The sequence below is a fragment of the Lissotriton helveticus genome, chromosome 1_1 (genome assembly GCF_964261635.1).
Source record: "Lissotriton helveticus chromosome 1_1, aLisHel1.1, whole genome shotgun sequence".
Taxonomy (NCBI): Eukaryota; Metazoa; Chordata; class Amphibia; order Caudata; family Salamandridae; genus Lissotriton; species Lissotriton helveticus.
In genome coordinates, this window is record NC_136057.1 from 1,889,917,286 (window position 1) to 1,890,205,643 (window position 288,358).

The 288,358-nt window shown below is 46.1% G+C and overlaps 1 protein-coding gene across 1 annotated transcript; it reads right to left on the reverse strand.

The window, feature by feature from the left end:
- Nucleotides 1-6,247: 6,247 nt before the first annotated feature.
- LOC144775526 (dimethylaniline monooxygenase [N-oxide-forming] 2-like) lies at nt 6,248-230,233 on the reverse strand. The gene is made up of 8 exons (XM_078659234.1): nt 230,102-230,233; nt 227,758-227,946; nt 139,116-139,278; nt 103,839-103,981; nt 80,971-81,167; nt 71,632-71,984; nt 23,999-24,071; nt 6,248-6,714 (listed from the first exon to the last, which is right to left on the reverse strand). The coding sequence occupies exons 1-8, from the start codon at nt 230,231-230,233 to the stop codon at nt 6,372-6,374; spliced, it is 1,593 nt and encodes a 530-aa protein (XP_078515360.1). The 3' UTR covers nt 6,248-6,371.
- Between the last annotated feature and the right edge of the window lie 58,125 nt (nt 230,234-288,358).

Sequence of the window (288,358 nt, forward strand, 5' to 3'; positions counted from 1 at the left end):
CACCCACAATATACTCTCCAGAGATTAACCACCAAATTGGACATTACCCTAGGGACTCTCAGCGACCGCGCAGGACAGGGTCCTTAGAATATTGAGGGACCACATTTCATGATATCCTATGGACGCTAAGCCATCACAGTGCACCTTTGAAATATTGACCGATATGCTCCACTACATCACGAAACCAGTACCACTACATAGCATTAGTGCACTGCATTCTAAAGAATCTAACTTGGGTAACTGCCAGGGAGCCACTTTGCATCACATCCAAGGGATACTCATAACATCATTATTCTAGGTCGATTTATAGTTCTTATCCTAAACTGGCTTTAAACTGCATACAAAAAACATTTTTACAATACATGTTAATCATTTCTACCTCTGTAATATTGAAAGATAGATGTCAATTAAATATAATATATTGGATTAGACTGCAGCATTTGTATTACGCTTTACAAATGTTAATTCTTCACCAATTTTCTGCATCAGTCAAACCAGTTTCCTTCGTCAATGCTAGTATATTTAATGGGTTGGGACCCTTGGCCTGATTTAGGTGTTGGCAGTACTGGGACCAGTGTTGTTTTTTGGCGATCCAACCACCCGCATACCCTGCGGTCCAGCTGCCTGATTACAATGCGGACGATGAGACCGCCATCCAACCGACTGCTGTACAGATATTGGAGACACCACGAGATCTGAGCACTCTCAGCAGTGGTGGTGGGGAAAGCAGCACTCAATGGTGGGGGTGCTGATATGGGCACGGACATCAGGATTACAACCTGCCGCTCCGCCGACCTTTTCCTGGCAGGGCACCATAAAAAAGGTTTGCTGAAAGGCAGGTTTTGGGGTTGAAAACATGTCTTCAGGTCGAGGGTGACATGTTCATGGTGATACCTATGCGTGCCCCCATGCCACCTGCACGGTTGCTTGCACTGTTGCTCCTGAAGACCATGCTGCAGGGAAACAGGGTGCCCAACTGCCTAGATGGATTTCAGCATGGCCAGGATTGGCTGCAGCTCTTAACTAGAGCCGTAGCATTCCACCGCCATGACTACACCGCAGGCATACCGCCAGCCCTGCAGTGATATCGTAATACAGAGTTCATGATGGCACCTGCTTGTTAGTGTTTTCCCGACTGCCGCTGGCTGGCTGTGTGCCCACCAACATCTAGACTAGGCCCTTAGTCTGTCCACTCCACTTACTCCAATTGCTCTCCTTTTTGTTTTTATTTAAGGGGAATGGAACTTTGCAACTATTTTGCCCTTCATGCGCTTGAATAAATGACCCGTGCAAATTGTACGTGTGAATTGCAAACAATTCAAATTACCATTGGGTGCTGTAATTAATAGGTGCATAATTTGCATCTGATTCTGAGTTGCACTCACCCTTCTGGATTGGGGAGTTATGCATATGTGATACATGATTTCACTTAGTCCTTGTATGCACAAACTAGAATTAGGTGGAATGTGCATCCAAAATGTGCAGCAAATTTTACCTGCTATAAATTGTGGAGGCAAGCTCCTGCATCAGGTACAATGTGCAATCTATCTATAGTCCTTTTTTCAGGTGCAAATGGGAATTTGCACATACAAATAGACAACTGACTCACATATAATAAGAACCCTTATGCTTTGTATGGCTTTTTGGGCTTTTAGTGAAATTAGCTTTTTTCATTGCTCAGTTCAGCAGTTTTGCAACACCATTAAACATGCAAGAAGAATTATTTTATTTGCATTTTCAATAATTTTGTCTAATCTCTAATATCGCAAATGAGACTCATTGGAATACATTAGATCTCCAACAGATATTAATCCTAAATGAAGAAGACCACATCTCTAGCCACCATATAATATATATATATAAAATATGTATAAAAGATAAAAATATAATTGGTTGTCTCTCACTTCCTCAAGGACATTTCAACATGAAGTTTGAAGCAGAAGTAATCAGCTTAGACAGACAGATGGACAGATGAATAGATAGGAAAACATGAACTTTTTTATATAACATTCTTAAGGAAAAGAAAACATTTTATACATATATAGAACAGTATACATTCACATTTTATGACGTTAAACATTACATGTATACATTCCACAGTAATATGCATACTGACCTGTATTAGGGGATTAAAATGTGTTTTTGTTACTTCATATAAAAGGACAATAAAGATATGTGAAAAGGAAAGACCAGTAGAAATATGCAAGAGAGTATTAGTTGATTTCCGAGTCCTAGGATGGCAAAGTATTTCTCGAGCATGGTTGCACATTCTGCGTATATTTGCTGTTTTTGCAGCAGTGCAAAGTGTCTGTATCAAAGGCTTTGATTATTGATATTTCACTTTACAATATGAATTTGCCATTTTGTAACTTTTTTGTTTGCCTTAACATGAAAGTATAATTGTATATATTATTTTTAACATCTTAATTGATATCTAGTGTTATGTTATTGTGTTATGGATTATTATTATGAAATAAATATATCGGGAAAGGCAGCCTTTACCTGGCGTTTATAGATCTTAAGACGGCCTTTGACTTAGTGCCACGCCCTAAATTATGGCAGGTGCTGTAAGACCTGGGCCTCCCCAATGCCCTTCTTGAATTCGTTAAGAAATTGCATGAGGGGAATTATGCAAAGATCAGATGGGGGGACCAGGGGCAGTTGACCAAGAGGGTGGCTGTGAACAGGGGGGTCCGCCAGGGCTGTGTGAGGGCACCGACTTTGTTCTCTCTCTTTGTTAATGGGGTGGTGGACCATTTGCAGGAGGACCCAGCCGATGCCACAGCCCTGGCGGGGGAGAAATTACCCCCCCTGTTCTTTGCCGCAGACACCCTCCTGATATCTAAAACCCCGGCAGGCCTCCAAAAGTTGTTAGATCGATTTAGCTCATTTTGTGATGAAAGAGGCCTTACCATTAACACTACTAAGACGAAGCTGATGGCCATGTCACCCTCAAAGAGATTTAAGAATAACGTCTCCCTCAATGGTACTCCATTGGAGTTGGTAGACTCATTTGACTACTTGGGGGTAAGGGTTAACAGCCGGATGTATGGAAAACCCATATGGCCAAAATGCTTCTTAACCACAAGCGAGTATCAGGTGCAATCTTAAGGGAACATCAGGAGTCCATGAGCAAACCTATAGCCCCTGCCCTTGTGGTGTATGAAGGAAAAGCATTGTCCTCGGCAGTTTATGGATCTGAGCTGTGGGAGAATACTACTGATTTAGTAAGATCAGAAAATAAGTTTCTGAGAGAGCTGGTCTCACTCCCCGTTTCCACCCCTGTAAAACCCTTGCGCCACGATATGGGAAGGCGTTCATTAAAAAGCATAGTTTGTCTCCGCCCTTTACTATTCTGGGTACGTCTTAGAAGGACACCGGAATTGGCAAAGTATGCGACTGTCCTGGATGAATTAATTAAACTCAACACTGGTAATAAGATCAAGTGGTTAAGTAATCTCAGGAAGCTGGTTTTAAAACTAGGGATGAGTGAAATTTGGGACAGCCAATGTCCACCACCAAAACAAATAATGAAGAAGATATATTGGGACTGGGTACAGGAGGAGGAGCTACGTAGCTGTAAATGGGGGATCCTCACAGAACAATTTCTAGAGCACAAACCTGTTAGGAGGCTCAAACCGTTCCTTGATTTTATACAAAAGCCCAGTGATAGATCGCTTTATTTAAAATTGAGGTTCGGGATCCTCCCACTAAATGAAACCATAGCAGGTTGGAAAAAGACAGGCTCCCCTACAACATCTTGCCCCGAGTGCTGAGCTCCCACTGAGTCTGTGGCCCATTCTTTCTTTGCATGTTCAGCATACAGGGTTGCTAGGAAGACATGGTTAAAACCAATCTGCAAAGAGCTGGGTCTTAGGTGCCACAAGATGGCCCTATGTGTTTTAACCACCGATGCATCATCCCTGGTAACAGTCTGTGGGGTAGCAAAGTACCTGGGTAGTGCCTGGCAGACACGTTCAAGGCTGTTAAAGCGAACTTCCCCATAGAAGTCTGAGTGCTTGATTGATTAAGGTATGTTTAGGATTTTATATTGAGATTATGTGTTCTGTTTTATTGTATATATACTTTTTTTTTTAAAACTGTATTTATTCATCCGCAATATGGTTGTATGTATAATGGATTGATGGATTTTTTTTATTCTATAATGTAGAAGGATGTACATACTTTTATGATAAATCTTTTATCTAATAAAGTACATACAAAGAGCAAATAAATATATTATGTTATGTGTGGCATTCACAAAGGCCACTAGGTAGCCCAAGGTAAGTGACCACCAGCCACTCAAATAAACAAACCCTATAATTAACATATGCCATATGTAATCAAACCCTTCGGAAAACGGGTTAGACAGCATATTCCTGAAATCTACCTAAAAGTCATTTTATAATTGAGAGCCATCCCCCATAAGAGGCAAACATTTGACGTTTTTCTGAGACAATTTGGATCTCACCTATGCAGAAGTATTGTTTATTAGCAGCAGAGTTCATATTTTTCTTTTGGAAGCGACCTTTAATGCTGAGATGCCGAATCAACGTGTCACAACATGTAATCATTTGCTGTCTGAACCCAACAAGCCAGATTAAGGGGCATATGTCCAATAGAATTGATGGAGCGTGGCGTTAGCCTGCTTGGGTTAACAGTGCGCTCCCCCACTTCTGAAACACAGGGCTGCTCCATATTTACAACAATACCGTGTTTAGCTGCCAAGCGCCAAAGCAGGCACCCTTGCACCATAGTGGCAGGGTGTCTGCATGAGGGAAAGATTGTTTATGTGCAGTAAGATGTCCCTTCTTGCACATATGAAATCTTTAAATGGTGTTTTGTAACTTCTATGTGTGTTGCTTAATGCAGCACACAAAGAAGTTGCAAAAAATCCTTTTTTTTGTTGATTGAAGGAACACCTTCCTGCACATAAACAATCAACGGTGTTTTGCTATTTCCATGTGTGCTGCACAACGCAGCACAAATGGAAACCTCAAAAATGAGGAGAAATAAAGCATTTCTCCTCGTTGCACCAGAGTAAGACCAGGTTTCCCCTGGTCCTAATTTTGGCACCGCCCGATATTTACGACACCCTTGTAAATATAGGACAGCATTTAAATCAATGGGTGTTGCAGTGGACCGCCCACCCGTGAAAGGTTGCCTTATTTACAAGGCAGTGTGAAGTCATGTTAAGTGGCTTAACGCTACCTTGTAAATAAGGCACAGCCCCTATCGCCACCACAACATCATGAAAAGTGACGTTGTGGTGGCAATAAAGGCTTGTAAATATGCCCTTAAGTTTTATACATACAGGGAGGGTAAATGGAGAGACATCCAGATTCAACATATATGGAGACAAACATTTTTGTGAGAAAGTGATCTTTCTCTCTTTGACACAATTTGAGATTTTCATGTTCTACCCAAAAAGAAATGTGTTTTTTCTCTGTAAATGATTACATTGGCTGGTGTCTCCGCAGCAGGCCTTTTTCAGTAAAAAAACCTGTGTGAGGTGATGTCTTGTAAGGTAGTAAAAAAAAAGTACAAGTATGGTAACTGACATGGGGCCAGATGTACCACCCATTTTGCTGTCGCAAACAGGAATTTGCCTGTTTGCCACTGCTAAAAAGGGTTCTATGCATGTACAAACCCTATTCCAGACTTGCAGAATAGGGTTTGCGAGTCACTATTAGAAAGTGGCGTGCCAAGGGCATCACTTCCTAATTGTGACCGCAAATGCGGTTTCTAAACAATTGCAGTTACCACCTACTTCAAGTAGGTGGTAAGCCAGTCGCAAACACGAATGGGTCCCCAGGAGACCCCTTCCCCTTTGTGAATGTATGCGAAAATATTTTTATTAAGAGCAGGCAGTGGTCCCATGGACCACTGTCTGACCTTGAAAAATGAAAAGAAAACTTTTAATTTCTTTATTTGAAACACATCCCCGGTCTGCATTTGGAAAAAAAAGTTGCTTTCATTAAAAAGCCTATACAGACATAGTGATCCGCTGTCCCCAGCAGGTCACCATCCCAGTGATGTGTTATTCCTTAGGGGTCGCAAATTGCTACCTACTTCATTCATATTAATGAGGAGGGTCTTTGGTGACCCCATTAGGAATTGCAAACACTGTTGTACTTTCCATTTTGCAAATTGTGAGTCGCAAAATGGAATGGTCTTACATTTGGCCCAATATGGAAGGTGCGTTTTAGTCGTAGATCCAAACAGCTCAAGGGAAGTAAATGGACACTTAAATTAATGAGGAAGTAGCATTAAAATTACTTATATAGACAAAAACAATGAGAGTCAATATAATAAAACAGCCTCTATACATTTGTGGACGGATTGTATATTAGAAATCATTTTTATGCTGTTTATGTAAATATAAAAATTGAAGCAAACAAAGCAAGGAGACCAAGAAGTCCAAGCATGGTGGAAAGGGGAGACCTCTTGGTCTTCTTCACCACCCGCATCTTCATGGGTGTCACTACCCGGTCCCACTTGGTCAGGATGGCGTTCCGTGCTCCGTCCCATTTCCCTGGACCAGTCAGTCGGTACTGTGGTGATGTGCAAGCACTGAAGAAGATTTCCAGTGCAAGTCTGGGATCACTCAGAAGGAGATGGCAGAAACTGGGCTTGACGCCAATCTCTGAAGCAAGCTCATCAATGTATTCGATGAACTCGATTTTAAATGAGCTTCCCTCGATGGTCCCATACCTTAATGAAAGAACACAGCATTTATTAAAAGATAGAGACATGACTTGTCATTTTATATGGGAAACTCTAACTAGGGAGAATATGCCTACTGCTCAGTCATAGGGTACATATGTGTAGTTGGGTTCAGGGTAATAAAGGCAACCATGCTCGCTCACTTTCACAAAGCCTTTTGCTTCAATCTCCTATTACCCAGAGTAAGCCTCATTAAGATGACTGGGATTCCTTCAAATAGTTTCACCTCTTCCCCATGTCACTGCAAAGTATAGAGTCCCATACTTTTGAATGTTAGTTATTGGAACTGAGGACTATTAATTCATATTTTGAACACAGTTACTTACTTTCAAGAAGTCTGGCCAGTTTTGAAGACAGCCAATTGTATTAGAAAATGGAATTGTGGCCAATTGATATGCAGTCATTCCATGAGAGTCACATAATGGGTCTCCTATATCTTTAGAGTGGTTGCATAGCTATAGGCTTACGTAAAGTGTACATAAGAAGCTAAATGGGAGTTATTGTGCAGTACATTCGGTGTGCAAATATGAGCAGCACATTGTAGCAGTGATAAAAAGTGGGGTACATCACTGAAGAAATATCCATGCATAGGAAGTAGAGGTGTGGAATACTGTTAACGGGCATAAAAGAGCAAAGTACAAGAGTAGAAACAAAAAGTTGTGGTACATTGTGAGCAATAGTAAAGGTAATGTATATGTGATACCAGGTTAAGAAATAATATATAGCACATGCAGCGGATCAATATTGCATGTGAGAATTTGCTATTTATGCAAGGACTATGGGATATGCCGCTTTATCACACCAGACGCATAAGAGATATGCAAGGCAGCTACAGAATGGAAAAATAAGAATTCAAGGGAAGCAAGTAAAGGCAAAGCAAACAAGGTCACAAATGGCTCCGCTGGCCAATGTTGTGAAAAAAAGAGGATTTGAGATCATGATGTATGCTGATGACACTCAACCAATTATCTCTATCGTTGATTAGTGTGATGAAACAAGGGATAATGTAGTCGAGCGTCATTTTGATGTGTCAGAGTGGCTGCATCTCCACTGTCTGAAATTAAATGCAGATAAATCAGAAATATTGTTTGGAAGTGCTGAAAAATGTAGTACTGATCGTGGTGGCCAGCTATACTGGACACTGCACCGAACCCCCAAAAAGTTGGTTACAAATGTGGGCGTTCTAATCGATTATACTCTCTCCCTACAAGAACAAGTCACCAGGGTTCGAGGGACGTGGTTGGGACTGCTACGTATCTTCATAAATGGTCTAGGCGGATCCCAGTAACTTGGAGATGTAACATAATCCAAGCTTTAATCCTGAATAGTCTCATTAACCAGGAACCAGTTACTGACTCAGACTAGCACTTTACAAATACCAAATACAAAAATAGGCTGTTAAATAGAGCATTAAGTCATGATAGTGGCCTAAAGTGGAAGTGTACATCTAAAAAAGGGTTTGTGCATAAAAATTATTTAACTAAAAAAAAAAGGGTTTGTGTGACCACAAGTAATGTGTCTACTCATCCACTCACACTCACTTCATTCACCACTTGTCACAGACTCTCGCCCACTCACATCCACTCACACACATGCTCACAAGTACAGACATGCAATTTCAAAAAAACTTTATTTGGTTTAAAAACAAAAACCATAAAAGTTATACAGCACCATTAAAAATATAAAAACATACAATTCATGGTATAAATTGTAATAGACACTCCAATAAAATACACAAAAATATAAACATCAGGATCAATATTAAAAAAAGGTGGAAATAACGGGCTGTCAGTAATTGAACGTACAAATTCATAGCTAGTAAATAAGAGGATGCCTACTGGTGTTGGGGAATTATTAATTTTCCATACAGTTTCTAGATCTCAGCGAGGATTTCAAGAAGCCTACTACAAGTGGAATACATTCAGGTTTCAACATTTGTAGGTAAGAGTGCTGGGCGTACCTGTATAAAGTTCAGCCTTTTTAACAAAGGGATTTTTAAAAAAACTACGGGGTACTTCATAAAGTCTATAAAAAAACATAAAGTGCAGCAAATCCTGTGGAGACACACCGTCGCAGCCACAGGATGCTAGCACTTGCCCTCTGCAAATCCCTTTTGGGACAGCAAGTAAAAAATGGAAATAATCCAAACGTAACCCGATTAATAAAAAGCGCTCATGGGACGACAAAGGCCACAAAAGATATGGTTCAATGGATGATGTGGTTTTTAGCATCACAAATTTACGGACACTCAGTTTGCACAGTTCTACCCCATCTCTATCGAGCCTTTTAAGGTAGAAAAAAGACTTCCTTTCAAAATCTACATTCGCAACGGTAATACAATCAGGCTTTAAAAAAGGTCTGGACGCCCCAGCTCTTCAAAGCATCCCTTTAAATACTTTAATCAAGGAAAGCGTAACATGTATTCAAGACTCAGAACTTCTCGCAAAATCTGGTGATTAAGAACTAGGTCTTTGTTTAGCCAAGTTTTAAGCCAAAACAGCAGAGGGGCAAGGCCAGAATAACAGAAATAAATGGTAACCCCATTTCTTCGTGTACCACCAAATTTGAACATCCTTTAGGCACCCCAAGAAGTTGTTTTAAAAAGTTATTCTCCACCACCTGGAATACATCAGTTACAGAATAGCCCCATAGCTCGCTCCCATAACTGGCAATAGCAACACTTTTGACTTGATATAATTTCAACAAGGCTGCAATAGGGCGCTTACCCATTTTTGCGGCAAAGTTGAAAATAGCTGCATTTGCCCTCAAAACTTCCCCCTTTTTCCTCTGAATAAGGGCCCCCCAGTTCAAGTGGTCATCTAATAAAACACCCAAATATGAAAAAGTCGGGGTCAGAGGCACTTTCTCATCAGCCACTTTAAAGGGGTACTGCTTCTTAGGGCGGATCTCAACCTGCATAATATAGGACTTGGAGTTATTAACATTATTAACAGCTAGGTCACGGGCCACCATAAAATTCCTAAAAGTGTCAAGTAGCATCTGGAGACCCCTTGGCATCCTTGCTATGAGGACAGCGTCATCCGCATATAGCAGGACAGGCAGTTCTCTACGCCCTGCATAAGGAAAGTCGGCCCCTGTTTCTACCAAAACCTTTTCCAGGTCATTAATGTATAGATTAAACAGAAATGAGGCCAGGATACTTCCCTGCCGTACTCACCTTTCAATTTTAAAATCCTTCGAAACCCGAAGATCGTACAGACAAGCACTTTCAGCCATACGCTCTCTCACAAACCCTCAAGCGCAAACATTCACACAACATACATTTAAAAACATTGCTCAGCTTGCCTTAGCTTTCAGCAAATGTCGTTCAACCTCCTGGTGTTCCTTTTTTTATTATATTAATTGTGAATAGTAAGTCATTATTAATTATTAATTATTTTTAATTTATTTAAAAAAATGGGCAGTAAACCAGAAGAGTTGAGCATCCACTACCAAAAGAGCAGACTGTCCATGTGTCCTTGGCATTGATGTTGCCACCTCTGGGGCCTGGGTCACAAAAGCAATGCTTAATGGGTCGTAAGGTGCAAGATAGGAGTCCCAGCTACAGCCCCTGGCGAACACTAAATGACGTCCATGCTCTTCTGCCTCTGCTGTTGGGAATCTTTGATCTGCCATGGAGCACTCTTTGAGGCATACCGGAAATGACAAGTAAAAACAAAATTTGAGTAGTTGAGGAGGTAGGTCCCAGGACGCAGGGTCAGCAGGACCATATATTATTATAGAGAAAACAACAAGATGCCGACCGCGGCGGGAGCAATACTACACGCTACGATCCGAGGCTGAAAGCATATCTATAAATCAAATTACTGGAAAGGGAGGATCACACAGACCCGCCCAAGATAACACTGGCTTTACAAATTGATGACATCATAGGATCACCGTGACAACTGCTACTGATTCAAAACAGAACCCCATTGATTGAGCCCTGATGAGATTCCGTGCACGTTGTTCACGGTTTCGAAACGCGTCGGCAGAATATAAGGAATACATGAACTATACAGGATTGAGTTCTGATCTTGATTAATGTTCTGAATTTATCTGTGTTCTTTGATTTCTTCTTGGGAACGTGTCTCTATCATTGAGTTGGAGTATTGTTTTCTTGTTTGAATATATGTAAAGATTCATTTTTCTTTTTTGCCTAACAAGGCATATTGTGTTTTGTGGTTGTTTTCTAATTGAGTTATGTTGTTGTTATTTGTGTAGAATGTCATTTTTGTAGTATGTTAAATGTAGGGTGTCTTTCTCAGACATATGTCCACTCTTAAGTATTCAAAAAAATTCTAAAAGTAAAAAGGTATAAATAAAATATACCAAACAAATCTTGAATCGAGTTTGATTTGTTTGCTCAGATTGACGAGCATCTGAATTGTGGTGGGGTCGGCATCTTGTTGTTTTCTCTATAAAGTAAAAAGAAAATAGCTCCTGATGCTCAGTGAGAAACTCCTTATCAAACAGGGACATTTTAACAGGTAAATTTTTTGCTCTTTAGAGCGAAACTTCGCTTTGGAGGTTTAGTTATTCAGGACAAAAAGCATGCCAAGAGGGTTGAATCAACTTGGCATCCTGCGTGGCATTCAGCTCTGCCTAAAACACAATCACTGCATCAGCTGATGCTCATAAGGTGATGAGATCCATACTAGGCGAGTAGAGATCTCATAATAATATGCCGGAGGATGCTCTGAGGGCTGGACGCGGGCCAAGGCATCTGCTGACTCAGCAGTGGTGGCCACTCCAAGAGGGCAAATGAGCATCCCCCCCCCACCGCTGCCTGCGCTACAAAAGGTGAAAAATAGAATGGCAAGAAATTGAATTTACTATTTTATTTTTCCCTTTCCGCAACCCGAGCCGTGTTTGGGAGCGGGGCCACTGCTGCTGACTGGTAGCAGGGGACTGATGCTCACTCCACCATAAATTTCACAGCGCATTTCAGGTAGGCCGGTTGTCTAGCGACGGTCAGCCTAACATGTGCCATGTAAACCGCTCCACCCAGCTGTCTAAGATCACTAGGTGGAGAGCAGGCCCAGGCCCCCAATGCCTGCTGGAGCGTCGAGGCTGCCCGCTTCAGCCAATCCTAGCGCTGCTCTCATGCCGCTATCATTATCAACAGCATGACGGCAGCATCTGAATTGGACTGGAGACTTCAATTGCTGCAGAGACCACCAGAGCTGATAGACTGAAGAAGCAGAGAGAATCAGTGAAGGCAGCAGAGTGGGTAAATTAATTTAAATGTTTTAAACCAGGTGGGTGGTAGTGTGTTGGAGGAGTTTGGATCTATGAGAGGAATGTGTAAGTTTTGGTACAGGGAAATTAAGTGCCCAGAATCACACGATTTTGACTCTAGTGCCGAGGTCGGGATTCAGACTTGTATATATAATCAATTTAGTTTCTAGTGTTTGTTGGACTTGTTTACCTTGCAAATTTGCAACTTGGTGACGGCGTAAGTATTTCGAGGCTGGTTTCAGGTAATCACATAATTACCCGGATTAGTTCAGCCTCTCTGGCTTAAGGCAGGCCCTTTCCTGTTTGCTCTCTGTTGGTTTAGCAGGTTCACTGTGCCCTCAGGGAGATTCATTTTGTTTACTTAAAACCATTTTGCATAACAAACTCTAGAACAAGCATTTGCAATGCAATAGGTCTTGCATTTGTGAGAGTTAGAGCTATTGGTGTCTTAAATGCCAATGTCTTTTACGTATGTGTTTTGGTTTGGAGTGCAGTGTCCTTTGGGACCTTATAATTGTTTAGCGATGCAGTATATTATCTTGAGTGCTGTGCCGCCAGGGATTGAGTAGCTATACAATTACTATACAGTGGGTCATGCAATCTGATTCAGGAATACATGCTTGCCCTGACTACAACTTTAGATGACTTTGCAATATCGAATGGTGCCTGTTGTCATCAGCCGGTATTTAATTATAAATGCAGGATTTCTCTTATTGTTTTTTAATGCACATATATACTCCAAAGTCAAAAAATCCATAAGCAATAACTGAAGTTTGTGGTAAGGCAAAAAGATGAGTGCACACAGATGCCACAGGCAATCCTGAACGCATACCAGATGACACTAAACAGCCGAAAATAATAGGGCTGTAGAGCAACTGAATGGCAACATGCTTTTTTGCTTCGGCTTCCTAAAATCCATGCAACAGATGAAGAAATCTGAATATAAAATAGGCACTTAAAGATATTAGGACAGCAGGTGACCTAATCTTGTATCTTGGTTTCAAAAGAAGCCTCATTTTGTTATCCTGCGCACATAAATGTATCCTGGGTATATTATGTTTTAGCTTTACTTGCCTCAGTTACTTAGTAAAAGGAATTAAAATGTGTGCATAAATCCCAACTTCTCTGGTGAAGGTAGAGAGAATGCAGAATGACTGACGTTGAAGAAATTCCAGGTGCACTGTCCTGCAGAGATAGGTTCCTCAGATACCAGATGCCATGAGCCATGTTTGAAAGAAACTCTACTTGGAAAGCAGTGCAGCTTCTAGGATGCTTAGTTGTGATTTCACAGCCAACGACTGATAATGTAGGCAAGATGTATACATTTTAAAATTACATGTGCGGCTTTATATATAGCTCTTATATAGCTGCACATCATGTAAATGTACTCTGCAGGTGCATGGGACGACAGTAGTGTATTTCATATGGTATACAACCTTTACAACGAAACTTTTACAACGAACTACCATTACAACGCAACTTTTACAACGCAAACTATTACAACGCATTGCTCTGGGGGGCGCTCTAGGATAGGGAATAGGTTAATTTACTATCCAATAACCTTCCCTACTACCCACGGGGACTGGAGTTGGACTAGTAAATTAAACTATTCAATATCCAGCGCTCAAAAGCATTATGCGTTGTAATGGTATGCGTTGTAAAACTTACGATGTAAAGGTAGGCGTTGTAAAAGTATACGTTGTAACGTCATACATCCATTTCATATATTTATATCAAAATGTATTCCTATACATATACATTCTGCTTAGAATCTCTACCATTTTAGATTATAGTATTTAGCAGGATGAAAGGCAGATGATTTGATTCTACAAGGAATCAATCCTTGTGCTGCAGAAGACACACTCAAACCGCTCTACTTTCTGGGATATTCTGACCACTTATTGGAGCCACATCTAGAGTGTAGAATCCAGTTCTTATTCAAAACAACAAATTTCCTTTTCCAAACTTTTTAGGCCGGAATCCTTAGGAGTCACTATATAAATGTATTAATGACCAATTTATCGACGCGGCGTTTCGGTGATCTACAATATCTGCTCCTTCTTCAGGACATTAATGTTCAATTTAAAAAGACATCTAAACAAAAAGGTGTATAATAACAATCAGTTAGACAAGGTACTGGGTTGTTTTTTCACAATTGTATCTAATATTACTGTTCTTTAAGTATTTATCATGAACATCCTATTTATTAATTTCATACATTAACCATTGTTAAATGCTTAAATGTATCCTTTTTAATCCCCTATTATTTGGTAACCCGTCAAAAACCTTTGCTCATATCCCTGCATATACTAAGACAATTTAGCTTTTGAAACTGTTATAAGAAAATGTCTCATTCCTATTGGGTCTTGAAAAGACCTCCAATAATCTGTGTGAATAAAAATCTTAGAGGCTTGCTGGCAAGTCAAGCCTTGCTGGAGGGTAAAGAAAAATCAATTAACTCTGCCCTTTACATTGTGGTTGTTAATGTTATAACCTGTTCTTCGGTTTCTCTTACCTAGGGAGTATTTACTTCCACATGGAGTTATAATGTTCTTGTGGCATATTGTTATCTTTTCTTTTGTTCTATTGCTAGAGAGAAACGAATTGCCATTAGGAATTGCTTTACCCTTCAAGTGCCTCTTTCTTACATATATAGCATAGGGTAAGGAAGATACCTTTCATTCAACTCTTTATGTATCTTCTTGGTTCTTTTGGCCAAAAAAAGCTGTATTTTTCTGTTTAAAAAAAGACATAATTTCATTATTCTTTTTTCCATTCTTTCTATTTCGTGCATAAGTATACCCTTAGGGTCCCTTCTCCTTACCGCTGATGGCCTTCAAGGGAATGTGGGGAGGACGTGTTTTTCTTGTAGAAACCATAGACTTCCTCTTTTAAGTCTGAAAACATAATGATTTATAAGGGAGTCACAAATTCAATATTGTATCTCCCCTTTCCTTCCTGTCTCCCCTTTTCTTGCTGTTTGATTGGGTAATTACAGCCTACTTACCTTTAATTCATTCCACAATTTTATTATTTTTCTCTGTGGTTCCCTTCATTTAATTGGGGAATTCCATTAGTTTGGAGTTTTATTTATTCCAAGCTGTAAAAGATTAAGTATTGCCAATTAATCCCTGCTCCTACTTTCTATAGCTACCTGCCTAGGTTGGGTATTTCTTCTGCAACTTACTTGGTGGAAGAAGAATCCTGAACCGTGTCCTCCCTTCTGCCTTCTCACTCTGCAAGTGAATTTGGAGGGAATCAGGGTTCCTATATATAGTGCTCCTAATTGTCAATCATCAATTAATTAACTCTCATTAGGCGGTCCCTGGTTGTTTGCCTCCTTTTTGTCTATTTTACGGGGACCATCTTGTAAGGTGTTATCATTATGCCTCTCCCTATTGCTTTATACCATTATATGGGGCATATGTGCTTTTTTTTGTGAATTCTCTGTTATTTAATAACCATTTATTAATCAACTGTTTTACTACCTCGATTTCATTAGGTATCTGATTGTTATTTATATTATAATTATTATTGGCTCTGCCCCTTCTGTTGTTACCTATTTTTATTTATATACGCCCCTGTTTGTTCTAAACCTTTTTCGGAGCCTCATCTATTCTTTCTCTCCCGATCGTTTTGATTTTGGTTTAGGTTACCACCTTTCTTTTCAGCGCCATTTTGGACTGGGCTGATTCCTTACAGTCCTTTTTTTGTTTTAGACACTTTTTTTTTTTTGGGGCGATCATTGTATTACATTGTATTTTAATCCTGACCTGCATTATATTAGTAATCAGTCGATCTTTACTTCTTCTGGCTTGATACCCTTGTTGGAACTACTATTACTGGGCACCTATACGTCATGTTGCCATGGCTGTTCACTTTGTCGGCCATCATTGAGTTTATATCGTCCCAGTTTATTTACTGCCTCAAACAATATACTACTCTGTTTTGTTTCTTGCGAACTAATCATTCTCAAGAAATATATACATATGAATTGGTCTGTGGTTGATTGCAGTATTATTAATCCCTTGGGTGATATAAATTCCCTGAGGGCACTATAGTAATAAACCTATGTGTCATACTTTACAGGGACTCGTTTGTATAGTTCATTTTTAAATTTCTATTTGCGGGCTACCATAAGTATACATTCTTAAATTTTGCCAAAGGATATTTATTTCTTTTAATTCAGATTATGCTATTTCCCTCCGTGGACTTTTCATATTATAACTGGCTTCGCTCATATGTGGTTGAACTGCTTTCTCCCTCTACAGGATTCTTTACCACTCCTCTCTATTGTTCAGGCCAGTTCTATATGTGTTAAATCTAGACATGTAGTACTGCTCCCTTTTCTTTCGTTTAGTTGTTAAATCACCTCCTCTCTTATTTAGGCTGACCACTTCTAATATGCACCATTTAAGGTCCTCAATCTGGTGTCTTTTTTCTTGCCAGTGGGTTACCAAGGGTGCATTTTGCTTTTTGGTACGGAGTGCCGATCTATGTTCGTTTAATCTGAGTCTTATCTCTCTGGCGGTTTCGCCAATATAGGCTTTGTCGTAGGGGCATTGAATCATATATATAACATTCTGTGTCCTGCAATTCAGAAACATTTTATGAATATGGGTTATGCTACCAAATGTCACTGTCTGTCCTTTGATTATGGAGCTACAGTTTTTACAATTACCACAAGGGAAATTGCCCATTGGTGTTGATCCGTTGATGGTACTTATCTGATTGTTTTGGTTCTCATCAGGATATGTGTGTACTAGACAATTTTTTATAGTCTTGTTTCTTCTGAACGCGAATATTGGTTTAGGTAACGGGACTCTTTCTGTATCATTTAATAATTTCCAATTGCTATTAATTAAGTTTTTGATTGTATTGGAAATATTTGAAAAATTGGTTACATACACTATGGGTTTGTCCAATTGTTCTTTCTTATTTTTTGGTTCGAATAGGCTGTCTCTATTGTAATACTTAGCACGTTTATAAGCTTTTTTCACCATTTGTTTAGATTATCCTCTATCTAGAAACTTACTGGTTAAAACTTTGGCATGTTTTTCATATTCTAGTTTACTGGTGCAGTTACGCCGCACCCTTAAAAACTGGCCGAACGGTATATTATTCTTCTGGCATGCCGGATGATAGCTTGCATAGTGTAACATCGTGTTTCACCCACATATGAGCGAAGCCAGTTATAATATGAAAAGTCTGCGGAGGGAAATAGCATAATCTGAATTAAAAGAAATAAATATCCTTTGGCAAAATTTAAGAATGTATACATATGGTAGCCCACAAATAGAAATTTAAAAGGAACTATACAAATGAGTCCCTGTAAAGTATGACACATAGGTTTAATACTATAGTGCCCTCAGGGGATTTATATCACCCAAGGGATTAATAATACTGCAATCAACCATAGACCAATTCATATGTATATATTTCTTGAGAATGATTAGTTCTCATGAAACAAAACAGAGTAGTATATTGTTTGAGGCAGTAAATAAACTGGGACGATATAGAGTCAATGATGGCCGACAAAGTGAACAGCCATGGCAACATGACGTTACAATGTAATACAATGATCGCCAAAAAAAAAAAAGTGTCTAAAACAAAAAAGGACTGTAAGGAATCAGCCCAGTACAAAATGGCGCTGAAAAGAAAGGTGGTAACCTAAACCAAAATCAAAACGATCGGGAGAGAAAGAATAGATGAGGCTCCGAAAATGGTTTAGAAGAAACAGGGGCGTATATAAATAAAAATAGGTAACAACAGAAAGGGCAGAGCCAAAAATCATTATAATATACATAACAATCAGATACCTAATGAAACAGAGGTAGTAAAAACAGTTGATTAATAATTGGTTATTAAATAACAGAATTCACGAAAAAAAACACATATGCCCCATATAATGGTATAAAGCAATAGGGAGAGGCATAATGATAACATCTTACAAGATGGCCCCCGTAAAATAGGCAAAAAGGAGGCAAACAACCAGGGACTGCCCTAATGAGAGTTCATTAATTGATAATTTACAATTAGGAGCACTATATATAGGAACCCTGATTCCCTCCAAATTCACTTGCAGAGCGAGAAGGCAGAAGGGAGGACACGGTTCAGGATTCTTCTTCCACCAAGTAAGTTGCAGAAGAAATACCCAACCTAGGCAGGTAGCTATAGAAAGTAGGAGCAGGGATTAATTGGCAATACTTAATCTTTTACAGCTTGGAATAAATAAAACTCCAAACTAATGGAATTCCCCAATTAAATGAAGGGAACCACAGAGAAAAATTAACAAAATTGTGGAATGAATTAAAGGTAAGTAGGCTGTAATTACCCAATCAAACAGCAAGAAAAGGGGAGACAGGAAGGAAAGGGGAGATAAAATATTGAATTTGTGACTCCCTTATAAATCATTATGTTTTCAGACTTAAAAGAGGAAGTCTATGGTTTCTACAAGAAAAACACGTCCTCCCGACATTCCCTTGAAGGCCAATACTATTGTGTTTTCTGGGTGGGGATTGTGCCGGAAGGGACATAGGGGGACGTTGGCTATAATTACACACTGCTTACAAAGGCAGGCATGGCCTCGTTTCAATGTTGTATGAAACATGTGTGACTCTTACTCAACGCTTTGCAATTTTCAAATTGGAAGGATGATAGGTAGATTCTGACATCTAGTAAGTACCCCTCAAGGGTGCTAACTTTTAGTCCTCTGGCTTATCTAGGCCCTATTGTAAGTCCCTACGAATTATTTTGATGTGCACAACGTGGGTGCCTTATTGAGCAAAGTCTGTGGGAGCCATACATTGTTTTATGAGTAATTATTTTGCCATTGATCGTTCATACATTGCAAAAATGTAAATATGATGACAGCATAAATAAATCAAAACTGTCACAATAAATCTGGCATTACAGGCTATTGCTGTGCTCTGTGAGGAACACTGTTCATGCTGTGTGAAAAGTAACTTGGTGTACTGAAAGATGGTGCGATAGGGGCATATTATCAAGAAACGGCGTTAAAATTATCGCTGCTTTAGCGGCGGAAAACTGCCGCTAAAGTGGTGATAATGGGCTTGATAATATGCCCTTGAGAAATCCAAAAGAAGCCCATGTTCTGGTGTCAACATGGGCTTCTATTGGAATTCTCCAGGGCATATTATCAAGCCCATTATCGCCGCTATAGCGGCAGTTTTCTGCCGCTAAAGCGGCGATAATTATTTAACGCTGTGCTTGAAAATACGCCCCATAGTGACCAAAGGCCCCGCATATGAGATCCCCAAACAGCCTTGTTCCTAACCTGCAGCCCCAAACCAGCCCCGGCTACAGCTCTGACTCGGACTGCAAGATAAGTATGCCCTGCACATATTCCTTGAGCACTGAAAACCATGTGCAGGGTAATATGAATGCGAAAATAATCCATTATTGGTAGAATGTAGTGACATTATCCTCCTCACAACAACTCGTCACCAGTGAAATAATTCAGTAGGAACAGTAGAAGCGTTCAGTAGCTTTAATTAGCATGGGTACCAGCAACGGCATCCAAAAACCAGTGAGCAAAACCGTTGGCACAAAAGAGTGCACCATAGAACACTCACAACATTCTAGGAATGTTCGAAAGGGCAGAAATGGAGGGGCGTGGAAGGAACCAAAAGAAAAGAGGGAAGATACAACAGTGTGCTACTGCTTTTTATAAACTGCTAAAATGCTGATTAGGCACAAAACTAGATTCTAGGGTTGTTTTCCCCAAGCCATTAACTAAGGCATGCAATTAGTTTCGTAAGCGCTGCAAGTTTTTGTTATGGGACAGAACTCCGCTGAGGAAGATCACATGATTTTTTGAGGTCCACAGAGTGAACAAGCGAAAAATCAGATGTTTTGGCGTCCGACCCAAAAGAACTGACCACATGCCCTGTTTCATGCCTTCATTTAGTCCTGCAGGTTGCCTGATCAGAAAAAAAAATCTGTGTCATGCTGTAAGTCTTCAGGCCCGAAAGAGGGGAGCGCCAACTGTAGCACTTCTGAGCTACTGAAAGCCAACAATCATTCAACCAGGTCTGGGCTGAACACTGTGGCACTGGTTCAAGGTCACTGAACTTCTATCATGAATGATAATCATCAGAGGAAAATTGGACAATAGGCAGACACATTACATCACCTGAGAGACTTTTATCACTCTACTAGCAGCCCGTCCCGACGTTGTCCGGGTATGAATTAGAATGTGTGTATTGTGTGTATTTGGCAAGGGCAATTTATTTTAAACATTTTATGTTTCATTAGAATAGGGACGGAGAAGGCCCAGCTGCAGCCCTGGTTGATGTTAGCAGGCGCATGTAATTGGTGTAGTGATCCGCCCCCTGAGCCCGCTACAGCCCTGGTTGATGTTAGCAGGCGCGTGTAATGTCGTTGAATGAGAGAGTTATCAGCCGCGGGTAAATTCGTTTAATGAGAGAGTTGAGTGACAGCGAGTAGGAGAGGCTGCAGTAATTGTCCCCGCAGATATGCTCATTTGCGTGTTCCCCCGCTTGAGGCCCAGATGCAGGCCTGTTTGACGTTAGCAGGTGCGTGTTCCCCCGCTTGAGGCCCAGCTGCAGCCCTGGTTGATGTTATCAGGCGCGTGTAATTAGTGTACTGATCCGCCGCCTGAGCCCGGCTAGAGCCCAGGTTGATGGTAGCAGGCGCGTGTAATTTCGTTGAATGAGAGAGTTCAGTAACAGCGCGCAGGAGAGCCTGCAGTAATGTTACTTACCAGGCCTCCAGGTGAACGCGCTTGTCACCCCAGCACACGGCCACAGCAGACGATCTTCTGATTAATGTTTGACCCACATGGCATGAAGGGCGGAACGTAGCACACGCCCCCAGCGTTTCTCACGCCCCCAGTGTGCACCTTGATGCAGCGCAATTGCGTTCACATGGCATGAAGGCCGGACACACGCCCCCAGCGTTTCTCACACCCCCAGCGTTTCTCACGCCCCCAGTACAAAATACTATGGCTTGACAAGTGAAAACCCCTTTCTTACGTTGTATGTGTGCTGAACAGTGCAGCACACATGCAAAGTTGGAAAAGAAAGGAGAAATGAAAACATTTCTCCTTTTAATGCATGCTTTTGCCGCTGAACCCTGTCTGCTAATGTTAGTGGATAGGGTTTAGCATCAAAAAGAAAGGGTGGTTGCATCGGAATGCCCATGTCCCACCCATGTAATTCCCTCTTGACGTAAAGTAGTGCAAAGCAGCATTTTGAGCTGATTTTTGTTACCTTTAGGTAGTTTCCAACGCAAAACACATTTGGCATTGGAAAGTGAATCAGGAAAAAAAACATTTGTACTGGTTAAGGACACTTTTGTGACACTAACACAGAGCAAAATGTCAAAGAATCACCCCCCCTACCCCGCCACCCCCCCCCCCGCCACCCCACCCAGTGTTGTTATGGGTTTGGTGTTTTCCCAACTCTGCTACTTTTGTAGGGAGCTGATGGTGCAGAGACATGGGCAAATGCATGTGTGGAGATTTCAGAGTTTCATCCCAGAATCTGACATAAGGGTGCACAAACCTCTCGGATGGCTTGTAGAACAACCCCACATTTTGTTATGGGAAGGTCTATCTTTAAATTATTAAAAGGAAGGATTTTTGTAACTAGGTTATGCCATGAATGGAAAATTATAGTTTTCAGAACTATGTGAAATGGGGAAAATGGTGAGAGAAAAGTGATTGAGCAACAGATGAAGAATAGAAATTAAAACAGAAAAAGGTGCATGTTGTCATAACATTCGACTTGGTTAAAATGTGCTAATAGACCAGAAAGATTATGTAGGAAAATAAGAGCTCTGTTTATCTGAAGCTTGGAGGGTAGTTAGGCTGTGGTGTAATTGTGTGACTTTGCAACGCAAGAGAATTTGAGGATTAAAGCTCTATCATTTAATAAACAATACTGATTTGGGGGGATTCATTAGGGAATCGATTTGGAGGGAAATTCTGGTATAACGGGGACGAGCCACAGATAACATGAAGTTAAGACTATTGTGACAACAGAAAACTACAGGTTTGAGTCTTCCAAGTGAAGATAACATTCCTGGATGGGGGTGTGTTGTTGAAGTTTATTGCAGAAAGAGACTGCTATTGAGGCTCATTGATTTTTACCTGAAACAAATTGTAAACCTACTTGGTATAAATGTGAAATGTTTCTGGAACTATGTGATTTACTCCTTGTTCTTGTTTGTTGTGTGTTGTGTGTGTTTGTATGTGGTTATTTTAGATGTGTCTTGTAGGTAGTGTGTTGGCCTTGTAGGATGATGTCACTGATTGGTGATGATATGGAATGGAATAATGCATGTGTGTAACATTGAAGATGTTATGTGACTGAAAGAGATGAGGGCTATATATCTTGGAGATGGTTGGGAGACTTGACCAGAGACAGATGTGTGCTTCTGGCTAGTATAGTCAGTATTTTATGAGTTCCACCACTCTATCCTTTCCTCTTTGCTTAGTTTCAAACATTCGGTAATATGAATTAAAGACATGAGATAAATTTGGGCCTTCAGCACTAGAAACGGATATCCAACTAGCACCAATTAGGCACGCCAGAGGTTAGTTAAAGCAAACATGACAGTAAGCACTTAAAGCAACAGTAGGGTAAGACAAATGGAAGGTCAGAATAGAAAGGGGTCAGGATACCCAATAGATCAGGTAAGATCATGAAGAAATACAACACTCAAAAGGGAAGGTTAGAAAGGGATTATGAAACCAAGGGCACTAGAGCACTTGGGCAAGCAGAAAAACATGACAGGTTAACGCACTGGGAAGAACAGATAAACTTGGTAAGAGGGGACGTTTTAAACGGATAAAACATATGGGGATTAGATAAAAAAAGGGCTGATTAAAACAAGGAGAAATAACACTAGAGAACACAAATAAAACAAGGAGAACTGAATGCTTGAATTATCGCCACAATGTCGCTAAATAGAATCCCCTTCAAGAGAATTGAGATATAGGAGAATTAAAGAGTTGAAAAATTACAAAGATATGGTGAACTGAACACTTGAATTAGTACAGTAGTATATGTTAACAAGGACCTGTTAGCAAACTGCTCCCATCTGCAATTCATGTGGTTAAATACATCTCGTCAGTGATATATGAAAAACTCTAGCTTTACATACTGATGGGCGTTATTTCATTGTACCCATGGTCTATTTTTATATTCATGTTAGCTGCAATCACCATTAGTCTACTTTGTATATCCAGAAGCATCGTGTGGCATGCTCCCCTGGTATAAGCATATTGTATTGGCCCCTCAAATGTTTTACCATGTTGAAAGAAATGAAAATACAATTTTTAATATCCAGAAAGGTCTATAGCATTCTGTATCATTTAATGATTTTGGAGAGCACTTATACAACAGGGCCGGCCTAAGGCATGTGCAAGCTGTGCACCTGCACAGGGCCGCCAAACCCCAGGGGCCGCCACGCCAATATATATCCTTAGATACATATTTGCGTGGCGGCCCCTGGCAGGGATTTGGGGCCTCGGGCCCCCTACCTACACTCCCTGCTCAGGGCCTCCGTGGGCCCTGTATACAACTGGGAGAAGAGTTGGCCTAACGGCTAGGGAGGTCGACCCGGGAACAGGGTTTGAGTCTGGGCAGTGATGCTGAACATCCTGTGATTCTGAGCAAATCACTTAATCTCCGCGTGCCTAACAAAAATTAATGTGTCCTCATGTCCGCAACTGGTGCAACGTAAAGCGCTCCGATACCCGATTCGGGTCAAGTTCGCGCTACTTAAAACTCTGTCATTATTATTTTCTTTAAAGCACTCCCAGCTGGTTGGGAAGTGAAAAGAAGAGTCAGAAGGTCCAATGCCATACATGATGGAGCATCAAGACCTGGTGCCATCAAGCTGAAGATGATCTTAGCGATTGATTTACAGGTAACTGGCCATAAACCAAGAAATACTCTTTGCGAATGCTCAAGCAGTTATCTTGGAGAGGGATGGAGTTTGAGGTTGGAGCCATATGCATTCGTTATGGAACAATTATTACCTTTGTTTTATCACGTTGCTCTTCTTAGCAATATCTTCCATGCATTTCTCCAGTGGTGGGAGCCTAATGTGCCCTAGAAAAGAGAAGCAGATATTCTAATTACACAGACACTTGAATCATGTTGCCATTTAAAGTATGTATTTTAATGAATCTATCCTGAATTATGAGGTACAGTTATTCAATAGTTAGAACATGCTTACATTTACGTCATGTTTGGTCCGGTAAGTAAGACAGGAATGTATGGAATCATTTGGAACATGACAGTCTGGACCAAGACCCTCAACTACATTTAAGAGTAGCCAAAACTTTATGCTAGCACATTTGCCAGCTGAATATGAGTATCATGGAGGTGCAGTTTTTGTGTTTGTCAGACCAAAGTCAGCGAATACAAAGATTTATGCCCCTTCACCTGACTGCATTGGTCATGACCACAAACACATCTCAAATCCAGGATCTCTCAATGTACCTTTAATAGTCACGTTTTGAGTGACTGACAACACAATGCTCTAAGAATTGTTTGTTCATAATAACTTGCAGACATTCCTCCATTGGCATTCCTAACAACACTACTAAGTATAGGGGCCCTATTTATGAGGTCTTGCAACAGTTTTGCGCTTCCATAGCGTCACTTTCAGTGACGCATAGGCGGCGTAAAGCATGCTTCCTGATGCGCCTTATTTACAAAGTGACGCATCAAAGCAGAGCCGTCACTTTGTAAACCCCTGTGTTACATTATACCTGCGTCAGGTATAATGTATGCAGGGTGGGCGTTCCCACGTAAATAAGCCTCATAGAAGTGACACAGTTAAATCTACCAGATTTCAATGCGCCACTCCTAGGGTGCAAATGCGTCAATATCTTACGCATGCCTCACAGCAGGCGTAAGACTGACGAAGGCCCTTTCACATGGGGCTTGCCCCATGTGAAACGACACATTGCTGGAGTTGCGTCGCTTTTGTGACACACTCCATCAATGCGTCACTGTTGCGCCATCCAGATACGTCATTAATACTGATGTATCTGTAACTCCTTGCGACATGATGCGTCATACAGTAAATATGACGCATCAATCATGTCGCAAGGAGGGCGCACTGAGAAGTGACGCAGCGATGTGTCCCTTCTCATAAATGAGGCCCGCAGCAGTCTCAGGGTGTGTGCATGATAGCCAAAATCCTATGGCACAACCAAGCAGTACTTTTATGCTAAGTTCCTGCTGGGCATAAGTATTAATAACAAGCCAATTGGTATTTTCAAGCAGTTGTTTTTTTCCATCACAGAGTCCTGTTGCTTTAGTCTGGGCATACTACCTTGCAATGGATTATGTTAAAAGAGTTCTTAGAAACTGTACAAAATAATCATCCTCATATCAGGTTAGTTTAGTTTTAGAGCTTGCCAATAACGGGACAGTCACAGAAGGCAGCCTTCCCAGCAATGCAGTCTCCACTGGCTCTGCCGCCACGCTGCCGGGCCCCGGGGGAAGCAAAGTCGCAGACTAGTCTTCCCCCGGGGTCTTTCGCGCAGGATAGGGCAGGCAGGAGAAGGGGAGGAGTTAGGGGGTGGGTATTTAGGCGCAGGGGAGGAAGGGAACTTCCTCTTCCTGCGCCTGGCACCATCGGGAGGGAGAAAGAAAGGAGTGTAGCGCAGTGGTTCATAGTTAGCGGAATAAGTAGTTTCTGTGGAGTCCATACGGCGTCGGGGGCTGTTTGAACGGCAGCCGTTTCATTTCACACACCTGACGCGTGGTATTCGGCACGATGTCGGGCGTTACGTCCGAGGAGGTCCGGGCGGCCTTGCTGCTGCTCGCGCGGGCCGGGCGCGAAGATCTCCTGCAACCAGGTGTGTTGGGGCAGGCGTGGGTGGGGGCCACCAGGGGCACGCGCGCTGCCTCGGCCGGGGTTAAGGCTGCAGTCGTGGCCTGTCAGGAGGACGAGCCAGACGCTCGTGGGCAGGGGAGCAATCGGAGGGGGTGCGGAGCGCCCAGGGACCCGGCGAGGGGCGGGAAAAGCAAGAGCCTGCCCCCGCGGGCCTTCCCTCCGATCGAGTTTCTGCCTGGGGCCACGGGAGCTGTTGTGCAGGCCGCGGCCCCTGCGCCTCAGCTTCTGGGGCCTGTTCACGCGCCGGCCGGTGCTGTGGAGGGGGAGGGGCGGGGGGACTGCCTTGCGCGGCCCACTTTCACAGCGGAGGGGGTTTCAGGAGGGCACATAGGCCCAGAGTTAGACGGGCGGCCTGCACCACCTTCCCTGGGGATTGACTTGACTGGGGACACTGGGTCAGTGGAGGGTGGGCAGGAGGAGGAGGCCCCCATCGACCTGTCCACTAGCTCCACGGCGGGCACTCCTGCCCCGGCGAGGCAGGCGGCAGTGGGGGCCCCGGGGGGCCGGGGTGGGCCGTCCGCCTTGGTTCCCATGGGAGGGGGGCCTGTTTGGGTGCCTGGAATGCCACAGGGGGGTTTCTTTTACCCGGGGGCTGATTTTTACGGCCACTGCCCGCCCCCGCCACCCCCTCAGATCTGGGGCGCTACTTCCTGGGAGGACAGGGCAAGAGGGGAGAGGATCCTGGAGCAGATCCAGGAGGCTAGGTGGGCTGAACAGACTAGGGCCAGAGTGGGTGCAGTGTGGGGTCATGAAGTTGAGGGCCCCCCCACCCCGACCTCTGAGGAGGAACGGGAGGCGGAACGGGAAGAGGAGCTTAGGAGAGCCAGGGCCAAGAAGGCCGTGGAGGACCCCTCCACCCCCTTGAGATTGATGGCAGGAGTAGGGACGGCCAGGACGGCTCTGAGGCCCGATGGTGCTGGGGCCCGCTCAGGTTGGAGCGACCTGAGGGGCGGGTGGGGATCGAAGCCGGCGGCTGTCGGCAGAGCCCGGGGGTGCCTGGCAGGGCTCAAGACGGCTCCAAAACGCAGGACTGAAGCAGCAGGGCAGTCTGCGGCGGCTGTCCCTCCACCGAGGGCTCGGGCTTCTGCGGCGCGTGTGGTGTCTGGAAAGCGTGGCCGTGGGGGCGTGCTGAAAGGTGTGAAGAGAGCGGTGAAGGAGGTGGAGAGTGAGCGTCTGAATCCGGAACCGGTGCTTGAGTTGGACTATGGTGACGAGAGTGACGAGCTGGAGGACGGGAAGGTGCGGGATGACGCAGAAGGCATTGGGGGCGCTGTGGACAACGGCGACATTGGTGTTTTGCAGGCCCCGGCGGTGACAAGGATCAAGGCTGGGACGGCGGCGGTCCAGGTGGCTGCGCCCAGAGGACGGCCCAGGGAACGGCCCGAGGCACTCACAGGTGAGGGTTCATGGTGGGCAGCCTGGGAGGATGGTCCACGGGGGGGGGATGGGCGTAAGAGGGCCTGCAGGTCAGTGGGAGTGGGGGACGAGTCTGTCCGGGAGCCGGAGTAGCCTTCGGGCGGTCCACTTGAGGATGGTAAGAAGGTGGACGGTAAGTCGGTGATTACGGGGGTGCAGACGGACAAAGGGGATGGTAAAGAGGAGAAAGGGGTGAAGATCCCGAAGAAACTGCCGTATATGGGTTTGGCGATGCCGTTGGGCTCGCATCTCTCTGAGAAACTTAGGGCTCGGATTTGGAGGCATGAATTCGTGGATGTCTTTAAGCTGCTGCATAGGGAGGTGTAGGCTAAGGAGGGTTCGAAGGAGGAGGAGTGGGAGCTGACGAGGTGCCCCAGGATGCCGGTGACGATGGAGAACTGGACATCAGCGTTCTTGATTTATGCCAGTATCTACTGTGAAAAGTATTTGGACAGGGCGATTGCGCTTTTCAAATACATGGACATCATTCGCAAGGCCCAGGTGCAGTTCGGGGGTTTTGCCTGGCTGAGTTATGATGAGGAGTTTAGAGCCAGGGTCAGTGCGAATCTCGAGAAGAGTTGGGGGGAAGTTGATCAGGAACTCTGGGTGCAGTGGATGGCGTCCACGCACTCCACTGCGTCCACGCACACGGCCAGCGGCTTGCCGGTTGTGTATCGGTCCTTTCCGCCGCGTCCCGCCCAAAGCGGGGCGGGGAGTGGAACGGTGCCCAGTAATATCGTCTCGGGCCAACAGTCCAAGCCAGGGGGGTATTCCACAGGGGCCTGTTGGAGCTACAATAAGGGGTATTGTTCCAGGTATCCCTGTAAGTTCAAGCATGAGTGCTCGAAATGCGGCGGGAAACATGCCCTTACTCAGTGCCTCACCCTTGCTACGCCCTCCGAACAGTGGAGGAACGCCAGAGGTCGGGGCCACCCTGGACAGAAGGGCGCCTACACCGGTTAGGGTGGAGGCGATGGCCCCCTGGCTCTCGTGCTACCCGGATCAGGAGGCGGCGGCGCGGCTGTTCTGGGGTTTCACGGAGGGTTTTAGAGTGGGCTACCAAGGTCCTAGGGAGTGCAGGTGAGCTGACAACTTTAGATCTGCCAAGAAATTGCCTAGTGTGGTGGCGGCGAAATTGAAGAAGGAGGTTGAGGAAGGAAGGGTAGCTGGCCCGTTTACTGACTGGCCTTTGGCGGACCTGATCGTCTCTCCGTTGGGGGTGGTGCCGAAGAAAGAGGAGGGTGAGTTCAGGATGATACACCACCTGTCATGGCCGGAGGGCCAGTCTGTGAACGACTTTATTGCAGAGGAGGATTCTAGAGTGCTCTATGCGTCGGTGGACAATGCGATCCGTCTGGTGAGGGGGTGTGGGGCGGGGGCTGAATTGGCGAAATGCGACATCAAATCAGCCTTCCGTTTACTGCCTATTTATCCGGCGGATTTTTCGCTCTTAGGAATGCAGTTTGGGGGGGCCATCTACGTGGACAAAGTTTTGCCCATGGGATGTGCCATCTCCTGCGCTCTTTTCGAGCTCTTCAGCACTTTCCTGCAGTGGGTCTTGGTACGAGTCAGTGGGTGCCGTGAGGTCACTCATTACTGGGATGATTTCCTCTTACTGGGGAGGGCAGGATCCGGGGATTGCGGCAGGGCCCTGTCGCGATTCCAGGAGATGGCCTTTCAGTTTGGTGTGCCTCTGGCACCAGAGAAGACGGCTGGTCCCAGCTGTTACCTCACGTTCCTGGGGATCGAGCTGGACTCGGTGCAGTGGCTGGCGCGCCTACCTGCGGCCAAGGTGGCGGAGATACTGGCATGTCTGGACTGGGCGGTGGGGGAGAAGCGGATTCCTTTGCGCGCGGTTCAGAGGCTTCTGGGTTTCCTTAACTTTGCGTGTCGGGTGGTGCGTGCAGGGCGGACGTTCTCTAGGCGGCTCGGCATGGCCATGTCGGGGGCGGTGCTTCCGCATCACAGAGTCAGGATCTCCATGGGTGTGAGGGCAGATTTGAGGACCTGGGCGACGTTCTTGCAAGACTTTAACGGTGTGTCCTTGGACTTCGATGAGGAGAGGGCGGTCTGGCAATGCCAAATTTACTCTGACGCGGCTGGGTCAGCGGGGTTTGGTGTCTTCTGGGACGGCAGGTGGTGTGGGGAGAGCTGGCCGGCCTCCTGGCTCAAACAGGGAAGGAGCATTGCTTTCTTGGAATTCTTCCCTTTGCTGGTGGCACTGGAAGTGTGGGGGGAGGAATTTTGGAACAGGTCGGTGCTCTTTCATGTGGACAACATGACGGTTTTGGAGCTGGTGAATCATCAGAGGGCGAGGGACCTGAGAGTGCTGCGGCTGTTGCGAAGGTTCATGTTGGCTTGTCTGCGGTTGAATGTGGTGTTTCGGGCGAAGCATGTCCCTGGAGCGAATAATGACATTGCGGATGCTTTGTCTCGTTCGCAGTGGCAGCGGTTCCGGCACCTGGCACCGGGAGCGGATACATGCAAGACCGAGCTGCCGGCCGGCATCTGGGCCTTGGGGGAGTGAGGATGATTGGCCTGGTGGAGGGTTCAGTTGCAGAGACCACAAGGAAGACGTATCGTTTGGCATGGTCTGAATTTAGTGCTTTCATGGGCTGGAATATGGAGGGGGCCGTGAGTGTTGAGTCTGAAGTCGAACAAGGGCTGAGACGTTTTGTGCTGGACTGTATGGACAGGGGTTTGACTGCGGCTACGATTTCTGGTAAACTGGCAGGGATATCTTTTTACTGTGCCTTGTTTCTGGGTTGATCCAACTAAAGATGTGCTCGTGAGCAGGATGTTGCGGGGTTGGGGCAGGGAATGCAGGAGTGGGGGGGGGGGGTAGGCTTCGGGAGGCGGTTACTTTTGAGTTGTTGGTCCGGCTGGTTGGGGTGTTGCCGGTCTGTTGTTACGACCTGGTTGAGGTTGGCCTTTTCCGTCTGTGTATGGTGTGGATGTTTTTCGGGGCGTTCAGGGTGTCTGAATTGCTGGGTACTAGACGACTGGCTGGCAGGTTGTTCGAGGAGGTTCGCGTGGACGGAGGTCGTTTGGGTATCTGGTTGCGGTGCTCCAAGACTGATCAGTTGGGCAGGGGCAAGTGGGTGTGGCTGAATGAGGCGGAAGGTGGGGCGGTTTGCCCGGTGGTTGAATGGCGGGCTTTCCTGGGGATGGTGAGTGTGGCGAGTGGGGACATTTTTTGTCATGCGTCTGGCGCGAGAATGACGGCGGGCCAATTGCTGGCAGTGTTGCGCAAGGCTTTGCGGCAGTTGGGGCTGGATGCGTCGGGTTTCGGGACTCACTCCTTCAGGATTGGGGCTGGGGCTGCGACAGCTGCGGCCAGGTTGGGGTGGTCCTGGGATCGCATTAGACGGATTGGGAGGTGGAAGTCACGCTGTTGTGAAGTATGTGAGGAAGTGAGATGGTCCCAGGTAGGCGGTTGGTTGTTCATGTTTTGCTGTTCTGTTCTAACATCTTTTTCTTCTTAGGTTGCGTGGGTGGACCGGGGAGTAAGACGGTGACATGGATTGTTGGGCATTCCTTCGTGCATTGGGCATCCAAATATGCGGAGCAACAGGTTTACGGCCGTAACCTGGGACTGAAAGGACACTTGCACGAGGTACAATGGTGGGGCAAAGGTGGCATGTGATGGGGGGTACTACTGCCCTGGCTCGCGAAGATGGTCCCACAGAGGGGATGCCCTGATTTGTTGATAATACATCTGGGAGAAAATGACTTGGTGCAGCTGTCAGGTTTGGCGCTTTTACAGCTTATGCAGAGGGACCTGGAGGTGTTGAAGTCTAGGCTTGCAGGGACCTGCATTGCCTGGACAGAGTTGGTCCCCAGGAAAGTGTGGAGAGGGGCAATGAAGCATGGGGCGATCGAAAAGGCACGACGGAAGCTCCACAGGGCGATGAGACTCTACTGTAGTGACAAGGACATTAAAGTGATTGCACACGGAGGGATTCGTCTGGAGGAACCTTTAGCTTTTAGGGACGACGGGGTACACTTGTCGCAGCTGGGCAATGCTTGGTACATGATGGAGATGCGTGATGTTGTGAGCAAGTTGTGGCAGGAAAATATCTGGTGTGTCAGGGAGTGATTGCGGGTGTGCTGGTGCGGGCGGACTGACCTGGGTCGGGGGGGGGGTGGGGCAGGGAACCGCCCTACAGGGGGTTCCCTGGTTGGCGGTACTTTGAAGGGACAGGGGGTCAAGAGCGGGCACACCCATCCCTTGGGGGGGAGTTCGAAGGGCGGATAGAGGCATGACTGGAAGGACGCAAGGAGCGGGCTGGATGACAAGTGATTGATGGACAGGAATAAGGTATGGTATGGAGCTGTAGGGGTTTGTGATGAGGTGGAACGGGTGAAACGAATGAGGTGGGAGTGTGAGTGGGGGTTTGATGTTATTTACTTGCTGATGTTTTATTGTTATGTACAGATTACGCAGCCTGGTCTAATAAAATGGCCTTTTACGCCTACATACTGCGTGGTCTGTTATTGCGCGATGCCGGGCCCCGGGGGAAGCAAAGTCGCAGACTAGTCTTCCCCCGGGGTCTTTTGCGCAGGATAGGGCAGGCAGGGGAAGGGGAGGAGTTAGGGGGTGGGTATTTAGGCGCAGGGGAGGAAGGGAACTTCCTCTTCCTGCGCCTGGCACCATCGGGAGGGAGAAAGAAAGGCCACCCACCCACCCGGCAGTTGGAGGTGCGGTTTTGGGTAGGTCCTTTGCGTTGCCAGTTTAGGCCAGAGCTGCTTTAGGCGGTACTTTGAAGGGACAGGGGGTCAAGAGCGGGCACACCCATCCCTTGGGGGGGGGGGGGTCGAAGGGCGGATAGAGGCATGACTGGAAGGACGCAAGGAGCGGGCTGGATGACAAGTGATTGATGGACAGGAATAAGGTATGGTATGGAGCTGTAGGGGTTTGTGATGAGGTGGAACGGGTGAAACGAATGAGGGGGGAGTGTGAGTGGGGGTTTGATATTATTTACTTGTTGATGTTTTATTGTTATGTACAGATTACGCAGCCTGGTCTAATAAAATGGCCTTTTACGCCTACATACTGCGTGGTCTGTTATTGCGCGAATGTCTGCTGCTGGATGTTTGCTGGAAGAGTGAATGCAGCCGAACACAGTGTCGGGGGGTGCGTGCTGGATGCCAAAGAAAATGACTGCTCATCCTGCCTATTCTTAAATAGATAAGACCCAAAACGGTTACTGTACGAAGGGGTTGGTGTACTTGAAGTCCGAGGACCTGTTTTGATACTTCACACTGAGTAGACTCGATGTCGAGTGAAGCAGGCGTCATCTCCCCTCCAGTGTGAGGCACGTTGTGAAGAGAAAGCATCTACCGCTACCATGTGGCCAAGATGCAACGTCAATTAAGGTTGCCATCAGCATCAAGCTCTATGAAGAAGTTCTTATACATCGAATTTGTACCTGGTCACTAGGTACTGTTGGAGGTATCATAGGGGAGATTTTTAAATACACTAATGAAGTGGGAACTGTCTCTAACGCATGCACTTGGGAGTAGTACACAATTGCAACTGAAATAGTAGTTATTCTGCCATCCAGTTGAAGTACAAAAGCCACAACCTGAAAGTATCGGTCACTTTGGAGGTTCAGTGTTGTTTTTTCGGTTCTTCTGTCCGAGTATGTAACACCAGGTTCCGTGGGGTTTTATTGAGGAACAGCAGTTTCCAGAACTGGGATACTTACAGCGCTGTCACCTTTTTTTGTACTCTGTGCTAGCAATTGGTAACCAGATCAGTTCCGTGGATGAAAAGCAGCATTTTTAGTGCCACTTCTCTGTTTCTACAACAGTACTAGGAGGCCACCTAAAGTTGAGGTTCACCGGCAGATTATACAGCCGCAACACATTGCTTCCACTGGTGAGCCACAAACCCTTTCATTACCGTCCTCTCTCACCTCCTGACAAACACCGGCATATTGGGTTATCTCACCCTCTGGGCCTGTCTTGAACACCAATTTGCCTCCTTCATGTTGAAATCCAGACTTGCTAGTCAGCTCATGCTCCCAGAAGCCATGGCTAATGTAGCCCGGGTCAAGGCGCCATCCACCAATTCCTCCTCAGCTTCTGCTTTTCCGGAGTCTGCCCTCAGCACTCTGTCCTAACCGAGCTGGCTGAGATTAAAGGATCCATCGCACAGATGTCCTCCAATGTTTCCACAAAGAACTCGGAAGTACAGTCCTTGCGAAATGACATCAACTCCTTTCAGGCCACAGTGTTGAGGGGAGCTAGATGGATGTGAAATTTTGCCTCAAGGCTATTCCGGACAGGAGTAAGGCTATCTGGTATCTCCAACTCCATCCGGAGCACATTGAGAAGGATGATATGCTCCGCTTCTTGGTTGATTTGATCCCTGATTTCCTGAAACTCACCTTTGACCCACCACTGGAATTCCATAGGGCTCACAGGGTTCGCTCCGGAAGTGTGCTGACGATCATCATCCGCCTCATGTCTTGGCATGTTGTGTACAGCATCAGCATGCTAGATCAGATCCTCCAGGAAGCCAAAAAATACTGCCCATATCGGCACAAGAACACTCAAATTCTGTTCATAGCAGCTTTGTCTGGCCATTCCAACACCAGTCAGAAACAGTGCTCGACTCCCCACCCTCAGCTTAAGAAGGACATTAAATATGGTTTGTTGGAACCTGCTACCGTGATCATCACTATTCAGGGAAAAACATATGAATACCACAAACTGAAAGATCTGGAGTCCTTTTTGGATGACTTAGACAACACTAACATGGAGACTACTCCCTTTGAGGCTTCCTCGACTTCCTCATCCCTGCCCTGGCAGGATGCAACCCAAGGGTTTTCTCTACTTCTTTAGATGAACTTAAAGGCTGGGACTCAGTCATGCAAAACTAATCACAGATTGCCTGTCCACGATCAGAAAAGTCATTCCATCCAAGAGATAAATTGAGGCCGCCCTTAAGACTTGGTGGGATCCTGATTGTACCCGGTGGTGCTTGTGCTATAGGGTGTATTGGAGCCTTAAATCTTCTTTTGTGTAATTGGGCAACTTTTTACCTCCTATGTTCTTCTTACTTCATGATTGTATAATGCCATGGGGGATAGATGTTGTGGATCATCTGATGTGTTGTATATTGTTACTAATTTAATGCTGATGTTCTTTTTTACAGGGGTTGGAGTCTGGAGGGAAATAGAGATGGTATTAATATGGTGCATTAGACCGCAACCCCTGGGTTCTGCGGTGATGCACTCACACTCTTGCTTTTGGGGCTATCTCCTCTCCTTGTTGTTTCCCCTTCCAGCGCATTATTCCCAGCCGTACGGACCACTATGAGTTTCCACCATCGCACGCAGAACCCAAAGGATAAGACTCCCGCCCTTCCTCTCCAAGCCTACAGAGATAAAACTGCGGAGTACCCCAAGGATCATCACTCAGTCCCACGCTCTTCAACATCTTCATGGCCCCCCTCACCACCATAGGTAGACAGCATGGACTCAGCATAGTATCCTACTCCAACCACACCCAGATAATCCTCTCCCTCACGAAGGACCCTGAAACTACCAGACTCAGATTCCAAGAAGAAATTAAAAATGTTGCTGCTTGGATGTGCAGCAGCTGTCTGAAACTCAACTTAGAGAAGACAGAAGTCCTTGTCCTTGGACCGACCCCCTCAGCTTGGGACAACCTCAGCCACCCCTCCACCCCCACGGACCACGCCCAGAACCCCAGCCTCATACTCAGCTCCTCCCTCACCATGACCCGACAGATCAACGCCATCACCTCCACCTGTTTCAACACACCCTGCATCCTCCACAAGACCTTCAAGTGGATCCCGTCAGAAGCCAGAAAGACCATCACCCATGCTCTTATAACAAGCATCCTGGACTACAGAAATGCCCTCTATGCTGTAATCAACAAATCCCTGCTATGCAAACTCCAGACCATCCAAAACACAGCGGCCAGACTAGTTTTTGGCATCCCACAACATGAGCACATCACCCAACACCTGCAAGACCTCCACTGGCTCCCCATCGATAAGAGAGTATCCTTCAAGAAACTCACCTACTCCTACAAATCCCTCCACAACACCGGGCCCAAATACCTCAATGAAAGAGTCTCCTGCCACGTACCCAAAAGAAACCTCAGCTCTGCCGACCTCGCCCTAGCGGAAACCCCGCGCATCCACAGAACCAGGGAGGGTGGAAGAGCCTACTCCTACATCATTGCAAAGACCTGGAATGAGCTCCTGGTCAACGTCAGACGCTCCCCTACCCTACTCACCTTCAGGATAAGCCTCAAGATGAGGCTTTTTGGCTGACTCTGAGCTGCAACCCCCTCCCCCCAGCACCTTGAGACCCTCACGGGTGAGTAGCACGCTTTAAACCCCCTGATTGATTGAGTGGGCATCCCCACTCCCTTCAGTACAGGTGCCTCCTCTTGCACCCCGTTCACAGGTTCAATTTCTGGGTCTTTGAGGGTCCCTTAATGGTCCCAGGACCTATACCTGCCCTAGACATCAGGTTCTCCATTTATACCAGACATTTCTGGTAGCTTTTTCTCTCCAAGCACCTCTCCCACCACGCACACAACTATCTTCTCCTATACCCTTTTTGGAACAATCCTTTAGCTTGACCTATCTTAGTATCCAGCTCTTGGGGAGCCTCTTGCCTGCTGGCAAACTTCCCCATTGAGACTTGCCATCATGGCACTTCAGCATATATCTGTCTCATGGCGTATCCCCTGCCGCAAAGAACCTTAAAGGTATTTTGCCTCAAAGTACATGGCCTGATACATTTAATCAAATGGAAGAAAAGTCTTACCTTTTTGGGCTAACACACACCTGACATTGTTCTCCTTCAAGAACACACCTGAACCCGGTGGAGAGCGATACATTTCGGAGGGACTGGGTAGGCCGGGTCCACCATGCTAGCATTTCACTCATATCTAGCGGTCGGGTTGAGACGGGTGTTGCTATTCTTCTCTGTAGGAAAGTGGGTTTCTGTTGCAGTAACCACCCCCCACTTTTTGCCAGACTACTGATGCACTTTGACTTGATGTGCCCTGGGTCGCTGCCAATCAGGTTCCCAGGGCCTGTGTTCTTTCCCCAAAGCTAACCCAATTGGCATATCAGGCAATGGGTCAGCCCCTGGAAAATGGTACCACAGGTACAGAGGGCACTGTGACCAGGGTAGACATTGAAGGGCTGCAGCACTTATTGTGCCACCCTTAGAGGCCCTGTACCTTTACACACACACACACACACTGCCTTTGCAGACTGCGTGTTTTGGTGCAGGACAGAGTGAAGAGTCGACATAGCACACCTCCATGTGTGCCATGCCTACAACCCACTGCACTGGCATAGAGCAGTCACCCCTCTAGCTGGGTGAGGGTACAGATGCATGAGCCCTGTACCCCTACAGTGTCTAAGTCCATTCTTAGACATTGTAAGTGCAGTGCTTCCATTAAGAGTATATGGTGCTGGGAGCTTGTCATTACGAACTCCACAGCACCATTATGGCTACACTGAAAACTGAGAAGTTTGGTATCAAACTTCCCAGCACCTTAAACCCACACTGATGCCAGTGTGGTATTTAATGAAAAATGCACACAGAGGGCTTCTTAGAGATGCCCCCTGAAAACTGACAAGCCTCTGGTGGGTTATCTGACTGATACACACCAGCCTGCCACCACGAGACATGTTTCTGGATTTCTAGGGTGGGAAACTTCGCTTCCTGAGCCTAGAAACAAAGCCTTTTCCTGGGCGGAGGTGTTCACACCTCCCCCAGGTCTGGAAGAGCCATCTATTTCAGGGGAGCATCAAAGGCCTAGCAGCCTTAGTAATGCGACCCAAGACTCTCCTGATATTAGGAGCAGGCCCCCTTCCTGTCTCCCCTCCTTTTCAGCGGGAAGACAGGCAGGAAAACCTAGCCAGCCTACAAGGTGTGCCCACCTCTTCCAACTCCAACCCTCAGGGGGGGAAGGTCAGGTGAAGCCCACTTTTCAGTGCTCGCCGTCTTGCGGATGGCAGGCACTCCCCAATCAGGATTAGGGATTGTGTTCACTCCCCCATGTGGGGTGAGTACACCAAGGGTGTAGTCAGCCTAAGGTCAGTAGCCCATTGGCTACTAACCTCGAGACCCCTAAAATGCCCCCTAAATACAGTATCAGTATTTAGGGGGCAGCTCTGAACGAAGAAAGCAGACAAGAACCTGCAACAACTAAAGAAGAAGAAGGACCGAACAGCCATGCTGAAGCTAACAAGAGGAAGACGCCCACTGGCTTGGCCCCAGCCCTACCTGCCTGTCTCCACCTCAAACCTGCTCCTGCGAAATCCCGGTGTGTCCTGCAGCCAGCAGCCTCAAAAACCCTGGAGGAGCTACCTGCTTTCAACCACAATGACTTAGTCTCCCGTGAACACCGGATTTGTTCATCTGCAACCTCTGGCTCCGGCCGGACAGCCCGAATCCGCACCACTCTGCACCCGCCGTAAACGGCCCGAGCTCAAGAGGGCTAACACCACAAGGAGATCCACCCGGCGATCCTGAGCAGAGATCTGGCAACCCCTGACCTGCCTCAAGCCTTCAGCTGACGCCTGCAGCCTAAATCCAGAAGGTCCCCCCAACCACGACCAGTAGATGGTAGGAAGATCCGACCCTAAAAGGCTCCCCGGCCCCCGATGCCCCACGGCCTTGGGTGGCCAAACCGATGGTGCCTAACCAACCCCCAACGTCCCAATTTACCGCTTGAAGTGGCGGTCACACCCAGAAGACCTTCGCCCCCAAACCTGCAGTGCCTCTGCAAAGCAGAGGTTCCCCATTGCAAACAACTGGGCTCCTAACATCGGAATATCACCCTGCACCCGGTCGCCCTAGTGCCGCTGAGGGTGCACCTTTGGTGCTACTTTGTTTACCTATTCGCCCTGCGCTAAAGTCCCAGAGCTTTTCTCCCACAACCAAGTGGGCTGCTCGTCAGCAGCCACCAACCGGAGGTCCCCTATCCCCCATTGAATAACATTGGGCCTCAGCACTCTGCACCCGGCGCCCCTAGTGCCGCTGAGGGTATAACAAGAGGGCATCCTTGACACTGGGGACCCCGGAGTCTACCCCCAGAACCTCAACTCCCACTACCAAATACTTACCTCAAAACGGATAACACTATTTTCCTCCATAGGATAATATTGACTGTTTTTCTTGGAAAAGTTTCTTAGTGTGGAGTTTGAAAACCTAAAGGAATTCTTTAAAAGGGTGCTATTTAACCAAAACGATTTTACTTACCTGTTTACAGGAAATGTCCCAGAGTAGTATCCAGGTATACTACTCTAAGTAAGAAAAGTAATCTAAAAAGTAACTTACCAGTTATTTTACTGAAAAGCCCATTCAAGTCTATGTACTGTATTTACAAAGTATTGCATTTCTCTGCAACCATACTGTAAGTCAAAACAAAGTGCATATACATTCAAAATGTTTACAAACTGCATTACTACTGTTAAGTATTTATTGCTTACCTGTGCCAGGTTTGCTTGTTTCTAGAAAATAAAATAACTAAAAGAATATTTTCATACAAAAACAATTGGTCTAAACTACAGTCTTTGAGTGTGTGAATCAATTTGCTGACTGAGTGTGTACAACAAATTGTTAACACTGTCCTCTGATAAAGCCTTACTACTCGACCACACTACTACAAATAGAGAGTGAGGTGCTAACTAACTTTACCTCTGCCTACCTTTGGGGTTCGTGCCCACTATTCCTCACTTTGGTATAGTATATAAAGAGCCAGCTTCCTACATTTTCCTCAAGAACCTCTACTCTCTCCCAATGCACATTAGATCTGCAAATTCTTTATCATCTCTTGGAAAGAGTCTTAAAACCTGTTTTTTCCCAGAATTAGGCCGTGATCCAGTTGTGTATGTATACCACTTCAGTGCCAAGACACCTCAGGGTATTTGGTGTTTAACAAGTTTCAATCAATTAAGGCATTTGTAGAGCGCGCTAATCACCCGTAAGGGTCTCAAGACGCTGTGGGGGGGGGGGGCGGGGGAGGGTGGTGGTGCTGCCACCGCTCGAACAGCCAGGTCTTGAGTAGCCTCCTGAAGGTCAGAAGGTCTTCAGTCTGCCGTAGGAGGATGGAGAGGGCGTTCCAGGATTTGGCGGCGAGGTAGGAGAACGATCTGCTGCCGGTGGTCATTCTTCGGATGCGGGTAACGGTGGCGAGGGCGAAGTCTGAGGAGCGGAGCTGGTGGTTTGGGGTGTTGAAGGTGAGTCGTCTGTTGAGGTATGTTGGTCCGGTGTTGTGGAGTGCCTTGTGTGCGTGGGTGAGGAGCTTGAATGTGATCCTTTTGTTGACGGGAAGCCAGTGCAGGACTCTCAGGTGGGGTGTGATGTGGCTGTGGTGAGGGATGTCAAGAATCAGGCGTGCAGAGGCGTTCTGTATGCTTTGCAGTCGTTTCAGCAGTTTGGCCGGGGCTCCTGCGTAGAGGGCGTTTCCGTAGTCCAGTCTGCTGCTGACGAGAGCCTGGGTGACCGTTCTTCTTGTGTCGATGGGGATCCACCTGTAGATCTTGCGGAGAATGAGGAGTGTGTTGAAGCATGAGGATGAGATGGAGTTGACTTGCTTTGTCATGGAGAGTGTTGAGTCGAGGATGAATCCCAGGTTGCGTGTGTGGTCGGTGGGTGTCGGTGCTGCGACCAGGGCAGTTGGCCACCAGGAGTCGTCCCAGGCTGAGGGGGTGGAGCTGAGGATGAGGACCTCAGTTTTGTCTGAGTTCAGTTTCAGACGGCTGTTCTTCATCCATTCAGCGACGCCTTTCATTCCTTCGTCAAGGTTGGTTTTGGTGGTGCAAGGGTCTTTGGTGGGGGAAGAGGATCAGCTGTGTGTTGTCGGCGTAGGAGGTTAGTTTCAATAACATAACATAAATAACATCATTTCGTACCTCTAGAGTCATTATTGGAGGGGATTGGAATGTTACACTTGCCCCTTTCTTGGACAGATTGGGCAAGCAAGAGGTTTGGTCCTGAGGAAGGTGGTCTGAACCCACCGAAACGCGCGTAGACCTGGCGTGGATATCGCACAAATAATATCTGTGTTACCTCAGCCTTAGAAATTGTTTTTTTGAGTTTGTAAATTTGTCAAGTGGTATGTATGAGTAAGTGTGTATGCTGGTTGGTGTGTGACAAACAGGGTGTTAGTTTTTATTGTAAAGCACTTTATGTTTTCAACACATTGTATTTTCACTGTATTTTTTAATATGAATTGGATCATCATCCATGTTTATGAAATGATGTACACATAAGAAAAGATTTAAAAGAAAAAAATATTTTTGATAAACTAACGAAAAAAGAAATAAAATATGTAAAATGAAAGAAGGGATTTTGTTGTACCTGTATTAATTTGAAGGGTCTCTGTTTAATGTTGTGAGTTTTGCCACACAAGAAATTATGACTTGACCACGGGGGAATATTATTAGTATTGTTTGCAAGCAAGACACGCACCATGATGGGGACAGGCATGCCCTACGAGACTTAATACAGGATCATGCTCGTTTTCAACCCTTAGAGACTCTTGCACCCAAAACCTAAAGACTACACCTTCTCCTCGTTCCCCCAAAACATTTGGACTTGCATTAACTACTTCCTTTGTACCTCTTTAGTAGCCCAACACTTAACAGATGCAAACATAAACCCTTGTGGCATCTCGGATCATGACATTATGGAGCTGCATTTAGACCTGGGTTTGCTAATATTTCCCCAAGGATCTTGGTGCTTCAATATCTCCCATTATAAGGACCCGTGGCAAAACGTTGCCTCGCAGAATATGTAGGAAGATATTTGGAAGATAATAGGGGCTCATGACCATGCACAGACATTGTGGGGGCAGTGATGGCCGTGCTTAGCAGTATGCTGATGAGGGATTCGGCCCTAACGAAATAGATGATTTTAGAGTCCAGGCGGTAGCTGGAAGCAATGATCGGGTCTCTGTCTACTGCCTACTCTTCCTCTCCATACCCATATTTCTCCAGGAGCTTCCACTGGCTAAATACCAATTGAATATACTCTGTACCAAAGAGGTGGAGAAAAGTCTCTTCCGCATACGGCAGACACATTACAAAAGAGGTGACAAGGCGGGTAGGTTGTTGGCTTACCAACTACGCCTTCAAAATTCTTCTAGGATTATTCCTGACATTTGTAATCTAGAGGCTTGTCACCCATCAGACGGCAATAGTGGCAGAATTTCAGAAATATTATGCATGCATATATATGGCTGGAACGTCCCGGCTGCAACATAGATTCCACTTTTTTTAACACCCTAAAACTGCCAAAGCTGATGACCAACCAATCTCAGTGGAGAAAATCACCTCGGCAATCAATATCATGCCCACCTGGTGAGGACGGCCTTCTGGCTGAATTTTATAAAGCTACCAAAGCCAAAGCCAAAACCATCCCCATCTTAGTCTTGATTCACCAGGACGCCCCTGACAACAGGCACCTCTTTGCTGAGTTTCTCAGGGCACGTATTTCAGGGCTCCCTAAAATGGGGGAAGATCACCTGGAATGCTCTAGCTATCGCCCAATTTCTTTGATAAATGTGGACGTTAACATTTTGGTGAAGGTAATGGCGACACAATTGAAGAAAGTTATCAAAACTCTTATGCACTTGAGCTTTACCCCTGGACGGTCTTCTACCAATAATTTTCGTACTCTCTTGCATATTTTTTGGCAGGTGAGGGACGAGGTGGAGTAGAAGGTGCTCCTCTCCTTGAATGCCAACAATCCTTTCAACCATGTCGATTGGGGTTACCTCTTTCAGACCATGGATAAGAAAGCCAGAGGTCAAACGTTCCACTAACCAGGTGTATGTACTATGCTCCCACTGCATCTGCCACATGTGGGGGGTTTCACTCCTCGTATTTTGACATCCACCGTGGCACCAGACAGGGGTGTCCCTTATCTCTGCTGTTGTTCCTGTTGGCTCTGGAGCCTCTGGCTTTTGCAGCTCGATCCAATGACATCATTAAGGGTATTCACACAACAGATGGGGAAGTTAAGGACTTTTACTACGAGAATGACATTCTCTTGACATTATCAAACCCCTTGGACTCAGCCAGTTTTCTGGCTACAAGATGAATTTGTCAAAATGTGAGGCCCTGTTCCTAATGCCATCCACTAGGAGAGCCTCCCTGGGTAGCCTACTATTCTAGTGGCTTCAGTCCTGTATAAAATACCTTGGGTGCATATTAATCAAGATCTGGAAGACATGGATAAGGAGGCCAGAGGTCAAACGTTTCACTAACCAGCTGTATGTACTATGCTCCCACTGCATTGCCAATGTGCAAACTATTGTGGAACGTGATTTTAGAAGGTGGTCTGCCCTGACCCTGTGGGGTAGGGTTCAGATCATCAAGATGATTGCCGTCCCCAAATGTAACTACATCTTAGGAATGCTGCCCATCATTGTATTGATTTCTTACCTGCAGAGTATCCATTGCTCCATCTCCTACTTCACTCGGGGTTCAGATAAACCGAGAGTAAAGGGAGCTAAGCTCCACTCCTCATCATAGAAGGGCGGCATATGTCTCCCACACCTGGAAGGATAATGGTTAGCACAACAATCGGCCCACTCTGTGTACTGGCGTTGTTGACTTTCAGGTCCATACCCTTATGGGTGTTGCTAGAGCATCACATTTTGCAGACGTCTGGGGAACTTGCCATTTACTACACTTCGAGGCCTTTAGTTACTCCTCTCCTCAACCTGATCATTCATACTTCCCAGTACACTTGGCATAGGACTAATTGGCTGATGTAAATCCCGAGCCGTGTTTACTCTAAAGCCCTTCTTTGTAGCAATACAGCCATCACGGTCGGTGGGGTGGACATTCCCTAGTCCACTTGGATTACTCATTGTATTCACCACATTGAAGACCTTGTCTGTAATGGCTTCATCAAATTGTTCCCCAAATTGAGATGGGAGTTTGCGATTCCATTCTCCCAGCTATGGAGATACAATCAATTGACCCACGTATTATCATATATCCTGGCGAAGATGAATATTGATCTACCAAGCTCACCCATTAATCAATGCATCCACATTTGGAAAAATATGGAGGACTACTGAGGGCACTACAGCACATTGCTGGACTCTTGCTTTTCCTCTCCCACATTCACAACACTGCGGGCCTGGTTGGAATCGTGCCTTAACATGCAATTCCTTGATGGTGACTAGTGTATTCTACTGGTGGACTATAATAAAGGTTTACAGGAAATGCACCCTAAGTATAACTTTTTTAAGATCTTCCACCGTTGGCACTGGTCACCAGCGAGGTAACACTATGCCCGTCTTAGGGGTCCATTAGGATGGCGGACGGATCGCCGCCACCATGCAGGCGGTGGCGATCCGTCCGCCATCCTTGCCCGTCCGCCACCTTTCTTCCCCCGCCATATTACAATGGCGGGGGGACCGTGGCGGAGGGGAAGACCGCCTGCCGCTTTTCCACCATGGTCGCCTTGCGACCGCGGCGGAAAAGGCCTGATATGGTGGCGGTGTCTATCAGACACCGCCAGCCATATTAGGATGGCCTGGGAGGAGTGCCTTTCCGTGGCGGCAATGCCACCACAAAAAGGCATACGGTATCTGCTTTGGGGGCCCGTTGCGGGCCCCCAGGTTGAAGGGGAGGTGGGGGTGCACATGGGGGGTACCTATGGTACCCCCCTGCGTTTCACAGCACAACATGGCAGGCACCGCACGGTGCCTGTCATGTTGTGCTGTGAAAAGCAGAAGAAGCATTTTTCACATTGCGGCGGCCGGTGCTTTAAGCACCGTCAGCCGCAATGTTAAAAATGCGGGCTACACCCGCCACTGTGGCGGATGCATCCTAATTGGGGTGAAAATTGCAAAAAACACAGTTGATGGACAGAATGTAGAACAATGTCTTACATTCACCCCAGTACAAAGATCTGGGCCTAAATCCATCGTTTTTTTGCACTCCACACCACCCTAGGTCAGACAATGGCTATATGCAAATCAGCCTTGACCCTGTGCTTCATGGGAACAGTCCAGCCCGAACTACCAAGCCATGTCTTTCCTAGACCGGAATCAAGCATCCAAGGACCGGTTTCTGGCTATCAGCCTTCTTCAGCCTGGATAGCTTGACTCCAGTGGTGTGGAGAGCCTGGGACTCACGTCTGAGCATACCCAGCCCACTCGGGGTGAAAATTGCAAAAAACACAGTTGATGGACAGAATGTAGAACAATGTCTTACATTCACCCCAGTACAAAGATCTGGGCCTAAATCCATTGTTTTTTTGCACTCCACACCACCCTAGGTCAGACAATGGCTATATGCAAATCAGCCTTGACCCTGTGCTTCATGGGAACAGTCCAGCCCGAACTACCAAGCCATATCTTTCCTAGACCGGAATCAAGCATCCAAGGACAGGTTTCTGGCTATTAGCCTTCTTCAGCCTGGATAGCTTGACTCCAGTGGTGTGGAGATCCTGGGACTCACGTCTACGCATACCCAGCCCACTCGGGGTGAAAATTGCAAAAAACACAGTTGATGGACAGAATATAGAACAATGTCTTACATTCACCCCAGTACAACGATCTGGGCCTAAATACATCGTTTTTTTGCACTCCACACCACCCTAGGTCAGACAATGGCTATATGCAAATCAGCCTTGACCCTGTGCTTCATGGGAACAGTCCAGCCCGAACTACCAAGCCATGTCTTTCCTAGACCGGAATCAAGCATCCAAGGACCGGTTTCTGGCTATCAGCCTTCTTCAGCCTGGATAGCTTGACTCCAGTGGTGTGGAGAGCCTGGGACTCACGTCTGAGCATACCCAGCCCACTCGGGGTGAAAAATGCAAAAAACACAGTTGATGGACAGAATGTAGAACAACGTCTTACATTCACCCCAGTACAAAGATCTGGGCCTAAATCCATCGTTTTTTTGCACTCGACACCACCCTAGGTCAGACAATGGCTATATGCAAATCAGCCTTGACCCTGTGCTTCATGGGATCAGTCCAGCCCGAACTACCAAGCCATGTCTTTCCTAGACCGGAATCAAGCATCCAAGGACCGGTTTCTGGCTATCAGCCTTCTTCAGCCTGGATAGCTTGACTCCAGTGGTGTGGAGAGCCTGGGACTCACGTCTGAGCATACCCAGCCCACTCGGGGTGAAAAATGCAAAAAACACAGTTGATGGACAGAATGTAGAACAACGTCTTACATTCACCCCAGTACAAAGATCTGGGCCTAAATCCATCGTTTTTTTGCACTCGACACCACCCTAGGTCAGACAATGGCTATATGCAAATCAGCCTTGACCCTGTGCTTCATGGGATCAGTCCAGCCCGAACTACCAAGCCATGTCTTTCCTAGACCGGAATCAAGCATCCAAGGACCGGTTTCTGGCTATCAGCCTTCTTCAGCCTGGATAGCTTGACTCCAGTGGTGTGGAGAGCCTGGGACTCACGTCTGAGCATACCCAGCCCACTCGGGGTGAAAATTGCAAAAAACACAGTTGATGGACAGAATGTAGAACAATGTCTTACATTCACCCCAGTACAAAGATCTGGGCCTAAATCCATCGTTTTTTTGCACTCCACACCACCCTAGGTCAGACAATGGCTGGACTGTTCCCATGAGGCTCAGGGTCAGACTGATTTGCATATAGCCATGTCTGAACTGGGGTGGCAGAGTTGGCTAAAGAACGGTGATGGATTAAACCCAGATCTTTTGACTGGGTGTGAGTGTTTGATTGATTCAGATGCTCCGTCCATCACCACCCCCTTTTGTACCGCTTTTGGCCGCCATAAGTGTGGCAGGGTATGCTCAGATGTGAGTCCCTTACTCACTTTGCCACTGGATTCAAGCAAGCCGGGCTGAAGACGGCTGGAATGCCAGAAACCGGTCCTCGGAAGCTTGTTTCCGGTCCAGGGAAGACATGGCTTGGCAGTTCGGGCTGGACTGTTCCCATGAGGCACTGGGTCAGACTGATTTGCATATAGCCATGTCTGAACTGGGGTGGCAGAGTGGGCTAAAGAACGGTGATGGATTAAACCCAGATCTTTTGACTGGGTGTGAGTGTTTGATTGATTCAGATGCTCCGTCCATCACCACCCCCTTTTGTACCGCTTTTGGCCGCCATAAGTGTGGCAGGGTATGCTCAGACGTGAGTCCCTTGCTCACTTTGCCACTGGATTCAAGCAAGCCGGGCTGAAGACGCCTGGAATGCCAGAAACCGGTCCTCGGAAGCTTGTTTCCGGTCCAGGGAAGACATGGCTTGGCAGTTCGGGCTGGACTGTTCCCATGAGGCACAGGGTCAGACTGATTTGCATATAGCCATGTCTGAACTGGGGTGGCAGAGTGGGCTAAAGAACGGTGATGGATTAAACCCAGATCTTTTGACTGGGTCTGAGTGTTTGATTGATTCAGATGCTCCGTCCATCACCACCCCCTTCTGTACCCCTTTTGGCCGCCATAAGTGTGGCAGGGTATGCTCAGACGTGAGTCCCTAGCTCACTTTGCCACTGGATTCAAGCAAGACGGGCTGAAGACGTCTGGAATGCCAGAAACCGGTCCTCGGAAGCTTGTTTCCGGTCCAGGGAAGACATGGCTTGGCAGTTCGGGCTGGACTGTTCCAATGAGGCACATGGTCAGACTGATTTGCATATAGCCGTGTCTGAACTGGGGTTGCAGAGTGGGCTAAAGAACGGTGATGGATTAAACCCAGATCTTTTGACTGGGTGTGAGTGTTTGATTGATGCAGATGCTCCGTCCATCACCACCCCCTTTTGTACCGCTTTTGGCCGCCATAAGTGTGGCAGGGTATGCTCAGACGTGAGTCCCTTGCTCACTTTGCCACTGGAATCAAGCAAGCCGGGCTGAAGACGGCTGGAATGCCAGAAACCGGTCCTCGGAAGCTTGTTTGCGGTCCAGGGAAGACATGGCTTGGCAGTTCGGGCTGGACTGTTCCCATGAGGCACAGGGTCAGACTGATTTGCATATAGCCATGTCTGAACTGGGGTGGCAGAGTGGGCTAAAGAACGGTGATGGATTAAACCCAGATCTTTTGACTGGGTGTGAGTGTTTGATTGATTCAGATGCTCCGTCCATCACCACCCCCTTTTGTACCGCTTTTGGCCGCCATAAGTGTGGCAGGGTATGCTCAGACGTGAGTCCCTTGCTCACTTTGCCACTGGATTCAAGCAAGCCGGGCTGAAGACGGCTGGAATGCCAGAAACCGGTCCTCGGAAGCTTGTTTCCGGTCCAGGGAAGACATGGCTTGGCAGTTCGGGCTGGACTGTTCCCATGAGGCACAGGGTCAGACTGATTTGCATATAGCCATGTCTGAACTGGGGTGGCAGAGTGGGCTAAAGAACGGTGATGGATTAAACCCAGATCTTTTGACTGGGTGTGAGTGTTTGATTGATTCAGATGCTCCGTCCATCACCACCCCCTTTTTGTACCGCTTTTGGCCGCCATAGGTGTGGCAGGGTATGCTCAGACGTGAGTCCCTTGCTCACTTTGCCACTGGATTCAAGCAAGCCGGGCTGAAGACGGCTGGAATGCCAGAAACCGGTCCTCGGAAGCTTGTTTCCGGTCCAGGGAAGACATGGCTTGGCAGTTCGGGCTGGACTGTTCCCATGAGGCACAGGGTCAGACTGATTTGCATATAGCCATGTCTGAACTGGGGTGGCAGAGTGGGCTAAAGAACGGTGATGGATTAAACCCAGATCTTTTGACTGGGTGTGAGTGTTTGATTGATTCAGATGCTCCGTCCATCACCACCCCCTTTTGTACCGCTTTTGGCCGCCATAAGTGTGGCAGGGTATGCTCAGACGTGAGTCCCTTGCTCACTTTGCCACTGGATTCAAGCAAGCCGGGCTGAAGACGGCTGGAATGCCAGAAACCGGTCCTCGGAAGCTTGTTTCCGGTCCAGGGAAGACATGGCTTGGCAGTTCGGGCTGGACTGTTCCCATGAGGCACAGGGTCAGACTGATTTGCATATAGCCATGTCTGAACTGGGGTGGCAGAGTGGGCTAAAGAACGGTGATGGATTAAACCCAGATCTTTTGACAGGGTGTGAGTGTTTGATTGATTCAGATGCTCCGTCCATCACCACCCTTTTTTGTACCGCATCCTAATTGGGGGCACGGTTCCTCCGCCCTTGTGGCGGACGGTACTGTCCCCCGACAGGATGGCGGACGGACTTTGTCCGTCCGCCATCCTAATGGACCCCTTAGTTTGGATTCACAGAGTTGGAGATGTGGCATAACGGACTGCAATATATTCCATATTTTATGGGTATGTGACAGGCTGAGACCCTTCAAGGCGCAAGTTTGGTACCAAATGAGGAAAGATCTTGGGGTATACATACCTTTGCCTGCCTGGTTAGTGCTCATGCATTATACTTCTGGCCTCCCTTCTGTGACTCACCATGTTAATAGATGGCTCTCCACTGCCCTAGGGGTGGCTAAATTGGCACTTCTGCGACTCTGGAAATCAACTCTAACTCCCACATTACAGACTTGGTTGGACAACATGTACAACATGGCATGAGTTGAACGCCTTATTTGTAGGTTAAAGTACAAATTGCAGATATTTTAAGAGGCTTGGGGCTCTTTTCTTAAAGATTGAAGAGCCAAACACACCCATACACTTAAGATGTCTACTGTGTACCTCACCCTACGACATGCTCAATGCAGACCCCTAAGTTCCGTTATAAGGCCAATTCCCATTGAGGTTCCTCAGACATTTATCCTTATTGTTGTTTGCTTACTTTACTGGGGTGGTACCTTGATTTTCAATATGAAGGGATGGGTCATTAAGACTTGGCGTGTAGGCTCTGAGGACATTTGGCCATCTTGTTTTATTTCCTCACATGAGGGTGTTCCCCTCCCCTCCTTCCCCCTACTGCGGAAGATTGCTTCCTTTCTCCCTTCCCCCTCTTGATGATTGTGTTCTTCCTCCTCCCCCCTTTAAGTTGTTAGGTAGCATTTGTCACCTACTTGCTCACTTCCAGTGTCTGTTCTTGGAGATTTATTCTCAGTTATTTTTGGTATTTCTCCTAATTTGTTGTGGGTCTTCCACGGAGGCCTGGTCTAGAGATGGATAATAGGTTTGCATTTTACCTTGTTGGTTTACTTGCCCTGCATGGTGATTTGACTGTGTATTCTTTTTAAATGTACCACTCTTGTTACAGTAATGGAAAAACTCAATACATAATTGAAATGACAAAGCTGGTGTCGGACTGACCACTCAATTTAGACTAGCTGGTCCATCATTATTTTCAGTAGGACTTTCGTTTTGAAAGGTTGGTATGTTGACCACAGAAGAGGAATACATACTAATTTTTCTAACATGCTATAAGAAATCTCTACGCATGAGAAAGTGTCTTATTGCAGCCATCTTTTTTGAATAACAAGAGCAACCTATATGCCCATGTGAACTGGGTATTAACTTATGACATGTGTTCACATTGAACTTCTTTTTTAAACAAATTCATATTATCACAGGTATATTATGTGTGGTTAATAAAGAGAGATTGATAATGGGACACAACACGTCTACCTAGAGTTAGTTTATAAATAGATTAAGTAGCCAGAACAAAATCTTTCTTTCAACTTAATTCATCCGAATAAACGATTTTTAAATTTGATTGCGATACACAAGGAAATTTATGTAAAAAGGGAGGATTTATTTTTATACTTTAAACATATACTTTTTTGTTACAACCCTTTAGATTTTGTCCGTGATCTTTTTGAGAAGAGGAAAAGAAAGTGATAAAGGAACCCTAAGTGACATTACCATACCCAAATTCATCCACCGGGAGGACGACCTTAACCCTGGCTCCTCCAAACCACAAGACTCCCCGTAGTCCTCAGGCACACTCTGTTCTGATGAGACCCTCACACTACAAGTAGGGTTGAAACATCGTCAACAACACCAAAAGGATAGTCTAAATAGTGAAGCACCAGAGAACAATCTGCTAGATCTTCCCCTGCAATGAAAACTGAACAATTGGACAGCCTTATAAATACCAATAACCTTGTTTTAATTGAAAGTCACTTCATTGTCACACATATCCAGGAATTTAGTACTTTACACCACTGATTAGCCACTCAGTTTGTAAGAGTACTACCTTTGCGTGACACTTGTGTTCAGCAGCTGATCATAGCATCCAAGGACCAAAGATCTATTGGAATTTTCTTGGGCAAGCCTTCCTTCATAAATGTGCCTCTCTGTGTCCTTACATCAGTCTGCACTGGGGCTCCATTTGGTACCTGAAGAGCGCCTGGACCATCCCACAGTCTGACCACATACCAGTAGGCCACCTTCTGGCCCAAGTCACAATACAACCTTGCGTATTTTGGGGGTGACAGTTTGTTCCATATGCCTAAAACTATTATTTTCATGCTCCAAATCTATTTCTTTGTTCTAATTTCTCTTGCTGCCCCTCCACACCACTTGCTTGTGAACATCTTCATATTCGTAGCCTAATACGATGTTGTAAATACTATACTCTTCAACCAGACCATTGAGACCCAGTAGATCTGGAGTCAAAAACAGCTAGAACAGAATAACACTTTTTTTTATAACTCTGGTTGATTTTTTTCCATTCTGTAGATCACTCTTTTCACTTCGACCTCCCTAAAGGAAGTAAGAAAAGAGCAATAAGACAAGCATTGGCAATGCCAATTGGACTTGGCATATTAATGAGCTTAGTGGTGTAGTTGCTATTATAAATATATTAATACACTGTGTTTAGTATCAGATGAATAAATTAGCAGGTTAGCAATGACTTCAGAAGTAGCAGAATAGTAATGCAGCAGTTTTACTAGTAAAGCGGTAAGCATGAGCACTAGAGTAGTGATAGCAGTTAAGTTACCAGGAGAGCAGTGATAAAAGTTAGCAAGAGAGCATTAATATTAGTGTCAGTAAAACAGCAGTGATAGTAGAGAGAGGAGTACAACAGTAACAGAAGTGTGAGCAGGACAGCAGTAACAGAAGTGCCAGGAATAGCAAAGTCAGCAGTAGGCACTCATAGCAGCATTAGCAGTTAACAGGATAGCAGTAACAGTAATAAAGGAGAAGAACAGAATAGTAGCAGGAGAGCAGTAATAGGGGTGTGAGTAGCTTTGTGACAGCATCATTAGTACCTTAGTAGTAACAGTATAATTATAATAAGAGCAGTAGCATAACATTGGTGTCAGTTGCATGAGAAGCAACAGAGTAAGCACAGCAGTGACTGCAGAGCTAGGAGGATAGCAGTGATAAACTCCAAACCAAGCAGCTGGCACAAGATAGGCAGCGGAAATAATCTGCTGCTGGGCTACACAGTGGAGCTGCTGGGGCACAGTTTGCACAGGATGTAGATAGGGGGACTGTTGGTACACTGACGGAACTACCCCCTTAGTATGACCAACCAAAGTGTCAGTATAACTCTTCAGTGCCTTACACCGTCGGGACTCCACTCACGCAGAGAGGATTGCTGTCAGCATGCCCATTCACTTCTTAAAGCAGCTGACTACTCTCTAGCTGTAAAGAGCGGTCTAAGCTGACAGGTCCATCAATATCACCCTTCACTTCCGTCACCCTGCTAAAACTTCTCTTTCTGCATAGAGCGGTATTAGCAAACAGCCCTGTCATTGACATCCAGTTCCCTTCACACTGCCGACACTTCGCTTTCTGTGCAGAGGGGTTCAAGCAAACAGCGCTCTCAGTGTGACGCTTCACACCAGTGACCCTTCTCTTACTGTACGGAGTGATGTAAATCCTTACCTTTCTGTATAGAGCGGTTAAGGAAAACAGCACTGTCAGTTCCCCCTGACCTGCTTTAACAAAGCCGACCATTCACAAACTGTGCTGATTGGTATAAGTACCTAGCATTGTCCATACCTCCCTTCTTCGCCTTCAAACCCTGATCCTCCCATCACGGTATTGTATTGTAATTGCATTTTATTGCGCTTACTACGCCTGAGGAGAAGTTGAAGTGCTTTTTTGGCGAGTAGCAAACTACTCCGGAACAGTATAAGGAAACAGTGTAATTCATATCACCCTTCTACACCTTCATACCGCTGATCCCCTGTCGCTGTACAGAGCAGTATAAACAAACAAAACAAGGGACTTGTAAATAAGACCCTCTGTATTTGGTTCGGCGCTGAAAATATATTAAATTAACAAACAAAATTCAAAGCGGACATGTCTCTGCTTTGTTAAATGCTTACAGGCCTTATACTGGCGATCTTTGCCTGATTTCACTTTCGGTCAAACTGTTAAATGTTGCCCGACTATTGCGGGGAGGGGGCGATAAAACCGCCATGCAAGTTCTCTAACTTGGCTATGAACTTATGTATTTAGAAACTGCAAGTAAAACTAAAATACAAAGGGGCAGATTTATGAGGCACTTGCGCCACGTTTACGCCGCTGTTGCGTCACGCAAGGCGGCGTAAACGTGGCGCATCCCTACAAACGATTTACAACGTGACGCATCTAGGCAGATGCGTCACGTTGTAAAGCCCTGCGCCGCTTGTGGGTGTTCTGGCGCAGGGTGGGCGTTCCGGGGCAGGTGCGCCTCGCAAAAGTGGCTGAGTGAAATCTATAAGATTTCACTCAGTCACTTTCAGGCCAATGCTGCCTCAAAAGCCTGCGCCTGCTTGAAGCAGGCGTAGGTCTTGATGCAGCATTGTTAAGATGGGGCACCCCCGAGCCTTGCTGGAGCTGTGTCGCGCTTGCGACGCAACTCCAGCAATGCGCCACCTTTACGGCACAGATGCGTCACGCATCTGTGCCGTTTTTGCCCTATGGTGCGCCGCATTATAAATGCGGCGCACCATGGGTGGCGGAGCTGTGGCGCACTGTGGCGCACATTAACTGGCGCATCCCTGGGGATGCGCCAGTTAACATAAATCTGCCCCACAGTGTTGCTGAGCTAGAAGAAAACAGCCCTTGCCTGTAAATCCCTGCTGACATGGCTGGCCAAGTGTGGGCCTGAAGTGGAGGTGGTGCCCAGGGGATACTCGGCTGATTCATGAAGATGAAAATACGGCGCTTTTCCATACCTGGAAGGTAGTGTGCAAACGGCAAACTGTCCACAATTCAGTACACTAGCGTGTATTTCCAGAAATGGGTGCCCTCTTTGCCCAGTGCCCTGCCCTCTAAATAAATACATTAATTAATTAAGGGGAGATGAACATGTTTTACGTCTACCCTGAAATATGGAAGACTCCACAACAAAAATCACCTGGGATTAGGGGACAGGGGGACAGTGAACTCCTTTCAGCACCAAGCCCAAAAATGAAAGAAGCCCCATGGGGACAGCCCTTTACCTAGTGCATGGGTGTGCGTATATACATCTATGCGTGCGCTGTGCTGTGAATACATACTGGGAACAGTGGCGACTCCCCCATAGGGGTGTGGGGCGTTGCCCCACTGCTCTCGCTGTGCGAGAAGGCAGAAACATAAATGGTATAATAACTACCACCATTTATGTTTCTGCTTTCTCGCACTGCGAGAAAGCAGAAGTGCCTGGTTGTGGGCGGGGGGGTGGGCGGTCCTGCTCGAGGGCGGGGGGAGTGGCTTGCCCACTGTTGTGTATACTGACTGGGGCCGACCAAACAGTCAGTATGCACAACAGTGGGCTAGCCACTCCCCCCCGCCCTCGAGCAGGACCGCCCACTCTACCTTTTTCTCTATGTAGGCTGCTGTATGCAGCAGATTACATGGAGAAAATGGCCCAGGTGGGGCGCACTCCGCTGCGCCTCACCAATCCCAACGCTGCCATTGTAGCGTTGTGATTGGCGGAGGGGAGGGAGGGAGGCTGCCTTTCCTTGATGACGATAGGAGCAGAGATGCCTGCAGGAATTCTAATAAGAAAGGCCAGGACTGCAGGAGTCGGGAGCCATCCTGGCGCTGGACGCTAAGTTTTAGTTTATATTCTCTTTTAATTAAACCCCTCCCGCCTCAACCCCGCGATGACCCCAGTTCCACCCCCACCCGCCCGCCATGCCGGTCGGGACCGTGTATGGGCCTAGCATATTTAGGAATCATTTTTTGTGTGCAGGGCCTCAGGGGAAGTGAAGACGCAGTCTAGTCTTCCTATGGGGTCGTTCGCGTGGGGAGGGCCAGGCTGTGGGTAGGGGTGTGGTTTGGGGGGGTGGGTATAAGAATGCAGGAGAGGAAGGCGACTTCCTCTTCCTGCATTCTGGCATTGTCGGGTGGGCTAGTTTGTGAAGGTTAGCAGGGGTCATCAAATGTGCAGGCAGGCCGTCGGAGGAGCGAGTGTTGCGGAGGATTGCAGCGGGGGTCCACTGCTCGGTGGAGTGGTTCGTGGCGGTCGGCGGTGTTGCGGCGGACCAGGTGAGGGACGTTCTGGCCGAGGTTACGGCCGAGGCGGTGAGGGAGGCCTTGCGTGTTCAGGGGAGGGCCGGGCGGGAGGACCTGCTGAGGCCCGGAGTATTGAGCGAGGCGTGGGTGGGCCTGGAGCGGGTCCCGCGTGTGGCCTCTGGGGGAGTGTCGGTGGCGGTGTTGGCTTGTATTGAAGTGCCTTCACTGCCGGGCCGTGGTGTGTCCGGGAGGGGGCGGGGCACAGGGGGAAGAGGAGCATCACGCGGAGACCGGCGTAAGAGCCTGCCTCCGCGCCTAGATGTGGCCTTGTCAGCGCACATGGAGGGGAGTGTGCAGAGGGGGGTGAGAAAATCCCCCCCTTCGCGTCAGATGAGTGCTGCCCCGGCGGTTGTGGCTGAGGGGCCAGGAGTGAACCGGCAGACTTTTGAAGGTGCAGGGCCTATGGTGCTTGGTCTGGAGGAGGGGCTGGGGGCGGGCCCGGATGCCCAAGAGGAGGCAGAACTAGGGGTGGGCAGTGAGGGTGAGGAGGGAGCGTGCGAGGAGGCTGGGTCTTTTGGGGGGGTTGGGCCCCTGGATCTTTCGGTGGGCCAGCGATCTAGAACTCCGGCCCTTCAGGGGGTAGAGGTGTGGGGGAGCAGAGTGAGCCTGGAGGAGGTCAGGTCTGGGAGTGGGGGGACCTCCGGGGCAGTCGCCCCTTTGAGGCGCATGCAGGGTGTTGGTCCCAGGGGCCATTGCCTGCCCTTGCTGCCCAGATGGGAGGCAATGGATCTGGAAGCCAAAATTAGAGAACAGCATCAGCTAGTGCAGGAGTCCGAGGCCCGTGGGCTGAACTTGAGGCGATCAGGGCAGGGGTAGCTTGGGATGAGGAAATGGAGGGGCCCCCTACGCCTACCTCGGAGGAGGAGCGTTGGGCGGAGCAGGACGATAAGGAGAGAGCCGTGTGGGCCCGGGGAGTGACAGTGGGGGGCATAGGGCCAAGCAGGTGCAAGCAGGGACGACCAGGACGGCGGGGAAGCCCGACAATGGTGGAGGTCAGCAGAGGGGTGGCAGGTTCGGCGGGTTGCAAGGCGGCCTCAGGATGCTGCCTTAAAGCAGCAGCGGGGTCTGCGGCAGCCTTCCCTCCTGCGCGGGAGCAGGCAACGGCAGCGTGTGTGGAGCGGGGGAGTGGTGGTGGTGTGCCGGTGCAGAAAGGAGTGAAGAGAGCAGTACGTGAGGTTATGTGGAAGCCTGTGGAGGATGAGCTTGTGTTGGATTTGGATTATGGTTCTGATAGTGAGGAGTTGGAAGAGGGGGAGGTGAGGGATGACGTGGACAGGACGGGGGTGCAGAGCAACAGTGGTCTTGGTGTTTTGCAGACCTCTCGGAAGAAGACAGGCAAGGCGAAGGTGTCCACCTCCAAAGCCAGCAGCTCGGAAGGACGATCGGCAGCCGCGGTCGGCAGTAGGAGTTCCTGCAGGGCGGTGACGTGGGGAGGGGGATTACGGAGTTTAACAGGTAAGTAAACATATAAATAAATAAATCGAATTTCGTTGCGAGTACTGCATCGCATTTGGTGATGCAGTGCGCGCAACGTAACTCGTGTTATTTATTTATATGTTTACTTACCCGTTAAACTCCGTAATCCTTTAATCAGCTAAAGAATTGCCTGGGGTAGCGGCGGCCAGGTTGCAGAAAGAGGTGTTGGTAGGTAGGGTGGCGGGCCGTTTGCGGATTGGTCCCTTGAACATCTGATCATTTCCCCATTGGGAGTCGTGCCAAAGAAAGAGGAGGGCGAGTTTCGCATGATACATCACCTCTCCTGGCCGGAGGGTCAGTCCATGAATGACTTCATTGCAGAGGTAGACTCACGGGTGCTCTATGCATCTGTGGATGACGCCATTCACCTTGTGCGGGTGAGTGGGCCGGGGGTGCAGTTGGCGAAGTGTGATATCAAATCGGCTTTCCGTCTTTTACCAATTCACCCGATGGATTTTGCTCTGTTGGGGATGCAGTTTGCGGGGGCCATTTACGTGGAGAAGAATGACTTGATTCAGCTGTCGGGTTTGACGCTCTTGCAGCTGATGGAGAGGGACTGGGAAGTGATGACACAGAAATTATCTAGGACTTGTATTGCTTGGACTGAATTTGTTCCCAGAAGGATTTGGAAGGGGGTGATCAAGAATGGGGCAGTTGAGAAAGCTTGGAGGAAGTTGAACAGAGCTATGAGGGTTTTTTGCTAGGACAGAGACATTAAGGTGATAGCCCACCCTGTACTACGACTTGAATAGAGACTGCTTTTTAGGGATGACGGAGTGCATCTTTCGACGCTTGGGAATGCCTATTATAAGATGGAAGTGAGGGATGTGGTGAGCAAGCTGTGGAATGAGGCGATATGGTGTCACAGGAATGCATGAAGGGATGGGGCGAAAGATCCACAGTAGGTCCCCGGAGGGGAGGGGGCAGGTAACCACCCTAAAGGGGCTTCCCTCGTTGGCGGTATTTGGGGAGACTCTGCAAACCTACCTGCTGACGCCGCCACAGCCAGGAGCATTTCTTTGGGGTCGCGGGGGCACCTGGAGACAAGCCGCCACCGCCGAGAGTCATCTGCTAACAGACTACACGCGCCGCCGCTCCGGGACTTCAATTCCCGGCAGCCTACGCGGCGGCGCGCTTGCCAACGACGCGAGGGCGCCAGGAGGCGCACAAAAGCGCCGCTGACACCCGCTTCGCGGGACGCCCAGACGAAGCCCGGACAAAGGGCGGGCCGTCTGAGGCCGTCCGAGGTTGGCCAAGGTTGGGTTGGGCCAGGGATTTTGCCTTTTGTTGCTATTCCTCTTCATTGTTTACGGCATACTAGCCCTACCAAGTTCCAGGTATTTATAAACCCCATTACTTGTGTGTATACATATTTTTGCCCCAAGTGCATTCCTGCTGCCAAATGCCTGTAAAAAAGCTACCCACAGTCTCTAATACAATGGAGAACTATCTTGTTCAAGTTGTGACAAAAATCAATACCGACAGAAGGACCTCACTGGGATTAGAATCACCTTTACAATCACCATTGATAGATATTGAGAATGAGGATTCATTCGCCTTGCTAAATAACAGCCTCCTGGGCGGGGCACACGCCTCCCTCCAGGACTCAAATTGTATCCAACCCAGTGGCATAGTAGCTAATATTGAAGAAAATAGTGACACTGACGCACCGACTGTGCTTTCCGCAAACAGCGAGTCTACCATTTCTACCGCTCCCCCCATCCCCGCACCTAGGGTTTCCGGGGGTAAAAGGAAAGCCGTCCAAAAGCGGGGAGGCTTAAGGTCATCTAAAAATAAAGCTGCGTCGCCACCAAGGAAATCTATCGATGATGAGGAGGAGGATTTGACTGGGGAAACCTACGTGACTCTTTCCGACGATTTATTACAAAAACTTTGCTGTCTGATGGATACAAAAATCAAAGGGATGGTAAAACCCCTGATTAGTAAAATCGATAAATTAACTGCTGAGGTAAGCAAACTGGAAGGTCTATTGGGAAAAACTCTGGGGGAAGTGAGAAAACTACCAGAAGTCATAACAACATGTGTCCAGCCTTTGATGAGTGAAATTCAATCTAACCACTCCAATGGACCAACTCCTGTTGTTGCACCAAATCCCCCTGCGCCTTTAATGGCAAATCTATTTGATAGGCCTCCCGGAGACGTACCATCTGTCTTACCTCACGGGGAACCAAACACCATGAAAGGATCATCAGAGCTCGTCGTGGAAGCCTCTCCATTAGTTCTTGTTCTTGCAAATGTACCTAAATTAGCCCCCGGTGATGCTGAGTCAACTGCGTCATTATTAAACAAATCGCTATCATGGCTAACCAACAACATGGCCATAACACCCTGGGGCAAGGAGCAACTAGCGGAAGAACTGGTGAATGCAAGAAGGGTCGAGTGGATTGGGAACAGGGCAAAAAAATTCAAGGGGGACTGTGTTGTACTTAACTTCTCTGACCCCGAGGTCCTGCCAAATATCTTGCCCAATCTTCACCCGCCTCAGAAAAGATTTACCCCTATTGTCCCTTTGACTTTAGATTTCTTTTATCCCAGGAAAGGTAGAGGTCCTAATTGCAGCACTCTTAGAACAAAATGGAACGTTGTAACCAAGAGGGGCAGCAAGAACTCTGATCTTGCTGAGTGGGGCCTAGGAGTGGAAAATAGATTTGCTGCACTTTCCAACCTAGACGCTTGTGATTGACTACCTTCCACTTGCACCACCTTGTTGCAAGTTCCTATGGCTGCAAGCCCTACAGTGGTGTCGAGTTGTCCTATACTTTTACAAAATGTGACAGATACTATTGTACCTAGAGCTGGTTTAGCTATTGTAAATACTAATGAAACTGGTAATGTTGATCTACTGCCAACAGGGTCAGCTCATTGCACTTGTTCTACAATAGCAAATGCCACCGGGAATTTATTGTCTTGGAACATTGCGGGGCTTTGTTCCAAAATGGATTGTGGTGAATGGTTTGGTTTTGTCAGCCAATACGATGTCTGCATGAGCCCCCTCGCGGCCATCGCACGCCAACACAACCTCAACATAATCTCCTACGCCGACGACACCCAGCTGATCCTCTCCCTGACCAACGACCCCGCCACCGCCAGAGCCAACCTGCACGAAGGGATGAGAGAGGTAGCCGAATGGATGACGACCAGCCGCCTGAAACTGAACTCGGACAAGACGGAGGTCCTCATCCTGGGCTCCTCGCCCTCCGCCTGGGACGACTCCTGGTGGCCCCCCGCCCTGGGCACCGCACCCAAACCGACGGACCACGCACGCAACCTGGGCTTCATCCTGGACTCCTCCCTCTCCATGACCAGACAAGTAAACGCCGTCTCCTCGTCTTGCTTCAACACCCTGCGCATGCTACGCAAGATCTTCCGGTGGATCCCCACCGAGAAGAGGAAGACGGTCACCCAGGCCCTCGTCACCAGCCGACTGGACTACGGCAACGCCCTCTACGCCGGAACCACCGCCAAGCTCCAGAAGAGACTCCAGCGGATCCAGAACGCCTCGGCCAGACTCATCCTCGACATCCCCCGACGCAGCCACATCTCCGGACACCTGAGAGATCTGCACTGGCTCCCGGTCAACAAGAGAATCACCTTCCGTCTCCTCACCCACGCACACAAAGCCCTACACGACCAAGGCCCGAGCTACCTCAACAACCGGATCAACTTCTACACCCCCAAGCGCCTCCTCAGATCAACCAGCCACGCCCTCGCCGCCGTCCCCCGCATCCGAAGAGCGACAACAGGAGGAAGGTCCTTCTCCTACCTGGCCGCCAATACCTGGAACTCACTCCCAACCGACCTGCGCCTGACCCAAGACCACCTCTCCTTCAGGAAGAAGCTCAAGACCTGGCTGTTCGAGCAGTAACGGCACCCCCCCCCATCCCAGCGCCTTGAGACCCTACGGGTGAGTAGTGCGCTCTAAAAATGACATGATTGATTGATTGATTGCATTTTTCAGGAAACCTGGGCTGTTGACCCCGTTTTCGCACTTGGTTATTTGAATTTTCACCTCCCGGCCACCAAGGGTCCAAAAGGGCGACCGATGGGGGGACTTACTATATGGGTGCGCCAGGCTCTTATGATTGAAGTGAGAAACATTGAGCTTTACCAAAAAGATATTCAGCTCATTCGATTAAAGGGTAACTCATCTACCTCCATAGATATTTATAATATATATGCTAGAGGGGGAAATGTAAGAAAATCTGAGGTCCTTTTGTCTTTGTACAAACTATTAGAAACTCACTCATCAGGGAATAACATACTAATAGCTGGCGACCTAAATCGCACCTTTGAACCTCTAGACACCGGCGATGTACAACTGGGCATGGAGGAAGACACGCTATGGGACATTCCTGCTCTCATTACAGTTCCAATAACTCGCTGGACTGAGGATATTCTTGGCCTAAACGCTATGTGTCTTGAACATGGGTTAAGGGCCTTGAACGGTCGGACAAAGTCTGACAGAGTACCAGCTATGACATTTAACAATGGAAGAAATAAGAGCCGTATTGACTACGTTATATGTAGTATGCCCATATGGCCAAAGGTCATTGACATGGTTGTGTTGGAAAGGATAGAGAGCGATCACAACCCTTTATGTGTCCTTCATAATTGGTGGATGTCTGATGTCGTTTCTAGTACCTGTGCTGAATCTCTTCCGCCATTGACTATACCCACAAATGATATGCGCAGGCTGAGGTGGACCAGTGTTAAAACTGACCCGCTGGTTTTGGAAAAAATAAATACGGCAACTGACAAGGCCATAGTGGCCCTTGAGGGTGAGGTTGGGCTATCTCCTACCCAAAATATGGTTACTCAGGTCCACAATGACCTTTTCAAAGAAATAAAATGCCATTTCTTAAAACCGGCTAATAATAAAAAGCCTGGGAATCATAGGCCAGCCAGATGGTATAATCAAGATTGCAAGGGGGCAAGGACCTGCTTATGTGCCGCGATTAAGAATAAAAACAAGGAGGCCATCAGGACAGCTAGGACACAATATAAATCTTCCATAGTTAAAGCAAAAAAAGACTGGGATGAAGCCCATTGGAATTTGTTACAGAGTGCCAGTGACCAAAATCATTCCAGGTTATTTTGGCATATAGTCAAATGGGGTCATGACAGGATTGAAGACGCCACCACAAACAATGTCCCCCAGGATGCCTGGGTAAAATTTTTTAGTGAACAATATGCTTCAAGCGACCTGTCCACAGATAGCGTATGTCAACCCTTTTCCATGACAGAAGCTGACACCTTTACACAGCACGAAATATCGATGGCACTTAAAACTGTCCATCATGGTCGTGCCCCTGGCATTGACGGTGTACCAGCAGACGTTTTTTTAAACGATACTGCAAGGTGGTCTAAATACATTCATCTGTTAATTAATCATATTGCCAGAGGTGCAGATATTCCTGTAACATGGAGGGGTGCTGTTATCATCCCGATATACAAGAAAGGTGACCGCGCTCTGCCTAGTAATTACCGCCCAATTAGCTTGATCGACACTGTTCAAAAAATAGTGGGGCGAGTAATTATTAATAGGCTGCTTGATTGGATTGAGGATAATAACATCTTATCCCCCTTTCAGGCTGGCTTTCGCAGGGCAACCAGTACTGTGGATCAAGTCTTCCGTTTTAAGCTGATTCAGTGGAGGACCGTGGTGCTAGGTGGAGGCAGCCTGTATGCAGCATTTGTTGACTTGCGGGCTGCCTTCGACCTGGTACCGAGGTCAAAACTGTGGAAAGTTCTTGTGACACTTGGGGTCCCCGGGGAATTGTTGTCCTTAATCGTGCGTTTGCATGAGGGCAATTATGCCAAAATTCGCTGGGGCGGGTATGGTAATGACACCGCTGAATTCCCAGTTGAGCGTGGGGTTAGGCAGGGTTGTTCAATGGCGCCCACTTTGTTCACCCTTTTTATTAATGGTGTGGTTTCTTCTATGCAATCTCAGGCAGTGGATGCTCCCTTTCTTGCAGGCGAAAAAGTTCCAATTTTAATGTTCGCCGATGATACCTTAATTTTATCAAAAACACCAGCTGGGTTGCAAAAAGCATTGGCAATATTCGATGATTTCTGTGTAGCCCATGGATTGGAGGTAAACGGGTCCAAGACAAAACTCATGGCCTTCAATCCCCACAGAAATTTTAAATCTAACATTTCGTTGAGTGGTCGTACCTTGGAGGTTGTAAAATCCTTCACCTACCTAGGGATCCACATTTCTGACGATAATAGGTGGCAGTCACACCTTAGTATTGCTACATTAAGGCACAAGCAACTAGCTGGCACAATTATCAAGGAGCAAAGGAAATCGCTCACTAAGCCCATCAAACCACCACTGATAATCTATGAGGCAAAAGCAATAGGGTCTGCCTTGTATGGTGCGGAGTTATGGGGGTACGAAAACCTTCAGGAGCTCCAAACCTCTGAAAACAAATTCTATAGGAATTTGATAGGCGTCCCTCAGAGTAGCCCGCAATTGCCCCTAAGATATGAATTAGGTAGGAGAGCGATCTCTGATAAGGCTAAACTACGCCCGATTTTATACTGGCGTAGGCTTTGGACCACGCCAGAGCTCTCCCACTATGCGAATGGGTTTAAAGACGTTGTCACAAGTGACTGCTACAACAAAATCAAATGGTTTAAATCATTGAAGATTGCCTTGTTCGATATAGGACTTAATGCTCTATGGGCTGACCCAGCTGGGGCCTCATTCCCTTCCAAGTCCACCATAAAAAGCATTTACTGGGAATATGTTGTTAAAAAGAGTATGCTTAGTTTAAACAGTGGGTCTATGACCACTAGCTACCTAGAGACCAAGTTGTACCCAATTTATGAAATGTATTGGGATTACATATTAAAGCCCATGGACAGGAAACTGCTTTTCCAATTGAGGGTAGGCTCTCTTCCTCTATCTAATTTAACATCTAAATGGAAAGCAGGGGGTGTGTCAATTTGTCCTGTCTGTGGGGTAGGTAATGAGACTCTTGGTCATTTTTTGTTCTCCTGTTCAATGTATTCCGCTCCTAGGCGAGTTTGGTTGGCTCCCATGTGCAGGAATCTAGGTACAAAAAACAGCATGGTAGCATTGCGGATTTTAAGAACTACATCTGCTAACTGGATTATAATTGCTACTGCAAAGTACCTGGGGTGGGCTTGGATTATAAGACAGAGAACGATTAGAGGATAACAAACTATTGTGTCGTTCACAGGAACTGTTAGATACATGTCTATTCTCTGTAATAATTTACGATAAATCCAGAGACTGCTAGGCTATAGTCTATTCTCTGAAAAATTGATTAATTGGTCAGTGACTGCTAGACTTGTATCTATTTTATATTTCATTGTAATATATTTAATTTTAACGTATCATCGGTTTGAAACTTTATGATATATTCTTACAAATTGTTTATTCGTGATTATCATTCTGGCACTTCTTTATACTAAACCTGCTTTTGACATTTTTAACTATGCACCGTGTTTTTAAATATTAATTGTGTGCTTAAGTCCAATATGACGATGTAAATTTAATTGTTTTTTAATATATGTATGTTTGTCTGCTTTTATGAGTAATACTCAAAATAAAGCACTATTGAATTGAATGGTATTTGGTAGGGGTGGGGAGTCACTAGCGGGCGCACCCACCTCTCGTGGGGGGGAGGAGTGAATAATGGGGGAGCGACTGGAGACATGAGAGCAGTGTCAGGATGCTAAGAGAGATCAGAAGAAAGGGATGAAGAATGGAATGGGGCATGGAGTGGAATGGAAGGTGAGTCCGGAGTGTATGAAGGTTGAGCTGATGTTGGGGGGTGATTTGTTATTGATTGTTGTATTTCGGTTGTTTTTGTTTGTGCAGCCTGGTCCTAATAAATTGCCTTTTACGCTTTAAACATCAGTGTGGCCTGGTTATTGCATGATTGGGCTTGTGCTCTGTTTAACCTGTTGGAAGGAAAGCGCTGCAGTTAATGTACAAGAACTTTCGAGAGCGCAGTTTAAAGTTAAAGGTTAAGGGTGGGGCAGCAGGGTATTCCTTGGGTGGGCCTGGCCCACCCTCTAGAACTTAGCCTGACTGCCCTACACGAACACCGCAATCACACGCAGCAAAGTGACCTTGTAGATCAAACTCTAACTCAAACTATATTAAATCTACTCGTAGTGCACTAGTGTCGTACAGCGCTCCGACGCCCAAGAGGTCTGCTTAGCGCTTTTCATAACTGCTTAATAAGAACAACGACAACGAAGAAACAGAATGTGCTTTTCGTAGGGTCCACAGAGCCCTCGTCCCCTCTAGGCGCTTAGCGCGAGACAAAAGTCACACATTAGTCAGGGTTGTGCTCAGTTTACAGATTGTGTGTAAGTGCATGGAGCTGCTTTCGTTCAGCTGTGCAGATAGTAAGCCTGCAGTTCGCGGTGCTGTAACCGTTGCACTGAGGTTACACTTGAAACAATGCGTCTGGCAGTGCTAGAAAGCCCTTGCTGCCCCATGTTAGGCGCTCTCACTCACTCACTCCATACTTCACCTCCGTGGTGGGGGCCCAGGGCGCCATGTTGACTGGCGGAGGGTCTATGCTCAGGATTTGGATTCACTAGCCCCCCTTGGAGCCTTTGGCCTCACGCTTCCTCTTCAGAGAGCTATGCAGTAAGTCACACTGCTCGTGTGGCATGCACAGACCTGAAGTAAAACCTCTACTACACAGTTGGGTTAGTTAATGTTCCATTTCAGGGGAGGAGGGTAATGAATTGCCTGATACTTGTGAGATACATGTTTTTGTTTGTACGCTTGGATTTGACCTTTATTGAAAAGCACACTTTCTTTTGATTTGATTTCCTCCTCAGTCCGACTGTTCACAGCGCACGTTTTCTTAAACCTTCTTCAAACAGCTGCTCTCTGAACATTACAAAAAAAGTTAACAGCTGTGTTAACTTTAACCATTTAACCAGGAGTAGCTTTTCCGTTTTGTTTCAAAATCATACAAAGTTGCTGGAGGGCATTATGAACTGTAGACAATTGTAACCATAATATTTTCCTCGGCTGGTGTTAAAAATTGCATGTTTTAAATCATGATCGGAATTTAATTTCTCCCTATTCTGTTACGTCGGCACCCTTTGTCGGTATAATATTCAGAGCCTCGCTCTACCCACTGTGTATTTATTACAGTTTTTTTGTTCTGCTTGAATAGCACATACGGTGGCTGTTGATTTAAGTCTTAACAGAGGTTGAGAGAAATGTTAAGTGTGTGTAGGGCATTGCACTGTTTATTACAGCATATGGGGTTTCTGGAGATTTTTAATAGCACTTAAAATCTGTGGTGGATTTCATAATCTAGCACAGATAATTAGAATGTTGTCTAAATGAAGATAGGTGCGGGGGGAATCAAGTATGTGGGTGACTGTGTCCCTGTTTCGGTGCATTATGCACAAGCCGTTATGCTAATTTAAAAGCTGTGGTCATACCCGATTGCTTTATTAAAAGATGAAAGGTCACTGACGACGTTTTCTAAGAATTTATTTTCACTGCTTTTGATATTACCCTGTGAATAGAAAAAAATGGAAGCCCTGGGAGAGCAATAAGTCTTCTTCGTTCGGAGAATCTGAGATGTAAATTTGCTTTACAGCGTTTTCCCATGAGTCCTGCCCTTGGGTAGATAATGGCATGCGCCTGTTTCATAGCAGATGTGGGATTGTAGCTGTGGACTCTTTTGTAGATGTCTTGAGGTTTGGGGATAAATGTAATTCATTACATTGTTATGTATTGTCATGATTAGAGACTCGGTTCCATTAAAAGCAAAATAAAAGGGACCCAGCATATAAGATTAAAGGGCAAGCAGCTTAAATGATGATGGATGAGGGTCTGTTGTGTACTAAGAGATGCTCGAAGCAAGCAGGCCTGACACACTACTGTAACCTTGCAAAATCTCAGCAGAGCACACAGTTTGGGCTCTCGGTAAGTTAGATTGCAGGTTTGATTGTATGGAAATTTGAGGAAGCTTTGTAAAGTTAATCTCTGTACTTCTAAATTTGACCTGTTGTGCATGTTAGGAGAGTTATCTTTATCTGTGTAATTCACACAGTGTACTAAAGTACAGCTCAATATTGCAAACAATTTTATCAAATAGACCCGAAAATAATTTTTCATATGGTGCTCACAAAGCATTTTTTCACTGGCCCTGCTTCACGTCTTTGGCGGTAAATTAAGGCAGCCCTTGTTCTAAACCGTATAATAAACACAGGCTTCTAGAGATGCTCATATATGAAAAGAATATTTGTGCACTTAGGTCATGTGGTCGTCGGTCACCTTCCTACCTTATCAAATTTGCTTGAAAATGCACCATTTGTACACTCTTTTTTCAAAATTTTCTTGGGGGGGAACCACCAAACCCCCCGTAGGTGGTTCAAGCTCGCTCGCTACGCTCGCTCGCTACAGTGCTGTATGGCAATTGTTTTACGCTTACCACTTTTAATTGTCACCAGCCGCCACTGACTGGGGACCTATTATTAATGCAGTCCGTCCGATGCGACAGAGGCGGCCTCCGACAATAGCACAGTGGTCATTGTGCACTGCTCATATTCCGTGATACATTGAGACATTTTGTAAGTTTCATAGAGCCCGATTTTGCAAGGTCAAATCGCACAGAGTTTTAAACCACCCTAGATCTCTCCGCATTTCATAAATATTTGAGAGATTAGTTTAACATGTAATTCTAGTGTACATTAAGGCTGTATACCAGTATTGTGTGGGGAAGCTCCGCCCACTTTCTAATCTATGTTTTCATCAGCTTTAATCGTAAATGCTGCATTTTCATTCGTTTTTTAGGTTGTTAGCCCCTCCTCCTGACAGCCATGTTGTCACATATATCCTTCCCCGGCTATTGGCCCCTTTACTTCAAAACTATTTTTTCCCTGTGTTCCCCCCACCCCCTCCCGCAGTCCGTGACTTTTTGTCCCCCCTCGCATCCCCCGACTCCCATTCGTGCCTTTCTGTACCTCCATCCTCCCGCTTCCAATGCAATAGGACTAGCATAAATACGAGTCCTATTGCATTAAGAAATGCTTGTTTGTTGTGGGATTGGCTGGTTGCTTGTACTCCTTTTTAGGTTTCGCCTGTCGAAAGCTGCGCAAGCAGCCTTTCGCGCAGGCGAAATCTTATGTCTAGAGTATGTGTGCTAATGTCCCGCCCCTCTGTTCGATTGGGTAGCTCCATAAATGGAGGCTAGCCATTGGAACAGAGATCTGTCCGTCAATCCCGGAGCAGATTCGTGGGCGATTTTTAAGCTTTTCGCAACGTCATGAAGACGTGTCAACTGTGGGCGTGTACTTTTTTTTTTTTTTTTACATGGCTTTTACATGCATTTGTTCGATCGTCCTGGTCCCGCATGGTTGTATCCCGCTGTCCGTCCCCCCTCCCGCTGTCCGTGTCTTTGTTCACTCCCCCCCCACCCCTGACTCCCGTGAACCGTAGAAAGTGCCGCCCCGAGGGCGCAGCCCGGGGCAAACAAACTAGGAATCGCACTCTGTGTATGCTGTAGTGTGCGTAAATAGAAGCATTCATTTATAATCCGGACTTGGATTGCATGCAATGAAGTCCTGTTCAACAGAGGGCTGTTTGATAGGGAATGTAGTGTTTTCATCACAATCGCGCATTTTAAGTAAGGAAAAAGGGGATTGGACGGGATTCCGTGGCACGAGCGCCGCCGCCGCTGCTGGAGCCGTCTGGTGCCGCGAGCTCAGGGTGTTTTTTCGGGCGGCACGCGCGCATGGGAGCAGCCGCGGCTGGACCGGAGGAGAACAGCGGCTGCAGCTGTAGACCAGGGGCATCGGCATGGTGGTGGAGGACGAGGGGCTGCGGGTGTTCCAGAGCGTCCGGATTAAGATCGGTAAGGCTGCAAGGCATGTGGAAGGAACTTGGGAACCCTCCGAGGGCTGTGCTTTGGAGGTGACAGCTGCAGGATGTGGCTGCCTCCTTTTTTACAGGCGGCTCTTGGGCATCGGGATTTTTGGGATGGTGCAGGCTGGACCCTCTCCTCTGTAGATGGGCAGAGCCGGCGCCGCTATCGCTGATTAAGGAGAGGTGGGTTTGTTTTGTATTTGACAGGATGGATTCTATTTGGGGAATGCGGAAACCATACCTCTGACTTTGTGAATCCATTCCCATTACTGTCGAATGACTAGATAGATGTACAGTTATTGCCATAACACATTTGTTTACACACTCTTGCGTTTGAGACACTATTCTCATTAACGCCGTAAGTAATGACACACAAGTTATGTGTTCCGTCAATAGCTTCTTTTCTTGTGTTTCGCTAATCTGAATTGTGTAAAGTGCATTTTGAATACATTCCGTGGTGCAAATATACCTGTTTATAAGCGCTCCTGGCTTTGTCTCACACACACTACGACGATCTAGCGATCACAAAAAGTTCTGGGGGCCGTGCAGCAGTGTCATCTGTCCAGATGCGGCCAGCCCTGGGCCTCAGAGCAACACGAGGTGCCCCCACACACCCGGTATAAATAAGTTCCACCTCCCTTGGCGACCCTTTAGGCCCTCGCGCTTGGCTGCTGACCAGATTTCAACTCACAGGAAGCGGCCTCGAGGGGAAAAACTCGCCCGTCTCGAGCAGCAACTTGTACAGCTATGTCTCCAAGGGAGGAGGTGGTCGTACGAGCTCGAACCTTCACAAGGTAGGCACTCTTGGCCGTTATTCTACCTCCTCTTTGTCTTAAAGCGTTTAATTCCGGAGGTTGAATTAAGCGTTCTGGATTTTGGCAAGGAAACCTCAGAGACATTAATTTGACAAGAATAACACAGCGCTGTCAAGTGGGAAAGCCGCGATTAGATCTTTGACCTCGATATTTCGTGTTGAGATTCGCAGACATCTTCTAGCTTAGGGTATTATGCAATACAGTCAGTGGCAGTCATTGGTAGCACGCGCCCTGCAGACCTTAATGTGGACTGCAAGAGGCACACACCACCTTAACCCACCGTGAACGCACTACCTGTCCTTCCCAAGCTCTAGACTTATCCAAGTGCCTGGCTGGCTTCAATGTTTTACATTTATCGCTGATAAGTGTCGACACTACTAAAATAAAAGTACAGCAGGCGTGTTCTGCATCCACTGCATTTATACACAAGCATCTGCAAAGCCAGCCTTTATTATGGATTTTGTAAAGATTTATATTTTTAATTTTAGCAAGGCATACTGCATGTGAACAGCAGCGGTGCAGTCCCCCCCACCGCACGCAATCACCACAGATGTGCGAGACTCTCCCCAACTAGAAACAACTGGGCTTGGACAGCCCCTTACTCGCATGCAGAGGACACGCACCTCATGGGCACCAGCAACGCAGGTCCCATCTCACACAGAGGTACAGTTCATGCCCCAATGCGCACCTCCACACTCAGTGTTTGATTTGGTGAAGAAAGTGCAAGTGCCCAGAATTTGTTTTCGAAGACTACCGACCACTTCCATCCTGGGACAGTTCACTTCCACCACTGGTGCGACCTACTCTGATGAGACACAGGCCCTTTTAAGTCAGTCTACTACATTTATTTAATATATGGAAAACTAATATGTGATTTGGAATAGGTAAAATAATATTGAATACACTTTTTATATTGGTTTATTATTCCCTTCCCCCTGGCTGTGCTTGCTCCCCCTGGTTCCCCTTCCTCTGGCTGTGCTTGCTCCCCTGCCACCTGGCTGTGCTTGCTTCCCTGCCCCCTCGCTGTGCTTGCTTCCCTGCCCCCTCGCTGTGCTTGCTTCCCTTCCCCCTCGCTGTGCTTGCTCTCCTGAGTGTGTGTGTGTGGCTCTGGGTGGGTGTGTGTGGCTCTGGGTGGGTGTGTGTGGCTCTGGGTGGGTGGGTGTGGCTCTGGGTGGGTGTGTGTGGCTCTGGGTGTGTGTGTGTGTGTGTGGCTCTGGGTGTGTGTGTGTGGCTCTGGGTGTGGCTCTGTGGCTCTCTGTGTGTGTGTGGGTCTGTGTGTGTGTGGGTCTGGGTCTGTGTGTGTGTGGGTCTGTGTGTGTGTGGCTCTGTGTGTGTGGCTCTGTGTGTGTGTGTGGCTCTGTGTGTGTGTGTGGGGCTCTGTGGCTGTGGGTGGGTCTGTGTGTGGGTCTGTGTGTGTGTGTGGGTCTGTGTGTTTTTGTGTGGCATTTGCCAGAGATTAAACTATTGGCATTGTAAATGACAATGCCATTTATTGACCTGTTTTCAAAACCAACACATAAATACAAATGTTGTCATTTACAATGCCAATAGCTCAAACTTTTCAAAAGGCGAAACCATTGCATTGTAAATGCTTGTTCATGTTGCGCTGATGACGGCTTTTTTTGCCTGACTCTATAACACATGCGCAATACTCACTTCTGCCTCTAGTCTCTCACCGCTTCCTCCCTTTGGTAGCCTGCCCTGCCCTCCTTCGCCCCCTCGCTCTCCCCAGTGCACGTGGAACATGGCTCTTAAGGGGAGGCTCGGATATATTAGCGCAAAGAACGGGCGGGGTGGCCCCTGCCCATGACGCCAATCAGCCCAAATCACAACTGCAGCCGGAGCACTGAGAAAATGTTTGCCCAGCTCTGAAGGTAATTCAGTGCTCAATTTGCAACCAATTGAGACAGTGCCTGGGGTATAAATATGCATTCTAGCATAACTAGCAATCAGAGAAACCGAGACCTCATCCAAACAGAGTGAAGCCATCTCCGATCATTCTGAGAGCCAGTCTCACTGGATGTATGTGTCTGGAGTCGGGGTCTGTGTGCGCATGCGCAGCCTAGTCCGAGACCTAAAAAATGATTTGATATGCCAACATTAATTCCAACGGAGCAAAGCTCCTTCATAAAGTTACGCACCACAAGCTCCTTGTGAAGTTAACACCATTTTGTGTCAGAAAATTTCTAGCATAAACAAATAGTTAGTAGTTAGTATAACATTTCATGATCAGCTTATGTCCCATTTGAAGTGATCCCGGGAAAATTAGTACTACGTTTACATACAAATATTATGGCTACTGAAGGATGTCCTCGGCGTTATGAAAACGTATCCTAATACTTCTGCTTTCCATAAACTTATTCTCAGAGCCCGCTGTAAAGTTCAATGTTTTGTAAAATATCAACTTCCAGGTGAAAGTAAAGTAAAAGTGAATTCAGAATACATTTTATAACAATTGCAACTTTCTTCCAAATAACGTTTTGTAGTTTTGGCAGGAAATAATATTCTTATTTAATAAAATATCTTACATTTAGAATGCCGCAGCTAACCTCTTTCTAGGTAATGGCCCTGCATTGACATTTCTTAGCATGGACTACATTGGCAGTCACCTGAGACATGCTCTTCCTGTGGCATCACTCAAAAACCATTGACAGGCTATAAACAAAGAAAAAAGGGGGTGCACAAAATGTATCTCGTATACCGTGTGAAATACATTGAGGTGGCACTGTATCTCTATGACTCACTGTCCCACAGTACACCTACCTTTGAGGATTCGTGTGGCCCATCGCGCTTGCATTTCTGAAGTAACCAAGATGGAAGCGATAGGTTGGACCAGACCAATGAATGCCAGGGTAGGTTTCTCAAGGTTCAGTGGAAAGATGTTCCTGTAGAGAGAAACTTTATCCCTACTAATTTTGATGTCAGATTCTTCCAAGAAAGGAAAAGAGACATTGAACCCTGTCGAGAAGATAATCGCGTCAATATCCTCTTTGGACCTGTCTTCAAATGTGACTGTAGTGTCAGCAAACTCCACTGCAGCCGGTTTCACCACCACTGTGCCACAGATAATGCAGGCCGGAAGGTCGTCGTTGGCCACTGGGTCTTTCCAAACAGAGCTAAAGACGAAGAGATTTGAGAGCTTTTAATAATAGAAACCTTCAAACCAAACAGGGAAACGATATTTTTTGGAAGCTATGGAAGCTATGGAATTAAATGCCTGTTTTAAGAACAAATATTAACATTTTTCAAATATTAGAATATTATTAAACTATTTTGAATCCATCCCATATAAAGAACAAGAAGATGTTTCTATTTTTAAATATATGTGCAATGAAATAAAACGTTCAACGGATTGTTTATGAATGGAGTTGAGATAAATATTTTTTATCAAAAGCTATGTGTGTAAAAAGCATTAACAGCCACTTTGGTAAGATTTGTTGGATGGCTTTTTGAAACATTGGTCCCCTGTAGACCTCCACTACTAAGGGTGGCAATTCCGTTTTTTACCAATGTAAAATGTATCGGGCTCTTCAATTGTATTACAAAAATCACTAAAATACGGAAATAAGAAGTAGAGGGCAATATCCAGAAGAACCCACCGCCATTAGAACAGATTGCATTTTTTTGGTCAAAAAGCCATGATTGCCATTCGCTTTATTCTTTGTCAATTGAAAGAATCAGGGAAGCGTTATCATAGGGTGACTTGTGTGGCTTTCACCAGGTTATGTTACCCAGAATAACTCAAACTTTGTCAAAAAAGCACACTTTCCTCACATTTCTGTGATGGAAGGTGCTGTAATCTGCATGGATCCCCAAAATTACACCCATCCCGCAATCTCCAAAGCATTCCGATTAAAATGGTACCTCACTTGTGTGGGTAGGCCTAGTGCCCATGACAAGAAACGGTCCAAAACGCAACATGGACACACCACATTCTTACAGTGAAAACTGACCCTTTTTTTGCAAAGTGCCTAGCTGTAGATTTTGAACCCTAGCTCTGCCGGCATCTAAGAAAACCTAGCAAACCTATACATTTTTGAAAACTAGACATCCAGTGAAATCAAGGAGGGGGTGACTTGTGTGGCTCTCACCAGGTTCGGTTACCTAAAATCCCTTGCAAGCCTCAAATTTTGTCAAAAAACACATTTTCCTCACATATCTGTGATGGAAAGTTCTGGAATCGTGTGGATCCACAAAATTCCCCACATTCTTACAGTGAAAACTGACCCTTTTTTTGCAAAGTGCCTAGCTGAAGATTTTGAACCCGAGCTCTACCGGCACCTAGGAAAACCTAGCAAACCTATACATTTTTTAAAACTAGACACCCAGTGAAATCAAGGAGGGGGTGACTTGTGTGGCTCTCACCAGGTTCGGTTACCTAAAATCCCTTGCAAACCTCAAACTTTGTCAAACAACACATTTTCCTCACATTTCTGTGATGAAAAGTTCTGGAATCTACGCGGATCCACACAATTCCCCCCTCCCCACATTCCCCAAAGTCTTCCGATAAAAATGGTACCTCACTTGTGTGAGTAGGCCTAGTGCCCGCAACAGGAAATGTCTGAACTAGTTTCATTTTTCTAGTGGCTCCAGCCGGCTCTTGGTTTCACATCCACTTGGTTTGGATATTGAGTTTGCAAATGTTTTATCCATTGTAGTTGTGTTCGGCTGTGAATAGGTCACGTGAGTGACAGCATTTTAACCAGCGCACTTTCCAGACTTGCAGTCGCATTCCGTTCAGCACTGGTGCACGGACTTGCATACCCATCCCCAACCCCCCCCCCCCCCTCCCCCCCCCCATCTACCGGTTTGGGCACCCCTGTTACTTTAATAAGGGCTATTCACATTTCGTTCCCTGCCATCTTGTCTTGCTGATGTGCATGTTCCAGGCTTAAATATCAGTCTCCTCTGTTTTTGTATGGAAAAAATCCACGCGCAACACGGATCAGTGAAAAAACGTTAAATACTCTTTCATTTCAAAAAGACATTGCTGTTTACAGTTTGTACGGAAGCAATTTAAACCGAAATGGGTGTTCATTGTGACTTATCTGCTCGGAAGGAAACTGTGCGTTCTAGCATAACTATTTTGTTATTCTGATATGTTTCTTTACTTTACATGCTGAGTGTAGGGAAAAAAGGAAAAAAGACGAGAAAAAAAGTATCACATTTGTAAACCGCATTCATATGTTTTCCTCTTTTGATTCCTAATTTCTTTCCTTCCACAGAGAGCCCATTTTTTAAAATTCTGCAAGGCACCTTGATCAACGTGGATTTACCTCAGATTTTAGGTCTCAGTTCAGATTCAGCTGGCTGGAAAATGTTTTGCTTACAAGCATTGAGAATGCTGTGAGTCACTTGGCGTCCAGCTGCTAAGTACACCCTGGGGAAGCGCGAAGCCCTGGTGACATGCTTTCTGTGAAGGACTGACTGATTAAGTAAGACCGCGCTTAAAGGCAATTTTTAGAACATATATTGATTTATTTATTCAATTTATGTATTTATGGGTCTCTTGACAGCTATGGAAGGAGTAGAGGAAGCCGACAAAAGTGACATTCAAGCAAAGTGAGGCAGGGACCCATGTGTTGGAAGGAAAACAAAGTGCAGAAAGGGCTTTACTCCACACTGCAGTAGTGGTCCAAGGCAAAAGTTTGTCCACTGAGGCTTTCGTCGTTGGATCAGTGTACCCAACTTTTAAAGCAGCCCCTCTATCCCAGAGGCTAACTGGAACTTGCCAGAGTGGCACATGGCCACTCCCGCCGTGTGACTATGTTATTCCCCAGTAGTTCAAGTCACCTCTGAGTTCCATGCCCTCATAAAAGGATGTGCCTTCATCCTATTGTTTCAATATAATGGCTTGCCTAAGTAAGTGTCTCGGTGAGGAGTCGCTGAGAAGGTCTGGTGTGTCCGCTTCCTGATTGCCTGAAGAAAGGGCGGCTCCCTAGCCTCAGTGCCTCACTGCCTCACTGCACAGAAGATCTAATATATGATTATATGTGAAAGTTGACAAGTGTCTTCTTAAAATTGCTCCAGCTAAGAGGAAATCGCTCACGAAGGGTTCAAAAATCCTCTTTGTCAGGTCTGATTGAAGATGAATATTAGTACCAAAGAGAATAGCAAGACACCAAACTCCTGCTAACATCGGAAAGGAGAAAACAGTAATGAAAAGGTATCGAGAAGAGTCATTCTGTAGAGCGTTCTAATATCACAGAGCACAATTCAGGGACAAAAAAGGTATCAAAAAGGTGATGCATGTGACAAAAAATAGGCTAAAAAAATGTGTTGTTATTCAGCCTTGATTTTAAAAGGGCCTTGTAACTGGCATGGCTGGAATATATTCTGCCTTTTCTTGCATTGGTAACCTCTGTTAATATTCACTAGGCAAAACACCATCATAGAGAGGACAAATTATAAGGTTTGTCTATGCTCCTTTTCTGGAAATCATGATTCTTACATAGGAAACAAGCAACTTCAAGATTGACATATGTCGACTAGTGTTGCTTTTCACAATCCAAACGCCACTCTGCCACCCACACTCATACTCCAGGAAGCTTGAGCAGCACCCCTCTGGGTGAACATGTGCAAGGTGAAATCAATCATGTTAGTTCATGTGGTGCAATGGCTCAGTACTTTGAAGAGTCCACCATCTCAGAAACATGTTGTCTGGCAATGGGAGAAGTATTTATACCTCTTCAGCTCACAAAGGGCCTCCCAAGGCAGCAGCAATTCAATACATATTTTTATTAAGTATGTTGTTTGTAAGATGTCATATATGTGTTGAATGGCTAAATACTTATAAGGTCCAAAAGGCGAGACTGATTGCATTGCAAATGCTTGTTTAGTTCTGCTAAACCGACTGTTTGGATTGTTGTTGTGTGATGAATGTTGTGGCAGGTTGCATATGAATGTTCTTCATTGAAAAACAGTGAATGTGTTGAGCACTGTTTCTGAAAGACCCGTGCCAGTGTTGCACCTGGTCAGGGCATGGTGTTGTTGGATGAAACATGTTACATGATGTGCCAGGAGTTTCACCAGGAACAGGCAGTCAGGGTTAAAAGGTGATGGACTGAGATGATGTCAATATCGCTTCTGGAATGTTTTTTAATTGAGGATCTTACTCTGGTAACTAAGATGGACTTTAATTAACCTTCTATCTTTAGCTTTTACTGTTTGAACTCATCAAAGTGACAGATTTGAAATCATGAAAGCTGGCTTTGACAGTGACCTTAAATTGAAATGCTTAACATTTGTTTACGTTAAGGTCAACAAGGGGCCCCAAGTGAGTCAGCATAGGACCTCGGAGAGCATACTTTACAAAACAACAACAGTCCCATGCATAAGAAATATATGCGAAGCAATAAATATGGACGAAATCAATTCTATATTTGGAGCGACATGTCCAGCCGGACAGAGGTCTTCAATTTTTACTCAATTGAAAGTTATATACACAAAAGATACCTTCAACAAATCACCAGTGGAGGAAGCCAGGAAGCAGACCTAGCAGCCGACTGACCCGGCGATTCCCTGGTACCGCATAGTGACACAATTTGTGACGCGGACATACTGAAATGCTACCTATTCTGGGCAGCTCCACCTTTAATTAGGCATCCCTCCATCATAGCTCGCAGCAGGAGCATACCCGGGCAACTCCCCCTCGGAATTTGGAGGCTTAAAACCTTAAGGCATTTAATAAATGTCCTGATTATGGTCCCCATGACTAAGTAGTGGGACCAAAACGCCGTCGACCTGTTGTGCACCTTATACAAAAACTTGATTTATATGTTATGTATATGTAATGGTGCTTGCCTGATATTTCTGTACATTCGAATAATTACAGAAATCGCTGCTTTTGCCTTAAAAGCCCTGTTTTGTCTCTTGTTAACCTTCTGTACTGATCTGATTGTGTCTGGGCACAGATTTGTGCCCCACACTGGTGATTTGTTGAAGGTATCTTTTGTGTATATAACTTTCAATTGAGTAAAAATTGAAGACCTCTGTCCGGCTGGACATGTCGCTCCAAATATAGAATTGATTTTGTCTATATTTATTGCTTCGCATATATTTCTTATGCATGGGACCGTTGTTGTTTTGTATAACATTTGTTTACAACAAACTGCCTTTTGATGTAATTGTTATATAATTCCTGTTAGATCTGGGGGTCTCTAGTTGGCACAGGTAGGTACCACTGTCCAAATAGGGACCCTTGCGTCTAGTCAGGGTAAGGAGGATACACTCTTTAGATAACCCCTGCTCACTCCCTTGGTAGCTTGGCACGAGCAGTCAGGCTTATCAAAGGCAATGTGTAAAGTATTTGTACCAACACTCACAGTAACACAGTGAAAACACCACAAATGGACTCCACAACAGTTTAGGAAGAATAGAAGTATTTAATCTAAACTAAACAAGACCAAAACGACAAAAAACAACATACAGAGTTCAAGAATATGGTTTCAAAAGAGTTCTTAAGGTTGCGTTAAAACAATCCACAGTTGCGTCACGTTTTAGCCAACAGTACCTTTAGATGCGACAAAAGTTCCAAGTGAAAGCTGCAGTGTTGAAAAACAAGCGATGCGTCACTTCTGAGACCCTGGGGAGGCGATGCGACAATCCCGCTGGATGCAGCGGGCGTGTTGCGGTGACTCTGGTCTGTATAGGGAGGGATGCGATATCTTGTGTGGATTCCGGTGCGCAGGTTTCGCAGGAAGCATCTCGCAAAGGTACGTTGAGACGATCTTCAGGACGGCGATGATCTCAGGTGCGGCGACGATGCGCGGCACAGCGTCGATCTTCTCCCCTTGCGGCCCCTCGATGCGATGGCTCTGTGACGACTCTCGCAGTGACGTGATGCGGTCCGCAAGCAAGCGGTGCGACGATCTCACCCAGTGACGACAGGCTCTGCGATGATACTCACAGTGATGGTAATCTTTCCGCACTGGAGCGATGCGCTCCGCAAGCGAAGGATGTGTCGGTTCTTGCCGCGGCAACAGGCGCTGCGACGATCTCAATCTTCATAGTGGCGGCAATTTCCACAAACTGACAGGGATGCGCCCCGCAAGCGAGCGATGCGTGAAACTTGGTAGAAAGACTCAGTTTCTTCTTGTCCAGCTTCCCAGCCAACAGGTACAAATTCCAGAGGCACCACAACTGGCCCAAGCACTCTAGGAGGGACAGAACTCTCTCAATAGAGTTCAGGGTGGAAGCTGGGGGTGAAGTCCTTTTGTTCCTAGGACTTCTTAACAGGGAGCCAGCTCTTCTCAGGCCCTTGGAGATCTCTTCAAGCAAGGGGACACAGCACAAAGCAAAGTCCTTCCCCTCTCCTTGGCAGCAAAGCAACTGCAGGTCAGCCCACAAACACACAGCAGGACAGTCCTTCCTCTTCAGTCTTCCAGCTTTCTCCTTGGCAGAGGTTCCTTCTTGATTCCAGGATGATATAATTTTCTGTAGTCTGGGGTCCTATACTTATACCACTAAAAGTCTTTGTTCCCTTTGTGCAGGAGGGCTCTGAGCCCGGTCTGAACCAGTTCTGGGTGTTCCTTGAGCCCTTTGTTTTCCTGGCCTCTCCTTTCCTTTCAGAGAGAGGGGCAGTGTCGTCAGCCGCCCAGCAGGAGGTGGAGCCAGCATTGTGGAAGGCAGTCACAGCCCTATTCAGGCCCAGTTGCTACCCCCTCCCACCAGTCTAGATGCAGATGGAGCTATTCAGCCCAGGGATGGCCCACTCAGCCTCTGGGAGCCACCCAGCCCCTGCCACTCACAAACCAGACAGTCAATTCATAAATAGGCCAAGGCACACAGAAAGGTCAGACAAGAGAACAGCAACTTTCTAAAGTGCTGTTCTCAAACACAGGATTTAAAAAACACCTTTCCTAAAAGATGTGTTATTAAATTCTGAGTTCAGGGATACCAGACTTTTATGTCCTATCTTGCTCCTATGAGAAGATATGCAGGTAGCCACTGTAGCCAGTGTTCCCCATTATAGCCTATGGGCAAGATAGCCTTACAATAGTGAACAACGAAAATGACTGTAATTCACTACCAGAGCATGTCACCTGCACTGGTACATGCTCTACCTTTCACATACACTGCACCCTGCCCAAGGGGGTACCTTGGGCCTTCCATAGGGGTGACCAATGTGTACAGAAAGGGAAGGGTTAGGCCTGGTCAGTGGGGACACTGACAAGATTGACATGGCAGTTCACAGACTGCACACAGGCACTGCGGTGGCAGGCCGGAGACACCATTTTAGGGCTACTCATGTGGGTGGCACAATTAGTGCTGCAGGCCCACTAGAAGCATTTGTATCACCAGCCCTGGCACACTTAGTGCACTTTACTAGGGACTTCTTGGTGATACAAATATGCCAATCATGGATAACCAATTACAACAATAATTTACTCGGGGAGCACTTGCACTTTGACACTGATCTGCAGTGGCAAAGTGCCCAAAGCATCTAAACCAGGAAAAACAAAATCCAGCACAGCATCAAAAATACAGGATCTAGAGGCAAAAAGACAGGGGAAACCACACCAAGGATGCCAGGTCTAACAATTCCACAGGTATTCAACATATCTGGAACCAAAACTTTTTCATAAGAAGGAACAAGAGACTAAATAGGTGTTTGAGTGAAAATGTTGGTGAAGCCATATATTATAAGGAGCACACCCCATGCACCAAGTCAAAGGATATTGCAAAGCATCTTGAAGCTCTGTGATCTTATAAAGGCTCTCCGTCATAAAAACTCTTCCTCTATTTAGTCTGGGAACTAACTCTTTGGTGCCTTAATGTCATAATGTTCTATGGTAGGGCTAATTTGCTCCATGGATAAATAGATGGATTGAACATGATTACTGAATCGGAAAATGATAGTATGCTTTCTTGACACACCCCTCCCTGTAAGTGTGACTATTCTTTCTAAATTTGGTAAGCACAAAGCTGTATTGACGTGAATACAGAACATCATTACTTCCAGGTATAAGCATTTAGGGCAGTTGGCAGAGGAACAGAGCATGGGGTGGTGTGTCGAGTGAATCACATGATTTGTACAAGTTGAACGCATGGGGCCACATTTACAATAGAATGGTGCAGCGCGGTGCCGAAAGCTATTTTGCAGCGCCACGCTACATCATTCTAAAAGTGCAGGAATGCACAGTATTCACAAGAATGCGATGCCTTCCTGTACTCATTCCTGCGCTAAAAAAGCAGCCTAGCGCCAACCCCAGCACTCTTGCGCCATGTTTCAAGGGTGTCTGCATTGTGGGTATGATTGATTTTACGCAGGGACACATTTCTGCACAAAGTGGCTTTGTGTGGTCTTGTAAATATGCTGCGGCACATTGTGCCCCGAGAGCATTTAAAAAGTGATGCTTCAGCGGTGCATAAGGGCCACTAGGGCCTCGTAAATGAGGCTCATGGGGGCTTATTGACATGCCCCTTGCACCACCATTATGTCACTTTTTCCCATATTGAAAGTGACGCACCAGCGGAGCAAGGGGCTTGTAAATAAGCCCTGCGATTGTGAAAGGGGGGTTGGTGCCAGTGAGTGGAGGAGGGTGCTTCACTTTATTTATGAATGTCAGAAGATCTGCTGTGCATCTGACGTGCATGCTATTGCATTGCTTGCAGTACTGAGGGATGCTGCTAAGAAAAAGCCACTATGGAGTAGAAGTGTGTTTTTTAGAGGTCACGAGTCCCCAAAGTGAAGCTCCTTTAGCGGCTTGATGTTTCAGTGCAATTTCCAGGGAGAATGGCTTACTTGGCTAGTACTGAGCTATGCCTATGCGTGGCTTGATTTCCTTTCTCTCACTGGTAGGTATTATTTGTGATCGGCAGTGGATCTTTAGATCTTAGGGAGCTCTAGAAGTCTGCATGTATGTATTGTGTGTTTCTTTGTATTGTGAGGAGTTCAAGAAGCTCCCTTAAAATGCCAAAAGAATAAAAAATAAATATATTTTCTGTAATTTAGATTTTAACAGTGTGAAAATATTTGATTAACAAAATGTACAAATACACCCAGTTTGATCTCTTGGGTACGCTGTTTGGTGACACCCCTTGGTGGCCAACATTTTGAAAGGGAAATGATCTGGGTAAACTAATTTCTGTAATACATGCCTGTCACGCTGCAATCCATAGGCTTCTTGGTCAAACCACTGATTGAGCTTCCTCTCAAGCATCCAGTTTGTTATAGGAGCTGGGAGGGACAACCGAAGCCAAGTCTTGAACCTTGTGGTCATCTGCGTGTCGAAGGGGAAGCCATTATCACCAACACGGCTGAACAGCCAACCCCCTCTCTTGGTGCTGATGAAGACCTGCAAAGTAAAGCAGAGACCATGCCATGCCTTCCCTTCAAACTTGTAACAGTCAATTGTGCTCAGCCCTTACATATTAATGGAACTTCAGGAACTGAATGAATATAGTAGGGCATTGTGTGCGCTTCTGAATGTTGTGTTTGACACCAAGTTACATGTCAAGATGGCAATACTACATGTTACATGGGTCCTAAAAGAAAGGCTAACAGATGACCCCTTGTCATCGTAGACACAGTGATCCAGTCCAGTACCAAGGTGAAACAGCAAGCCAAGCCATCCATCACCATTCTTTAGCTCACTCCGCCACCCCAGTTCAGACATAGCCATATGCAAATCAGTCTGACCGTGTGCCTCATGGGAACAGTCCAGCCCGAACTGCCAATGCCATGTCTTCCCTGGACCGGACGTGCTCCAACATATGGGGTATGATTGCTACGACTGAATTGCTTGCTCTGATTTATTTTAATCATAAATTCTATTCTGTAAATTGACTGCTTAGCGGCACCGCGCTAGTGCGCTTTTAAATTATTTTAACAAATTACTTACTAGGGATTGCCTGTCACTCTCCCCGGTCCACCGCGAGCTTCGCTCGTTTGTTGTGGAGGGAGATTCTCTCTTTCTCTTTTTTCATTTTAATTAAAACTCTATTTCCAGCGGAAGGGTGAGCGGTCTAGTGGTTTCACCGCTTCCACCCCATAAAAACGATGCTCTGGGCGACACGTAGCGGACGCGCTCCAACATATGGGGTATGATTGCTACGACTGAATTGTTCGCTCTGATTTATTTTAATCATAAATTCTATTCTGTGAATTGACTGCTTAGCGGCACCTTATAGTGCGCTTTTGAATTATTTTAACAAATTACTTACTAGGGATTGCCTTTCATTCTCCCCGGTCCACCGCGAGCTTCGCTCGTTTATTGTGGAGGGAGATTCTATCTTTCTCTTTTTTTCATTTCAATTAAAACTCTATTTCCAGCATAAGGGTGAGCGGTTTAGTGGTTTCACCGCTTCCACCCCATAAAACGATGCTCTGGGCGATGCGCAGCGGACGCGTGCAGCGGGCGCGCCATAGGCGTGCCGAAGGCGCGCCATAGGCAAGCCCGTCTGCGCCCGTCCGCGCCCGTCCGCCACTAGACGCCAAACCCCCTGCATGTTTTTCTGCAGACAGTACACAAAGCCCCAAACAGCATCTTGCCTATTCCATACAGGAGCTGCTAAGCATTAGAAAGACCATAGCTAAAGCTAAGGGGGGAAGTAACATCAATTCGTGCAGTAACCAGTTCCCTCTCAATATGGAGGGTCCACTCTCAAGTATTCAGTGTGGGTTTGAGAATTTACCAACTCCTTTGGAAGCTGTGCTACATACCACCCAAGACACTGACAAACACCCTATTTAAAACCAGCTGGAATTGTTTTTTAGCGAATGTTCGCTCTCTTCCTAAGCATGCAATCAATATCTGGGATAATTTTTTCTTCCTCCGCCCCGGACATCGGGTTTTTAACGGATACTTGGATAAAACCATCCTCCATTCCTGATATCGCGATTGCGGTACCGGATGGTTATCATATCCTAAAACTAGATAGGCCAATTAAAGTAGGTGGTGGAGTCGCCATAATTTATAAAGACCCAATAAAAGCTATTTTATTAGACATTTTTAGTACCGATAAAATTGAAATTCTTGTTTTTAGACTTGATTTCCATTCACAGTTGAGTTGGAAGAAAGCTCTTGTCTACCGCCGCCCAGGACCTATTTCTAATTCTATTTCGCACTTATTAGATATTTTGGCACCCCATGTTATATCACCGGATAAATTTGTCCTTTTGGGAGATTTTAACGTCCATATTGACAATCAGGAAGACTTAGATGCTGGTGTTTTCTTTAAGGAAATGTTAGCTTTAAACCTTACGAAAAGGAATGATGTCCCTACACATATTGCTGGCCATATTTTAGACCAGGTTCTTTCTAATTCACCTGATCTAAGTTATATATCCACTGATCCGCTTATATGGTCAGACCACTTTATGGTCTCTTTTGACATCTTAAATTCAAGGAAACAGATAGTAAAGAAGACCCCAACCAACAGGACCTTCAGACACTGGCACAAATTATCCCCTAATAAATTTGGTGAATTGTTCACCGGGAATGGGCAGAAATCTGGTCCAGACACAGTGGATGGCCACTATATGACCTTTTACAACACCGTAAAAACTACCTTGGATGCTTTAATTCCAGAAAAAACATCGAACACTGTTTCAAGCCGCATTCAGACCGCCTGGTATACATCTGATCTCAGGATGGAGAAGAGAAATTGTAAAAAACTTGAACGTAATTGGCGGCGCACCAAGGACTCTTTAAACAAAGAACAATATAAAATGGCTTTGGTCAAATATCATAAAAACGTCAAATCTGCATGTAAACACCAAATCACTATGCAACTGGAACAATCAGGCAACTCTTCCAAAATGCTTTTTCATATTCTTAATACCTTTGTTAATCCTAAAGTCCTTAATACAGAAGAGGAACCCACTCAACTTCTCTGTGATAAAATTGCAGACCATTTTTCTAAAAAAATAGAGGATATATATAACAACATAACTTCTTCTGTCAATAATAAGTGTGACTTTGGCACTGTCCAATCCTCCGACTTTCTTGGACAGTGTACTTTTAAAGAATTTCCATTGCTGACAGCTCAGGACACGGAACTCTTATTAAAATCTTCATAATCTGGCTCGCCAACTGATTTAATCCCTGCTAAATTTGCTAAAAATTTGCAGCTAAACTGGCAGAGCCTCTCAGCTCCATTCTTAACTATTCCATTAAAGAAGGCAAACTTCCCAAAGCATAGAAAGTTGCTCAAATTATGCTCATCCGAAAAAACACCAAACTGGCCTCGGACATCATAACTAACTATTGTCCTTTTTCCCTGTTACCTCTACACAGTAAACTGTTAGAGAAACATGTTAACACCCATCTTTCGGCTCATCTGGAATCCACCAACTGTTTGGACTATTCTCAGTCTGATTTTCATCCCAGACATAGTACCGAACTTGCTTTTGTTAAGATAACTGATGATATATGAATGCTGGTGGACGCAGGTCAGGCAGTAATCCTTGTGCTGCTTAACCTATCCGCCGCATTCAATACCATTTCTCATCAAATCCTATTGGATAGAGTACGCTCCATAGGTGTCCAGAACACTGCCTTGAACTGGATACAAGATTTCCTGACAGATAGGACACAAATAGTGAACCTAGGTCCTTTTCAATCTAAGATCAGCCATGTTACAAAAGGGGTACCGCAGGGCCTGTCTTTACTGAATGCGTATGTCGCCCCCTTAGCAGCACTTTCTCCCAATCTCCTATGCGGCCGACACGCAACTGATTCTTACATACAATCAATACACCCCCAACATCCAGAATGTGTTCTCAGAAGGCATGAAAACGATTACCTCCTGGATGAGAAATAATTTCCTGCAGTTAAACGCAGGAAAAAAGGAAATCATGCTCTTTAAGGATGCTATTACCAGGTGGTCTCCCAGATGATGGCCAGAAGAACTGGGTTTAGCTCCCACACCAAAGGCAGTTGTCAAAAACGTAGGGGTTTTAGTAAACAGAGATCTTAACCTGGAGGATCATATAGCAACTATTAAAAGATCCTGTTTCTATGTGCTGAGCCTGCTTCGAAAGATTTTCCATTTCCTTCCTATTAGAACCCGAAAAACACTAATCCATGCTTTAGTTCTCAGCCGCATGGATTATAGTAATGCTCTGTTAATTTCTGCCAAGGATTCTGATCTACAAAGTTTGCAGGTAGTGCAGAACACTGCAGCACGTTTGGTGACTAGTGCTCCCTATCGTGCCCCATCTCTTCCCTTACTACACAACTTACACTGGCTTCCTATTCGGAAGAGAATTCATTTTAAAGTGTGCTGCCTTGTGTTCAAAGGCCTTAATTATATGGGCCCTACATATTTGGCTGAAAAATTTGTCAAATATACTCCATCTCGCACACTCCGCTCTGAGGGAAAAGGCCTACTTGTCGTTCCTCGAATTAAGCAAACCAGATTAGGAGGAAAATTGTTCTCCTACATAGCCCCCTTGCTATGGAATCAACTGCCTCTGGAACTTCGCCTAAATACCAACTATCTGGCATTCAGGAAAGAGCTTAAAACTCAGCTTTTTTAGTATTGTATGCTCCCACTGTGTTGTACCGTTTGTTGTCATTAGTGCGGAGATACCCCATTAGGGGTGAGTCAGGCACTTTATAAATATTATAAATAAATAAATAAACATCTACAAAACAATGTACATGTGACGCCCTCCCCCAGAGCAAAAATCCCCCACAAAGAGTCAAATGTGTTGAGTATTATACTCATGCGGTGTGCACCTCCATCACTCCTGCTGTTTCCAGAGAGCAGTCACCAAGACCAATGTTAAATCAATCGCAAAATGTGGATTGCACCAATAATTCCAAGTTCCAAAGTGGTTAAGTCCATCCAAGGACGCGGACCATGGCGGACTGACCTTTGACGCAGCGCGGCACAGGAGCCGAGTAATACTTAAACTTAACCTGGATACAGGAGGGATCAGTTCTAAAGTGTTAGACCTGACATCCTTGGCGTGGGTCTCCGTACATCCTTTCTCCTAGGCCCCCCCTGTGTATGTCCCATTCTTCTGGCTAAACTCATTCATGCTCCACCCCAGAACACCGTGTGAGGCCTCATACTAATAAGTTAACCCCGGACCTCACGGATTCACCCGACCCCGGGGAGGTAACAGAAACTCCAGAGTAGCGCCCCATCCCCAGGGTTCATGAAACCTATACGTAGCGAAGACCTGTAGCACCCCCCAGTGTAGGAAAAGCGCTGTCCTGTAAGATCCCTGACTCCCTATCCCCCCCCCACTGTACTCTGGGCCATGAGAAACGTGGGGGCCTGAAACATACTGCCAAGTCGTCTCCTAGCCTGGTATTAGCATGCAGGCGCTAAGTGAGGGGGTTGGAGTAGTTTCGGCCAAACGTCCTGTCTCCCCAGAGGCCGGCCCCGCTGGCCGTCTGATAACCCTGCCCCCAACTGGAGAGGAGCAAGGTGCCATCTGGCAGGAAGCCCGGACAATCAGGGCGAGGACATCAAGGAACCCTCTAGCCCAATCAAAGAACTTCAAAGGGGTGAGGCCCTATAACTGAAGGCCCCTTCCCCACTGGCGGCAGTTGACTTTTGGATCTCGAGAGCCTTGCTGACTTCGTCGCGGCTCCGTCGACCCATACTGCCAGTACGCCCCGTATCCGGATCTCCACAGCTCTGCTGACTTAGTCGTGGCTCAAGCCTGACATCTCCTCCTCGACGTGCACGCACCCGACGGTGCGCTTTACCTTGTACCACCAGGAACGTAGAGTACGCGCCGTACTCCTGGCCCGCACCCGCTGGTGCGCATCGCAATCTTTAAGCCCAGGAATGTAGAGTACGCTCCGTACTCCTGGCCCACACCCGCTGGTGCGCATCGCAATCTTTAAGCCGAGGAACGTAGAGTACGCTCCATACTCCTGGCCCGCACCCGCTGGTGTGCATCGCAATCTTCAAGCCCAGAAACATAGAGTACGCTCCGTACTCCGGGCCCACACCTGCTGGTGCGCATCGCAATCTTCAAGCCCAGGAACGTAAAGTACGCTCCGTACTCCTAGCCCGCACCCGCTGGTGCGCATCGCAATCTATAAGCCCAGGAACATATAGTACGCTCCGTCCTCCTGGCCCGCACCCGCTGGTGCGCATCACAATCTTCAAGCCCAGGAACGTAGAGTACGCTCCGTATTCCTGGCCAGCACCCGCTGGTGCGCATCGCAATCTTCAAGCCCAGGAACGTAGAGTACGCTCTTTACGCCTGGCCCGCACCCACTGGTGCGCATCGCAATCTTCGAGTCGAAGAATGTATAGTACACTCCGTTCTCCTGACATGCACCCGCCGGTGTGCATCGTGTCTTCACCGTCTTCCATGAAGCTACGCCTCGGACTTTCCTCGGCCCAGCAGAATTGCAACTCCGGCTCGTGACCCACGAGCCAGACGCTAGGGGTGCCCCGCGCTTGGGCATCCTCGTATCACGCGGCTCGAGGATTGAGAGCCGTACGCTTGAAACGCCCCGCATTAGTCTATCAGAAATCCCCACGTGGCTCGAGGATTAAGAGTCGGCCGCCAGATCACCACATTACCGCTTCTCTTCACGGCCTTGCAGGACCGACCAGGGCGTTGGATATCTCAGGCCTGAGGACTCGTGACCCCACCCCGCTCTTGGCCGACTGTGAGTACTGAGAAAGCCACCACGATTATACCCCGATCGAACTGTCTATGGGTCCCCTCGTGTTAAGGAATGCCCCAACCCCCATCCTAATTATATAGTGGACCCGTGGACTTTGCAAACCTGATGACCTCTGTTACATAAAGAACCCTTTAATTCCTATAATCAACTGGTGTGTTGTCCTTTTGTGGTATAGTGAGATCTCACTGTGTGAAACTATCAATGCCTAACTCTCCCACCTGAGGGTCAGACTCCAAGTGCTTGGCAACATTCCTGGGAGAGGGGGGCCCCTGTGTGGTCAGAAGTAACTACCTCTACCACCCAGAGACCACCCCCTTCTAACACTGGAAGCAACGGAAAGGATACGAACCGGCATTTTTGGTTACCGCACAGTGAGTTACTGACTTGCTACCTAGCGAGGACAAACCCTAACGTAGCCCTGAGGTGGTGAAACGAAGTCCTTTTTGATCCGAATATCTCCAGAACTAATTAAAGGAGAGTCTTACCCCCCGACAGCCATGAGTCTTACCGGGCCCAACGTGAACCCGAACTTTCAGGAAAACCAACTAGAAAGTTACAGCCATAGGAAGCTAAAACAATTCTGTAAAGACTTACAAATCCCTACCACTGGCCTAAGCACCAAGGAAGATTTTCAAAAAGCCCTGGGTAGAGTCCAGGGCCCCTCCCCCCATGTAGAAGAGAACGGCGTTGGGGATGGGGGGCAGGACAAACACGGGGTCCCTGAGAGAGAGAGAGCAGTCTCCCCTGCGCGTAACAGCGCATCAGAAAGAGGCCTGTCCCCAGAGGAGCTGGCGGACCGAGAGAAGAGCAGAGCCCACTAGTTAGAACTGGCGAAGCTCAAAATCAAAGGGGAATTGAAGTTAGCAGAGAGGAAGTTAGCTATGGAAGAATTAAGGTTGCAAGGGGAGTTGGAAGAGAAAAAGCTACAGCGGGAGCATGAGGGCAGGAAACTCCAGTTAGAACATGAACGGAGCTTGAGGGAGCTTGAGCTCAAGACTAGGAATGAGGAAGCCGGACCCCCGGGGAACCGAGGGGCCCCTCCCCCTGTAGAAGCCAAGGTACACATCCCCAAAGACGTAGTAAAGGAATACTATAGGAATGACAACATTCAACAGTGGTTTAAAGCCTATGAGGTATCTACGACCTCCCACCGGTTCCCTGAGAAAGATTGGGGGGCCGGGTTGTGGGGGCAGTTCCTGAGCGAGGGGAGAGATACCTTGCTAGAACTACCCTCCATGGTACTGAATTTGTACAGCCACATGAAGGAGGCCCTGTTAGCTAGATATGGGCTCACCCCTGAGAGGTACCGACAACGATTCAGGGACTGCAAAAAGCTCCCTGGTACAACTTGGGTAGAGTATGTTATCTTTTACAGCAGAGCCTTAGAAGGTTGGATCAAGGGCAGCAAGGTCACCACTTTTGCAGAATTATTTGATTTGATAGCCTGGGAGCACGTGTCCTTAAATTGCTTTTAGAACTGCGCCAGCACCTACTCGACAGCAAGCTTACTGACCCTAGAAGGCTTGCTGTACAGGCAGACGCCTGGGTGAGCACCCGGGTCCCCAGGGGTCCCGTGGGAGACTATGCCAGGAATGGGCAGGGTCCCCGACAGCAAGGAGGGGAGGCCAAGGTAGGCAGCGGGAATCCCAGCCCTGGCCCCAGCGTAGTCCCCTAGGGAACCAGCAGCAGAGTTCACAATCTCCCCCGGTAACCAGCTTCGGGGCACCACCAGGCTGACCGTGCCTGAGGAACGCCATGTCTTGTTACAAATGCCAACAACCGGGCCACTATGCCAGTGATCCCCAGTGTCCCCTAAACAAAAAGCCAGTCACCTCTGGCGCCCCAAACCGCCAGGTAGCCACTGTCGCCCTAGGGGAGGAGTTAGAGGATACCGAGGAGTGGGAACCCGTAGCAATGTCCCTGGTCTCCCTAGGAGATGGAGAAATGGTCCCTGAAACCCCGCTGCCGGCCAACACTAAGAAATACCGGCAGTGGGTGACCATCAATGGGCACCGGGTAGGGGTCCTCCGCGACACCGGTGCGAGTGTCACGGCTGTCCGCTGTCACCTGGTCTCTGAGGAGCAAATGGTACCTCACGTCTTCTGTCCCGCCATTTCGGCAGACAACTATGAGAGTCCCTGCAAAATGGCCCAAATTTCCTTTGAGTGTGGGGGAGTCTCAGGCACCTTGCAAGTAGCTGTCAGACCCGCCATGCCTGTAGATTGTTTACTGGGCAACGATCTGGAGAGTTCGCCTTGGGTACAGGTGGAGCGGAAGGCTCACCTGGGAATGCTGGGACTGCCCGAGTGGGTGTGCGCCACCACTCGGTCCATGGCTGCCAAGATGGGTGCTCAAGAGGATTTGGATCCGGAGAGCGCGGCCCAGATCCCTGTCCTAGAGGAGGGAGAGGGGGATCACGGGCGACCGGACCCCTCCAGTTCCGCACCTCGGGAGGAGGCAAACCCTGAGGGGGATGCCCTGGGCCTTACCGGAGACCAGATCACGGAACTGGGTGACCTACCTGGACTGGCCCAGTGGCGGCAAGAGGGCGGACCTTCCAGGGAAGAGTTGTGCCAGGAACAGACCACCTGCCCCTCCCTCATCGGTGAGCGGCAGCAGGCCACCGCCTAGGCGGCCGGCGACCAGTCCGGGTCCCACTGGATCTTCTGGGAGAATGGCCTCTTATATAGCGAGCCGAAGTCTGCGGAGCTAGGGTCAGCCCGGGTGCTGGTGGTACCCCTACGCTTCAGAGACTTCCTACTGGGCCTGGCTCATGACGTGCCCTTAGCGGGACACCTGGGACAGGATAAGACCTACCACCGGCTTGTCACCCATTTCTATTGTCCCCGGATGTGCCAAAACGTAGAGGTTCATTACAAATCCTGCCTGACTTGCCAGGCAAGTGGGAAGAGTGGGGGAAGGCGCAAGGCTCCCCTCCAGCCCTTCCCAGTGGTCAGTACCCCATTTGAGCAGGTGGGGATCAACATTGTGGGACCTCTGGATCCCCGGACCGCCCTGGGCCACAGATTCATCTTAGTCCTAGTGGACCATGCCACCAGGTACCCCGAAGCCATCCCCCTCCAAACAGTGACAGCCCCCGTGGTGGGGTGGGCCCTAATGGGGATATTCTCCCGGGTGGGATTCCCCCGCGAGGTGGTGAGCGACAGGGGGACCAACTTCATTTCCAAATACATGAAGTCCCTGTGGCAGAAATGTGGGGTTACTTACAAATTCACCACCCCGTACCACTCCCAAGGCAATGGCCTGGTTGAGAGGTTCAACCGGACCCTCAAAGGAATGATCATGGGCCTCGAAGAGCCCCTGAGGCGTAAGTGGTACATCCTCCTGCCCTGCCTCCTGTTCGCCTACCGGGAGGTTCCCCAGAAGTCCTTAGGGTTCAGCCCTTTTGAGCTGCTCTACGGCCAGCCCGTCTGAGGACCTCTCAGCCTGGTCAAAGAGGGCTGGGAGACAGCCCCCCGGAACCCTCCCCAAGATGTATTCCGATACATCCTGGCCCTAAGGAATCAGACTCGGAAATTCAGGGAACTGGCTGAGGCAAACCTAGAGGCTAGCCAGGAGGAAATGAAGCGCTGGTACGACCAGAATGCCACTCTGGTAGAGTTTCAGCCTGGTCAGCAGGTGTGGGTGATGGCCCCGGTGGAACCTTGCGCTCTCCAGGACAAATGGACCGGTCCCTTCAAGGTAGTGGAGCGCAAGAGCCAGGTCACCTACTTAGTGGATGTACAGTCTCCAAGGAACCCCTTAAGGGTCCTCCATGGGAACCGCCTCAAGCCCCACTTCGAGCGGTCTGAGGTGAGCATGCTCCTAGCCACCGATGATGGAGTGGAAGAGGAAACGGAGCCTCTACCCGATCTCCTGTGTGCTAAGGAAAAGGATGGCTCCATGGAGGGGGTAGTTCTCTCCCCCTCCCTGACTCCTGAACAGCACGAAGACTGTCGCCAGTTATTGAGACAGTTTGCTGACCTATTCTCCCTGGTCCCCAGTGTCACCGATTGGTGTGTCCACAATGTAGACACTGGGGACAGCCCCCCTGTGTGACACAAAGCCTACCGCGTCCCAGACAGAGTTTGGTCCTGTATTAAGGAGGAAGTCTCCAAAATGTTTGCTCTGGGGGTAGTAGAATCCTCTGACAGCCCTTGGGCCAGCCCAGTGGTCCTGGTCCCAAAAGCGGCCGCGCCTGGTACCACCCCCGAACTGAGGTTCTGCGTGGATTACTGTGGACTCAATGCTGTCACCCAAACAGATGCGCACCCCATCCCCCCGAGCAGATGAACTTATTGACTGCCTGGAATCTGCACTCTACCTCAGCACCTTCGACCTGACCTTGGGGTACTGGCAAATCGCCCTCACAGAGGGGGCAAAGGAGAGGTCCGCCTTCTCCACCCCTGATGGGCACTAAGAGTTCCGGGTGATGCCCTTCGGGATGAAGAACGCCCATGCCACCTTCCAGAGACTGGTCAACCGGGTACTGGCAGGGCTGGAGGGATTCAGCGCCGCGTACCTGGATGACATTGCCCTGTTCAGCACCGACTGGAGAGAACACTTGCGACACCTCTGGGAGGTGTTGATGGCCTTGCGCCGGGCCGGACTCACCATCAAGGCCAGTAAGTGCCAGATTGGACAAGGGTCAGTAGTCTACCTAGGGCACCAGGTAGGGAGCGGCCAGGTGGCGCCCCTCCAACCCAAAATTGACGCCATCCTGGCTTGGGAACCCCCCACGACCCAGACAGAGGTGAGGGCCTTCCTAGGCCTCACCGGTTACTACCGGAGATTCATCAAGGGTATGGTGGCATGGTGGGACCACTGACAGAATTGACCTCTAAGAGACAGCCTAAGAAGGTTCACGGGACCCCCACCTGTCAGAAGGCTTTTGACACCTTGAAGACAGCCATGTGCACAGCTCCAGTACTCCAGGCCCCTGACTACTCCCGGGAATTTGTTGTCCAGACAGACGCCTCAGAGCATGGCATAGGGGCAGTTCTATCACAGCTGAATGAGGAGGGCCTAGACCAGCCAGTAGCATTCATTAGCAGGAGGTTATTACCCAGGGAACAAAGGTGGAGCACCATCGAGCGGGAGGCCTTTGCGGTGGTCTGGGCCCTGAAGAAACTGAGGCCCTACCTGTTCGGAACTCACTTCCGGGTCCAAACCGACCACAGGCCCCCCAGGTGGTTAATGCAGATGAGGGGAGAGAATCCAAAGCTGTTGCGGTGGTCCATTCCCCTCCAGGGGATGGACTTCACCGTAGAACACCGCCCTGGTACCGACCACGCCAACGCGGATGGTCTGTCCAGGTTTGTCCGCCTCAGTGAAGAGAACTCCCAAGGGGATTGGTAGTTCTCCCTGCCTTTCAGCTGGGGGGGGGACGCGTGTTAGACCTGACATCCTTGACATGGGTCTCCGTACATTCTTTTCCCTGGGCCCCCCGTGTATGTCCCATTCTTTCGGCTAAACTCCTTCATGCTCCACCCCAGAACACCATGCGAGGCCTCATACTAATAAGCTAACCCCGGACCTCACGGATTCACCCGACCCCGGGGAGGTAACAGAAACTCCAGAGTAGCGACCCATCCCCAGGATTCATGAAACCTATACGTAGCGAAGACCTGTAGCACCCCCCCAGTGTAGGAAAAGCGCTGTCCTGTAAGATCCCTGACTCCCTATCACCCCCACCGTACTCCGGGCCATGAGAAACGTGGGGGCCTAAAGCATGCTGCCAAGTCGTCTCCTAGACTGGTGTTAGCATGCAGGCGCTAAGTGAGGGGGTTGGAGTAGTTTCGGCCAAACGTCCAGTCTCCCCTGAGGCCGGCCAGCTCCCCACTGCCTGTCTGATAACCCTGCCCCCAACTGGAGAGGAGCCAGGTGCCATCTGGCAGGAAGCCTGAACAATCAGGGCGAGGACATCAAGGAACCCCCTAGCCCGATCAAAGAACTTCAAAGGGGTGAGTCCCAATAACTGAAGGCCCCTTCCTCGCTGGAGGCAGTTGACTTTTGGATATCGAGAGCCCTGCTGACTTTGTCGCGTCTCCGCCGACCCATACTGTCAGTACGCCCCGTATCCGGACCTCCATAGCCCTGCTGACTTTGTCGTGGCTCAAGCCTGACATCTCCTCCTCGACGTGCATGCACCAGATGGTGCGCTTTACCTTGTACCACCGGGAACATAGAGTACGCTCCGTACTCCTGGCCCGCACCCACTGGTGCGCATCGCAATCTTTAAACACATGAACGTAGAGTACGCTCCGTACTCCTGACCCGCACCCGCTGTTGCGCATCACAATCTTCAAGCCCAGAAACGTAGAGTACGCTCCGTACTCCTGGCCCGCACCCGCTGGTGCGCATTGCAATCTTCAAGCCCAGGAACGTAGAATAAGCTAAGTACCCCTGGCCTGCACCCGCTGGTGTGCATCGCAATCTTCAAGCCCAGGAACGTAGAGTATGCTCTGTACACCTGGCCCATACCCACTGGTGCGCATCGCAACCTTCGAGTCCAGGAACGTAGAGTACGCTCCGTACTCCAGGCATGCACCCGCCGGTGCGCATCGTGTCTTCACCGTCTTCCACGAAGCTACGCCTCGGACTTTCCTCAGCCCAGCAAAATTGCAACTCCGGCTCGTGACCCACGAGCCAGATGCCAGGGGCGCCCCACACTTGGGCATCCTCGTCTCACGCGGCTCGAGGATTGAGAGCCGTACGGCAGATACGCCCCGCATCAGTCTATCAGAAATCCCCACGTGGCTCGAAGATTGAGAGCCGGACGCCAGACCACCACATCACCGCTGCTCTTCACGGCCTTGCAGGACCGACCATGGCGTTGGATATCTCAGGCCCAAGGACTCGTGACCCCACCCCGCACTTGGCGGACTGTGAGTACTGAGAAAGCCACCACGATTATACCACGATCTAACTGTCTACGGTCCCCTCGTGTTGAGGAATGTCCCTACCCCATCCTAATTATATAGTGTACCCATGGACTTTGCAAACCTGATGACTTCTGTGTTACATAAAGAACCCTTTCATTCCTATAATCAACTGGTGTGTTGTCCTTTTGTGGTACAGTGATATCTCACTGTGTGCAACTATCAATGCCTAACTCTCCCATCTGAGGGTCAGAGTCCAAGTGCTCGGCAACTGTCCTGGGAGAGGGGGGTCTCTGTGTGGTCAGAAGTAACTACCTCTACCACCCAGAGACCACCCCCTTCTAACATAAAGAAAGACATACACTGTGGTACAGGAACGTTACAGTGTTGTTTTAAATATCACCGATCATTGAACAACATACCTAGATAATAGGCCCTGAGGAGGTCTACGGAAGTTGGACGAAACGCGTTGGCTGTTTGGCTGTTTTAATTAAAATCTCAAAGTGAAGAATAAAGAAATTTTGTGATACAAATATTGGATGGACTTAACCATTTTGGAATTTGGAATTGGTGGTGCAATCCACATTTGCGATTGATTTAACAGTAATTCAGTCCTAGCCTTTTATTTATTTAACAATCTAATGCACTCTGGGAGCTCTAGTCCTGCTTGAACTCAATTGAACCAATTGTGTGGTTTGATATTCCTTGTTAGAAATCGGGTTTTTAGTTGACTGGGGAATGAAACCAAGTCAGGCAGCAACCACAATCCTAGGCAGGGTAAGATGCAGGTAAACCCTAAATTAACCTGTGCTCACTCTCTGGTAGCGTCGCACAGAGCAGTCAGACTTAACTTAAAGGCAATGTGTAAAGTATCTCTGCAACACTTCAAACAGTAAAACAACAGAAAAAACACAAAAGGATCTCACACTAGTTTTGAAAAATATAATTTAATTTAATAAATAAAACAAGACAAAAATGACAAAAATCCAATAAGTAGAACTTAAGATATGAATTGTTAAGGAAAAAACTGCTGAGATGCGGAGATTCTGCATAGTCGAAAATGAGGTCAACGGAGATGCAGAGACCCTCTACAGTTACAAAGGCGATCTGTCTGGGCTGAGCCACGCAGTAGAGACGATATGCCGGTTCTGGTCACATAACCGGAGCGATGTGCCAGTTCCAATCCACACAACAGGGGTGATGAGCTGGTTCTGATCCATGCAATGGTGCTGATGCACTGGTTCAACTGGGGTGTCACCACTTGGCAGGGCAGACTCACAGATCTCTGCTTAGGCCTCTTGTTATTGTTTCTCTCTTAGCACCGGGATACTCTTCTGAGTGGCTGTGCGCTTTATAAATCCAGCTATAACAGATGACAGAGTTTAGGTGCAAAGGCAGATAGTTTGGAAGTCTTTTCTGTTCCTGAGACTTCAGATTACGAGGTCAGCCAGCTAGCCCATGGAGTTACTCTGGGTTCATGTGATGCAGGTCTAGTCCTTTTCACCCAGGCAGGGAAACTGCAGGCAGCAGGGTAGCACAGCACGGCAAGAGTCCGGCAATGTAGCAGTCAAGCAGAGTGGCAATCCTTCAGCAGCACAGCAGTCCTTCATCCTGGCAGTCTTCATAGGTCCAGAAGTGAACTGAAGTGGTGGTGTCAGAGGTCCAGTATGTATAACCAGTTGTGCCTTTGAAGTGGGGGAAACATTGAAGACAGGTCTTTGAAGTGCAGTGAGGTCCTCAATTCCTGCCCTGGCTACATACTCACCAAAGAGGGGTATGGAGCCCTTTGTGTGGGGACAGTATAGTGCCTCTTCAGGTGTAAGTGAGGCTAGGCTGGGTTCAGCTACCCCCTATCCTCCATCATGGATGGCCCATCAAGTCACACCTAAGCTCCCATAGTTTGTAGCTGTTTAGGAGAAATACACCCTTCCCATATGTATATCAAGGACAGGCATCAGGAACCAAATGGCTAAAGAAAATGCCAACTTTCTAAAAGTGGTATTTTCATAATTGCTATTTATAATCCAACTTCACCATACATTGTGAATTTAAATTGTGATTCCAGAGACACCAAACTTGAAAAGCCTATCTCTTCATAATATAGAATTAAATTTACAAGAATATAATCCCAATGTTATCCTATGGGAGAGACTTGCATTGCAGTAGTGAGGAACGAATTTCAGAGTATCTCACTACCAGAACACGTAAAACTTAAAGCTGCATGTCTTGCCTTTTAAACACATTGCACCCTGCCCTGTGGGTTGTCCAGGGCCTCCTTTAGGGGTGACTTTTATTTATAAAAAGGTACGGGTTGTGCTTGACAAAAGGCTTATTTCACCCGGTCGAAATGGCAGCGTAAACCGCACACACAGGCTCTGCAATGGCAGGCCCTGAGACATGGGCAGTGGGCTACATAAGTGGGTTGCACAATAAGTGCTGCAGGACCACTAGTAGTATTTCATTTACTGGCCCTGGGCACATGAAGTGCACTTTACTAGGGACTTATAAGTAAATTAAATATGCCAACTGGGAACGAGCCAATATTAGCATGTTTAGGGAAGAGAGCACAAGCACCACAAGCACTTTAGCATTGATTAGCAGTGATAAAGTGCCCAGACTCTTAAAGCCAGTAGGAAAAAGGTTGGTGAGAAGAACACCCCAAGGCTGTCAGGTCTAACACTCCTTCATTTGCCCACTCATGAGATTGTTGTGAAAACCTTATCCCACATAAATCTCATTTTATGGAAGCTCTTCCTGCCTGTGTCAGGCTTAGATTGTTATTTTTTTTCAGTGTGAGGGTGAGATCTTGGTGTAAGAGTGATTTAAGAATTAAACAAGGCTATTTATTGGTGACCATTCCTGGTTGGTTACCTTTTTATCCTGTATGATTTGCAGGTACTGACATGACTGTGCTTGCTTTTAAAGTTACTGACAGATCAAGTCAGCCTGCCTTTCTTTTCTGTCACTTTTTTCTGCCCACTGAGGTTGGGATGAGCCCAAGACGGTTGGAAATATGCCAGAACTGATTCAATGAGTCTTGCATATATCTTATTTGGATATGATTCAAGATGAGGCTGATGCTGGCATTTTCCCTGGTCTAGCCTGTTAGTGGCACAGGAAGTAGCCACGACCAGGCGGCTGCGATCCACGCATGGATAGTGATAAGTAATAAATGTGGACATCCTTCTCAAAGGAAGCCCTAAGTGATGGTTTGACACCTCGGGACATCCAGGAGCATCAGGGAAGGCTAATCATCACGAGGTGGGAATTTCACATGAGTACTGCTGTAGGATTGCCTTCGTTCAAACTGATGAGAGCATCGGGTAATCTAAGTGTGGAGAAAATAGAGTAAGCACACTACCTCAGAGAAGCATCATTGCATGTCTTGCAGTTGATGGGGTAGTACGTTTTGTTAAAGGATGTTGCAATATGTGTTTGAAGGTCAAACTCAGCATTCCTGAGGCATGCTTCAGGGCTGTAGTCCTGTCACAGCTCCAAGAGACACCTAAATCACCAGCACTTGGATAGCATTAGGCTTTACACTAACGTTGCCTTAATTTTATGAGTGTATAGGGTGTTGCTGTTTGTTGAAAACTTCTCTCTGTTTCAGTTAAAAGTAAGTAAATCAGTCTTTGTTAGCAGCATAAATAGCCAATCTGGCATAGGTCCATTAGTGTGGGAATGTGTCAACCCATGGCTTATCTCTGCAGTTTCTTCCTAAGGTGTTCTTAGACTATTGTGGTTCTGCATACATATATTACACAATAGGAGAGGGAACTATGCACAAATCCTCATGGAGGTGCTGTTATCTTACTCTTTTCCACTGACTCTCTTGCTTCACTTCAAAAAAGTAAAAAGACACTTCATTTATAAAGTATTTAAAGTTCATGTGGAAGTGTGATAAAACTAAGTACTGGGTTGATAAGTGTCAAAGGTTAGTTGAGTGGTTTACAGTTCCCACTAGATTCTAGTGAGGCCATAAAGGGGTAGATCTCCCCATAACTGAACTGTGCGCCATGCAGAACAAGATCTTATTGTGTACTATTATCTGTCAGAAAGCAGGTCAGGAGGCATGATTTACCATTAGTGGCTTGGTGTGTGTAGGGACGTCATACTCCACACTCTCTTGTGAGGAGTCTATTTCAAGCAAGGGAGGCTGGTGGCGTTCACAGAGTGTTAGCGCAGCCTGGAGAAAGGCCCCTGGCAGCGAAATTGCGGATCCCAAGAACCCTTCATCTCCCACAATGTCTGGAGATGTAGTCTGCCATCCTGGGTTATCAGGTAAACCTTCCCTCATGTTGCACAGTGAACCTTCTAGGCAATTGTACTACAATGTTGCTGCAGCCAGGATCCTGCTTTTTGGATTTGTGACTCATGTGGAGGGAACAGTTACTTAGTTGAATGCTTACTGGAGGACATTTTGATTACAGAGAAGTATTCCGGAAATTCAATTGTGTTGGGGAAAAAGGAACTTTGAACTTCTGATTAAACATTTGACCTTAGCAGTTAAGACTTTTATGATTGCTTATAATTTTGTAACTTTCGTTTTTTTCTGTGAATAAACGGGAAGAATTTAGCTTTGAGAATATGATTAATTATGCTATGTGTTTAAGAAAGTTTATTCAAAAAAATTATACTTATTTTATTTATTATTAGCAAATGTTAATTATTTTTCAGTTGTACAAAATATATATTATGATCAAATTCAATCAGTAAACAGAAGGTGCATATTATAAAGTCTGAGGAAGTTATTTTACCGATATAGGAGGTTTAGCAAACCTAAGGTAGTTATTTAAATCCTAATATACTGCAGTTTCTGGAAGTCAATCTTTGTGTATGGACACAGAAAGTTGGTTACCGAGAGTTGGTTACACAGAGCTATTTTTAAGGAATATCCTTTCACTACCGAGGTTAGATGCAGAATATTCATGGCAGATTACTAAAATAAATGTGTTGTCTTTAGGTATCTATTACTAATTGTAAAAGTCAGTGCCAGAGAAGTGATGAGTCAGAGTGCATATCCAATGTTTCTGTTTTCTCTCTCCTCCCATTACCCTATCCACTATTGCACAACATATTATATTATGTTTGTCAATGGTGGTTGCTGTGAAGAGTGGAAGAATGCATCACCCAGTTGGATACAGAGTATGAAGTTAACACTTTCTGACATTACATTACTATTCTGCATCCACTGCCTAAGTTCCTGAGTCCTGTTATCAGAGGCAAGACTTAGCAATTGACCGCTTCAATATTTGGAGGGATTTCTTGAATGATTATTAGATTTAAGGACAAATTGGCCAAGGTTATTTTGGTTCCTGTTGGACCCAGCCCTCTCTGCAGGGTCATCCCCAAATGTTTTCCCTTTACCCTCTACTTTGCTGAATTCGTTTTTGTAGTCCTTGGGACTTTGTGAATTTTATCACTGTTAACAGTTCTAAAGTGCTTGTGCTCTCTCCCCTAAACATGGTAAAATTGGTTTGCACCTGATTTACATACTTAATTTACTCATAAGTCCCTTGTAGATTGATATACCATATACCCAGGACCTGTAAATTAAATGCTACCGGTGAGCCTGCAGCACTCATTGTGCCACCTGTAGCCTGAATGCAATTTTAAACTGCAAACACAACAGTTGTTTATTAATTCAATATACATTAAAGTTAAGGACTAATACCTGGCCACCTAAGCCATTTGTATAGCTTTGGGGGCCTGGAATAGTCTGAATCGGCACCCTCGTAAAAGTGTGATGGTTAGTAGTATTGTTGGCACTGTCATTGGCTGCGCTGGCCTTGTAATGGGTGATGCAAGTTGCAGTGGCTTCCTGACGAAGGCCCTGGCACTTTCATCTTTACAAATTAAGCACTTCCTTAAACTCCCCTTGTGTTGCATATAAGTCACCCTTAAGGTAGGCCCTAGGTTGCCCAAAAGGCAGAGTGCATAGTAACAAAAAGGTTGGACATGTACTGTAAGGTTTAGATGTTCTGATAGAGAAAAACTCCTAAACTCTTTTTTCACTATTGTGAGCCCTACCTGTCCCATTGGATAGCATTGGGTTGCCTTATTACATTCAACAAGTGCTAACTTTTGATTGGGACCAGGTGTCCAGTTAATGTTTGGGATCTATGAAACTTTAATGAAAAATCCTCTTGAATGGCAAAGTCGGATTTTTAATTACAATTTAGAAAATACTTCTTTTAGAAAGTTGGAATGTTCCTGCTCTTGGCTCTTCTGTGCCTGTAGCCTGTCTTGGGTGACATGACTGGGTGTAACTTGCATCCTCCCACACAGTCACACAATAAAGAGATTAGGAGTACCTGAATGAGCCATCGGTATGGGGAGGGTGGAGCTGAGCATAGCCCAACTTGCAACAGAATAGGCTGTTCTCTGCATTCATGCAAAGGACCTATCACCTCCACATTGTCACTACCGCCAGCTTGGAGCCAGGGCAGGGAAGTCAGAAATTTCCATGCACTTCAAATAACCTTTCTGGAAGCTTCTCCCACCTTTCAGAGGAAGGGTACCCGGGTTTAGAAATAGGACCCTCAGAACCACTCTTTAGTTCACTCCTGGACCTGTGGAAGAACTCTGAGGACTGCCTACTGCTGTGTACTACGCATGACTGCTTTCCTGTACCCTGAAGGACTGCTTTACCTTTTGGACTGGAGCCTGCCATGAACACTCAGAGGCCAGCGCTGCTGTTGAGCCCTGCATCTTCAACTCAACCCGACTACCAGAGTGTCTGCAAGGGATATTTTGCTGGCCTCCTGCCCAGAGCCATAGGAACATTAAAGGCTACCATGACCTTGAACCTGCACCACCTGTACCCAGCCTGAGCGAGTCCAGAATCCCTAATTGGTGTTCCACCAGTCCTGAACCCTTGGTTGTGGTGCTAAAGGTGCCCAGATAGCCAAAAATCCCAAACTGAGGACTTTGACATTTTTTGGCTAAAACTGCTCTGAGAACCAAGAGGAGGCAGGGACCAACCTGCTCTTCTATCTCCCCACGATGCATCACTGGCCGACCTGACTTTTCGGCTGCTCCCGCTACGTTCTTCTCTGCAGCAGCAAATCCTTTTCAGCTGTCTTTCACTAAAGGGGTACCTGCACCCCTGGAACTGTCTCGACTACAGCCATCTGCTTCATCCAGCTTGAGATTTTTGACTTCCATAAAAATGACTAAGTCAGAATGTACGGCTTTGACCCAAGGCTTACCGACAATGATGCTCCCTCCTTGGATACTACCTGTAGCCTTGCTGTGCTGAACTTTACGTTCTCAAGACATTGTTCTTGACACTTTTTCCAAGTCCGAAGGTAAGCCCTGACAGGGCCCATTCCACTTCTTGTATCTGAACTACACTCCATGACAGTCGGCAAAATTATTAGACTGTGACCGGTCTCACCCAACAAGATGTCAGTGGTTGGCTCTTTGATCTTTCAGGTACTATGTTTTATTAAAAACATTAACAATTCATAACTCCGGTTCTACTTATTAAATTTGTGCACTTTTGGTGTCAAATCTTTTTTTTTAATGTACATTATTTTTCTATATTAGTGTGGGGGTTTTCTTATGTTATGTTTTCACTTTATTAATGTTTGTGTGCCACATAAATTCTTTGCACATTGCCTCTAAGTTAAGCCTGACTGCTTTTTGTGCCAAGCTACACTGGGTTAAGCACAGGTTAAATTGATTACTTTTTGTGGATCACCCTGCACGGATTTGTGTCTGGTGCTTGACAAGGGCTCACATCTCAGTCAACCAACCCAGCTTCTCACAGTTTCAATCATTTACAAAACCCTGAACAGAAAGTGAGATCACAGACAGCTAATGTATTGCTATAATGGACTCCTGGCAGCTAGTGCTGCCCTGGTGTTTTCTCCTTCATGGTATTTTGTCAACAAACCACTTCATATGCTGACTCACTTTTGGGACCATACCTGTAGGAGACGTGGCATCAGGCCCCTCTTCCATTACTGGTGATGTGTACGGAATTGTTATGTGATGACTACAAACTGCTTATCCATGTAATAAAGTGGAGTCCAAGAGGGCTGGATCCTGTCTCCTTCCACAAACTCACATGTGAGGAAACCTTTGGAAGTCTCTCTTCTGAACTGACACCCATGTAACATCAGCCAATGGAAGACAGCACTGTTTCATCCGTGTAGCTGGATCTGGGCCTAAACCTATTGTGCGATGTCTGGGTTCGAATATACCAAAGCAATCAGAATTTACCGGGCCCCAATTCTGTCAGCTAGGGGGTTTTGCTTCTGGTGTCCTGGATCCCCTTTACTGTGGACCCTCAAACAGGGAACCAAATAACCTTTTTTAAGAAGTTGACTCTTACGGCAGTGAGGCAGAGCAGTGTACGGGTGAATCGGGGAGGTTTTATGGCCTAAAATCTCAAAACTAATCGACTTAACAAATAGCACTCAACAAACTAATGTAAAGTCAGTGATTTTTCCTTTAAAAAAAAAGTTAAAATACTGGTATTCACACACTAAATACTATATATACAATTACAAATATATATTAAACGGGAGGTGGAAAACACAATGAAAAAATCCCCTTAAATGCTTCACAAACTGCGTTGTGTGCATACTAAAGGAAGGCCACAGGGATTTCCTATATCCTTACATCTAGCCTGGACCCGGTAGGCATGAGGCACCATTAACACCTTGGCTGCTTGAGATATTCCCTACTGTGCTGGACCATAATAGAAATGGGTGTGGTCATGACGAGCTCAGCTCGTCATGAGAACGCGAGCACTGTGCCTCATGAGCACAGAAGGGGTTAATGGTCTCGGTTAATGGTCTCGGTGGCAGCAAGCTCTTACCCCTCAAGTCAAAATACCCCCATGTCTGCCTAGAGCAAACCATGCAAGGTATGCAACTATAAAAAGTGACGGACACTGACTTTGCCAAAGGGTGTCCACAATTAACTCAGTAATGAAAAGTGGATATTTCAATATGCATGAATATTTCAGCGCCCTACTACAATTATGATGATATTATGCTTTTCACTATTGAAAAGTGAGAGCTATGAGCTTAGACATACTTTACAATAGTAGACACCTATATAATGTTTTCTACTGGGCTGCCGAACAACCTTTCGAGTCCAAAAACAGTGAGGGCCCAAATCACAAACTGCATCATGTTGTACATAAAGTAGTCCTAAGAAGTGCCACTCACAAACTTCAAACTGCAATTCACAAAATATCAAGCTCTAAATATTGAGAACCAAAATATTGTGAAGGTATGTGCAAACAGGTAAGTATAGATTTTCTATTCTTGACTACACATCTAGGTACCTTGTAGATGTATATTATGTGGTTATCTATATATGAAGTTGTGTATAGTAAACCTATACTTACCTATGCATACTTCTCACAATACAATGCAATAATTAATTTAGGCCTCAATATTTTGGACTCACAATATTTTTTCCTCAATATTCTGGTGGAAAACACAAGAACTTCATATACCTTTGCAGCCACGTGACTGAGCTCCGTAGCGATATCCACTCCACTGTTGCCGACCCCAACCACAAGCACCCTCTTTCCTTGGAAGCCCTCTGGGTGTTTGTATTCTCCGCTATGGAGGTATTTTCCTTTGAACCTTTCTAAGCCTGCAGGGATGACAAAAGTCACATCATATATTGAAGAATACATGAACATCCAAAATGCCTGTTCACAGCTAAGCAGTTATTTATGATGCATTGTCAATGCAATTGATCACTATTGTCCTATCAGCAATATTAATCCCAACATTCCAGTCACCATACTTCATTAGAACGTTGGAATGTTGAGAGCTCCAATGAAAACAATTGAGTGCTCCAGGCTTCTAATGGCTGGTAGAAGCCTGGAGCTCCAACATTTCAATGTTGTCGTTCACAGCTTTTGCTGTGAACAAAGGCCTCACGGAGCCTGAGGGGATTTCAATCCCCTCAGGCTCTGCGAGGCCTTTGTTTTATTTGCTAGAACATCCTGCTCTCAAGTGGCGGAATGTTCTAATAGCTTTATAGCCCTCGGTAACTGGGCTATACAGGCATTAAAGTTCCACTCCCTTGTTAAAGGCCCAAGCCAAATCCTGGAGCGGGCCTTCAATGGCTGGTATAGCCCACTACGGCGGGCTATAAGACTATAATAAAGTATCCGGTGCACTGGGCCTTTAACTAAAAAAAACTTTAAGCTATGCAGTAGGCATTGAACAAATGCTGTTACTGTCTCATGTTCTGCTTCCTTCTCTTCTCAACAGTTTTTAGGCCTTCCTGGCTTGCAGACAGAATGGGTTTCTCACTTTTTTTTACTGCCCTCTGTCCAGCACTCTGACTCCACCCATTCTGGGTAAATGTATAAGACTGGGAGAGCCAAACTTTCTTCCAGTTTTTTCTGCCTGCGGTTGTACCCCATGAGGTCTATTCAGTAGGCTAGTCAAAATATTTTGACTGTCTGCAAGGAGCGCTGTGGGCTGGAGGAAATATTTGCATCCTTACACACTGGTGAGAGATACCATGGGGATGAGGATGGCGGGTCCTAGTGTCTGAGGAAGATATGGAGATCACTCATAATGTGCTGCAGTAGGCTACTTGTCCTCTGGCTCATTAGGAGCAGGGTGATTCAGGTAAAGTGAAGTGTCTCTCTGTGCTTGGAATCATTGCCCTTGAAGGAGCACCTAAGCTAATGCAACAAGGATCGTTAATTACTTAACTTATCTCCTTTATAAAGCATACTTCACTTATGGTTGGGCACTAACTGGGCATCTGGCAAAAATTGGTGGATGCCATATCTTCCCAACCCTTGCATCCCCTGTCTGATTTAGAAGGTGGCAGGTGTTTGCTTTAGTGAGGGTGGAGTTGCTGTTGGGTATGCCATATGGAAAACAATCACAGGTGCACAAATGCCATCTGACATTGTATCCGGAAGCTTATTCTATTTAGAACAGGCCTTCCAATTCCATGTCACGTACTTTATTCCTGTTTGGCTTTGCCATGAATTCCATGTGGAAGAATTCTTCCAGCACATGAGTGACATTGATGTTTTTTGTATTGAACAACAAGACAATGCTAACACGTCCACCATGTCGTCATGCTACCACCATGTCATTGGGATAGTTTTGTGGGAAAAAAAATCAGGGGAAAACATTTGAAATAGTTGGGCTTGGGGATAGGTAATCAGGGACTGGTAGTTATTATGTGAGGAAACAGCAATTCGGAGTTGGGGACCAAAAACTAATTCTAAGGAATTCACTGGTATAATTATCTTGTGCTTATTGGGGACAATTCCGTAGTCTTTTTGACTGTGGACAACTCGTTCTCTTGGACATTTAGAAGAAATGTGGTTCTAGTGTTAGTAATGCAGAGTCAGTTGGTGGCCACACATTCATAAAAATAATTTAGGCAAGTGGGCAGTATCTTTAGGTCTTTACACCCCCGAATTATAGAAAGAGCTGTTCCAACTAATGCCCTAAGAAAGTAGGGAGCCATATGGAAGCTCTGGCACATTTAGGACTTTGGTTTGCACAAGGGTGTGCTTTCAATAGATTTGGTCCTACAGCTACAGAACACCATGCTTTATACCTTGCGGATCAGGAGATGTTCTCCACCTATTGTCCAACAAGGATATCGAAGTGGGTGGGAAGCAAGGAATGTAAGTTATGGAAAGCGGCTACGTTGAAAATATCCTTGCAATAGCCCCTAGCCCAGGGCAGTTATTAAAATCACTGTGCACCAGACTATTGGCTAAGTTCCATTTCAAAATGTGATCTACCATCAAAATGGATTTAATGTACCTGAGAAGCAGCGAAGGAAGTTAAGCTTGTGGACAGAGTAGGCAGCGAGTGGTGGGTCGAGGGAGAGGCAGTTGTTGACAAAATTGCTGGATTTGATATGATGAATTAAAAATAGTGAGACCAAGAAACTAAAAAACGAAATTCCACCCGCAATGAGGTGCTAGGATAAGCCTTCAAGATGTAATCATAGAGTTAAGAAAAGTTGAACACTTGGAGAATAGTAGATGACCCAACCAAGCAGTCGGGTGCATCCTCCTAAGAGAGGGGGCAGGGTGTTAACAATGGCTGAGGATCTGCCAATATCAACATGTAACTGAGCTTCTGATAGTGGCTGCTGTTACCGATGTTCCGTAAAGGGGCAATGGTATTATACAGCCTCTTGGAATGACTGTCCTAAGATCCATATTTGTAGTAAACCTAGGAACTTTACTCAAGTCTTCTGCGATTAGCAACCTTAGTCTAATCTGGATCAGTCAAGGTGAACCAGGAATAAATAAAATATAGAGAACGTACAGGGTTGGCAAATAAAGCCCTGGACTTGAACATAGCTTTCCTGAAGAGATGGAGTCATCTGGCAACCATAATAGTGTACTGCTGGCACTAACATACCTGAAGCGCACTCATTAGTGCATATAACTGGGAACGTGTCACTCGCTGACAGCTATGACATGACTCGTGCAATAAAATAGAGTTTGTTAGTGGTCAACTCTAGCTCTGGGCAAACTGGGGAATGTAGGCCAGAACGTGGACCTACTGGTCAGTTGTCGGATTTCGATAGATTTAAGCCCTTGAAATGTAACTAGAATAATGTGGGTGGGTGTAATTATTGGAGCGGTCAAGAAACTACACTCAAATAAAGTTTTCCTGAGGTTAATGATGACAACTATTTAATTAAAACAAAGCACACTCATTAAAGAACCATTAAAGATGAGAAGATATCTGTCTTTGTAAAAAGAAAACAAGTTAACGTGTGATAATGCGTATGTGTCCTATAAACAGCAAATGTGTATATAAATAGAGCTATCAAGTTTATGCTATTAACTTTTTTATAATTCTGTATTCATCCATATTTCGTTTTTCCTTCTTATTTTGGTATTTACCCATATTTATTTTTCCTTCCCTATTTATCCAAATATTTTTTCCGATTGTGAGTGGCGTTCCAACTAATATATTTTCAATGTCTAATAGTAACCATCTGCAATAAAACAATACACTTACTTCAAAACATTAGCATTGCAGTACTAGCAGATGTAGACATCTGGAGCAGTTTTGGTATTATGAGGAAATCATATCCCATGTTTTAATTACCTGCGCTGCCAATATGTACAGCTGTTGGTCTAAAAACAGGAGAGATTGTCTTTCTTCAAGGGACATGGGCCACCAGCCCTATACAATGGAGGTGTACTATGGACTACAACAATCAACCATTAAAATTAATAACGTAGTGGGGTTATCAATTTATGTCTCTATAGCAATTAACATAAGACTCACATCATCAGGTACTCAGAATTCCTCCCTCATTTTAAGCAATAATGATTGAGCAACTTAAAATAAGGGGCCAAATCCATGTCAATCAATAACTTGTATATGAATCTTCACAGGGGGAACCAGAGTCAAATTTTGCAAGGCCCTGGACGTGTTAATCTAAGGATCAGGCCCTCTTAACCGGCCTGGACCCCCTTACAAGAAAGGTCAATGACCAGTTCATAGCTATTAACTTAAAGACCCACTCAGCAAGCCACTCTCAAACATAAGAAAAGGGATCAACACAAAAACTACCTTGTTATTTTAGGGAGATCTCATCTTTAGGTTGCAGCTTGACTGCTACTTAATAACTTTAGCTTCTAATCACTTTAGTATCACCCAGAGCTCTGAAAGTGACCACTTGTCCGTAGCTAGCAATTTCATTTGCACACAAGCCCAACGTAGTGGGAAGATCAGATGGAACTGTATTTTCCTCCCTCATTTAAAGGTTGAAATATAATAAGATCTCAAGTGTCCTCTTTTACAAAAGGCAAAAGCATGCAAGAGAAAACTACTATGCAACCTATTAGAAGATAAATCATCACATCAACATTGACCAATAGTAGTGGATTCATTATACAATCACCCAAAAACACAACGGCCCACAAGATTGTATACCACCCTCACACTAAATCTGTGGTATAAACACATGGTAAAAAAATCATCTTTAAGAGTGGTAGTAAAAAATTATAATAAGGACAAATTAAATAAGGGAGCAATGACTTATTTAAAGTACACAGTCAAGCAGTATTGCACAACCCTGTAGGAGGATATGCCTAAATACAAGGGGAAAAAACAGTTTCGAAAATATACACCCTGCTGGAACACAACAAGTAAGCAAGTTTTGGTTTTATGCCAATACCTTAAACAAATCCCGCTAGCATGGGAATGATGTCACTAGAGCAAAGTGAGCTATCCACATACATTGCCTCTATGCTGCAGAGACAATACAGGAAACATTCATGCCACCTGGGAAAGCGCAGTGTCCTTATATTGGAGACACAACACAAGAAATAGCCTAGCCCCAAATGGATAGGAAACCCAAACAAAACGATGAATAAATCATGATTTCAAAATCAATCACCAGGAGAGCATTACAAACAATTTGAGAAGAAGGGGGCGCCAGGTCCCAATGGTTTACCAGGCTTGCTTTTTAAAGCAGGCACAGAGGTCTGGCCGCATTAGCTAAACCCTCTTTATCAGACATCATTCATGAATACACAAGTGCCCTAATCATGGCCAGTTCCAATCTTCACCCTATCCATAAGAAAAGCAGCCACACGGAACCAGCACACTGCTGAGTAATTACTTTACTAGATGTTGAAGCAAAAGCATATGCCAAGATTTTTTGAAGAGAACTGGAGGAATCGCCCGCGGATGAAAAACAAATTTCCTTCAATCAGACAGGGCTTAGACAAAAACTATTATGGGGAAACTAATCAAATGAGATATTTCACAAACACTACTTAATGCAAAAGTCACGCTCTACTCTGATACTTGGATATGACTCAAATTAGGCAAAAGCGAATGTCAGAACCCCTTTTAAAGGCCCAACTATGGTGGTTGAGGCCTTTTACTCTTGATGTTCCGGGGGTCGACCTATTATGAATCCTGCTCAACTGGGTCAAATACCGCCCCTTCTCCACTTGACTCTCAGTGGTAGCTGTGGTCGAGCAATCATAGTTCCCTAAGTGGAGGGATGTAGATACAGGTCAGTGAAAACAACTCATAATAAAAAGTGCAGACAGTACAACCAATACATCAATCTCCAGTAAATACTTTCTTTTATAAGAAAAGTAGCATTTTATTTCTAACTCTGCACATGCCAAGGAATATATCATTCAGAAGCAACAACACAATCCCCCTTGGAGTCGGGCTATAGTAGTTGTCAAGTGAATCCCTGTCCTACCCTCCTTCGTGTAACGTGTTTAGGGTTATTACCCATTCGCTAATGGCTACATCAGGATAGGCAAACTGTAAGGCAGTACTCAAGAGTTCCCTTTTGACTATTCAGAATTTCAGTCAAAAGTGTTATTGTGCTGCAGTACCTTCAGGAGTGAATCCCCGGGAGGCTCCAAATGCCCTAGTTCAAGTCCTTTCCACTCCAACAGCACAGAAACATTTGGAGTTACGCCTGGTGTCCTCAGTGAGGGAAGTCACAAGATCTGTATGTGTTTGAAGAAGTTAGGCTGCTCGCCGTAAAAGTGGCATCGTCCGGCAGGTGCAGGCTCAATTTCTGGAGTGGCGCGACCGCTTGCCCCAGCGATTGGAGCAGCTTCTAGCTCCTAATGATGTGGTACATCAAGTTCTCCCTGGAAGGGGTATTCAGTCCTGTGGTTCCCACCTGGAGGCCCGTGATGGTGAGTTGTCCTCCTCGGGGTCCTCCTAGCCCATGCGGTCAGTCAAGTCAGATCCTTCAGTGCAGCTAGACCCACCAGTCCCAGCCTCACTTCAGTCCTGGGTGATGGCCCAAAGTCTTTGATGATTTGGTCCTGGCAGCACCACCCCTCGCCCGGCATATGGGGTTGCCGTTGTACCTTCCGTAAGAAATGTAGACTCCTCAGGTGCAATCACCCAAGCCATGGCAGCCCCTCCTGGCATATGGGCTTGCCACTTAATCAGTTCTGCTATTCTCATCACACAACTTCTTCATTGGTGGTCCTCTCTGGCATTCAGGATCACCATAACTAGGCAGTGTGGGCTTGGCGTCTTTCACAGTGCTCAATACTTGGCACAACCTATGGCAGCCCACTCTTGGCATCCAAGGGTCATCGAAAACAGTCTTGTACATGGACCCTGCCCCGGTCGGTGTAGAGCCAAATTTCTCACCTTTCACAGGAATTTATATACTGTTTTATTTATCTAGTGTTGGTTGTATTTATTGTACCTATTTTAATTATTCGAATCAATAAACTCATGTATTTATCCATTCATCCATTAATTCATGCATTCATTCATTTATACAGAGATATCAGCCTGGCAGTCATAACTGACAGCACGAAGATGGACTCAAAAGAAGATATACATTTATAAATATATAGAAAGTCAGGTGTTTGTATTATTGTCCTTCTGTATATAAGTGTAGAAAACAATAAAAACAGAATACAGAGTCTTACAGTTAACACAGGTCTGACACACAATTTGAAGTAAGTAGCTGGATGTGTTTAGAGTGGAAATTAGAGGCAAATTTTTTGTCAGTCAGTCAAAAAGCTTTATTGTCGGTTGAAAACCATAAAAGCAGGACACATTGGTAAATGTACAGTTTGGCCAACACTAAAAACATTAAAAACATTATATACAATATAAAAGTGAAGAAAAAAAATATATATAAGCATGAAAAATTATAACAGGTAGTTAGATACAGACATAATATGGGTAATTGTGTGTTACAGATCCCAAGTAAATTCAAGGGGGTGTAAAATCAATTAGGGCATAATGTACCATAATGTACCATGAAATACCATAACATAACATATTCTACTGTATAATGTTTTGTTTACATTCTTTATATTTTGTTACTTTGTATTTTCATTTACAATATGTAACCAAGTAATAGCTGCTTTTTTGTTTACATATCCCCCTGTATATCGTTTACTCTTTTTTACCGTTACAATGTATTTTTATTTACTCTTTATGATCCTCATGTTATTCGGTTGTGCTCACTCTGTAAAGCACTCTGACACCTTTGGGTGATGTTCGTGCTATATAAAACTCCTCAAATAAATATATAAATAAATGGCAGCCTATTGGGAAACTGCTGTTTTATTAGGAAAGTGTTGAGGTACTTTTTCAAGGTTATATTGATAACCAAACATATCTGCTCTAAAGGGAAATATGCATAATTCTATATCAGGTTCCTTAAAAAGGGCAGTGTGTTCTTGCCCACTCCATTATGTATCATGCCTTTCAAATAAGAGGCAATAACATTTGGGCTACGATCACATCCCTGGTAAAGATCCCAGTGGAATTAGGTGACAAGACTAATTATTGGTTGGGATAGGGTTAAAAATAGTGGTCAACAGTGCCTGGGTGCTCAGGGTATGGGTCCTCAGGGTTCCAGATGACAGTTGCCTGCACGTGTCTTTTATGGCACAATGAGACCAGTGAGATGGCAACAGCTGGAAGAAACAGAGATGACAATAAGGTTATCCAGTCCAAAGATTATTGGGCAGAGGTGAACAGGTATGGGTGTCAAGGGACCGAAATCAAAGACAGCCCAGACAGACAGCTGCAATGGATAGTGCTAGAGGCTAACACCAGAGCCCTTGTTCTGAGTGGTATGGCAAATCAGTTGCAATTTTACTGTTTCCCTGCAGGAAATCCACCCTGGTACAGTGTGATTAAAGTTAAACTTCATAGAATAGGAAATAACCTCATGGGACTGATTTTTCAGGTTGTAAACCCACAATTCACAATTCCTTGACCGAAAGTAAATGGAACTCTGAGATCCCTGACCACTTTCTGTAGATTCTATTCCTTGGCCTAGGACAGCCTCTTCAGAAGCAAGTAGGAGGCTGTTGAATTGCTAAGGGTGGATCAAAAGGGACGACCCTGATCTTCATTGTCCCACAATTATAAGCACTATCCGACATGTTTCTAGGGCTGGAGCTACTATAGTAAATATGGCCCCCACCTATCCAACTATATGTATTTTCTCCAACGTTAATGCAGAAGCTGGAATAGTAATACCAACTCCCCCAAATATGTGCACTTTCCCCATTGGTAGTGGGATTGTGATTAGAATAGTGGAGCTGGCCGCCCCAAGTATATTCACTGACCCCCAATGGCTGTAGAACCTAAGTTAAGATAGTAAAAAAGCCCCCCCTCCCAATTAAGTGGGACTGGAGTTAGAATAGAATGTCTGACACCCCAACAATTACATGTACTATTCCTAATGTTCATTGGACAGGAGTTAAAGTAGTATATATGAACCTCCACTATTTGATGTACTTTGCCTAATGTTCATAGGAGTGGAGGTAAACAGTATTGTTTATTTTTATTAGTTTGATTTCATGCCAATTAGGTCATACAAACCATGCATTTCATAACACACCAATAAAAAGATAATGTTCAAGAAAATAATAAATTCAGATATAAAATGACTAGTATTCGCACATCTATCAATACCGCCGATTAAGGAGCTGCAGACTTAAAAGAGTAGTTGCAGTAGAGAACCCAGCCCAGATATCGTACACATTGCTAATAAAACAACCCAGACCAGGGCCTAAAAATACCGGGTATATAATATATATGGGTGAATTTAGCAATAGAGAAAGGTTGACCTATAAAGGCAGGTTGCGCAATAGAGGCAAAGTGTTCAAAGCTGCCTAATAATTCACGCTCGAAGATTAAAAAAACATAGGGGCATATTATCAAGACAGGCAATACAATTATTGCTGTTTTAGCGGCAGTTAAAACGGCGATAATGGGCTTGATAATATGCTGTATGGAATTCCAATTGAAGCCCATGTTAGATGTCCTTCACATTTAACATGGGCTTCAATTGGAATTCCATAGAGCAAATTATCAAGCCCATTATCGCCCATTATCGCCGTTTTAGCGGCAGTTTTCTGCCGCTAAAACGGCGATAATTTTATCGCCGGTCTTGATAATATGCCGCATAATGACAGAATTAAATACATATATACCGATAGTCAACAATATTGTGCAAGGAGCAAATACATTATTTTGTAAGAGAAAAAGCTAGCTTTTCGGCTGGAGTGGACAGAAATTTTGCCAAAGGCCAGCATACCAACATATTATTACACTGCAGAATTAGCCTCATCAGATCACTGATGTGACAAACCTGCTCCATCCTAAAAACCGTTAATAGCAAGCAGTGTCTTATTTTAGCAAAGGAAACGCAAATAACAATAATGTGCGAAAGTGAGAGTGCATCAAGCTTTCAAAAAGGGCAAGTCCTTGTCCAGCCCCACCTGATTAACCCCTGCCCACCTAAAGTCCACCTAATGCAGGCATTGGCCTGACCCAGCCTTAACTTCAGGGCCAACTGCCTAAAAGATCTACTCTTGATGTCCCACAAGTAGGGCTGAATTAAACCACTTTCATCTGCCTCCAATAGATGCTGCAAGGTAATTCTCTTAAGAACATCAGCAAAGTCGCTATTTAGCAAACACTCTTTGATTAAGCGTTTCAATGCTTGTTTCTGTGGGAGCCCAGACATTTTTAAGGGGGAAAAACCCGTAGGGAGATTGAGGGAAGCCTTGAATATCTGTGTGTTTTTAACCCAATGTCCCAGATACTTCCCTTTTATAAATTGCCTCACGGAGCCTTCTTCAGATTTTAAAAGACCTGCCCAATAATCGAGCAACCTCTGTCTGTATTTAAAACGAATGTTAGAAAGGGTCAACTCTATCCTCAGGGCACTTCTCACTGAGTCTGTGGTTAATCTCAACCATTTTCTCGAGATGGTTGTTTCGATGAATTGCAAGCGCCTGACATGTTTTTCTAGCAAAACCTCACAACCATAAAGCAATAGAGTAATTATTTTCACACTATAGGTCTGTCACAATTAGAATAGTAAATACTCCATCCCTCAAATATATGCACTTCCCTCAATGTTAATGGGGACAGTAAATCTAACTCCTCCAAATAAATGCACTTGTAAACAAGTATTTGTAGGACTTGCGTTAGAATAATATAGATGACCTCCGCATGAATATGCTTACGCCCTATTGTTAATGGAGTTGGAGTTAGAATAGTAATTCTGACTCCGCAAATGTATGCACTTTCCTCAAGAACTGGAATTAGAATAGGAAATATGGGGGCATGGCTTACGTGCCGACGCGAGATGGCGGCTCTCCCGTGAGCTCAGGAGAGATACGGACTCCTAATGATTTTCTAACCCTTTTTCTTCTTGTACGAGGCCGGAAATCTGCATATTACTTCGGCGGAACATGTGCGGCGGCGATGTCTTGCAGTCCTGAAGCTCCGAACGCCGTTTCTGCAGTTTTGTGAGCCTTTATTCTTACAACGGTATCGGGACGCGGGCGGCCGCCATTTTGAGCTGCTGAGCCCGCGTCTCTCGTCAAGAATTTACCGTCGCTTCAGGCAGTCTACAGAGCGACTCTTACTCCATGCTCCACCTACCTGCTTCCCTTCATAAGGTATGGCGTATTCTCACCACAGGCTTCTCCTTCTGTGAATTACTTTTTCCCACCATGAATTTTTTTACCTGAAGTAGGTGAAGACCGCCATTTCCTCGATTTTGCTGCAAAGGTGTGCTGGGTTCCTACTTCTTTCAATGCTGTAATGTGGTGCTTCAGTGCTAGCTCTCACCCCTATGATTTTTCATGAACGCTTTGCTGTTATACCTTCTTTATCACCTATTATGGCTTACCTCACCTTGCTAGTTTGCGAAGCCTGAATGAACTACGCTCTTTCGCTACGTTTGTACGTGGTTTTCTTCGAGGTTCTGGAGCAGGCTTTCTGAGTCATTCTACTCTTCCTTTTTGTGGATTTCCTTCGCGCTTGGTGATTTTTTTTGCGCTGCCTCTTCGTAACCATCATCCTTTTCACTCATTTTTCTTCTGTGTTCCTGGTGTGCCCCTATATTGGCATAATGACGCATGGCACAGGCAGCTTAAAGTCGTCGAACACAGGAACCACGCCCAAGCGCCTTAAGAATGACCCCCCTTCTCCGATTCGCACCTCTCAGAATCCTATTCTGGACTCCATCCTAGAAGAGGTTCGAGGTCTCCAACCCTTTATGTCTGCCACCAATGAGAAACTCAAGCAGATTGAAGAGAGGTGGGTTGTTATGGAAGGCAAGGTCTTGCATCTGGAACAACGTGTTAGTGATATTCAAGATGTCTCCACAAAGATACCCCTCCTGGAAAAGGAAATCCAACAGCTCAAGCTACACACAGAGGACCTTGAAAATCGCAATCGTAGGAACAACCTACGTATTTACGGAGTTCCGGAGAATCTTGAGGGGTCTGACACGGTGTCTTTCATTCGTCGACTTCTGCATGAGCTGCTCGACCTTCAACCAAGTGCTCATCCACTAAATATCCAGAGAGCTCACCGTCTTGGACGTCCTACTTCTAACTCCTCAAAACCTCGGGGTATCATCCTCCTTTTCCTCGAGTTTACTGAATTAATGACTGTTCTCAAAGCTGCCAGGCTCAAACGTCGCCTTGTGTGGTCGGGTCATAACATCTTTATCTCTCAAGACTTGTCAAATGCCACCAATGCCCGTCGTAAGGAATTTCTGAATCTCCGCCCTCAGATGAGACAGTTAAACATTCAATATGGAATTCTGTATCCTTGCCTCTGCAAAATCACCCATAATGGTCGTACCCGCACATTCGATGATCCCCAGAAGTTGCACGAATACCTGCAATTTGCCTCTTCACCTAACATGGATGTTACCACCTGATGCCTCCTATAGGCATCTTTTGTTTCACCTTTTCTGCCAACCTTCTGCTGAATTTTTGTAATGTCTCTAGCCTCAACATGTTTTTCTTCTTTATGTTGTGCCGTTCCTGGTTTTTCTCTTCTTCTCTCCTGGCGTCCTGAGGGGGTCTGCTTCTCCTTCGGCGTCTCCTCGCTCCAGATGTTTTGGTGTTTTCTTTCTTTTCAGATCTGGCATTGTTGCCTTGATCTGTCTACTTATTCCTCTTCCTTCTTCTCTCTCTTTTCTCTCCTACTCCTCGTTTTTTTTTTGTTCTACCGCTATGTATTTTTCTTCAACATCTCTTTCCCTTTTCTTTCTTTTTTGACTGTTCTATTCCTTGATTTTTGTTTTCTGTTCCTTGTTAGTTCGTCTTTGGTACTTTTTGGCATGTTTTTTCGAATAAATGTACTTTTCTCGAATAATATTTCTATCTCTAATGTCTGTGTTTCTTATCTCTTTTATTTTAGTCGTTATCCTGCAGTGTGTTCGACCCTGATGTTCGCCCCCTTCCTCACCTCCCATCATGTGTAATTTTGTCACGTGGAACGTTCATGGTCTGGGTCACCCCGTCAAGCGTCAAAAGGTATTGTCACATTTATCCAAGCTTAATTCACAGGTCGCCTTTCTTCAAGAGACCCACTGTACGGATTCAGAATCCTCAAAGCTCAAGAGACAATGGGTGGGTCAAGTAGTTTATTCTCCTGCGGTTAACAACAAGGGAGGTGTTGCAATTTTATTTCACAAAGGTTTATGTGCCCAAATTCTCTCCTCCAAAGCTGATACTGAAGGTCGCTGGGTTATGGCTAAAGTTGTTATCCAAAATAAGACACTAGTTTTTCTCAACATCTATGGCCCTACCCGCCCTTCTCCTGAATTTTGGAATGAGATTAAAGTTCTCATTTCCTCTATTGACTGTCCCAATATTGTTATTTCTGGTGATTTTAACCAATGGTTGGATCCCTTCTCTGATAGACTCTCCTCCACTAAATTTCGTCCTGACAAAACTCATAAATGTTTCCAATCTGCCATCTCTTCCCGTCCCCTATATGATGTATGGAAAACTTGTAATCCTGATACTTTGGAATACACGTTTTATTCGAATGTACATCATACTAGATCTAGAATTGATTATGTTCTAGTTAGCAAATCTCTCCTCCCCACATTGCATAAATCTGAAATTGGGTCTATTTTTATTTCGGATCATGCCCCCGTTTTTGCAACCCTTGATCTTACCCTTACCTCTTCCAGATTCAGTCATTGGAAATTCAACACCTTCCTTTTGTCAGATGTTGTCTTTATGAAGGAGGTTCAAAATGTTATAGCTGAATTCTTTACTTTTAATGTTCCCACGGACACGTCAGTTCCAAATAATTGGGATGCCTTCAAAGTTGCCCTGAGAGCTTTTACGATCTCGTATGTCTCTAAAAAAAAGAAACTTAATATATCTAAATACTCGGAACAACTTACTTCCATTAAGAAGCTGGGGCATTTGTATTTCTCATCTAAAGATTCTACTGCCCTCCATAAACTTGTTAAAGCGAAATCCGAACTGAATAAAATAGCTACAACTGAAGCATGTAACACTTTATTGAAAATTAAATCTAAGTTTCATGGAGGTCAGAATAAGGCTGGTAAAATGTTGGCAAATTACCTAAAAATCAAATCTGAGCATGAAACTGTGGGCCCTATCCTGAATGACTCTACAAATTCATTAGTTACCTCTGATGAAGATATTGCGGAAGTTTTTCACACCTATTATCACAATCTTTATACTGATGATACTCACCCCACCGATCAAAATGTATCTTCTTTTTTTTGAGAATCTCCCCCCTCCTCCTACACTCCCTGATGAATTTGATCAATTAGAAAAGGATATTACTTCTCAAGAGATACTTCTGGCCATCAACTCCCTAAAAAAATCGAAAGCTCCTGGTCCTGATGGATTGCCAATTAAGTTTTACTCTGCCCTCCATGCTTTTTTTGTACCTAAATTACTACAACTGTTTAATGCCTTCATTGCTGATGCTAAGGCCTCAGGTTCTTTCTTGGATGCCCTCATCGTCATAATTCCCAAACCGGATAAAGATCATTCCCAATGTAAAAATTATCGCCCTATTTCCTTGATCAATTATGACTGTAAAATTTTTGCCAAAATCCTCGCATCCCGTCTTGATTCTATCATCCCACTTTTAATTAAAACGGACCAAGTTGGATTTGTTAAAGGCAGTCTTGCTGCTGACAATGCCCGTATGTTCGCTAATGTCATTTCCCATAGTAAACACTTCAAAGCCCCTCTAGCTGCCTTATCCTTAGATGCGGAAAAAGCTTTTGACCGCATTAACTGGCAATTTATGTTCCGCACCTTGCAATGGTTTGGTTTTGCTCCCTCTTTTATTTCCTTAGTTAAACTCCTATACTCAGCTCCCCGTGCCAGTATTTTTGTCAATAACCAATTTTCTAGATTCTTTCCCTTAGGTAGAGGAACGAGACAAGGGTGTCCCTTATCCCCGTTACTGTTCATACTTTGCCTTGAACCCTTTCTTGAACGAATTCGTTCTAATCCCCAAATCACTGGTTTTAAACTTTCCTCTGTTGAAACTAAATTGTCTGCCTATGCGAATGATATTTTAGTCTACATGTCTAATCCTGTTACGTCTCTTCCCCCATTTCTGGACGAAGTCCTCCTTTACTCCTCAGTCTCTGGGTATAAACTCAATTTATCTAAAACTGAAGTACTACCTTTAAATTCTACTTGTTACCAATACATGTTTTCCTCCACTGACTTTGCTTGGTGTCCCTCCAAAATCAAATACCTGGGCATTTGGTTCTCACCATCCCTTATTGATACCCTCAAAGCCACATTCGCGTCCCTTACTCAGAAAATTCAATCCCTCCTTCAAAGTTGGTCCCCTTTATTTTTATCTTGGTGGGGTAGACTTGATACCATCAAAATGATGATTACGCCTCACATATTATATACTGTATCAATGCTCCCCATGAAAATTCCAAATTTCTATTTTACTCGTTTAAACTCCATTTGCTCCAAATTCCTGTGGAACAACAAGCATCCTCGTATTGCCTTACATAAACTCATACGTCCTAAATTGGAAGGCGGGGTTCGTTTTCCTCATTTTAAACTTTATCACTCTGCATTCCTCATTAAGCAATCCTTTTCTTTAGCATTTGACTTTCAAGATTCCCCAATTCCTAAATGGATTTCCTTCGAACGATCATTGTTACAGGGTTTTTCATTTCAACATACTGTTTTTATGTCTAATTGCTCGTTTTTATCTAAGCATACTGTTTTAAAATACTCACAAACTCTACTGCATGATGTATTTGCTAAAGACTTATCTCCACTCCAATGTTTTTTGTCATCCTGTGTCTGGTATAACAAATTTCTCAAATATAAGGGCAGATCTTTCTATTACAAATACTGGAAAGAAAAGGACATTATCTTTGTACATCAGTTCTTTGCCAATAATGCCATTATTTCTTTTTCTGAACTGCAAATTTTGTATAAGCTACCCATGTCTTTTCTCAAGGAATATAGGATTATTATTAATGCTATAACTTCATACTTATCAACCTTTCCTTCCTCTGATACTTTACCATCATTCTCTCCCTCTTCCCCCCTTTACCCTTTATTCTCCCTTCGTCAACCCAAAGCTGCTCTTGTCTATAAATTACTGTCTTCAAATGTTTTGGAACGGTCTAAATCAGCAACTGAGCTCGCTTGGGAATCTGATTTGTCAGTATCTCTCTCTGTCGATGAATGGAATTGTATATGGAACAAGTTGTTTAAGACTTCTGTTGCTGCCCGCATTACTCAATCATTATATTTATTTATCATAGATCCATTCTCACCCCTCTTAGTATTGCCAAGTTCTCTCCTTCTTCTAATACTTTATGTTGGTCTTGTTCTTCACTCACTGGTACACTTAAACATCAATTATATGACTGTCCATCTGTTTTAGCTTTTTGGAACTCTGTTTGGGTTATTTGCATGCGTATATTTCATTGTTCTATTCCCTTATCATTCTTGAATGTGTTTTTAGGCTCTGCTTCAGTTGATATTGATATTGCTCCTTCTAGTGTTAGATTATTGGATCTTTTTATTGCTATTGCGTTTAAAGTAATTTTATCTTGTTGGAAGGATAATTCCAAATTATCTGTTCTTACTTGGTGGAACTTTGTATGTGATGAACATAGGATTTCTATTGCTTCCTCCTCTTCTGTCCCCTCTAAAGTTAAGTCTGATCTTCTTTGGCTCCCCCTCTCCAATTATCTTTCATCACCCCCTTCTCTCTGATTACTGGGCCTGTATATCTACTGTTTTTTTTTGGGTTTTTTTTCCCTCCCTTCTTCTTTCTTACCCTTTCTTCTTTCCTCTTCTCTCTTTCCCCTCTCTTCTCTTCCTCTCCTTCTAACTCTTCTATCTCTCTACCTTCTCATTTCCTCTTTTACAAATGAACCATTATTATATTGCTTTTTTTTTCTTTGCATCACACGTGTATCATTTGGTTCTACTGTACTATTATATTATCTCTGTATTGCACTTTCTTTAAACAAATAAACATTTCCTAAACTGAAAAAAAACGAATAGGAAATATGACCCCTTTCCCCCAATTATATGTACCACTCCCAATGTTTGGAGGGCTGGACTTAGAAAAGTAGATCTGACCCCCTACCAATGTCTTTGGACCAATGTTAGCTGAGCTGGAGTACAGGTGGGTAAGCCAGCAAATTCACAGGGAGAGCAGAGCCCTGAAAATAGTTGGCAGATAAATCATGCCACTAACATCATGTAAAAATATGTTAAAGTCTCTTCCAAATTCAGAAATTGCATTTCCCTAACATACGGAAGCATTTCTCCTTTGTACTTCCGATTATATCACTTCATTGACAGTGAGTTATTATAAGTGACAGTTTTAAACTTGAATTTAGAAACATTCCGGTGTGCCTCTCCTGATAACCGTGCCATTAATGAACTAAGAGAAAAGTCAGTTGTCATGGGAACCCTACTTTTAGCCTAGATTATTATTATAGATGTAGCAACAATATAGTCTATTAAATCAAAACATGAGTAGTCTTTGTAAAGAGCACGCCCCGAACTCACAAAATTGAATGAGCTTTTATATGTGATAATGAAGCAAAAAAGGAGTGTTGTGAAATAACTTATTTGCCCTAGATCACACATGCTGTCAAGCAGGGAATGATCCCAAGTTTTCTCGTTTCACTATGTACTTTTCAGGTGCTAGATGAATATATTTTTCTCCCTATTTTTTTTACATCAAAGGTTAATGCTTTGTCTTTATTCTTGGTGCATGAGGTCAGAGTGTGGGTGGCGAGCAGAAATCACATGAAATCTAACCTCATTTTTGGCTTGCGGGTCTAAGGGGACCTCAAGCAGAGCCAGAGCCAGGAGTTAGAATAGCAAGTTTTGCACCCTCAAATACATTCACTTATACCATTGTTTGTAGAATTATGGTTGGAATAGTATATATTTGTATGCCATTTTCCCCGGTGTTAGTGGCACTGGGGTTAGAACAGTACGTTTCACACCCCAAATGTACACACTCTCCCCAAAATTAGAAAAGTAACCATTGTCCTCCCCAGTGATATATGTTTTCCCCAAAATTCATATGAATATATGCATGGCACCAAATGTTTGCGGGAGTAGAGTAAGAATTATAAATATAGGAATATTTAGCCCCCCAAATTATATTCATTTTCCTAATGTTAGTGAGATCATAGTTAGAAAAGTAAATCTGAATGCCTTAAATACAAGCGCTTTCCTCAGCATTTGTAGGACTAAAGTTAGATTAGAATATGTCAGCCTTGTATCAAAAAAAGTATTTGAATGTTTTTAGGATTGCAATCCATAATTGATATTTTAGCATTTGTTTACTCTTTCTTCAGAGTGTTATGTTGGTGCTGGAATCAGTAATCAGTGTCATGTCTTCTGGCTAAAAAGTGTCCATTATAGATGTCACATCCTCCTCTGTTCAAGCAGTCAAACTATGGAACTCTTGACCCCAACCATAAGATCTACGGATAACTATCTTTTTTTTTTTTACTTTTCTTTTTATTTATTGTGAGAATAAACCATCCGGCATCAGCAAATCAGTACAGATACATCAATATCCCAGCACAGTACGATCTCGGAGAGCAACAAAGATCTACGGAAAGCTATCTTATCTTCAGAAAACTAAACATGAGTTGGCTCTTCCTCACATCAACACCACACTCAAGCAAAAATGTACAGCATATCCCTGTGTATATAATGATTTATTTGGATTATAAGTATGTATTATTATTATTATTATTATTAACCGGATTTTGTAGAGCGCAAACAACCCGAAGGCCTCGTAGCGCTAAGTACCGTCATACTAAAAGAAAAAGAAGGGATCAGATGAACAGGTGGGTTTTTAAATTCCTCCGGAATTTTGAGAGGCTAGGTTCACTGCGGAGGGAGGTGGGCAGAGAATTCCATTCTTTTGCGGCGTTCCATGAGAAGGAGCGCCCGCCCCATCTGGCCCGTCTGATTTTATTGACAGTCGCCAGGAAGGCAGTGCTGGATCTTAAGGACCTGTGTGGAAGGTAGGGTCTAGCCAAGGAGCAGATCATAGTAGGGGCATTTTTCCACATAGCTTTGTGCATAAAGCAGAGAGACTTAAACAGCACTCTGGCCCTGATCGGAAGCCAATGCAATTTTCTGAGGGCAGTGCTAGCTGAGTCTCGTTTATTGAGGTCTAACAAAAGACGAGCTGCAGCATTTTGGGTCACCTGCAGCTTTTTAATTGTGAAGGCAGGGGCACCTAAGTATAGAGAATTCCCGTAATCTAGGCGGGACAGAATGATGGCTTGAACCATTATTCTGCGGGCTTCAAAAGGGAGAAGGGGCAGCACCTTTCTCAGCATACGCATTAGCCCAAAGCATGTAGCAGAGAGAGTGGTAGCTTGCTGCATGAAGCTGAGGTTGGAATCGAGCCAAATGCCTAAGCTCTTTATATGGCATTTTGATTGAGGCTTAGGGCCCATACATGGTGGCCAGTCTAGCAGAGGAATGGGAATGGTTGAGTTGCCTAGCACCATAAGCTCAGTTTTCTCGCCATTTAATTTTAAATGCGAGGTTGACATCCACTGAGCCACAGCTACCAGGCAGTTACTTAGATTGGATGAGGACGGAGCTGCCTGATTCAAAGACACGACTAGTTGCGTGTCATCGGCGTAAGTTATTATGTCCAGGCCGAAAGAGTGGACTATATCAGCCAACGGCTGCATATAAATATTAAAAAGAGTAGGGCTCAATGAAGAGCCCTGAGGTACACCCCGGTCCAAGGGCCAGACTTTGGAATAGATAGTACCCTCAACTACCCTAAAAGAACGGTTCTCCAGAAATGACTGGAGCCAAAGCATGGCCTTCCCCGAGATTCCCATCTGATTGAGGCGATGAAGAAGAATGCTGGTGTTAACGGTGTCGAAGGCGGCACTAAGGTCAAGCAACATGATTGCTGTAGTGCCGCCTTGATCCATTTGCTTCCTGGCCAGCTCAGTTACTGCCAGGAGAGCTGCTTCAGTTCCAAGTTTTGGACGAAAGCCAGCTCGGGAATCGTGGAGGAGATGATTGTTCTCTAAAAATTGAGTGATAACCGAGTTGGCGTGTTTTTCAAGGAGCTTGCTGATCCATGGAAGGAGGGAAATAGGCCGATAATTGGCCATGTTTTCCGGATCCAGAGTGGGTTTTTTCAGCAATGCCTTAACCTGTGCACATTTCCATGCAGTAGGAACTGTACCTGTGGAAATGGAGGTGTTTAATATGTCAAGGATTACAGGTTTGACTATGTTCTCAATTTTTACTATCTGAGAGGGTGGGGCAGGGTCTGTGGGGGATCCTGATTTTATTTTCGTCATGATAACTCCAAGTGAGTCTTCATCCAACAAAGGGAACTCAGCTAATTTAGGGGTCGTGAGGTTGAATGAACTGGTTCCCAAGTCCTGAGGTAGAATAGATGGTTGAAAGGCAGAAGCAATTTTTTGTATTTTCCCGTGAAAATACTCAGCTTGACTCTCACATCGAGCCTGAGCTTTACTGGGATCAGCGGGAACCAGGGGAGTATCAATCAAGAATTTCGCTATTTGGAAGATTTCTCTAGCGGAGTTGGAGGCGGTCAAAATTTTTTCCTCGAAGTATAGTGTTTTAGTTCGACTAATTTCTAATTTGTATTTTTTAATAGCTTCAAGATGCAAGGTTTTATCTGCCTTACTACGAGAGATCCTCCAATTTCTTTCGAATTTTCTGCACGCCCTTTTTAGTTCTTTAAGGTGGGGGGTATACCAAGGTGAACTCTTGGATTTTGTTAATAGGTGCAATAGTATCCAAGGCTGAGCACAGCCATTTGGTATAGTTCTCATATTGCTGTGCTGGGTCAGTCGCTCTTAAGGGGGGGGCAGCCGAAAGCAGGTTAGCCCATTGGTCTGGGGAGACTTTAGACCAGTCTCTTCCAGTTAAGGTGGTGCGAGAGGGGGGCTGTAATGGTGTCGCTGGAGTCCACTGAATAGATATTAAGTAGTGGTCGGTCCAGGTAAGAGGTAGTGGAGTTGCTACTTTCAGTCTGGAATCATTACTAAGAACACCATCAAGAAGGTGGCCCTTTTCGTGCGTGGGCTCAAAGCCCTTTAATATGATCTGAAGGGCTGCCATACTATCCAGAAATGCCTTAGCCGTGGGGTTGTTAGGGTCCTCTAGGTGGAGATTTATATCTCCTAGTATAGAAAAGTAGGATTTGCTAACCACCAGATTGGCTATTTTGGATTGGAGTGAATCAATAAAATCTCCAATTTGATTGGGGGGACGATAGATAAGCACACCAGAAAATGAGTCTATGGGTGAGAGATCAAGAGTGAATATCATACTCTCACAGTTAGAGATATCAGCCGAGGAAGTTCTACAGCGGTAGAGGGTTTTGTGGAGGATGCCAAGGCCGCCTCCTCTACCTCCTGGCCTGTCTAATCTCTGCAAGGTGTACCCCATTTGCAGAATGGACGTAATATCTGAGTCAGAGGCGTCTTTTAACCACGTCTCCGTCAGGAAAACCACATCTGGCTCTTTTTCCTCCAGTAGGAGAGTCATTTGTGTAGCATGCTTGGTCAGTGACCGACAGTTTAGGAGAAACATTTTGTAGGAGTTACCAGGATGCTAGATATCTATTCCTTTGTATAAATGTGTATAATAATTTTGTTTATAAATATATAGATATTCGTTAGGTCTACTTAACAAATGCATATATAACCTACGGTTATATTATTCTATGTTTAACTGGTATATAGGTCAGTGCATAAATATGTAAATTTTTATCATAACTATTTAGCTACAATTGCTGCACTATTTAATTATTATAAGGGAAAACAAACAATCGCAAAAACAAATAAATTAGCTTAAAGTACAGCAACACTTGAAAGTCTGAGTTTATAAAATACAACTTAAAACGACATATATTACCGTACTTATACATATATACCATCCGTGTACCTATGAATTTTTATATTCATTACGTTACTCCAAATTCAGCATCTCCAATGCACTACCCTATTTCTCACCCTATACCTCTCTCAATATATCCTCTATCTCCACTCCCTGACTCATTCCAAACCCATTCTCCCACTATGATCACCAAAATATCGCTTTCTAGACTCTTTGCTCCTCTACTGTTCCTTGCATCGTCTCAAACTTCCTTTACTATTCAGATCTCCCAAACAAGCCTTTCTAAACCCTTCCCTCATGTATCCCCATAGACTCATCTGATACCTCATCTTTCTCCCTGATCCACTTCTAGAGACTCTTCCCCCTCCATCTCTCCTTCACTTATCCCAAACCTCTTTCTACTGCTATGATCTCCAAATAAACTATTTCTAGACTCTTCCCTCTTCTATCTCTCCACTATCCGTTCCAATCCAACTAACAGACTCACATGTCCACAACTCAAATTAATTTCAAATTTCCCTATACTAATTCACCACTAATCCTTTTCGGGTTCCGGAGTAGCGTGCTATTCACCGAAAAGTGAATTAACGCCTCATCAGGGGGTGTAAGCCCTATATAGAAGCAATTATAATTACAATACTCTACAAGACCCTGTAGCATTTGAATATTCATAATATACTAGCTCATTTGGCATCCTAGGGAACTACAGTTTTCGAGTATGCTTTTGGCTCTCAGCCAAGTGCCTGCACTGTGCATCACAAAATAACTAACAGTATCCCTGGGGGTGTTGGGAACAGCAGACTTCTACAAACCCTTCACTAACGCATGTACAAAGAATGCAAGTATCTGACTTTAAGGGGCAAGTATTGAGTAATCATGTGAAAAATGCTGCCACACCTACAACACATGGTCTTTTTAATTGAAAACGGAAATCTAATCCCTGACTGCCATAACCTCTGGGTCTTTTAAACAATTAGTTTAAATTATTTTCCAGAAAAACAGGTTTTTGAGCATACCTGTCCCACAAAAGGCCAAGCCTTGGTCTTTTGCATTAAATTACTTAGTGGTTTGAAGTGCCACATTTTACTAGGCTGCATTAAGATTCAGGTTTTGTAGTTCCACACAGCTTGGGCATCAGGCCTAAAATTCCTAGTGCTATGCCTTTTGTTTCAAAATCACTGAAATTATTGGTGCTTTTGTGCATTTAAGTTAAAAGGCTCATTATAGTATGTACAGAGTAATTAATTCACACTTCAATTCACATGTATACTGACATGGAGCTAACCCAAATTAAATTAATGTGCTTTAACTTGTTAGAGTTTGTGATTTGGGGTTAGGTATGCCTTTGTTAGGCCACAACAAGATTCTTATTCAAAATGTATTATACGTCATGTTTATTAATCTTCTTTGATTACATTTCTGCTTGACATTGCATGCAGCATGATGTGGATTTGTTTTTTCTGAATGACACTATTCTTGAAGAAACCTGGTAGAAGGCCAACTGTAACACATTTTTATGGGCCTTCTTCTTGTAAGTAGTATTGCATTCGTTCACAATGGTTCACTGTTGTTTTTGTAACTAGTTTGTTCTAACACCATTGGAAGAGATTGATTAAAAGGGCCTGAATCGGAGGAGGAGCTACGCGGGCATCCAAGATGGTCGCGTGAGCAGAGGTCTCCCGTGACCCGTGCCGCCCTTTTGCAAATATCCTTATCATATCCTTATTCTGACAATGGGCTTTTGAAGACGAACTCTTGCTGACTTCAACATTCTTTTCGGAATTGAATTTGGACGTCGGGAGCTGTTTCTACACCAACTTCACCTTTTTCGGCCTGCCCTGGACGGGGTCGGGGGGCTCTGCTGCTTCGCAGGCCGGGGAGTAGTTGAACAACAACGGCCGGAGGGATTTATCCCCAGTCGGCCTCATCCTAACTTTCGGTTTCGTTTCCTACTCCGAGCTCCTAGTGATCGGCGCTTTCCCAGAGCCACTCCGGATTCGGCGCGGCTTTGCCCAGCTGCCGAGCTCTGCCTCTCCTGAGCGTTTTGGCCTCCTGCTCTATTGACATTTCACCACTTTATGCTTATTTCTTGTCTTCCCTGGCCCCACCAAGATCGGCCATTTTTACCAGGTCTAGAGGGCCCCTTCGGGGCACAGTTTTCCACTATGGCCACTAAACCAGAAATCGAGAAGCGCAAGACAAAGACGCCGGTCCGTGGGGGGCATACCCAGACCAACGTCATGGATCGATATACTCAACCGATGAGATCCCCCGGCGGTACCGGCCGTACTCTTGATGACCCCGGGGTGGACTCGACCGCGCCTACGGAGGTGTCTCTCCAAGACGTCATGAGTGCCATCGCTGGTATGCAGGCCTCTATGGGACAGCAATACGAGGCTCTCGCATCCAAAATCGATACTGTGGCTGTGGATGTCACGCTGATTAGAGCGGATCTGGCCAAAACCAATGAGAGGGTAAAGGCGTTGGATCTGAAGACCTCCAGCCTGATCACTGATGTTACGGACGCACAGACTGAAATTGGCAACCTGAGATCATCACACGACTTGATGGCCCGTCGACTTGAGGAGCATGAAAACAGGGCCAGGCGTAATAACGTGCGCCTCATTGGTGTACCGAAAAATCCTGAGAATTCAGCTGTCGACCTCCTCGTAGAGGACTTGGTCCTCAATCATCTCGCTCCCGCCGGACTCAGCAAATTCTTTGCGGTTGAGCGTGCATACCGTTTCCCGGGCAGGAAGGTGAAGCCGGGTGCCCCCCCCGAGACCGATTATTGCCAGGCTTTTTCATTTTCGAGATAGAGACGCTATTCTTCAAGCCTCCCGGGAACATGGCCCCTTGAAGTTCGACAATTCCACCGTGAACTTTTATCCGGACTTTACTCCTCAGTTCCAAAGACAGAGACTGGGGTTTCAGGGAGTGAAGAAGCGACTGCGAGATCTGGGCCTCAAGTACGCTATGTTGTTTCCGGCCCGGTTGCGGATCGAATATGAGGAACGGACCTTCTTCTTTGACCGTCCAGACAGTGTCAGTGACTGTCTTGATTCCTTGCCGAAAGGGGATGATCGTTCGGAGCACCCCAGTGGCGCCGAGAGGGGCACGCCGGATCAAGAGTGACATTATGGTTCCCGACGTCCACTTTTTCTAACTATTTTTAAGCTGAGTTTTGCTATTTGTTTCTGGATGAGCCCAAGGGTGGCGGGGGTGTAGGGGACTCTTCCTCCTCCTGGGTTCTTTGTGTAGATTAGTTTCATGATTGGGCGACAGGCACACTGCAAGTTGAGGTTGCTTTTAGTTCGTCTGCTGGGGTGCAGGGTGGGGGGTGTTGTAATGGGTTCTTGTTGGGGGTGGGGGTGTGTGCTTGTTTGTCTGTTTCCTTCACAGGCACCGTATTGTTTGCTTTGCTCCTTCATTTGTGGGGCTTCATGAGGGTGGGGCTCTGGTCCTTTCTCGGGATGGGGGGTAGTGAGTTGAGACTGCTGTCCTGGAATGTCAATAGTTTGGGTGACAGAATAAAACGAGGGGTAGTGCTGCAGTTCCTTCGACGCCATTCCCCTGATATTGTTCTACTGCAAGAAACGCACTTGATCGGCAACGCTTGCCAGGCGTTGAATAGACGTGGATATCAGTTAATTGCACATGCTGGATTCACCTCTGGCTCCAGAGGGGTGGGCATTATGATTAGGTCCTCTCTCCCCCTTGAAATAGACGAGATAATTCTTGATGACAGGGGTCGCTATGCTGCGATCACTGGGAGATGGGAGGGTAAGACGCTTTCCGTAGTCACCGCATATGTCCCTCCGGGCATACAGGCCACCACCTTTGCTGACCTCGGGCGGCTTCTACTGGAGCTACCTGAAGGTTTTCTTATTCTCGGGGGGGATTTTAACTCTGTGGTTTCTGGCACTTCTGATCGTTACCCCCCCAGGGACTTACCCAGGTCTCAAATGTGGCTTAGTGAGCTGCTTGGAACCTTTGGGCTAACGGATGGTTGGAGACTCATGCATCCCACACAGTTACAATATACGTTTCACTCTGGGGCCCATGGTAGCCTTTCCAGGCTAGATTATTTCTTCATGCCTGCAGCGCAGTCATCTTCCATCAGGGAGGTCCGTCACCTTCCTAGGGGCATTTCTGATCATTCCCCCTTGTGGTTCCGTGTTGAGGCCGGAGTGGGTAGCGAAGGTAGAGTGGCTCCCATAAATCCCTGGTACTTTCGGAATCCTAAGACCTGTTCCGAGCTGGTAAAGGCTATTGACTGTTACTTTAATGAGAATGTGGGGTCTGTTTCTTCTTCCATCTCATTGTGGGAGGCTTTCAAGACTGTTGTTCGTGGGCATTCGTTGTCATTGATTGCTGCTGCCAAAAAGGCTAAATATGAAGAACTTGTGCGCCTTGAATCCGAAATAACTGTGCTTGAAAGTGATCTCGATAGTGGTGTTACCCGTGCTACGCTGCATTCCCTTAGTTTGAGGCAGGCCGATTATAAAGCCATTGTGACTGATGCCGCGAAAGTCATGCATAGAGAGCAGCAAGGTAGAATGTATGATGTGGGGGACAAAGCGGGTAAGCTGATTGCATGGTTGGATAAGAAAGAGAGAGTGAATCGGGTTGTGCCTGTGATTGAGAAGTCGACTGGTAAACGTGTTTCAGACCCGTCTGGGATTGTTGGGTGTTTTGTGGATCATTTTCGGACGAAGTATGCCTCTGTTAGCGACAGAGATGAACATGACTCTCAGATGTTGTTGCGCGACATTGCCTTGCCCTGCCTTTCTGACGGGGATAGGGCTTTAATGGATGCGTCTATTACGGTGGACGAGGTCGCGGTTGCTATCCGGGCCCTCCGGTCCGGTAAGGCCATGGGCCCCAACGGTTTGCCTATTGAGCTCTACAAGTTACGACCCGACAAAATGGCGCCTCACTTAAGGGACATGTTCCTCGAGGCTCCCGATTCGGGTGTCCTTCCTGTCGATCAGCGCCTGGCTACCATTGTTGTACTTCACAAGGAGGGTAAACCACGTGATCGTTGTGCTTCGTATCGGCCCATTTCATTACTCGACGCCGAACCCAAAATACTTGCTAAATTGTTAGCTAATCGATTGATTAGGGTGATTGGTGACTTGATTCATCCGGATCAATCTGATTTTATTCCGCACCGGAACACCACCCTCAATCTTAGGAGGCTCCATGGAGTTCTCGCGAGAGCTGGGACTCTAACGGAGCCGGACATTTTGGCTTCCCTTGACGCCACTATGGCTTTTGATACCATAGAATGGCCGTATCTCTGGGCTGCTCTCACTAAGTTTGGTTTCGGTCCGACATTCATCGCCTGGGTGAAGCTCCTCTACGAGAGGCCGCTGGCCCAGGTGGTTGTGAACGGGAGGGTTTCTAACACTTTCGCGCTTGGACGAGGTACCCGGCAGGGTTGCCCACTGTCCCCGTTGCTTTTTGCCCTTGCTTTAGAACCGTTAGCTGAGTGGCTTCGTTGGGAGCCCTTGCTGAGGGGCATCCGGTGGACTCCCGACTTTGAGGACCGAATCTCGCTATACGCGGATGATATCCTCCTTTATCTCACATCCCCTCAGAAGTCCCTCAATGTGCTTTTCGATGTTCTGACCTCCTTCGGGAAGAACTCGGGTCTCATCATCAATTGGACCAAGTCATGTGTCTATGTTTTGGCCGGAGATCTCCCTCCGCTGCCTCGTAGATTCCCGATTCAGTTGGCTACGTCCGGCTTTAAGTATTTGGGGATTTATGTTTCTTTGGATTCTGCCGTTCGTTACGACCGTAACCTTCGAGCCCCCCTTCAGCGGCTCAAGCTTGACGTTGTACGATGGTGCCGGCTGCCTCTGTCACCCTTGGGACGTGCGGCTCTTTTCAAGATGATGTCGCTCCCCAGATTTTTATATGCACTCCAGAACTCCTTTGATCCTATTCCTCCTAGCTACTTCCGCGAAGTGGAGGGCCTTCAGAAACGGCTGATTTGGGACGGGCGTGCGCGCATTGCTCTCTCCAAACTCACTCTTCCATGGTATGATGGCGGCATTGCCCTCCCAGACATCAGACGCTATTATTGGGCCTCCCAGCTGAGTGCAGTCAATCATGCCACTTATGCCCCCGGTCCAACGCCAGCCTTTGCAATGGATAAGCATCTTTTGCCAGGCGGGAATTTCAACAGGGCACTATACTCTAAGGGACCCTATCAGACTCTGGCTGGACCCACTAAGATTGCTGTGCGAGTGTGGCGTGATGCAAGTGCTGCTCTGGGATGGTGTGACAGATTGTCCCGCGCAACCCCGTTGTATGATTCAGATGGTTTGGGCAATCTGTGGAGGACGAAAGGTTTTGATAAATGGGACATGATAGGTATAAGTAAGGTTGACGATCTTTGGTCTAAAGGGAATGTTAAGACTTTTGAGGCGCTTAAGATTGAATATGAGCTTGACGACAAGGAATTCTTCCGGTATGTTCAGGTACGGCACGCCTTGTTGTCTGTTTTCCCCAAGGGGACGGAGATTCCTGAGTCCTCACCTCTCGAAGACCGTGCCCTTGATGGTTACGTACCTGATAGCACAATTTCACTGATTTATAAAAAGCTCATCAACAACAGAGTCGACTTGCTCGTGCGCCTCAGGGCCCTATGGACTGCTGACGGGTTGGAGTTGGACGATGAGGACTGGCAAATGGCCGTGTCCTCTACTAAGGAGGTGGCCATCCCTGCCCGCCTTCGATTCGTCCAGCTCAAAATCCTTCATCGAGTGTATGTTACTGGTCCGCGTCTGGTACGAATGGGGTACACTGTGGATGGTCTGTGTAAACGCGGGTGCGGTATGAGTGGTACCTTCCTCCATATAATGTGGGAATGCCCTTAGGTGGCGGCGTTTTGGTCCTGTGTACATGCCACCATGGAAAGGGTCACGGGGGTTTCACTCCTACCTGAGGCCAGACGCTGTCTCCTTAATGTATAGGAGCCGAATGATTATAACACAGCACAGATCTGTTGGGCGACCCTTGGTAACATGATCGTGAAAAGGGACATTGCGCAGTTATGGGGTTCCCATAGGCCGCCCACAGTATCGGCTTGGAAGGAAAACATGGACTGGTGCATGTTCAGAGAAAAGACTGTGTACTTGTCACGGGGTAGACCTAAGAAGTGGAACAGAGTTTGGTCTCAATGGAATGCTTATCGTGGGAATTTAGGTACTCCCCCTCAGGATTTTACCCTTAACATCCCCTTGTCTCCCTAGACGACATTCCAGGTCCCCACACGTCAACTATACACACCGCGCGGTTTCCTAGCTGCCCCCCCCCCAACCTGTAATTGATGTTTGTAATATGGTATGCATATGTGATGGAATTAATCCCCGTTAACTCATGTTCCCCGAAAGTGATTATCTGCCTTGTGAAGTGTATTATGTTGATTTTTTTTTGGTTTTCAATAAAAATAAAAAAATAAAAAAAAAGGGCCTGAATCAGTATTCATGTAATCGGGTAGTGCTACGGTGATAGCGTTATTTGACAATTCATATTGCTGTAGTTTGATTTTCAATGCTTTCTCATGGAAAAAATGGCAATATAAACCCTTGAATTTGAGGGTGCGACAGATCTTTTTAGTCTCTACTAGGGATGCTTATCAATTCCTTGCTGGTTTTGCTGCACATTTGTGACTTAGTAAAACCTAAAGCAAAAGGAACAAATGATGGATGGAATGCTGAACAATGCAAACATTCTCTCCCAGTCACAATGATATGGGTTTAATCCATTGTTCTTTTGCTCACCACTCCGAACCAGTTTGCAACTAGCCATATGCAAATCAGTCTTGACCCTGTTCCTCATGGGAACAGTCCTGTCTGAACTGCCAAGCCAGGTTCTCCCTGGGCTGGAAACAAGCATCCTAGGACCGGTTTCGTGGCGTCACCCCTCATGAGCCAGGCTTGCTTGAATCCAGTGGTGCCGTGTGCACGGGACCCACGTCTGGGCATACCCTTCCCACTTAAGGTTCAAAAGCAAAAGGAATAAATGATGGATGGAATGCTGAACAATGCAGACATTCTCCCCAGTCACAAAGATCTGTGTTTGATACATCGTCCATCGATTGTTCCTTTTGCATTTGTCACCCTAAGTGGTAAGGGTCTACCCAGACATTGGTCCCATGCTCACTGCGCCACTGGATTCAAGCTAGCCTGGCTGATGAGGGGAGATGCCCCAAAACTGGTCCCAGGATGCTTGTTTATGGTCCAGAGAGGACCTGGCTTGGTAGTTCGGGCTGGAATGTTCCCATGAGGGACAGGGTCAAGACTGATTTGCATATGGCTGGTTCCAAACTGGGTTGGTGTGGTGAGCAAAAGAACAATAAATTATAGCCAGATCTTTGTGACTGGGGGTGAATTTTCGCACTGTTCAGCATTCCATCCATCAATTGTTCCTTTTGCAGTAATAAATACTAAAGCAAATGGCCAACAAGTGGAGCATTTGCACAACAACATTATTTATCTATAATGCCCTGAGCAAAATACACTGGAATCAATCTAATGATTGTAATTGGGGATTAATCCCAAGACGAGAACATTAAATGAAGAAACCGGCATACCAGCAATGCAATTAAGATCAATTAGTCTGTAATAAAGCAGGAATTATCAAGGGGTTCTGTGAACAACACAAAACAGATATCTATTCTGTAATTGCACATATTTCAATACATCAATTTCACAGAGACAGAAGTGTGTATTCCACTCTTAATACAAGGAATATTCATTTAGAGTGTATCTCTGTAGTGTAGTAGGGTGTGTCCCAATGCTTATTGATTAAAATAAAAGTAGTGGAATGTGTATTGATGCTTCGGTCTCCTGTCATATGAATATGGAAGAGCAAAACACACAAGATGCTGGACGGAATGTTGCACAATGGCAAAACATTCACCCCCAGTCACAGATCTGGGTTTAATCCGGTCCTAGGATGCTTGATTCCGGTCCAGGGAAGACATGGCTTGGCAGTTCGGGCTGGACTATTCCCATGAGGCACAGGGTCAAGACTGATTTGCATATGGCCATGTCTGAATTGGGGTGGCTTGGTGAGCAAAATAGCAATGGATTAAACCCAGATCCGTGACTGGGGGTGAATGTTTTGCCATTGTGCAACATTCTGTCCATCATCTTGTGTGTTTTGCTGTATGAATATAGAAGACCATCCTCAGGACTAAGAGTAGTGTATAGCTAATGTAGACGACCCCTAAAAAGTCCTTCCACTGGGCCAACAGTAGGAATGAGCTTAATTATTATGATATATGTGACATTACATTAGGAAAAATTGCAAGACTGCATGGAGAGGCCAGGACTTTGCAAATTACTTTTCAAATAACCACCTAAATGTGGTCCCGTACATGATTGAGAGGAATTGATTGTGACATGAGATGCAGTCAATGAAAGATTGAAACTGTTGTTCATGCACTCTTTTAGAACTGTGTATCTGTTCATTTTATTTTCCAGAAAGTTGATGGCTAGGTCTTCAACAACATCACTCACTTAATGCTGAACAAGCTTGTGATTCAGCATAAGAATAATTGCTTATTGCAGCATTTAGAGGTTCAAATGGTATCTTTTCCATCATGGGTTGAGTGACTGGGCAAAGAATTTGCTTAACAGTGGGGGCCTGCATAAAATTGCAAAATGTCTATAATTGTCACATTGCATTTCAGGGTAGCAAGAGGCATTCTACCATGGAGGAGTATTCAGAGTAAACTACATATTCTGAGATCTATGCTCAATGTTTTACTGCAAGTGAACAAAGACATAGCCCAGAGATATTGTGGTCCAAATTAGCAAAGCAAGAATAGCAAAGAACAACACCTGACAAATAAGGATGTGATAGTCATGACAGATCACAATGAGAAACTTGAGAAAATTTGAGAGGCAGTTGAGAGTAAAAATATCCCTTCCCTTAACCCTACCTTTTTGGCTCAGATAACATTTGCGAAATAATCGCAGTGATTTGTTTTATTCCATTACAAGATAGCCACAAGACATAAAAATTGATGAAAGACCTACAGCATATAGACTGAAAGAGGTGTCTAAGTCTGGGGGCCTAAGCAGGCCCTGGTTATTCCCTTTCTAGTGTGGGATGGAGCACACACTTGTAGCTGACACAGAGCAGCAGCAGCCTTTAAAGGAACCAGTTTTATTAATGCCGGAAGAAGCACTGCCACAGGCAATTGAAATCCTTGCAAAGGACATAAGGCAGTGGGGCACACTTGAGCGCAAAGAACTAGAAAGGCCAGAAGCCTGTCTGCATCCAGTATGAGGAGTCTGCAGTAGTTGATCATGTTCACTGAGATGAAGTTTTACCTTCCACCGAGTGTTGCATTCCTGGTCGCGGACATGAATGAAAATATTGGGCAGGAGTTTGCTGAATAAATGACTGGCCTTGGCTAATTACAGAGGACCTACAATAGACTAGAGCCACTCTCTGTTCAGGAGATTTTATTTGTCTATGTCACGATATTCTCAAATCTCTCTTTCCTGTCCATTATTTCCAATCCCTATTATCAAGTAACTTAAGTGCTCCACCCTGTGGTTCTGGTGTCCCTCATCTATGAACAGTTATGTACTTCTCCTGCAAGGCATTCTCTCACCTCCAACCACTTAGATTCACAAGAGATTCAGAGCATGAGGGTCTCTCTGGATGAGGATCTAACTCAGCCTTTCAATTGAACTTCTCAGAGAACAAAAGAAACTATGTAGAAACCGCGAAAGACAATGACGTAAATCCTACAATAGCCATGAGAAACTACTTTATAAAGAAGCACTCACTAAATACAAACTACTGATTGCACAGGAGAAAAGTCAAAATTATATTACACAGATTAAATCCGCGCAAGATTCCAATAAACAGCTCTATCAAGTAGTTGCCAAATTATCAGGTCAAAAAACCTACTGCGCTCCAGTCCCGTCACATTTATTGTGCGACGCTCTAGCGAACTACTTTTTTTAAAAAGTAAATGATATATATTGTAAATTTTCATCCAACACTGCCGACCAGTCTTCAATAAGTAGTACCACCGACTACTCACTACTAAAATTCAATAACACCACATCGGACCAGATTGCCAACGTAATCTTTTCGGTTAAATCTAGCTCTGTTACAGACTCTTGTCCTCCGGCTGTATTATTACCAGTTCTTGAACAGGTGGCACCTGTTTTGTCAAGTATCTGTAATGCTATGTTTTCATCAGGCATATATCCCACCACCTGGGAGAAAACTATCATTAAACCGCTGCTAAAAAAAGCTAATCTGGATCCGACTGACACGAAGAATTACAGGCCAATAGCCAGATTACCTTTTCCGGCCAAAGTTTTTGAAAAGGTGATGAACACTCAACTTGCGAAATACATTGAAGATCATTACATCCTAGATGACACTCAATTTGGTTTCTGCAAGGGCCACAGAACTGAGACTGCACTTATTAAAGCATCCGAAGACATCAGAGTCAGTCTTGATCAGGGAGGGACGGCCGTTCTCATGTTGCTGGATCTTTCAGCAGCTTTTGACACGGTCGATCATACTATTCTGATCGATCGTGTCACTAAAATGGGCGTCCAACATAAAGCAAGAGCCCTTCTGACCTCTTTCCTCACCAATCGCACACAGTCAGTAAACTTTGGCACTTTTCACTCAGCCCAACTTGCCCTCCCGTGTGGTGTGTCTCAAGGCTCATCCCTAAGTCCGACACTTTTTAACTTATATGTGTCAGACTTAGCCAGAGTCATTAAGACACACAGGATGGGCCTTACATCGTATGCCGACGATATGCAAATGGTACTGACCATCCACAATGACGGGGATAAGGTAGCAGCCAACTTTCAAAAGGGCATGCTGGCCATCAGCAGCTGGATGCCAGCAATTGCCTTAAGCTGAACTCTGATAAAACAGAGGCCTTGACATTCGGCAAGTTGTCCCCCATCTGGTCCCCTTCCTGGTGGCCCTCTTCATTGGGCCCCCCTCCAACTCCAGTCACCAATGTCAGGAACCTGGGCGTCATCTATGATGACAGGCTGACCTTTGCCACCCATGTCAATTCAGTGGTCTCAGTGTCATTCTACAAACTGTGGATGATAAAAAAAGATTCTACCATTTCTCCCTTTGACCGCGGGCAAAACCTTGCTCAGTACACTAGTCATGTCCACCATTGACTACTGCAACGGGCTTCTTGTGAATGCCCAAAACAAGGTCATTCACAAACTACAATCTGTCCAGAATGCAGCTGCCAGAATGCTGTCAGGAACCCCCAAACACAAGCCTATCTCTCATGTCATTCAGGAGTATCACTGGCTCCCGGTGAAAAATCGTATAAAGTTCAAAGCCCTATGTATTGCCTATAGGGCTTCCCGTAACACTGGGCCTCAGTTTCTCATTAAGGAGCTAGCTACTTATATCCCGACTCGGTCCCTTTGCTCCTCCACTGCATTCCTACTCAGGGTTCCACGTACCAAAACAGCCTCATGGGGCGACAAGCGCTTCATTGTTTCCACTACAAAACTTTGGAACTCTCTGCCCTTAAAGATCAGATCCTGTCAGTCTCTACTTACTTTCAGGAAAATGATCAAAACCTGGTTGTTTAACCAATAAGCCCCTCTGCTCTTTGGCCCACGTCCGCTGTCCTTAGCGCCGAGACACCCACGGGTATTTGAGCGCTTTATAAATCTCATAAACATAAACATAAACTTGAAATTCCGAAAATCGCAAATCTAAAATTCTGAATGAAGGTGTACTCCTGCCACACCAGAAACCTTTAACCCCTTGGGCGCGGCCGCGATTCTGCGCCTGTGCGGCCGTTTTAAAGAGTGGGTGGGTTTATGACGGCCCGCAGCCGTCATCAGCACACGCCCACCGTGATGCATGACGGCTGGGAGCCGTCATCAGCATGGAAGGGGTTAATGCATACTATCAGGGATCATCAGAATTGAACAGCTGATCGCCTTTGATAATGCACCTGTTCACTTTTTCAAGGATTCACTGATGAACGTAGTGGTGAAATCTATGAACACAACTATCAGCCTCACTAATCCTTCTCGGCATTCTTTTTCTGCTTTCTCTGTCCATCTATTCCTTCTCCCTTTCTATTTGCACAGGGCTCAGTTACCACATGTTTGGTTGTGTTCAAATATACTTTGTCAATGTTTTTTTCTGGGGGGGGGGTGGTAAAACAAAAGATGTGAAGAACAATCTTAGAAGCAAATCTTTCCCCATATTATCTTAGGCTTATCAAGGGCGTAATTCTTTGAATGGTGTTTAAGGGGGATCACTGCTCCAGACAGGGTGTTGAAAGACTATTGAATGAACATTAATATCATAGCATAATAAACTGTCAAACCTTTCAAAAACATTAGTTGTATACGCATTCGGAACTGTACCAAACAGCAAAGAAAGTTACCTTGATGTAGTTGAAGTCATGCTTTGAGCTTGAAGGCTAGAGGGCCTATAGGTTCAGAAGCATATGTCTGAATTATGAGAAGGAGTTTCAGGACTTACCAGGGAAAGACTTGATTGGGAAACTTGGCTTCACGTAGCGTCCACTGCATACCAGTACAGCATCAAAGATGGCCGTCTCCAGCTTCCCATCCTTCTCTGTGACAACTTCCCATTGGCCTGTGGTGGAGAAGTCTGGGCTTTTCCTTACACTGCATACCTTGGTCTTTTTAATAACACACAAAACACAATGTTTGAGCACTTTCTGAACTTTGGGTTGTTAGTTTATACTGTATTCCACATACTAAAACAAAGTAAATACCCACCTTAACTATATTTTTCCTTTGATTAGAATTCTACTATTTGTCTAAGTGAAGCATAATATTCAAAATGAACCATATTTCACTTCATAGGCATTGTTCATTATAATTCAGATGGAGAGGGGTGCATGGGTTGCAGGTCCTAGATGATGTCTGGTGTTTCGGCTTTTATTGTGCATTTCTTGACTATTGCTGATTTACGTTTTTGAATTTATTGTTTACATTTCAGCTTTTCTCCAGCTTACTATATGAACCACCAGCATTATCAAAGGGCCATTAAAATCCTTTGAAAATGATTGAAAGAGGATATATTTCATTGTAGTACCCTCTTACTTACACTTATACACCTTAGTTAATTGGCCCCAAATTGGTCTCAAACCATCCAAAATGGAAATAACATTAAAAAACTTGCATACTATTAATACACATTTTGAGGACTTTTCCTTCTTTACACTTTCACTAATAGAAAGTTTGGCGTTATTTGGCTTATTCACAAAGGCATGTAAGGGCATGCATAACAGTAGCCCTGTAGTACTACTTCCCACACTCATAAGTGCTTTTCTGTGAATCAGCACAAATAAATGACAATTTAATAGAATACTATCCTACTAAGGAAATAACTAAACACCTAGTTAGCTTTCAAATTCTAGGCTATTTCTAGTCATAGAGATTTCTTTAATATCCCTCATTGTGTGAGAAGTTAAAGAAAAGTAACTCAGAAAGCAACCCGTTACCATAAAGGCAATGGACCTACACACCAAGGTTTAGGCGGAGTCCCAAATCTTGGTGGTACATATTATCTTTACAACAATATTGATGGAAAAAAATATTGAAAGCTATAAGTTGCTGACTTACCTTTTGATATCTTTTCTTTTGATATTGTAGTAACAATATTCTGTCCTGTTAATACTTAGGATTCGATAGTCTCTATTACATTCATGCTCCAAGAGTACATGCAATTACCAAGAGTTCCTTGGTAAAGTGTAAACTCTAGTTTAATGTGAAGCAACAGAGTGGTCTCACGTCAATCCATTCAACATACCCACAGTGCCTTCATCTCCAGCAAGAGGCAGCACAAGCCAAATAGGGTTTTCTTATGGTAAAGTATTGTTTGAGTATATGTACACTGATGTCTCCATATGTAGGTGTAGTTATAATTAATCCATAGTAGGGGTATCCAAAATCCAGTCAGAAACCATCTAAAATACTGGATAGGAAAAGGAGTAAATTCCATCCAACAGGAACCAATCACGCTAAATTATCATCGAAAACTTGTATAGAGCAGCCCGGGGGATGCTAGTACTTCACGCGTTAACTGTCTTTGATATCTCTGATATCAAAGGTAAATGCTTTGTTCTGAATTCTTGGAGGGTGAAATTAGAGCTGGTGATGGACCTCAACATTTTATTTTGACCAGTTTTACATTTATAACTCTCTGCCATATGTTATTAAACTGCCAAAAATTAAATGTTTTTGTCACTATACATACTGATAGACCCGATTCAGGCAGATTGCCTCTGCTTCAATATGTCAGGTGGGAAAGTACAGTCTCCTATTTTTTTTTTACATCCTCCACTTTCCTGCTTTAAAATGTTGGTAGAAATGGAATTTGATCCAAACCCCATCAACCTACAGGCACCTTTAGTAGGTTGCCTCCCACTCCTACCCTGTCCTGAGGAAGACCCGCAAGCTGAGGATAAAAATACCTTCTATGCATTAAGTCGGATCGAAACGTCGACATTCACCACCAAGGGGGCCTGTACCATATGTCACCATTATCCCATCCAACCTACAGATGATACCTCTCTGCATTTTTTTTTAAATTATTAAGAGTAACAACGAAAATTATTTATGATGGACAGGCCACAACTAACTGGTGTTGATGTTACTTACAACCAGTTCAGATGTTAATTGTTGTAATCTTTTTCTATTGAACTATACTCACTCTGTGATCCCCTTTTATACTTTTATCTATTTCACAAACGAGCTCCACTCCTTCAAGTCCATTCCTTTGGAGCAACCTCTTGATTACTATATAACTTGGTAAAGTGTTCACCTGTTAAATATGTTTCTGTGAATAAAACAGATAGTTTCCTGAAGAATCAGTTGCTGCCTTTTTCCTTTTTCGAAGGTGCACATTTGAAAGATTTATAGGTATTAAGTACCATGTGCTGATCTTATGCATGCCAAACTGTATTTCAAATCATAAACGTCTCTTGATTTGATGCGTGATAAAAAAACTCTAGGACCATTGTTTTTCTATACTTCATGATACCCAGGTACGCGGACAATGATTGGATTACCCCATTAGTTTATAATTGCCGTCCTGAACATCAAACTTGAGGGGGGTCGGGGAAGACTTGTATTTTATTTCCCAGTGGGGCCTGGAACAAAATCCATTTATACCAACATTTTAGAGCAGGCAAGTGGAAGATTGAAAATAATAAAATAGGAGAATGTATTTTCCCATCTGACATATTGAAGCAGAGGCATTCTGCCTGAATCGGGTCTATATGTATGTATAGTGACAAGAAGCATTTCATTTTTGTCAGTTTAATAACATAGCGCAAACAAAACAGAGTTCTAAATGTAAAACTGGCAAAAATAAGATGTTGAGGTCCAATACGTGCTCTAATTTCAGCCTCCAAGAATTCAGTACAAAGCATTAACCTTTGATGTCAGAGATAATACATGGAGGGAAGATTATCAGGTACGTGCTTGACAGGCCTCAGCATTTTATTTCTGGCAGTTTTACAAAACTCTCAATTGGGTATTTGAATGCAGTTATGGGGGGGCTCAATCAGCAACATCTTTTTTCATACTTTAATCCTGCTAAAGAGCAGTTGGAGGTCTTGGCGTGGCCGAGTTGGCGGCAAAGATGGCTGCCCGCGATTTAAGCTCCGGAGTAGAGCCGGCCTTAAAAACAATTTCCCCCGCACTCCTCTCTCATTCAGCACTAAAACTCTGTGGACCGTGTGCCTGAAGCGGAGAGGCATGCAGCGAGCTGAGTGCCGAGTTCCCACGGCCAACTGATGCGGTGTATCGTCGCACCCAAGACAGTGTGGGTTGGGCCAGCTCTGCCGTGATTGGCGTCCTGTGCATGGTGCGTGTCTACCTCCCGCTGCCGCTGAAAAGCTCCATGAAGCCGTGACTCGACAGGTCTGGTGAGTGGGAGCCGCGATTACGACATTGCCCCCCCCCCTCCCCTGCTATCCCAGTCTGCTGCGGTGTCTGGGCCTGCCGCTCCGACCCTGCCACTCTGTTCCTGTGAGCGCGTGAAGGGACAGGGCCCACCGGTCTCAGCTTAGGGGGGTTGGGCGCTGGCCTGACGCTGCGATGGCCGCGGATGGAGCAGGCGTGAACTCTGCGGCTGCCGGAGGCATGGTGGTGGCCTCATCTGCCCGAACTTAACCCCGGGGACGTTGGGAGGAATAAATTGGCCGTTATTATTACACCAATGCTGGACCCTCCCAAAACACATGTTTGCTGCAACTTTCCTTGAGGATACTAATGGAGAAGCTTGATATGAGCCCCAAATGCACTGATTCTCCCTCTCTCCGCTGTTACAACTACACTACTACCGTGGATTGGGGCTTTTCTCTTTTGGTTGAACTGTGGGCCTGCTCTCTCACCTAGCTTTTGCTTTGATTACACCCTATGCCCTCACGCTGTTTGGGTACCGGTTACCTGCACTCGCAGGCACGCTCACCACTGACTTTGTGCTCCTTGGTACTGCCTAGACTCACCCCCCTCTTTCATTCCTCTGCTTCCTGTTCAGGGTATGGGGCGCAAGGACCCCACACAGCGAACCCTGCCCTTTGAGCCAGTGAGCGACAACATGGCGTCGCACAGTGCAGGCATGGCTGAGAGAGGTCCCACCACTGAGCCTCCTTAGGCCCCAGAGGCCTCCGTTGCGGCATTGCTGCAGTGAATGAAGGCGGGATTCAAGGCGCTTGACTCCCATTTCAATTCCCTTGATCAGACGATTGCATCCTTGGGCGCCAGGGTGCAGGGTCACGACAGACGCTTAGACATCACGGAGGCTCTCGTATCCGACCTGGAGGATGGGACAGCGTGGTCACTGAAGCGCTTGGAAAGGGCAGAACGTTTACTTAAAGAAGTGGCTATAAAAAATTAGGATTTGGAGGCGCGTGGTCGTCGCAACAATGTTCGCATTATGGGGGTTCTGGAGACGACATCAACTGGCAGAATGGACCTTTTTGTCGAGAAGCTACTCACGGATTTGTTTGGGAGTGAGGCATTTACACCTGGTTTTGTTGTTGAGTGGGCCCACGGGTCTTTAGGTCCTCGGCCAAATCCAGGCTTCCCTGCTAGACCCATCTTAGCACGCCTGCTGAATTTCAGAGGCCGGGACACGGCGCTCCACCTGGCACGAGAACGTGGCACGATTGAATACTTTTATCCTTTTACCCGGACTTCACTGCAATGGTGTAAGAGGCCCAACAAAAATTCTTAGGGGTAAAGGCTACGTTGCGGAATCTTGGACTCAAATACGGCATACTATACCCTGCAAGACCGAAGGTGGATGTAGGCAGCAGATCCCGAATATTTGATTCCCCTATAGAGGGACAGGAATTTTGCTGCACACACAAATCAAGTGCCTCGCAGGACTCGGCTGTAAATGCGCTTGCTTCCCCTCGTCACAGTGGATCGGATGCCAGTGCGGATTTTGCTGCACCCACAAATCAAGTGCCTCGCAGAACTCGTCTGGAAAAGCGCTTGCTTACCCTCATCACAGTGGATCGGATGCCAGTGCAGATCTATTTTCGAACACTAGTGCTGAATGAGAACGCTACACATCTCCATATGTGGTTTGCATGATTTTGTTGCAGGGACTCTGCTCAGTCACAGAACTGTGCACAGAGACTCAGGACCTCAGTGAATTAGGGTATGACAAAACTCGCCTTAGTACCCAAAATCCCCTACCAGACTAGCATGAGTGTCACATTAGCTCTTCGTCCTATAGCAAAGTCACCAATGATTAGACAACCCAGAACATGCGACTTAGGATACCTCAGGTAAGGTGGGAAACATGAGCACTCTTTTGTTATACTCTCATACCAGTCCAGAACAGGGAGTAAAGGGAGACACGAGCAAGTTTAAAATGTTTACTTCAACGCCGTGATCTCAGGTGCAGCATCTTAGCTAATACAGGCAGACATATGATAAGAAATAAGATTGTCAGCATAGTTACTATTACATAAAATACAAAGGGAGAAAGCTTGTTATAATGCTAAATGGAAACAGGTTAAATATATACCTATATTTCACCCTCCCTTGCTAGTAGGTTATTTTGTAACTACAAAGGTCTCTTAGGCTTGCATAGGCGACCCCATACCTCAGAGTTTAGCAGGAGTGAATCACATCGAGTGCAGCACAAGCTCTCAGCATACAAATGTTCTCCAAGAGTGTTCAATCATGCCTACACAGTTTATTATTAAAGGCGCCAGTATCTGATCTGTCCGCAGCTGCATATATGTTATGTCTAGAACGTGAGCTGATCAGTTTGAACAAAAGCAACAGTGTTGATAACCTTGAAGGCCTCGGCACTCACTGTTCAGACTATGCTTACGAGGCAAGTCTAGCAAAGTGGAAAAACAAGTTATTCTCATGTGAAGCAAAACTCTCAGCCTAACGTTAAACAATAACTAACGTGTGTGCCGTGTTCAAAAGAAATCAAAGAGTAAAATGGCGTTTAAACTTCTAATAAGCTCATGCTAACTTAACACTGTATGAATGCAAGGCTCAGCCCTACTACACCCCCCTTGATCGGAGCACAGATAAGAAATGTGGGCAAAGAAGGAACGCGGAGTTCAAGTTTGAGAGATAGAATTAAGTTTAAATTTGCCATAATGGAAAAAACAGGAGTAAACTCCGAATTTTGAAAAAAAACAAAAATTAATAATCATTTTCAGGCATAGTAAAGCCAATAGGCCTAAAAAAAAAATAGCAAAAGATCTGATGTCCAACATGTGACTCCAGTCGTGAAAGAGAGAGTCCTGGAAATGCACCTCACTCCAATAGTGTATATGCACAGTATGTTGCAACAGCCTCCAACAGGAAGTCATTGTTCTCATCTGAAAATATTTCAGCCATCCAATTTAGTAACGGGAATGAACATACATGTTCTTCAATAACCGGAGCCTCTAGTACCATCAGAGGACAACTCGGATGTATTTCAATATAACTGCGTGCCAAGAAATCATGCGCCGCTGCAAAAATATTCCAACGTCCCAGGACTCCATGCATTGCTGCAAAGGCCATAATCCCGCCGCCAGAACAAAGCAACTCATGAGCAACTAAGGGGCTCATCAGTTGATCATAATCTGCGTTGGGAGACACCGTACTGCAGAGACACAAATCCAGAGCCCATTCGAATTCGCAGCACAGGCAATGAAAGACGCATGTGAAAAAGGAAAATCGAAACGATAATCCATAAGCCGCACTCAATGTAGCAAGAGGCAGTGCTCCATAGAAATTAAGCATTCTGTTGCGGAGCAGCACCAGCCGGGGCAAATCGTCTCGTGGCACAGGATGTGCATCCATTCTGAAATAAACAAAGCAGTACAAGCACTCTGCCAACCATAGCAAGCATCAAGGAAAATCCACCAAAGAGGCTGGAAAAAATTGAATGAAAAAATGCCAGGAACACACCGAATATAGTTTGGAAAGAAGTCACAAGGCCACTACTCACAACTTTAAAAAAAAGTGATCCAGTCCTGTTGTCAAGGAGGCATTAAAGATAGTGTGAATTAACTCCTCGAAATGCAGGGTCAGATCGGTATTTAATAAGGCATGCACTTCTGTACGGGTGTTTGCCACGTGAAGGACAAATGTTTCACGGGCAGAAGTAACGGTGACTTCTTTCTGGGACAAAAGAGCTCTTATTCCACTCATCTTGTTGAACTCTGCCTTCAAGGTCGGAATCTACGGCCAGATGGAAACATCCAGCTTCCCATGTGGAGGAGGAAACATTACGTTTTTCCAACAAACTACACGTTGGGAGACCGTAATGATGTAAGGAATTCCTGCCAGCATCCCACAACAAACTTCATTATTTAAAAGTAAATAACTACCGTTTGCTAGTAATGTGAATGTGGGTGTGATAGCAGGTGTCGGTGTACCTTTCAAGACACAAGCTAAATTAGGCGCATTCTGATTACACGAGCCATGCAATTGGATATTCCTACACATTAACGAGTGATCAGGTGTTGATGTGCAATCTTCACCATTCAAATAAACCTCTTTTCCCTTCCTCAGGCATGGTAGTGGTACTACATGGTAGTGACCAAGCTTCATGGATATAAGCGGTACCCAGAGGTTAATACCTACCTATAGCATTGTTCTTCATGCAAGTTTCAAACTTGAACAGAGGGAAAGGTAATGTTATCAGCCCATGTACGAGCCACACAGTAGAATTTTACTCGGCCACAGAAAACGGCAAAGATTCTAACTTATCAATATGTAACATAGAAAAAGTTGCATCTTTCATAGACATAAACTGCTGTTTGTCAGTCAAATTCAAAGGGGCAAATAATGAGGACGTGTTCATATACAGCTAGATTCATCAAGCGAAATGCGCTCGCAAAAGGGCCAGATTCTGAGAATCTGGCCCTTTGCGAGTGCAATTTTTGCATTTGGGATTCATCATCCCAAATGCAAAAATCGCTAATAAAGAATTCGCAAATTTGCGAGGATTAGCATTTATGAAACATTTAAAAATTGCGAATTCGCAATTTAGGACCGCTATTTACCACAAAGTCAAACCTCGTGGTAAATAGCGAAAACTTAGAAAAATGCATTTAAATGCATTTTTCTAAGTTGCATGTTCCACACACACGTCCTTTGGACATGTGTGTGCACAACATCAGTGTAAATTCACATTTCAGGGGTGCTACAGGGTGTCCTTTGGACACCCCTGCACCCTTGAAATCGCATCCTTATTTGTGATTAGCAAATTGCTAATCGCAAATAAGGAAGCTGTAGGAATCGCAATTTATTTTGCGATTCCTACATGAATCCCGTTTTGCAAGTCCTTAATAGCGATTCCTTATGAATCGCTATTAAAGACTCGCAAAACGGGTCTTTGATGAATCTAGCCGATAGTCCCAAGGCACTCTCCCAGCCTTTAACGTTTGTAAAGTCCATGCAAACTGCATAATGGAACGCAATTGATTTTGCCCATGGTACAAAACAGAGACATCTTCTTGCACAATATAAACAACAGACGAAACAATATTATCCAAAGTGTAAATGTGGGAAGTGAGCGTGTTCATACTGTTATCTACAACTGCTAGCACTTTTTCTAAATTAGCTTGATCTATAGCTCTTAAGCAGGAAGCAGCCTCAATTTGGGATAGTTTCTGAACTTCGTTGTAAATAGCATATATCCACCGTTTGGATCTGCCAGAAGCAGAGCCCTTGACAAAGTCATTCAGATCAACATCGTCAGTCAATTTAGACAAATGAAGCTTAACTGACGCTAAAGTGGAGTGTTTGAGCAAATTCTGACACAGCTTGCCTACGGAATAGGTAATCACAGAAAGGTCACTCTCAAAACGGGGATCCACCCTAACCTGTGTGTAGCCAGGGGCTAAATCCAGAAAACGATGTTGGCAAGAATCTGCACTTTTGTGCCACAACAGCCAACCCTTAGGATCCAAACTGGATATGTTAAAAGTAGAATTCAGTAACAGGGTCTGTAATTCTCTAACTATAATACTGGTATTATTATCCCAACCTGGGTATTCTTCCAATTCTGGAAAAGAAGGAGCATTTTATTTTTTAGTTGTAGCCAATCCAAAGCAGGTGGTTTGTGAAATAGTCGAATTCAAAAACAACTTTTGGTTCGGGATTTTTTTATTTATTTAATGCGATTTTATATAGCGCGAACATTACCCGAAGGTGTCAGAGCGCTTTACATAATAACCAGTTGCGATACATAAGGACTCAGGATTACGTGCGTTGCATAAAAGATACAAAGAAAAAAATTGCAAATGTACAAGTTATAGTCACACAAGGAGGAGCACTCAAGGAAGGGATACGAATGGATATACTCTAAGAGTCACATAGAAATGGTAGAGAGTACAAAGGTCTACTGCATATACTAGTAATTAGAGTTATCTCCATATACATAGGGAAGGGATACGAATGGATATACTATAAGAGTCACATAGGAATGGCAGATAGTATAAAGGTCTACTGCATATACTAGTGATTAGAGTTATCTCTATATACATAGGGAAGGGATACAAATTGATTTACTCTAAGAGTCACATAGGAATGGTAGATAGTACACAGGTCTACTGCATATACTAGTGATTAGAGTTATCTCTATATACAAGGACATACAAATAGATTTTCTCAGGTCAAGACCCAAAAAACCAGGAGAGCAGAGTTCCATTAAGTGGAGTCGGAGGGGGGGACGCAGTCACAACACCAAGGGAGGGTGGGAGTGATACAAGGGTATGGAGAAAAGGCAAATCAGAAAAAGGAAGAAACATTTAAGGATTGTGCGGTATCTTCCACATTAAAGAAGGGAACTAGACATCATGAAGATAGCAGGTGGGTTTATTAACCTCATCCACAGCTCTTTGACTCCTCTTGTATGATAATAACATGTTGGACCCATTTGCAGGACTGTTGTTAACATGATGAAATTTGTTACATAAACCATTGTTGTGCACAGAAGCATCAGAAACAAAAAACTTAGGGTCAACCACAACAACACGACTCTTATTCCATATCCTCCCATCTTCCGTCTTAATGGCATTCTTAAAAACCTTAATAACAGCTCTAACATTGGTGTATTTAGACCACGGCTTGCGTCCTACAGGTGTCTTAATTTTTACAAAATCATCCACTTTGACCTCTTGATATGTTACACACTTTCTGTTATCAAAATATTTCTTACGATCACACTGTTTATCCAAATCTTTGCTTCTCCATTCACCAATATCATTATCCCCCAGACCTTTATTGTTTTTCATCCACCCTGGACACCACAAAGTATTAGGGACCCTCCCCATGAATAATTCAAACGGAGACCTCCCAGTAGATGAATGGGGAGCAACTCGATAAACATTGATCCTTTCCTGAAGAGTTGTCTTCCAATTCAAACCAGAAGACCAAGCTAACTGTATTGACTCCTTAAGAGTCTTGTTGACTCTTTCAACTGCACCATTTGTTTCAGGGTGATACAAAGAACACCTCTTATGTACAATACCACACCTTTTTAAAAATTCAGCAAACAGAGTTGAGCAGAACTGAGGTCCATTATCGGACAACAAGCTATTAGGAAAACTTTCCTTGTTGAACACACCTTCCAAAAACTTAATGACAGATTCAGAGGTAATCTCTCTAACAGCGCATACTTCTATCCATTTAGAATAAAGATCAATGAGAACAATTAGGTACGGAGTATCTGAAACTCCAGTTAATGGACCCAAAATATCAATCGCAACCTCATCCCAAGGGTGACTCGGCAAAACTTTTTTAACCATAGGCATTTGTCTAGTCTTCAAGATTTTATCACTTGCACAGCATTCTGCACAATCCCTGACCAACCTTTCTTTTTCTAAATCCATGCCAGGCCACCAGAACTGCATACGAAGAATCTCCTAAATGACCACAATGAGCATGCGACAACAATTTTTTTCTTATTCCAAGAGGAGGAACAAGTTTTGTTCCACGCGTTAACAAACCTTCCGTAACAGAAAGTTCATCAGAGACCAACAACCATGGCTTCTCCAAACGAGAATTGCTCTTCAAAGAAGAAATAACTCGACAGATCTCTTCATCTTCCTCCAACTCTTTCATCCACTCAGACTCTTCTATTGCCCCATCAGTGACCTCACACACATTGATGTATTCATCCAACTCATTCATATCATCTTCATAAAAATTTTCTGTATCAACCAATCTAGACAAACAATCAGATGACCTATTTGCCACACCTGGAATATACTGAACTTCAAAATCAAATTCTTGTAAAGAACCAACCCATCTTCTGATCCTTGAAGAAATAGCATCCAAACCTTTCTTCAAGAAAACTTCTCTTAAAGGCTTGTGATCAGATAAAATGCACACTTTAGATCCCCAAATCAAGTTTCTAAATTTTCTCAATGCCCAAAAAATTGCAAGAGATTCTTTCTCTATCACAGAGTAATTAAGCTCCGACCCTTTAAGACACCTTGAAGAACAATAGATAAGAGAATCTTTACCATCTTTCTTCTGTACCAGAACTGCACCAAGACCTTTGTCACTTGCATCCGTAAATAAAACAGTAGGAAGACCAGGAACAAACGCATGAAGAGAGGGAGCCTTGTTTAACTCTTTCTTGATACTTACAAATTCACTCATGCACTCAGGAGACCATTCAAAAACCAAAAATGTTGTCGTCAACCTTCTTAAATTATGAGTTTTGTCTGCAAAATTGGTAATAAACTTCCCATAAAACTCAACCATCCCAAGAAAAGAGAGTAACTCCTCCTTATTAAGTGGCTCCTTAACTTTGTCGATAGATTCAACCAAATCTTTCTTCGGAAAAACACCTTTACCATTAATGCGATGTCCTAAATAATTAACCTCTTCTACTCTAATCTTGCACTTAGTCTTTTTAAGAGACATGTCCACCTCATCTAAGCGTTTCAACACAGCACACACACGTCTATCATGTTCTTGAATATCATTACCATAGATCAAAAGATCGTCTTGATAACATTTAACACCCATCAACCCCTTCAGAATTCTAGACATGATTCGTTGAAAAACTGAGGCTGCGGATACAAGGCCAAAGGGCATTCTCTTAAACTTAAAAGTGCCCATGGGTGTAATGAAGGCAGTTAGATCCTGAGAGGACTCATCTAGTTCCACCTGGTGGTAAGCGGAAGCTAGATCAAGAGTAGTGAAATATTTCGCACCTTCCAGAGTACCAACCATCTCATCAATGTTGGGAAGGGGAAATCTATCCACCACAACCTCTCTATTTAGAGACCTTAAATCTATACATAGACGAATTTCTCTTGTCGGTTTCTTAGCGATCACAACAGGAGCGAGCCACTCTGTGGCTTCAGCGGGCTCAATAATACCATGCTTTACAAGTTTCTCTATTTCCTCTTGAACTTTAGCTTGCTCCATTAACAGAATCCTCCTTACCTTTGCTACAATAGGAACAGCATTATTTTTTAACCTAATGCGATGTTTGTAACCTCGTAAACACCCCAAACTTTCTTTAAATACATTTGGAAACTGTTCTGCTAAGACATTTGACAAATTATCATTACTCTTGACTGAAACAGAATCAGAGACTTCCTAAATTTGTACCTGTGGTGAAGCATTAGGATCCAGTTTTACCCCAAGTTGACGTTGATGCAACCACCCTAACAATGCATCACCTTTTTTAGCAACATAAACCTTTCCAACAATGATGTGACTTCCCAATTCTATTTCGGCCATAAAATAGCCTAACATTCTAATTGGTTTCTCTCTATAACCCAAAGGGGAGATATCACATTTCATCAACTTCACTTTTTAAAAAAAACATTCATTAAATAACTTCTCATCAATTATCGTTATTTTAGAACAAGAATCAAATTTAAAATTTATCATTGAATTTTCAACACTAACTAAATGAGAGGGATGATCTGATTTATCACCAGTCACCTCAAAACACACAGATCTTACTTGAGGTTGAGAACACTTCTTTTTAGAACTATCACCTTTATACATTTTCGTTCTACAAAATTTGGCATAATGCCCTCTCTTACCACACAAGTTACATTAAACTTTTAGGGCAGGACATAAAGGTGAATTAGCTAGATGACTAACTTGTCCACATCTAAAACAAGAAAACTTGTCATTCAAACTGACATTAGAGGTGTTAGGAAAATAATTGTATTTCTCCTGTAATCCTGCACCCTCTTGTTTCTTTTTTTTTTTTTGTTTTTTGTTCAAAAACCTTTATTTGAGCAAGCATAGAAAAATACAAGAATGGGCCTACAACCTCACGGGCTGGCCGCTAATAATAAGTCACCAGGCACGAATCAGAAGTGTACACCCGTGGTTAGGCACAAATCTAGCACCAAGCATTACTCGCAACATGTCACAGAGCATATTGAATTTTTATTTTATACGAAAAGAAAAACAAACACTAGAAAGGCGAATGCACGGTAATCAAGGTCAGCCCAAAGAACGGAGGGGATGGTCAACAATCAGGAGAACCTACCAAGAGCCCTGAGGCTCCAACAAAATCGGGGGGGGGGGGGGGGGGGAGCAGCGGGGATAATCGGAAATTCAAAAAACAGTGTGAAAGGGTTCCGGGAACGCTCGCCTAGGGAGATAGGACAACATCAGTAGTGCCTACAAGGGGAGGTGTACAGATATCCCCACGATATTCATTCCACTGGCCCCAAATCTTCGTCCACGCCCCGGGTCTGCCCCTGGCCACATAAACAGTTTTCTCACGAAACATGCACCAGTCCATGTTGTCCTCCCATTTCGAGACCTCAGGGGGCCTGGGTGCGCCCCAGAGTTGCGCAATATCCCGTTTCGCAATCATGTAACCCAAGGTCGCCCATCTGGTCTGGGCCACAGAGTAGTCAGTGGGCTCCCACACATTCAATAGACATCGTCGAGGCTCCGGCCGCAGGGCAACACCAGTCACAGCAGTCATCACATCAAGCACAGCAGTCCAGTAAGCCACCACAACCGGGCACTCCCAAAGAACGTGTAAAAAAGTAGCACTCGACCCACAACCACGCTTACATAACCCATCCAAGGAAAAGCCCATCGTTACCAGACGCGGACCAGTGACATACACTCGATGAAGGATTTTAAGTTGAACCAAACGGAGACGGGCAGGAATGGCCACCTCCTTGGGAGAAGAGAGTACCAATTGCCAATCCTCGTCGTCCAGTTCCAACCCATCGCCGACCCAAGCCTCCCGAAGTCGGACCAATAAGTCAGCCCGATTATTGATCAGCTTCTTATAGATCAGGGAAATAGTGCTATCAGGCAGGTGCCCATCAAGGACACGATCTTCGAGGGGGGAAGACTCGGGCAGGGCCTCATCAGGAGTCAAGACTGAGGTGAGGGCGTGCCGGACCTGCAGATAACGAAAAAATTCCCTACCATTCAAACCATATTCCTCCTGGAGGGCCTGGAACGACTTCACACTACCTTTCGAACATACATCACCCACCTTACATATACCAATCATATCCCAGCGGTCGAAGCCCTTAGTAGACCAGAGACACCCCAAACGTTCCGAGGCATAAAGCGGCGTCGCCAGCGTCATTCGCTCCTCCCATCCCAAACTCACATTCGCGGCTCGCCACACAGTTACTGCAATCCTGGACGGGCCCACAAGATGGCGCCCGGCCGATCGAGAATAAAGCGCTCTATTAAAGTCCCCACCCGGCAGCTGAAATCTATCCATCTCGAATGCAGGATTTCGACCCGGTGAAAACATCACGTGATTAATAGCAGACAGCTGGGAAGCCCAATAATATCGCTTGATATCGGGGAGCGCCATGCCCCCGTCGTACCAAGGGATGGTGAGTTTCGCGAGGGCAATACGTGGACGCCCGTCCCAAATCAATTGCCTTTGAAGAGTCTCGATCTCTCGGAAATAGGTCTTGGGGATAGCGTCATAGGAGTTCTGGAGCGCGTAGAGGAACCGCGGCAAGGACATCATTTTAAACAGGGCCGCCCTGCCCAGAGGAGACAAAGGAAGCTTACGCCAACGGGTCACGTCCAGTCGCAATCTAAGCAACGGGGGGAGGAGATTACGCTCAAATCGAAGCGAGGAGTCCAACGTAATAAAAATCCCTAAATATTTAAAGCCAGACTGGACCACCTGGATAGGAAGTCTGCTCGGCAGTGGGGGTAAAACACCCGAGAGAACATACACGCAGGACTTGGCCCAGTTAATAACGAGGCCTGAGTTGGCACCAAATGAAGTGAGAACGTCAAACAAAACTGTCAGAGATTTGCGCGGGGAGGTGAGATATAAAAGAATGTCGTCTGCGTAAAGCGAAACGCGGTTCTCAAAGTCCGGAGACCAGCGAATCCCCTTGAGCGAAGGCTCCCATCGAAGCCAAGCAGCCAACGGTTCCAAGGCGAGTGCAAATAGCAACGGAGACAAGGGGCATCCCTGACGGGTACCCCTACCAAGGGTGAAAGGGGCCGAAACTCTACCATTTACCACTACTTGTGCCAGAGGTTCCGCATATAATAACTTGATCCAACCAATAAACTCAGGCCCGAAACCAAATTTCTCAAGAGCCGCCCAAAGATAAGGCCACTCCACAGTGTCAAAAGCCATTGAGGCATCCAACGATGCCAAAATGGCCGGCTCCGTCAGAAGCCCCGCCCTCGCAATCGCGCCGTGGAGACGACGTAGGTTCAGAGCCGTGTTGCGATGCGGGATAAATCCGGATTGATCTGGATGGACCAAGTCACTAATGACCGTCAGGAGGCGGGACGCCAGGAGTTTCGCCAATACCTTGGGTTCAACATTTAGAAGAGATATGGGCCTATAGGATGAACAAAGGTCCCGCGGTTTACCATCCTTGGGGATGACAACTATCGTGGCCAGTCGCTGATCATAGGGGAGAATACCCCGTTCTCGGGACTCCAGAAACATGGCGCGAAGATATGGCGCCACTCTGTCGGGACGCAACTTGTACAGTTCAATTGGCAACCCGTTCGGGCCCAACGCTTTGCCCGAACGGAGTGAACGGATGGCAGTAGCTATCTCATCACCAGTAAAGGGGGAATCCAACGCTACACGATCCAAATCAGAGACACTGGGCAGAGCTATATCACGCAATAGAAGGCGAGAGTCAGCCTCATCTCTCACAGACACAGGGGTATACACCACACGGAAGTACTCAGCAAAACGATCAACTATTCCAATCGGGTCCGTCACACTCTCACCACTCAAAGACTGAATCACGGGTACCACACGATTAGCTCTCTCCTTCTTATCCAACCATGCTAGCAATTTACCCGCCTTGTCACCCACATCATACAAACGACCCTGTTGCTCCCGAAACATCACTTTAGCAGCATCCGTGACCATGGATTTATAGGCAAATTGTTTCAGACCCAGGGCGTGGAGTTTCGCAGACGTAACACCAGATTCCAAAGCATCCTCCAATGCAGAAATCTCTCCCTCAAGGTCCACCACCTCCCTATTCCTCGCCCTCTTAGCTTCAACAATAAGGGAGAGGGCCTGCCCACGAATCACCGTCTTAAAGGCCTCCCATAGGGACACAGCTGAGGAAACCGACCCCTCGTTATCCAGAAAATACGCGTCCAAAGACTTAAGCAAAAGGCTGCGGGTCTCGGGGGAGGTAAGGTACCACGGATTGATGGGAGCTACCCGGCCCACTGCCTCCACTCCAACCTCAAAACGAAGCCAGTGCGGAGAGTGGTCAGAAATACCCCTGGGTTGGTGTACAATCTCACGCACCGCTGGTGACTGAGCCGCAGGCATCAGGAAATAATCCAGTCGAGACAGACTCCCATGGGCCCCAGAATGAAAAGTGTATTGAAGCTGAGTAGGATGCAAAAGCCTCCAGCAATCCACCAAGCCAAAGGTATCCAAAAATCCACCCAACCACTGTTGGGCCGCAGGAGTATCCCTAGGGGGGTGGCGATCGTGGAGACCGGAGAACACCAAATTAAAATCACCAGCCAGAAAGAGTGTACTATCAGGGAGGTCCAACAAGACACGGCCCAAATCCGAAAAGGTAGAAGTCTGCAAGCCGGGGGGCACATAAACAGTAAATAAGGAGAGGGCACGACCCTCATAGCGACCCACAAGGACAGCATATCGCCCCCGATCATCCTGAATGACATCATCAATAGCTAGGGGGAGGGAAGCCCGAACAAGGATACCCACCCCCCTAGAACCCGAGGTAAACCCCGAATGTGCTAGGAGGCGATAGCCCCACCTATTCATTGCATGACAAACATTGCCTACCAAATGAGTCTCCTGTAGGAAAACAATATCAGGAGATAAACGTCGTATACATTTCAACACCACACTTCGTTTGATACGATCTCCCAGACCGTTAACGTTCCACGAAACAAATCTCAACCCGCTACCCCCCATCCCACCCAACAAAGCCAAAACCCCCCACCAATGAGCATGACACCAGAAACATCTTCAAATACAGGATAAAGTCGCCTTGAAAACAGAACACACGAACAACAAACTTCCCAACCACCCTCCCCCCAAATAACAAGAAAACACCCCCCACCCTGCACCCCTGCAATAAGCTAAAAAGCCACCCCAACCTGCAGTGTGCCTGTCGCCCAAAAACCCCTATTCTACACAAAGACCCCGGAGGAGGAAAGGCTCCGTCCCACCCGCCACCCCGAACAAGAGCAGTGACGAGAAAAGACAAACCCCCACCTTCAGGAAATCACAACAGCGCCAGCGCGCCAAAAGGCGGAGCCACGCCCACTGCGAGGCCACGCCCACCGACCACTACAAAAACGCTAGGAAAGCGCAACGTAAGCCATTCTTGATCTCCTCTGAGGCGGAAAGCCGGAGGCTTAGCTCTATCTGCATTTATTTTTAAAATTGTCACAAAATATCTGTTTTTAAACTCACAACAACAACCTGTCTCACCTGGGTTGAAGCGCTGCCGCTTCGCGCTCACAACAAACCCCCACCTTCAGGAAATCACAACAGCGCCAGCGCGCCAAAAGGCGGAGCCACGCCCACTGCGAGGCCACGCCCACCGACCACTACAAAAACGCTAGGAAAGCGCAACGTAAGCCATTCTTGATCTCCTCTGAGGCGGAAAGCCGGAGGCTTAGCTCTATCTGCATTTATTTTTAAAATTGTCACAAAATATCTGTTTTTAAACTCACAACAACAACCTGTCTCACCTGGGTTGAAGCGCTGCCGCTTCGCGCTCACAACAAACCCCCACCTTCAGGAAATCACAACAGCGCCAGCGCGCCAAAAGGCGGAGCCACGCCCACTGCGAGGCCACGCCCACCGACTACTACAAAAACGCTAGGAAAGCGCAACGTAAGCCATTCTTGATCTCCTCTGAGGCGGAAAGCCGGAGGCTTAGCTCTATCTGCATTTATTTTTAAAATTGTCACAAAATATCTGTTTTTAAACTCACAACAACAACCTGTCTCACCTGGGTTGAAGCGCTGCCGCTTCGCGCTCACAACAAACCCCCACCTTCAGGAAATCACAACAGCGCCAGCGCGCCAAAAGGCGGAGCCACGCCCACTGCGAGGCCACGCCCACCGACCACTACAAAAACGCTAGGAAAGCGCAACGTAAGCCATTCTTGATCTCCTCTGAGGCGGAAAGCCGGAGGCTTAGCTCTATCTGCATTTATTTTTAAAATTGTCACAAAATATCTGTTTTTAAACTCACAACAACAACCTGTCTCACCTGGGTTGAAGCGCTGCCACTTCGCGCTCACAACAAACCCCCACCTTCAGGAAATCACAACAGCGCCAGCGCGCCAAAAGGCGGAGCCACGCCCACTGCGAGGCCACGCCCACCGACCACTACAAAAACGCTAGGAAAGCGCAACGTAAGCCATTCTTGATCTCCTCTGAGGCGGAAAGCCGGAGGCTTAGCTCTATCTGCATTTATTTTTAAAATTGTCACAAAATATCTGTTTTTAAACTCACAACAACAACCTGTCTCACCTGGGTTGAAGCGCTGCCGCTTCGCGCTCACAACAAACCCCCACCTTCAGGAAATCACAACAGCGCCAGCGCGCCAAAAGGCGGAGCCACGCCCACTGCGAGGCCACGCCCACCGACCACTACAAAAACGCTAGGAAAGCGCAACGTAAGCCATTCTTGATCTCCTCTGAGGCGGAAAGCCGGAGGCTTAGCTCTATCTGCATTTATTTTTAAAATTGTCACAAAATATCTGTTTTTAAACTCACAACAACAACCTGTCTCACCTGGGTTGAAGCGCTGCCGCTTCGCGCTCACAACAAACCCCCACCTTCAGGAAATCACAACAGCGCCAGCGCGCCAAAAAGCGGAGCCACGCCCACTGCGAGGCCACGCCCACCGACTACTACAAAAACGCTAGGAAAGCGCAACGTAAGCCATTCTTGATCTCCTCTGAGGCGGAAAGCCGGAGGCTTAGCTCTATCTGCATTTATTTTTAAAATTGTCACAAAATATCTGTTTTTAAACTCACAACAACAACCTGTCTCACCTGGGTTGAAGCGCTGCCGCTTCGCGCTCACAACAAACCCCCACCTTCAGGAAATCACAACAGCGCCAGCGCGCCAAAAGGCGGAGCCACGCCCACTGCGAGGCCACGCCCACCGACCACTACAAATGTGTCGACCAACCAAGCGCAGCGGACGAGCGCAGCGGGAGCGCCGTCTGCGCGCCGAAGGCGCGCCTAAGGCAAGCCCGTCTGCGCCCGTCCGCGCCAAGACCGCGCCTAGCGCACGAAACTCTGCGCAAACCCCAACCATCATTAAGTACCTCCCTGAAGACCTCTATCGACTACAGGGTGGCAAACACTGCCCCTGTATACTCGATCTAACAAAGCCTGCGGACACTATCAGCTGTAAAAGTTGCAACTGGACGCCCACTAATCCTCCAGCCTCTATACCCACCCCCCTATTGCATCCCAAGACCACCCCAACGCTTTTTAAAGGAGGTCTGATTAACGCACGCTCTATGTGCAAACATAATCAAGACATTCACGACCTCATCTGCGATTCGGACCTAGACTGCCTAATGATAACCGAAACTTGGTTAACAGAAGATAGCAATCCTGATATTGCTGCCTCCCTACCTCATGGCTACTCATTCTTTAGGCAGGACAGACCAAAAGGCAGAGGAGGAGGTGTTGCCATAATAATTAGGAACACCTTCCCATGCCACTCCTTCAACCTCGAGCCCCTAAAAAACACGGAAGGCCTAGGTTTCTCAATCAAATTGAACGAGCAAACCTCCTTCTCTGGCGGCCTCATTTACCGCCCGCCCGGTAATGCCACTGATTTTCTTGATTCACTGTGCGACTCCCTGGGCCACTTTCTTCTCCGATACCCCCACTTCACCCTACTCGGGGATTTCAACCTACATCTCGACTCCAAATCGGATCCCCAAGCCACCAATTTCCTCCAAACACTCGAAATGTTCAATCTCAAACAACTAGTCTCCCATCCTACCCACCTGCATGGGCACACCCTTGATGCTGTATGCACCAATCTCTCTTCCCTCATCACCCTACCCCCGCTCCCTCAAGTCTGGACTGACCACAGCTTGATTTTGTTCCACATCCATAGCGTATGTTCCCCCTCTCGCAATAACACTAACTCTCGCCCCTCCAACCCTACCAATTGGAAAAAAGTCCAAGAAAGCCTGACTCTTAAACCTATGGATCAATCCCACACCCCGACCCTGTCCGGAAATATAGAAATCGACGCCGACCTCTTTTACAATTGGCTCACACACGAAATGAAAACCAGAAATCCCCCCAAACGTCAAGGCAACTCTCATAAAAAATCCAAAATCAATGCCCCCTGGTTTACCCCCGACCTTGCCACCTCTCACCTACTATGTAGGAAAGCAGAGCGTAAATGGCGTAAGTCCTATGACATTGACGATCGTCTCCTATATACTCAAACAAGAAAAGCCTATCTTTCGAGTATCAAATCTGCTAAGAAGTCCTATTATGTGAACGCCATTAAAGAATCCCATCAAAAACAAAAGACCTTGTTTTCTATTGTAAAGTCATTCACCCAGCCCAAAGCACTGCAACCTGAAATACCCCCATCACAGGACCTCTGCGATAAAATCTCCGACTATTTTGAAGAAAAAATTGTTTCCATCCAAAGCAATTTCCCCCCTTTTTGTTCCTCCTCACTCCCCCCTCCCTCGGACTCCTTTTCCGGAAGCTTGAGCAGGTTCTCCCCTGTAACTCTAGCACAAACTAGAGAAGTCATCCTGGCCTGCAAATCAGGCTCCCCCTCCGACCCCTGTCCCCCCAGAATTCTACACCAAACCATCGACGTGATCAACCCAATAATTAACAAAATAGTCAATTCGTCGCTTAACACAGGAATAGTCCCCCCCCGGTGGAAGAAAGGAATTGTCAAGCCTCTCATGAAAAAGGCCAATAAATCACCATCTGACTTGACCAATCTGCGCCCGATCTCACTACTCCCTGCCCTAGGCAAAATAACCGAACAATTGGTCTATAAAGAACTTAGACAACACTTGGAAACAAATAACATACTCCACCCGCAGCAGTCGGGTTTCCGTCCCAAACATTCGACGGAAACAGCGCTGATAGAACTATCAGACACGATCAAACTGCTTCAAGATCAGCGTAAAAATTCAATTCTCATCCTTCTTGACCTGACCGCGGCGTTTGACACCATTTCCCATTCCATCCTCATCAGTAGACTGATGAACATAGGGATCTCAGACTACGCTCTATCCTGGTTAAAATCATTCCTTACAGACCGATCACAGACTGTCGCTCTGGGCCCTTTCCATTCAAAAGAAAAAACGATTTCCTCAGGCGTCCCACAGGGTTCTATCCTAAGTCCCCTCCTTTTCAACATCTATCTCATTCCTCTCCTATCCCTGATCGAATCCTTTGGAATACCTGTTACCTCCTACGCCGATGACACCCAGCTCATCGTGCCCCTAGATGGTAGCTCCACCAGCGCCGAACTCAACCTCAAGAACTGCCTAACGGAGGTCTTCCATTGGATGAACATAAATCATTTAAAATGTAATTCTAATAAAACGGAGATTATCCCAATTGGAAAGAACACCTCCTTCAGCCCAGCCCTCTGGTGGCCAGACGACTCAATCGCCCCCCCCCAAACTGTAACTACGGCCAGGAATCTAGGCGTCATTTTCGACTCAGATCTCTCCTTTGACCAACATGCTAAGACGGTAGCCGGCAAATGTTTCGGGACAATAAGATCCTTAAAAAAGTTCTTCAACTTCCTCCCTCTCGACGCCAGAAAGAGTGTAGCAGTAGCCCTCATAATTTCACGACTAGACTACTGCAACGGCTTACTGGCAGGAGCAAAAAAGAGCACTCTTGCGAAACTCCAGAGCGTGCTTAATACAGCTGCTCGACTCGTACTCAAACTGCCCCGTAGAGCCTCCATCTCCGCAGCCCTTCGATCCCTACACTGGCTACCTCTTCACAAGAGAATTTTATTTAAAATTCTAATCATCGCCTTCAGAGCTTTTAATAAATCCGGTCCAAAATATCTCCACAAACGTTTTCCCCACTATACCCCCAGGCGATCTCTCCGTTCGTCCCAGGACAACCTCATCCTGCCTGCTAAGTATAATCTGAAGAGGAAGGGAGCCAAAACCTTAAGCTACTTGGCCACCAAAGCATGGAACAATCTGCCCAAACACCTCAGGCAATTAACGCAAGAAAAACCATTCAGAAAGGTTCTTAAGACGTGGATCTTCAGCCTCCCCGATGATCTCGCAAAAGCAGCCACCTAATTTCCTCTCCGCCCCCAGACCGGTAATCAAGGATTCTTAGCGCCATGATGCTCCTTCCGGAGCGACCGCCGCGCTTTACAAATACCCCTACAAATACAAATACAAAAAACATACATCAAATCACATAAGCGGTAGAGGAACAAAGGCACACACTCCTGGAAGAGTCATTCAAAACAAGGCACCAGGCATAGACGAAATGTTCAGCTCTCTACACCACCTTCAGCACCGCCCGGGTGGGCATCGGACTCAGTCTCAGGAGATCGGCTAGGCAAGGAGTCTAGCCAGTCATTCACAGCATCCGGCCGATCAAAGAAGAAAGTTCGGTCATTATACTCAACCCGCAGCCTGGTCGGAAAAAGCATAGCGTAGCGCATCCCCATGTCCCTAAGACGCTTCTTGGCACCACGAAATCCCATCCGCTGCTTCTGGACCTGTTGGGAAAAGTCCGGATAAAAGTTCACTGTGGCATTCTCAAAGGCCACCGGGCCCTTCACCCGCAACGCCTGCAGGATAGCGTCCCGATCTCTATAGTGGAAAAGCTTGGCAACAATAGGTCTCGGCGGGGCGCTTGGCTTACCCTGGCCCCCCGGAACACGATGTGCACGCTCCACTGTGAAGAATTTACTAAGGCCAGACGGAGAAAGGTGGTTCTGAATCAGGTCTTCAACCAGGAGATCAACCGAGTGGGGTTCTGGGTTCTCCGGTACACCAACCACGCGAACATTACAGCGACGTGCCCTGTTCTCAAAATCATCCAAGCGCCGGGTCATGAAATCGTTCACCCTACGGAGATTGCTAATCTCCGTCTGTATCTCAGAGACGTCCGCCGTGAGGCTGGATGATTTGATATCCAACGACTTCACCTTTTCGTTCGTTTTGGAGAGATCGGCTCGAATTAGAGTCACATCGATTGCCACGGTGTCAATTTTGTGGGTCAAGGTTTTGTATTGTTGGCCTATTGACTCCCTCATGCCAGAAATGGCGCCCATGATGTCCTGCAAGGAAGGCTCCGTCGACACATCCACGACGTGGTCAGATGCACCGGGACCAGGCAGGGCAGCTCCGGGGGACCCCTTAGAATGGGTATAACGGTCCATAACGTTGGATTGGACCGGACCCCCGCGCAGAGGTGTCTTCGTCTTGCGCGTCTCCCGGTCCCCTCTGCCCGCCATTTTGGAGATGCGTCACAAGGAGATTCACCAGGGTCAACGGACCGGGCACCAGAAATGGAGGCCTCGGGACCAAAGGACCGTGACAAAGGTATCACCAGGATAGGGGCAGCCAAATAGGAGAACCGTCCAGCCAAAGGCCCGACAGCCAACGCGTGTCCTGGAACCAGCTCTGGCCCGACTCTCTCGCCGATGTCCCAGTCAGAGGCAGAATCGAAACCGAAACTTAAGAAGGGGACCCACAAGTCCAATCCCCCTGCCGTTGTTGTTCAACTCCAAGACGGCCACCGAACCTCACCCAGTCCCGGGCGCACCTCAAGGGCGGAGCCCAAAAGTTCAATTCACCATAACTCCGGCACCCGGTGTCAAAATAAAGTTCTGAAAGGTCCAGGTAGATCAGCCCAACGTCCTCTATACCAATCCTAGAGAAAAATCAGGATTCATGCAGGATATTATGCCGGGAGCGGCGGGGGTCCGGGGAGCGCTGTGCTCACGCAGCCATCTCGGATGCCCGCCAAGCTCCTCCCCCCTCTTGTTTCTTAATTTGACATACAGTCTCCTCTACTTTTGTTTCTTCTTTTGAATCAGAACAAGATGGTTTCTCGTTCTCTTTTTTTAATTCACCAACACATTTAGTCATGTGTTCAACTTGTTTTGCAATGACCAACACTTCTTCGAGAGGAGGTTCATCCTTTAGCCAGAGTTCTTTCCTAATGTCATCATGGGCACATCTTAAAACAGATTGATCACGAATTCTTTCATCAAAAGTTTGACCAAAATTGCAAGAAGACGCTAACTTCCTCAGAGAAGATACATATTCTTCTACCGTTTCATCTTTTTTTTTGTTCCCTTAATCCAAAGTGATATCTCTCCATTATTGTGCTGAGTCTCGGTAAGTAATGTCAATCTAATTGAAGAACGGCAATTTCATACTCATTTAAGTTTCTTTGTTCGGCCGCAGTTAAATCAGGCAAATGCTCTAAGACATCCTGTCCTTCTCCGCCAAGACAATGTAGAAGTAGTGAATGTTTCCTTTCTGCGCTTAAGTTAGTTCCACAAACTCTTGCATAATTTGCAAAGATTTTTTTTTATTTGTTTTATTTTACATTTGGTTCACTTGGGCTCGTTAGGAAAAAAGCAGGTTGAGTATCATTCAGCATTTTTTTATTTGATTTTATTTATTAAAGAATATGTGTATATATATATTTAACAGAAATAACTTTTTATATTTTAAAGATAAAATATTCTGTTCATATTTAATTTTATATTCTTGAATAATAAAAAGTGGCGAAGAAGATTGTAAATTTTCAATTTAGAAAATGCTTTCTCTTTGTATAATATTCGCATTCAAAAGAGTGTTTTTTTGTTTTTTTTAAACTTGTATTCGTCAGAAAGATAAAGAAAGTCTTTGTTTCATAAAATTGTCGAAGACTGAGAGTCAGTGCTTATTTACGAGAAGGCTGAGAGGCAGTGTTTATTTATTTTCCACGTAATAAAGCTGGTTTAGAACACACACGTTCTCTTTTCCTTTTCAACACGGAACGTTTGGGTAAACACTGAAGAGAGAGATATACGTCATAATAGGAAGAGACGTACGTCCTTCAGCTGAAACGCAAGGTGCAGACTGAAACGCAGCGTCTTATCCGTCAAACTGAAACGCAACGCAGCGTCTTATCCAACAAGGTGAAGCGCAACGTGAAATGCGTGTGATTAGAATACAGAGACAGCTTACGTCAGTAAACAGCCCTTACGTCAGCAGATTGCACGCGCATAGCTTACGCGCAAAGTCCCGAAAATTTTCTAATTTAAAAGTAAAGCCGCAATTTCTTTTAAAAAAGGACTCGATCCTCCCTCCGCTCTCCTCACTGTAACTTCTATGAGTTTTAAACAGTTTTCCTGACATATACTGCCGCCGTGAAGACAACGCTTCTCTTCTAACATATACAGCCGCTGGAGGAGAGATGAAATTCGGTCCTTTGTCGTCGTGTTGAGGTTGTTTCACCGATCGTCGCCAAATAAATGTGGTATCTTCCACATTAAAGAAGGGAACTAGACATCATGAAGATAGCAGGTGGGTTTATTAACCTCATCCACAAACAGACATAGATCAACTGACAGATGAAATCATCATGTTCTAAGAAAGAATACAGATCATAAGTTCTATGATCTTAAAGGGGAAGGAACAACATTTTCACAGATTGTCAAGGGGGAAACGAGGGAAAAGGGGAAAGGACGAGGGAATGGACAAGATGGCGGGTCAGGGTCCAGAGAAAAGCGGACGTGAACAGCAACAAAATGGCAGCCAGGACAAAAGAGAAAACGTAAAGAAGTCCATGAGGGTGACCCAGTGAGTATGGATTAGAGTGCCAGGAGAAGTCTGGGGGTACATAGTTCAGAAATCAAAGTCAGGAAGCGCTCTCCCGAGTACAGGCTCATGGCCTGCATGTTGCAGTGGTAGCTCCCTGCGTTGGAGCTGCTGTTCTTGCTGCAGGGCGAGCTGTTGAGGGAGCCCTTTCCGGGCGAGTAGTTGAGGGACAGGGAGGGAGGGATGCCGGTCCTGGGTGCGGCGAGGAGATCGCTCCCCACCCCTTGCGGGGAGCCCCGCAATGAGGTCATGATGTTATCCACGATGAAGCCCTGGCCATGGTGCTGCGTGTGCTGCTGCTGCTGGTGGGGGTCGGGCCCTCCATGCTGAGGGAGCGGCCCGAGGGGCTGCAGCTTGACATGCTGCTGCTACTGTCCGGGCTCTTTATCTTGGGCATGGGGTGCAGCGCCGGGGAGGCGGCCTGTGGGGGCGACAGGGCGCCATTCTCCGTCTTGATGTCCTGGATGCGCAGCAGCTGCGGGGCGCCTGGCTCCGACTGTTCCTTGGCCAGCAGGCCAGAGGCGCTGGGATCCCGGTGGGGGTGGACGGCAGCCCGGTGGAGGCCAGCCCGAGACGGCCGTCCTCAGACAACGGCTGAGACATGCACGATGCAAAGCCTCTGTGCCTTGCACTTGCCAACTTTTAGAACCCCAAACAGATTTAAGATCAATGGTATCTTTCCACAGTTCATCGCCCCCAATAGCCAATTGGTCAAGAAAGGACTTGGAATATAATAATTTAGTGTGGGTCAGTCCAACTTTGGAAGTGGACTTTTCGGTCACCTTAAATAAAATGCATTAGGATTTGACTGATTGAAATCAGTAAAGTAAGTGAATCTCTTTAAAAGAGAATTTGAGCTGCCTTCCTCCGGAGCAGGGCAATGCTCCCATTGCGTATAATTAACCATATTCCTCCTTGTGTTTGCCTTATGCAGGTAGTGATTGCCATAGTGTTGATAACAGAACAGATCACCATAATTAGCAGAATCTAAGTATAAATCCTCAGCATCAAAGGCAGCATAATATTTCAAATCTGAAAACAAAGCCTCTACGGCTTGAACATCCCAATCATCAGAGCATATATTTTGTTTTATCACATCCCCCATAGAAACTCTTAGTACATTTGGGACATTAATAACCTCTGTGGGACCATGTATTTAAAATTTTACAGCATACCATACAATCCCATTTAAAACGGGCCAAGCAGTAATGTTTACAAAGCTCAGATCCCTCTTCAATCTGTGTGATGAGGAATAGGGTGCCAATGTACCATTAATATGTTGAATAGCAGTCCTCTCTTCAACGTAGTGTCCATTCACAAGACGGAAAAAATACACCACAAATCGAATTGACGTGAACAAAAAAATTGAAAAAAGAACTAACCAAATGTAAGTCCAAGGAGGAATCAAAACATTTTTTTTAAACCATTTTGCAAAAAAAGAAAGTTTTGAAGGGGACTTCGAGGTGGTAGAGTTAGTGTCAAATGAAAATCTGGACTCAGTGGCCAAACATGTTTGTAAATCGGGCATCTATAAGTCTGTGGGGTAAGTATACTCAGTCTCATCAAGTTGAGCATCAGGTGGGGTAATCAATAAAGGACTAGAAACTGAAGGCATCTCAAAAGCAATGTCAGGCCTGTTGTTAGGAGCCAGAGCCAAAACAGAATTTCTCAGTATCGATGGACAGGAGACCGCAGGTGTCATACTAAGAAGAATCGGCCACTCTGTGTAATTTGACATTGTCCATGGAGATGTACCTTTTTTCCTTTCGACCTGGAAGTGGTGGTAAAATGACTGTTCTTGTGCCCTGCACACCAAGTACCAGAACTGGAGCTCGATCTGAGGGACCAAATTCTTTCTTGTTCTCGATCTTCTCTCGGACCAGTTCTCCAACTCGGGGTAGCCAGCCAACTACCGGAATCTGCAATGCAGCATCCGATGTGGAGGGCAAGTGTTCCTTTGCAAGACTGTCTCTCGTCTCTTGTAGATTCTGTAAAACATCACAATGTTCATCTACGTCAAAGGGCAGCAGCCACCGCCTGGTCTAGACCTTCAGGGCAGCAGCCACCGCTTGGTCTAGAACTTCAAGGTCTGAGACAAACATTTTGATACCAAAGAGCAACCCGTATGGTGTCCGCCCACCCAGAGACCTTCTAGGGAGGTTATTAAGTGCATGCTGTACGCTATTGAGATGGGCCAGCCAGTTCCTGATGGTACCTATAACCCTAGCTGTCAATGATTGTTTTAAATCAGGGTTCATCCGCTCCACAACACTATTACCCTCAGGTCGGTATGGAGACGAAAATTTGACTTGGACCCCCAACTAACTCATGGCATACTTGTACGCCTTAGAGGCAAACGCTGGACCCTGGTCCGAATGGAAGGTGCCACACGCAAAAATTCCCACAAAGATACGCTAATCTCTTATAACAGTTCGTGAATCAGCACTTTGGTGGGTCCACACCCATATAATGCGCGTGCAAGAATCAACTGCAACTAAGATGTACTTATACGCAGTATCAGAAGAAAAGGGACCACAGTGATCCAATATAAACAGAACCAAGTGGTTTATTGGAAATATACAACTGTGTTTGGGGCGGACGCGCAGCAGATGAAGGCCTGATCTGCTGACAAATGTCACATTGAAGGACATAATCACGCGTCTGCTTGTACAGTCCCCGCCACCAACAGCAAAGTTGTAGCTGAGATACAGAAGCAGAAACGCCCGCATGTGCGGACGCAACACCCTCGTGGGCAGCTGTAATCAGCACTGACTTGCAGTCCGCGTTGGGAATCAATCTGGCACCAACGTCTGGTATTTTCACATAAGGAACTTTATCAGGACTTAAATGATAAGAATACTTTGAAGGAAATCCAGTAGGATATTTACTTCCCTTCTCAGTAGCGGCAATTGCTGCCAAGATGTCATCATCAATCTTACTTTTGGAACGTGTAACTGCTGCAACCAAATATGTCGAAACTGCTGCCTTCGCGGCCTCATTGGCCAAACTCTTGCCAACAGCGTGAACTCCCACACGCTGATGGCCAAGAGTATGAATTACATACACGAGTGGCAGGTGCTCTTTAAGTTCAGCCACCCGAACCCAGATCATTTTGTGTTTTATTGTGCTACCTTTGGAGTCACGATAATCATTTTGAGTCCAAAAGAACAGATTGTCATTGTAAGACTAGACACAGTAATAAGAGTCACTCACAATAAAAGTAGTCACACCAGGGTCTGCGTACTCCAATGCATGCATCAGAGCACGGAGCTCCACTAACTGGACGGTACAGTCCCCCAATGTCTGTGTATGCACGACATCGGACTTGAATTCTACTTCCACCATGGTACCAACCACAATAGCGCAAGTTGAGATGTATGCGTGCTTAGACGCATGCGCAACAAGTTCATACTGCAAATACTCCTGTGACCAGAAGGAGGCATAAAAAATGAACATGACATCCGGAGACGTCAATGATGTGGCCCATTGTATCCACCGTAGGTGCAAAGCTTTAGAATTTGGTACACTGGTTTTCGCCACTGCCTCCAAGGCAGGATCCAGGGTAACAACCAACATGCGTTTTCCCTGCGACAGTGCGCATTCCTTTAGAATCGCCATTTGCACTGCTGTCAAAACTTTTTCCACTGTGGAAAACCGCATTTCAGCCGAAGTGTACAAGTGTGACTTGTAAATGATAGGTACTGTGTCACCTTTGTTAAAAGTAAGGTACGTGAAACCCACCGCCCCAGGGACAATTCTTATCACCAGGTTGGTGTGGTTATCACGAGTCAGTAAGAATTTAGATTCAAGCAGGTCAGCTGCAAAGATTGCAAAATGGCTGAATGTTCAGGCAGCCAGCACGATTTGGTAAAAGTAGGTTGTATCAACGCATATAAAGGCTTGATACGCTTGACATATTCGGGAATGTAAGTACTTCCGAAATTCAAAAATCCCAGCAAGGATTGCAATTTTTTCAGTGTTGTAGGAGTGTGCAGTTGTGCGCATTTCTCCAAGAAGTGAGGAGCCAATCCTTGACCTTCGTTGTTGAGCTCATAACCCAGGAACAACACTGTGTACTCTGCAATGTGAGACTTTGCAAAGTTAAATTTGAAAATTATGCGGTCAACGCGGCACAGATGCGCCCATATCTCGTCGTCTGTGAGATAAATGTCATCCACATACGAACATGCATCTGGGTTGATTCTCTGTAAAAGAGAAACTATACAGGCAGCAAACACACCTGGACTATTCTTATAGCCCATTGCCAAACAATTGAATTTTTTCTGTGTGCCACCACTGGTAAAAGCAGTCCATTGATTACTTAAATCCGAAAGATTGTGGGCAAAAAAAACATTGGAAATGTCAAATGTGGTCTTAAACCTTTTACACACAAGACCATCCACAAGGGCAGAGCCGTGGGTATGCTGTACTGCACAGGTACGGCAATGCGAGTTAAGATGCCGGTAATCCAATACCAAACGGTAAGAACCATCAGGTTTGGTCACAGTAAAAAGAGGGTTATTCATCAGAGACATACAAGTTTCAATTACACCTTGATATTCCAATTGTTCAAGGATTTCTGCAACTGAAGTTTTCGCTTTACGCCTTATGGGATATTGAGGTTGATGCTGTGGCATAGACCACAAGGGAATCTCATGTTGGGGGGAGAATTTATCCCAACCACAGTGAGTGCAGTACAATGCAGGCGCAAGGGCCTTAGCCCACTCTTCTGCAAAATTCAGCGTATGCTCCTTTGACACTGTGTGCGCGAAACTAGGGAGGATTACCTCCTCCCCTCTCGGAGCCGTGAGAACAAAATGTGGGGGCCAGTCAGCCCCTGCTAACAAAATGTCATATGTAGTTGTAAGATTTTCCCAAAATACCCCTTTTATGGTACGTTGTATGTCACCTTCAATTAAAAGGCCGATTTTAAATAACCTATCAGGGGGAGGTACTCTAGTATCAGCTGTCTCCAAAACAACAAATTTGGCACTATGTTAATCTCCGCCGTGCTGTCCAACAGCTTCTGTGCCCATGTCTGATTCCAAAGCTGCGTTCTCACTATCTGTGGCATATCTCGCTGTTAAAGCGGCAACTTACTTCATCTGAAACTGGGGTCTTTTCTGTGAAGAATCGTCCTGCTTGCCTTTTCTGTCTTTTGCGTGGGGCTGGTCACAACTCTGCTGGCCACCCCTTTCTCTGCCGTTGCCTCCACCAACGGATGATGAGGCCGATGTGTCCTGTAAAGAACGAGGAGAACGTTGATCAGGAACCTGAAATCGATCAGGTGACTTAATCGGAGCGTGGTCGCGCAAGTCATAAGAGTGCTCAGTAGACGCAGGCACTGGTGACGCGGGTTGGGACTCCTGTTTCTGTTGTTGTTTTCCCTGTTTCTTGTTTTTGTTCCAATTTTGCTTTGGAGCTTTGGGCTGATCGTCTTTTTCAGACTTTGACCCCTGAGTCTGTTTTTTATCTTTAGCAAAAAAGGGCTTGACAGCTAAATTATTATGGCCTATGGTCTTATAAGCCACGGTAATAATTCTCAGTAACTGACGGGGTTTATCGACATCAGGGACCTCGCGCAAGGCATTAGACACTTGGAAGTTCACCGCATCTCCCTTTATATTAGAAAGGACGAGATCGGAAACTGCATCAAATGAGCCAACGAGTCTCATTCCCAATTCAACCGCAGCCTCAGGTCTGTGTTCATCTTGAACGCGTTTAATGACCGTTGGCAGGACAGCCATTGACGGAGTGCCGAAGCACCTCGTGTATACTGCCGCAAAAATTCTTCCCCATGACTCGCAGTCACCGGCTTCAGGCACCAAGTCCTTGGGCAAACTAATTGTAAGAATTCTGTGTTTTTCTACAGGACTCAAATTAGGAAAAACTGCTTCCAGCTGGTCAAATTTCTCGGCAAGCCAGAAAGGCATATCATCCTTATCCTGGGAACGCTTGCCCATAACCGCGTTAGCCATGACGGGACTAAGCTTCAGTCCAGCTGGGAGCGCCGCAACACCAGGTACCCCGCCCTGGAAATTGTGGGTAATATATTGAACCAAGGCCCTAATAACTCTAATCGCGGAGTTGTATAGGGGCCTCAAGTCAGCAACGGGGACTACCCCCGCACGAGGATGCGGGGTAAATCCAGCCAAAACAGGCCAAGAAGCGTCTGGAATGGACCAATGACCTAATCTAATCGCCGTTAAACTGTGGGGAAGGGCGCCATTAAACCAAACACGGCACTGCCATGCAGAAATCGGTATTTCCTGTGTCCTATAAGGAACATATTTCCCGGGCACGACTGTGTGAGTGTAAGCGTGAAACACCTGAGTAGCTGCATCCACAGGTGGAAATGTCACCCATGAGTAGAAAATCTCAAACGGGTAAGCTACCTCAGCACTCACCACTAAAATAACCGCCATGCCCTTCAAGCCAACGTTATAAGCCTGCAAATGATTGCGGACCGCAATGCGACTATGCTGCGGTATGTCAACGTCAGCCATAGCGATACAGTTAAGAAAGGTACAATGCAAAACAATGTAGCACAACTGGGTAGTAATTCAAAAGGAAACCTTTTTGAAAGATTCAAGCTTGAAAAGACCTATGTAACTATAGGTAGGTTTATCCGTCACCACTGTTAACCGGAAACAATAGTGAGGGGGTTAAGCACTGATATAAGCACTACTCAAGCGTCATGAAATAAGGCCACCAACGTATAGGCGCCATGTTGCAGGGATTCTGCTCAGTCACAAAACTGTGCTCAGAGACTCAGGACCTCAGTGAATCAGGGTGTTCCAAAACTCACCTTAGTACCCAAAATCCCCTACCAGACTAGCATCAGTGTCAGATTAGCTCTTCGTCCTATAGCAAAGTCACCAATGATTAGACAACACAGAACATGCGACTTAGAATACCTCAGGTAAGGTGGAAAACATGAGCACTCTTTCGTTATACTCTCATACCAGTCCAGAACAGGGAGTAAAGGGAGACACAAGCAAGTTTAAAATTTTTATTTCAACGCCGCGATCTCAGGTGCAGCATCTTAACTATTACAAGCAGACATATGATAAGAAATAAGATTGTCAGCATAGTTACTATTCCATAAAATACAAAGGGAGAAACATGTTATAATGCTAAGTGGAAACAGGTTACATCTATGCCTATATTTCACCCTCACTTGCTAGTAGGTTATTTTATAACTACAGAAGGTCTCTTAGGCTTGCATAGGTGACCTCATACCTCAGAGTTTAGCAGGAGTGAATCACATCGAGTGCAGCACAAGCTCTCAGCATACAAATGTTCTCCAAGAGTGTTCAATCATGCCTACACAGTGTATTATTAAAGGCGCCAGTATCTGAGCTGTCCACAGCTGCATATATGTTATGTCTAGAACGTGCGCTGATCAGTTCGAACAAAAGCAACAGTGTTGATAACCTTGAAGGCCTCATGTGAAGCAAAACTCTCAGTCTAATGTGAAACAATAACTAACGTGTGTGCCGTGTGCAAAAGAAAGCAAAGAGTAAAATGGCGTTTAAACTTCTAATAAGCTCATGCTAACTTAACACTGTATGAATGCACGCTCAGCCCCACTATAGTTTAATTGGGAAAATCGTTGTTTTATTTGATATTTTTCACTGTTGTGGCATTAGGCCGGCTGGATCCTGGGCTGCCAACCCCTCTGGTGTACCCGTGTAATTGGTTCTTACCTCTTGAGGCTCACGTATTGGTTCTCAACTAGTTGCCCGGGATCGTTATGATGCCCGAGGACGTTATGTTTTCAGGGGTGGACCACCTTGGAGCTGGTAGGTGGCTGGGTGGGGGTTTTTAGGGAAGATTGCACACCACGAATGTTCTAATTTACACTTTGTTGCACATTGCTTACTGCGTTCATGTCACATTGCAGCCATGGTAGGACTATGTTCTCACGAGATCTCTATGTCTCGACTAGGTAATATACAGGGGCCTTCTGCCCTTACCCTTATGACCTGGAATGTCCGGGGCCTTAATAATACACGTAAACGACGTCAGGTGATCCACTACCTCCTCCGACACAAGGTAGACATTGTATTCTTGCAGGAGACTCATCTCCCCCCCCCCCCACACAGATTCGGCTCAATTTGGCCACAGATATTTTGCCAATTATAGCAATTATGCTGGAGGCACTGCTATACTAATACACAGGAAAATCCCCTTCATTCTTATTGCTGTGACCCTTGACCCCGTTGGTAGATTTGTAATCGTCACAGGGACCCTGTACGGCCATAAAGTCACCCTGGTTAATATTTACGCTCCTAACATCGACAACTCTGATTTCGTTCACAACCTGGAGGCCCGGATTACTAAACATGATAACATGATCCTCAGGCGTTACTTCTTCGGGGGGACCTAAATTTATTTATGGACCTATCTCTAGATAGTTCATCCAACGCACAAGACACTAAACCAAGGGCGAGGCGTGCCCTTATGGCCCTCAGCGCACATTACTCACTGATTGACATTTGGCAACGGCGTAATCCCACTCTCACCAACTACACCCATTTCTCTGGCTCACATGGCACCTGAACTAGGTTAGATTATTGGCTCCTCTCTCCTCATGTCATGGGTTGGTACCATTCCCTCTCCACGCTCCCCAGCACGTACTTGGACCACTCCCCAGTGACCCTGCGCTTGCTGTTTTCGTGTCCAGAGGGGTATGAAAGACAGTGGCGGTTCCCTAGTAGGGCCCTTTATGGTAATATACAAACGAAGTTTGAAGCAGGTAGAAGCTTGATAAGAACAAGTTTAATCGCAGCACAGGATACACAGCACAACACCATCTGGCCAAGCACCAACTGACCAAGCAAGGTGTTCTTAATAAGAATCAATACATTAGGAACACACTTAAAGTTCTAGAAAAGAGACAGTGAAAACAGACTAACACAAAAAGCTATTTACAACATATCTCCCTCCCTTGAACCCATAAACAAAAATTGCAAACAAAAGCAGCTATTGAACATAATCACTGATATATGCAGGCGGACGTCGAAGTCTAACATTTCTAGAGGAAATCCCATTTGCAGAAATGGATTCATTAGAAAGTATAGGTGTAGAAGAAGAGACTGAGTCACCCGAGCACGAAGGTGTAGGATCAAACACATCATTCCCAGAAGAAGAAGAAGAAGAATCACCACTACCTACCTCCCCCCTTACACTGGTTTGAGAACAAGAATTACAATCATACTGTGTAGATAACATGTAACCATTACCAGAAGGAACAGAAGAAGGTAAAGAAGTCTTCAGGGCAGTCCTCACATCCACCTCACTCAACATCTTGTATAAAGCCACCCGTCTGAAGTTCCACCACTCACCATTGTCAAGAAGAACAGAGTGAGGACAAACACGCTTAACAGAAAAAGGACCTCTGAACTTGGAGAGACCCTTAGAAAACCTCCCCGGCTTCACCTTGACCAAATCCCCCACACAAATTGAAGAAGAAGAGCCAACCGAAGAAGGCTTCACCGGGGAAACTTTGTCTTGATTTCTTAACCAAGAAGGTGTTAATTTAGTTACGGGAGGGCGACCCCGCATTAATTCAAAAGGAGACTTACACTCACTTTTGTGGGGAGTTGAACGATAGGCCCAAACAAGTTCCTGAACTTTATCGTTGGAAAAGCAACCAAACTCAACAGACATCTGAATTATCCCCTTAATCAATCTATTGACCCTCTCACACATTCCATTACTTTGAGGATTATATAAACTGGTTCTGTGATGACAAATCCCACACTCTTTTAAAAACGAAACCATTTTCACAGAGGTTAGTTGTGTGCCATTGTCCGTTATTAACACAGAAGGAAAACCCTCATCTAAGAACACACTTTTCAAAAAACTGATAGTAGAGTCTGTATTAATTTCTTTGACAAACCGAACCGCGAGCCACTTAGAAAAACAATCAACGATCACGATGGCGAAGCGCTGACTGAAGGGCAACTCATTCATGGGTCCAATAAAATCTAGACAAACAGTGTGCCAAGGGAAATTCTCAAAAGAAATATTACCATCATTCTGCGAACCAATCACTTTCAAGCGTTTCTCCCCCTCTTTACAAAAACAACACTGCACAACACACTCCACAGCATCGGCATCAACAGAAGGCCACCAAAAATTCTCTTTAACTCTTCGTTGGGTGAGAGTTTGCCTAGATGACCCTCATGAGCCAAACCAAGAATTTTTTTTCTAAGTGAAGAAGGAGGAATAAACTTGTCTCCTCGCATCAACACATTGTTGTCAGAAATGGACAACTCATCAAGGACCCTAATGTAAGGCCTGACAGAGGGCTCAACGGTACTCTCCCTTCTTGACCCCTTAACAATGAGGTCTACAACCTGATTCAACACAACATCATTTTCCATTCCCTTAGACCACTCATCAAATGAAAATGACTCTGCACATAGAAACAAAACATCTTGTGTAAAAGCAATCGCACAATCATCCAAGGACTTCTCACTAACACTAGACAGCATGGGCAAACGAGATAAGCAGTCAGCCTGAATGTTCTTCCACCCTTGAACAAATTGTACCTCAAACTGAAAATCCTGTAGGCGTGATGCCAACCTTGCTAATCTGGGTGAACCCTTGCCAGTACCACCAGGAGCCAAAATATTTACTAGAGGTTTGTGATCAGAACGCAACACAAATCTAGTGCCCCATAAATATGTCCGGAAGTAATAGGTGCCCCACACAGCTGCAAGGGCTTCACGTTCAATTACGGAGAAATTGGATTCTGACACAGTTAGAGGCCTGGAGGCAAAATCGATGGTCTTCTCCTCGTTCCCATGCCGTTGGAAAAGTACTGCACCTAAACCGACTGCACTAGCGTCAACCATTAGGATTGACGAACGCTTGGTATCAAACGGAGTGAGAACATTAGCAGAAGAAAGCTCAGATTTGATTGATTTAAAGAAAACCTCTTGTTCATTGTTCCAAGAAAATTTTACTCCCTTCTTCAATAAACTTCTCAAGGGAGCAGTTTTACTAGAAAAGTCCCTCACAAATTTGGAGTAAAATTCAATTAAGCCCATGAAGGATCGCAATTGGTCCTTATCCACAGGAGATGGAGCAAGATCTATTGCCTCCAACGAATTCTTTTTAGGTTTAACACCATCAGCTGAAAGAGAAAAGCCCAAATACTCAATCTCAGAAAGTAAAAATGCACATTTTTCTTTCCGCAAGGTAAGACCAGCTTCATCTATTCTGTGCAAAACCTTTTGAAGAACATTGTTATGTTCCTCAACTGAATCTCCAAAAATCAAAATATCATCTTGGAAATAGATGACTATCTCTAACCCTTTAAATACTTCAGAGACCATTCTCTTAAAAACACTCGCAGCTGAAATCAGCCCAAAAGGTAATCTCGTGAACTGAAACGTTCCCTCCCCAGTAATGAAAGCAGTCAGTTGTTCAGACCCTTCCTCAAGCTTAATCTGGTGGTATGCATGTTTCAGATCAAGTTTACTGAAGTATTTAGCCCCTTTCAAGGTAGAGACTAGTTCCCCAATATTTGGCAAAGGAAAAACATCCTCAACAACACATTTATTAAGTGACCTAAGGTCCACACAAAATCTAATTTTGTTATCAGGCTTCTGGGAAATAACCACAGGAGAAATCCACGGGGATGCTTCTACTGGTTCAATAATACCGCCCTGCAGCATTTCCTCCAGAACAGCCTTCACTTCCTTCCGAACAGTAAAAGGAACTCTTCTAGCCTTATGCTGAATGGGGATACTACCTTCTTTTAACATTATTCTGTGAGAATAGCCTTGTAATTCACCCAACTGTTCTCTAAAGACATTGCTGAAGCTTAAAAGTATGTCATTCACACTAAGGTCATCTACAATCATTACAGGCTCATCTGCTCTGGGATTTATGACTATGTGAAGATCATATTGATGAACACGACCTAATATCGCCGGTCCATCAACGGATACATAAACTTTGCCAAGCGTAGACCTGTTTTTAAAAAGAATTTCAGCTTTGAAGTATCCAAGCAGATCTATTTTCTCCCCTTGATACCCAGAAGGGAAAATATCACAGTTTAGTAAAGATTTCTGACCCCAGAGTTGTTTAACTAATGACAAAGGAATGATAGTCCATTTAGAACCTGTATCAACCATAAGACTGATGGATTTATCATCAATAATAAAATCAGCCTTTGCAATCCTTTCTCTTTTGTCTTGACAAACATAGACAGAATCATGTAAAACAAGCAATTTGTTAACATCACGATTCAGCTCACTATAATCATTCACAACAGTCACTCTAGAGCTGTTTCTATTTTTACACATCTTGGCAAAGTGGCCTTGTTTGCCACACTTTAGACACTCTTTATTGTTAGCGAAACAAAATTTCGCAACTGAAGAATGGGTATCACTACCACATCTAGAACATACTTTAGAATGTGATTTAGCGTATTGCTGACTGTAATTTTTCTTTTGAAAAACATACCCTTTCTTTCTAACAAGAGCAACAGCACAACTGTCAGTATCACTGTTATCACTAGAAACACTTGTCTTGTTAGACACCTCTGCAACCTTAAGATCAATACCACTTTTTTGTAATTCTTTCATGAATTTCTCACTTTCCTCTACAATTTTAGCAAGTTCTATGGCAACTTTTAAAGTTGGGTTTTTTGCTGCCCATAGGCGTTCCTGTATTTTTCGGTTGTTACATTGGACTATTAACTGATCACGAATATGTTCATCTGTCATCTGACCAAAATGACACTTTACAGAGAGTTCTCGCAAACGTGCGACAAAATCATCTATGCACTCCTCTTCACGTTGTTTGTTTTTGTAGAACTTAAACCTTTGCAAAACAAGGTTCTCCTCTTTAGCAAAACGAGTCTCAAGTCTAGCAATGGCCTCCTTATACTCATCGAGAGGGGACTGTGAACCAGAAGGCAAAACTTGGGGTAGATATTTGAATATTCGCTGACCTTCTTTCCCCAAGGTTGTCATCAATAGTGCCTTTTTCTTTTTAGGAGAAAAGTCTTCCCCGTCCAATGCCTCTATGTAATTGTAAAACATTACAATCCAATCCTCACAGGAAGTGGAGGGGTTTCCTGGTTCAGAAAGAAATTGTGGTGGAAGTGCCACATTAACTTGTTGTGACATCGGCACACAAAGAAATAAGTTATGAATAACTATACACTGGCACATTACAGTAGATGAAATAGAAGGAAGGCTGACTCGTTAGAATTCCACCAAAATGAATTTCAAACTAAATACACAATACTCCTAAAGTGTTTGTCTTACTTATTTTGGTTTACCCGGAATTTTCATTTAATTATTCGGCGAAGTCGGATTGAAAATCAATGGCTCCGTAGAAGTAAGAGCAGCGCGACTAGCGTTGCCAGGAAACTGACGACGTCCAATGACGTGATCTTCACGCTCTGTTTCTGAAGAGTCAGGCTGTTTCCAGGAAACTGACGAGTGACGAGGATGCAATCAATAGCATGCGCGCGGCACGTAATGTCCAATGACGTGATCCTCACGCTCCGTTTCAGGATAGTTGCGCTGGAAACAGTTTGCGCGAGGAGCGTGAATACAAAGAAGATGCAGGCCACGAGTCATTCGAAGGGTAACCAGGCAACCAAGATTACTGATAAGTTAAGTCCAAAATATGAATATACGCTTCCAAATGCTGTGAAAGACGCTCACCTTTCAGAAAACTTTGACACAATTTCCGACTTCTGGAATAAAGGAGTAGAGATGATTCATCCACTGCACACGGAGTTCTTTTAAGGTGATGGGCGTATTTATCCTGTAGACCTTTAAATAAGGGTACCACTGCACGGATAATTTTCTGGCCAGATACAAGTCCTTGTCGCCAAAATGTGGTAATATACAAATGAAGTTTGAAGCAGGTAGAAGCTTGATAAGAACAAGTTTAATCGCAGCACAGGATAAACAGCACAACACCATCTGGCCAAGCACCAACTGACCAAGCCAGGTGTTCTTAATAAGAATCAATACATTAGGAACACACTTAAAGTTCTAGAAAAGAGACAGTGAAAACAGACTAACACAAAAAGCTATTTACAACACCCTTCTAGACGAAGTGTTTAAGGCGGAGGTGCGCGAGGCGATAGAGGACTATTTCCAAATAAACACTGGTTCGGAGGGCCCAGCAGCTGTGCTATGGGAGGGTTTCAAGGCCATCATTAAGGGAGTATGCATCTCCAAACAATCCGGTGTACTCCATGATCTCCGTACCACATTGACCCCCATTGAGCAAGATATTTCTAGGCTAGACGCACGTCTCGCCTCCCTTCCTAATCCTCTCGATCAGGCGGAATGGTTCACCCTGCTGACAGAGTCCTGGGACACGGCAGAAAGGGAGATACTGTACATGGGGAAATATCAGGCAGCACGTAGGTATGGCGAGGGCGAACGTCCTGGCAAAGTACTTGCACAAATGCTGAAACCACCCTACAGCCATTCCTACATCACTGAGCTACACTCTGCTTCCGGGGCCATGCTGTCCACCATATCGGCCATCAGGGACGAGTTCCTGGACTATTACACCACATTATACACCTCACGTGCTGACTCGGACGGCGCCACCCAGACTGCTTATTTAGACGAGATTGCACTGATGTTCCTCGAAAAGTACATGCTCGACTTCATGGCGGAGCCCATATCAGTCACGGATGTGGAGGTGGCCATAGACTCCCTGCGTGGTTCCTCCTCCTCAGGGCTTGACGACTTCACTGGGGATTTCTATAAAGAGTTTAAGGACATATTGGCCCCTCAGTTAATCGAGGTCTACGCGGAGGCACTGGAGAAGCAAATTCTCCCTCCTACATTGCGGGAAGCCGTACATACTTCTTCCGAAACCCGGCAAAGACCACAAACAATGCGGTTCCTATCGACCGCTGTCCCTGCTACATCTGGACTATAAAATCCTAGCCAAAGTACTAGCTAATAAACTCTCTCAACTAATGGAATACATCATTTCTCCAATGCAGTCTGGTTTCGTTCCCCGGCGATCCATATCCCTGAACCTCCGCATATTATTTGCCGTTCTGCACAGAATACAGCCTGAGGTCCCTGCGGCCGCGGTGTTATTTGAATCTGAAAAGACATTTGATTCTTTGGAGTGGCCTTTCCTGGTGGAGGTGATGCAATGCATGGGTCTACCTTATGGCTTCATCTCCACGGTTTCCGTGTTATATAGTCAGCCATCGGCGTGTCTCCGGCTGAACGGCACCCTTTCCTGGCCATTCCGACTGTACTGCGGGACCAGGCAGGGCTGTCTCCTGTCCCCACTTTTGTTCATCCTAGCCATGGACCCCTTGGTCAGACATCTCCAGGAACGTCATCTCCATAGAGGACTGCAGTTTAATACTGGTCCCCTACTTGCCTCACTATACGCCGATGATACTATTCTTTACGTCCGTGAGCCACGCATCAACCTGTCCCCTTTTATCCGGGAGATCATCCACTTTGGACGTTTTTCGGGACTCAGTGTCAATCGGCACAAATCAATCATATTCCCACTCACAACAAGCACTACCCAATGGGAATTCGAATTTTCCCTGGAATGGTGCCAGGATTCAGTAAAGTATCTTGGTATACCAATCTACTTAGACACCACTCAAATCATTCACCTGAATTATGGAAAGACTTTTCAAAAGCTGGAGGACCAGGTTGAGCACTGGCTGCGGTTGCCCCTGTCGCTGGCTGGACGGGTGGCCATTCTAAAGATGGTAGTACTTTCTAAATTTTTATACCTTTTTAATAACAGCCCGATTACCCCTTTCTGATGGTTTCTTCCGCACCTTGCAGACACTCATGACCAGGCTGGTATGGGGTGGGAGAAGACCGCGAGTTCGCTGGACTACAATGACGCTGCCTTATGACGGGGTGGGTTCAATGTGCCAGACTTCCATCTTTATTACCTTGTTCGCAGTGCCACTATGCATTCGCTTGGTTTCACCCTGATGCACGCATACCCTTCCTGAAACCGGAGGCTGACCTAGTACTCCCTGACAGATTATGCCAGGTGCTGCCTACCGGCTTTCCACGCGACTAACACGACATACAGACGGTGTCCACAACTGCCTGGGCGTGGAGTAAGCTGAAAAAGTGTAGTAGTGCCCCACACTTATACTCCTCTGCCCTGCTCTTACCCAACGCTAGATGGTCCCCATCACTGGGGAGAGACTGGTACAGAACACATTATCCACGCTGAATGTTACGAAAGCAGGAGATCTGTACCCCGGGGGCCATGTGTTCTCACTAGATGAGAACGCCGGTTGATTGTAACTTCATGACGAGATTCCTGCTGTGCGGCAATAAGTCTTACCTGCGCACTGCCTTTCCCACATACCCGACTGAGCCTGACTCTTTCCCTCCACTTACACTGGTGTTGGAGTCCCCCGGCGGTACGCACCTTATCTCTTAAATGTACAAGGCTTGCGCCTCAATGCTGCCGTCGGACGTCTCCGGCCTCAGACAGGCTTAGGAGGCGGACATGGGGTGCACCATCACGGACGAGCAGTGGGACAAGTGCTGCAGGGCCACCAAAGACGTCTCACTCAATAGCCGCCATAAGCTGTTACATTTTAAATTTCTCCACCGCGCTTATTTTACCCCAGTTTTGGCACACAGAATTGACGCTGGACGTCCACACACCTGGTATCCTAATCAATTATGACTTGATTTATACAACAACCACACTATATTCCTTTAGTGATTGGGTTATTTATTCACCCTATTTTTTTCTTCAACTCTTTGTTTTAAGTTAAAAAAAGGACCTCATATCCTTTTAGTGGAACACATATAAAGCAACATATACATATTTACATACATGACGATTTACATAACATTTATCACAATGTACAATACCAACAATTTTTACAAACACCAATTTGACATTATTCTACATCAACGTGAGTACAACACAAAACCAATGTGCCATATGCGCTCCAAAATGACACCATTAAATTTCCTTTGGCGTTTTACAATTCAGTCCAAATTATTTCCTGAATACTGCTGCAGCTATTGGAGCGGACTTGCTTGACCTTGTGTTTGGTACCAATACGAATCTGCCAAAGGAAGCAACACCTTTTTTACAAAAGTGTAACCACCCGCTTGCACGCTGTTTAAATGTACATGCTAATGTGGAGATTGTTGACGTACCTTCACACTTCTTTAGAAATGAAGCGTTTCCATGAAGTTATTCATTAATCATCTGCTTCTCAATATTTTGTTCGTGTTTGTTATGAAAAACGGAAGGTTAGTTTGGTAGAGACTTCCGCCTTGAACTGATGCGGGAGCGCGAGATGACAGAGGGACTTGTTCACAAAAAAAAGAGCAAGGTGAGGATTAGTACGATTCCAGGCGGGGAAGGAGTGTGTATTGAGATCTGAACGCGGTTTATATACAATGCGCTTTGTCATTTGTTTAAATTAGAAACACGAACCCAATCACTAAAGGAATATAGTGTGGTTGTTGTATAAATCAAGTCATAATTGATTAGGATACCAGGTTTCCCCCTTGTTGCATTTATAAATGGCCCTACCTGGGTTCTGTCCAATGGGCCTGATCCCTTTGTGCATTTGACGTCATACATTTAGCATCGTCATGCTCCCGCTTGCAATCCTATTGGTCAGAGATGCACGTGACCCTGGGGAAGATAGTAGGACTGCCAATGGTCCCCATTCCTGAGATTGACCTTTTAGGGTACACTGTACAGATTCCTTAGAATGTCAGGAAGCTTGCATCATTGGGGCTGCTATTGGCCAACCGGGAGGTGGCCTTACACTGAGGCAGGAAATCTACTCCTAAGCTGCAGGATTGGCTGGGGAGCCTGGCACACTGCAACACCAACACTGAAATATACGCTGGTCTCATGCCAGCTAGGTCGCGACCGAGTGACATTTGGGGGCCGCTGAGGTCCTACTTTGAGAGCGCAGGGCGGGCCTCTGCCTCACAGGTGGATGCTGGGGTGGTGCCGGAGGGGGTGGGCGGGCTAATGGGGATGTTTCCTTTTATTTGTGATGTGACTTCTATTTCAGTCTCGGAGGGTTTGCTTCTGTTGTGTTCCATCGCTGCATGTGGGAGATGCCGCTAGTCGGGTTCCTTATTCTATTCTATACGGTGACGTGGGGTGGGGTGCGAGAGGTGGGGTTGGATTTCCCCAGTGCTGGTATGGTCCTTGACATTGAGTAGTTTAATGCACATCACTGTATATGTACCTGTCAGGCACATATTGATTGACATGTCAGATGGATGTTTGTAATGCAATGTGAAAATTATTCTATGACTAAAAATAAAGTATTAAAAAAAACAGTTGGAAGTCAACGAAAATAACAGGAACCTAACACCTCTTAAAATCAAACAAACTCAATGGGTGTGTTACTTCACATGTTGCTAAGCCATAAACTGAGATTTGAAAGAATGTTTAGACTTCTTTAAACTTTTTTTAAAGTAAGAGGTGCTGAGCTATGCTTGCTCTGTAAGATTGTCAAGAAAACTCTATGGCCCTCTGTTAGAAATGACCCTTTATACAGAGTGATCCCCAGACATTTTGCTTCTTCCTCCTATTTATTTCCTAACCTGTTGTTGTTGGCTATAGAATTCTGGGCACTTTACCACTGCTGATCAGCACTAAAGTGCATATGCTCCATGTGTACATTGATATTGTGATTGGTTCTCCCTGATTGGCATATTTGTTTTACCAGTAGGTCCCTAGTAAAGTGCACTGAGTGTGCCAGGGCTGGTAAATCAAATGCTACTATTTGGCGTGCAGCACTGATTGTGCCACCCACATGAGTAGCCCTGAAAAGATGTCTCAGGCCTGCCACTGCAGTGCCTGCACACAGTTTGTTAACTGACATGTCGACTTGCCAAGTGCACCCACTTGCCAGGCCCTAACCTTCCCTTTTCATGCATATCGGGCACCCCTATGGTAGGCCCAATGTACCCCCCTGGGCAGGGTGCACTCTATGCGAAAGGTAGGACATGTACTGGTATGTGTAACATGTCCTTATAGTGAAATACTGCCAATTTCATTTTTCACTATTGAAAGGCTATCTTGCCCCATAAGAAAGAATGGGGAATGATTTGTAACATTTTACAAGCATATCTTCCCATAGGGATATGATAGAAAATTGAGTTTAGTATGTTTAGTATCCCTGAACTCAGAATTTAAGAACACATCTTTTAGTAAAGATGGTTTTTAAATTGTGGGTTTGAAAAAAACACTTTTTAGAAAGTGATCTATGTTCTTGTTCAACCATCCTGTGAGCCTCTGCCTGGTTGTGGATTAACTGTCTGGCTATGTAGTGACAGGAGCTGGGGAGGTGCAGTGGCTCCAGGAGTCTGGATGAGTCAGCACTAGGCTGAATAGGCCTGATCTGCATTTGGAGTGGTGGGAGGAGTAGCACCTGTACCTGAATGGGGCTGTGCCTGCCTTCCACTATGCTGGCTCCGCCTCCCTGTGATGTGCCTAGAGCCAAGGCTCACACTGACAATGGATGGTATTGTACACTTTTCAGAGTACCCCCCAGAAATGGTTTGAACTGGACTCAGAGCCTCTTGCACAAAGAGAACAAAATCATTTTGGGGTAGAAGTATCAGACCCAAAACCTCAGACTTTAGATAATTCCTGGAATTCAAGAGGAACCTTTGCCAAAGAGAAGAGCAGGAGAGACTGAGGAGAAGTACTGCCCTTGCTGTGTGGCTGGGGTTGGCCTGCAGTTGCTGTTTCTGCCGAGGGCTTTGCTGTGCGCTGTGTCCCCTGCTTGAAGGCGATCTCCAAGGGCCTGAAGTGAGCTGGCCTCCTTATCTGAAGTCTCAGGGACACAAAGACTTCACCCCCAGCTCCCCTGAACTCTGCTGCTGTGAGTTCTAACCTGCCAAGAGGTGCCTGTACCAGTGTTGGGCCTCTGGAGGTTGTTGCTGCTGTTTGGGAGCTGGAAGAAAGAAGAAACATGAAGAACTGCAAAGAACGACGCACCGAGGCTTCGCGGCTGAAGAGGACCGACACAGTGCCGCTCAACGAAGCTGCATCGTTCGCCGATGCATCCTGGATTCCCATGCATCATACCTGTGTGGCACGCTTTCCCGATGCATCACCTGCGAACCGGAACTGTCAAGAAGAATCGACACATCACTCCCCATACAGACCGGATTTGATGCAACTCGTCCTCTACATGTCGCAGAACTGTGGCATTGCCTCCCCAAGGTCTCAGGAGTATCGCATCACTTTGTTTTCCGACTCTGCGGCTGTTTGGCTTTTTGAACTTTGACGATTCTACAGGTACTTTGGTGAAAAGTCACGCATCCATAGTTTTTTATGGGACAAGTTCTTGAAACCTTTTGAAAGTCATATTTTTAACTGTGTATGTTGAATTTTTGTTGTTTTGGTCTTCTTTAGTTTAGATAAACATATTTTATTTTTCTAAACTGGCGTGGTGTCCATTTGTGGTGTTTTCACTGAGTTACTGAGTGAGTGTTGGTACAAATGCTTTACACATTGCCTTTGGGATAAGCCTGTCTGCTGGTGCCAAGCTACCAATGGGGTGAGCAGGTGTTATCTAAAGTGTGTATCCCCCTTACCCTGACTAGATGCAAGGGTCCCTATTTGGACAAGGATACCAACCTCTGCCAACTAGAGACCCCCATTTCTAACACCCTCATTACAAGTGTCCTCTAAATCCTGATGGGATGGTCATTGGGATGGTCATTGGATTAAACCCAGATCAGTTGACTGGGGGTGAGTATTTGTATTGTCAACGCTCCGTCCATCACCACCTTTGGTTTTTCTTTGTTCGCCCTAAGTTGGCAAGGTATGCTCAGACGTGAGTCCCTTGCTCACTTTGCCACTGGAGTCAAGCAAGCCCGGCTGAAGACGGCTGTATTGCCAGAAACCGGTCCTGGGAAGCTTGATTACGGTCCAGGGAAGACATGGCTTGGCAGTTCGGGCTGGACTGTTCCCATGAGGCACAGGGTCAGACTGATTTGCATATGGCCATGTCTGAACTGGGGTGGCGGAGTGAGCTAAAGAACGGTGATGGATTAAACCCAGATCAGTTGATTGGGGGTGAGTGTTTGTATTGTCAACGCTCCATCCATCACCACCTTTGGTTTTTCTTTGTTCGCCCTAAGTTGGCAGGGTATGCTCAGACGTGAGTCCCTTGCTCACTTTGCCACTGGAGTCAAGCAAGCACGGCTGAAGACGGCTGTAATGCCAGAAACCGGTCCTGGGAAGCTTGATTCCGGTCCAGGGAAGACATGGCTTGGCAGTTCGGGCTGGACTGTTCCCATGAGGCACAGGGTCAGACTGATTTGCATATGGCGATGTCTGAACTAGGGTGGCGGAGTGAGCTAAAGAACGGTGATGGATTAAACCCAGATCAGTTGACTGGGGGTGAGTGTTTGTATTGTCAACGCTCCGTCCATCACCACCTTTGGTTTTTCTTTGTTCGCCCTAAATTGGCAGGGTATGCTCAGACGTGAGTCCCTTGCTCACTTTGCCACTGGAGTCAAGCAAGCCCGGCTGAAGACGGCTGTAATGCCAGAAACCGGTCCTGGGAAGCTTGATTCTGGTCCAGGGAAGACATGGCTTGGCAGTTCGGGCTGGACTGTTCCCATGAGGCACAGGGTTAGACTGATTTGCATATGGCCAAGTCTGAACTGGGGTGGCGGAGTGAGCTAAAGAACGGTGATGGATTAAACCCAGATCAGTTGACTGGGGGTGAGTGTTTGTATTGTCAACGCTCCGTCCATCACCACCTTTAGTTTTTCTTTGTTTGCACTAAGTTGGCAGGGTATGCTCAGACGTGAGTCCCTTGCTCACTTTGCCACTGGAGTCAAGCACGCTCGGCTGAAGACGGCTGTAATGCCAGAAACCGGTCCTGGGAAGCTTTATTCCGGTCCAGGGAAGACACGGCTTGGCAATTCGGGCTGGACTGTTCCCATGAGGCACAGGGTCAGACTGATTTGCATATGGCCATGTCTGAACTGGGGTAGCGAAGTGAGCTAAAGAACAGTGATGGATTAAACCCAGATCAGTTGACTGGGGATGAGTGTTTGTATTGTCAACGCTCCGTCCATCACCACCTTTGGTTTTTCTTTGTTCGCCCTAAGTTGGCAGGGTATGCTCAGACGTGAGTCCCTTGCTCACTTTGCCACTGGAGTCAAGCACGCCCGGCTGAAGACGGCTGTAATGCCAGAAACCGGTCCTGGGAAGCTTGATTCCGGTCCAGGGAAGACATGGCTTGGCAGTTCGGGCTGGACTGTTCCCATGAGGCACAGGGTCAGACTGATTTGCATATGGCCATGTCTGAACTGGGGTGGCGGAGTGAGCTAAAGAACAGTGACGGATTAGACCCAGATAAATTGACTGGGGGTGAGTGTTTGTATTGTCAACGCTCTGTCCATCACCACCTTTGGTTTTTCTTTGTTCGTCCTAAGTTGGCAGGGTATGCTCAGACGTGAGTCCCTTGCTCACTTTGCCACTGGAGTCAAGCAAGCCCGGCTGAAGTGGCTGTAATGCCAGAAACCGGTCCTGGGAAGCTTGATTCCGGTCCAGGGAAGACATGGCTTGGCAGTTCGGGCTGGACTGTTCTCATGAGGCACAGGGTCAGACTGATTTGCATATGGCCATGTCTGAACTGGGGTGGCGGAGTGAGCTAAAGAACGGTGATGGATTAAATCAAGATCAGTTGACTGGGGGTGAGTGTTTGTATTGTCAATGCTCCGTCCATCACCACCTTTGGTTTTTCTTTGTTCGCCCTAAGTTGGCAGGGTATGCTCAGACGTGAGTCCCTTGCTCACTTTGCCACTGGAGTCAAGCACGCCTGGCTGAAGACGGGTTTAATGCCAGAAACCGGTCCTAGGAAACTTGATTCCGGTCCAGGGAAGACATGGCTTGGCAGTTCGGGCTGGACTGTTCCCATGAGGCACAGGGTCAGACTGATTTGCATATGGCCATGTCTGAACTGGGGTGGCAGAGTGAGCTAAAGAACGGTGATGGATTAAACCAAGATCAGTTGACTGGGGGTGAGTGTTTGTATTGTCAACGCTCCGTCCATCACCACCTTTGGTTTTTCTTTGTTTGCCCTAAGTTGGCAGGGTATGCTCAGACGTGAGTCCCTTGCTCCCTTTGCCACTGGAGTCAAGCAAGCCCGGCTGAAGACGGCTGTAATGCCAGAAACCGGTCCTGGGAAGCTTGATTCCGGTCCAGGGAAGACATGGCTTGGCAGTTCGGGCTGGACTGTTCCCATGAGGCACAGGGTCAGACTGATTTGCATATGGCCATGTCTGAACTGGGGTGGCGGAGTGAGCTAAAGAACGGTGATGGATTAAACCCAGATCAGTTGACTGGGGGTGAGTGTTTGTATTGTCAACGCTCCGTCCATCACCACCTTTGGTTTTTCTTTGTTCGCCCTAAGTTGGCAGGGTATGCTCAGACGTGAGTCCCTTGCTCACTTTGACACTGGAGTCAAGCACGCCCGGCTGAAGACGGCTGTAATGCCAGAAACCGGTCCTGGGAAGCTTGATTCCGGTCTAGGGAAGACATGGCTTGGCAGTTCGGGCTGGACTGTTCCCATGAGGCACAGGGTCAGACTGATTTGTATATGGCCATGTCTGAACTGGGGTGGCGGAGTGAGCTAAAGAACGGTGATGGATTAAACCCAGATCAGTTGACTGGGGGTGAGTGTTTGTATTGTCAACGCTCCGTCCATCACCACCTTTGTTTCTTCTTTGTTTGCCCTAAGTTGGCAGTGTATGCTCAGACGTGAGTCCCTTGCTCACTTTGCCACTGGAGTCAAGCACGCCCGGCTGAAGACGGCTGTAATGCCAGAAACCGGTCCTGGGAAGCTTTATTCCGGTCCAGGAAAGACATGGCTTGGCAGTTCGGGCTGGACTGTTCCCATGAGGCACAGGGTCAGACTGATTTGCATATGGCCATGTCTGAACTGGGGTGGCGGAGTGAGCTAAAGAACGGTGATGGATTAAACCCAGATCAGTTGACTGGGGGTGAGTGTTTGTATTGTTAACACTCCGGCCATCACCACCTTTGGTTTTTCTTTGTTTGCCCTAAGTTGGCAGGGTAAGCTCAGACGTGAGTCCCTTGCTCACTTTGCCACTGGAGTCAAGCACGCCCGGCTGAAGACGGCTGTAATGCCAGAAACCGGTCCTGGGAAGCTTTATTCCGGTCCAGGGAAGACATGGCTTGGCAATTCGTGCTGGACTGTTCCCATGAGGCACAGGGTCAGACTGATTTGAATATGGCCATGTCTGAACTGGGGTGGCGGAGTGAGCTAAAGAACGGTGATGGATTAAACCCAGATCAGTTGACTGGGGGTGAGTGTTTGTATTGTCAACGCTCCGTCCATCACCACCTTTGGTTTTTCTTTGTTCGCCCTAAGTTGGCAAGGTATGCTCAGACGTGAGTCCCTTGCTCACTTTGCCACTGGAGTCAAGCAAACCCGGCTGAAGTGGCTGTAATGCCAGAAACCGGTCCTGGGAAGCTTGATTCCGGTCCAGGGAAGACATGGCTTGGCAGTTCGGGCTGGACTGTTCCCATGAGGCACAGGGTCAGACTGATTTGCATATGGCCATGTCTGAACTGGGGTGGCGGAGTGAGCTAAAGAACGGTGATGGATTAAACCCAGATCAGTTGACTGGGGGTGAGTGTTTGTATTGTCAACGCTCCGTCCATCACCACCTTTGTTTCTTCTTTGTTCGCCCTAAGTTGGCAGTGTATGCTCAGACGTGAGTCCCTTGCTCACTTTGCCACTGGAGTCAAGCACGCCCGGCTGAAGACGGCTGTAATGCCAGAAACCGGTCCTGGGAAGCTTTATTCCGGTCCAGGAAAGACATGGCTTGGCAGTTTGGGCTGGACTGTTCCCATGAGGCACAGGGTCAGACTGATTTGCATATGGCCATGTCTGAACTGGGGTGGCGGAGTGAGCTAAAGAACGGTGATGGATTAAACCCAGATCAGTTGACTGGGGGTGAGTGTTTGTATTGTTAACGCTCCGGCCATCACCACCTTTGGTTTTTCTTTGTTTGCCCTAAGTTGGCAGGGTAAGCTCAGACGTGAGTCCCTTGCTCACTTTGCCACTGGAGTCAAGCACGCCCAGCTGAAGACGGCTGTAATGCCAGAAACCGGTCCTGGGAAGCTTTATTCCGGTCCAGGGAAGACATGGCTTGGCAGTTCGTGCTGGACTGTTCCCATGAGGCACAGGGTCAGACTGATTTGAATATGGTCATGTCTGAACTGGGGTGGCGGAGTGAGCTAAAGAACGGTGATGGATTAAACCCAGATCAGTTGACTGGGGGTGAGTGTTTGTATTGTCAACGCTCCGTCCATCACCACCTTTGGTTTTTCTTTGTTCGCCCTAAGTTGGCAAGGTATGCTCAGACGTGAGTCCCTTGCTCACTTTGCCACTGGAGTCAAGCAAGCCCGGCTGAAGTGGCTGTAATGCCAGAAACCGGTCCTGGGAAGCTTGATTCCGGTCCAGGGAAGACATGGCTTGGCAGTTCGGGCTGGACTGTTCCCATGAGGCACAGGGTCAGACTGATTTGAATATGGCCATGTCTGAACTGGGGTGGCGGAGTGAGCTGAAGAACGGTGATGGATTAAACCCAGATCAGTTGACTGGGGGTGAGTGTTTGTATTGTCAACGCTCCGTCCATCACCACCTTTGGTTTTTCTTTGTTCGCCCTAAGTTGGCAAGGTATGCTCAGACGTGAGTCCCTTGCTCACTTTGCCACTGGAGTCAAGCAAGCCCGGCTGAAGTGGCTGTAATGCCAGAAACCGGTCCTGGGAAGCTTGATTCCGGTCCAGGGAAGACATGGCTTGGCAGTTCGGGCTGGACTGTTCCCATGAGGCACAGGGTCAGACTGATTTGCATATGGCCATGTCTGAACTGGGGTGGCGGAGTGAGCTAAAGAACGGTGATGGATTAAACCCAGATCAGTTGACTGGGGGCGAGTGTTTGTATTGTCAACGCTCCGTCCATCACCACCTTTGTTTTTTCTTTGTTCGCCCTAAGTTGGCAGGGTATGCTCAGACGTGAGTCCCTTGCTCACTTTGCCACTGGAGTCAAGCACGCCCGGCTGAAGACGGCTGTAATGCCAGAAACCGGTCCTGGGAAGCTTTATTCCGGTCCAGGGAAGACATGGCTTGGCAGTTCGGGCTGGACTGTTCCCATGAGGCACAGGGTCAGACTGATTTGCATATGGCCATGTCTGAACTGGGGTGGCGGAGTGAGCTAAAGAACGGTGATGGATTAAACCCAGATCAGTTGACTGGGGGTGAGTGTTTGTATTGTTAACGCTCCGGCCATCACCACCTTTGGTTTTTCTTTGTTCGCCCTAAGTTGGCAGGGTAAGCTCAGACGTGAGTCCCTTGCTCACTTTGCCACTGGAGTCAAGCACGCCCGGCTGAAGACGGCTGTAATGCCAGAAACCGGTCCTGGGAAGCTTTATTCCGGTCCCGGGAAGACATGGCTTGGCAGTTCGTGCTAGACTGTTCCCATGAGGCACAGGGTCAGACTGATTTGCATATGGCCATGTCTGAACTGGGGTGGCGGAGTGAGCTAAAGAACGGTGATGGATTAAACCCAGATCAGTTGACTGGGGGTGAGTGTTTGTATTGTCAACGCTCCGTCCATCACCACCTTTGGTTTTTCTTTGGTCGCCCTAAGTTGGCAGGGTATGCTCAGACGTGAGTCCCTTGCTCACTTCGCCACTGGAGTCAAGCACGCCCGGCTGAAGACGGCTGTAATGCCAGAAACCAGTCCTGGGAAGCTTGATTCCGGTCCAGGGAAGACATGGCTTGGCAGTTCGGGCTGGACTGTTCCCATGAGGCACAGGGTCAGACTGATTTGCATATGGCCATGTCTGAACTGGGGTGGCGGAGTGAGCTAAAGAACGGTGATGGGTTAATCCCAGATCAGTTGACTGGGGGTGAGTGTTTGTATTGTCAACGCTCCGTCCATCACCACCTTTGGTTTTTCTTTGTTCGCCCTAAGTTGGCAGGGTATGCTCAGACGTGAGTCCCTTGCTCACTTTGCCACTGGAGTCAAGCATGCCCGGCTGAAGACGGCTGTAATGCCAGAAACCGGTCCTGGGAAGCTTGATTCCGGTCCAGGGAAGACATGGCTTGGCAGTTCGGGCTGGAATGTTCCCATGAGGCACAGGGTCAGACTGATTTGCATATGGCCATGTCTGAACTAGGGTGGCGGAGTGAGCTAAAGAACAGTGATGGATTAGACCCAGATCAGTTGACTGGGGGTGAGTGTTTGTATTGTCAACGCTCCGTCCATCACCACCTTTGGTTTTTCTTTGCTCGCCCTAAGTTGGCAGGGTATGCTCAGACGTGAGTCCCTTGCTCACTTTGCCACTGGAGTCAAGCAAGCCCGGCTGTAGTAGCTGTAATGCCAGAAACCGGTCCTGGGAAGCTTGATTCCGGTCCATGGAAGACATGGCTTCGCAGTTCGGGCTGGACTGTTCCCATGAGGCACAGGGTCAGACTGATTTGCATATGGCCATGTCTGAACTGGGGTGGCGGAGTGAGCTAAAGAACGGTGATGGATTAAACCCAGATCAGTTGACTGGGGGTGAGTGTTTGTATTGTCAACTCTCCGTCCATCACCACCTTTCGTTTTTCTTTGTTCGCCCTAAGTTGGCAGGGTATGCTCAGACCTGAGTCCCTTGCTCACTTTGCCACTGGAGTCAAGCAAGCCCGGCTGAAGACGGCTGTAATGCCAGAAACCGGTCCTGGGAAGCTTGATTCCGGTCCAGGGAAGACATGGCTTGGCAGTTCGGGCTGGACTGTTCCCTGGAGGCACATGGTCAGACTGATTTGCATATGGCCATGTCTGAACTGGGGTGGCGGAGTGAGCTAAAGAACGGTGATGGATTAAACCCAGATCAGTTGACTGGGGGTGAGTGTTTGTATTGTCAACGCTCCGTCCATCACCACCTTTGGTTTTTCTTTGTTCGCCCTAAGTTGGCAGGGTATGCTCAGACGTGAGTCCCTTGCTCACTTTGCCACTGGAGTCAAGCACGCCCGGCTGAAGACGGCTGTAATGCCAGAAACCGGTCCTGGGAAGCTTGATTCCGGTCCAGGGAAGACTTGGCTTGGCAGTTCGGGCTGGACTGTTCCCATGAGGCACAGGGTCAGACTGATTTGCATATGGCCATGTCTGAACTAGGGTGGCGGAGTGAGCTAAAGAACGGTGATGGATTAAACCCAGATCAGTTGACTGGGGGTGAGTGTTTGCATTGTCAACGCTCCGTCCATCACCACCTTTGGTTTTTCTTTGTTCGCCCTAAGTTGGCAGGGTATGCTCAGACGTGAGTCCCTTGCTCACTTTGCCACTGGAGTCAAGCAAGCCCGGCTGGAGTAGCTGTAATGCCAGAAACCGGTCCTGGGAACTTGATTCCGGTCCATGGAAGACATGGCTTGGCAGTTCGGGCTGGACTGTTCCCATGAGGCACAGGGTCAGACTGATTTGCATATGGCCATGTCTGAACTGGGGTGGCGGAGTGAGCTAAAGAACGGTGATGGATTAAACCCAGATCAGTTGACTGGGGGTGAGTGTTTGTATTGTCAACGCTCCGTCCATCGCCACCTTTGGTTTTTCTTTGTTCGCCCTAAGTTGGCAGGGTGTGCTCAGACGTGAGTCCCTTGCTCACTTTGCCACTGGAGTCAAGCAAGCCCGGCTGAAGACAGCTGTAATGCCAGAAACCGGTCCTGGGAAGCTTGATTCCGGTCCAGGGAAGACATGGCTTGGCAGTTCGGGCTGGACTGTTCCCATGAGGCACAGGGTCAGACTGATTGCATATGGCCATGTCTGAACTGGGGTGGCAGAGTGAGCTAAAGAACGGTGATGGATTAAACCCAGATCAGTTGACTGGGGGTGAGTGTTTGTATTGTCAACGCTCCGTCCATCACCACCTTTGGTTTTTCTTTGTTCGCCCTAAGTTGGCAGGGTATGCTCAGACGTGAGTCCCTTGCTCACTTTGCCACTGGAGTCAAGCACGCCCGGCTGAAGACGGCTGTAATGCCAGAAACCGGTCCTGGGAAGCTTGATTCCGGTCCAGGGAAGACATGGCTTGGCAGTTCGGGCTGGACTGTTCCCATGAGGCACAGGGTCAGACTGATTTGCATATGGCCATGTCTGAACTAGGGTGGCGGAGTGAGCTAAAGAACGGTGATGGATTAAACCCAGATCAGTTGACTGGGGGTGAGTGTTTGTATTGTCAACGCTCCGTCCATCACCACCTTTGGTTTTTCTTTGTTCGCCCTAAGTTGGCAGGGTATGCTCAGACGTGAGTCCCTTGCTCACTTTGCTACTGGAGTCAAGCAAGCCTGGCTGAAGGCGGCTGTAATGCCAGAAACCGGTCCTGGGAAGCTTGATTCCGGTCCAGGGAAGACATGGCTTGGCAGTTCGGGCTGGACGGTTCCCCTGAGGCACAGGGTCAGACTGATTTGCATATGGCCATGTCTGAACTGGGGTGGCGGACTGAGCTAAAGAACGGTGATGGATTAAACCCAGATCAGTTGACTGGGGGTGAGTGTTTGTATTGTCAACGCTCCGTCCATCACCACCTTTGGTTTTTCTTTGTTCGCCCTAAGTTGGCAGGGTATGCTCAGACGTGAGTCCCTTGCTCACTTTGCCACTGGAGTCAAGCAAGCCCGGCTGAAGACGGCTGTAATGCCAGAAACCGGTCCTGGGAAGCTTGATTCCGGTCCAGGGAAGACATGGCTTGGCAGTTCGGGCTGGACTGTTCCCATGAGGCACAGGGTCAGACTGATTTGCATATGGCCATGTCTGAACTAGGGTGGCGTAGTGAGCTAAAGAACGGTGATGGGTTAAACCCAGATCAGTTGACTGGGGGTGAGTGTTTGTATTGTCAACGCTCCGTCCATCACCACCTTTGGTTTTTCTTTGTTCGCCCTAAGTTGGCAGGGTATGCTCAGACGTGAGTCCCTTGCTCCCTTTGCCACTGGAGTCAAGCAAGCCCGGCTGAATATGGCTGTAATGCCAGAAACCGGTCCTGGGAAGCTTGATTCCGGTCCAGGGAAGACATGGCTTGACAGTTCGGGCTGGACTGTTCCCATGAGGCACAGGGTCAGACTGATTTGCATATGGCCATGTCTGAACTGGGGTGGAGGAGTCAGCTAAAGAACGTGATGGATTAAACCCAGATCAGTTGACTTGGGGTGAGTGTTTGTATTGTCAACTCTCCGTCCATCACCACCTTTGGTTTTTCTTTGTTCGCCCTAAGTTGGCAGGGTATGCTCAGACGTGAGTCCCTTGCTCCCTTTGCCACTGGAGTCAAGCAAGCCCAGCTGAAGACGGCTGTAATGCCAGAAACCGGTCCTGGGAAGCTTGATTCCGGTCCAGGGAAGACATGCCTTGGCAGTTCTGGCTGGACTGTTCCCATGAGGCACAGGGTCAGACTGATTTGCATATGGCCATGTCTGAACTGGGGTGGCGGAGTGAGCTAAAGAACGGTGATGGATTAAACCCAGATCAGTTGACTGGGGGTGAGTGTTTGTATTGTTAACGCTCCGGCCATCACCACCTTTGGTTTTTCTTTGTTCGCCCTAAGTTGGCAGGGTAAGCTCAGACGTGAGTCCCTTGCTCACTTTGCCACTGGAGTCAAGCACGCCCGGCTGAAGACGGCTGTAATGCCAGAAACCGGTCCTGGGAAGCTTTATTCCGGTCCCGGGAAGACATGGCTTGGCAGTTCGTGCTAGACTGTTCCCATGAGGCACAGGGTCAGACTGATTTGCATATGGCCATGTCTGAACTGGGGTGGCGGAGTGAGCTAAAGAACGGTGATGGATTAAACCCAGATCAGTTGACTGGGGGTGAGTGTTTGTATTGTCAACGCTCCGTCCATCACCACCTTTGGTTTTTCTTTGTTCGCCCTAAGTTGGCAGGGTATGCTCAGACGTGAGTCCCTTGCTCACTTTGACACTGGAGTCAAGCACGCCCGGCTGAAGACGGCTGTAATGCCAGAAACCGGTCCTGGGAAGCTTGATTCCGGTCTAGGGAAGACATGGCTTGGCAGTTCGGGCTGGACTGTTCCCATGAGGCACAGGGTCAGACTGATTTGTATATGGCCATGTCTGAACTGGGGTGGCGGAGTGAGCTAAAGAACGGTGATGGATTAAACCCAGATCAGTTGACTGGGGGTGAGTGTTTGTATTGTCAACGCTCCGTCCATCACCACCTTTGTTTCTTCTTTGTTTGCCCTAAGTTGGCAGTGTATGCTCAGACGTGAGTCCCTTGCTCACTTTGCCACTGGAGTCAAGCACGCCCGGCTGAAGACGGCTGTAATGCCAGAAACCGGTCCTGGGAAGCTTTATTCCGGTCCAGGAAAGACATGGCTTGGCAGTTCGGGCTGGACTGTTCCCATGAGGCACAGGGTCAGACTGATTTGCATATGGCCATGTCTGAACTGGGGTGGCGGAGTGAGCTAAAGAACGGTGATGGATTAAACCCAGATCAGTTGACTGGGGGTGAGTGTTTGTATTGTTAACACTCCGGCCATCACCACCTTTGGTTTTTCTTTGTTTGCCCTAAGTTGGCAGGGTAAGCTCAGACGTGAGTCCCTTGCTCACTTTGCCACTGGAGTCAAGCACGCCCGGCTGAAGACGGCTGTAATGCCAGAAACCGGTCCTGGGAAGCTTTATTCCGGTCCAGGGAAGACATGGCTTGGCAATTCGTGCTGGACTGTTCCCATGAGGCACAGGGTCAGACTGATTTGAATATGGCCATGTCTGAACTGGGGTGGCGGAGTGAGCTAAAGAACGGTGATGGATTAAACCCAGATCAGTTGACTGGGGGTGAGTGTTTGTATTGTCAACGCTCCGTCCATCACCACCTTTGGTTTTTCTTTGTTCGCCCTAAGTTGGCAAGGTATGCTCAGACGTGAGTCCCTTGCTCACTTTGCCACTGGAGTCAAGCAAACCCGGCTGAAGTGGCTGTAATGCCAGAAACCGGTCCTGGGAAGCTTGATTCCGGTCCAGGGAAGACATGGCTTGGCAGTTCGGGCTGGACTGTTCCCATGAGGCACAGGGTCAGACTGATTTGCATATGGCCATGTCTGAACTGGGGTGGCGGAGTGAGCTAAAGAACGGTGATGGATTAAACCCAGATCAGTTGACTGGGGGTGAGTGTTTGTATTGTCAACGCTCCGTCCATCACCACCTTTGTTTCTTCTTTGTTCGCCCTAAGTTGGCAGTGTATGCTCAGACGTGAGTCCCTTGCTCACTTTGCCACTGGAGTCAAGCACGCCCGGCTGAAGACGGCTGTAATGCCAGAAACCGGTCCTGGGAAGCTTTATTCCGGTCCAGGAAAGACATGGCTTGGCAGTTTGGGCTGGACTGTTCCCATGAGGCACAGGGTCAGACTGATTTGCATATGGCCATGTCTGAACTGGGGTGGCGGAGTGAGCTAAAGAACGGTGATGGATTAAACCCAGATCAGTTGACTGGGGGTGAGTGTTTGTATTGTTAACGCTCCGGCCATCACCACCTTTGGTTTTTCTTTGTTTGCCCTAAGTTGGCAGGGTAAGCTCAGACGTGAGTCCCTTGCTCACTTTGCCACTGGAGTCAAGCACGCCCAGCTGAAGACGGCTGTAATGCCAGAAACCGGTCCTGGGAAGCTTTATTCCGGTCCAGGGAAGACATGGCTTGGCAGTTCGTGCTGGACTGTTCCCATGAGGCACAGGGTCAGACTGATTTGAATATGGTCATGTCTGAACTGGGGTGGCGGAGTGAGCTAAAGAACGGTGATGGATTAAACCCAGATCAGTTGACTGGGGGTGAGTGTTTGTATTGTCAACGCTCCGTCCATCACCACCTTTGGTTTTTCTTTGTTCGCCCTAAGTTGGCAAGGTATGCTCAGACGTGAGTCCCTTGCTCACTTTGCCACTGGAGTCAAGCAAGCCCGGCTGAAGTGGCTGTAATGCCAGAAACCGGTCCTGGGAAGCTTGATTCCGGTCCAGGGAAGACATGGCTTGGCAGTTCGGGCTGGACTGTTCCCATGAGGCACAGGGTCAGACTGATTTGAATATGGCCATGTCTGAACTGGGGTGGCGGAGTGAGCTGAAGAACGGTGATGGATTAAACCCAGATCAGTTGACTGGGGGTGAGTGTTTGTATTGTCAACGCTCCGTCCATCACCACCTTTGGTTTTTCTTTGTTCGCCCTAAGTTGGCAAGGTATGCTCAGACGTGAGTCCCTTGCTCACTTTGCCACTGGAGTCAAGCAAGCCCGGCTGAAGTGGCTGTAATGCCAGAAACCGGTCCTGGGAAGCTTGATTCCGGTCCAGGGAAGACATGGCTTGGCAGTTCGGGCTGGACTGTTCCCATGAGGCACAGGGTCAGACTGATTTGCATATGGCCATGTCTGAACTGGGGTGGCGGAGTGAGCTAAAGAACGGTGATGGATTAAACCCAGATCAGTTGACTGGGGGCGAGTGTTTGTATTGTCAACGCTCCGTCCATCACCACCTTTGTTTTTTCTTTGTTCGCCCTAAGTTGGCAGGGTATGCTCAGACGTGAGTCCCTTGCTCACTTTGCCACTGGAGTCAAGCACGCCCGGCTGAAGACGGCTGTAATGCCAGAAACCGGTCCTGGGAAGCTTTATTCCGGTCCAGGGAAGACATGGCTTGGCAGTTCGGGCTGGACTGTTCCCATGAGGCACAGGGTCAGACTGATTTGCATATGGCCATGTCTGAACTGGGGTGGCGGAGTGAGCTAAAGAACGGTGATGGATTAAACCCAGATCAGTTGACTGGGGGTGAGTGTTTGTATTGTTAACGCTCCGGCCATCACCACCTTTGGTTTTTCTTTGTTCGCCCTAAGTTGGCAGGGTAAGCTCAGACGTGAGTCCCTTGCTCACTTTGCCACTGGAGTCAAGCACGCCCGGCTGAAGACGGCTGTAATGCCAGAAACCGGTCCTGGGAAGCTTTATTCCGGTCCCGGGAAGACATGGCTTGGCAGTTCGTGCTAGACTGTTCCCATGAGGCACAGGGTCAGACTGATTTGCATATGGCCATGTCTGAACTGGGGTGGCGGAGTGAGCTAAAGAACGGTGATGGATTAAACCCAGATCAGTTGACTGGGGGTGAGTGTTTGTATTGTCAACGCTCCGTCCATCACCACCTTTGGTTTTTCTTTGGTCGCCCTAAGTTGGCAGGGTATGCTCAGACGTGAGTCCCTTGCTCACTTCGCCACTGGAGTCAAGCACGCCCGGCTGAAGACGGCTGTAATGCCAGAAACCAGTCCTGGGAAGCTTGATTCCGGTCCAGGGAAGACATGGCTTGGCAGTTCGGGCTGGACTGTTCCCATGAGGCACAGGGTCAGACTGATTTGCATATGGCCATGTCTGAACTGGGGTGGCGGAGTGAGCTAAAGAACGGTGATGGGTTAATCCCAGATCAGTTGACTGGGGGTGAGTGTTTGTATTGTCAACGCTCCGTCCATCACCACCTTTGGTTTTTCTTTGTTCGCCCTAAGTTGGCAGGGTATGCTCAGACGTGAGTCCCTTGCTCACTTTGCCACTGGAGTCAAGCATGCCCGGCTGAAGACGGCTGTAATGCCAGAAACCGGTCCTGGGAAGCTTGATTCCGGTCCAGGGAAGACATGGCTTGGCAGTTCGGGCTGGAATGTTCCCATGAGGCACAGGGTCAGACTGATTTGCATATGGCCATGTCTGAACTAGGGTGGCGGAGTGAGCTAAAGAACAGTGATGGATTAGACCCAGATCAGTTGACTGGGGGTGAGTGTTTGTATTGTCAACGCTCCGTCCATCACCACCTTTGGTTTTTCTTTGCTCGCCCTAAGTTGGCAGGGTATGCTCAGACGTGAGTCCCTTGCTCACTTTGCCACTGGAGTCAAGCAAGCCCGGCTGTAGTAGCTGTAATGCCAGAAACCGGTCCTGGGAAGCTTGATTCCGGTCCATGGAAGACATGGCTTCGCAGTTCGGGCTGGACTGTTCCCATGAGGCACAGGGTCAGACTGATTTGCATATGGCCATGTCTGAACTGGGGTGGCGGAGTGAGCTAAAGAACGGTGATGGATTAAACCCAGATCAGTTGACTGGGGGTGAGTGTTTGTATTGTCAACTCTCCGTCCATCACCACCTTTCGTTTTTCTTTGTTCGCCCTAAGTTGGCAGGGTATGCTCAGACCTGAGTCCCTTGCTCACTTTGCCACTGGAGTCAAGCAAGCCCGGCTGAAGACGGCTGTAATGCCAGAAACCGGTCCTGGGAAGCTTGATTCCGGTCCAGGGAAGACATGGCTTGGCAGTTCGGGCTGGACTGTTCCCTGGAGGCACATGGTCAGACTGATTTGCATATGGCCATGTCTGAACTGGGGTGGCGGAGTGAGCTAAAGAACGGTGATGGATTAAACCCAGATCAGTTGACTGGGGGTGAGTGTTTGTATTGTCAACGCTCCGTCCATCACCACCTTTGGTTTTTCTTTGTTCGCCCTAAGTTGGCAGGGTATGCTCAGACGTGAGTCCCTTGCTCACTTTGCCACTGGAGTCAAGCACGCCCGGCTGAAGACGGCTGTAATGCCAGAAACCGGTCCTGGGAAGCTTGATTCCGGTCCAGGGAAGACTTGGCTTGGCAGTTCGGGCTGGACTGTTCCCATGAGGCACAGGGTCAGACTGATTTGCATATGGCCATGTCTGAACTAGGGTGGCGGAGTGAGCTAAAGAACGGTGATGGATTAAACCCAGATCAGTTGACTGGGGGTGAGTGTTTGCATTGTCAACGCTCCGTCCATCACCACCTTTGGTTTTTCTTTGTTCGCCCTAAGTTGGCAGGGTATGCTCAGACGTGAGTCCCTTGCTCACTTTGCCACTGGAGTCAAGCAAGCCCGGCTGGAGTAGCTGTAATGCCAGAAACCGGTCCTGGGAACTTGATTCCGGTCCATGGAAGACATGGCTTGGCAGTTCGGGCTGGACTGTTCCCATGAGGCACAGGGTCAGACTGATTTGCATATGGCCATGTCTGAACTGGGGTGGCGGAGTGAGCTAAAGAACGGTGATGGATTAAACCCAGATCAGTTGACTGGGGGTGAGTGTTTGTATTGTCAACGCTCCGTCCATCGCCACCTTTGGTTTTTCTTTGTTCGCCCTAAGTTGGCAGGGTGTGCTCAGACGTGAGTCCCTTGCTCACTTTGCCACTGGAGTCAAGCAAGCCCGGCTGAAGACAGCTGTAATGCCAGAAACCGGTCCTGGGAAGCTTGATTCCGGTCCAGGGAAGACATGGCTTGGCAGTTCGGGCTGGACTGTTCCCATGAGGCACAGGGTCAGACTGATTGCATATGGCCATGTCTGAACTGGGGTGGCAGAGTGAGCTAAAGAACGGTGATGGATTAAACCCAGATCAGTTGACTGGGGGTGAGTGTTTGTATTGTCAACGCTCCGTCCATCACCACCTTTGGTTTTTCTTTGTTCGCCCTAAGTTGGCAGGGTATGCTCAGACGTGAGTCCCTTGCTCACTTTGCCACTGGAGTCAAGCACGCCCGGCTGAAGACGGCTGTAATGCCAGAAACCGGTCCTGGGAAGCTTGATTCCGGTCCAGGGAAGACATGGCTTGGCAGTTCGGGCTGGACTGTTCCCATGAGGCACAGGGTCAGACTGATTTGCATATGGCCATGTCTGAACTAGGGTGGCGGAGTGAGCTAAAGAACGGTGATGGATTAAACCCAGATCAGTTGACTGGGGGTGAGTGTTTGTATTGTCAACGCTCCGTCCATCACCACCTTTGGTTTTTCTTTGTTCGCCCTAAGTTGGCAGGGTATGCTCAGACGTGAGTCCCTTGCTCACTTTGCTACTGGAGTCAAGCAAGCCTGGCTGAAGGCGGCTGTAATGCCAGAAACCGGTCCTGGGAAGCTTGATTCCGGTCCAGGGAAGACATGGCTTGGCAGTTCGGGCTGGACGGTTCCCCTGAGGCACAGGGTCAGACTGATTTGCATATGGCCATGTCTGAACTGGGGTGGCGGACTGAGCTAAAGAACGGTGATGGATTAAACCCAGATCAGTTGACTGGGGGTGAGTGTTTGTATTGTCAACGCTCCGTCCATCACCACCTTTGGTTTTTCTTTGTTCGCCCTAAGTTGGCAGGGTATGCTCAGACGTGAGTCCCTTGCTCACTTTGCCACTGGAGTCAAGCAAGCCCGGCTGAAGACGGCTGTAATGCCAGAAACCGGTCCTGGGAAGCTTGATTCCGGTCCAGGGAAGACATGGCTTGGCAGTTCGGGCTGGACTGTTCCCATGAGGCACAGGGTCAGACTGATTTGCATATGGCCATGTCTGAACTAGGGTGGCGTAGTGAGCTAAAGAACGGTGATGGGTTAAACCCAGATCAGTTGACTGGGGGTGAGTGTTTGTATTGTCAACGCTCCGTCCATCACCACCTTTGGTTTTTCTTTGTTCGCCCTAAGTTGGCAGGGTATGCTCAGACGTGAGTCCCTTGCTCCCTTTGCCACTGGAGTCAAGCAAGCCCGGCTGAATATGGCTGTAATGCCAGAAACCGGTCCTGGGAAGCTTGATTCCGGTCCAGGGAAGACATGGCTTGACAGTTCGGGCTGGACTGTTCCCATGAGGCACAGGGTCAGACTGATTTGCATATGGCCATGTCTGAACTGGGGTGGAGGAGTCAGCTAAAGAACGTGATGGATTAAACCCAGATCAGTTGACTTGGGGTGAGTGTTTGTATTGTCAACTCTCCGTCCATCACCACCTTTGGTTTTTCTTTGTTCGCCCTAAGTTGGCAGGGTATGCTCAGACGTGAGTCCCTTGCTCCCTTTGCCACTGGAGTCAAGCAAGCCCAGCTGAAGACGGCTGTAATGCCAGAAACCGGTCCTGGGAAGCTTGATTCCGGTCCAGGGAAGACATGCCTTGGCAGTTCTGGCTGGACTGTTCCCATGAGGCACAGGGTCAGACTGATTTGCATATGGCCATGTCTGAACTGGGGTGGCGGAGTGAGCTAAAGAACGGTGATGGATTAAACCCAGATCAGTTGACTGGGGGTGAGTGTTTGTATTGTTAACGCTCCGGCCATCACCACCTTTGGTTTTTCTTTGTTCGCCCTAAGTTGGCAGGGTAAGCTCAGACGTGAGTCCCTTGCTCACTTTGCCACTGGAGTCAAGCACGCCCGGCTGAAGACGGCTGTAATGCCAGAAACCGGTCCTGGGAAGCTTTATTCCGGTCCCGGGAAGACATGGCTTGGCAGTTCGTGCTAGACTGTTCCCATGAGGCACAGGGTCAGACTGATTTGCATATGGCCATGTCTGAACTGGGGTGGCGGAGTGAGCTAAAGAACGGTGATGGATTAAACCCAGATCAGTTGACTGGGGGTGAGTGTTTGTATTGTCAACGCTCCGTCCATCACCACCTTTGGTTTTTCTTTGGTCGCCCTAAGTTGGCAGGGTATGCTCAGACGTGAGTCCCTTGCTCACTTCGCCACTGGAGTCAAGCACGCCCGGCTGAAGACGGCTGTAATGCCAGAAACCAGTCCTGGGAAGCTTGATTCCGGTCCAGGGAAGACATGGCTTGGCAGTTCGGGCTGGACTGTTCCCATGAGGCACAGGGTCAGACTGATTTGCATATGGCCATGTCTGAACTGGGGTGGCGGAGTGAGCTAAAGAACGGTGATGGGTTAATCCCAGATCAGTTGACTGGGGGTGAGTGTTTGTATTGTCAATGCTCCGTCCATCACCACCTTTGGTTTTTCTTTGTTCGCCCTAAGTTGGCAGGGTATGCTCAGACGTGAGTCCCTTGCTCACTTTGCCACTGGAGTCAAGCATGCCCGGCTGAAGACGGCTGTAATGCCAGAAACCGGTCCTGGGAAGCTTGATTCCGGTCCAGGGAAGACATGGCTTGGCAGTTCGGGCTGGACTGTTCCCATGAGGCACAGGGTCAGACTGATTTGCATATGGCCATGTCTGAACTAGGGTGGCGGAGTGAGCTAAAGAACAGTGATGGATTAGACCCAGATCAGTTGACTGGGGGTGAGTGTTTGTATTGTCAACGCTCCGTCCATCACCACCTTTGGTTTTTCTTTGCTCGCCCTAAGTTGGCAGGGTATGCTCAGACGTGAGTCCCTTGCTCACTTTGCCACTGGAGTCAAGCAAGCCCGGCTGTAGTAGCTGTAATGCCAGAAACCGGTCCTGGGAAGCTTGATTCCGGTCCATGGAAGACATGGCTTCGCAGTTCGGGCTGGACTGTTCCCATGAGGCACAGGGTCAGACTGATTTGCATATGGCCATGTCTGAACTGGGGTGGCGGAGTGAGCTAAAGAACGGTGATGGATTAAACCCAGATCAGTTGACTGGGGGTGAGTGTTTGTATTGTCAACTCTCCGTCCATCACCACCTTTCGTTTTTCTTTGTTCGCCCTAAGTTGGCAGGGTATGCTCAGACCTGAGTCCCTTGCTCACTTTGCCACTGGAGTCAAGCAAGCCCGGCTGAAGACGGCTGTAATGCCAAAAACCGGTCCTGGGAAGCTTGATTCCGGTCCAGGGAAGACATGGCTTGGCAGTTCGGGCTGGACTGTTCCCTGGAGGCACATGGTCAGACTGATTTGCATATGGCCATGTCTGAACTGGGGTGGCGGAGTGAGCTAAAGAACGGTGATGGATTAAACCCAGATCAGTTGACTGGGGGTGAGTGTTTGTATTGTCAACGCTCCGTCCATCACCACCTTTGGTTTTTCTTTGTTCGCCCTAAGTTGGCAGGGTATGCTCAGACGTGAGTCCCTTGCTCACTTTGCCACTGGAGTCAAGCACGCCCGGCTGAAGACGGCTGTAATGCCAGAAACCGGTCCTGGGAAGCTTGATTCCGGTCCAGGGAAGACTTGGCTTGGCAGTTCGGGCTGGACTGTTCCCATGAGGCACAGGGTCAGACTGATTTGCATATGGCCATGTCTGAACTAGGGTGGCGGAGTGAGCTAAAGAACGGTGATGGATTAAACCCAGATCAGTTGACTGGGGGTGAGTGTTTGCATTGTCAACGCTCCGTCCATCACCACCTTTGGTTTTTCTTTGTTCGCCCTAAGTTGGCAGGGTATGCTCAGACGTGAGTCCCTTGCTCACTTTGCCACTGGAGTCAAGCAAGCCCGGCTGGAGTAGCTGTAATGCCAGAAACCGGTCCTGGGAACTTGATTCCGGTCCATGGAAGACATGGCTTGGCAGTTCGGGCTGGACTGTTCCCATGAGGCACAGGGTCAGACTGATTTGCATATGGCCATGTCTGAACTGGGGTGGCGGAGTGAGCTAAAGAACGGTGATGGATTAAACCCAGATCAGTTGACTGGGGGTGAGTGTTTGTATTGTCAACGCTCCGTCCATCGCCACCTTTGGTTTTTCTTTGTTCGCCCTAAGTTGGCAGGGTGTGCTCAGACGTGAGTCCCTTGCTCACTTTGCCACTGGAGTCAAGCAAGCCCGGCTGAAGACAGCTGTAATGCCAGAAACCGGTCCTGGGAAGCTTGATTCCGGTCCAGGGAAGACATGGCTTGGCAGTTCGGGCTGGACTGTTCCCATGAGGCACAGGGTCAGACTGATTGCATATGGCCATGTCTGAACTGGGGTGGCAGAGTGAGCTAAAGAACGGTGATGGATTAAACCCAGATCAGTTGACTGGGGGTGAGTGTTTGTATTGTCAACGCTCCGTCCATCACCACCTTTGGTTTTTCTTTGTTCGCCCTAAGTTGGCAGGGTATGCTCAGACGTGAGTCCCTTGCTCACTTTGCTACTGGAGTCAAGCAAGCCTGGCTGAAGGCGGCTGTAATGCCAGAAACCGGTCCTGGGAAGCTTGATTCCGGTCCAGGGAAGACATGGCTTGGCAGTTCGGGCTGGACGGTTCCCCTGAGGCACAGGGTCAGACTGATTTGCATATGGCCATGTCTGAACTGGGGTGGCGGACTGAGCTAAAGAACGGTGATGGATTAAACCCAGATCAGTTGACTGGGGGTGAGTGTTTGTATTGTCAACGCTCCGTCCATCACCACCTTTGGTTTTTCTTTGTTCGCCCTAAGTTGGCAGGGTATGCTCAGACGTGAGTCCCTTGCTCACTTTGCCACTGGAGTCAAGCAAGCCCGGCTGAAGACGGCTGTAATGCCAGAAACCGGTCCTGGGAAGCTTGATTCCGGTCCAGGGAAGACATGGCTTGGCAGTTCGGGCTGGACTGTTCCCATGAGGCACAGGGTCAGACTGATTTGCATATGGCCATGTCTGAACTAGGGTGGCGTAGTGAGCTAAAGAACGGTGATGGGTTAAACCCAGATCAGTTGACTGGGGGTGAGTGTTTGTATTGTCAACGCTCCGTCCATCACCACCTTTGGTTTTTCTTTGTTCGCCCTAAGTTGGCAGGGTATGCTCAGACGTGAGTCCCTTGCTCCCTTTGCCACTGGAGTCAAGCAAGCCCGGCTGAATATGGCTGTAATGCCAGAAACCGGTCCTGGGAAGCTTGATTCCGGTCCAGGGAAGACATGGCTTGACAGTTCGGGCTGGACTGTTCCCATGAGGCACAGGGTCAGACTGATTTGCATATGGCCATGTCTGAACTGGGGTGGAGGAGTCAGCTAAAGAACGTGATGGATTAAACCCAGATCAGTTGACTTGGGGTGAGTGTTTGTATTGTCAACTCTCCGTCCATCACCACCTTTGGTTTTTCTTTGTTCGCCCTAAGTTGGCAGGGTATGCTCAGACGTGAGTCCCTTGCTCCCTTTGCCACTGGAGTCAAGCAAGCCCAGCTGAAGACGGCTGTAATGCCAGAAACCGGTCCTGGGAAGCTTGATTCCGGTCCAGGGAAGACATGCCTTGGCAGTTCTGGCTGGACTGTTCCCATGAGGCACAGGGTCAGACTGATTTGCATATGGCCATGTCTGAACTGGGGTGGCGGAGTCAGCTAAAGAACAGTGATGGAATAAACCCAGATCAGTTTACTGGGGGTGAGTGTTTGTATTGTCAACGCTCCGTCCATCACCACCTTTGGTTTTTCTTTGTTCGCCTTAAGTTGGCAGGGTATGCTCAGACGTGAGTCCCTTGCTCACTTTGCCACTGGAGTCAAGCAAGCCCGGCTGAAGACGGCTGTAATGCCAGAAACCGGTCCTGGGAAGCTTGATTCCGGTCCAGGGAAGACATGGCTTGGCAGTTCGGGCTGGACTTTTCCCATGAGGCACAGGGTCAGACTGATTTGCATATGGCCATGTCTGAACTGGGGTGCCGGAGTGAGCTAAAGAACGGTGATGGATTAAAGCCAGATCAGTTGACTGGGGGTGAGTGTTTGTATTGTCAACGCTCCGTCCATCACCACCTTTGGTTTTTCTTTGTTCGCCTTAAGTTGGCAGGGTATGCTCAGACGTGAGTTCTTTGCTCACTTTGTCTTAACAGGTAACAGCTATATCAGAATTAAAACATCTGCGGTGCTTCCACAAATCTATTTATGCAGCTGAAATCTCTGTGAAAATCTAGGGGAAATGAGGAATTACCACAGTAATTGGACCTGGAAATTCCTTTCTTCTAAGATGACACTCAGTCCAACCTGTAATAGTGCTTATCCCACAACTCATCCTTCGAGATATTGGTAACTCAGAGGGTGGGGAATATTTGCGCCAATTTTCTGGGCCCACTCATTATGAGCGCCTATGAGTTTAATGACACTAAAAATAGTCATTTATAGAGATATCACCTACAAATATGTGTTTATTATTGCACAAAGGAACCTGTTTCATCATCAATTTAAGAATAACAGAACATTGAGATAAAACCTGAAAGGGATCTAATTTATGGCTCACATGTTACATGCAGCAGTTTGATGTCACTGCACAACTCACTGAGTTTCACTGACAGTGAATATAGAACTATTATGCTGTGCAGACCACATTTATATCAACGCTACTCAGAGGTAACTTTTTACGAATTTCGAATTTCAAAGCTTTATTCGACTTTTAGTCAAAAAAGCAAACCTCCTAACCATAATACAATAAATACTATACTATACTGTAACTTTTTACAGTGTGTAATGGATCTGTGTACCGCTCGATTACATCCTTAAATGAGGGTGTAGTTTCCTAAATGTAAATATGCAAAGAAAGCACAGAACTGAATTGTAGTGTTTTTAGGACCTTGGGGATAAGTACAGAATGTGTTATGATGGGCAAATGTTTCTCTGTCATTTCGAAAGATAGCTTATGCCTGCCGGGAGGTCCATTAGAAGCTACTGCGGTGCCTTTTTCAGATACATTCGTGCCTCAACCGACTGCCCCGTTGGACCTTTGGGGGAGTACATCACAAAGGCCCAGGACTACAGTGTCTCTAGGTCCCAGTTGGCAAATATGCCGACAATTTGAGCACATATGTGGCAAGGAAATCTAGACTGTCGAGCATACTATGTGGCATATTTTTTGTCATTATTATCCAGCGATTTTGACATTTAAATAGATTAATACAAAAAGCAATCCCGGCACTGGAGAACATAGGGCCTGTTAAGCATTTAATCAATACACTTTCAGCAGACCCTAATAAAATGAAAGCCTGCTTTATCACTATGTGTTTTCTACCTTCCAGAGTTAAGAACGTTGTGAAAATGCTGAACTAGTAGCAGTAAACAAGCTACGCTTTTTAAATAAGCATTGGTAAAACCAATACCTATAGATTTTATTTTTTTATTTTTAATGATAGTGTTTCTTCATTGATTAGAGATTTTGACATGGGGCCTTGTTGTGAGCTGAGTGTGTAATTCCTAAAATCAGGCAATGTGCAGATGGATGACTGGATGGATACGTGAGTCCATGGAAGGATGAATGGGTGAGTGATTGCCTTCATGGATGTATGTATGATAGATGAAAGGATGAGTGACTGCATATATAGTAATAGCCCTTTGAATAGTAACTTGAAAAAAGCTGTATTTAACATATACCCCAGTGAGTTCCTAAAAATGATGACGTGGAACATCACTGGGATTAAAAATAAGATTTGTGATGTCAACTGGCTTCAAACGCTGGATGGGTTTGGGGTAGTCCTGATTCAGGAAATATGGTGTATTGAACACTTTTTTATAAATGACTACCAAACCACCTGCACTAATGCCATCCCATCTAGGATGGGAAGAGCGAAAGGTGGCCTAGCTACACTAATCGCAGTTACTTCACCCCTGGCCCTCAGGAAATATTTTACTTCATTGCTATATTATCAGTTTCTGTATTTTTACTCCAAAGGAAACCAGGCCATTGTTGTAATAAACTATTACAATAACGTTTTTGATAACACAGAGTAAGGTCAGTAACTCATTAGAAAGGGACTTGGACCTCTTCTTAAAGGGAATAGTAGGGGATTATGTTTTATTCTGGGCTGGGGATTTTAATTGCACTAAATGCGATTTTGAAGTAGGAGAACCCTGTGGGTATTGTGACGATTTTGGCGATAGGATCCAACATTTATCGCATTATATGTACGGGGAAGCTATCAACTATGTATTGCACAAATATGATCTAATAGTTTTAGAACCTACTACGCTAGTAGGTGAAATAAATATGTACACCTTTGTAGGATCAAGGTCATCCTCTTTTTTTTTTTTTTTTTTTTTTTATTTGACAAGCAAGTCATAGAGATTAACATATCCAAATACAGAATCAGAAAAATAAGATGAATCAAATTCAATTCGGTGCAGGTCCATATTATAAAAAACACAAACAAAAGTTTAAAAAAAAGTAATTCCTAAACAGGACAAATCATTAATAATTAATAAGCCATAAACAAAAAGAACATCCATGATCCAAATCATTGCTAGCATTGCAAAAAATTCCCCCATATCTTGGCAAACTTTTTTTTAGCTTTAATTCCTCTATTCCTGGCAATAGCATCTTCCATAGTGTAAATTTCAAAAACCAATGTCCACCATTCAGTTATATGAGGAGGATTCTGAGAAATCCAAGCCCTAGCAATCACGAGTCTGGCACAAGCCAATGTAATATTTAGCAGTTCTTTATAGATAGGGCTAACCGGGTATGGACAATAGTACCGCGGCTGCATTGAGTGAAAAGTTAATTAGTTGATTTTTGCGTTAAAATATTTTCTATGTCCACCCAATATTTAGCTAGTGTTGGGCATGAGTATATCATATGTATGAGGTCTGCTGCCACCAGACCACATTTAGGACATTTAATACGATCATTATTAAAGTTATTTTGTGCCCATTTAGAAATTTTTAATGGAGTGTAATAAAGTTGGCTGACCGTTCTATACGATTGGAGTTTCAGGCTGGAAGACTAGACGGCTTTAGTGATGTTTACTAAGGCAGCAGAGATATTCTGAGTTGTCACGTTATATCCTAGGCTAACAGTCCATTTTAATGCCAGTCTTGGAGCTTCGTCAAAGCTATTCTGACTGAGACACTTGTATCCCAGACTAATTAATGGTTTTCTATGCCCAGAATAAAAACAAGCCCATATATCTGAACTTGTAATTTCTATCAAATTTATTTTATGTATTAAGTAGTCCCTAATTTGAATATATTTGTATCTCATTTTTTCAGGCAGTTTATACAAAAGTTGCAATGTTTCAAATTGTAAGAGACCATCAATACCATACAGATCTCCTAAAGTCTGAATACCATAGTTAGCCCATTCTCGACCAATTTTATCTCTAAAAATATCTGGAAGCCCAGGGTTGTCCCATATTGGCAGCTCATTGTGAAAAAAAGAAGTGTTACACTTGGTCAACATCTGTTTCCATATGAATACGGCGTCTCTCGCAGTCTTAAATTTTACACGTTTAAAGAAATTTGGGTCTTGTACTTTTGCCAGGAATTGTTTTGAATGGCCACCAAGCATAAATTGGTGAAAAAAATATTGATTGTTAGGGGCAAATAGGCTAAGCAGCTGGCCTAAAAAAGAAGCGAAAAAATAAGCTCTGAAATCTGGGAAGTTCAAACCTCCCTCTTCAGATGGGAGTTTTAATATTGTCATAGACCTTCTAGCCTTCTTATAGCCCCAAACGAAACTACTTAAAATGCCATCTAATTTTTTAAAGAATAAGTTATTAACGCGGCAAGGTATGGAGCGAAATATATATAAGAACTTCGGCAAAATTTTCATCTTAATCAAATTCATACGGCCTATAAGGTTTAATGGGATCTTGTGCCATTTTTTCAAAAGATTGGTAACTTCTTTTAATAAAGGATCATAATTTAGTGAATTTATATGATCAGTTTTAGATGATATCTTTACCCCTAGATATACTGCAGATTGACATAGTCCTTGCACAGGTAAATTGGCCTGATAATTCATGATAACCTGTGTTTTATTTATATTTAATTTATAATCTGAAATAGTCCCGAAATTATTAGCTTCTATCGTAATCCCTATTAGTGCATCCGTTACATTAGTGGTATAAATAGCGAAATCATCCGCATATGCGGTAATTTTTAGAGTTTTACCTTCATGCAAAATAGGGGCAATCTTAATTTGGGCTTCCAAAGCGTTAATAAATGGCTCCATGGAGAGAGCAAAAAGCAGGGGTGATAGCGGACATCCCTGCCGCGTCCCCCGCAGAATTGGAAAAGTTGAGGAGAGTGCCCCGGCATAGCTGATTTTAGCGTTAGGATCCTTATATAATGCCTGAATGCTTCTTAAAAAACGCCCTTTAAAGCCAAATTGTCTTAGAACTCCCCACAAATAGTCCCACCCCACTCGGTCGAACGCCTTCTCTGCGTCTAAAAGTATCATACCGAGTGGGGTGAGATTAGTTGTAGCCACATCAAAAGCGGTAATAGCCATATTAACATGCATGGTAGTGTCCCTCCCAGTAACAAAACCGTGCTGCTGATCATTTACCAACTGGGGCATAAAAGGGGCTAGTCGCATAGCTAAAAGTTTAGAATAAACTTTAGCATCGGTATTTATCAGAGATATAGGTCTGTAAGACCCACACTCTACAGGAGGTTTATTTTATTTTAAGAAGAACATAATTTTAGCTGTCTTCCAAGAGTCTGGTGCCTTCCCAGTAGCACCAATTGCATTAATGACCAAAGAGAACAGTGGTAGAATTTCATCTGCACAAATTTTGTATACCTCTATGGGAAGTGTATCCTCACCAGCCGCCTTATTAAATGGAAGAGAGGTAACAGCAAGACGGAGCTCTGTTAATGTGACCTCTTGTTCTAATTGGTCAATACATGTCTGTTCCAAGTATATGTCTTCAGGTAAGTTCTTCCTAATATAAGATTGTAGCTGAGCTTCAGTGCCTCTACTCTTGGGAGTATATAGATTTTCATAATATGAAACAAATTGTCCCAGAATTTGTGCTGGTTGAGTATATAAAACATTATGGGGACCCTTAATAGCTTTAACTAGGGTTGTTGCACGATCATCTGCAACTTTATAGGCCAAAAGCTTCCCAACTCTATCTCCACATTTATATTGAGATAATTTATATTTGATAATTTTTTGAGTGTTTTTCTCCCTGAGAGAGCTTTTAAGAGTTGAGCGCTGAATTACAAGTTTAGTTTCTAATTGAGCTATACTTTGCGCGTCCGTCTCATCAGCTCTAAGTCTGTCTTCTAGTTGTTTCTCAAGTGATAAAATATTAGCTAAGATAGCCTTAGTCTCTTTCTTGCGCATAAAGTTTTGTTTGAGTACATATTGCTGCGCAACTCCCCTAATAGAAGCTTTACAAGCGTCCCAAATTGATAGGAGATTAGCAGTATTAATATTAATTTCAATAAATTCTTTAATATGTTCCTTTAGTTTAGCTACAAATACTGAATCTGTTAGCAAATATCTAGGGAATGTGAAGAGTCTAAATTCAGGCATCCTTTGAATAATATTAAATATAAGAAGTATGGGGCTATGATCGGATGAGATCCATGGGAAGATCTCCATGTGTCCTGTATCAATAATTTAATCTGAAGCCCAGGCCAGAGCTATTCGTGAGCACCGTCTATGAGGTGAAGAGTAATAAGTATATCCGGGTATTTCAGGAAACAAGTTTCTGCATACGTCTTTAACATTGTGTATCCTTGCTAATTCTAAGATTGCCGCCCTAGTTTTGCGCCTACGTCGAAAAATACCTCTTTTTGTAACATCCTGATCATAATCTAACACACAATTAAAATCCCCCATCAAAATAAGTTCTCCCTCCCATGCGAGCAGTTCCATGTTTAACCAATCAAAAATATATGGGTCATCGGTATTGGGCCCATAAATGGCACAAAAAACATATTTACGATTTTCCAACTTCAATTGGGTAATTGCCCAGCGACCCCCATTATCTGCCATAGATTTAATCACTTCTACACATAATTGTCGTTTTTTCAAAATAGCTACACCTCGTATAGGAGCATTTAATGTAGTACATATTAGCATCTCATATCCCAAATGACCCAATAGCTTCTTGTCCTTAAAACAAATATGCGTTTCGGTTAACAAAACCATATGTGGATCATATATTTTCAGTTCTTCATATATCAAATTTCTTTTGTTTTCATTATTCAAGCCTGACACGTTCCAGCCTAAGCATCTAAAACGCAGCATACTGACAAGTTACTAAATCATAATAAACTGCACCTTTCCTTGAATTTAAATTCATTATTAGTCTATAAGATACTAAGTCAATCACCCTTGACCTTGTCTTGTCCTTTTCTGTTTTTTCCTCGCATCCTTTCCCCCGGTGTCCTATCCCTTTCCCACAGTCACCCTCTATCCCCGACCCCCAACCCTTAAAGCACCCCCTCCCCGTGTCTACCCGGAAGCTTACCCCTATCTTCTGCTGCCGCTCAAAGGGCAGCCAGTCAGAGAGATCGCCCGAGAGCCCCTTTTCTCCGTATTAACCTCATACCAAAAAGGCATCAAAAATCACAAACAAAAAGAAAGTGCCCCAGTGAATTTACAGTAAGCCTTGCTTTCCTAGGTTTCTTTCCTTTCCATTGTATAGCTGTTTCTAGTCTCTCCCCCTCTCTCTTATCTTCCTATTCTTCCTTTTCGTAATCGGTCTAATTTTAAGCATTTGAATTCATTTTAACAAGTAATTGCTCCGCCTCTTTTACATCATTAAAAAAGTAAGTATGACCAGATTTCATAACTTTGAGACGAGCAGGTTCTTGGAGGAAAACTGTGGCACCCTTGGATTTGAAAGAATCAATCAGTTTACGCAGCCCCCATCGTTTATCCATAGTTATCTTACTAAGGTCCGATTTAACGAAAAAAGTTATATTGTCCAGTGTCACAGGAGTATTAGGTCTAGCTTTAATTGAGATTGCTTGTCTTAGCAAATAGTTGCCGAAGTAGATCATAATTGGACGTGGATATTTGCTTTCCTTGTTTTTTAGACTCATAGGTAATCTATGCACCCGCTGCAATTGAGAGTCCCAATCCCAGTCGGACAGGTCAGGAAGTGCTCTTTCAAATAATTTGACCAAATAGGCCCTGACATCTGAGCCTTCTGATCTCTCGGGTATTCCAAAAAGTCTCAGATTCTGTCGCCTCTGCCTGTTTTCCAATTCTTCCACTTTATTCTGTAGGGTCCCAATCGATTCATTGTGTTGATCTACTTGGGCAGTACTAGTAGCTAGGGTTTCCTCCACTTCGACAACCCTCTGTTGTAATCCATCGATCTCTTTCGTTACCCCATTCAGTTTATTAGTAACTTCCTGCAGACTAAGTTGCATCTTGGTGTTATCTTCCCTTAATTGAAGAAAATGTTTCTGAGTCTCTTGATGGTGTATCGTTAAAGTTTTTAAGATTAGATCCAAGGAAGAAGATTCAGGAGTTGTATTAGGAGGGTAAGAAGATGTTGCAAACTGCAAAGGGGGGGCCTTGCCTCCAAGAGTAGTACTACCCGGTGATCTGTCCCTAATGTTGGATTGAGTATAATCAGTAGATGAAGTGGTGTGGCTCACTGGTTAGAGGCGGCAGACCCGAGAGCAGAGGACGGCCCGGGACCAGGGTTCGATTCCCGGCGCGGCAGGTTTCTGGACCAGGGTCAGCGGACTCGATAATTCTCTCGCCTCGGTGCCCACTCTGATCAGCGATCACACTCGGCAACTCTGGGCATTAGCTTGCCTCATCTTCACTAACGGCCCCACCAGACCGCCGGGGATGCCTGGTCTCACCCTGGAGATACCCATTAAGGGACCATCTCTCAGGGAAGCCAGGAAGGGTTTCGCAGCGGTCGAAGCGCCTTGGGACCCTACGGGTAAGTAGTGCGCTATATAAATGCCTATACATTTACATTTACATTTAGATGGGCAAATTTCATTGGTAATTGCCATTGAAGATACCTCAGATGACTCTAAATTTAAATCTTGATCTTGATCTATCAAACCCCCATTTTTTATGGGAGAATTTTGCTGTTTTTTCAAAATGCCCCCTTCTGTGGGAGTAGTTCCTGAAGAACACAAAGCGGTATTCTTGATAACCCCTCGCGGTTGCATCCACTTAAGCAGAGGTGTTTGGTCTCTAATGGATTTCTCTACCATAGATATTGGTCATCCTCAAACATAGATCATTTTATCATATCAGCCAATGGTAAGGAACTGGTAGAAAAAGTTTTGATAAATATCAGTCTTTTTAGTGATTAACATCTCTTAAGTATGTAATTGAAAGTAAACCTGTCACCTACAACACAGGGAAAGACAGCAAATGCCGACATTGGCACCCAAAGGAATAATGGTGTCTCTATAAAATGGATCGGTGTAAACCCTGTTACATTCATGGAAAACCTTAAAGGGAAAACATCTAGCGATCTAGAAACTTGTTTGGATAGCTCCTCCTCAGACCCAACAATTATAAATGCCTTTTGCAACATTACTAATGAAATTGCAGGCGATCTAACTACTAAAAGGAGGAAGAAATTTTGTGATCTTAACCCTAGATGGTTTAGCCATGAGTGTTCGAGGCTGAATGCGGAATTGAAACAGGCACTTAAACAAAAACTAAGAGACCCCCCCTAGCATTAGCTCCGTGGGGAAAGATTATAAAAATTCTTTGAAAGAAAGAAAAAGGGATATCCATGAGGGAGCATGGGAGAAATTAATCCATGCAGCTGAGCTGAAAGACTCAGCTCTCTTCTGGAAGACAATCAATCACCCGTACTTTAAAGAGCATAACGCAGTAAAGATTGACTGTGTAGTACCACCAGAAGATTGGGTCTCCCATTTGGTAGTATTTGTAATCCATCTTAACAGCACGAGCAGAGGGTAGGTCATAGACGCGACCGAAGAGGGAGACAAATTGCTTCCTTCACTTACCTGCAAGCTGTTGTCGATGGGGCCCAGTCCTAGAACTGACGGGGTTGGGTTAGGGTACTACTATTAAGAGTACCTTTCAGCGCTTAGACGTTGTACACCTTGAAGAATAAGGTACAGCGGGTTCACGGGCAATAGGCCTGGCACCTGCTACAATAAACTGAATTTGTTTATTATTATTATTATTTTTGTTTGGTCCTGAAGAAGCGCGATTGGATCCGTTAGGGACCACCAGATGCGCGAAACATGTCGACCTAATTTCTTTCCCCACTTGAGCACTCACACTGAGAGTAGCTGTTAGCTACACAACCGCCCCTTTTTATTTATTTTCTATAGGGACACTCCAGGGTCCACCCCATTTTAATTGACCACCCAGACCCCTGAATAAAACTGGTTTGAGGGAACTGTGTGGCCATTTTAATTTCCCACACTCACCATTTCTGCTAGGCCCTCAGACCCACATGCACAACTGCGGCATCTCCAAAAAGAACTCCGCTAAAGAGCCCCCTTGTGGGTCCTGTGAGGGACTACAGCGCCACCCACACGAGGAGCTACGCCCGATGATGATTCAGGGCACTCGTAAGGTTGTCTGAGGGCACTAGGTTACCAAGGAGAAGTACTCACACTACACCACAATTTTCCCCAACCTACCTGGGAGTTAATCAGTAAGCAAACTGTTCTGTTCCTGTCTCTTTCTGTCTAGTTAGAACGAGTAAACCACATTTTGGGCTTCAAGTGCACACATATATAAGGGATGGCAGAGTGACTAGCTGGATCAATGGATGACATATCATAACGATAGATGGCTAGATGAACAAACAAATGTGTGGATGAATGTGTAAGTGAATGAGCATATGGAAGCTCAGACATGTTGATTGTAGAAGTCTGTTCTCTGAGCATCCATAGTTACTGCTCACTCAGCCATTCATCAAGTCATCATCATCACTTTCTTTATTCGAGCCGTTTGAAATACAGATCATAAAAGCACAAAAATGCACATAAAACAAGGATAATAATAAATATGTAAACATGTTATTGCAAAATGCATTTCTAGGTGTGAAGCCCATTTCAGAATACAGAAACCCTGCAAGAAGCAATTTGCCCCAAATCTAATCAGGACATTAATAAGTCGGGCCAAAACAACTAGCGGGCATTCATCAAGTCATATTTACCTACATTCACCTTCCACATAATCCACATGTTCAGTGACTTATCCATCCATACAGCACCACCCCATTACCTGCCAAGTGTATCACTTAGGGGTACATGCATTAACGTTTTTTTGGAGCGGAAATGGTGTGATTCGCAAAAAACGGCCGTTTGCGCCCACAAAAAGGCCTTTTGCAATGCATCAAAGGGTTAGGCACTTGCAATTTATTGTGATTTCTTAATTTGCAATTGCATTTAAGGAATCGCAGTTTGCGATTCCTTAAATGCAATGAAAGGAACATTAAGAAATAGCAAATTCGCTATTTGGGACCCAAAAATACAGAGAAAGTAATCTGGTCTGTATTTTGCAAAAAACTTGATCAATGCACTAAAGTAAATTTTTCAAGGTTTCAGGTTACATATACACATGCCCTTGGGGCATGTGTGTGTGCAACATGGGTGCACATCACAATTTCAGGGGCGCAACATGGTGTCATTTTGACACCATTGCACACTTGAAATTGCATGCGCAATTTGCGCGTACCTATTGGTACTCGCAAATTGCGCATGCATTTTCCCATTCATTCATATGGGTCTGTAGGCCCATAGGAATGAATGGGTAGCCATTCCTTAATTGCGAATCGCAAAATGCGAGTCGCAATTAAGGAATGTCTAGGAATCGCAATTTTAATAGCAATTCCTACATGCATAGGCTTCAGAGAGTCCTTAATTGCGATTCCTCAATAATCGCAATTAAGGACTCGCAAAAGCTTTTCTTGATGCATGTGCCTGATAGTCTCTATGTTATGATCCCTGAATATCAAGCCCACAATATCTACGGTGCACAACATCCAGGACAAATTATTGAAAAAACAATATCAACAGGTAAGTAGGCATGGATTTTCTTTACCTAACTTGACATGTATGTACCTAAGTGGTATATATGTCTTCAAGGTATGTAGATGTGGAGCTAGGAATAGTAAATCTATACTTCCCCATATTCATTTACATTTCAATATTTTGTCCCTCAATAGTCTGTCCTTAATATTCTTTTACCACAATATTCTCGGGCTCGATAGTCAGAAGTACAATCGTGTCTGCTCTGTCCAGATCTCAGCTCCTACTCCGGACAATGACACCATTGACTGGCCAGGCTTGGCGGTAGCCCTAATATGGAGTACGATTCCAACCACTGTCAGCTTTCGTTGTGATCATTTACACCTGTTCCACAAGACTCAAGCTGGATTTAAGTCCTAAAAAAATAACGTTGCACAAGATGGTGTAGAGAAATAAAAGAAAGAAGGAATTTTTCAAGCTCCTCACACCTTTACATGGGAAAGAGCAGATGGAAAGAGGATTCAACAAAAAGGCACTCAGTTTAATTAAATAGAGCGGATTTTTGTAATGATGCAGGATTCACTTAAAGAAGAGCACCAGACAAGGGAAGTACATTGAAGGAATTACTTATTGCAAGTCAAGAGAGCACCGGGAATAGGTCCTGAACGCTCGACTATCGGCACGGAATGCGCCTATAAAATGGCCGCCACGTCCTACGTCATCGCATAGGAACGCGACGACTAGTATGCGACGCTACATATCTCCCTTCTTTATATAACAATGACAAACAATGAAGTCTCTCTCTGGTCCTAGTTATTTTGCTTCACCCAGTTTATAGTCTCTGTATTTGTCAGGCCTCACTATTGTTCTCCCTGCCCTCGTACATCTTACCGGAGTGGAGATGAAACTCTCCCGGTTGCTCTCTGCCTGGCTCGCCAGCCCTCTTCCAGTTCCCTGAGGACTCTCTCTCTCCGCAGTCTCTCCTGCTTCGTCCTGAGGTTCCCTTGCAACAGGATTGTCTCCTTCATCGAACTCTGCTCCTCTCCTCTTCCTTCTGCTCCTGAGTCTTCATCTCACGGTAACTCTCTGTCTGCAGATGAGTCTTGGCCCTGTTGTGTCTTTGATCTTTCTTCATTGGCCCACTGTAATATCTTGTTGCACTTGGACATGCGGTCCTGTGACCAGACATTTCCATCGCTAAGCAATGCAGCTCTGTCGCACACCTCCTTCACCTGCATGGGCTGGCTATATTTACTGTCCCCTTTCCTTCTCAACTAGACAAGTTTAACTCTGACCCACTCTCCTCTTTCAAGCGAGGCCTCTTTCACATTGCATTTCTTATTGTAGTGCTTGGTGTATATTCTTTGTGCTCTCTCCGAGTTGTGCTGAACCATGGCTGGTGACCACTTACTCGTGACGGTCTTTTCCTTCCACGCCAGATTGTTCTTGGTGAAAGAGTCACGTCCTCTTAGGATTTGGAATGGACCATACCCAGTGCCCGTGAGTGTAATACGGTAGGCCCACAGCATACTCCTTACTTCCTTTTCCCAATCCTTGCCGATCGCAATGGCGGCTTGTATAGAACCCATTATGACACGGTTAAACCTTTCGGCTAGACCATTGCCGGCAGGATGGTATACGGATGTGTGTTTTGTCTTGATCCCGTTTCACTCCATGTATTTGTACCACTTTTCCGAAGTGAATTGTGGCCCATTGTCGCTCAGGATGGAGCGTGGTATGCCTTCTCTAAGGAAAGTGGCTGTGAGAAATCTGAGGACTGTCTCCGTGTCCATCTCCTCATGTATGTCCACTTCTGGCCACTTTGAATACCGGTCTATGAGAACACACACATACTTCGGGGTTCCTTGTGCATCCAGTACTGGCCCCAGAATGTCTATTGACACTTCCTCCCAAGGGTTCGCAGGGTTGTCGAACTTCCCCAGTGATGGCCTTTGTAGGGTTTGAGACTTATCCACTCTCTGGCACTGGTCACATTCCCTTACATGCCTTTCAATCTGGATGTCCATTTCCGGCCACCAGTACATCTGTTTGGTTCTCATTTTCGTTTTCACGATACCCAGACGACCTTCATGTAATACAGCTAGCAGGTGAGGTATCAATGACGTCGGAGGGACCACTTTATTCCCTCTAAACAAGAATGTCCCATGATCACCCATGGACAACTCCTCACGCACCTAAAAGAATTTTCCTGAGTGCTGCACTGAGATGTTTTTTTTTCGGGCATACTTGTATCAGGAAGTCTTTAACCTCTTTGATGTCTGGATCATTTTCATAGGCTTGGTCCCATTCCTGACCACTTATCACCTCCTCCAGGTCTTCTGCAAAAGCCACATGGACTTCATCCTCGTCTGTGCTGGTCGGCGCTTCCTCCATCACTGAGGCTCGGCTGTGATAACTAGCTACCTTATTCTGTGAAGAACAACATGGAAGGAGTTGACTATGGTTTTTCTATAGCGCGGGGACACACTAGTTAGTGTAACCAGGCGCTTTACAAATTTAATTTAATAATAATTGTTCCTGGGATGTACTCCACATCATATCTGTAGTCTAACAGCTTCAGAGTCATCTTGGCGATTCGGGGTGTGGCGCTGGCGTGACCACAGGACGTGAGCACTTTCACCAGGGGCTTATGGTCTGTCTTGAGCTAGAACCTCATACCCCATAAAAATTGGTGGAATTTCCCCATGGCCCACACTACAGCCAGCATCTCTTTTTCTATGACACTGAACGTTTGTTCTGTTGGCGATAGGGACCTGGACGCAAAACTGATGGTCGCCATCTCTCCATTCTTCCTTTCTTGCATTAGGACTGTCCCTTGTCCTTTTTCACTTGCATCAGTAGTTAGCGTGGATCGCCCCAGCGGATCATATCCTTGAAGAGGTACTGCTATGCTGATGTCTTCCTTGATTTTCTGGAAGTCTCCTTGCGCCTCTTCTGTCCATGTAAATGTTGTTTTGTTGCATATGAGCTGCCGCAGGTGGTGCGTCTTGGTGGCAAAGTGCTGCACAAATTTACTGTAGTATTCGGCCATATCCAAGAATGACCTTACATCCTCTTTGTTCTTCGGTGCTGGTGCTTCGCATATCGCTTTCACGTTGGCTTGTTTGGGTGTAATGCCCTGTTCACCGGTCTCGTGACCTAGGTAGGTGATTGATGTAATTCCGAACCGGCACTTTTCCCATTCGGCCGTCAGGCCATTTCCTTCCAAGATTTGCAGCACCTTTGTCAGCTTTTTGTCATGGTCAGTTTGATCCTCGCCCATCACCAAGATATCGTCTTGGAAGTACTGTACTCCCTCTATGTCTCCGAACAGTTTGTGCATACGTTTTTGGAACACTGCCGCTGCTGACGCTAAGCCGAAGGGCATCCGGCGGAACTGATAGCATCCGAATGGTGTTATGATTGATGTCAGTTTCCGACTCGTGTGGTGTAGGGCCATCTGGTTACAGGCCGAAGTGAGATCAATGGTGAAAAACCACTTTATCCCCTTTGTTTTTGCCAGCATTTCTTCTATCCGTGGTAATGGATATTTCTGCACGAAAATGCACTTGTTCAGTTCACGCAAGTCCACACATAGGCCGACCTTACCATTGGGTTTCATCGTCACCACCAAAGGGGCCAGCCACTCTGAGCAGTTTATCGGTTCAATGATCCCGTTGTCTTCCAGTCTCTGCAACTCTTGTTGTACTGCGTCCCTGACCGCTATGGGTATGTTCCTTACTTTGTGTGAAACCGGCGTGGCGTTCTCCTTCAGGTCTATTCGATGCGTGAACTTCGTTAATATGCCCACTGTTCCTCAGAACACCGCAGGGAACTCGCTTTTCATTCTTTTGAAGTTCGGTTGATGCTCCGTGCTGGTCATCAATACCTGCGTGTCCCCTCCTGGGTTCAATTGTATGCCCAAGTCGCCTTGATCCATCCACCGGAGAACAGACGGATCTTTTTCTGCCACGTATAACTTTGCACTCTTTGCTGCGATCTTTGAACTCGAACTTCAGGACTCGATATCCAACCATAGGGATGGGTTCTCCAGGCCGGATATCTGGGGGTTCCAGGTGCAATCCCAAACTAGGTTTGAAGCTTCCACTCCACACTGTTTGTTGTACGATAGTGTACGGAGGGCCCGAATCCGCTACCATCTTGATCCGTACCCCTTCTATAACCATGTCATTGTGGTTTCTTGGAGCGTCTGCAGTCAATGTCTACACCTGTTCTTCGACGCACAGCACATTGTCTTCTTCGTCCAGTCCTTCTTCTACTTCATCTCCCGGGTCTTGCGTTACGTATTTCTCCGTTGGTCTCTTCACCTTGCGGCGACACACTTTTTCGAAGTGTCCTACGATCCCGCAAAACATGCATTTTGCTCGGAACGCAGGACAGCATTTGTCGTACGCTGCGTGGGACGGACTTCCGCATCTGTAACATGTGCTCATGCCCTCTTTGTTCAGTCTTTTTTGCTGAGTGGGTCTTGTATTCCATTTGTTTTGCGCCTTTCCATCAGCTGCCATTGACTTGCCTCTCTCCAGTGGTTCTGCCTTGTCGACTTTATTGACCATGAGCCTTGAGGTGGACTCTCTCTTCGCTGCGTCTGCGCATCTTTTGGAAAGTTCCGCCTTTTTCATTATAGCTATGACTTCCTTCAGGGTAGCGTCTCCATTCACCCATAGTTTGTCTTGGATCGCAGTGTTTGTCGTGTGCATGACTATTTGGTCTTTTATAAAGTCATCATGCAGGGCGCCAAATTTGCACGTGATTGCTAGTTTCCTTTATGCCGCTACATAGTCGTTTATTGATTCGCCCGTCGCTTGTGTCCTCTGTTGGAAATTGTATATGTCTACGGACGTGTACACTGCCGGTCTATAATGGTTGTTCAGGTCTTCTATCGCATGCTGAAACACGTCGTCATCCGCGGCTTGTCTTGGAGTGGGGACTAGATTCTGAAAGACTCTGATCCCTTCTGGGCCTAGGTTGTGCAGTAATATTCTCCTCCTCCTATTTCTGGGAAAGGCTTCCCTGTTTTCGTCCTCCAGGGCTTCTAAGTAGTTCATAAAGTACTCCCTCCAATCCTCCCACTTCATCAAGGGTTCGCCTGGTTTGGGTAGGAATGGAATAGGAGTCGTGAGTGAGGACGCTTGCGCACACATTTCAGCGCGTCTTTCTGGTGCTGCCTCTTCTCCCCTGGGACTGCCTCTCCGTGCTGTGCTTGTTCCGCCAGGGCCCTGAATATCTAGTAGGCACTTTAGTGGTTGGCGGCACTCCTGGTGGGGCGTTATTTCTCTCCTCCTCACTCCTTTTCCTTTGTATTGGTTGGTCCCCTGGGTGAGTGCCTCCCTCAATGGCGCACTTCTGTGGTGTCTGATCGTGCCTGAGTTGGCTTATTCCTCCCCTTTGGGTTCTGTATCCACTCTGCTTGGGGTGGGGCAGCCCCCCTCCCTCTATGTTCCTGGAGGTATTCCTGCCCCCTGTATCCTTGATTGCCACTGACCTGGCCACTGTTATGGGTGCTTGCCTGTAATAGCACGTCCTCTGCCGCGCTCTCTTGTTGCTCTCTCTGCCCCCCAAGTCACTGTTCCTTGTGCCTTCCTCTGTGCTTTTTTCCTTCTGGTGGGTCCTGGTGTCTCCCTTTTATTCCAGAGCCCAGCCTCGTCGCCACTGTAATGATGCAGGATTCACTTAAAGAAGTGCACCCGACAAGGGAAGGACGTTGAAGGAATTACTTATTGTAAGACAAGAGAGCACCGGGAATAGGTCCTGAACGCTCGACTATCCACGCAGAATGCTCCTTCAAAATGGCCGCCGCGTCCTACGTCATCGCGTAGGAACACGACGACTAGAACGCGATGCTACAATTTTATTCCACTCAAACAACATCTTCTGTGCGAACCCAGATCATAAAGCCAACAGAACTGAATCGGCTGTACAGAAGGTAAAGTAAAATATTGAGGGCTTAGCCAACCAGGTCTGGCAAATCGAGCAGGCATCAGCAACCACAACTGTCCTTCTACAGTGACTAAATGGCCATGTTCTAAAGGAGTTACAGAAGAATCTTAGCACTCTGCGATTATAAGTTTTGTGAAAAGTGAACAAAGATATGAGACAGCATGAGGAGGGAAGCCCAGTGCAGTAATTTGAGTGTTCCATTACCACTTGCTACACGTTGTACACGGCAGGGGTGTGCACATTGCAGGGGTTTTCTTATTGAAGGGCAAGGAGATGAGAAGAACTGGGTGCTGTGCAAAGCCTGCATGCCTCATTTGAAAGACAAGATAGGTTACTCCACCTTAGGCGGAAACATGATGGTCCTTTTACACTCTATTGAAAGTTTCCAGAGAGAGCTTAGAGTGTCTCTGCATGCTAAAGGATTGGTGTTTTGGGGCTCTCGCCTGCTCATCCTCTGTGGTCTGTCCTTGGGGCCTAGTCAGAGAACATAAAGATTTCAGCACTACAGAGGTTGATGCGGAAATTGGGTAAACAGTAACACTGAATGTGATTTCTAAGGAAGGAAATACGTTTTTGACGAGTTTAGATCAGCTCTTTCCTGCTTGTGGTGGAAGAGATACAGCTGTGATTGTCTTTATTTATTGTGACAAGATAATGTCCTAGTATTTGGTACAGATCTGATTGGGACTGGATGGGCAATCAATTTCTTGTAACACATCAAAGACTGGAAAAGTTAGAAAGGCGAATATTGAACAAAGGTGAGCCATAAGCTTTAGAATCAAAGAGGTAAGGGTGCAGAATTGTCTATGAATTCACAACATGGAAAGATACGTGAATATTAAAAACGTGTGCATGTGCCTCTTCATTACAAGCAGGTACACATTGAGCTGCCTTTAAGAAATGTATAGAAATATTCCTCAGGTTGGATGAACTTATCCCATTGAAATGGTGCAGTATAAATAATGGTGCGAGCATAATTTGAATTAATATATGATTTGATGAAAGTGAAGGGTCAAGGGTGAACGAATTATGCAACACACTAAATACTTTACTTAAAGCAGAATTATACTGTGGTGTAACATAGAAGTATGACATAACATTTTTCACTACCAGTGAGACAACATGGTATAGTGTGTCTTCTATGTTTATGAGGAAGCGACAGTTAGATATTGATGCCCATTTTTGATTGGAACACCATAGTCATCTATCACTGTGGACAATACACAATGGCAGTCAACTGAGAGTCCAGACTTAATCCAGATCTTGCCTTAATCTCAGTAGAGAGTTATCCAAATATGTATCACATGGCTTTCAAAATCGCCTTCAAGTTTATAACCCACTAGCAAGGTGCTGTTTTTTGTCAAGACAGGCATGTTCTCATCCATCAATACCATGGGATTAAGCCTCAGGCATACACTGTGTAGATAAAAATGGTTGTTATGTTGGAACTGTCAAATATTTTGTTGATGGTGATACTCTAAAGCTTGTAAATCACAGTGTAAAATGAGAGTGACTTGGGAGCAGTGTCACGGAGTCCCAGTAGCACTGCTGTAAGGTCCACCAAATGGTAAATGAGTGGTCCAGTGGCAGCAGAAGGTGGCTTCTGTGTGCTTCTATTGGTCAATGTGAGGCCCGGTAGGTGTGGTATAGGCCTCCAGAACTGGAATCAGACACTTGGTTCGGGCTTCTGCTCTTATGGCATCTATTGTTCAACCTTGACCAGCTGATGTCCTCACATGGGGGATGGGGAATCCCAGGCAGTGCATAGAAAGTACTTCCTTAGGCTGATCCGAAATGTGGATAACCCTTTTATCAGGCAGTGGCTGAAAAAGCATAATCCAAATCAACCAATAGCAAGTAGAGGCTGACCCAAAGTCCCTGTCTTTATATTTTGTTTATATAAGTGTCAAACATGTCACTAGCAAATGTGTAAAATAAACAGAATGAAAACATAGGCATGCCTAATCTCGGCATACAAAAAATTGTAGCTACTGGTTTGGATACTGTGGGCCTGATTCACAAAGGTAAACTCACACTTTTGTGTAAATGTACTGTTTTTTGATATTCCAAAACGTAGAGTTTAATTATACTAATGTTAATATCATGACTGTGGTGACTCCACACTCGTGGTGGAGGCTCTGCACATATAAATATAGACCTCTCCTATCGTTCTATGCGCAGAGGTCTCCACCCCGACTGCGGAATCTCGGCAGTTGTAAAATTACTATTAGTTAAGTTAAACTCACAAGGCATGATTCACAAAGGTAAACACTTCTGTGTGAGTTTACTATTTTTTGGGTATTCACGAACTGCAAACTTAGATTTAACAACTGTAATTTTACAACTGCAGAGACTCCGGACATAAAAATATGAAAGATGCCTAACTTTTTATAAGCAAGGTCTCTGCAGTCTTAAATTTACTGTTAGTGAAATGTACCTTGCAGTTCGGAAATACCTATAAAATAGTATAAAAAACGTACACAAAAGTTTAAGTTTACATTTGTGAAAAAGGCCCTTTGTATGTACTTGGTATACGGCCATTGTACGACTGACAGTCTGGGTAGTATTTGATGGTATTGTGTACTCTTTTGTTAAATGTTGTGAAGTGATGCATGATCATACATTTAATGGATTATTATTCCTGTATGCTTATTGTTTGTCCTCAGGAGATGTTTGCTGGACTATGGCATACATATAAAATACCATAAATTCTTCCTTACATCTAACCTTTTTTACATTCACACTACCCACACTAACACGAACATACCACTTCGAAACTTAATACTAAACAGGCGCTCTTCTAACTAGAGCCAACCAAAAACCAACACAACAACTGACAATATAAAACTATGGTTATTCCAGCTTGAACAATGGCATTCTCAAATCTAAGCAATGGGTGCCCAGGTTCAAAACTGCAATAGTCACACAAATGTGAATAACATATGGAAGGTGATGAGTACTTACGCTGCGGACTAAAATCCTTGCCTTTATAGTGTCATTTTTTATGAGTTTCAATGCTACTTCAAAGTACACAACGATCCATACCATGTACCAACCACCCTCTGTTGATGTAGATTTTCCTCACCTTAAGTTTTATGTGTTTCATGAGGCCAAAGTGATCCGCATATAACTTTAAGTACTCCACAAACTTGGAGTTGTGGAGGTAGTTGGGGAAGTGGGTGGGCATGAGGAAGTCGCTGTAGCATGACATCTCCTTGGAGGAATTCATTACCAGTGACTGGTAGATGCTGGCTACTCCATCCACGACTTCTTCCTGCGACCATAATGGAAACAAGCATCAGGCACTCTCAGAAATGTGTATCAGCCAGTCCACAAAAAGAGATTTTTACACGTAAAATGGACTACTGGGACATGGTAGATCAAACATCTATGTTGAGAAGGACTCTATAGGCTTACAATAACCAGCATAGGCAAAAACAATAGGTCTGGCGTTTGCTGCAGTTCTTTTGACTTTGACAATGGTTGCTTTATCATGGTTTTTGCAAAACTTTATTGTTGTGGAAGCTGCTGGGTTCTTGTCAATCTAAAAAAAATTTAAACAATGGCTAAATGCAAAACTGTTTATTGGTCTCAAAAAGCACACATTACCATAGAAGTCCCTAGCTCTGAAGGGAACTACTTTGTGTGCTAATGTGCTTCTTGTTGAAGGGCAGAATGCCATCACTCATACTGAAGTTAGACAGCGACTTAAGTGGTGCATGCTGTAGTTGGCAGAATTAAAACTGTGCATGAAGTGTGGATAACACAAAAACAGACCAGTGATTAAGAGGGCAGATTAAAAGCACTCTGTCAGTAAGTAAGTATATTATCCATGTAATTTTCATAATATCTAAAGATCTTGGCTAACATCAGACCTAAAATGATAGTGAGCCCCCAAGCTAGCCCGGATGTGCACATATACATATTTGGTAAATGTGTACATTGCTTGTTTTATCTCATTCAGCACAACTAATTCAAAATTGCAGTAATTTTCCTAAGAAATACCCCCACCATCTGCCGACCCACATCAGTGTAAAATGTGTCTAGCTCTTCACCTCGACTTCACAATCCTGCTTCTTGAGGCCGACTTCAGAATGCACATCAACCAACGGTATTCACCTCATCAACTTGCATGAGTACCTTTATCACTGGGCATTCTTCATGTCTGGTTAGAAGAAATATAACCCTTTAAGGTCAAGGAAGGCCTTGAACCTTCACATTTTTCTTTTAAAAGATTTTTATTAAGTTTCATTACAACAAAGCATAAAAACATTCTTGTACATAATAAAGCAGCATAGCATAACACTTCAGCACCATGAGTACTAATCATTGTTATACAGGCATCAATTTGCATTTTTCCATTGTTCGTATTCAGGCCCAGTCCATCCACCCATAAATTAATCCTCCTCATCCGTGTCTGAATCATCAACTTCTCGCTCCGTAGGTGGTTCACAAATATCACCTCTATATTTATTCCATGCCCCCCAAATTGTACTCCACTTTTTAGGGCAACCTCTACTCCGGAACACCTCCTTCTCGGCAAACATGGCTGCATCCATGTCCCGTGTCCACATTGCGAGAGATGGCATTTCCGTCCCTCCCCACTTTTGTGCTATGTTTCGTTTGGCGACCATAATCCCTAGTGTTACCCAAATTTGCCCTGTGCGCGTGAGGTCATTCGGCTCCCATATATTTATTAAACAGCGCCTGGGCTCCGGTATAAGCGATACTCCCTCTGATTGCGATATGGTTCCAGTAATCCGTTAATTTAGGACAATCCCATATGGTATGGTAGAAGGTTACCTCTTCCCCGCAACCACACAGACAGTAGGGGTGCTCTGCTCTTCCCATTTTATGCAAATTATATCTACTGTAGTAGGATCTATGTAAGATGCGGAGCTGCACCAGCCTGAGGCGCGAGGGTTTGCCCACCTCTCTTGGGGATGCCAAGAACCTTCACATTTTTGAACTTTTAACTGTGCCAGCAGTTCACCCTTGTATCATTTGCTCTGATATGGAAAAGGCATCTACCTGGAAGACTATACAAGTAGCCAAAATAAAATAAACATTTGAAGCCTACGTATTTGTTCATAGTGTAAGTACATGACCTAGACAGTTGCAAGCGAATGAAATTGAATGATTCAATGTCAATCAACTTAATATATATATCTGCCCTTCATTTCATTGTCGTCCCAACCCTTATATTGCCCTCTCTTGGAGAAGGCACAAATGAATGCCGTCTCCAGTTTCATATTAACTGTAGGCATGTCTTAATTTTTCTATTGAATGCAGACATTAGTCACAATCTGTGGTATTGACATCATAATAGAGGGAAAATACTTCAGAAGACTGGCTATGAAAAAAGACTAGATCAACATTCCATGCACTATGATGTAGCTAACATTGTTATCTAAGAATGAAGCACTTACCTTGTACCTCCAGAGACCTCCAATGTCATCGCTCAATTCGAAGCAGGTTGGCTCCAGCCCCTCTTCCAGGCAGTGCTTGGTGGCCGCTAATCCGCCACAACCAGCTCCAACTACTGCAACGCTCTTCACCATGGTCTCCTACAGAAGGTTAAGGTTACAAAAACATAGTTTGGGTGCTTGAGAGAGTGGGGTTGTCTATATCTTAATCTTTGGGTGTAATCATTAAATAACCCCCACCACTGGTATTATGGACCTTTGTTTATTGACAAGGAGAAATTAAAAGGACCAAACATCTACTTCAATCCAATAACATGTTGAGTTACTAATGGATTTTAGTACTATTGATAAAGAGATTTGTGAATGAGGTAAAGGGTTTTATTCTCAGTTCTTTTGGTATTTAGTCATTCAATCAGTAGATTAGCATCTTTAGAACCAGCATTAAAATGAATATAATACAATAATTGATATTTCAATATAAGACAAAATAACATATTAGTCAAAAAACAGTTCGAATTGTACTATTATAGCAAGTATATTCCATAAAGGAAGTTCCCTAATCTAAATAACTCTGAAAAAATATAGAGTAGGGTGTCAGTTCCGATACTCAATGGAGAGTATTGATGAGAGAATCAATGCATACGCATAACGCCTCTGCATGCCAATCTGGAAAGTGTTCTCAGCTCTTAAGTCAACTGACAATCAATGAAAACATGTAAAGCAACCTCTCAAATAGAGAAGTATCAGAAACTCAAAGATAAGTCCCCTGTCAGAGTCGAGGGAACGATCCGGCAACTACTTTAGGAACATGCGCTTATATCAATAAACAATATTCTAGGTTGCAACATTATTTTCTTTTGTCTCTTGTCTTTTCCAATAGGGTTTCAGTAAACTCATGTGAACAGGCAAACACCCCATTTTCTCACACTCGTACAATAGACTTTAGACATTAGACCTTGGAAATTTACATTGTTCGCATTCTGTTTTCCTGACTGTTCTTCTCATGACTCATTCTTCATGTTGTCTCCTTTCCTCCCAGTGAGAACCTCACTATCAGTTGTCTAACACAAAACAAGTGTCTATTCACCAGCTAACAGAAAGCTTCTGAAATGTTACATCTGCAGCAAAGAGAAGAAAACATTTTCTGCAAACAACTAATTAAAGGAGAAAACAGGCCTTTGAATGTAAATGCATTATTTCAGTTAACATGGCATTGACGGTGAGACTAACAAATCAGCAATTATCTATTTCATGTATATGCCTATAACGTTTAAGCATGATTACCTACAACAAATGTTCGTATTTAGTGTACGTGCTAGTTAAATTTGGGGTTTTGCACCTTTTAATAAAGGAGTTTTTGTTTGGAAATTAAATTTGCTCTTTCACAGTACATCAAAAATACTCAAAAAAAGGATGCATTCAGCATGAGGCTTTCGTTACTCGCATGAGTAACCACCAGAAACACAGAAATAAAAGTCAGACTTCATGTATCAATAGGAAAGCATCCAAAAGGGTCCACCTGAGGTACTGCTCTCTGACCTTGAGTAATAAGAAGTGATGTTCAAATTTATATTCATTGCTCAGTTGATAAAAGAATAAAAATACATAACAATTAAAATGACAGACGTTTTTTAGTAGCTGTCTTTGGAGGATGAAAATAAAAAATAAAACTATAATTAACCCCTCCCGCGCTTGTGACGGTTCCGTCACGGCCCGCTGATTTCGCGCCTGCGCGGCGCGTTCTATTGAGCGGGCAGGGCCGTGACGGAACCGCTCCGACACAAGCACAGCCCACCCGATCGGCCTGGCAGAGCGGTTCCGTCATAAGCGTCGTAGCGCCGCACGCCCCCCCGCCCCTTAGCGCTGCGAAAGGGTTAATCATGAGCTAGTTAAAGGGACACAGCAATAAAACACAGGAAATGAACATTCTGCACTTCTCACAATTTTGAACACGCTGCATGAGCCATGCATTTCACAAACCAAGAAGCAAGCAGGGGGCACTTCCCATTCAAACAAGATGAATTTGCTTCTTTGCAGATCCTTATGCCTAATATCAACAAGCACTGGCAGAGCCAAATGGGTCTGGCATTAGCTGCTGACCTTTCGGCTTTGCTTATGCAAATTTTCTTTGTGAACAATTTTTGTACGAAAACAAACATTTTCTAAAAGCCAATTTTTATAAATATATATTTTAAGTAAAGTAACACATTTCACCAGTAGTGTGTGCTGCTGCAGAAGTGCACATGGTACAAGAGCAGAATGTTGTCACTCATAATTAGGTAAGTCAGTGGCTGAAGTAGTCTGACCTGTTGCTCCTTATTTTAAAGTTTAGTGGGCATTAGCAAAACTTAAATTACACTAGCCTGACCAATGTATCAATAGGGCTATTTGACAGTTACCATAAGTATGTCTAGTGTATATTTTAATGAAAAACAAAAGGTCTTGGTAACACCAGGCGTAAAAACATTGGTCAAAACAATTTTCTCTGCCCAACTATGAAAACTGCTCCAACTAAGACTTGTTTCAATGAGACAGTTGAAAAGACAAATTCACAACACAACTCAACAATCCCTTTTCAACACATTCTATAAGTTGCCTGCTATGACATTTGTTCCCTTTCAAACTGCTGGCATTAGAGCCACTACACGAATTGGGAGTCGTTTTATTTAAAGAACATGTTTCAATGTAAGCTTTCTGCTTCTTTTTTGTTCTCTATGGTTATTAAACTCACATGGTCTAAATTTGTACTTGAAGTCGGAGGACCCCAGCTGACTGTACCATATGTGCCTTGCTTTCCTTTTTCCCCAGAGGATTACCTTTACATTTTATATTTTTTTGTTTCAGTTTGAGGGGTACCTAATTGCAGGGCCATATCTGGGCATCTCCCAAGGAACATCTTTGCTAATCAGTGTGACAGGGAGGACCCTAATATGGCCTCCCCACTCTACAATCTGGAGGAAATATTTGCCTTTGAAGCCTAGGTTCTGGCTTGTGATAGACATCATATAGCTTTTGGGTGCATTAGCTACAGGCTGCTATGATGTCAATTATCCAAGTGTAGCTTAAGTCCAGTGATCTGTGGTAAAAGGGAGCCATATGTAGTTCTTTTTTTAAAGAAAAGCAGTGTGTTTGATAATTATTTATTGCAATCACTTTAATGATAGTGAACATAAGAGCTAAACGTGACATGCAACCTCACTTTTGCTATTTTTAGGTGTCTCCACCAACTTCACCAGACCAATCTGGGAAAAAGACTGATCATGACTCCAGTGATTGTTTATTAATTTTCAGTACTTTGCTTCTATGCGCGCTTGCATTTTAGATAACCGATTTGGTAAGGCATGTATATGTTCTCTGCATACTAGATAATTATGCCATCTGATGACCTTGCATGGACGTTTGAACATCTGGTTTTATTATGAATGAAAGAAGACATGTTCAGTTCCTGTAAGGCTCAATTCCTCATCTTGCTTTCAGTGATGATACTATTTTGACACGAGCTTTGAATTTGGACATTTATTATAGCACGAGTGACACAGGCAAAGCAAACTTGAACAGAAACCATTTTACACTTCAGAGATAACAACCCCATTAACCCCTTCCATGCTGGTGACGAACCCCAGCCGTCACGCTCCACTGTGCTCGTGTGCTGATGATGGCTGGGGTTCATCACGGCCCCGCCCTGTTCGATCGGCGGCCGCACACGGGGGGAATCGCGGCCGCACGGAAGGGGTTAATCTGAAGTTTTTTTATCACTCCAGCCCTAATTAAGACTGTGTCTGAGGAGTCGGAGTTATTTATTAATAAACATAAACTATTCGGAGTTTTTGGGGAATAGTATGCAGATTTAGGGCCTCATTTACAAACGTTTGAAGCTCTGCAGCGCAGCCAGTGGTGGCTCCTCGCTATCGCGGAGGAGCGTTGCCCCACTGCTTTTAAACAGTGCAAAGCAGAAAAATCAAACAATAATAACTTTGAGTTATTATCATTTTATGCTGCTTCGTGCTGCTTTGCGGGCGGATGGGTGGGCAGGGTTGCTCTGCTTGCGGAGCAGAGCAGGGGAGGAGTGGTTTGCCCACTCCTTAGTGCGCAATGACTGTTTGGTCGAACCTCTCGGCCACCCAAACTAGTCATGTGCACTATCCCCGTTCTCCATGCAGGCTGCATTTCTTCTTGTTGCGCCACTCCTACTTCTCCCCTGGGGAGGCGTAGAAATCTGACGCATTCCCAGGTTTGCGATAACTCGTAAATCTGTAAATGCTTCAGATTTCATGCGTGTTGCATGCGAACATCCACAGCAACACCCATGTAACACCCCTTTCACGCAGTGCTCTACGTGAAATGGGCACATATTTACAAGGCCATGAAAAGCCACATAAAAGTGGCTTTACGTGGCCTTTAAATATGCTGCGGCATATTGCACCACTGGAGCATCATACATAAAAAGAAGCCCTCATCAATTTGAACTCATTGTGTAAAAATGATTGAACAACACCTGTGTATAGTAAAATAGGGCGCAAAAGTATATGCCCGAAAGGTGTTGACAGAGGGTTATCTTTAACGGGAACTGCGAACTGTATATGGTATTGTTTTTTTATTTATCTTTGCAGCACCATTAGTATCCAGGCCCCAAGGATTCTGAGTTGTTTTTGATATATGATTGTCGATTTATGTGAATATGTATATATATATTTGTATATGTCATTGTAAATATATATGTATTGTTTATATGTTGAAAAAAACAAAAAGAAATATAAAATTGGATATATAATGATTTACATCATATCTACAACCTGGCGTGAGTGTGGTCGTTAAGTTAATTAGTTGGTTGGCTTGAGAAGGATTTCTCTTCAGTGGACCAATTCCAGTTTCCATAGAGTCTATAGTGAAATTTCGTTGTATCAATTCCACTGCATTTATTACCTTTTCTTTTGCCGGTCTTCTTGTCCCAGATGCAGTTGGAGTATTAGGGCTGCCCCCTTGTCTTTATAAACATTGTACCACTGGAGCATCAGAAAAGCGATACTCTGGCGGTGCAAAAGTGCCGCTAGGGCCTCGTAATGATGCACTTGGTTCTTAAAGCATGGAAGTACACATTTTACGGTAATTACTGTAGAGTTGGCATGCTAGTGTTCACGCTACATCACCACGTAGCGTGAACGGCGGCCATTTTGGGTCGCACGCGGAGTGCGCCAGATCGGGTGCCGGAGCGGGGTTTAGAGGCAGCAAGCTCGGCGCTCTCCGTGAGGAGATTCTAGATCAAATAAATATAAAGTTAAATCGCCCAGAGTGTCCTGTCATCAATAGGAGGAACCCAACCTCCACAGTGGCGACGAAGGCTGGGACCTGAGGGAAAGACAACGACAGGAAGCAACCCAAAGAAGCAACAATACAGGACAGCCACACAGCAGCACACAGACAGGCCCCCCCACGAGAGAGGCCAGAGGATCACGGAGAGTGCGGCAGAAGCTCAGGAACCCACCAGAGCCAAGAGGGAAACCAGGTACAAGGGCACTGCTCACCCAGTAGCAAAGGGGTGGAACCACCAGAACCAAGAAGTGTGAGGGGGGCAGGAAGATAGTTGCCCATGGCCACCGTACGCCCAGTAGAGCACGCAGGGGCGCGACACGGTACAGAGGGTGCCCCAACTGAGCAGGAGCACTGGCGGAATCAAGGGGCAGTGAGGAAAGAGACGCAGAGAGCACCGACCTCCAACCAGAACAGGGAGAGGAGAACAGTGCGCCAGGCAGTCCCAAGAGCCAGAATACAGTGCCGGATAAGCGCGATACTATGTGCGCGCAGGCAACTTTGGCGACAGCCCCAATACCATTCCTACCCAAACCGGGTGAACCCCTAATGAAGTGGGATGATTGGAGAGAGTACATCCTAAATTACATAGAGGACCTAGAAGATGAAAATGAGGAGGCATTCACGAGCAAAAGGAAAAGAAGAATTTTGCTGCACAACCTAGGCCCGGAAGGGATCAGGGTATTTAAGAACCTAGTACCCAAACCTCGGCAAGACACGGATGACGATGTCTTCGGCCATGCGAACGAAGAACTCAATGAGCACTACCGGCCCGCAGAGTGCGTGTCAATAGACCGCTACAACTTTCAACAGCGGAAACAAGAACCTGGAGAATCAACCGACGAGTATGTGGCGGCGTTAAAAAAGTTAGCGACGACATGCAAAAACGGCGCACTCCATGATGAGTTCATCAAGGACCAAATTGTGATGCACACAACAAATAAATCGGTGCAAGACAAACTATGGGCGAGCGGAGATGTCTCATTGAAAGAAGTGATCGCGATAGTGAAGAAGGCGGAACTGGTGCGGAGATGCACAGACGCAGCCAAAAGAGAACCAGCAGCGAGGCCAATGGTAAATAAGATAGACAAAGAAGAACCCAAAGGAGGGAATAAGAACGTGAGTGCGGCTTACAGAGGGCCCAACAGGTGGCCGGGGAAGCCGGGACCACAAGGGAAGCAGACGAAAGGAGTGAAGAATCCCTGCTACCGTTGTGGCAGTTCGGCTCATGAAGCACATGACAAGAGATGCCCAGCGTTCCGCGCCAAGTGCATGTTTTGCGGCATAATGGGACATTACGAAAAGGTATGCCGGAGGAAAGCAGGCTGCAACACGGTGAAGTATGTAGACCAAGACCAAGAAGGCATGGAAGGAAGATGTCAAGAGGAAGAGGATGAAGTGCTATGTATAGAGGATCAAGTTCTAAGCGTGGACACCAAGAGATCGAACAAACCGTTACTTGACATGCTAATAGGCGGTGTGATGATAAGCATCGTGGCGGACTCAGGATCGCCATACACGATAGTCCGGAGAGCAGTATGGACTGAGAAATTCACGCCTCATTTGGGTCCGCAGTTGGAACCGCCAGACATCAGACCTGTCACGTACCTTGGAGACCGCATCCCAATGGTGGGGTTTAGACCGTTGAAATTTGAGTTCAGAGGACGCAGTGCAGCTTGTAAATTATAAGTAGAGGAAAAGGGCCCGTCGGTCCTAGGCTGGATGGATCAAGGAGACCTGGGCATCAAGCTGGACCCCGGCGGAGCGGTACAGCTGGAACAATGGCCAGACCTAGAGAAATGGAAAAGAGACTTCCCAAAGGTGTTCGGCGGAAAGGTTGGGAAATTGGAAAAATTCTCTCACAAGATCGTCCTCAAGATGGATGCCACGCCGGTATCACACAAAGTGAGAAATGTGCCGATCTCAGTGAGGGAAGCGGTGCAACAGGAACTGCGTGATCTGGAAAGGAATGGAATAATAGAACCCATCACATGTGCGGAGTGGCTGGCGACCCTGGTGGTAGTTATGAAGCCTAACGGCAAGGTCCGGTTGTGCGTGGACCTGCGTGAACTAAACAAAAGCATCGTGGTGGAAAAGTTCCCATTGCCCCGTATCGAGGAAATGCTGGCGTAAACTAAGGGAAAAAAATGGTAGTCCACCATTGATCTGACGTCGGCGTACCACCAGATAGCGTTACACCCGGAGAGTAGGAAGCTGACATCGTTCATAACTCCCTTCGGGTGTTACCAATTCTGCAGAATGCCTTTTGGCCTCGCATCAGCAGCGGCCGTCTTCCAGAAACTCATGCACTGCCTCTTCAAAGACATGGAAGGGATCCAATACTTCCAAGATGATATCCTGGTGATGGGTAGGGACCAACGAGACCACGACACCAAGTTGTCCAAGGTACTGAATGTGCTAGGGGATAAAGGACTGACCACAGAGTGGGAGAAGTGCCGTCTAGGGATGGCCTCCATCACCTATCTGGGACATGAAATCGGTGAACAGGGTATCACACCAAAGAAGGAGAATGTGAGAGCAATATGTGACGCTCCACCCCCCTCCAGCAAGGACGAAGTAAGGTCCTTTCCAGGGATGGCTGAATATTACAGCAAGTTCGTACAGCACTTGGCCACCAAGACCCACCACATGAGACAGCTTACGAGAGAGAAAACGGCATTCGCATGGACGGAAGAGACGCTGAAGGAGTTTGAATGTATCAAAAGGGATGTTGTCCAGGCCATACCCCTCCAGGGGTACGATCCGCAGGGTCAAACGGTGTTGACAACGGATGCTAGCGATAAGGGGCTGGGAGCAGTCCTAATGCAAGACAGGGGCGGAGGAACAATGGAAACATTAAGCTTCGCATCCAGAGCCCTGACAGACACAGAAAAGAAGTTTAGCGTCATTGAAAAGGAAATGCTTGCAGTAGTGTGGGCCATGGGCAGATTTCGTCTATTCTTGTGGGGCACGAGGTTCCAACTAAAAACGGACCACAAACCTTTGGTGAGGGTTCTCACGTCTAACGGGCACGCGAGTGCCAGCCCCAGAATTGCAAAAATGACCCTCAAACTGTTGGAGTATCGATATGATGTGGAATACATTCCGGGCAGCAGGAACAAGGTGGCTGACTACCTGAGCAGGGCTGCAGCAATGGAAAACGCAGACGAAGAGAAGGAAGCGGGCGAAGAGATGGTGGCATTGATGGAAGACCCGGAGAAGGTAATACGCAATCAAGAATGGAAAGATGCGTACGAGGCGGACAGGAACATCTAAGAGGTGATAGAACACATAGTCGGAGGATGGCCTGAGAAAAAACATTTAAATGGAAACCTGAGGAAGTATTATGAAGTAAGAGAGGAACTGTCCCTGGATGACAAAGGGTGTTTGTATACAGAGGGGATAAGGTGGTTCCCCCGGAGGGGCTAATCCCGAGGCTACTAGCAATACTGCATGAGGGTCATCTACGTATTGGAAAAACTAAACTGAGGGCCATACAAGGGTACTGGTGGCCTGGCATGGACATACATACTGAACGACATGTAAGGGAGTGTGACCAATGCCAGCATGCAGACAAAACCATGACACCATTGAGGCCGGCCTTAGGAAAATTCGCTGCCCCAAAGAATCCATGGGAGGAACTCTCCATTGATATATTGGGACCAATACTGGACGAACAAGGGACTCCAAAATATCTATGTGTCCTAGTAGACAGGTACTCAAAATGGCCTGAAGTTCAGGTCCAGGAAGAGATGGATACGGAAACCATACTTCGGTTCCTCGCTGCAACTTTCCTCAGGGAAGGCATTCCCAAGTCCATATTGAGCGATAATGGTCCTCAATTCACATCAGAAAAGTGGCTGAAATACATGGAGAGGAATGGGATCCTCTCCAAACACACGTCCATATATCACCCCGCGGGAAATAGACAAGTGAAACGATTTAATAGAGTACTAATGGGGTCCATCCAGGCAGCCATCATGATAGGAAAGGACTGGGAAAAAGAGATTTTACACATGATTTGGGCCTACCGCATCACACCCACAAGTACGGGGTACAGCCCCTTCCAGATTCTCAGAAGCAGAGATCCCTTTACTAAAGACAACTTGGCATGAAAGGAAAAGACTGTTACGAGCAAATGGTCTCCAGCTGTAGTACAGAAAAATTTGGAAAAGGCGCAAACCATATATACTGAACATTATAACAAAAGGAAAAATGTAAAGGACACGTCATTGGAAGAAGGAGAATGGGTGAGGGTTAAGCTGGCAGTGTTGCAGGAAAAGGGAGACAGCAAATACAGCCGGCCCCTCCAAGTCAAAGAGGTTTATGATCGAGCAGCGTTGCTTAGTGATGGAAATGTGTGGTCCCAGGATCGCATGGCTCGATGCAACAAGATCATACAATGCGCTCCTGAAGATCGAGAACAGGGAGCGACAGAACAGAGCACAACAGAGGATGAGCACACCCAGGAAGGAGATATGGAAGGTGCGGACCCAGGGTTGGAGCAAGGTGACAGTGAAACTCCCAGAGCAGAGACACAGAGTCGAGAGAGGAGAGAGTTGTCTTGCAGAGAGAGTCCGGGTACCCAAGAAGGTAGAGAGAAGGGGTCCACGATGGCCAGCGGGAGAGAAATGATGTCCACCCCGGTAAGATGCACAAGGGGGGGGGGGGAGATTGATTGTGAGACCCTCCAGGTTCCGGGACTATGAGATGGGGGATGGACAGTAACGCCCCCAAGACTGCTTTATTCTTGTGATACAAAAAGGGGGCGATATGTAGAGTTGGCATTCTAGTGTTCACGCTACGTCACCACGTAGCGTGAACGGCGGCCATTTTGGGTCGCACGCGGAGTGCGCCAGATCGGGTGCTGGAGCGGGGTTTAGAGGCAGCAAGCTCGGCGCTCTCCATGAAGAGATTCTAGATAAAATAAATATAAAGTTAAATCGCCCAGAGTGTCCTGTCATCAATAGGAGGAACCCAACCTCCACAATTACCACACTGCTTTCCCCATTTAAATTCTGGCAGGATTCACCTACTTCATTTTAAAGAAGGGTGAGATAGATAATGAACCCAGCAATTGCCGGGTTTGGAAGATACAACACAACGTAGAATACCGACACTGGTTTGCACCAGAGTCTAAAAACATGAACCCACTCAAACTTAGGGTTTAAGGCCCTGATTACGAAATGGTCAGATAATTCCAGTATATCCAAAAACAACTGTTACATACAGGAATTATACGTTTGACAGCTAAATGCTCAAGTTATCCTGTGACACATTTTGCCGGGCCTAACCTGCCAAAATTTATGGCAGGAAAAATGCTTGATAATTACCAGGAAAGTTGGATTTTGATCTGGTAAGCTCAACTCGTGAATGAATGGCATTTCTCACACGATAAATTTTCGATTTAGGGGAGTTGGATTTTATGGGGTGTGACTAACATTGACCCAAACGCCAGGCCCCTCATAGTGAAGTCTGAAGCTACCGGACAGATATCAGAAAGGTCTGCTGCTGTTAATGTACTACATTACTGGAAGATGCTGAAAGAAAAGCCATTTAGGAATAGTTGTGATAGGTGTAAAGCTGAGCATTCTTTGCACAAATTCACACCAAATGGGCTGCTGCATAAATAGAGAACAACAAAGGAGCATTGAGCCTCAGCATTTCTACACAGTAAATCTAGAAGACCAAGTGGCTTGGCAAAAGTGGCTGTGCATTGGACTGTTGACTATTTGATCGGGCTAAAGTAATACTGAAAACTCACACAAACATAAATATATATTTTAATTGTGAATATATAAAGTTTTCACAAAGAAGTTGAGCTGACAATTGTTAATCATGGCGATACTGTTGTAAAATAATGACTACTTGAACTACATAGGACAGCTCCTATAGCTTTTAGTAGGTGTAGTACCATGTTCAGCTTTATGATACGTGTATGTTATTTATAGGGGCGCCCATCCCTCACTCACACAAGGTGTCATGCTTCATCTTGTTTTGACCCTGGACCAGTAGACCACATCACTTTGCTACTGCAAAACCCAGCCCTAGGTTTTAACATCTGGGTGTGGCGAACTGTCCAATTCTGCCCTGACTAGATATCTTCTAAAACACAGGCATGTTTCTCCACCAGTGGCATAGCTAGACCTACTGCCACCGGCGACGGACCCTAAGTTTGCCACCCAGTGCAGGTAAGAGCAGGGTGGTGGCGTCCGATGGACGACTTGTTTCATAGGGGGTTGGGTCTGACGGCGGACGGACAACTTGTTCTCGGGGGTGGGAGGATGGTGATATATTTTTTTATTTATTTGAGTTATATATAGCGCTGGCTAGACCCGGAGGTATCAGAGCGCTTTACATGAGGACAGTTACATCAGTTACAAGTTGCACATTGTTACACAAGATACATCCGTAACAAGTTACATCAGTTGGATAGCGAGTGTGGAAGGGTAAAGGGGTAATGTAAAAGGGTAACGAGGAGAGAGATACGGTGGAGAGACGAAGGAAAAGTCGTCCCAATGTCCGGCTGGGTAGGTGACAGCCAAGGGGGAAGTCCACAGCCCATCTCCTCCATAGCTATCAAGGTAGCTCCACCGGGCATTGGCCAAAAAGCTAAGTCTCCACAGGTGGTGGCAAGATTCACAGGTTCAATGTCATGATGGAGGAGTCGGATGGGGGGTGGAGGGTGGGGTAAATGAGCGAGGTCTGGTTGAAGTCCCCTAAAGGTGTTGATGTATTCATACCCTCAGTGCGGTATGGCCGTTGCCCATCGCTATTTATCTCTCCTGCTGACATGAAACGGAGTACTCCCTGGTACCACAGCCATCCAGACATCACCACCGCGCATTGGCCGCGCTGTACTGGAAGTATTGATGGAAAATCGCCCAACTTGGGGTAAAAGATAAAGGATGACCCAATATCAACATTACAGCAAAAACAGGCGGTCATATCTCTGATGGAAAAGTGATAAGATTTGAGTCACGGGTGCCATTTGCAGTCAGGGCTCTGAGAAAGGCGTGGCCGGCATCAGCTCTGCCGCAAGTATGGCGGGCGCACCGGCCCCCACCCTCCCGGTGTTAGAGGCAAGCCTGTTGCGCTACAATGACACAACAGGCGCACCTTGATGCCGATTGGCCCCTGGGTCTCCCAGTGACCCGGAAGTGATAGAATCACTACCGGGTCACTAGGGAGCAAAGGCCAGGCCGGTTAGAACCAGCCTGGCAAGTAAGGGGTTAAAAGACCGGGGAGCACGGGAGTCTGCCTCTTTGACTCCGCACTCCACGGCCTGCCCCTCCAGCCTCTAGAGAGGCTGTAATTCTTTTTTCCCCCGCTCCCACAGCCCACCCTTAAGGACAACAGCCTCGCTAGGAGGCAGTAAGTTTAATTTATTTTGATTTTGTTTTGCAGGTTGGGTCGTTGGAGCATGGAGCGGCGGCATTGGGAACCGGGCAACCCCTTCTTGCTTTTATCTTTCAGGTTGCTCCGTAGGACCGTGAGCAGCCTTGGGTCAGCGGCGCCTGTTTCTAAACGAAGAGCACGAGGAATGCCGGGACGCCACATGTGACCTGCTCCGGAGGGTTGTGCTGCGGTCTCCAGATCGGCCGGCCGGGGGCATCAGAGTTTTTTCGGCCCAGCGTTGCTGAAGCCTTCGTCTGAGCGGGGTTGTCGCCCTGCGCTGCACGGGAAGGGGCTTATTATCCCTGATGAGCGGTTGCAGGAGCGGTGGCAGTGCGGATGAGCGTGAGGAACTTTGCTGGCTCATCAGGAGGTCGCAGAAGGTGGAGAGACCGGATTGCGAGCATTGCACGAGGGCAGTGTGGTCTAAGTATACGCACGCTGCCTGTTGCATAAAGCTGTTTCTTGTTTCGCGGCCAAGGCGTGATTGTGGTAACGGGGTCAGGGGACCATGCGCGTGAGATACGAACCATCTCTTTTGCAATCCACCACAAGTCGTGTGCCTAGGTCTTGCAGCGGGGGCGCCCGCAGGTCATCACCTTTGCAATCCACCATAATTCTGGTGCTTGGGTCCTGTACTACATTGTACGGTACTGCGTGGGTTAAAACATGTACTTTCAGAGCGGTTGTGGATACTACATTGTATGGTAGTGCGTGGGTTAAGACATGTACTTTCAGAGCGGGAGCGGGGCGCTTGCTGGCTGTAGTCGTTGCTTGGTAGCAGTAGGTTAAGACCCGCATTCATGATCGGTTGTAATTAATATGTGAGATGGGGAGCCTACAGTCCATGTACTCCTCCTGATCCACTCTGTGCCGTTTTTCTACCTGGTTAGCTTTTGGGTTGCGGTGGCACAGACCCGCTGTTGTCGTTGCTTGTTGGCAGTAGGTTAAGACATGCATTCATCATTCATAATCGGTTGTAATTAATATGTGAGCGGGGGCGCCTACAGTCCGTGTACTCCTCCTGGTCCACTCTGTCCCATTTTTCTACCTGGTTGGCTTTTGGGTTGCTGGGGCACAGACCCGTTTTACAAAAATAAATAAGGCATACACACGCGTATTTGGTGGGCAATTATTGTGTGTTCGCTGCCAGTAGCATTCTTTCAGTATGTGTTTTATAATTGTACTAGGTATATATGCACAGTTAGAATTGCATATATCAGTTAGCAGCCTGCAGCAAGGTGCCTGGGGGCCTGTCCCATCGATGAATGGCACAAATACGCTTTACATACACGCCCCGGCCAGTCCTGTCAGGCTTATAAGTAGCGTTTTCTGTTCAGCGGACACAGCCAGGTGGCTGCATGTGAAAGCATGTAAAGTGGCCACTTTGATTAGGTGGTCACTCAGCCCTCGGAGGCAACGATTATTTTAACTGGCTGCTCCCCTTACCACGCGCAGCTTCGCATGGGGAATGCCCTTTCTTACACTGACTGACTGCACTTGCTGCACTGTCACTTCCCCGAGGCTTCCTGTCCAAAATGAACAGTCTCTACATAACTTCTGTATATGGCTGGGCAACAACAATGACAATACAGGGCAGCAATGGCATCGCGCAAGAACCACACTCCACGCTGTTACTTGAAGTGTAAAAGGCCATTTTATTAGGACAAGGTTGCAATCCTTTCAACTTTATTACATAGTACATGAATGCAATAAATATACTCTCCCCATCTCCTTCCGACTCACTCTCCATTCCTCCTTCTCAAACCATCTCACCTGTTTGACTTTTCCCCATTCACTCGGTGACCTCTTTCCTCTGCCCATTCTCACCTTCACTTGCCCTCCGCGCATCCTCTGTTGAATTTCCTTCATTGCCTCCCGCGCCCCGCTATCAGTCACCTGTGGACCGTTCTCCCCCCCCCCCGAGGGGTGGATCCGCCCGTATGTGACTCACCACCCCTCCAAAGAACCGCCAACCAGGGAACCCCCTGAGGGCGGTTCCCTGCCCCACCCCCCGTGTGCATCGAATGCATCCGCCACCCTGTGGCGTCCGGTGGCTGACCAGCCACCACCTTACCGCGCGTCTCGGGCACACAAATAACCTATGCGAGGCAATCCCCGACCAGGAAAGATGCCCCCCTTTTGCGGTAAAGGACCAAGCCCACTTTTGTTTGCAAGCCGTGTAATCCGACCTTCGTTGGGCCAAACCATGTCAGTGACATGAGTCCCCCTTTGTCGGTGAACGACCATCCACCACCTGTAACCGTGCCCCAGATTCACCAATCACATTCCCAATCAGTTGTCAGGAAGCTGCGTGCCTTTTTAAGGTGAATGACCATCCACCAACCAGTACTGCGTCCCGCATAACAAAGCAAATTTTTTGGGCCATTTGGTGCTAAAGGTGCCCCCCCCCCCCATGGTGACTGACCATCCACCACCATTCCTGCACCTCAAGTAAGTAAATAGGAATTCTGGCCAACATTGAGCCCGACGAAAGTCCCCCTCCAGGTGAAACGACCATCCACCCTCTGCTTGCCGCCAGTGCAACAGAGAAAAATTCACAGGCCAAACCCAGTCTCCAAAAAGGCACCCCCCGCCTCAGTGAACAACCATCCACCTTTGTGCTTGCCCCCCAATCGAAACCGCCAGTATTCTCGGGCTAGAAACCTTGCTCATGTCAAGCTCCCCCTTCTCGGTGAACAACCATCCCCGTAGTGCTTGCCTCCATTGGAAAACAAATTTGAAAGAGCCGGAACATTGTGCGTTACAAGTGCACCCCCCCCCCCACGGTGAGTGACCACCCACCCATTTGCTCATTCGAATTAAACAGATAGGATCCTTGGACCAAAACCCCGCTCATAGAAAAAAGAGAGCCCCGTTTGCGGTGAACGGCCATTCACCCTTTGCTTGCCTCCAATCGAAACCGCCGGGACTCTCGCGGCTGAAACTTGCTCCTGTCAAGCGCCCCATTAACGGTGAACGACCATCCACCCAATCGCTTGTCGTCCACTAAAACCATATATGACTGGGACCGAAATTTTATGCGTTACCAGTGCACCCCCCCACGGCGAATGACCATCCCCCATGTACTCATCCCAATTGAACAGGCCAAACCTAGTTAGTGCCAAGTCCCCCCTTTTGTGGTGAACGGCCATCCACCTTTTCGTCCACCTCCACTGTAAACCTATATGATTCAATGTAACCGACACTTTATTTGTGACATGTGCCCCCTTCGTGGTGGACGACCATCCACCCTATGCTTGTATTCAGCGTATCAAAAGATTCTTGCGGGACCAAATCCGCATGCGACAAGCCCCCCACTCCAAGTTGAACAACCATCCACTTCACATGGCCACCTCCCGTGTACACAGACCGCATTCTTGTTCTCCATTTCAGCCTGTGCCAAGCGCCCCCTTCGCAGTGAACGACCATCCACCTTCTTGCCTGCAACCAGTATAACAGAAAATTCTGTGCCCAAACTGTGCTGTTGACGAGATCCCCTTCATCGGTGAGTACCCATCCACCCTTTAGCTTGTTTTCCATGTAGATAGATAGGATGCTGGGACCCCAAAACCTTATAAATGCCAAGTGTCCCCTTCAGGATGGACGACCATCCACCCTCCTGCTCACCACCATTGTAGACAGATAAGATTAGATCAGGCTGAAACTTGGTGCGTGTCACTCGCCCCCCTTGCTTTGAACGACCAGTCCACCTTCTGCCTCCATCCCGTGTAGACCGTTCAGAACTCTTTAGGCCAAACTTTGATTATGAGCAGAGCCCCCTTTCGGTGAACGACCATCCACCACCAGGACCCGCTCCCAATTACTCCAGTAACACGTATGGACGGGCCGACCCTGCCCCTGCAGGTGACCCCCCCGGCGCAATTCACTACCCCCAACCTGTACCTTCGTCATTCAATAGCTCCCCTTGTCGACTTATTCCGCTGCGAGGCCCAACATCAGCACAGCGATCTGATTGCCACCATCATCTGCTTCCTCGCACCATGTCCCACTCTGTGCATCATCACGTAAAGCCATAACCAAACTCTCCCAGCATACATCCGTCTCCCACCCGAAACGTTGGAATGGGGCGACTCCTCATTTCACATACACACTGTCAGCATCCAAACCCAAACCCTCAAATACGTCCCCCATATTCCTACATCATCGTACAGCCCTTGGGCAACTGGCTAAATCGCCTCTTCTGACGGTCCATGCCCAGGAGAAAAAGGGGGAACCACTCCCGCCAGGCGACCGCCAGGGGTCCTGCTCCACTCCCAACTCCTGTAGTAGAAAAGAACAATTGGTCCTGCATGAAGTGTGGCCTCCGTCCCTTAGGCCCCCCGTCCGACAAATGTCCAGTCACCACGTCAACACAAAAACACAGTGATGAACACCCGCAACCCTGAATCATGCAGCCGCTCCCCCCCCTTTCGCCTGTCAACTCTGAAACGGCCCCCAGAAACACCCATAAAACGTGGTCCACCATAGGCAGCCCCCTTGCGTATGAAGCCTAAAACGATCTACAGCAATGAACTCCCATCACCTTCCTTCGAAAAACAAACACTCCCAGTCCTATGTCTCCGATCACAAGAAAATAATCTCAGTGTCCTCGAAGATCGCCCCTCCCAACCGTAACCCCTAAAAAACCACCCAGATTCTAAGCACCCAGACAAACCATCCTCACAAAGCGCCTAAAGCACCAAAATCGCCCCACTTGAGAATCAGGTGCCCCCAGCATGCACCTCAAAGCACACCAGCCACAATGCCGGTCACCCATCCATCCGCTGCCCAACGCTGACCACTGCAAAAAACCGCCTCCAGGGCGAAACTAATGCACTTCCAAGTGTCCTGTAACTCATGAGAAGAGCACAGTGCCAGAGTCTTCCCTCCACTGCCCTGCGCGCAGGTTCCATATAAAACTGTACTTCAACAAACAAGGGCAGCATATTAGGCAAAAACCCATCTCCTTATAGCGCAAACCTCACGCCCTACCACTCCTACGCCGGACTGCAGTATCTGCAGCATCTGTGTCAGTCATCCACGTCCACGCAGCCATCTACTCCCGCCCCCAGCGTCCCCGGATCCAATCCTGCCTCTGCGCCGGACTCCCGGACTCCTCCCTATGACAGTGAAACGCCATGGACCCCATGGCCTCGACCCAACCGTCGGACTTCCTAGCCCCCTCAATCCCCCACCTGTCAGGCCGCTTATTCCACCTATTACTGTGTTGCAGCAGTCGGCCCCTCCGGCCCCCAAGCGCTTCCCCCACTCTGAGAAATGCACCATGACCCTTGGCAATACATTTAAACCACGCAGAACCAACAAAAAAAACCTTTTCTCAACAATCCAACTAGCATCCGGCGTGCCCTGTCAGTCCCCAGTCCAGTCCTATGCCTACCCGTCACCCGACCGTGAACCGTACACCAGCCTCCCTCGTCCACCCACCACCCCCCCAATGCACCCCGGCCAACCAGCCGTAGAACCTTGTCCGTGCAGCTCCCCCTTTTGCCCCCATCCATAGATCCGTACCTGAGAGTCCATCCAGGACCTCCTTCTCCTGTCCAGTCGCTGGTGTTCCCGCATTTGCCGTCCCCGCACTCGCCTGTAACCGTACTTGCCTCCTGTAGCAACACAAAACAAACAAATCACCTGGAACCCCCCCCCCCCACCACCCCTTGGGGAACCCTTCTGTACTGCATTCTGCACTCCACTAACCCACTCCCAATTCACACAGCATACCCCCCCACATTCCGCACCCTTCACTCCTCAGCAGACTACCCTGCCGCACGTCAACTGTCACACACTGGTCATTGTTTCAATAAATTCAGAATGCTGCAATACTGGAGCTGCGTGATCCCACGATGGAGGGCAGGCTGCCGCGGACCCCCCTACTGCTTCAGGCCAGCCTTTGGAGGCCGTTGTGTGCCCCACTGGCATCCCCTTCTGCCGGAACAATACCGGTCCTGGTCCCCCCCCCCACCAGGTCGCTCCAACCAGGTGGGGCCCGAGCACCACCGGGCCTCACGCCGTGCTGGCGGTCCCTCAACACTATGCCCAGCGCCCCAAACCTCACCTGCGTACCCCGACCGCCCCCCCCCTAGGCCCTCCCACGCAGCACCCCAACAAAGCCCCTGCAGTAACCGACATCGCCACACTCCGAAGGTGTCACACGCCATAACTGGCCTAAAGCAACCACTCTAGCTATGTATCCACTGTATGCAGAGGGGGCTGCATTAACAAACCCCCTAGGCCCCCCCCGGGGTGCAGGTCCGTGATAGGGGGGGCCCAAGCAATTCAGAGCGAGCCGCAGCAGCGCACTGCCCCTCCCTCCGCCCATGTGTGTTCTAGACGGACCTCGCGAATTGGGAAGAAATATTGATGGGCGGGGCCCTGCTCTGAGATCCCCCACCCAAAGGCAGCCAACTCGCATCAACACCGGGCAGGGGGGGGGTGCACTCGCTGGCGACGCCACCCCCCTCCCCGTGGCCATCCCGCTCAAAACGCGGCACATCACGGGCCCCCCACCGGGCCACCTCCCGCCCAGCGCCAGGCCACCTCCTGCCCAGCGCCGGCCCATTTGTGCCTCAAAGTCACCCCCGCAAAGGAATTAAACCACACGCAGGCAGCCAAGGATAAAAACCGGGCCCGCCGCCCCCGCCCAAACTCCCGCCGGACGCCAGAATAGGGTGCCCACACAGCTTTCACAGCCCTTATCGCAGCGTGCGCCCAGCCCCAGCACGCCCTACGCTGACCCCCCGCCGGTGCCTCTGCCCAATCAGCTCGCTGGCAACAGCCTCCCTACCGCCCGCACCGCAGGCCGCAAACCCTAACCGGGTGCCAGAGCCCATAACCCCTAAAAACTTCACAGCATATATCCTACAAACCGCAGCCAGAAACGAACTCCACTCCCCGCCGATCGACCAGTCGGCCCCTGCCCCAAAACCCACGCCTACCGACCACAAAGTTTGACATGACCCTTCCGGTGGTGCTCAGGAGTTAGGAAGAGGCTGTTTCCTCCTCTTCCGACGCCTTATGGCCTCGTAATCCCACCCCTTCCCCATGACCCTTCTAATCCCACCCTCCTCCTTGTCCTTCCGGTCCCGCGCGAATTCCCCAGGGGAAGACTGGTCTGCGACCTTTACTTCCCCTGGGGGCCGCAATCTAAAGCAATGGGGGTTGCAAAAGAAACGACCTGCTTTTATCCCCGCTGTTTTAGAATCCATAATCCAAAGGGCAGGAGACCTGATAAACTATTCATCAGCGTTTACCTGCAGTGAGGGTCACTTGCTCGCACGTGCATTGGGCGCGCCAAAGGATGTCACCATTTATCTTATCTCCTGCTCTATCACAAGATTCGGCCCGTATACATGGGTGCAAGGCAGGGAGGGGGTGTGGCCGTACAGCAGTCTCTACGGCTCACTTTAACCTGGATGAGAACGATTTTAGTTTTCACCTCCTGAGTAAATGATAAAGGGTGCACATGGTTCGGTTTCTCAATCACAATTTGAGTTTTGACCTCCTGAGTTAGTGAAGGCGAGAGGTCGGGCTCGAAGTTTCATGTGGACCGCGAGCTGAGCCAAAATATGGCGTCTGGCTTGAGCCAGGCTCACTCACCTCTAATAAGCGAGGAATGCTCAGTAGTACCCAAGGTAATGTCCCAGCATCTGAAATGTGGGGCACGGCGATCGGAGGCTAGAGACACCTCTACAATAGTTGCCTACGTTTCAGTTTATTGTATGGTAGTGTAATTATATAGCACTTATTACCCCTGACGGGGCGTCAAATAGTTTTTTCAGAGAGTAGCACACTACCCCGGAACACATAAGGTTTAGTGTTGAATTAGTATAGCGAAATATGAAAGTAATTTGAGTGGTGGTAGGAAAAATGCACTAGGCAACCCATCATTTGTGTGGATGCTGCCTTGCTGTTGACTAAACACTTTTAGTTTCAGCATTCTTTAAGTATGATTAAGTGCTAGTACGCTCAGCTCTGCACTCCAGGTAAATTATTTTGGGATTCTGCTTTGAGTTTGGCCAAACGTTTTTAGCTTCAGCATTCATTATGTAACCTTCAATGCACTATGACGCTCAACATGGGGGACAGACATTGGTTGTACACCTGCAGCGGAGCCGGGGACATGGTATACAGAAAAAAAATATTAGCCTGTTCTATAATGGAATTGTGGATTACATTACATAACGTAATCTCAAGCACAGTTGAATTGCAGGGGTAAGGAAAAATGCCACTGCCACACGCTATCAATCGAAAGTCTCATTTCAATGTTCCACATTTAATGCAACCGGTTCCAGCTATGCGTTTTCATGTGAAAGTCTGGTTTCATTATGCATCACATAATACCACTGGTGCTATGCTGAGCGTTCACAGTTTAAAAATCTGGATGCAATGTTAATCAAGTAAGGCAACAAGTACTATGCTCGGCGCCTTTTATTTGAAAGTCTGTTTTCAATGTTCATCAATTAAGGCAGCCGGTACTATGCTAGGCGCTTTGAGGGGAAAGTCCAATTTCAACGTTCCTCACATAATGCCACTGGTGCTATGCTAGGCGCCTTTATTTGAAAATCTGTGTTCAAAGTTACTCACTTAATGCCACTGGTGCTAGGCGCCTTCATTTTGGAATCTGTTTTCAAGGTTACTCACTTAATGTCACTGGTGCTATGCTAGGGTTTTTTTCAATTGAAAACCAGATTAGTGCAACTAGTGGCATGCTAGACGCTCACATTGAATGTCGGATTTCAATGATCTTTATGTAATACAACTGATGCTATGCTAGCCTCTCACATTAAAACATTAGGGCAAGGACCATTCACCGTTAAATTGAGTTTGGACCGGTTCACAAGAACACAAACTATATATTCAGCTTAATACCCACTGGGGGAGTTATGCTTAGCATGTTACAGCAATAGATTCCAAGGTTTTGAGGTCAGTTCTGCGAGGCACTGGCCTCGGTGAGGTCACTCAAGTACATTATCAACACTTATGATGTCAAAGCAGTACATCCCAGGCCTGGTTGTCACACCCTCAAGAGTACCTCCGCACGCATGTGCGGTTGCACACATGGATTAGTGGTCTGTGTCAAAAGCATTTAGGCACCAATTATAGGTACAAATGTGTTTCAGAAGTGCGTTATGTCACGCAGTGCTATAGCACCGGTCCGCTTATACCCGTATGCACAGTAAACCGGTGGTTTGTCACACAGTATCTATACACCCTTGTGCACATACAGGCACAATAATGCATATTGCCACACAGTACCTCTGCACCAATGTTTGTGCACCTGTGCAGTGAATGGCCATGTGGCATCACACGGTACCGCTGCCCCCCCCTTTTTTTTGCTTGTACAAGGAAGCATTATATGCCTGTGGTTTGTCACGCGGTATTTCTGCACCCTGTGCCTGAACACTTATATAGTCTGACGTCCGCGTGGGGTCACACACTACTGATGTCCTTGGGCCTGTACGACTAAGCATCCTACTTCTGTGTTGTGTCGCACGGTACCAATTCCCCGGGCGGCTTGTGCAAATTGGTGCATTTCGATGCCTATGTTGTCAGTCAGTACCTATGAACCATTGGGCACATACAATTTGGCAAAGGGTACAGGTGTAGTATCACGCAGTATCGATGCATCCGTTGGCCGGCATATTAGATGTCTGGGTTGTGTCACAACAGTACCTATGCACCCTAGGCTGGGGGTGTGGGTGAAAAGAGGGGGTACAGTCTCATGAAGTAGGGCTGGCATGTGAACAATATCTTTCGTCTGAAAGCCAAAAACACTAATCATTTGTGTTTGATTTTCATTTATGTATGACTGGATCCATGGCTGATACCTGGGAAGTGTTCCACACCACAACAACTGCAAGAGGTGAACAGCCAAGGGGACCGGTAGATCTGGAAAGGGAGTGGCAAGTGACTGCATCAAGTGTGATGGGCGATCAATCAAGGGCTCAAGAGGTGCTAGCACTATATTGGTTGTGTATAGGTGTGTTTTAGCAGTACACTGCTTCACAAGTGTATGCCTTGCCAGCCTGACCAAACCCAGGGGTAACGGGTTAATGCAACACCTCAACACCCCTTGTCGGGAAACAGTATTCTGGCTTTACAGCGCCTGTGCTCGCAGGTGCCATCATAGCGGACACTGCACGGTTGGGATATTCCATAGTAGGGGGGTAGGCATACACAGAGCATATCCCAGAGCATAGTGGTCAGGTGTAGGTGGTTCATGGACTTCATGATCTGCTTATGGGAGATCTTGGGGCCTGTGGTTCCCTGAGTAGCCTTCCAATTGCACCAACAATGAGTGTCAGTGTCTGGGGCGACATGTCTTATCGGGCACAGCGTGATGCCATCAATTTAGCCCATTTAGTGACCCCATGACGGTATGTCAACTTTTCCTGAGTCAGACAGCCCTAGCATCTCTATCCCGCACTTGGGAGGGGGGTGGGGGAATGACTGGGTACTCCTGGGTAGAAGGGTAGGTCGACATGTTTGTGCCCGGGGTACACCCTGGCGCAGAGACTCCAGAGATTCCAATGTGGGGAAGCGAGTCTATGAGGGCATTAAGCCACTCAGAAAAAAATAATAATAACTAGTAACAAACTGGTGAGGCAAGGCGCTAGGGGAAAGGATCGAGTAAGCTGCCGATGCATGGTTCACGGAGCTACGGGCCGAAGTGTGCTGAAGTGATGGCGAGGTAAACTGGCGGCTATACGGGACTACAGTGCCTGAGAAGCGGCTTGCTGGAGGTGAGGTGCACACCCTGATAAAGCGGACTGCATGACACAGCGAGAGGAACGTTTGTATACAGAATGGGGCTGCTAGGGCTGCCGGTGTATAGTTGGCCTGTTTATGCGCGAAACGCGGGAGTCCGACACCACAGCTCTCCCGGATCCAAAATGGCAGTGCCCATGGCTTTAGATGGCTTGTAAACCGCTGGAGGGTAGAAGCCGCTACACGCCTCCATCCCGGCATGGGTGTATCCCCTGCGGCATGATTCGGCTGTAGATCAACGGTTAAACCTGGAAGAATGACCTATAATAACGAAGAGGGCAAAGCACGCACATTATGCGCATTAACACCAGACGCTGTGATATGGGGATGATACGGGTTCCTAATGCTGCAGAAGCGATATGTCCCCACTACGATGAGGAGATAGAAAGGTACGGCACAACTGCATCCTGCGAAGAGGCCCACGCGTTAAATAAGCACTTTTATAGAACCATCACTGCTACATCAGAAGAGCTGTGCATTGTATAGCGCCACCAGGCTGAGCTAACGTCCGACTGCTGCAGTGTCTGGGCACGGTCACTTCCCGCTGAAGATCCCTGTCAGCCATTTTGTGGAATCCGAGAATTGGCGAGTTGGGAGACAAGGTCGGGAGACGATTAAGAGCAGGCTGCAGCCAGCGCGTTGGGACCACGCTATTCCCTTCGGTCATGTTGTGGCGATTGTGTGGTGAAGAGAGGATAGTGTCTTCATTACGTCTGTAGAACAGAATTCATGCGCTTCATCCACAGCTCCAAACACTGCATCCAATCTGATGAGGAAACCTCCAAAGGGCCGATCTACGGAAGGTGAGCGGAGTGCCTGCTGCATATCATTGCTGGCTGCCTGGCGATGGTATATAATAATTGACATTCACTAGCTACTGCAGACAACTTACCGATCTTGAGGGGACAAAGCGGGCAGTGAGACATCTCAGGGGCCCCCTGCTGCATACGCGCAGACCTGACACGTGTGAAAGTGATACTTTCTGTCAGATTTCCAGAGCTGGACACATCCATATTGTGTGACGACGAGTGAGTGCTCTACGCGCGACTACAATGGATAAACCCGACAAGCAACAACCAAAGCTCACTTTCGAGTCCCCCAGGACAACGCGGGGACCCAGCGCAAACTCGGACGCGGATACCGAAGCAGACATGGCTGCAGAGAGCAGTATGGAGGCCATTCTAAAAGCCATACACACAAACTTGCAGGACATCAATGGAAAGCTTGACCACCTCACGTGTCGGGTGGAAAACAGGGTCGCCAAATTGGACAAGCAAGGGGAGCGTTTGGATGCGGATGAAAACCGCATATCAGCGGTAGAAGATGAGGCGCATGTCAATGCGGGCAAATGTGGTGGTATGGAGAAGGTGCTTGATGTGATTAAAGCAAAAGCAGAGGAGTTAGAGGCCTGCTCGCGCCGGAATAATGTAAGGATCACAGGGCTCCCGGAATCAACAAACACGGGCCGAATGGAGACATATGTCGAGGACCTGTGCCGAGAAGTGTTTGGGGAGGAAGCATTATTGCCGATCTTCATAATCGAACAAGCGCACAGGTCCCTAGCGACACGACCACCGCCAGGGACCACACCGAGACCTATTGTGGCCCGTGTTTTAAATTACCGAGATCGTGACAACATACTAAGACTGGCACGAGAGAAAGGGCAGATCAGTTATAAAGGAATCCAACTAGAATTCTACCCGGACTACACTATTGCGGTGCAACAGGCGCGAAGGGAATTTGCCGATGCCAAAGCGAAGCTGAGGACCTTGCAGGTGGACTACGCCATGTTATACCCTGCGTGACTTAACCCCTTCAGTGCTAATGACAAGGGTAACTCGTCATGGAGTTTCCATTGATTTCAATGGAAAGTCAATGGAAGCTCATCAGGTGCCTTAGCAGCCAAGTGGTTAAAGTAACGTGGAAAGGAAAACCGACGATTCTTAGTACCCCTAAGGTGGCCCAGGACTTTATAAAAAAAATCACAAACAAGCGCAAGGCAAAGGATCGAGAAGACACACAGCAAAACTCCGACTAACAGGCCCGGAACTTGGAATCTCTCTGAACACTGCAGCTGCGGATGTCTCCACTGCCATGGGGCGTATGAAAGATGGTACTACGTTGGGTGAGATTGCAATGTTGACTGACGACTCAGCCGGGGAGGGTAAGTGACGACATTCCACAATCTGTCTAATGCCAAGGAGGAGCAGAACTATGCACGAACACTGCGCAGAGTGGATTGTGGTGATGACAAGCATACTGTTGACACTTTGAATGTGCAAACCCTCTGGTGCTGCAGCACTCTGGATCTGCTAGGCGCCTCCTGGCCCTAATGATAACTCATCACACCAGGTAGAAGTTGATGTTGCAGAAGCTTAGTGGTTAGTTTTTGTATCTTTGCATATTCAATGTTCAGAACTTATGCCCCACGTTTAGCCCCAGGAACTAGCACGTTTGGATCTTACTGCAGATGGTTGGGAGGCTAGGGCGGGCGATGCACACAGCGGGAAGTGAGGATTGAAACTTAGCTGCAAGGTGAGAAAGTCACTGCTAAGTTACCTCAGATGTGCATAAAGCTGAATTATTACTAATAGCATATGCTGCCCTGTGGACACTAGTAACACATTTCTATATTGTGCTTTGATGATTGTGTACTCGAAGCACAATGGAAAGTTGTAATGATGCGTTTATGACGTTAGGCCTACTGCCAGTTACATGACCAGAATATTTATTAACGATTATGTCTGTATTGATTAGTAACGTCTGCCCCCATCCATTAAGTTGGATGGTGTAGTGTACCCTCGGCGGACCTCCAAATGGGTGTTCCCCAACCAGTTTATGAAGTATATGAGTGTTAATTTTGGGCTGAGGCTTCGGCAGGATTGGGTTGCTGAAGTGGGTGGGGGGAGGTTGAGTTGGGGTTTGTTCGAGTTCAAGGACCAAAGCATTTAAGATGCATTGCTGAGATTCATGTTGTGAGCCATTTGCGCGTAGGGAGTTCTGTGCTAGCAACTGGTCGAAATTGCACCAAGGGGAGACTATATATGTATGTATGCCGCGAAAAACTAACTAGCCAGGTAGGATGCCGGTAGATGACACGCAATTAAGCAAACTGCGTTTAAACTTTATCACATGGAACATTTGAGGCTTCACAAATCCCAGGAAAATAAGACAGGTATTTGCTTGCCTGGATCGTTGGCGTATAGACGTTGCACTATTACAAGAGACCCACATCGCCCCGCACGCTCATAAGTACATAGGCCACAGATGGGAGACCTGAACCTGGCACTACATGATCATATTGATCGCTCAGGTAATACCACTGAATCGCACAGAAGGGCACGGGCGAAAGTGCTCGACATTATGACCGAACTCTACATGCGCAATCTCTGGAGGCAAAGACATACAGAAACTGCAGAGGCAACACACATAAATGCGGCGTATAGTAGTTGGTCCCGCATTGATTACTGGCTAGATTCGTATAACGCATTACTCGGGCCGCGGAAAGTCCGACACATGCCTAAAACGTTATCTGACCACAACCCAGTCCTCTTGTTCCTTCAGATTCCTCACTATACCCCGCCTCCGTTCAGCTGGCGCTTCAACGCCAAGGCATTCACTGATTCGGTATATGCGGACACAATAGCAAAAGCGGTTAAGGACTACTTCCAATTAAATGAATCCACTGTCGAAGATCCCTGCATTTTATGGGAGGCTTTTAAATCCACTTTAAGAGGGGTGTGCATTTGCACAACGGTAGGAATTTTGCGAGATATTTGGGGACAACTTGCACGCTGCGAAGCTCGGATGAAATTGCTCGAGACTCAGTATGAGAGTACACAGGACCCGTTCTTGCTGGGAGAGCTACGGCAGGTACTGTCAGAACATCAATCCTTCGCCACGGATGAACTTAAGTATATTTTTAAGCGGCCTACAGCTAGGTGGTTTGGTGAGGGAGGTAGGCCCGGTAAGGTGCTGGCTTCTAAAATATATGAGGGACGCGGCTCGCAGACGGTCTTACAGATACGGGAGGGGAAGGGCTCCATATCCACGGACGCTGAAGGTATATTACAAGGGTTTGTACGATCTTATAGTGAGCTATACACGTCACAACCCACGGCACCACCAGCGGAAGTTTTTACTTATCTAGAGGACGTAGCTATTGCATGGCTTTCGGACACGCAAAGAGCGTATTTATCACTGCCGATTACAGTGGAAGAAGTAACAGAAGTCATCAAAACATTGCCGAATGGAAAAGCCCCAGGCCCGGATGGGTTTACATGTGAATTTTATAAAACTTACATCGACATGTTGGCCCCACATTTAGTCGCAATGTATGGTAGCGCTTTCGATCAGAACATACTTCCGCCGACACTACGAGAAGCGGTGATACTAGCCCTTCTAAAACCTGCTAAAGATCCTGAGTTGTGTGATTCGTATAGGCCTCTATCCTTAATCAATGTTGATTCTAAGATTCTGGCCAAACTACTTGCGGTTAAGTTGCCACCCCTCATGACTAATCTGGTCCTCCCGGATCAGTCTTGTTTTATACCATCAAGGGCAACTACGCATAACACCAGGACACTGTTTGCGCTCTCGCACTACCTGACTCCCACCACTAAAGCAGTAGCGGTTATGCTGGATGCCGCTAAGGCTTTCGATTCTATTGAATGGTCTTATCTCCTCACGATATTAGAAAGGATGGGGTTTCCCCCGATGTTCACGAAGTGGGTGAAGCTATTATACACGAAGCCGGTAGCTAGAGTCAGAGTAAATGGGTAAATATCGGAACTGATAGGTATCTCTCATGGCACAAGGCAGGGGTGTCCGTTGTCCCCTTTATTATTCGCCTTAGGTCTAGAACCCCTAGCCTGCATAGTCAGACAACGGCATAAACAATCTGCTCTGCAATTCCCGTCTAGGCCCTTACACATATCATTATATGCGGATGATATGCTACTATATGTCCGTGCCCCGGAACAAAATTTGGCACCACTGTTGCGGGAGTACATCAAATTTGGAGGGCACTCTGGGCTTCAAATACATTGGACCAAATCTTCTATCATTACCCTAACCAACACAACTCAGCCGCATGACACAGAATTCCCCTTAGAGTGGCAAACTGATCCAATTAAATATTTAGGTGTGTGGTACCATAGAAATCCGGAGATTGTCATTTGCACCAACTATGGGCGGGTGATATCCTCTTTAGAGGATAAAATGAACCGATGGCTACAGCGTCCGCTCTCCCTAGCTGACCGTATTGCGATTGTAAAAATGAATATGTTGCCCAAATTCCTTTATCTGTTTAACAACATCCCCATCTCCCCCCTAAAGAAGTTTTCAAACGCATCACATCACTAGTGCTCAAACTGATTTGGGCGGGTAAACAAGCACGCATCGAGCTCTGAAACTTAACGCTGCCTAATGCCAGGGGAGGCTTTTGTGTACCAAACTTCTTGCTATACTACCTCTGTGCTCAAGCACAATATGCAGCTTACTGGTATCACATGATACCATACTTGACACACACAGCAGTATTTGTATTTGTATTTGTATTTGTATTTGGTATTTGTAGAGCGCAACTGTCGCTCCGGAAGGAGCATCCTGGCGCTAACTGGAAAATGAGTGAGAGGTCGAATGTAAGCAGGATTAGATGGCATGCAGCACATACTCGTCAGATAGGCTGTAGATCCATGTTTTTAGTTGTTTCCTGAAGTGGATTTCCTTGGTAAGGAATCTCAAATGCTGGGGCATAGAGTTCCGAGTACAGTAGAAGAGGGAGACGCATTACCAATACCTTTAACTGCTGTTATCACGCACCGACGGCCACCGCTACATGCAGAAGACATTAATACAATTGACACAACTAATGCAGCATGGCGTCGCATAGGACAACTAGCCCATAAATTGCCGTTATACGCCCCGGCGCTTCCATTACATAATCACCCAGAGCTTTCAGTTACAAGGGAGAAGGTGGGCATGGAGCTACTGCATCGGGTCGGGATTGCTACTTTTGGGGACCTCTATCACGAAGGGAGGTTTAGACCACTGCAAGACCTTTCCTACATAAAAAATCAGACGCTATTATTCCGCTTCACTTATTACAGACTACAGGGGGCCATAAAGAAGTTGTATCCTGATTACCCTGCGGAACCTCCTTGTTTAGATACCCTCCAACTTATATTGACTTCGTCGAACACACCTAGTCTCTCGCTTATACACAGTAGCGCAGAGTGAAATTCCTTTCACCACTAACAAGGCCATGGAGAGATGGAATGAGGTGCTCGATGACCCGCTCACAGAGGTGGAGTGGCAAGCCACCTGTGCCATGGTTCAAATGCTAACGCCGAATGGCAATTTGCGGATATTGCATTTCAAGTATTTGCATCAAACGTATTACACGCCTGCGAAACTATTCCGTTATGGTCTTAGGCCGGAGGCAAGATTCAAACAGTGTGGTTTTGAAGAGGCTGACTTTATTCACCTCGCATGGCACAGTTAGAAGATTAGAGCCTACTGGGAGGAGGTCACATCATTAATCACTGCAAAGGTGGGGACGGTACTTGTTTGCAACATTCGTACCTGTTTATTGGGGCTCTTTGTGAATGAGCGAGCTGTGAGGCGGAAATTTTGTGTGATAGCAATGTTACTAGCTAAGCGCCAGATTTTGAGGTGCTGGGGCGGCGTGAATGCCCCCAGCATTAAGCAATGGATGCATGACTTGACATATTGTAGAGATATGTTATTGACATATGAAGAAGAATTACCTGCACGGTCTCGACCTAAAGACTACTGGAAGTTTTTTACCGATTACCTACGTGACAACTCTGTTGATTGATAACATTACTTGTATGAGTTTTGTCCCCCCTTTAGGTTGCGAGGTGTGGACGCAGAATCTCTTTTTAATGTACATTGTTTACACATGGATGATGAATGCAGAAATGTAATGGTCTGTAATTTTTATTATGTTTGTACAATGTTTTTGGGGGGATAAAATCTCAATAAACAGATTTAAAAAAAAACTGGTGAGGCTATCTACGGCTTTACACCTACAGACTATAGCTTAGGGGTGCATCTGGGGGGAGTCGTGCTTCTTAAGAAGACGGTGTCCATTTGTCCAAATCAGGGAAGGAAATCGTCGCAGAGAATCTTCTTGCCTACTTAGTGATGTATAGGGACAGGGCATGACCTTTCAGTGAGTTTTTTTGGGGGGGTCTGATAGTCAGACTAAAAAATATAATGGCTTGGCTAGTAAATTTTAAGGACAGGGCATGACCTTTCAGTGTAGGAGGGTGGGGGGGGCCAGATAGTCAGTCAACTACGCTGGCCTGTGGCGGTAAGGTCATGATTGGTGAGCAGTAAATTTAAGGTCCTTAGAGGGCGGCGCCATTCTTGAATGGGGTCACCCAAGTGGTGGGACAAGTGTTCTCTCCTAGAACTCCAGGGGCAGTTACAGCCTGTTGGCTAGATGGGTGCGGGGGAGGAGGGAGTCACGCTTTCTCTAGGCTGGTTGGCCATCCCGCACGTGCACAATGACGCCAGTAAATGGCGCAGAGATGCAAGGTCCCTCTTTTATTGGAGTTAATAGAGCATATGGGGGTAACCGGGGGGGGGGAGTATCCTCACTGTAAATGGGCCGTCTGCGCATGCGTACTCTGACAGGAGGGTGTAGTTAATAGAGCGTACGGGGGAACCGGAGGGGGAAGTACCCTCACGGTAAACTGGCCCTCTGCGCATGCGCACTCCAACTGAAGGGTATGGTTAAGTGATATCGCTACCACATCCGCAGGGCTCTTCAGTGCAATCCAGCCGCAGCAGCCAGCGCACGAGCTCCGCTCGCCGATACGAAAAAGGAGGCTAGAGGAGTTGCTCACCCACGTATGTCTTCTATGGACTGAGAGCCGTCATCTCAGTTCGCCCTGTGTTCCCTCAGTCAGGGTGTCTCAAGCAGGTGAGGATGTTCTCCAGATCACACCAAACCCAGCGCCGATGTTGCTTCTTAGGTCACCCGCCCCCTGTCGACGCGAAGCAGCGCCCTCACCGTTTGCTATCTGGCGCAGCTCCGCAACCGGGGCTGCAGCACCGCGCTTCAGCCTCGATGTCTTCAGCGGGGTTACGTCTCCAGGCTAGCCAACCCGCCACGTACACCAGGCCCTCCACTGTGTTTGTTACTCAGCGTTCGGCACAGCAGCAGGCAGCATCAGTCGCTAGGCCCCTCTCTCACTGCAAGATCCGCTCTAGTATCGCCATCTTGTCCGGGTTTTCCCCACCATTGTCACTGCTGATGTTTTCCCAAAGTCTGTGGTGTTCCTTAAACCCATGAAGTCAAATTAATATAGTCTCCATGATTTCTGGTTTGCTGCCTCCACCAACAGAAACGACTTGCTCAGCTATGCTGACCCCAAAAGCTATGCCACCCCCAGCTACGCCACTGTTCTGTACCTGTGTGTTGCCCCGGTTGGTTGTACTCATTCATCAAACCAAAAATGATCAAGTATTTTTAAGGCGCTACTCCAAACAGTAATCAGACCAGTGGAAGTAATGTAGTATGCATCAGCGCTATCACTAAAATTCCATCCTTTGGTCAGCCAGACTTGTCAAAGATGTGTAGACGAAATGTAACTTACACCTGCGTGATTTCAGGAATTTCGTGCTATGCTTGTTACGCTAAATTCCTGAAATGATGCCCTGGCACCAGTTTGTATAATTACACCACAGTTCCCAAATCTATAACTCTCTGTGCCAAATGCCTATTATCTTTTTGCCACCAGATCATTAGTTTGTTAAATTCATAGAGCACCTACACTGTCTGCCAGTGACCAGTGCGGGCCTCTGGGTTGGTCTCTACCGAGCATTTCCCCCGGTTGCCTGTATCCAGCACATTCCTGTGGGTTGCACTGTGGTTGCTTTTAGGTGTACTTTACTTACAGTTTAACATCGTTGCCTTAAATCAGTGCCTGTTTTTGGTGAACATTCAGCCAGTTGTGTCTTACCTGTTTGGGCCAGTAAAAGCATGGTGGCAGTGTGAGAATGCCTACCACTCACTTACATCTTTGCTTTACCACCCTCCCTGCCTCTGTCTTGCTAGGTTTTTTACTTTGATGCATTCCTTCCACAGAATTGCTAATTCTGAATTAACAGTTAGCACTTTGTAAAGTGCATAGATATGTCCTGCTAGAGTGCACATGTTCATGATACGGCACGTGGGCATGTGATTGCTGAGGAGGAAGTTGATGCTAATTTTTTGCACTATGCCATGTGCAATAAAACTGGTATCAAGATAGTTCCTCATGAAAGAAACAGAGATAATGAGGTGGTATCATGAAATTGTATATGCACAAGGCACCGCTGTGTGCCTGTTTTATGGGAACTACTGAGCAACAAGGCACCCAGCATCCTCTTAATCACAGAGACCTGGATCAATCCTTCATCTGCTCCCCACATTGCTACAGTAACCCTGGCAGCTACAAGATCATTTGACAGGCTCACCTTCACAAGTCAGGAGGGGAACTCTCTATCATCTACAAGGAATCGATCAAATGCACAACATCCACAGAGAAGATCCCACCCATTCATGAAATACCTACACTTCAAACTGCAAATCTCTGAAAAATACACCCTGTATGGAACTCTCACCTATTGACCACCCACACCATGAGCCACCTTTACAAACCTTATCACCAACTTTGTCACTCCACTATCGATTCCAGAGCTTACATTCTCCTTGGTAAACTCAACTTTCAGCTGGGAGACAAAACTACCCCTGCTCCACAGCAGTCCTTAAAAGCCTGAGCAACATCTGGCTCACCCAGCTCATCAAAGAGCCAACACACACCATTAGACACACACCGGATCCCATCTTCACCACAAGGGACAGCATCAAATACAACTCCACTACACAGATCACAAGGGCCAACCACTCTATCACCCACCTCCAAATCAACACACCATAAGTCAACACCCCTACCAGATTCAACACTGTAAGCCAAAGCTGGAGCAAAATCAAAGAAGCAGACTGGCTCAGCACCCTCAGCACTAATCAGCGTAGCCCCACAGACAACCTCAAAAAGGACTTCAACAACTTCAACAACTGGATCTGATCTGTGTGGACTTCCTTGCACACATCAAACTCAACAAGCATAATAGATCAAACAAGCATGCCAGTTGGTACACAGCAGAATGCTGAGACACCCAACAACAGTGTAAACAGCTGGAAAGGAAATGGAGAACCAACAACAGCACCTACAAGGTTGCACTCAGACGCCATCACCAATAAATTAGAGACACCAAGAAAAAAGTACAAATAGAGCGCCATGAAGGAAGCTCCAACAGCTGCAAGGAGATCTGTTTGATCGTCAAGGATTTCACCTCAGCCTCAGCCACTGTAAGCAACATTGCTGCCTCCCATCAACTCTGCGGAAATCTATCCAACTTCTTCCACAGCAAAAACTGAAGCTTCTATAGCAATATCACACATCAACCCACACCCAGATAACTCATTGCTAACCTACCCAACATCAACCAAGATGGCCATCGAACCGAATGGACAACCCTCACCAGAAGCGACACAGCAATAATCATGCGGCTCATCCACTCGGAGGCTGCAATGGGCTCCTGCCCCCACCACAGCTACAACACGGGAACATTACCAATCAGGACCACCCTGACCTACTTCATCATCGTCACCTTCGTCATGTCCGCCACTTTCTCGAACAAATGGAAAGTTGCAGAAATCAATGCCCTCCTGAAGAAGGCCACAGCCGACCCCATGGGATTCCACCTGGTGGCCATCAGAGCTGGGATCAACACCCACAAACCATGCAAGAAATCTATGGATCAACGTAGACGGCAAGCTCAACATGACGGCTCAAGTCAATGCAGTGTGCATCTCCTGCTTCCACATCCTATGCATTCTGCGAAAGATCTTCAAATGGTTGCCTCAGAACAAGAGATGAACCATCACACAAGCACTTATCACCAGCAGGCTGAACACTCTCTACACCAGTATCTGCAAATAAGCGCTACACAGACTTCAGACTATCCAGAACACCACCACAAGACACATACTCACTGCCTATACTGCATCAACATTACACAGAACCTCAGGAAACTTCACTGGCTCCCCATTCACAGGCGCTGTCACATCAAACTTCTCATGCACATGTACAAAGCTCTACCCAACACAGGATCAGAATAGCTAAACAATCTGTGGTAAATAAATAAATAATACCTCTATTTTTGAATGAATATATGAATAACAGATAGCTCAATAAATAAGAGTCAAGATTCGAGGTAGTAGGAGTTTGCAGGTTTAATACAGCATAAAGGACAGGAACAGGACAACCTGCACGGACAAGATCTGGGATGGCTAGCTAGCACGGGACAGGATTGGACTGGCGTAACATTTAATAACAGTACACAAGCATATATATACTAAAACAATTGCATTACAGTGAATTACAGTAGGCGGAGCAGTGGGTGTGGTCAATAGCAGTCGCGAAAGATAAGGGTGAAAGTGGGTGTAACAAGAGGCGTATACATAGACATGTGATGTAAACGTAACAGAATATGTCATAAATGGGGCGGAAACATGGAGGGGGCTACCTAAGGAGCCGGGACCTCTAACCTAATGGTGCGCGCAAACTGACAATGACGTGTTACTAGGAGAAGCTGGGGGCTATGAACTCTGTGCTAGGAGTAGAGACTGAAGTCTGGAGAGTCAGGGCGACATGTACCTAAACCCTATCTAGTATCTGATGTTTTAGAGAACATGTTGATATAAACTAAAAGTCAGGAGGGGAGAGGCTAACAGACTCTTAGACTGGAGCATGCATTATTCTACATGTAGTGCGTTGAAGAATATTAAATGACCATTAATACAGTATTTCTCTTACATGGAGACGTAAAGGCTAGACAATGACGGAAACTATTGATGCGATTCAGTAGCTTAGGAATGCAGAGAAGGAGGGCTGGACTGATAACTAGAATCATAACATACTCTTGGCAGACTCATAGGCAGAGCCAGGCCGAGCCGGGCACTGTGAGGCAGGAAGTAAGTGAAGGGTCGAGGATACAGGTGGGGGCTGTATCGCTCCTCAGCGAGGGTTCAGGAGACAGGAGCTGAATCTGGTGTCCGGGCCCTTTTGAGGCCTAGAAACGGGGACTTTTCAATGAAATAACGTGTACACTGAGAAACGTGGCAACGTAACTTTACATAGGCCTAATACTCGTAGCTTTCACGAGAACTGGAAACTGGCATACTAGAGATGGACACAACTGTAATTGCGTCTTTAATCAAACATGGGGAATACATATGCATATTAATCATGCACACATAACATAAGATGGAGGACACGTAGGGACACAGAACATGGCAAAATTTACTTTTCCACATTCCCTCCTTGTCACTACGTTTCCATCAGGAAACATCAATATTCATGATACCATCTATCATTTCATACAGTATCATTTGCTCGTCTCGAATATTCTTGGAACGGGATTTAGAACGGGACTTGGGGGTAGGAATACAAGAGGTAGCACAAATGCCGCAAATCGCAGGGCCACATTGTAAACAGAGGCAGCAACTGAATATGATCGCTACTGCAATACCCAGAAATGACAATACTTTCCATCCCCAGGCGGAAATTATATTCCAGAACCAACCGGACCATGTCCAGGTGCCTGGATTTTGGTGTAACATATGGGCAATATTATGGAGTCTGGTAATAGCTGAATAAACAGACGGTGCGTTATTAGGAATGAAAATGCAGCAACTAGATCCGATGACTCTACATGCCCCGCCCCTATCGGCCAGTATGACGTCAAGGACGAGACGATTCTGGAGCACGACAATTCTCATAAAGGATTGTTCTTCGGTTAAGTTACCTAGAGCAGAAGTAGTCTCAATCACTACTGCTTCAAGTGTTCTCGTTAATCTACGTATCAGTTTACTATTTACAACAGTACCTAAGTAGGGGAAGACACCTTTATTGATATCTATGTATTGTTCTAGAGCAGTTTCAGTATAATCGACAATCGGGAGGTCTCTCTTGTGTCTAGTATGTACTAGGTGGGAATTCCTATGATAATCAGGTGGGGCTAGAAAAACTGGTGGCAGTAGGAAGGCAATGTAACAGGTTCCCTCCCAATCGAGGGGCAGACGAACATATGCGGTCTGACCACAAACAAAATAAGAATGACGTGAAGCTTTGAAAATAGATTTCCTACTGTCACTATACTTGATAACAGTAGTACAATCACTATGTCCTACATGTATGCAACCATTATTTCTGACACATAATTCGCCTTTGACTGGTAATACTGACATAGCAGGTAAGTCTGGAGTAGTATCAGATTGAACATTCAGGACCATAAAATTCGAAGAATAATTACCCAAATTATAAACTTCATTTTCTAGATCTAACCCTGTTCTGTGGGGAAGACCTTGCTTGTCTGGAAAACATGTACTGTTAAGAAAAGACATATCTGTTGAGGATGACGTTAACGTGGACCATGCTCCACACGAACCATTATGTGAAAATGAATAAGGAAAGAGTGGCAGAACTCCCTTCGGGGTCTGGAAAGGGGGGAGTCGACCACACACCCAACAATTAGTGGCATTGCTGGTCTGGTGTGAATAATGTAACATGCGGATAAAGGAATTATTACGCATAGCAAGACGATATGAGAGTTCATGAGGAGGCAGATCACTAAACGTGTGCTCTACTGTAACATTAGCAGACTTATTTACATGAGGAACTGGAAAATACAAATAAAATGCATAACATGTGCAGGTAAACATAAGGCTGAAAAACAATATGAAACTTAGAAAAACGATACATCGGATTGAGTTTTGACTAACTCTCTCACTATGGGGGTCTATTTTATACATGTCAGAAACCGGTCTAACCGTTTCACCTAGGGGAGGACTTAGACAATCAAACTGGCTGACTTATTTTACTAGACCTTAATTTTAGCTTATACTCCTGCTGCGGAGTTTTCTCTAACAGGGAGGGATTCGTATCATAGTCTTTTGCGGGACAGTCCTTAAGAATAGTACTTTGGCAGTCTTTACAATCCTCGGAAATGTTCTTGGTAACAGGTTTTAGTCCAAAAAATCTTTTCACATGTGACAGGTGGACCCAGCCCTTCCTGCCTTCCAACTTGACGGCAGTACGGGTGGCCAGGAGGACCTGTTTGGGTTCTTTCCAGCGGGGCTCCAGTGGACTTGAACGATCAAAGTTCCTCACAAGAACCATGCATCCGGGAACGATTTCATGCGGATCCACCTCGGTATTGTCTGGAAATGCGGCGGCAACCTGTGAACGACAAGAGTGTAGGGCAGACATCAAGGAAGCTAGGTAATCTGTCAGCATATTACTTGAAACATCGGTAATACTTCGGGGTCTAGGTGTACCCCACATGTTAGGGGGGCGGCCGAATACGACCTCGTACGGGGACAGACCTGATCTGGAATGTGCGACCATGCGCATATAAAACAGAGCAACTGGCAGAGCTACTAGCCAGTCCACACCTTTCTCTTTACATACTTTGGCGATGCGGATTTTCAGGGTCTGATTATGTCTCTCTACGAGACCGGCTGCTTCAGGATGGCGTACACAATGAAACTTCCACTGGTACCCTAACAGAAGGGAAACATGTTTCATAAGCTCAGATGAGAATGGCTGGCCGTTGTCAGAATATACGACTCTTGGGAGTCCGTAGCGGGGGAAAAATTCACGAACCAACTGCTTGGCAGTGGTCGCGGCTGTGTAATCTGGGACTGGATATGCTTCTGTCCACCTGGACAAAGCGCATACAACTACAAGGACATACTTGAAACCTCGACATCGCTCCATCTGAATATAATCCATCTGGAGGACTTCAAAAGGGTGGTCAGGGGGCTGGAATCCACCTTGTTCCACCGGGACACTTTTACCTGGGTTAAACTGGCAACATATCATACAAGTACGGACTTTCTGCTTGGCTGCAGCTCGTAAATGCTTGTTAAACCAAATGTTCTGGATACTATCTAACATAGCTTTTTCTCCTAAATGTGCTGGACTATGTGCGGTATTGATAATGACTTGAACCATAGAGTCGGGGAGAAACCATGTGGCTTTACCCTTCGTTACCCATCCCTGATCTGTCTGGAACCCTCCTTGTTCGGACCATTTCTTGATTTCATCGGGAGTAGCATGTAACTGGATATCTATGACATCTTGAGTGGGGTCCTTAACTGTCATACATGTAGTCGGATCTGGAGTATGTGTCTGTGTCGGATTAACTGGAATGTCTGGAGTCTGTGCTGTAAGCTTGGCTGTGCGATCTGCTAGATCATTACCTTGAGAAATAGTGTCAGTAACTTTCGTATGTGCTTTGCACTTCATGATAGCAATAGATGTCGGTAAGTGTATGGCATCTAACAGAGCTTGAATAAGGAGACCATGCTGAATCTTGGTTCCATGAGAAGTCATGAAACCTCTCTCCTGCCAGAGCACTCCAAAGTCGTGTACGACTCCAAATGCGTAGCGTGAATCTGTGTAAACATTAACTTTCAGGTTCTTGGCGTGTATGCAGGCTTGTGTCAGAGCAACTAGCTCTGCTGCTTGAGCAGACAGGGTGTCAATACGGTGTGTTTCTATAACTTCAGTGTCAGTAGTCACTGCATACGCGGCTACTAGTTCTCCTGTACTTGTTCTCATACATGAACCATCCACATAAAGTGTCAGGTCGGGATCTGGTAATGGAATATCTGTCAGATCTTGTCTTGGCTTTGTCATAATATTAACTACTTCCACACAGTCGTGTGTGGCAGGATTCGAATTAACTGACGGTAACAGTGTAGCAGGATTTAGAACGTTGCAGCGTCTGATTTCTATGTGTGGCTGGAACAGTGTCAATTCATAACCTGTCAAACGTGCAATTGTCAAGTGCTGAGTCTGTGTTCGGTTTAAAAGAACTTCCACGGAGTGTGGAACTTGTACTGTCAAGGAATGTCCTAATACTATGGAATCACTTTGTCTGATAGCTAGTGCTGTGGCTGCAACTGACTTGAGGCACGCAGGCAGAGCCTGGGCTACAGGATCTAGTGTGCTCGAAAAATAAGCACAGGGCTTGTATTGTCCTGCTTGATCTTGTGTGAGAACAGATAATGCTGTACCTTCACGTTCTGTGACGAAAAGTGTAAAAGGCTTACTGTAGTTCGGTGTAGCTAGAACTGGAGCTTGGCATAGAGCTTTCTTTAACTCATTAAAACTAAGTGTATGTTCAGATGTCCAAGGGAGGACAGTCGATACGGCTGCCTCCTGTGTCGTTAACTGTATCAGTGGCTTGGCTAGGAATGCATACTGAGGAATCCATTGTCTGCAATAAGAAGTAAGGCCGATAAAAGCACGTACCTCCTTCTGGGTCTTGGGCTGAGGAAGACTCGCTATTAACTGGATACGGTCAGGTGTCAACTGCCTACCCCTCTTGGACAGTAAGTGGCCTAAATAGATCACTTGCTGGACACAGAATTGAAGCTTCGAAGGGGACACCTTGTGCCCCATCTCTGCTAGGAAATACAAGACTGTAAGGGATGCTCGCTCGCAAGCACGTTCAGAACGGGCTGTGATCAGTAGATCATCGACATACTGGAGCAGGGCAGTGTCAGTTGGCATGTGAATATTGTCTAGTTGTCTCTTAAGTGCTTGACTGTAAATACTAGGACTTTCTGTGAAACCTTGAGGAGCTCGTGTGAACATATAGCTCCTTCCATTTAAACAAAATCCGAAAAGAAACTGGCTGTCTGGATGAATGGGGACACTAAAAAACGCGTTCTTGAGGTCTATGACTGTAAAAAATGTGGCTTCAGAATCAATGGCTGTCAATAGGGAAGAGATATCTGGGACAACTGGGTACTGGGGAATAATACATTTATTGAGTTCTCGAAGATCAATCACTAATCGATATACTGGGGGTGCATTTGGATCAGTACGTTTCATGACTGGAATGATCGGAGAATTACATACATTGGAGTCAGTTTCTACAACTACTCCTTGAGCCATGAGCTCGTCAATAATTTTGGATAAGGCTGCTACAGCCTCAGGTGGCAATCTGTACTGTCTGATTCGTGGTAACACTACACCTGGTTTGAGAGTCACACGATGGGGTGTGATTTGCATATAACCTACATCAGTTGGACCTTGCGCCCATAGATGCTGCGGAACATTAGACAATCTCGGATCAAAATCTCGTAATACATAGTGACCCTTAAAGTCACGTAAGAACAATCGTATTCCCTCTGGGGAGCAGCAAATAACTGCACCTAATTCTTTCAGTGTTTTAATACCTAACAGATTTTCTGGACATGACTTCGTAAGTAACAGATCAGTAGTGCGGGACAATGGACCTACTTCTAGAGTAACTGGCTTAGATATCTCGTTTACGATAGGCTTTCCTGAAAATCCAAGGGAAACATTTCTAGAGCCTGAGAGCGGAGCCCCTGGAACTTCGGCGTGACTAATGGTGGTCCTACTTGCCCCTGTATCAATCAGAAACTTTCTGTCTTTCCCTAATACTTGACTATGAACATAGGGACCCTCTTGATCTACAGGAATCTCGATGAGAGGCAAGCCTACCTCCCTCTCTAGGCTGTTTCATGAATATGGCTGATACTCTGGATACTCGGACTGTGCATACTGGTACATCTGCTGTGTAACATGCTGTGTTGCAGCAATAGGCTGCGGTGCTGGAACTGTCTGTTGTGCATTCTGTGGCTGAGAAGTCTGTGAAACTTGTTCTTGTCTAGGCGGACGTGGTCTTTCTTTAGTTTTACCGGTAGCTATGTTGTGTTTCAGAACTGCACACTCGTTTATAAAATGACCTGGCTGTTTACAATAATTGCAGGTCCCTTTAACGGGAACTGCAGGATGACTGGCTTGATTCGTACCCCTCTTCTGACTGTCTTGAGGAACAGATTGTGCAACTAGTACTTTCATTTTCGTGTCTTTCATACGTTTTCTTTCATGATCTTGCTCTTCTCTGATTCTATTCTGGTGATATTGAAGCATCTGTAACATCTGGGACGGGGTATTAGCTTGCCAGGTACTTTCGACTTTCAAAACTCGATTCTTAACTTGTGGACTTGAATTCTCGACTAGTTTAGTAACAAAAAGATGAGGGTATGACTCGCTACTTGTCTTGAGGCCACTGTTAATACTAAAGCATTTCTCAAATCTAGAATAAAAATCACTAGTGTCTTCATCTTGTTTCTGTTTACAGGCTGAGATTGCATCCCAGTCTTCCTTTTTAGTGGCTAATAATCTGGGCAAAACTTGTATTAGCAGTTCTGGTAATTCTTTACATTTCTCTCCAAGACCGGTACCTGGTACTCGTATCTTATCTTCAGCTTCTAGAACTGCCCAATCGATCTTTTTCTCTCCCACCTCCCATTCTTTTTCCTTGAGTTTTTCATATACCCCTGCGGGCAACAGGACTTTTAACATTTTAATAATATCTGGATACGTGTATTCTCCCATACGGAGCATGTCTTTTAATTCTCGGTGGAACCCTGCTGGATCTTTGTCATGACAGGGAATTAATTTCTTCATCTCTAAGAGTTCCATCTTTGTAATCGGGGTGTAAACAAACACTCGTTGCATTTCACCATCCGTTGTCTTAACTGGGTGTACTTCTCGTAACGGATTCTGTCTGTCTATGTAAAAGGGTTTACTTTCTGGAGGTGAGACATGAACAAAATGCGGGTTCAGGAACGTTCTATATTTGTGGCGCTGTTCTAGAATGACACTAATTAAATCGGTACCTAGACCTTTCCATCTATACTGGAGTAACTCGTTCAGGACATCGTGTAACGGACCTGGATCAGAGTGTTGACCCTCATACAGAGTAATGAGGTGCTGGATCATATACATACCCACCAGTCGTTGCTCGGCTGGGGGCAGTTTCAGAAACATTTGTGCCACTATTTCGTCTGGAAAAGTGGTAGAATCAGTAGTCCATCGGACTGCTGATCGGGCTAGTTCTTGTTCATGCATAGTACTTAATTCACTATAACCGATTCGTGATTTCAGAATGTGATCGGTAGCTTGAAATACTTGTTCTAGAGAACCTTGTTCTGGTGCTGGATGAGGAACAGTTTTCTTGTGCTCTAGGCGTAAATGGCGGTCTGGAAATCTAGATTTTCCTACATACGCTATTCTGGCGGGATTCTCGTCCTCTACCTCTTCAGTAGAAGAGTCATTTTCTTTCTCGCTTACTAGTGCTTCTTTGCGTTTCTCGTGTAACCTTATTATTTCCTTACGAATTCTCTTGTACATACTCTCTATACTACTGATAGTTCTGTGTTTACCCTCGGCTATATTATCACTCCACCTTGTCAGGATTCTCATTTCGGCCGGATCTTTAGTCGGGTAATCTTGTTCTCTTATTAAACAATTAATCAGAAACTTTAATAACATGAGCTGGATCTCAGCTTTCCTTTGAGACATGGCTTCGCCAATACTTTCTGGATCATCCCCTGTACGGATGAAACGATATATTCTGTCTAGATCTCCTTTCATATCCGGTAGGGTATCCAAATACCCGGTCACCCGTCTTACACGGATGGAATATATAACTGTACTATCATCACCTGCAACTGGATCATAACGGCATTCAGTAAGGGCTCGTCGGATATCTGCAACGGACTTATATTTGGGCGTACGCTGTAACGCACATTCATGTAACTCGGCCAACGTTCTACGTTGGTGTGGTGGCGGGGTACCAGGAGGACCTCCTCCTGCGGCCCCTAAACTAGAATCGTCGACTGATACTCTTCGTGCTGGCGCGGTGGGAAATTGTAATGTGGGCTGGACCGGGGGTACCGTAGCAGGTACTCCGGTGACTGGAGGAGCAGGATTTACATTATTTACAGGAGCTGGCGGAACAGGATTTGCATATTCTGGAACTATGTCGTCCAAATAGGATGAAATAAAAATATCAGCTGCGGTCAGTTTGTGACGCAGCTTGATCGGAACTAATGGTGGCGGAAAATTACTGGATGCTTCCGGGGTCGCTTTTGGCAAGCCCTCGGCAAGAAGAGGATACATACCCTTAATGAGGGCATGCCTCTGTCTGTCTGACTGTTCGGTTTTTACTCGTTCACCTATCTCGATTAATTCCCTTTCTTGGGCTCGTTCTAAGGATTCTCTACTTAGTTCTGACTTTCTGATTTCTTTTTCGGTTCTTTTATGAGATTCTTTGCGCCATAACTCGATGGCATCTTTCTGTGACTGTCGGGCTTTCTTTTTCCACAATACTTCTTCTACTCGCATGATGCACTCGGCATCCCATGTACCTGATACGGGCCATCTATACTTTTCTTCTAACTCTTTGGTGTACTCTACCCATAAATCTAGATATAATATGGCACTTATGCCATGCTTCTGATACATAAAATGACCTGGACTGTCCCTAGGCGGGACAGGAACTGCTGCTTCTAACAGACCTTTTCTAGTTTTCAACTGACGTAATTTAGAAAATAAGGGCATGACTGAACTGTAATCTAGACACAATACAATACACAATGAACACGATAATTACTCCACTCTCATACCACGACATTAAAAATACATGAAGAACATTTAAAATAACAGTTCGAACAGAATACTACCTGGAATACGGAAAACAGAATACATGAATTTCTCGAGAACAGAACTGACTAGAACAGAAACTAGATGTACTGCTAAAACAGTACGAAACTTACCGGTCTCATAAAGAGACACGTCAGGACCCGCATCCACCGAAGTGGACACTTCGTTTTGGGTCTGTGTACCACCAAAACCCACGGACCAGAGTCAATTAGATTGACCCTGTCTAGATACTACCCCAGCAACGGTACTCACCGGGCAGCAAGAACGGAAGGCCTCGGACTGGACTGGACTGCTTTGACGCCGGACGGACGAACTTCGGACTTCTGTTACGGGTGGGCCTCCGGATACCTCGGACCTTGGACTCTCGGCTTGGGCTCTGGTCGGGACTCGCCGCGTTCCTCCACCGCCTCGTCTGGATGCTGGACCGCCACCTCCGTCTCCTCCGTGGGCCTGAGGGATACTTGAAGCAGAAATATCTGCACGTGCACGGTATGGTTCCGTCACGGCTGCAGAGGGTCAGGGGGCCGGCGTGGCTTCACCGGCGCGTGGGGAAAGGGCAAGTCCCTGTTCGGGCGCCATTATGTGGTAAATAAATAAATAATACCTCTATTTTTGAATGAATATATGAATAACAGATAGCTCAATAAATAAGAGTCAAGATTCGAGGTAGTAGGAGTTTGCAGGTTTAATACAGCATAAAGGACAGGAACAGGACAACCTGCACGGACAAGATCTGGGATGGCTAGCTAGCACGGGACAGGATTGGACTGGCGTAACATTTAATAACAGTACACAAGCATATATATACTAAAACAATTGCATTACAGTGAATTACAGTAGGCGGAGCAGTGGGTGTGGTCAATAGCAGTCGCGAAAGATAAGGGTGAAAGTGGGTGTAACAAGAGGCGTATACATAGACATGTGATGTAAACGTAACAGAATATGTCATAAATGGGGCGGAAACATGGAGGGGGCTACCTAAGGAGCCGGGACCTCTAACCTAATGGTGCGCGCAAACTGACAATGACGTGTTACTAGGAGAAGCTGGGGGCTATGAACTCTGTGCTAGGAGTAGAGACTGAAGTCTGGAGAGTCAGGGCGACATGTACCTAAACCCTATCTAGTATCTGATGTTTTAGAGAACATGTTGATATAAACTAAAAGTCAGGAGGGGAGAGGCTAACAGACTCTTAGACTGGAGCATGCATTATTCTACATGTAGTGCGTTGAAGAATATTAAATGACCATTAATACAGTATTTCTCTTACATGGAGACGTAAAGGCTAGACAATGACGGAAACTATTGATGCGATTCAGTAGCTTAGGAATGCAGAGAAGGAGGGCTGGACTGATAACTAGAATCATAACATACTCTTGGCAGACTCATAGGCAGAGCCAGGCCGAGCCGGGCACTGTGAGGCAGGAAGTAAGTGAAGGGTCGAGGATACAGGTGGGGGCTGTATCGCTCCTCAGCGAGGGTTCAGGAGACAGGAGCTGAATCTGGTGTCCGGGCCCTTTTGAGGCCTAGAAACGGGGACTTTTCAATGAAATAACGTGTACACTGAGAAACGTGGCAACGTAACTTTACATAGGCCTAATACTCGTAGCTTTCACGAGAACTGGAAACTGGCATACTAGAGATGGACACAACTGTAATTGCGTCTTTAATCAAACATGGGGAATACATATGCATATTAATCATGCACACATAACATAAGATGGAGGACACGTAGGGACACAGAACATGGCAAAATTTACTTTTCCACATATTGTAGAGATATGTTATTGACATATGAAGAAGAATTACCTGCACGGTCTCGACCTAAAGACTACTGGAAGTTTTTTACCGATTACCTACGTGACAACTCTGTTGATTGATAACATTACTTGTATGAGTTTTGTCCCCCCTTTAGGTTGCGAGGTGTGGACGCAGAATCTCTTTTTAATGTACATTGTTTACACATGGATGATGAATGCAGAAATGTAATGGTCTGTAATTTTTATTATGTTTGTACAATGTTTTTGGGGGGATAAAATCTCAATAAACAGATTTTTAAAAAAACTGGTGAGGCTATCTACGGCTTTACACCTACAGACTATAGCTTAGGGGTGCATCTGGGGGGAGTCGTGCTTCTTAAGAAGACGGTGTCCATTTGTCCAAATCAGGGAAGGAAATCGTCGCAGAGAATCTTCTTGCCTACTTAGTGATGTATAGGGACAGGGCATGACCTTTCAGTGAGTTTTTTTTGGGGGGGTCTGATAGTCAGACTAAAAAATATAATGGCTTGGCTAGTAAATTTTAAGGACAGGGCATGACCTTTCAGTGTAGGAGGGTGGGGGGGGCCAGATAGTCAGTCAACTACGCTGGCCTGTGGCGGTAAGGTCATGATTGGTGAGCAGTAAATTTAAGGTCCTTAGAGGGCGGCGCCATTCTTGAATGGGGTCACCCAAGTGGTGGGACAAGTGTTCTCTCCTAGAACTCCAGGGGCAGTTACAGCCTGTTGGCTAGATGGGTGCGGGGGAGGAGGGAGTCACGCTTTCTCTAGGCTGGTTGGCCATCCCGCACGTGCACAATGACGCCAGTAAATGGCGCAGAGATGCAAGGTCCCTCTTTTATTGGAGTTAATAGAGCATATGGGGGTAACCGGGGGGGGGAGTATCCTCACTGTAAACGGGCCGTCTGCGCATGCGTACTCTGACAGGAGGGTGTAGTTAATAGAGCGTACGGGGGAACCGGAGGGGGAAGTACCCTCACGGTAAACTGGCCCTCTGCGCATGCGCACTCCAACTGAAGGGTATGGTTAAGTGATATCGCTACCACATCCGCAGGGCTCTTCAGTGCAATCCAGCCGCAGCAGCCAGCGCACGAGCTCCGCTCGCCGATACGAAAAAGGAGGCTAGAGGAGTTGCTCACCCACGTATGTCTTCTATGGACTGAGAGCCGTCATCTCAGTTCGCCCTGTGTTCCCTCAGTCAGGGTGTCTCAAGCAGGTGAGGATGTTCTCCAGATCACACCAAACCCAGCGCCGATGTTGCTTCTTAGGTCACCCGCCCCCTGTCGACGCGAAGCAGCGCCCTCACCGTTTGCTATCTGGCGCAGCTCCGCAACCGGGGCTGCAGCACCGCGCTTCAGCCTCGATGTCTTCAGCGGGGTTACGTCTCCAGGCTAGCCAACCCGCCACGTACACCAGGCCCTCCACTGTGTTTGTTACTCAGCGTTCGGCACAGCAGCAGGCAGCATCAGTCGCTAGGCCCCTCTCTCACTGCAAGATCCGCTCTAGTATCGCCATCTTGTCCGGGTTTTCCCCACCATTGTCACTGCTGATGTTTTCCCAAAGTCTGTGGTGTTCCTTAAACCCATGAAGTCAAATTAATATAGTCTCCATGATTTCTGGTTTGCTGCCTCCACCAACAGAAACGACTTGCTCAGCTATGCTGACCCCAAAAGCTATGCCACCCCCAGCTACGCCACTGTTCTGTACCTGTGTGTTGCCCCGGTTGGTTGTACTCATTCATCAAACCAAAAATGATCAAGTATTTTTAAGGCGCTACTCCAAACAGTAATCAGACCAGTGGAAGTAATGTAGTATGCATCAGCGCTATCACTAAAATTCCATCCTTTGGTCAGCCAGACTTGTCAAAGATGTGTAGACGAAATGTAACTTACACCTGCGTGATTTCAGGAATTTCGTGCTATGCTTGTTACGCTAAATTCCTGAAATGATGCCCTGGCACCAGTTTGTATAATTACACCACAGTTCCCAAATCTATAACTCTCTGTGCCAAATGCCTATTATCTTTTTGCCACCAGATCATTAGTTTGTTAAATTCATAGAGCACCTACACTGTCTGCCAGTGACCAGTGCGGGCCTCTGGGTTGGTCTCTACCGAGCATTTCCCCCGGTTGCCTGTATCCAGCACATTCCTGTGGGTTGCACTGTGGTTGCTTTTAGGTGTACTTTACTTACAGTTTAATATCGTTGCCTTAAATCAGTGCCTGTTTTTGGTGAACATTCAGCCAGTTGTGTCTTACCTGTTTGGGCCAGTAAAAGCATGGTGGCAGTGTGAGAATGCCTACCACTCACTTACATCTTTGCTTTACCACCCTCCCTGCCTCTGTCTTGCTAGGTTTTTTACTTTGATGCATTCCTTCCACAGAATTGCTAATTCTGAATTAACAGTTAGCACTTTGTAAAGTGCATAGATATGTCCTGCTAGAGTGCACATGTTCATGATACGGCACGTGGGCATGTGATTGCTGAGGAGGAAGTTGATGCTAATTTTTTGCACTATGCCATGTGCAATAAAACTGGTATCAAGATAGTTCCTCATGAAAGAAACAGAGATAATGAGGTGGTATCATGAAATTGTATATGCACAAGGCACCGCTGTGTGCCTGTTTTATGGGAACTACTGAGCAACAAGGCACCCAGCATCCTCTTAATCACAGAGACCTGGATCAATCCTTCATCTGCTCCCCACATTGCTACAGTAACCCTGGCAGCTACAAGATCATTTGACAGGCTCACCTTCACAAGTCAGGAGGGGAACTCTCTATCATCTACAAGGAATCGATCAAATGCACAACATCCACAGAGAAGATCCCACCCATTCATGAAATACCTACACTTCAAACTGCAAATCTCTGAAAAATACACCCTGTATGGAACTCTCACCTATTGACCACCCACACCATGAGCCACCTTTACAAACCTTATCACCAACTTTGTCACTCCACTATCGATTCCAGAGCTTACATTCTCCTTGGTAAACTCAACTTTCAGCTGGGAGACAAAACTACCCCTGCTCCACAGCAGTCCTTAAAAGCCTGAGCAACATCTGGCTCACCCAGCTCATCAAAGAGCCAACACACACCATTAGACACACACCGGATCCCATCTTCACCACAAGGGACAGCATCAAATACAACTCCACTACACAGATCACAAGGGCCAACCACTCTATCACCCACCTCCAAATCAACACACCTTAAGTCAACACCCCTACCAGATTCAACACTGTAAGCCAAAGCTGGAGCAAAATCAAAGAAGCAGACTGGCTCAGCACCCTCAGCACTAATCAGCGTAGCCCCACAGACAACCTCAAAAAGGACTTCAACAACTTCAACAACTGGATCTGATCTGTGTGGACTTCCTTGCACACATCAAACTCAACAAGCATAATAGATCAAACAAGCATGCCAGTTGGTACACAGCAGAATGCTGAGACACCCAACAACAGTGTAAACAGCTGGAAAGGAAATGGAGAACCAACAACAGCACCTACAAGGTTGCACTCAGACGCCATCACCAATAAATTAGAGACACCAAGAAAAAAGTACAAATAGAGCGCCATGAAGGAAGCTCCAACAGCTGCAAGGAGATCTGTTTGATCGTCAAGGATTTCACCTCAGCCTCAGCCACTGTAAGCAACATTGCTGCCTCCCATCAACTCTGCGGAAATCTATCCAACTTCTTCCACAGCAAAAACTGAAGCTTCTATAGCAATATCACACATCAACCCACACCCAGATAACTCATTGCTAACCTACCCAACATCAACCAAGATGGCCATCGAACCGAATGGACAACCCTCACCAGAAGCGACACAGCAATAATCATGCGGCTCATCCACTCGGAGGCTGCAATGGGCTCCTGCCCCCACCACAGCTACAACACGGGAACATTACCAATCAGGACCACCCTGACCTACTTCATCATCGTCACCTTCGTCATGTCCGCCACTTTCTCGAACAAATGGAAAGTTGCAGAAATCAATGCCCTCCTGAAGAAGGCCACAGCCGACCCCATGGGATTCCACCTGGTGGCCATCAGAGCTGGGATCAACACCCACAAACCATGCAAGAAATCTATGGATCAACGTAGACGGCAAGCTCAACATGACGGCTCAAGTCAATGCAGTGTGCATCTCCTGCTTCCACATCCTATGCATTCTGCGAAAGATCTTCAAATGGTTGCCTCAGAACAAGAGATGAACCATCACACAAGCACTTATCACCAGCAGGCTGAACACTCTCTACACCAGTATCTGCAAATAAGCGCTACACAGACTTCAGACTATCCAGAACACCACCACAAGACACATACTCACTGCCTATACTGCATCAACATTACACAGAACCTCAGGAAACTTCACTGGCTCCCCATTCACAGGCGCTGTCACATCAAACTTCTCATGCACATGTACAAAGCTCTACCCAACACAGGATCAGAATAGCTAAACAATCAATCAATGTTAGTGATAGGTGTATCAAAAGGTTACTCAAGGGCCCCAGTCCTACCGTATGAGTCTCTTATCAACCCCAACTCTGTCCTGAGATGTGCCCAGGCATCCTCCATTGACCTCTCTCTGAATCAAAGAGCGCCCTTTGAAGTGTACTGAATAGCCTGGCTCTTCTTCCTCCAGTTGATGTCCAACCCTGCTCACAGGAATGCAGCTACCCACAAATTTGTCTGTGGGGATTCCTCCACCTCCTCATGCTCCTCTAGTCATCTCAGGGTCTTCCAAAAAGGAACCCAGAATCTTCAATGTATCATACCATTTACAAGCACACATACACCCAGAACTTGCATACAATACACACGCACTGCACAGCACTATAAACTAAGTTGGTGTAGGTCAAGTGTGAGTTAAACACACAGCAACGGAATGTTACAATCAATAAATAAGTATTTGCATATTGCTACTTATCACCTGTGAGGGTATCCAGGCACTGGTTTGCAGGGCTCAGTCCAAAAGACAGGTCTTGAGTCACTTCCTGAGTGTGATGTCCGAAAGTGGAGAGAAAGACCGTTCCAGGACTTGGCGGTAAGGTAGGTGAAAGAAAGGCCTCCACCGTGGCTTTCTTGGATGTGTGATGACTGGGCAAGGGCAGCAGAGCGAATGTTTCTAGATGGTTGAAGTATACTGGCCCTAGGTCATGGAGGGCTTTGTAGGTGTGTGTCAAAATCTTGAATTGTTATCTTTTCCGGATGGGGAGCCAGTGGAGGTTTCTAAGGTGTGGAGTATATGTGTCCGTTTGGGCAGGTTGAGGACGAGTAATGCTGCTGAGTTCTGTATTGTCTGTACTCGGCTCATGAATTCGGTGGTGGTTCCTGTGTACAGTGCTTTGCTGCAGTCCAGCTGCTTGGTGACAAGGGCTTGAGTGATGGTTTTCCTTGTGCCACTGGGGTTTCATTTTAAGATTCTTCGGAGCATGTGGAGAGTGTGGGTGCAAGTGGACGAGACTGCATTGATCTGTCCCTTCATGTTGAGCTTGCTGTCCAGGTGATGCTGAGGCTGTGTGTGTTGTGTGGGAGTGAGTCCCAGTTCAGCAGGCCACCAGATGTCATTCCAAGGAAAGGCATTGTGAGCAAAGATCAGTACTTTGTTCTTGTCAGTATTGAGCTTCAGACAGTTGGCCTTCATTCAGTCGGCAACATTCTTTATGCAGTTGTGGAAGTTGGTCTTTGTATTGGTGTAATATGCTGAGAGCAAGAGGATGAGCTGTGTGTCTTCAACATAGGATATGATGCTGAGGTTGTGGGTTCTGATGATGACTGCTAGAGGTGTCATGTAGCTGTTGAAGAGGGTGGGACTGAGGGATGAACTTTGAGGGACCCCGTAGATGGTGCTCTTGGCAAAGGCAGTAGCCTTTCACCGCTATGAGGGTAGTGTTTTGGGTGCCCTTTAGCAAATTTTAAGGAATCGCTATTTAGAAATCGCAAAACGGTACGTATGTAGGAAATCACTTATTTTTAGCGATTCCTACACATTCCTAAATTGCGATTAGCAAATTGCTAATCGCAATTTTCCCATTCATTTCTATGGGCCAGGAGGCCCATAGGAATGAAGGGGATATTTGCGATTAGCAATTTGCTAATCGCAAATTGCGAATATTTTCAAGGTGCAGGGGTGTCACAAGAACACCCTGCTGCACCCCTGAAAATGACATGTGTGGGCATATGGCGCACATGCATGCCCTAAGGGCATGTATGAGCGTCATATGCCACCGTTGAATTTTAAATAAATTGCTTTTTCAAAAGAATTCGCAATTTACCAACAACTAGAAGTCGGTGGTAATTTGCGATTCCTTATGGGCATTTTTGCATTGATTTTTCTTTGATACATTGCATTTAAGGAATCGCAAAATTTGCGATTCCTTAAGTGCAATCGCAAAATAAGGAATGGCAAATTTTGCGATTCCTTATTTTGATGCAAAAATGTTTGATACATACCATTTATCAAATTAGCATTCGAAAAGGCCGAAATTGCGAATGCTAATTTGCTTGATACATATGGCCCCATGTCTTAGTAGATTTGGCACGTTTTTTTCTTGCCTTTTAACACAACCTGTGACAGCACCTCTGGTTGTTGTACCATGTTGCACCAAAACTTAGTAAATCTGCCTCTGATTGTTGCAGTTGGGACCAAGAAAGAGCAGCTTTGGAGCTAAACAGTGACAGGAAGTTCGCAAATGTTAGGCAGTGACAGTGAGTAGGGCCAAGCTGGCCTGTGACCGCGAGTGAGGCTAAACGGTCCGGTGACAGTGAAAGGGGCAAAGCTGGCCAGTGACAGAGTGACCGCAAGTGGGGCCATTGTGTGACCAAATGCCTCACCCCTTCCCCTCCTGCTTGGGGCTTCCCACAGACACCGGAACCTAGTTCCCAAGATGGCTTGATATTTGTTTTACATATCAAGCCATATTGCAGTATTTGTGGCATTATTATAAGTTAGAATAGGGTTTCCTCCTAATTAGTTAATTTTATTTTAGAAAATGCTTCTTTGTTTTTTGGTGTTAACATATATTATTTATGTGCAAATGTGAGTATATTGATATACTGCTTTCACAATTATCTCATCACCACTACATTGTGGTAGCAGTTGTTCATTACTACCTTATGCTAATGCTGTCAAAAACGTTTTTAGTTTATTTAACATCAGGGTATTTGTGTGGTTTTGTGCACGATGAAAGGCAGCACACATTTAAAAATAGTTCTTTATGTTTAGGAGAAAAAAAATGCGGAAGTATTTCATACCTTAGGTGTTGATAAAAGGTGAATTATATGGCATAGAACAGCACATTTTGTGTAGTTTATATTGCTTCATAAATTGTTCCGGTTTTACAATTTACAGTGCCTGGCATAAGGAATAATATATTCTTATTATTATATTAACACATTTTTTGAGAGGAAATATGCTTTTGTATTTTAAGTGTAATGTTTAAAACGGTTACATCCTTCTCTATCTTCCTTTCTATCTAGTCTATACAGCTCTCACCCTTATCTATTCACTATGCTATATAATTCCACTACACAAACATAGCTCCCAACACAGAATTCCACCGCACATAATTCCACAACTAACACTTCAATACATGCCACTTACTTCCAATTCACACCACATACATCCACTCCAAACCAAAACACGTGGGTGGGTAAAAGACATTGTCATTTACAACTCCAATAGCTCTAACTCTCATAAATGTGAGACCTATTGCATTGTAAATGCTTGTTTTCTAAGTTGGTGGGTGTGCTGCAAGTGCAATTAGTCAGTCAGTCAGTACCATATAGTTATGGGTATAGGGCATGGTCCTTTGCAGTTCCTTTAAATGCAAAACAATAAGTGCAAGTACTCATCAAAAGGAGTGGTGGTCTGGGGTGGAGTTTGTGATGAACATAAGGGTGTTGCTGAGGGCGGGCAAGGGACAGAGCTAGGTTTTTGACCTTGTTAAGATTTTTATGCCAGAAATTTGCATGCACTGTAAGAATGTCTCTTTTATCTGTCCATGGGTTTTACACAAATAACAATTTATATAGTACTTATATAATTAATTAATGCTTATTATTACTAACCAAAGGAACTCTTCTTTAGCAAGTTTAGATTGACAACATTTTGAGGAGAAAGAATGCAAGGTTACCAACGTATTCTGTGCAGTTTGCATCTATTTCCTTGTACTCGATATTCAAGAGTACAGTCAAACCCACTGTATAATAATATTAATTCTTTATTGTTTGATTACTTAAAATCTTACAATATATCTAATACATATACTATAATTTAAAAACCACTAAAACAAATTGATATAAAATACATCACTAACTACTAAACCAGTTATAATGGATTTCACAGGATTTTAAAACAATTTCATAACGTTTTCACAATCTTAATCTCCCAGTTTTATTTTTATTCTCAATAAGAACTTTACAAAGGCAGAATTCATATTTATGTCGTTCGAATGCAAACACCTTATCAGAGCTTGCCTACATGTCCCTATTCCTCGCATATTAAAAGATGATTTAAGTATAGTTTTTCTTTCGATCTGAAGTCCTGGACAAATACATAGCAAATGGACGATATTCTCCTCACCGTTTTTACACAGTCTGCATAGTGTAGACCCCTCCGTTTTCATCCAAGGGGAAGATGACTAAGTCCCGGGAGTACACCAAATCTCGCTTTGATAAAAATGTGCTTATTTGTTTCTGACCAAGGTATTTCCAAATACACTTGTACCTGCTTTTTTGTGAACCCATTTATTATTGGCCATGCATGTTTTCTTTTTGCCAATATATCTGTATCTTGTACGAGCGACAGTTGATTTGTTGTTCGGTTAATTACCTTTTTGAATGACGCCAGGTTTATTGCGTTATTCCAAATTGGCATAACAGCAAACTCTTCTAACGCCATATTAAAATAATACCAGGCTGGTGATTTTGTATTGTTATTTATTACTTGCCATAATAACTGAGACAGCTGGTTATCATGGTCATTTTTTATCCCATTCCATGTTTTAATAAATTGGCCCTTTCTTGCATAGTGCTGGTTATTAAGACCGAACTCCAATCTGATTTGTGCAGGCGATGCATTATTTGGAAGATAAAAAAGGGATTTGTAAAAAGTTGAGAGTGCATTATTTATTATTGCACAATCTTTCCCGATTAATGCCTCGCTACCGTATGTAAGAGTGGGAAGGAGTTTTGCCACTATGACCTTTAAAAGGGGACGATAAGTGAGATTTCTGAGTGATTTCTGCAGAATCCTGAATGCTGCCATCAATGCGTTTGCCTTCCTTTGTATGTCCAATTTTTGTTGGCATTAGTTTCCCTTTTCATCAAATAATACACCCAAGTATCTATATACTTCCACTTGTTCGAGTTGGGTGTTCTCCATATACCACTTATGTTTAAGTTTTAGGCTTACATTTTTGGTGACAACCATGATTTTAGTCTTTGTTTCATTTATCACCATTCCATTTTCTTTTGAGTATGTGGCTATTCGGTTTATTAAACGTTGTAATCCCACTTTAGTTTGGCTTAAAAGGATGGCATCGTCTGCATATAGCAGATTAGAAATTTGTTTGGAGGCTAGTTTCGGCGGGTGTGCGTTTGTTTCATCTAGGAACACCGTTAAATCTGCTAGAAATAAATTAAAAAGTAGGGGGGCCAATACACATCCCTGCTTGAGGCCTACAGTTGTTGGTATTTCCTTTGTTAGTGTATGGCCATCCCCCATTCTCACTCTGACCCATGTTTTTCTGTATAGATGTTGGATCAGTTTTAGAAATTGATCTGGAATATATTTTTTCCTGCAGTTTCTTCCATAGGAGGTTTCTTTGGACGCAAGCAAGAACTTAAATCTACAAAACATAAATACAACGGCTGTTTTGCTCTAATTGATTTGTCGATTAATAGTGATAATGCTAAGATGTTTGTTGTTGTTACGAGTCCTTTAATAAAGCCAGTCTGATTCGGAGGTAATACCTTATTTTCAAATGCCCATTCTGTAAGGTTGGTCAGCAAGATCCCTGCAAACAATTTAGCATCTGTATCTTGTAAGGTGATGAGCCTATAATTTTCAGGGAGTGCCCAGTTTCCTTTTTTATAGCTGGGCGAAATTAAAGACCCTCTCCATAATTCTGGAATTGCACCTGTCCGTACTATGTCTTTGAAAACTTTTACAAGGTATTGCGACCATAAATCCGGGGTTTCTTTATAGAGGGCAAACGGAATTCCATTTGGTCCTGGCGCCCCGTCTTTTTGTTTCTTGATTAATTTCATTAGTTGAGTTTTTGATATATCAATTTGACCATCATTGTCATACTCTGGTCTGTTTCTTATTGGCTGGGTTTCCTCCTTTATTTTTATTTTTTCTTTTAGATCAAAATTTAGATGTTTTTCAAGGAATGTAACCCATTCTTGCTCCGATAATGTCGATGACACCACCAATTTGTTTGGCCGCACTAGGTCATTTATGGTTTTCCAGAATTTCCTTGAGTTTGTGTGGTTGCTTGCAAAGAATAGTTTTGACCAAAAAACTTGCTTAGCTTGGTTTCTTTCATGCCATATCAGTTTCCTCAAGTTTTGATTTAAATCTTTTAATTTACTTATTATTTCGTCGTTATCTGGAAGGTTTGTAATTTGTCTTCTTAACTTATTACAAGATCTTTTCAATTTTGTTATTGTATATGGAAAATGTATATATGGCTTAATTTTCTCTCCTTGCTTAGGTAGAGACTTCTTAGTTACTGGCAAAGGGACTTGGGATTTAACCAACTTACGTGTAAAGTTTACCCATTGTTCAATTGGTGACACCAATCTTGTATCGTTAAAGCAATCTTCTATGAGTTTCTGCACCTGTTCATTCATCTCATCTTTGTTATGTACAGTGCAAATAAGTTTCTTATAATTAATCGTTCCTATCTGACCATGCATGGATAGGTATGTTTGATGTTTATTACTCCTAAAGCTTGTAATGATTATCTGCTGACTATGGTCGCTGTCTGGAACCTTCCTCAGTTGATATGAGTTGATTTTACAAAAAATTTTAAGTGATGCAATCGTATAGTCAATCCTTGTCTTCGCATTATGAGAATGGAACGTGTATGCTGGCAGTGCGTCTGGCATAAATCTCCCATTTAGGATTCGTAAACCCATCGCTTCTCTGTCTTTAGCGAATTGTGTTCCAATTTTATTTCGTGGGTGATTTGTCTCCTTTCCTAGGTCCTGATGAGGGATAGCCCATTGGTGATTTTGAGACTGCGTTATGTCGTCTCTAATAAAAGGTACTAATAGATTTTAATTAAAATCCCCAGTCAAAATGAAGTCTGCTAATGGGTCAACCAACATTTGTTCCAACACAAAACTATTAAGGGTGGTGCACATTGTTTCTCGACTACTTTGTGTTGGATGTATATATACATTAATCAAAATTAAGGTCTTTGGTTTCTTATGATTATTTGTTTTATATTCCAACTTGACTATTAGGATTGTGGGGCTAATTGTGTCCAATTGCTCGTGCTCAACTAATAGGTCAATAGATATAAATGTTGCTAGCCCCCCGCTCGGACGGCCATATTTATGAATTTTATTCGCAGGTTCGGAATAATCTTTGTACCCCTCTAGTATAATTGGATTGGTTTTCCATGTTTCCTGTAGTAGTATGATTTGACATGTGTTAGGGATAGAGTTTATGTGGGCATTGTTAATCTTACTACCTACTCCGTTTATGTTCCATGAACACATCATAAATTTTTCGGAATCTTTTTTGTTCTTTGTCGGAACAGTGACTGTATTCCGTCATGGGTCCTTATGGCCGTGTAATGCCAGAGCAATCCACTTTTCATTTTTTCCAGCTGGTTTTTCTATTTTTCTTTGTGCTGGTGTTACCTCTACATTATAGGTAGATCCACCAAGGGCATTTTTTAATACAGTGCAACCTTCATCACTAATAAGTGGTGTTGGGTACACCTTCGGTGCTGGCTTACTAATCACTATACCCCAGCTGTTAAATATTTGCCGTTCGTTTATAGCTTGATCTGCTATTAACACAGAATTTAAAGTAATCAATGTTGATGCCCGTGAACCATCATTATTAGTTATAAATCCAATGGAGTCGATGTCTTTACTCGACACTTCAGCTAGAGACGGGATTGATTTTAATAGGCGAAGAATGTTCCCTCTATTTAGTATGTCTAGATTGCCTCTCGAGCCGAATTCTGGTTTGAAAATTAGCTGCACCTTTTCATTCAATAGATGTTCTTCATACCTATCTGTTTCCATATTTTGTATAGCCTCATTGTAACTTGCTTTACTCCCTCACATTTTTCAATGGCCAGTTGATCCCAGTCTGAGAATTG

Bases quoted from the DNA above. Each gene is read 5' to 3' on its own strand.
- LOC144775526 (XM_078659234.1), bottom strand. From the start codon at position 230,233: ATGGTGAAGAGCGTTGCAGTAGTTGGAGCTGGTTGTGGCGGATTAGCG. The intron at 227,947-230,101 runs GTAAGTGCTTCA...TTATGGTCGCAG, and splicing joins GAGGTCTCTGGAGGTACAAG to GAAGAAGTCGTGGATGGAGT. The intron at 6,715-23,998 runs GTAATAATTGTT...TCTTTCATTAAG, and splicing joins AGCAACGTGATAAAACAAAG to GTATGGGACCATCGAGGGAA.